Source organism: Papio anubis, chromosome 11, assembly GCF_008728515.1.
Source record: "Papio anubis isolate 15944 chromosome 11, Panubis1.0, whole genome shotgun sequence".
In the NCBI taxonomy this organism is placed as follows: domain Eukaryota; kingdom Metazoa; phylum Chordata; class Mammalia; order Primates; family Cercopithecidae; genus Papio; species Papio anubis.
In genome coordinates this window covers 66,183,941-66,427,733 of record NC_044986.1, presented here as the reverse complement: position 1 = coordinate 66,427,733, position 243,793 = coordinate 66,183,941, and the positions used below count along the sequence as shown (strand labels likewise).

At 50.8% G+C, this 243,793-nt stretch overlaps 1 protein-coding gene, 1 long non-coding RNA gene and 1 pseudogene across 16 annotated transcripts; 1 reads left to right on the top strand and 2 right to left on the bottom strand.

Moving 5' to 3' along the window:
• Positions 1–4,003: 4,003 nt before the first annotated feature.
• Positions 4,004–162,041, bottom strand: COL13A1 (collagen type XIII alpha 1 chain). 15 transcript variants are annotated; one of them, XM_021943394.2, is made up of 40 exons: positions 161,166–162,041; positions 141,461–141,530; positions 95,865–95,872; positions 91,484–91,510; positions 88,583–88,618; positions 85,712–85,738; positions 83,196–83,246; positions 75,958–75,993; positions 75,123–75,149; positions 74,005–74,031; positions 68,981–69,007; positions 68,858–68,884; positions 67,983–68,009; positions 66,014–66,070; positions 60,716–60,823; positions 58,609–58,635; positions 57,786–57,821; positions 46,379–46,423; positions 45,447–45,479; positions 44,678–44,704; positions 41,829–41,882; positions 40,955–41,041; positions 39,939–39,992; positions 38,758–38,802; positions 37,879–37,947; positions 36,637–36,660; positions 34,701–34,763; positions 33,623–33,667; positions 33,163–33,315; positions 31,088–31,132; positions 28,308–28,349; positions 26,949–26,975; positions 26,015–26,095; positions 22,693–22,728; positions 19,536–19,589; positions 17,980–18,033; positions 16,364–16,399; positions 10,186–10,272; positions 6,160–6,198; positions 4,004–4,471 (listed from the first exon to the last, which is right to left on the bottom strand). In XM_021943394.2, exons 1-40 carry the CDS (start codon positions 161,457–161,459, stop codon positions 4,469–4,471), a joined length of 2,115 nt encoding a protein of 704 aa, XP_021799086.2. In that variant the 5' UTR covers positions 161,460–162,041; the 3' UTR covers positions 4,004–4,468. The 15 variants fall into 15 exon arrangements, with proteins under 15 accessions (XP_021799086.2, XP_009213038.2, XP_021799088.2 ...); XM_009214774.2 differs by lacking the exon at positions 66,014–66,070 and adding an exon at positions 64,784–64,849; XM_021943396.2 differs by lacking the exons at positions 22,693–22,728; positions 66,014–66,070 and adding an exon at positions 64,784–64,849.
• On the top strand, positions 68,882–77,456 carry LOC103887558. The gene is made up of 4 exons (XR_002524335.2): positions 68,882–68,972; positions 69,169–69,294; positions 73,659–73,763; positions 77,373–77,456. It is a non-coding gene; the product is annotated as an uncharacterized LOC103887558 (long non-coding RNA).
• A 19,059-nt stretch (positions 162,042–181,100) lies between the features above and the next one.
• LOC110744134 lies at positions 181,101–188,134 on the bottom strand (annotated as a pseudogene).
• Between the last annotated feature and the right edge of the window lie 55,659 nt (positions 188,135–243,793).

The following is a 243,793-nucleotide window of genomic DNA, read 5'->3' as shown; positions in this document are numbered from 1 at the left end:
CAGAGGTCACTTTGCATATGAACTGCACCGAATTCTGCCTGAGTGGCTAAGACATGGCTCCCCTCCCTGCACCATCCTCCTGCTTCCTTCACCGCAGTGAGGGGCACCCTGCTTCAGCGACCCCTTGGGAGTTCTGCTCCTTTGAGAGGTGAACAGCTGCTCCTGCCCTTGCTTGCCTTCTCTGCTCCACATCTTGGTGTGGTGTCCTCTTTTCTGAATACTCACAGGGAGCCTGCTCTTTTTTTTTGAAATGATGTGGAGTCTTGGGTGCTCGACGTCTCAAGCTGGCTGACAATGTGTCCAAGTCCAGGGCAAGAGGAGAGACATGCTGGGGGAGTGTGTGGGGTGGTGCACGGGAGGGACACAGAGGGCCTGAAAGGAGGGAGGTGGGTGGGCCTCCCCATGCCAGTGCAGTGTCCCTGAACGTTTGTGGGGCCTTGGGGATTCCCGCGTGTGTCAGGTGGCCAGTGCTGTTTTGCTTTCTCTCTGATACATCCTCAGTGTTGAGACCAATGTGAGAAACAAGCCCTACAGCTGTTCTTGCCCCAAGGCGAGCTGACCCCACTCACCCTACTCCTGGATGGCACAGGCCTACTCCGAGTTTTGTTATTCGGGGTTACAAAGCACACACATGCCACACACGGTTTTGCAAAACCAATGCCATGCATAATACTGTCACAGCCAAATAACCCTAGGTGGTGGGGGGCACGGAGTACTCCAGCCTCCACAATCCTCCCAGGAGGTGACCTGTCTGTGGGGCCAGAGGGCCTCAGGGTGTCGGAGCTGGAAAGTTTTATGGAGGTCACCCATGTCCAACTTCTTCACTTGACGCTTGGGGAAACTGAGACCTGGAGTAAGGTGCCCAAGGCAACACAGCAAGGTAATGGTAGAGAAAGAACTAGAAGCTGAGTCTCTGAACTTGTTGGCCAGTGCCCTCCTCCTCTTGTGGGCTAATGGCAACCCTCCCCAGCTCCATCCTATCCCATTCTGCCAGGTGAAGGCAGGGCTGGGGAAGGGAGGCCAGCATTGGGTGGGGCTGAGATGCAGCGGGGTGGACATGTGTGGAAGGAGCCGCCTCTTCCCTCAGCAAGCTGTGGCTTCCCTTGGCCCACATAACCACAACTACATAAATCTCAGCCTTGGGGAGAGGCACCATTTGGGCCCAGATGACCCGGTCACATTGTCACCCATGGGGTACTGGCTCATTCTTTGCAGGTATCCAGGTGGACAATGCTGGGCATGTGTCCTGCTGTGCCAGAGCACAGAGCCACAGGCACTGGAACGAGAGAGGAACCACGGGACACAAACGGCCTTAAGACCCAGTGCCTTACAATTTACAAAGAACTTTCACCAACATGCTCAGTGGGCAGGGCTGGGCGCACCTCTGGCTCCCTGGGCAGGCAGTTTTCACCAGGAGGTGCCGCACGTCCCCCAAAACAGAGAGCATGTCTTTCTCCTCTGTGAGCCCTCTGTGGCCCCTGTCCATAAGGCTGGCCTTTCCCTGGTCCCTCCTGCAACGTACCTGCATCTCCCATTCCATCACTGGATTGTTCCTTCTTGCCTGGTTGTCCTGGTCTGCTGGGCGTTAGTATGGACTCCCAGCTATGTGCAAACCCTTTGACCACGTGTCTTTTTACTTCTCATCTCCCTGTACTGCATTTGACACACAGCCAAGATTCAAGTGGAGAGGCTTGGGGGCAGAGGCCTGAAGTCAGGAGCCCGGGGTGCAGACCAGTGATAGGGTGGGGTCCTGGCTGAGTACTATGGCAGCAACAACCGTGTGGGGGGACAATGTGTTTACACACACAGGGCTAAACCTCAGCAGGCTGCAACCCACTGGGCAGAGCAGTGTAGGCTCTGAAACCAGGCCGAGCCTTTTTTTTTTTTTTCCTGTGACTACTAGGTAGCCTGAAGTGATGTGTGTGACCCTGCCTCAGTTATGGCCAGGACCTTCTCCATCCCCTGGGCTTCCCAGCCACCGCTGTCTCCTCTCTACTTGTTTTCCTTGACTCTGACTTTTAAACTTCTCTTTACACACATTTCTATTTTATTACATAGATTCTTGTGATTTTGAATCCTTTGTGGCAGTAGCTGAAGTGTCATAAGTAAATGAATAACCTCAGGACTGTAACAAAAGAGGTTTCTTTGCCCATTTACCCAGGATATTCAGCTAACACCGAATCTCCCCTTTCCAGGTTCCAGTGAATGTTCTGCTCTATTCTGAGATCATCAGTGAGCTGTGATTTCCCTGGCCAGAGCCTGAAAGGGAATCAGGGAGGAGATTAGAAGAATGGGGTCATACCCTGATTGCTCGGGACCTTGCCTGGGAGGGGAGGAGTGTGGCCTGGAGATGGGGACACCTGCAGTGAGGGTGACTGTGAATTCTAAGGGGCAGAGGATGTGGGCTGGGCTGCATCATGACTTTTGGGGGCCCTGGGCAGTTTTGTCTTCCTCCATTAAAAAAATATAAAAAATTATGTTTTACAATTACGTTGGTAGAAAGACAAAAAACAATCCTGGCTGGATTCATTGTTATATATTCACTTTTTTTTCTACATTTAAAAAGGTTAAGAATTAAAATATTTCTGTGGCCTCTAAAGGTACTCCGTGGCTGCTGGAGAAGTTGTCCCTGGGCTACAGGGCCATGAGAATCTGGCCCAGGGCAAGAAGCATCCCTGGGTTCACATGAGCCCTCCTTGTGTCCACAGAGATCAACTCTTGTTCACTACTGCATGGCTTCACTTTTCTTTTTTCTTTCCTTCTTCTTCTTCTTCTTCTTTTTTTTTTTCTTTTAAGGCAGGGTCTCACTCTGTTGCCCAGGCTGGAGTGCAGTGGTGCGATCATAGCTCACTGCAGCCTCAGACTCCTGGGCTCAAGCAAACTTCCCACCTCAGCCTCCGGAGTAGCTGGGACTACAGGCAAGTGCCACCACACTCAGCTAAATTTTGAAAAATGTTTTTGTAGAGATGAGGGTCTCACTATGTTGCCCAGACCCGCTTCACTTTTCAAATGAGGACCTTGGCCAAGACTTAGAGGAGGAAGTTGTCCAAGTTTTAAGCTAACCTAGTGACGTTTAGAGTAAGAGTGTCGGTATAGATGTTTTAGGTCTGAGCTGCATGTGATTTCATTACCATGAGCGCTTGTGAGTGTGACCTCATCCCCACACATGGCAGGGGCTGTCTAATGACTGTGAAGCCCACTAATTTAGAGTTTTGTATGACAGCATGTGGACAGAGTCTGAGGTTAAATTTCCCCTTGCGTTGTCTAGGAAGAAAGGATGTATAAAGAAAATGCAAAATGTAAACCAGATGGGGATGTATGTAAACTACTGGAGGAATTTGTTGTTTTCAAGCTTTTAGAAGCATGAATTTATGTTGTCAAACAGTTAACAACAAACCTGTATGCTACACCGTAGGTAAGACTTAACTAGTCACTAAAACTAGTTTCCTGAGACCTTTTCTAAGCAATGCACTAAATATGGAAAGCAATACAACATTATTTCTGAAAAAAATAAAAACAACTTCAGATTGGCCCAGCCCAAGCCCCGATCCAGGCATGTTTTCTGAATGCCCTTTGCTGGAGTGGAACGTCAGATGAGGCAAAGCTCCTTCAAATGCTAGTTGTGAGTGAACCCACAAACTCATATCAAGTCAACAGCCATGATTAGCAATAGCTGGTACTAGGGACTGTCGCTCAAAACAAAACAAAGCAAAACAAAGCAAAACAAACAAGCAAAAACCTACCATAACCCAACAGCAAGAGCAAACGGCTCCTTTGAAACTCTGGGGGCCCTTAGCACAACTGAACCTAAATGCTCACACAGCAAGCACTGTGATAAACTTGGGATCTGTAACAACATACATTGCTCAATAAAGTCCCCCTGCCTCCCTTTGTTGAACTTCACGTTTCAAAACCTTACTCCATACTTCTGAGAACCCCTACTTCTGGGAATTTCTGCTTTCACAGGAGAGAATGTATTTAATATAATGATTAATCAGGATCATGAATTGCCATGTTTCATTTTTTTTTTTAATAATGAAAATGCATAAGGGTTTAAAATACTCTTCGACACACCTAGCTTAGCAAATATCATGGACCTCTACATTTATGTGAATTCACACATGAGCTAGCCAGCACCTCAGTTCTGGCTGGCCCCCTTTGGCACCAGGACACAATAATTTATTAAGCTTCAATACTTAATAAGTGTGCACAAATATCATGCAGACATTACGACCATACTCACAAACAAAAAGTGTATTAGAGACACCGGTTTATACAAAACATCTTGTAAACAAAAGGGAAAAGGGAAGAGGTTGATATTTTCTGTACAAAATATGCAGGTTTTTCTTTCTTTTTTAATAATCTGTAAGATGCATCATCCTTCTGGCATTTTCAAAAAGTGAAAACTGTATAAAAATAAATATTCTATGTACAAACACACACACAGGCCAATCCAAGGTTAGAGGCATCACTGCAAAACAAAAAACAATGTTCTGTTAGTTTCAGTGGGTCTGCAGAGGTTTATTTCCTTTGTGGGAAGGGAGGGAAATCTTGTCCTAGGTTGGGTGGGACTTCTGGACAGGGGAACTGTGGGAACCCTGAGCCCCTAGGTGGAAGAAACTGGTGGCTACCTTAGCTCCCGAAGGGAGGAAACCAAGTTCACCTCTCTGTGAATCCCCTTTGTGGTCACTAGAGGGCACTCTCTTTCTCTGCTGCCTTTGGAGGCCTGATTGTTGTAACCCCTGCCTTGTCCCAGATTGGACTTAAAGTGTAAATGAGTAGTCTTGAAGCTCTCTGGTTGCTTCTCCAAGACATTGCAGCTCTTGGTAGTGGCTGTTCTTCCCCTGCTAATCTCAACCATTTCTATCTCCTAACGATTGGCAGCAACCTTAAAAAGGAAATTTTTTTTAGGGGGCAAGGGTCCAGAGGTCTTATGACACCTCTGACCTGCTTTTGTGGTGCTTTAACTAGGTCTAGGTGGAGCTTGGCAGGAGGACGAGGCCAGGCTCCAGGGACAGATTCTGGGGAGGCATCTCTCTTGCGTGTTGAGCTCTTCCTTCTTGGGTTAGGGGGCGCTTCAGGTATCCGGGCAAGTAGGTGGTCAGCGTTGGCCTGGGGTCTTGTTGATTTCACCACTTTTACCCAACCCAGTGCACTAATGAGATTCTGGCATCTTAGTACAGGGGAGTTTGTTCATCTCATTGTAAGTGTGACTCTGCTGTCACTGGAATAGCACTGGATTCGTTGAGCACAGATTCTTGAACAGGTTGGAGTCTCCAACCCTTTATGAGGATGAACCTTGAGACAATGGTGGTGGGGGTTGGTGAGAAGACTTGGAGTGAGAGGCAGGGTGGAGGGAGACGGTATGGGGCAGCATAGCGACTGCCACCGTTGCTGGGGACCAAGGTGGGGCTTCTGGATTAGTTAGCAAGCAGATGGCCCCTGTCAGCCTGGGCAGCCCTGTGCTCTGGGGAGCCATCGTTGAATGGGGTGATCACAGGCAAGGGCACAGTCCTGTGACGTCAGACTGCTCTAATGATGGCAAATGCTAAGGCCAGTGTGAATCAATGAAAACTCATTGTCGGTAGGAACTCGGGGAGCCCAGGAGAGATTGGGCTGCAGGGCACAGTGTTGTGGCATGAAACTCTGCCAGCTTAAATGCAAGGGGAGTGGTAAAGTGGTGAGTAGCACAACCCCTATGAACTTACACTGTAGCTGCATGTGACCGTAGCCAATGGGAAGCTCACAGTGGCATGTGAATTCAGAGTGTAAGCAACTGAGATGTCCTACATCTAAGACATGTCATCATGTGGCATAAACGACCTCAGAGGAACTCTATGAGTGATGGTCTGGAACTCCTTGGGGAATTTCCTTGGGGGAAAGACACTATGTACATTGAACACACAAAGCATAAAGAGGTCACCTGTGTGGCTGCATGGACATCCCGCGTAGGGTTTGCTGATGTTCTAAGAAGCATTTTTAAATGTTCTTTAACAGCATGCAGTGTATGGGATGTTTAATGGGCACCCTGCCTTTGAGACAGTGACTTTTTGACCTGTGTCTTGCTGCCTCATCTGTAGCAAGGCAGAATGGAAATTGTGGAAGCTTTATGGCACTGTTGAGAATGGAGCCCCAATGCAAACCGATGGGAAGCCTTACCTTGTTCCAGCAGCCTTGGACTGGCAAGCCATCTTCGCCCTGCAAGGAGAAAGGAAGGCAGAGGGCTCAGACTCCCTGCAGTGGTCCACCAAGCGGGCAGGACCGGGGTAACAAGGGCCACACACATTTTGGCAGCTGATCAGGATGTGGTCCACCCACTCTTGTCTATTTCTTTGCTCTACTCCAGGTCAGAACCCCAGAAGGAGGTGGAAACAAATCCGTCTATTTTCCTATTGGCTAAGGTCACATGCAGCTACAGTGCAAGGCCCATAGGGGCTGTCCTCTCCTGTGGGACGAGCAAGCAGAGATGTCCTTGTGTGTCATGAAGGAATAGTCTCTGCTGTGGCCCTGTGGAGTGCTGGCTGCTCACAGGCAAGCCACTCAGCACAAGGGAGCCTCAGTTTCCTCCTCCATAAAACCTTGGCAAGGGCAGTTGCTTGAAGTGACCTCTAAGGGCCTTCCCAGCCTTCTCATTCTCTTATTTGTCTCTTTTCCTAAGCAGAGGGAGGAGGACATGTGGACAGTCCTTCTTTGATGATCAATCCTGGGGGGGGTGAGGGGCATGAAGGGACAGGCAACCTCATGAGTATTGCAGCACGGCTCTGAGATGCCTTTGGCAAGAAGACAAGTGTTCCTGGCGAAGCCTTAGACCTTGCTGGGAATTTGGGGGTGAAGTGCAGTAGCAACATGGGAATCAACTGCACACTGTCAGTCTCCTTTGTTGGTAGCAACCATGCAGCCCCTTTAGCCTCAAGATGTTCGTGTTCTGCCCTTGGTGATACAAACCTTCCTGAGTTTTCTTGGGCCCTCATCTCCTCTCCTTGCTGGCATACCCTGTGGGGAATCTAGAAATCTAGAGACCACGTGGGGAAGGCGAGGCTGGGCCAAGGGCAAAGATCTAGTTTTCAGCCCAAGTCTGCTAGACAGGCAGGGCAGACAAGGAGATGGACACAGGGCTTCAGGAGACCAGAGCAAGTGCTCAGTCCTGAGGCTGCTTGTGGAATGAGTCCTCTGCTGTCCCTGTCTAATGACATCCACCCACGCCAGGGGCTGAAACCTCTCATCACCTGGCATTGGGCAGGGATTGGTCCCAATATGGAGGGCCTAGGAAGTCTGGTTATCTTGTAGTGAAAGTCATGAGTAGTAGCTACCCCTGCCCCCTAAGTCCATCATAACACAGAGGAGGAGGCAGAGTGAGAAACAACAAGGGGAAGACACTTCCCCGGTAAACTTAATAGAAAAATGACACATTGATATGGGATGTATAATCAGGGTGACCTTCATTTTCCCCTCTGGGTTGGGGAGGGGATTGCAAGGGGAGGTGGTGCATTCCACAGTTTCAGGGTGACCCTGTGCCCTTCCCCAGCCTGCCACAGTGCGGTATGACACACATCACGTGGATGCTGGGAGGGAGAGGAGCCTCTGCGGGCCAGAGCGGCATTCCCATTGGTGTGTGGATGGTGGCAGCGGGGTATGGAGGGCAGGGCAGGCAGAGAATGAAAAGTAATGTATGGTGAGAAACAGAGAGGCCAAGGCAGCTGCTGGCAGAACTAAAGGTGCCCAGATTGCGGGGGGCGGGGGGGGATTGTGGCCAAGGGAAGACCTGGCCGGTGCTGGGAGCCTCTGTGGGCCAGAGCGGCATTCCCATTGTTGTGTGGATGGTGGAAGGTCCCGATTGAGAAAGGTGGCTGTGCAGGCTGCAAGAGCGGGGTTTGGCAGGACCAGCAGGGACAGGAAGCATGCTACCGCCTGCTTGCTCTGCACTCTCCTTCTGTTGCTTATGCTCCTCCTAAAAAGTCCCTACTGCCCTTCAAGGGGCTCTACGGCCCCCTGTCAGGGTCACACAGCATAATTTCTTATATCTTTTCCTCTTTTGTTCAAAGAGAATTCCTGCGTGACCCCAGGGCGGGGATGTGAGGCCCCAAATTCTCTTATTGCTGGTATGATAGAATAGCTCTTGAACTCCAAACCTATTGGGGAAATTTGGGAAGAGCAGTAACCCCTTGAGCCTTGGAGTGAAGTGTTCCCTTCAGCTTCTTTTGCAGTAAGAGGATGGAGGCCTAGACTGTCCATGCCTAGAGAGGGACCGGGCAGGCAGGAATAAACTGTTACCACTTCGCCTGGGACGTGCTTGGAAGACGAGCCCTTAGCTGTCTCCCTGCCTCCTCCTTAACTGCACTCTCGACCTTTCCATCTCTCCCAGACTCTTCAGTAAGCCATCCGACCATGAAAGAAAGGGACAAGGAAGGGTCTGGTAATGTCTTTGGAGATTTAAGCAAAAAGGACAAACCCTTTAGGATCCAAAAACCTAATCCTGGACCATCCCCTAGTTCTGATGATGTCACCTGGGCAGTGACACACGACCCAACCTGGAAGAACAGGCAGGTGGCCCCTCCTCCACCTCACTTCTAGCGCTTCTCAATCTATGCTGTAATCATGCCATTCTGTCCCCCAAATCATGCGATGGAGGGGGCAGGGGACACAGGGCTGACTCAGGCATCTCATTCACATGTTTTGCTACGTGTTCAGTCCATGCGTTCTGAACTAACTGCACTGCCTGAAGGAAAAGAGGTAAGTCATGGTTCTGAGAACCAGTCCCAGAGAATCCACTTTCCTAGCTGGTCTCTGGTGGCAGTTTCTAGAATCAGCTTGGAGATGAGTATCAGAGGCAGCAAAGGCAACTTCAGGGTGGGAGGTCTGGCTCGCATCAGGTGGATGTGCTTTAGAAGTAGCTGCAGCAGGAAGCCAGGAAACATCCTGGTAAACTTTGCATGCAAAAGGGTGGCATGGCTGGGAGACCCCGGAGTACTAGCCAAGGCGGGGTGACCCTGGGCATTTACAGAGTGAAGAAGCGAGAAGTGGATACTGGGGGGGATGGAGGAGGAGTGTGGAGGGTGGCTGAGGAGGCACGCAGTATGAATCACACACGCGGGGAAGCCCAAATCGGCCATGCAGGCAAGCAAGGGCAATGCCATACCAATGGGCATGGGGCATCCAGTCCGTCCAGCCCTGGTAACCCCGGCTCCCCTTTCTCTCCTTTAAAACCTCGGTGTCCCTGTTCACAAAACCAACCACGATGATTATTCAGGTCTAGGCTGGCCCGCTCCAACCATGGAGTGGAGAGGCCCAGTCCTACCCTGGCCAGGATGCAGGACCCTTGAGGCATCTACAAACAGCGGCTAAATCCCAGGAGATCCCCCACCTCCCAAATCCAGCTTTTGTGCTCTCTTTGTGCTCTGGAGAGTTCAGCTTTGCACACGTACAACCTGCCCCCTCTCCATTGATCCCATTCTCTCTATAGACTCACTTAGTGTAAACACAGACAAACTTCAACTTTAGTGCATCATAATTTTTTAGAACCTTCAAATGGATTGAAAGGCACTTGAGAAACCCAGCAGATGTGCCTCATCATTAATTGTTGGCTGTTTTGAGAAGGCTTCCCGTGGGGTGTCTGACTACCGACTCTGGTCTGCAGCTTTAAAGGTTTTAGCTGGATGGCTGGTGAGTGTTGGTAGCTTGTGCATTAGAAGCCCCTCATCTGGCTTTGTTCTGCCCAGTTTTGACATCAGTGGCCCTGAGGAGACGCTAACTCTGGTGTCCTGCATCCTGACCAAGTGAGGATTCAGACAGCTTGAACTACTGGCCCACAGAGATGGCCATGAAACGAAGAAGGCAAATCCGTGGCTCACAAATGCTACACTGGCTTCCAAAGCCATCCTGGAGCTAAGAGCTGAGGCCTTCCCTGAAAATCCCTTTCCTAGTGGTTTCTTCACTTCCACACATCAATTGCTCTGCATCTTCAAAGGAAAAGGATTCAAAGGCAAGGGATTTAGCCAGAATTACTTGCAGCTGTGGTTATAAAGCAACTCCAACAGTGGGCAGAATTTCACTGGTCAAATGAACAGATTTTGGTAGCATCAGTGTAGACATTTGGTTCTCATCTTAGTTTATTTGCCTTCTTTGTTTCCAACTTGCAAACCTCAAGGACAAAAACCAGAACAATGCAAGTGATAAACAAAAACATACCAACGGGCAGGGGGCATCTAATCCAGGCGCTCCTTGGTCTCCCTTATCCCCTTTAGGCCCTCTAGAGCCTTTCTTCCCCCTCTCCCCCTGTAAATAATGGTTTAGTCCGGGAAAAAAAAACACATCAAAACTTTAGGATCATTCATGTGTTAAGGTTAGAGACAGAAAAAGATAAATAAAGTTAAAAAGGGAAAAAGAGACTTTAAATTAGGATATTCTCCCCCATAGGATTTGAAGTGAATACTCACCTCCTCCCCACCCGGCAGGAACCTGAGAATTTGGCTAAGGTGGGTGGGAGGGGAAGGGAGGACAGGCAGAGGGCTCAGAGCTGCGGGTGGAGGGAACCACAGATGGAAGATTTGTGTGGCCAGTTTTGCTAATACTAAGCCCAGGGTGGGTCTGTGCTGAACACAGTGGCTAGGGACCAACTTCCTTCTCTCTGAGGGTCTATTTTTGAAAGGCTTTGGGGTGACAACTTTTTTTCCCCTCAATTATTGTTTATCCCTTTGACATTCTATTAGGAGGCAAGGTGATTTTGCTTGCAGCCATGGGATGTGTGTCAACATAGCGTGTATGAGTGTATGCACATATGTACTTGGGCATGTGTGTGTATATGTATGTATGAGTATATGGGTATGTGCTTGTGTATATGTGTGTGCACGTTTGAGTGTGTGTGGGTATGTGCTTGTGCACATGTGTGTATATGTATGTATGAGTATATGGGTATGTGCTTGTGTATATGTGTGTGTGCACGCACGTTTGAGTGTGTGGGTATGTGCTTGTGCACGTGTGTGTATGTATGAGTATATATGTATGTGCTTGTATATATGTGTGTGTGTGCACGTTTGAGTGTGTCTGGGTATGTGCTTGTGCACGTGTGTGTATATGTATGTATGTATGAGTAGACAGGTATGTGCTTGTGTATATGTGTGTGTACGCACGTTTGAGTATGTGTGGGTATGTGCTTGTGCACGTGTGTGTATATGTATGTATGAGTATACAGGTATGTGCTTGTGTATATGTGTGTGCGCGTGCATGTTTGAGTGTGTCTGGGTATGTGCTTGTGCACATGTGTGTATATGTATGTATGAGTATACGGGTATGTGCTTGTGTATATGTTTGTGTGCACATTTGAGTGTGTGTGGGTATGTGCTTGTGGACGTGTGTGTATACGTATGTATGAGTATACGGGTATGTGCTTGTGTATATTTGTGTGTGCGCACGTTTGAGTGTGTCTGGGTATGTGCTTGGGCACATGAACACATGTGTGTGCCTGTACGCATGTGTGTCCATGTGCACATATGTATGTGTGTGTCCAGAGCTCACGGATGGCCCCTGGGTCTCAGCTGGGTTCTCCCGTTCTATGTGTGTGTCTGCTTCATCCTGGTCTGAAGTCAGACGGTTATTTGTATATGAATATGTTGGTTTAAGGAATTCATTTGTTTCTGAAAAGCTACAGTAAACATCATTTTTCTAAATTGAATCCTGTATTGTATGTGTCAGAGTCTATTTAAAGAAGGGCTGTGGGGAATTCTTTTTAAAAGGGAAGCATCACCTCTGTAATGAATTTGCATTTGCATTTTTATATGTGTGTTTCCTAAAAAGGGGGCCCAGTATGCCCCTAGGGAGTCTTCCTGGGACCTCCCCTCCTCTATGGAAGGGGGATTATCTAACGCTTGGGGACTTCAACAGTGTCGCTCCAGGGTGACATTGAAGACTGGGCAGCATATTAGAACAAAGGCTTGAAGTCAGAGTTGGTTCTGACAGTTAGCTGTGTGACTTTGTGAATCTACTTCTTTGAGCCTTAGTTTCTTTACCTGTAAAATGAGTACAGTAATACCTGCCTCAAAAATTTGTTGTGAGGCTGGGCATTGTGGCTCATGTCTGTAATCCCAGCACTTTGGGAGGCCAAGGCAGGAGGATCACTTGAGGCCAGGAGTTTGAGGCCAGCCTGGACAACAAAACAAGACCTCATTTTTGCAAAGAATAAAAAAATTAGTTGGTTGTGGTGGCATGTCCCTGTAGGCCTAGTTACTCAGGAGTATGAGGCAGGAAGATCACTTGAGCCAAGGACAGGAGTTCGAGGCAGCAGTAAACCATGATTGCACCACTACACTCCAGCCTGGGCAACAGAGCAAGACTCTGTCTGAAAAAAAATGTTGTGAGGTCTTTGTGCACATTAAATGCTTTATAATGGCATATAGTATGTGCAAAGTAAATGACAGCTGCTTCATAATGATAATAATGGTTATGATTTCTTTTTAGCCAGTATAGGAGCCAAAGGTTGGGGTCAGAGGTTGTCATGTGCAGTGTTCCTGCAGTGGAAGGCTGCAGGGTAGATGTTCATTAGAGGAAGGCAGAGGATAAGAATATTTTTGGCTGGGCGAGGTGGCTCATGTCTGTAATCCCAGCACTTTGAGAGGCCGAGGCAGGCAGATCACTAGAGGTCAGGAGTTCGAGACTAGCCTGGCCAACACGGCGAAACCCTGTCTCTACTGAAAATACAAAAATTAGCTAGGTGTGGTGGCACAAGCCTGTAATCCCAGCTACTTGGGAGGCTGAGGCAGGAGAATTGCTTGAACCTGGGAGGCAGAGGTTGCAGTGAGTCGAGATTGTGCCACTGCACTCCAGCCTGGGTGACAGAGCGAGACTCTTTCTCAAGCAAACAAGCAAACAAAATAATATTTTTGATGTTTCTCCAGATCTTCAGAAATTATTCAAATTTCTCTATTTCGGAGGTTGTCTGCAATTGCCAGTGCATTATTCTAAATGAATGTTCTGAAAATGCAAATCGTTACTTAGAAAATGACATGTGTTTAAATATGTATGCACATATTGGTTATATTCCCATCGGCCTGAAGTTTTGTCTGCCAGCAAGAACATCATGGCACAAATCATCCCCAAATGGTAGACCAGCAAAACCACTAGCTATCTGGGTGTGGAAGCCCCCTGGCAAACTCTCTCAGGAGGGTGGCCCCTCATTCTCTGGGTCATGAGCAATTTCCTAATGAAGAAAGTCGGCAAATCTGCCAGAGTGGGGGATCCCAGGTCCAGGATACCCCGGGTGTAACAGAGGGTTGGCGCGTTCCAGACTTTCACAACAGGTAACGGACACTATGGGACATTGTGTTCTAAGAATCTGCACAATTGCCCCAAATCTGGTGTCCTTTGAGGCTATTAGAGTAGTAACGTCACCTGCATTCTCCCTGCCTGCCACCCCCAGACAGTGACACAAAAGAGACCCATTGCAAAGAGGGAACCCTAGCTAGTAAGGAATAAAGGGGCAAATAAAGTCAAGGGGCAAAGGCTTCTTAAAAACATAAGTAAATGTCTAACAGTGGACTTTGGAGGAGATAAACTGAAAGCTGGTGAGGGGGAGGGGAAAGGATGAAGGACGTGGGATTATTATAATGGAATGAACATATCTGGGGGGTGAAGGAGTAAAGGAAGAGGCCAAAAGAGATAGTGGAGGAGGAAGAGGTGAGGAGACAAGACGGACTTAGGAAGTGAGACATACACACACACATGCACACACACACACACGCACACACACACGCACACACACACAGAAACATGCATGCACCCCCCCACCCCCCAAAGTTGGGCATCTCAGATTGCAGAAGCAGCCTCACTGCATGCACACAGACCTTTTCAGCTGGCTGGTTTGCAGGCAGCTCCACAGTAACACCCAATTTTCCTGAATGATTTTATTGCCAGATTCATGCCACCCTTTATCCTTTGACTGATTTCTTAGCCTAAAGATGGCTCCTGGGCCAAATTCACAGAGCTACTTAGGGGAAAGGGGAAGCACCCTTAGTGACAAGGTCAGGATATTCTTTCCACTGGCTTGTGTGTCCTTAGAAAGCTCCTGGTCTGGGGCTCTGGGCCTTTGCCCATCATGACAAGGACTTTCCTTCCATAAACAGGAAAGAGGTTCTGAGGCCATCCTTTGGTGGGACATGGAGAAGCATACTTTTAAGGTTGTATCTTGGTTCACTGTAAGATAAAACAAATCTCAGGGCCATGCGTGGTGGTTCATGTCTGTAATTCCAGCACTTTGGGAGGCTGAGGCAGGCGGATCACTTGAGGTCAGGAGTTTGAAACCAGCCTGGCCAACATGGTGAAACCCCGTCTCTACTAAAATCCAAAAAAAAAAAAAAAAAAAAAAAATTAGCCAGGTGTGGTGGTGCACACCTGTAGTCCCAGCTACTCAGGAGGCTAAGGCAGGGAAATCGCTCGAACCTGGGGGGCGGAGGTTGCAGTGAGCCGAGATCGCGCCACTGCACTCCAGCCTGGTGAAAGAGCAAGACTCCATCTCAAAGAAAAAGAAAAAAAGGTCAGAACGGGGAGGCAAGACTGAGAGGGGACTCTTTCAGGACATTTGGGCATCCTGAGAGCCAAATCCCTGGAATGAAGAGAACAAGCTGCCCTGGAGTTGGAAACCTGCTCTTTGGGAATAAGTCAATTGGCTCTTCATGGTGTGCTCGAAAGAAAGGTGCGTGCCACCTCACTGTTTTCTGAACTTGACTTTTACTAAGTGACACATTCCTAATTTGTAAAGGGGATGGAGGAAAGTGTGTCACACATCAGGAAGGGGAGGGGGAATAGACATACTTTCCCACTGATTCCTGGGGCCTTCACGGATGACTCCATAACCTCAGCTGCTGCAGCATCAGAGCCGCCAGCCCCCTCCCTCCCTCTGTGTGTGACAAGGGTACTTGTCCTGCCTCCACCTGTAGAGCAACATGGTCACCGTCCCTCGAAGGGCCAATTTTGCAGCCTTCAGATGGCTCACTGTCTCCAGCCAACTGAAAAAGTCTGAAGAAGGAGGTTTAGAAAATACTAATTGAATTTAATAAAGAAAACTAGAACACGTCAGAAAGACATTTGAAAGGAAGTTAGGACGCCAATGAAGAGGTGGAATGATCAAAGATTTTAGAAGCCTAAATCCTTTGATGTCACACTAAGGAAAGTCCTTCACAGCGTGCCTTAGAGCATCTGGAAGCAGGTCTGTTTATTCTGGTGGTTTCCAGACCTGGTCTTGCCATGGGCAGGGGTGGCGTTGCTGCTCCCTCTTGTTTATAGAAGATGAGGGACAAACTGAGTTGCTTTTGACCAGCTGCCAGTGGAGAGCACTTAGGAAAATGGGAGTGCTCAGTAAATAGATCTTGAATTGAAGAGAATGGAATTCACTCGTCAGATGAGCATAGGCATTTGTGCACTTTCTGTGCATGAACATGGTGTCAGTGTGCAAAGATCAGCCAAAAGACCTGGGTTCTGGAGACCGTGTGCTCTGCCTCTAACTCTCCATGGGAACCCAGAACACATAATCATCGTCTGGGCCTTGTTTCTCCATCTGTTCCTTCTCCTCTAAGCGCCTGGGATTTTAGGACCTGCTAGAAGACATACTTGGCTTGTAGGGGGTGTGCCCCCAACTCCAGGAAGCCCCACGATGCGGCAGCAAATGAGACCCTCCAGAGGGGAACCCAAAGGCCATCTCTTGGTCAAATGTAGTGAAATTCTCCCTGCTGGGCCCAAATGCTGAAGGTCGTGGCAGGTGCCATAGCCCATTACGTGGCTGTGGGTGCCATGGGCATTTGGTAAGTGTGTCCTGGCGACGATGGCAGAAACCAAAGGGACAGCAAGAGTCTGAGAAGGCACATGTCCTTTCAGAGCCCTGCCGACTCTTTCCAAGAGAAATAGTGGCTGTAATATTTTTAAAAAGGGTTGGCTGCTTCCAACAGCTGTCTGCTTGTTCTTGGAGCTGGAATTTATTTTCTCTCTCACCAGTGGCCCGGAATGCCTGGCAAAACCAAGTTTCAGAAGGCGAGGACAAGGTAGCAATGGATCTAAAGTGATCATATAGGGGCTCACGATCAGGGCAACCTAGAAAGAGCTGGACACATGGCTCTTGTTGCTGGATAGCAATGCTAAGCTGTGGCTGCCGTGGGATTCAGTCTCTCCTTGCTGTGTGGAAAAATACGTGCTTCCATGTGAGGATCAGGCCCTGGGCTCCATACATGCCACGGGTTAAGGCCCTGCTTGTAAAGCCTTTCAATTTAGCATGACTTATCAGGAAAAACTGTTTGCTATGTTGGTCAGGAATCACCGATTGATCATTCCACCCCAGCATGAAGACATTAGTAACCAGAGTGCGAGTGTGGGGGCTCAGACTCACTCGGTTTCCCTTGTCCCCGGGTGGTCCATGTAAACCCTGCAAGAGATCAGAGAACAAAGGCATGTTAATGAGGACACACAGGCCGGCTGTACAGTGCTTTCTTCCAGGTTCATCAAACTCCCGATGCCTCACTCACCGGAGACAGGTTTAATTATTCCCATTATACAGAAAGGGGACAGAGAAGCAAATCGCTCAGAAAACTTGACCTAGAGGCAAATGATGAGTTCTGGGCAAAGCCAAGAACACACTTCAGGCCGGGCGCGGTGGCTCACGCCTATAATCCCAGCACTTTGGGAGGCTGAGGCAGGAGGATCATGAGGTCAAGAGATTGAAACCATTCTGACCAACAAGGTGAAAGCCTGTCTCTACGAAAAATACAAAAAAAATTAGCTGGGCGGGGTGGTGGGCACCTGTAGTCTGAGCTACTCTGGAGGCTGAGGCAGGAGAATCGCTTGAACCTGGGAGGCAGAGTTTGCAGTGAACCGAGATCATGCCACTGCACTCCAGCCTGGCGACAGAGTGAGACTCCATCTCAAAAAAAAAGAGAGAACACAGTTCTGGTTTTCTCGCCTCTCCAGCCCAGGTCCTGGACTGTGACTGGGTTCTCCCGAGGTCACTACCTCAGGTGAGGGGTCAGTTCTGAGGATGCACTTGCGGGGGGCCAGGAATGCTCTTGGCAGAGGGAAGTTCCCAAGGCATTCCTGCCAGGCTCTTGCTAGACCCTCTTTTCAAGGTGCAAAATGCTCTTCATTCTATAGCTAGGGGAATTTAGCATGAGGCAAGCCTGGCCCAGATGTGCATACCTGGCCAACACACACAGCCTCCAGTGGATGGGAAACTAAGGTATGGGCTCTTGCAGGCAGACACCCAACTTCTGTAACACAGTGGTAGGAAAGCATGCTGCAATGGAAAGCCAGGTGTCCCCTGCAAGGCCCAGCTCCCCTGGGAAGCTGCTCCGCTCATGAAGCCTCTCCTATCACAGGGGTCTGGATTTGATTCTGCCCCTCCTGAGGGCAGGGGCCGTGGCACACTCATTACTGAGGCCAGGCTGCACTTAACACAGTGGGAGGGGCTCACATCCCATTACAGGGTCCACGTGGCAGAGCCCTGGTCCTCTCACAGCACAGTGCCCAGCAGGGCATGCTAGCCCATCACCAGTTGCCTCTTGGCAGCTTCCTCTGTCATGGAAATGAGAGTTCTCCCTCGGCCCTGGATTTGTGCTGCTCCAGGCCCTGGGTGTTTGTTTTTTTTGGTCTGTGTGTTTGCTTTTTTGAGGTGGAGTCTTGGTCGTTCACCCAGGCTGGAGTGCAGTGGTGCGATCTTGGCTTACTGCAACCTCCAGCTCCTGGTTCAAGCGATTCTCCTGCCTCAGCCTTCCGAGTAGCTGGGATTACAGGCGTGTACCACCACACCTGGCTAATTTTTGTATTTTTAGTAGAGACGGGGTTTCACCATGTTGGCCAGGATAATCTCTATCTCCTGACCTTGTGATCCGCCTGCCTCAGCCCCCAAAGAGCTAGGATTACAGGCATGAGCCACTGCGCCCAACCGCCCCTGGGTGTTTCTAATGGGGGCAGGGGTGGGAGGAGAGGAACCTCTGATCCCAAGAGACTCACAGGAAGCCCAGCTGCTCCCGTTGGTCCTGTCATCCCAGGGTCTCCTTTGCTGCCCTGAAACGGGAGAAAGAAATGCATGAATCCTCCCAGACGTGGTAACAATCTTTCTTGCCATTTTCTACTTTGGTATGAAACACAAGAAACCTCTCCAGTCCCCTCAAGAGCCCTCCAGGAAGCAAGGGCTGTGGGAAAGGTGGGGCGCTGCTGATGCGAACACTGCCTTGGGGAGGGGGCTCAGAAGCCCCCCTCACTCTCCCTGCAGCACAGCCTATCCCCTAAGGCCCCCCAGAATGACCAGTGGGGTCCTGGGCCTGGCTGGCCTGAGGCAGAAGCAGGGGAGAAGAAAGCCGATCAGGAAGGCAGGGGAAGAGAAAGGGAAGAGAAAGAGAGCTTTGCTTCTTCTCTGCAGCCTCAAGGGTCACCCCTCAGAGCAGCCTCCTGATTTCCCCAAGCTAGTGGTCACGGAGAAGCTTGCACCCTCTGCAGAAGCTCCTGCCCTCACCATCTGAGACACAGCCAGCAAGATGGGCAGATGGGGAGTGCAGGGAACTGCCCATGCAGGCAGAGAACTCGACGGATGTCCACGCAGGGACCTCTGAGCCCTGAGTGTGTAGAACCCAGGGGCTGGCTGGGAAGAGCTGATATAGAAAGACATACAACTACCCTGCCTCCACTTAGCCGACGCCTTCCACCCTCATCCTCGGGCATGCCCATTTCAGCAGGACAGGCCTGGAACTGCAAGTCCTATGACATGGCCAATGTCCCTCGACAGCGACCATGGGAGCCTGGCCTATGGCTCTGGCCTCCTGACTTCTTGCTGTCCTCCAGGAATGATCTAAACACCACCTGGCCCTCTGTTCCATGCTGTTTCTCTAAATCATTACAAAGTTGAGGCATGTCCAGTGACAATGGCACCCAGGGCCTTGCCAGACTGAACCTGAGATGGACACAAGGTGGCTAGAAGCCAAAGTGGAGGCAGTTCTCCAATTCCTTTTTTTCTTTTCCTCTTTTTTCTTTTTCTTTTTCTTTTTTTTTAAATAGAGATAGGACCTTGCTCTGTCTCCTAGGCCGGAGTGCAGTAATACAATAATGGTTCACTGCAGCCTCCACTTCCTGGGCTCAACTGATCCTCCTGCCTCAGCCTCCTAAGTAGCTAGGACTAGAGGTGCGCACCATCATGCCTGGCTAATTAAAAAAAAAATTTTATAGAGTCAGGGTCTCACTATGTTGTCCAGGCTGCTTTCAGACTCCTGAGCTCAAGTGATCCTCCCACCCTGGCCTCCCAGAGTGTTGGGATCACCGGTGTGAGCCAACATGCCCGGCCTCTCCACCTCCTTTATCGCTCCAAGTCTAATTGACTCATAACTACACAACCAGCCCCCCTGTCCCAGGCTGCTGTGAGGATGACAGAAGAAGAGATGTAAGAAGGAAGGCATGAGGGCTGAGACCCCTGGTGTTGGGTCCCAGACCTGCCCCTCCCTACTGGCCGCCTGGGCCCCTGGCTCACTGCCCCTCCCTCCTGGCCGCCTGGGCCCCTGTGGTTCACTAACACTCACCCTCTCGCCCTTTGGTCCTGCTGGGCCTGGAACTCCAATTGGTCCTGGAGTACCCTGGGGAGGGGAAAGAAAGCAGAGGTGAGGGTCCCCACATGCTGGGGAGCCCTGGGTGCCCCACCCGATGCCTGGAGATGAGCAAGGTCCAAGGCCCAGTTTTCAGGGTTGGCGAGGCCAGGCTCGTTCAGGGCAGTCATTCGACTGGGCTGTGATCCTCTTTGGGTTCAGGGGCTGTTGGGGAGAGAGCACCTCCCCATGCCTCAGAGCCAGATTCGTGGACTGAAACCCTTTTGCTTCACAACCAAGCTTGCCAAGGCTGAAAACGGTGGGAGAATGGTTGCTTAGTTTTGCTCCCAGAAGCACTTGGGAGGGAGTGGACCCATCCCGGGGCAGGGGCCGGGGGCTGGCACCCTCTTTGCTGTTGCAGCTCCACATGCAGCGGGAGGGTCTTCATGCCACAGAGACGGATGCGGACGCACACACAGGGGCAGACGATAGAGGGTGGTTCAGCCAACGCCCACCCCACCCACCCACCCACCGCAGACCCACAGCCCTGGCCTCAGCCTCTGGCCGGGGCCTTCTCGCCCCACTCGCAGGCCTGCGGAACTGGCTGGATTGGGGGTGAATTAGGATGCCTCAATGTCTGCACCAACACTGGCCTGGCAGGGGGGTGTGTCATGAGCTCTGCCAGCCCGGGGCTGGGGGCGCTGGAGTCATTGGAGCACGTGGCTTAGGCATGGAGCATCAGGGCTTGCTCTGGCCTCATCCAACATCTTCCCAGGTACCCAATTCACAGCCTGGCCAGACCAAGTCTTTAGTTCAGCATCTCCTATTGGCCTCAGATGAGGACAGGAGGAATGGGTTGGGCTGTGGGCAGTTTCCGGTGCTCTGAATGCATCTGCGAATGGTGGGGCATGACTTACTTCACAGGAGACAAAGAGGGGAGTAAGACGACCTCAGGGCCCCCTTTCCAACCACAAGGGAGGAAGGAAGGCTGTAGGCATCCATAATGGCACAGCAGAAAGTAAAAGGAGGCCGGGCACGGTGGCTCATGCCTGTAATCCCAGCACTTTGGGAGGCTGAGATGGGCGGATCACCTGAGGTCAGGAGTTCAAGACCAGTCTGGCCAACAGAGCGAAACCCCGACTCTACTAAAAATACAAAAATTAGCCAGGCATGGTGGTGGGTGCCTGTAATCCCAGCTACTTGGGAGGCTGAGGCAGGAGAATTGCTTGAACCCTGGAGGTGGAGGTTGCAGTGAGCTGAGATTGCGCCACTGCGCTCCAGCCTGGGGAACAGAGCGAGACTCTGTCTCAAAAACAACAAGGAGTCAGCTCAGGCCAGCGGTTCAGCGCAGCACCATGGAGTCACCTGGCTGGCCTTGCCTCAGAGGCCTACAAATTCCTGGGTATTGGAGAAGCTCCTTAGCCTTGCCGAATGTCAGTTTCCCCGTCTGTACCACATGTGTCTGCCTCCTCGACCGTGCCAGGTTTCCATGCATGAATGCATAGCAAGCATTTGGTGCTGAGCCTGACGTGTAGGAAGTGCCCAGTAAATGTTAATATTGGCAGGGAAGGCTTATTTTTCCCCCACATTTTCCCTTAAAGTTAGGATACTGATTTTATGAGGAAAATAAAGCCTCAGTTCCAAAGGGATGGAGTGTGTGAATTTGTACTTCTTCCCTCGGTCTAACGTAAATGGGAGAAGCCATTGAGAGGAAAGTCTTGGTTTCTCTGATTGCAACCACAGATCATCCCCAAGCCCTGCCCCACACCTGAGACAGGCGTGCTAGGTGGGGGAAGAATGGAGACGGAGGGACTGTGGCGAAGGAGCAAAGCCACAATAACGCCTGGAAGCCGGGGCATGCTCTCCGCATGTAAGGGTTTAGGGTGTGAACTCCATCAGTGCAGGGAGGTGGGAGGCTCTGAAGAAGTCTGTCATCTTAGGCAAGCTATGCACCTCCTATGTATGAGGGCACAGAATAGGCATTCAGTAAGACGGGGCTCTCACGGGGGTCACTCTTGACCCCCCTACCTCTAAAAGCTCTGGGCTTCTCTTGGTGCTAGTTACAAGTGCCCCTGGCCCCCTGGGAAGACCTGTGAGCCTGTGCTTCAGCGCATCCCCTATGCTCCACACACGAACCCTGGCAAGGTCTCGCCTCCCCTGAGGGTGGCTCTAGCCAGCTAACTACAACTGCATGCAGGCCATGGGCAGACATGGCCTTGAAAGCCCTCTGTAGGACAGAGCAAGATCTCCCTGGCTGGAAGCAAGCGGCTGGGTACACAGAGCTCTCGTGATGGTGCCCGAGCAGGGACTCGAGACTTGAGGGCGAGTGAGCTCAACACCCTGCGAAGGTTGACCTCAGAGGGCGCTCAGGGGAGGGACCCGAAGGTGGACAGGAGGGATGTTTCCTCCGATCCTTCAGTTGTTAGTCGTAAGCAGAAGGGCCAGGTGCTTTCTGGTCAAGAGTAAATGATGCCTGTTTTCTGGAATCAGAAAGAATGGAGGAAGAGAGGACCCAAGTGTGCCTCACTTGCTCTGTAATGAACCACCTTGTTGGGTTGCAGGGCAGCTGTGGTGTCATAGGCAGTGCAAAGTGGTCAGAATGTGCATAAGACACAGAGCTGGGCCTGGCTTCTGTGCTCCTACAGGCTACTTCTGTCCTCAGCCTTCAAAGCTGTCCTACCCCACAAATACTAGACTGGTGGCTGCACAAAACTAGGAGGCCCTCGTGGGAAGACAGGAGATGGACAGAGCTCACAGCATGAAGACAACACAGCATGACGGGCACACACAGACACTGGTGTGTTTGGTGGGGAGAGGCCATGGCTCAAACCTCCAGGGCTGGGCACCCAGGCTGGACTCAGCATTCCTTTGGAATCAGGAGCGGTGCTGCTGGAGTGGCCTCCCACCCCACACCTGGCAGGTTTGAGGTCCCTGGGTGTATTCTGTGGACTGGGGCATTCAGATGAAGGCCAGCCATATTTGGTCAAGAGGTCGGAAAAGGCCCTTCAGAGCATCGATGGCACCTTTCTGGTGTCGGAGGTGGGACAAGGTATGATTCACTGGGAAAATGAGGTCACAGTGGGACAGACAAAAGGGATCACAGGCCAGGTGTGGAGTGGGGTGGGGTGAGGGGTGATGGAGAAGTGACACTCACCGGTGGCCCAGGCCTGCCGTCCAAACCTGAAGCTCCCTGGACGAAGGGCACAGTTTGACCAAAAGAAGGGGAAGAGAGGATTGGGAGGGAGAAAAAGGGAACAATGGGGAGGGAAGAGGTGAGTAAAGCAGTGACTCTGGACAGACATAAATGCTGGTAATCAAACACAACTGGAGAAATAAGCTTGGGAGGACAGGGGATGGTATTCACATGGAAACCAACGAAAACATGGAGACACTGAATGCAGTGGCCGGCTGCTGAGCAGGCTGGGTGGAGGTCGGCGCGGATGGCCACCTGCTCCTCCCACTCCCGCCTCTCCTTTCTCCCTTTTTTCCCTCTCAGGAACCCCTCTCCCTTCAGTGTGACGGGGAAAGGGATACAGAAAGGAATGCTTGGAGAGATGTCTTGGAATCAGAGCTGTGCACCCTTCCCAGGACAGGTTTCACTGGGGAGGGGCCCCAGGTGAGGACGGCTCTCCCATCCTCTTTGCATTCCTGTTTGGATCAGGCCATGCTGTGGTGCCCCTGAGGGTCTCAACCCTGGGTGACAGCACCCAGTTGTGAAATCTGGGTAGGAGTTGGTCTGCTTATCCTTCAGCCTGGGGAAATGAGTTGGCTCTTAGATGATATTACAAATGACACTTGACATTTCGCTGGCACTTTACAATCTGAGACGCTCAACCCAAACTCGATCCATTCATATGCTCCCACACAAGGGCTCTTGTGTAGGCAAAGGCTTTGGAGGCAGCGGACTGGGACAGAGGTCTAAGGCCATGTATTTCCCGGAGCAAATGGGCAGCAGGTGGGAAGCTATGAGACCAACCCGCTATCAGCACCCTCGCTCGCTCTTGTCCGGTGAAACACATGGTTGGTGGTGGTGCCAGGGGGCGGGGGGCGCTCCTGTTCCAACCCTGGGTTATGAAGCTGCCTCTGAAACCCACCCAGGAAAACCCAGGGACCCTTTTCTAATGATTTCAATGTGACAAGTCAGGGAGAAGGCAGCGGCAATACTCTGGCCCAGTAAGGACTGAGTGCTTGAAAACTGCTTCCAACTGAGCCTCAGCCTCAGAATTTCAAATGAAAAGGAAGTCCCTAGAAGAGGGAGGCAACGAGCTGCTTCTTCATGGAAAAGGTGTTGGGTAGAAGGACTCTGCAGGGACTCTTCTCACATTTAGGACCACACGATTCTGGGACCGACCTTGACTCACTGGGCTAGAGAGCTGTGGTTCTCAGCCCTGGCAGCACATTAGAATCTCTTGGGGGCAATGTTAAGTAAAACATGCCTGGGTCCCACCCCATCCCAGCCCGATCCAATTCAAAATCTCCAAGAGCGAAGCCCGGGGTGATGGTAAGTTTGAAAAGCTCTCAGGGGATTCCAGTGTGCAGCCAGCATTGAGAACTGCTTCTGCAGGGCAAATGGGGGAACACTCCAGGATATGCCTGGAGAAGCAGGCTGCTACTACGTGGAATAAAACATTCAGGTGAAACCTGGAAACAGAATGGTAGCTACATATCCATGTACTTTAAAAAAATGCAGCATTAAAACTCAGTTGTCTTGTAGGCCTGGAGCAGAAGGCACAAATTGGAGGCTTTCAGGGCATATGTGGGCCACTGACATATTTTGTATGGTCTGCAGTGTTGCAAATAATTTTGATCTAATGTTAGAAAATGGAAAGATTTCACATAAAACACCAGATGTTTAGCTTCCTTTGAAAAATAGGAAGATCCAGAAATACCAGCTCCGCCTTCCTCCAAGGCAACAGTCAGCTGAGCTGAGAAGGGACGGTTCCCCTTAAAAAGGGATAAACGGTCTCTAGTGTACCACAATCCCCTCCATTCCCTAGTGTCTCCCTCAGGTTTGTGTTAGTTGGCTTGTATGAATATGCTTGTTGTTTACTTAAACTAAAAAAAAAACAAAAAACTTCTTTGTACCCATGCCTTTATCAAAAGTGAGAAAATTAATGATAGAGTAGGTACTTTGTCTTTCATCTGGCACTTTCCTTATTTATATTAATATTACTTGCTTGGTCTCCGTGCCTTTTGCATTTCAACCCCTGACTGAATTCTCCAGTGTTCATCAAGGGCGTCGGGGCTGTGAATGTGGATAAGGAGAGGTGTGGTTGAGTGGGGCAGGAGGCTCTTTAATAGTAAAGAGCACTTAATCATTCCAGACACAGCGTAAGACATGGGAAAATGCCTGCTAAAGTCATCAGTTTTCTGTAGTCTGTCAAGCAAATTGGCTTCTTAAATATTCCTACCTCGAATGCATTCATGAGGGTATAATTATACCTCCTGCATTTGCTGTTTGGTTGCTGTGATTGTATTAACCAGGCCTTCAAGCTCTGCCAAGTGGGGGTAACTGGGCTTTCCATTGTTTCTCTGCTCGTTATGGCTACCTGGGGTGGGAACTGGCCTTGAGCCCAGGACAGAGGAAGCCTGAGTGGTTGGAAGGAGTTGCTTTGCAAGGCCATGGCCTCAGAGCAGCCTCTGGCTTGGCCACCAACTTTGTATGTGACCCCCAGTGACCCACTTTCTTCTCTGGGATCATCAGTGAAATGATGAGATGGATTGCTAACATCCCTTACAGCTCTTGGAAGAATGCCAGAAGAATGCCAGCCTCAGGGGAGGGTTCGGGGGCATGGAGCCCCGGCTCCAGGGAGGGTGGTGGGATGCGCTCACCTGTACACCGGTGAGGCAGTGAAGAGGCCATCAGCCCTAACCAGCCCAGCCCCATATCATGACATGTGAACACCTTCGAGCAGCTGCCCACCTCTGACCTGAGGCCTCTGGCTCTGGGCAGGCTGATATCAGAGATCTCCAGGAACCCAGGAGATGAATGGCCTTGGCCTGCTGGGACCACAAAGTCTGACTTTGTCTGTGCCTTTCTGCCATGACCAGTGCTTAGGAGGGGAAAGCAGGAGTTCTCTTGGGGTCCCTCTGGGAAAATGACTGTAATGGAGACTATCTCCTTGTCCTACTACTTCCAAACCCTCCAAGCTTGGTTCCCATAAAGGCAGCAGGCTTTGATTGCTTCTGAACCAGGCTCAAGCAGGGCCTGAAGCTGCCCTACCAGCTCAGTGCCCCTTGGGGTGGGGGAGCCTGTCTTCTTCAGCATTGCCTTTCCCCAGCACCAAGGTGGGGCCTGGGCCCAGAGGAGGAAGAGAATCAGAGCCTGCGGTCTTGCCCAGGTGGGAAAACCAAAGCATGTGGAGCTCTGCATGCTCAGGCTCTAGAAACTTAGCTTTCCAGTGGCTGTCTCCCGGTTCCAGCCCACACCCCTGGCCCGTCAAACCCACCAGTCTTGCTGGGTCCAAGGTACTTACGGGTAGTCCCAGGGGACCACGGTCTCCTTTTTCTCCCTGGACGCCTTTCTCTCCTTTTGCTCCATCTAGTCCTGCTTCCCCCTGGAGGAAAGGGAGAGGGGATGAGATCACACAAGGACATGTCTCAGACAATTCATTCTTACATTCTGGGGTCCTGGAGACTGGGGTGGCATTTGTAGAGGAGGGAGGAGTCAGGGGTGGCGGGCTGAGGATACCAAGAATCCCTGAATTCTTAGCCTACTCCCGCCTCAATGAGTAGCCCATGTATCCTGTGGGAGCTTTGAGAGCCCCACAGAGAAAAGGACTAGGTGGTGGGGCGATAAACCCACAGGTCAGGCCTTGGCACAGGTGCCCAACTACATGGCAGGAAAGCGGGAACCTTAGAGAGATTTGCTCAGTTGCCTGAGATGCTACCCCCAGAGCCCTGAGGCCCACAGCCTAGTCGAGAGAACAAACTGTTCCAAAGTCTCTTGAATACTGGGGCACGAGGAAAGGGCCATTATCACACCAACAGCCTCCAGCCCCCTCATCCATTTGAAATGCTTGAGGGGAGGCCAGGAGAGCCCAGTGCAGAGTTCCCCCAAGCTTGACCCGGGGAGGGGTCCCACCCTATGTTGCTGTCTCTCTCCCACCTCTACTCAGCATAAGTGAAGGGGCTGGGGCAGGTTTGATAGGAAAAGGATTTTAACCATTGGCTAAGAATCTAACCTGTCACTTTGTGGGGTGATGGATGGGAAGCTTCTGAAGCCAAAGCATGCCAGGTGTCCATGATGGATGCTAAAGGGAACCTAGGACTTCCCCCTGCCCTGACTGGACCCCCTTGGCTGGAGTGTCACATAATGCCTTCTAGGAAGAAGGGTCAGCTGGTCTCGGGTGCATTTTCCCTCTTTTCTACTAGCACTGACATAGCGCCTGTCATGTGACTTCTCCTTACCTTTGGTCCAGGAACACCTTGGAGCCCCTGCATTTGGAATAAAACAAGGTGCATTAGAACTGCATCTCTAGTTAACACAACTGCCTTGTCCACAAATGGAACACAGAAGAGCAAGGATTTTGGGTGCAGAGTGTGGTTTGGGGTCCCTGCCCATGAGAGGTAGAAGGAAATGCTAAGTGGAGGTCATGCTTGGGGCTTCCTAGGGAATAGTCTGAGCCAGTCTTTTCCAGCCAGGGCTCACAGAAAATTTCTCTGTGGTCCTCATGGTTGACCCAGAGTCTCTTGAAAGAAAGATGCAGAGGTAACACAGCAAACATTAAATTAATACATGCAAAGTGCTTGGAACAGTGTCTGGCATCCAGTAAGTTTCAATAAACATTGGCTACTATCATTATTCCTACTGCTACTTCTACCATCCACAACAGAGGACACCAGTGCCTTGGGGACCACTAACCACACAGAGGCATGGACCAGCATCTGTTGCTTCAGGGTGCTTGGGGACCCTCTAGGGGCAATGCACAGGGGTCCAGTGGTTATATTTCTGTAGCCAAGGAAAGTCAATCCAGTGGGGCTGGGTCTCTTTCTTTCTTTCCTTCCTTCCTTCCTTCCTTCCTTCCTTCCTTCCTTCCTTCCTTCCTTCCTTCCTTCCTTCCTTCCTTCCTTCCTTCCTTCCTTCTTTCCTTCCTTCCTTCCTTCCCTCCATCCCTCCCTGTCTCCTTCCCTCCTTCCTCTCTTTCTTTCTTTTTGTGAGACAGGGTCTCACTCTGGTTGCCTAGGTTGGAGTGCACTGGTGCAAACTTGGCTCACTGCAGCCTTGACCTCCGGGGCCCAGGTGATTCTCCCACCTTAGCCTCCTGAGTAGCTGGGATTACAGATGCGTGACACCACACTCAGCTAATTTTTCGCATTTTTAGTAGAGACAGCTTTTCACTATATTGCCCAGGCTGGTCTCAAATTTCTGGACTCAAGTGATCCACCTGCCTCAGCCTCCCAGAGTGCCAGATTGGTATCACGGGCATGAGCCACTGTGCCAGACCGATGGGTCACTTTCAAGTGAGGATTGAGAGAAGCAGACGTTGGATGGCAAAGGCTGAGGTAAATGTTGGGCAGAGCTTATAGACAAGGGATCCTGGGGCTGCCCTACCAGTCAGCTATTTCCAGGAAACCAAGCAATGTGGTGCCCCCAGGATGGTGCTGTTTAACATGGGAGGGAAAAGGACAGGGGAGGGGGGTTTGTAGACTAGGAAATCCCTCCCTGGGAGGAAGAGGTGATAGTGACTAAGGATCAGGTTGAGCCCAGTGACTGCCATGGAGAAGGGACATTAGTGGACTGGCCACTGACAAGCCCTCTAAACTTACCGGAGGTCCGGGAGGCCCCTCTGGCCCTGGCGGCCCAGGAACCTAAAAGCCAAAGGGGAGCCCTGTTACACTTGAAGTGGCCCTCCCTCCTGACAGGGCCTAGGGCCCAGCTGGAGACTGCAAGGCCAGAGGAGGACATGGTTGCCCACTGGAAGTCAGCTAGTGACTGCCCAGCACAGTATCCCCCGAAAAAGGCCCAGAACACGTCAAAAACTCTTAGCAACCCAGTGGCCTGCTCAATGTTGAAAAAAAATTTCCAGGTAATGTCCCTAAAGATCTATTCTTCTTGATTTTTCTTGGAAGAAAAAAAGAAAGAAAAACACCAGAAGATCTAGCAGCACTAGGTTCTTGCTCATGCATGGCAACAATTGCCTGGAGTGGAATAAGAGTTTTCCCCTCTAGGTGGGGCATGACATCTTCAGTTTACTCCAGTACCCACCACTCCCTATTGTCTTTGACCAAGAGCTCTTGCAGTCATTTTTTTGCATGCCTGGCCCTTGTAGACATTTGAGTTTGAGACCCTTGGCTTAGAGGAGCAGAGATTGGTTATCTGGAATGTGGGGAGACTGAGCTGTTCCTAAAGATTGCTCCTCAAGTCCCCAAGGTTTGTTACAGACAGGATGGGGACTGCTGGTCTCTGTTTCCCTTGAGAGCAGATGCAGATTGTGGTAGAGGAGATTCTGACTGGACAGTGAAGATGGAGGAGCTCAGGGCTATCTCCTCTATGGAGGGTGGTGCCCATTGCAGCTTCTGTCTCTGATGAACACAGACATCCTTTTGTCCACAGGCAGCCATTGCTGGGTCCTTCTGAGCTTCTCACCCCGCCTCGGCTTCGGGGCTCTCCTCAGGTGCCTTGTCTTCCCGTGGGCAGAATTCCCTGGAGCATGGCCAGGGGAGTGACTCCTGTGCCAGGCCACGACAGAGGGCACCCCTACACTGGGCAGAAAGGAGGTCCCTATTGTTTCCTGGACCTGTGGACTTTGTCGCTCCATCACAGTCTCCTTGCAGGGAACACAATCTTTGGAAACTCTGCCTTCTTAAAAAAAGTTTCTCATTTTTAATAAAAGTTTACCATTTTAATTCTTATTATAAATAAGTGGTTTATGTATCCTAATCATGGTATTGATTATACAAATATCTACATGCATTAACATTCACAGAACTGGACATATTCCTGAAGTAAATTTTGCCTGTGTGGTAATTTTAAAAACAATAAAAAGGTTTCAAAAATTTAAACACTTTCTTGATATATCAGATGTGCTTGAATATATGTGTATACTTTTGATATTTATATATAATAAGCATATAATTGTATATACATATATGTATATGCTTATGATTTCATATATATATAAAATTTGGTTTTCTACTCTTTTTCACTTAATGTGAAACTGATTTTTCCATTTTTTATATGTTCCCCACCAGCTTCCTGGTAATAGTGCTGTGCTATTCATTGAGCGTAGTGAAAATGAGTTGTTACATACCCAGGGCTTAGTGCAGTGCTTGGCACGAGGAAAGCACTCAGACGTGGTGACTATTACTACTATTAGTATCATTACCATAAGTTATTTAATCCTTTCCTTCTTGATAGAAATTTAGGCTGTTTCCAATGTTTATTTTAAATACTTCCAGGAGGGACAGTGGGCGTATAATGCTTTTCCTGAATTAGGATCATTTCTTTAGGAGGCTCTCCATTTCGAAACAAGTACCATGCACATTGTACAATCAGGTCTGTTTCACTACATTCAGATGGGGCTTGGCAAGGTGAACCCACCCTGATGGGGACTAAGAAGGCTTGGTGGTCCCTCCCATGGGTCTGAGGTGCTATTTGGGTTGCCCAGACCCTGCCACCAAACATCTTGTCTCTCACACATCCTTGATCTCTGTTGCTTTCCTGGTTCTTGCCCCTGAGTCTACAAATATGCCTGATTTTCCGCTGTCTTTTGAAAACCTTGCCTCCATCCTGACTACTTCTCACTCAGTTGTTCTGTCTTCTCCTCCTTTCACCATCTCACTTCTCAAAAGAATAATGCCTCTATCTGGAAAGCCTACCTCTGAAACTTTGTGGCAAACTCCTACAAAGCCATCAAGACTCTGCCCAAATAGCACGTCTTTGGGGATGCTTGCCTGATTCCCTAAGTTGCTCCCATGCTGGTGCCCATTATGGGGTACTGCGAACGGCGAAGGGACGGTTCTGTTTATTTTCTTCCTTTTTTTTTTTTTTTTTGTTTTGTTTTTGTTTTGTTTTGAGGCAGAGTCTCACTCTGTTGCCCAGGCTGGAGTACAGTGGTACAATCCTGGCTCACTGCAACCTCTGCCTCCTGGGTTCAAGTGATTCTCCTGCCTCAGCCTCCCAAATAGCTGGGATTACAGGCGCCTGCCACCACTCCTGGCTAATTTTGTATTTTTAGGAGAGACGGGGTTTCACCATGTTGGCCAGGCTGGTCTCGAACTCCTGAACTCAAATGATTCGCCCGTCTCGGCCCCCCAAATTGCTGGGATTACAGGCATGAGCCACTGTGCCTGGCAAGTTCTGTTTACTTTCATATCTCCAGACTCTAGCACCAGGACGGAAGCACAAGGAGGTGCTCTGTGAAGGTTGCTGAGAGATGTGGTTTGAGAAGACTGGAGCAGTCCAGAGGCTCAGTGCCTGACCCACGGTGGTGCTCAGTAAACGTAAACGTCAGGCAGTTGCAAGCTTCATTCTAAAGCATAGAAACACTGTGCATTCTGCAGAGACTGTCGTTTGATGGGTCTCTATCAGATTATCTCTCATGTACCTCTGCTCCTGGATCGCCCTTCTCCCCGGCTTCTCCTTTCTCTCCCTGTGGGCACAGAACACCACTGCATGAATGCCAGCCCTTGGGAAAGGCTGGGACAGATGTACCCTCACATCCGTGACAAACTAGACTGGGACGCGACTAGTCTAGGGGTCAGCAAGGAACACTGTGGACGATGTGGAGGTGTCAGCCTGCAGGACAGAAGACTGGGCAGGGACTGTCATCACGGTCTTGAAGAATCTGAGGCTCTAGTACAGGAAGGAGAGGCTGATACTCTCTATGGACTGTGCAGCGGACACGCCTTAGGGTGACCTGTGACTTTTTTCTTAGCCATGGAGTAAGGCACATGGCAAAGGTGATGGAACCTCACTTCTATGATTACATTGCAGATTATAACATACATGCCATACAGATGGTGACATATAACATATGTTAAGATTATGTTACAAATATGTTACATGAACACACAAACACACATGCACACAGCTCTGTCTTGCTAGCACTAGACACTAGGGAGACCCTACTGCTGGCCTTGGCCTTGAAGATGCCAGTGGCTATAATGTGAACTGTCTACTGTGCAGGGGGTGGGGAGGGCGGGGGCGCAGGTGGCAGGAACTGTAGGTGGCCTCTAGGAGCTGAGTTCTGTTCCAGCAAGGAACTGGATTCTGCCAATACCAGTGAGCTTGGAAGGGGATCCCTAGCTCCAGATGAGAATGCAGTTGGCTGACACATTAATTGCAGCCGCATGAGACCACGGGCAGGGGACCCAACTAGGATGTGCCTGAACTCCTGACCCACAGAAACTATTTGCCAATACATGTGTATTGTCTTAGGCCGCTACCTTTGCAGTGATCAGTTACGCAGCAATAGATAATAAATATGGCTCCAGAGGCTCTGAGGGGTCACCCAGGGGAGGCTGACGAGGGAGCTTCCACACCATATCCAGGAGTGCTCCCTCCATCCTGGGGCTGCCCCATGGCGCAGTGGACAGGTCTGGAGGCAGTGAGCTGCCTGCCTGTGCCAGCTGAGTGAGGAGTCCTGTACTGGGTCAGACTTGGGACTGGTTGACCTCTGAGGCTCTTTCCACTTCCTAGAGGAGAGTTCTGAGACCAAGCTTCTAGCACCTTCAAACTAGGTTGGTGCTTCTAGAGGCCATCATACTGTGAGCCGAGGAAGTTGCAACTCCTGTTTACACTCAAATGCGGTAGCTACTTGTTAAGAGGACCCCCTCTGCCTGCTCCCAGGCTGGGTAGGCAGGCTTGGGGTTAGGGCAGCCTCATCACAGTGCCAGGCGCCCGCTAGGCTGGTGGCTGCAGGGAGGACCCTCGTCTGTGGCTGCCTGCAGACAACCTTGACACCCAGCCCTCTGGCCTCACTGTAAACCTCAGAAGCCCAGCTGGACTAGGCAATCCTGCCACTCCGGTCTGCTGTGGCCACCAGGTTCTCCTTCTCTCCCCAGTTGGGCTGTCTAGACCCTACAAAATGACAACGATTTCTGTTAGTGGAGCTCAAGGTGGTCTTGCTGAGTGTGACCAACTGTGGCATGCACAAGATGTGGCCCCCTTGCTTCAAGGGTAGGTGCCTAGGATGGCACCCATTTCACAGATGGAAACCCCTGAGACCCAGAGAAGGCTCCCAAGTCAAGTTGGCAGCCTAGTGGACTGGGCGAAGGCCCCGTTTCTGTACATGCAGCCTCTCCTGGGTATAGGGCTTCTGTACACTTTCCAAAGAGGCAACTCTAAACCATGACTTCATCTCCTTCCCAGCAATCCAGTGAGGTATCCAGGGAAGACATTGTTATTGCCATTTTAGAGATGAGGAGACGGAGGCTCTGCAAGGCTCAGTGGCTTTCCCAAGGATACAGCTGACAGAGCAGGGCTTAGGTCTCCTGAGTCGGGAAATTGGCCTTCATAAAGTGAGTGACTTGAGGGGAAGCTGAGTGAATCCCCCACCCCTAAGTCCTGGCCCCAGGTTTCTAGCCCAGGCAGCAGCTGGCACCATGCAAAGTGCAAAGAAGCTCGCATCATGCTTGGGAGTGGCGTATGCACGGAAGGGCAGCCAGCCGTGCCACTCACCGGCGAGCCTGCTTGTCCTGTCTCTCCTTTCTCTCCCTTTTCTCCTGGGCTCCCTGGGTGCCCGTTTTCTCCTTTCATTCCTGGAGGTCCATCCTTTCCTGGGGGGCCTTGGGGACCAGGAGGGCCCATGTCTCCTGGTTTACCGCGAGGTCCCTTTAGAAAATACCAACAACGCTTCTTAGACACATTAATGGAGAAAAGAGAAGAGAGGGAGACAGAACAGAAAAGTCCAAAGGCCTTGGCTCGTTGGTGCTTGACTGGGGCAGGCAGAGAGAGCCCAGCCTGGGTCTGCCTGGCTCCTCCTGGGGCTTGCAGGGTGGGTCCCTCTCCCTGCCCCTCCCCATCTCCCCTTGCCCACTGGGCTCACACCAGGGCCAGTTCTAGCGCCATCCTGCCCCGCCTCCTGCCCCCAGGGCCAAGACTGTCTTCAGAGGTTTGATTGGAGGATGTCTGTTCATACCTTCTCCCCATCGTGTCCTGGAGGGCCTGGCAGTCCAATCTCCCCCTGTAGCCAGAACAACTAAAGGTGACTCTCAGGGCAGAGACCATAGCAGCCATCAGTTACACATTGCTTAGTGCACCCGGCATCCCTCTCCACACTTTCCCATAGAGTTTGCTCATTTAATTCTCACTGTGTTGCTGGGAGGTATGCACTTGCAGCCGCTCTTCAGTAGACAAGACTCCAAAGCACAGAGTTGTGTGCCTGAGGCCCACAGTCAGTGAACTGGGGAGCCAGGATCCCAGTCTGGACACTCTGGCTCCATGTCCATGTTTTAGCCACAACCTCCCACTGCTACCTCTGAGAGCCCTAGGTGACCTTAGCTCCCTTGCAGAAGGGTTCTTGCCTTCCTGTCTTCCCTGAATGCAGAACCCCTGCCCTGGCTGCTCCACAGGGTGCTCCTTTCATCTTCACACAAGCCAAGCCCCTTCTTTGGGTCAGGTAGGGAGTTAAGGGAGGTGGCAAAAAGATGTAGGTCCTACCAGAGGAAAGGGCAGGGAATTCTGCCTGACAGATCAGGGGAGGCGTCAAAGAGGAGGTGGTCTTTGAATTGGGCTTGAAAGATGAGAAGGGCTTTGAAAGAAAGGGAAGAGGGAAAGAGACTTGCAGGGGAGAGGACATCATGAGTGGGAGACAGAGGGGCAGACCTTCTGAGAAAAACACAGGTGGGTGGAGTGTAAAAGGAAAGCAAGGGCAGGGACTGAGGTGGGAGGATTGGGGAGGGGCTCAAATGCGGAGGTCCCTGATGGGGTCCTCATTCCTGCTGTGGGTCTGGGTGGGGCAAGGGCAGGGGTGTGTCTAGACCCAGACCCCACCGCATCAGAAAGCTCTGTGAATTACAGGAGCCCAAGCAGATGGCAAGGGGAGGACAGAAGAGCGACAGCGGCTGGGAGGTGGGTGGGTGGGGCCCTTGGTGCTTTGGAGCAGCAGGAGGGTATGGCGGTGGTGCTGGGAAGATGAGAGGGTCACAGGAGGAGGGGAAGCCCTGGGGTCGCTGCCCTTGCAAGGTCTTCACCCCCTTTGTCAAGACAAGATTTACCTTCTGGCCTGGAATCCCTGGAGCTCCAGGTGGGCCAATTTGCCCAGGAAGACCAGGAGGCCCCTAGGAAAGAAAGGAAAGACACATGGAGAACTGTCCCGCTGAGGAGGGTAGCCTGTCTCCCGAGGGCTGTATGTGGAGGCTGGCTTGTAGAGATAAGTTGTTTTCAAACCTTTCTCCAGTGATAGAAGCACATTTGTTTGCAAAGAAAATAACATGGGGAACCCAAAATGCAAAACATATAAGCACCAAGTGTGACTGGGTTGAAGTGGAGGTGGGGTTTGGAGAGCCACGTCCAATACCCCCTCCTCCTTCTCTCTAGGGCACCTCTGGCGACCCTTTGGGTTCCAAGAAGCTAAGTCTGACCTTCCCCAATAATGACTTTAAAACGTCTCCAGGAAACAACCCAAATGCCCATCAACAGGGGAATGCATAGTATGTCCATACAATGAAATACTACTCAGCAGGGAAAAAGAACCAAGTGCTGATGGCGAGAGTGCATCTCAAACACATTTTGCTGAGCAAAAGCAACCAGACACAGATGCTGTGTGATTCCATTTACATGAAACTCTAGAAGAGGCAAAAGACACATCTAATCTACAATGACAGAAGTGACAGCAGAGCAGTGGCGGCCTGGGGCTGGGAGTGACTCCCAAGGTACATGAAGAAATTTTCTAGAGTGATTGGGTGGTGGATACCTGGGTATATGTACTTATCAAAATTCATCAAACTCTACACCTAAAATGAGTACCTTTTATTATGTGTTAAGTTACACTTCAAGGTTGATTTTAAAAGAAAAAAAAAAGTTTCTGGAAAAGTTTTATTTCCAATAGCTATTTCACATTATTATTATTATTATTATTATTATTATTATTATTATTAAGACAGAGTCTCACTCTGTCACCCAGGCTGGAGTGCAGTGGTGCCATCTCGACTCACTGCAACCTCTACCTCCCGGGTTCATGGGATTCTTGTGCCTCAGCCTACTGAGTAGCTGGGATTATAGGCACCTGCCACCATGCCTGGCTAATTTTTGTATTTTTAGTAAAGACAGGGTTTCACCATCTTGGCCAGGCTGGTCTTGAACTCCTGACCTTAAGTGATCTGCCCACCTCAGCATCCCAAAGTGCTGGGATTACAGGCATAAGTCACTGTGCCCTGCCAAATAATATATGTGAATGTCTCCAAATGAAACTCATTGATTCCAGAACCACGTCATTGATAGCAATTTCTGGGATTGGGACGTCAGAGAAGTGGTGTTTGATTTTGAGTTTGTGCCATCCCTAAGTGTGTTCTGTGGCTCATAGCCATGAAAAAATATTAGGTGAATTGAAATTTCAGTAGTCAGAGAACCACATGATTTCTCCTCCCGTCCTCTACCTTAGAAGTTAAACTTGGTGGTAGTCATTTTAACTACAAGTATTTACCAATAGCCTGTCACCAGTAGGCACCTGTACAAAACCCAGGCTTGAAATTCCCTGGTTTTCCAAGTGCAGATAATGAAACTGATTTCTAGGAAAGGGGGATATGTGGGAGGTTGCTACTAGTTTTTCAGGGTAATGGATTTAATTAGCTAAAAGTTGGGAAAAAAGAGAAACATTAGAAACATCCTCCTCAGTACTGCTATTTCCTTGACATAGCTGTAAATAGAATCCAGCATTTGTATTGTCACCAGAGAGCACAGCTGTATTGGTGAAGAGCCTCTACATGGAGGACAGCCATGACCCAGGGCATGGGCAACCCTTGAGGCCCACCTACCAGTCCTGACCCATCACCTCCAGCTCAGATCATCGTCTGCCCCAGCCCTGTTGGGTCAACCCTAATCTGCAGCCCAGGGCCTTCTTTCTGGAGGGAAGTAATCAAGTCCTTGCTTCCAGGCTGCCGTCCCCAGCCCCCAGCCCAGTGCCCAAGGAAAGCCAGGAGGAGCAAGACTTACCATCAAGGCCAGTGTCCGGATCTCCTAAAAAACCAACACCAGGCAATCAGTTGAAGAGCAAACCAAGAGCCAACTGGAAGGTTCTCACTGCACAGTCATGGAAACAGGGGATCTGGGCCCCTCAAAGGAGCATGGGTGGAGGGGGACCCTCGCAGGTGGGCTCCATGGTCCCCAGACTCACACCACCCCCACCCCCACCTCTCGATGAGGTTTGTAATCACTGAACAGAGAATATGCAGCATCTCCTAAGCATGATTATACTCTAAGGCTGTCCTACAATGGACTCAGGCACACCCTGAATGGACTGCAACCTCTACTTCACTTTACTGAAAGGGAAGGAAGCACCACCTCTTATTCTTTCTAGTCACCATCTGAGGACCCTCCCGTGTTCTTTCCTCTTCTCCCAGGACCCAGGTTTCAAAGTTGCCATGCACCTCCCTTTAAATAGGCACAGGATAGCAAAATATGGAACCACTCAAAAAACAGATCAGAGAGATGACTTTTGGCTTTAAAAGAGGATTTTACACCTTGTAAATGGAGTCACACATGGACACAGACTCCTTTGAAGAAGTGGTTCTTGAGCAGGGGCAATTTCTTCCCCCAAGGGATAATTGGTCATGTCTGGAGACATAGTTTGGTTATCACAGCTGAGGCTGGGGTGCTACTGGCATCTAGCAGGTAGAGACTGGGGATGCTGCTGCACATCCTACAACACACAGGACCGCCTTTCCTCCCACCACAAAGATTCTCCAGCCCCAAATGTCAACAATGCCAAGGCCGAGAAACCCTGCTTTAAAGGGTGGGGAGCGGGAGCTCATGAACTGGAAACAGGATTAAACTGACATGAAGGGAGATGCGTTCCAGGAAGATTTTCTGCTGTGTGAAAGGGGGTTATGCATACGTTAAAGAAATGGGGCCCCAGTACCCTGGATGGGCCATACCTTGTGGGGTGCCAGGATAATTCCACTGTGGCACTCAGGGGCCCAGAGGCAGGATAACTGGCCAGCTGGGCCCAGACAGACAACCCGGCCACCTGGATGCCAGTAATGGGGCCATTTGCCAGGAAGCTACACAGCGGGAGGTCGAAGGAGAGAAAGTGAGGAAGCAGCTCTCCTGGAAGTGCTGCCTGAGGGCCTGAGGGCAGGGCCCCTACTCAGCTGTGTGAAAGGGCCCCCGATCAGGGCATGGTGCAGAGCCCTGAGGTCCATGAGGATCCTGGCCTCTGGGCTGGACCCTGCTCACCTGGAGAGCCTCATTGATGTTTCCATTGTAATCCACCATCTCTCCTTTCCCTGGTTCTCCCTTGGAGCCCTAGAAGGCAAATGAGATCTCAACCCAGGGCCTGGACCAGGAGGGCCTGGACGAGGAGGGCCTGGAGAGCGACTGTGGCCTGCTCTCTATCCGCCCACACTGGCTGCACCTGGCTGCACACACATGGACCCAGAACAGCCAGCGGGGCCCTGGGGATTCCGAACACTCTCAGAGGATGCTCGGGGACTGCAGAACAAATGGAGGACTCCATGTGAGAAGTCTGGGCTAGGCCGAACTGGGAAGGTTGGGTCCACCTGTCCTGCCAGTTAGACCTCCCACTTGAGGGCCAGAATGCTCTTCCCCTCCTTCCCTGTCAAGACCCCAAGGTCAAGCCTGTGAAAGGAAGATAAAAACTTGGGACCCCAGTTCACTCGGCCAAAAGAAAAAAAAAGTTAAGCTGAAAGCTGAGTCATGCAAGAAGCTGCCTTTCCTTTTGTTCCGAAGCAGAGAGCTACAGATAAAAGGTTCAATATCCCCACAGGTAGCTGCTCCACATTCACCTTAGCTTACGTAAAGTGCCGATTTACTGAGCGTGAGACTAATACATAATCAACTATTCTGCTACTTGCTCCTTTTTCCTTGCAATGTGCGAATTACCATACCCTTCCTCTTTCCCCTCCAGCCTGCTTTTCCCCTTTAAATATCGAAGCCCTCAAAATCATCTTTGGCAAAAGGCACAGACATGTCTCTTGGGCATGTGCCCTTAACCTTGGCAAAATAAACTTCTAAATATTAATTGAGATCTGTCTCAGATGCTTTTTGATTTACCAGCTGCTTCACACTGTGACTCCAGGCGAGAGAGGCACGTACCTTGGGGCCAGCTGGTCCCTGTTCTCCAGCTGCTCCAGGCTCCCCCTGTTGTATGACAAAATTGGAGCGAAGTGGGGATGAAGTTGGTACAGAGAGCCTGATGTCCCTAGATGGGCCATGTAATAAGGGCCAGGAGGCTCCTCTTAGTTCTTAGTTCATAGAAGTGCAGGTTCCGCCCTTTCAGGAAACATCCAGGGAGCACCCACCCACACTCCTCTGCCCCTCTGAGTCCCTCTGGGACTCGGTTCTGAGTTCTGGGTCTGAGTTCCTCCCACTTCAGACTCAGTGGCATTCTCTCTGTTCTGTGTTCATTGTTAGTGACTCCCCTTTGTCTCTCTCGCACCTTTTCCCCAGTCCCCTGAGTCAGTTGCCTCCGTGGGAACAGGGACATTTGCTTCTCTTTAATTCTATTCTGCTCAGGTATCCAGGGCTCAGCAACTTTTTGCCAATTATCTGGGTGTCAGTTGCCATCGAGAGCCCAAACGGTTCTTTTGCTGCCCACTCTGCTCGTGAAAGACCCGGAATGCCGAGTGAAACGTGGAGTGCCAGGAGGGTCTCAGGAGGACATGGGTGTATGAGCACCCACCTCCCAGAGTGGGCAGGTAGAAGGATTTGTTCCTGTTGCAAACAGGACAGAGCCATGGGGAATAGATGAAAAAGCGGTGTAACTTGTGAAAAACCAAGCGCAGTTTCAATTTTTCTGGGATAATGAAAGACAATTGAAAAAACCAAGATAGAAAGTAAAAATAAAGGAAACAAGAACCCTTTGGTGTGACTCCTGATGACCCTGCTCATGGGATGTGGAGCCACTGCTGCCTCTGGGTAACCCTCTGTCTTTCTCCTCCACTGCCACAGCACTTTAGCCACTGTGAACTCATGAGGGACGCAGCAGCCTTTCATAGGGAGTAGCTGGAGAGAAGCAAGAGCCCCTCATTTACCAGTGGCTTGGGAAGCTTTGTGTCACTCCCCGGTCAAGCGTCCCATCCTAGACTGGCTTTTGCATGACTGCTGTCTCAGTGGATGGCTCTCTAAAGCCCAAGCCAACCAGGAAATAGGGAAGCCAGGGGTCATGGCCAGTCAGCCTTGGGTCCTGAGGGATACCCTGAGGGCCGGCTGGGACGATTCTTGACCTCCCAAGCTGACCCTCATCTTGCAGCTCTGGGATGTGAGGGTCTCTGTACCTTGTCTCCTTGCCGCCCTGGGGGGCCGACCTGGCCATCGACACCCGCTTCTCCCTGGGGAAGAGGAGAGAGTTGGGATGAGGGCATGCTGGGCACCTGGACAGCTGCTTCTGGGGGAAAAGATAGTCTTGCCGCTCATGCCCTGGGTGTTGCCTTTGGGCCTCTTTTCCCCGATGGCTTCAGCACCTCCCACTGTTCCACCTCCCTGACTCCTACCCACCCTTGGGCCCAGCCCAGGTCTTGCTTCCTCTGGAAGCCCACCCCTGCTTTCCTCCCCTGCATTCTGTACCCTTTGCTGGTGTCCACTCTGCCCTGCCAGGCCCTCCTAGGCCCACGCAGAGCCCAGCCCGTGGCAGGTGGATGCGGGCGGAATGAATGAGTGTATTGCCCCAGGTCATGTAGAGTAATTCACGCTTTCCTTCTGAGCTAAGAAAGAGACCCCCTTCATTTCTCAGGGCTGCTAAAGTAAACCAAGCAACACAGGAGGCATCTGTTTTGGGAAACCCAAATCTTACCATTGCACTTTTCAAGCAGCAAAAGGAAAGTGAGGGCAGTTTCCATTTGCAGCTGCCTCCACTGCTGCCACCTACCAGATGTGCTGGTACCAGGTGGGGCCCAGCTGATAGTTGACCTGCAACCTACTCAGAGCCAAGGTGGGGGGCCTCTTGGCTGTCCTGAGGCCCTGAAGCCATCGGTCCCTCGCTCAGTTACAGCATAGCCATTGAGGTCCTGCAGCCATTGCGCCCTGACTCAGTTACATCAGAGTCATCTGAGTCACTGGGACTATCCATCTGCCCCAGGGAAGACATCTCCTCTGAAAGGTCCAACTGTTATCTGCTTGGAAGCAGGAGCTGGGTCCAAATGACCTTTTTGGAATCCATGGGGAAAACCGCACATCTGGAGCAGGGGAAGGCTAGAGAAGTTGGGATGTCCGGGATGTAAAGTCCCCGAGAACAGGCTGAAGACAAAGTCCCCAGGTAAACGCCTCCCCGACACTGATTCCAGGGAACACTCACCTTTGGCCCTGGGGGTCCAGGGAGCCCTGGAGGGCCAGGTTCCCCTCTGCCTCCTCCAATGGAGTTGCCAGCATCGCCTTTCTCTCCCTGAGGGTGGAAGGTGGAGTTAGCGTCCCTGGTGTGGAGGAAGGTCTAGGCTGAGCACTGGAGGGACACTATGGAGTGTGGGCCCCAGGATGTCTGGGGACCGACCAGGGGCCTTCAGAACCCCAGACTGGTCTGATCCAGCTGTGGGATTTGAAGAGAGATTGGAAGTGTGTACTGAAGGGCAACAGGTTTAGAGCTGATACAAGGGACCCTTCAAAACTGGGTCTGGAGCAGTGTTTCTCAAAGCGTATTCCATGGAACACTGCTCAGTGGGTTGAGAATATTCAAAATGGGGAATAACATTGTTATTGGTGGCCAAACTATGTTAAGCAATGCAGCATTAAATAAGGCTTTGCAGACCCTATCACTGCAGGGTGCTCTAGCCTCTAACAGGCTGAGGAGCACTGCGACTCTCCAGGAGCCCATCTGATTATGCACACCTCCCCTAACTTATTTTGGCCTCATCTTTTTTTTTTTTTTTTTTCATTTTTAAATTAAATATCTTACAGAGCTCATGAACTGTGGGATGCATTTGCAGAGCTGGTACAAAGAAATCTGACCAGGTCATCGCTACCGAATTCTTTACATTTAGACATTTTATTTTGGCCAATCAGGGCCTGCCTATGGCCCCTCTCCCCTAACAAACAGAATCTGTCTGCATTCCAGCTGCCTTTCCTGCAGTCTGGGAGACAGACACATCCAATGCTGGGGCCCACGTGGATGTGCAGGGCCGTGTATGGGATGTGGGTGACGAAGGACCTGAACTCTCATTCAGAGTAACACCTACCTTCTGCCCCAGGAGGCCAGGAAGCCCAGGGGAGCCTTCAGCCCCCTTCTCACCCTGCAGGGAGATGCAGACAGTGTGGGGGTTAGGAACTGTCTCTGCAGCAGGTTTGGGAAGCCACCAGCCCCACAGCTTAGGGCCTTGCCTTCCCTTGCTCCTGCCTCCCTGCTTCTGCCCCTGGCTGGCTTTCCGAAGGGCTCCACTTCCTCCTGGCCCCCATCCCGGCTGGCTACTTCCATGGGCCACTTCGCATTGGTGACATCTGCATGACTGCTTTCCTTATTCCCATGTGACCCGGGCCCTTGTCATTCATGCTGGGGAGAAGTCACACGGGCCACAGATCATAACAAAGGCCAGAAGCATCTAGTCTATCCTGGGGGTCTCCTGGGAGAGGTGAGCAGTTCAGAACGCCAGTGGTTGGGCAAGCAATTCCTTTTCACCACTCTGCTCTTCTTCAGATTCTTAATGCTTAGCAACTAAGGGCCCTCCGTCTTTTCTTACACCCCCCTCTCTGCCTCTAGCTATAACCAGCTCATCTTATTTGGACATAGGGTCATCGCAAATGTAATGAGTTAGGATGAGGTCCCACTGGAGTAGGGTGAGCCCCTATCCAATGTGCTGATGTCCTTATAAAAGGGAGAAATTTGGGCACAGACATGCACATAGGGAAATGCCATGTGGAGATGGAGGCAGAGATTGGGGTGATGCGTCTATAAGCCAAGGAATGCCAAAGATTGCCAGCAAGCACCAGAAGCCGGGAGAGAGGCCTGGAGCAGATTCACCCCCTTGGCCCTCAGATGGAACCCGCCCTGCTAACACCTTGCTTTTGGACTTCCAACTTCCAGAACTGTGGGACAATGAATTTCTTCTGCTCAAGCCACCCAGCCTGTAGTACTTTGTTACCACAGCCCTAGCAAAATAATACACTTACCTACTCAGCTTCTTCCAGAAGAACTCCTTTTTCCCCCATGACATGAATCATAGAGCCCCTTAGAGATACTGAACCCCATTGTCATTTCACAGATTTGGCGGGGGAAGCCCCAGGAGGTTACGTGACTGGTGGCCAACCCCTTACTAAGTCAGTGGCAGAGGCGGCTTGAGCCCCTGTCTCCCAGTTGCTCTGCCTTTTGGGACACAAAGGCTTCACAGAGCAGCTGTCTTGGTCAGCTCAGGTGGCTATAACAAAGTCTGAGTGGCTTTGACAGCAGAAATGTATTTTCTTACAGTTCTGGAAGCTGGAAGTCTGAGATCAGGGTGCCAGTATGGCCAGGTTCTGGTGAGAGCCCTCTTCCTGCCTTGAAGATGATGGCCTTCTTGCCGTGTTCTCACAAGGCAGAGAGGGAGAAAGGTCTCTCAAAGCTCTCTCTCTCTCTCTTCCCTTTCTTCTAGGGTCACCAATCCTATTGGATTAGGGCCTCAACCTTATGGTCTTATTTAACCTTACTGACCTCCCCAAGGCCAAGGCCCTATCAAAATACAGCCACACTGGAGGTGAGGGCTTCAACATATGAGTCTGGGAGGGACATATTCAGTGCATAGCAGTGTCCAATATCAGGTGAGCTTCCAAGAGCACCCCACCAGCAGGGCTGGGGTATCAGGTCAGCACAAGAAGCTTTGCTACCCATGGCCCTGGGGAGAGGCAGTTCTCATGTGTAATAATGTGAGCTGAGGGCTCTGGGCTTATAATGTGGTCAGATGTCTCAATGAACATTCATTCCAGCTGGAGCCACAAAAGGTACCACACCAAGTCTTTGGGTGTCTTCTCCTTGGCACCTGCCCCGGGGTAGCAGCTGAATGGTAAAGTGGCCTGAGGCTGGCCAAGAGGGGTTGTGGAGGGCCAGGCAGAGGCCCTGGCAGTGGGAGGGAGTCCCCGCTGCCCTGTCTTGCCTGGGCTGCTCCTGCAGATGTGCTTAGTCTGGGCATCCTTCAGAAGCAGGCCAGGTGGAAAAGGAAAGGATGTGGGTCCTGACCTATGGAGATCCTCGGGGAGCAGAGGTGGAGGGAGGCAGGTTCCTCCTTCTGCTGGGCTTTCTGCTGGGTAATCAAGGCTGCCCAGGAGAGTGGGTGTGCTCTTGAGGTCGTTTCTGAAGCTTGGCCAGGCCATCCTGCCACTCCCCTCATCTTGGGACACATGCACCAACAGCACGCTGCAGGCGACACACCAGCCACGGAGGAAGGCCAGGGAGTAGGGGACTGGTGAGGCCAGGACGAGGGGGCACACACTCAAATACACGATATCCTACCCTCTGCCCCCTCTTTCCCAGCAAACCTGGGGGCCCCGGCTTCCCTTCTGCTCCTGGATCTCCCTTTGGGGTAAGAAGAGAAAGTCACTGATAAGAAGATGGGGCAGGGAGTGAGGGGTAGGATGGGCAGTGATCATTGACCAGCATTTCCAGAATACTTGTCCCTTAAGCTCTTCCTCTTTAAAAAAGGGTGTTCTGGTCAAAAAAATTTTGAAAATGCCACATAAGATATTTCCTTTTGAGAGCTCCTCAATGCACATTTAGCAAATTAAAGGTTCTGAGAAGGTCTGCAGCAAAGAAACCTGTGTAATATTTCTAACCTAGTATTTCTCAACTTTTTTTCTTGTCACATCTCTTATTGTCATACAAGAGGGAAGAACCCTGTAGGTGCAGGGGACAATAGTGATTGCCTGCTGCCGCTAGGCCAGGACCCAGGGAGGGGGAGGCATTTGCAGTGTGCTCCTGACCAGTGGGCCCTTCTCTGCTCAGCCAGGTCCCCAGCCCCAGGCCAGCCTCAGGGGGACCAAGAGCAAAACAGCAGCAGCCCCTCCCACCTCTGCCCATGACCAATGCTCTGTGCAGCCCAGAACATTCTCTCTGTATCAGTACCTTGGTTCCTGGGATCCCTGGCTCGCCCTGTGTGGAAAAAGAGAAACAAATGTGAGACATAGAAAAAGCAGAAACAAACGAGCAAGGCACCTGTTGGTGGAGGTGGGGTGGGGGGCAGTCGGGGTGGGATTAGTGAAACATCTGGCCAGCCCCGGCTCTTCTCTGTTCAGGCATCAGGTCCCAGGCCAAAGGAGGCCTATCAGGCTACTGACCCTTAGAAAGTTCTATTCTTCCCCAGGTGAGGGGCGTGGCAGGTGGGAGCATAAGTGAGACAGCCCAGGAGGAAGGAGAGGAAGGAATGGGCATTTGGTTTGGACATGGTGCCCCCTGGAAGTGCACCTGCTGTGAAGATTGAATTTGAGCACTTGTTTTTCCAGGCTATCCTAGCATCTGCCTGCCAACCAAATGGGCAGTTAGGGTGGGGGTTCTGGAGATGAACTCCTGCTCTCTCTGAAGCTTTGGAAGCATATAGCTACTGAATTACAGAGCATAAAGGAAAGATCTGGGCTGCCTTCCTGCTGCCTTGGTGCCTTGGCAGGCTAGTGAGTTGAGGCAGGAAACCTTCGCTATTTACTTGCAAGGCTTAGTTACACATCTGGCTCAAGGTTATGCACCTGGCACAAATGTTACTTTGAGAAAAATGTTTCCAAATCCCGTATGCCCCCTCGTTGGTCTGCCAGCCACCCCACTGAGCCTAAGATACCCAGCTCTGCCTGCTCACATCTCTCCCACCCTGTCCCTGATGTGTTGGTTGCAAAAGTCCACTGACCTTCATCCCAGCCACGGCAATTCCAGGAGTGCCCTGGCAAAGAGAGACAAAAAAAGGTCTGAAGACATTCTTCAGTGAGAGGGCAGCGGCGGAGGGTGGGGGGGCGGTGCAGTGGACAGCCTCCCCATGGTGCGATGGGAAGGAGGACGGCTCACTCCTCCCAACCCCGCAACCACCAACCCTGCCTGGGAGGTGGGGGTGCTGAGCTGATGCCATGAGAATGGACCCTGAGGAAGGGGCTTTGTGCAGCTTAGTCTGCAGGGCTCCCTGGGCTTCCCAACCACCTGGCCTCTCCTAGGAGGCACAGTGGGGACTGTGGGGCACTAGATGGGGCTGGGAGGGGGTCCCTGGGGTGGAAGGGGGAGCTTCATTGGACTATGAAAGGAGGAGGAGATGGGAGGGGAGAGGGCAGGAGGATGGAAAGCCACGGGAGAGGGGGGCAGAGTAGATGACAAAGTAAAGGGGCTGATTTCCCCAGGACAGTCGTCCCCACTGTCTGATTGACATGACCCTCACAGTCAGCTCTGCGCATCTCTGCCCTCACAGACTGGGGAGTGGCTGGAGTGAACCCTGTTTTCGTATCAGCCCAAGGCCACCTACTTTGAGAGATATATGATGCCCAAAGTGCCCCTTAGCAAATCTCAAGTGGAGGTGATTTTTAGGGGTCCCTACTCTCCACTTGGGTCTTAGGACTGCAGTGGAGCTAGGGGTACCTGACATGGCTTTTTATGACCCAGAGATACCCAGGAGGAGGCCGCCCACATCAGGGCGCACTGATGAGAGACCACAGTGCTGCAGCTGGGAGAGCCAGGGCAGGCGGAAGGAGGCCCAAAGAACTGGGACTCCAGAGTGTCCCTGGAGCTGGGGAGAGAGGGATGGGCGCTGGGGGAGGGGCCTTGGGGCTGCTTGGGATGCGGGGAAGGGGGAGGTACCTTGGCTCCATGCTTGCCGGGCATCCCTGGCATGCCCCGTTCTCCCTGGAGGAAGAAATGAGAAAGCATGAGGAGAGGACCAGACTCGGGGCCTGTCAGCCTGCAAAGACATTGGTGAGAATGGCTCGTCTGGAGGCTGGGATGGCTGTCCCGCTCATGTTGAGCTCTGAGGACCCTGCTGATGGCAGCTGTGTGGGCCCCTGCCCTCAGCTATGTGAACTTGCAGGAGGGCCCAAGTTACAGGTCATAGAGCAGGAAAGGCCCCCAGAGAGAGAGGCTCACTTAGTGGAATGCAAGTTCAGCAAGGGAAGCGACTGGCCCAAGATCTACCTACCACTCCGTGGTTGAGCTGTACCTGGAACTTGGGCTGTGGGACAGGACCAGGGGCAGGAGCCACCCATTGGCCGCTTACCTATTGCACACCTTCCCTCTGGTCCCTGCCTGGGACTTCTTGCCTTGTTTTCACTCCAGCAGCTTTGCTAGGATGGTACCTTCTGGCTGAGCCAGACAGGAGCTCTCTTCTCTTTTCATCTGGGGTTCCTTTCCCTTCCAAGTCCTCTGGGTCTAACTCTTCCCAAAGGCATGTGTCCCTGCCCATTTATCCACACCCATTTCTGACCCTACCCGTCTGGAGGCACAGGTAGGGTCACCTGTCCATTATTGCTTCTCTGGGAGAGCATAGGGCTGCTCTACCATCTTGGCACTATCCTACCTTTATGTTCAACATCTTTACTTCCCCAGGAAAATGCCAAATCTGTGAGAGTAGGGTGAGATCAGGATGAACGACACACCACAAGGAGGTGGAGTTGGAGATGACAGCCAGGGACAAATGGGAGGCCAAGAGCAGGTAAGTCAGGACTATCATTGGCTACATCAGGGGATGGGGGGAGGGCGGTGCCTGGTTCCAGGAGTTGAATCCTATGTAGTGCCTGAGCACGAAGCCCCAGCTGGGGCCCGGGATGGTGTCCAGCAACAGGTGACTGCGGCCAGCCTGCTGCCACTTCCTCCATCTGAAGGCCAGCACTGTGGACGGGCAACACAGAGTGTGACAATCCTGCTCCCTGTCCAGCTGCCCCATTGGGTGTGACTGCTGTGGCTGCCAGGCCAGGCTGCAGTTCCCATAGGCTTAAAGGCAGAGGGGATCTGGTGTTCCCTGGCTTCCTTCTCAGCTGTCCACACTCTCCCTTTCCTGCCATCTTACAGGAGGTCCTGGTCCCTCCTTCTCCTTACCAAGGCTAGACTACTTCCACCCTCTTCCTCGGTGATGGGTCTTCCATGCAAGTGTCCAGTTAACCTCCCTAACACACAGGCTGGATAGCGAGACCCCTGCCTTAAAACATCCCTGGCCTGCTGTTGACAGTAGGAAAAGGACCAGGTTCCTGAGCATGACGTTTTGATCCCCGCTTCCTTCCTAGCCTCATCACCTGATATCATGGGGTGCATCAACTAGTTTCTGTGTCCCTGAAAACACCACCCGTTTCCACAGTTGTGTCTTTCTGCCATTTCTTCAACTGAAAACCCCTGCATCGTTTGGATTCTTGGTTGACAGAGCAGCCAGTGCTTGAGAACCCTGGGCTGCGCTGCCCTCGCACACTGACTCCTGCACCCCTAGGGGCCACAGATCCGAGGGCCTCTGAGTAGAGAGAGGCTCTGCCCTGTTTTCAGCCTGAAGAGGCTGTTTGATGGGAGTGGGGCCCTTTTATCTCTTCTATGAAACTTTTCGCTATCCCCTATTACCCAGTGCTGCATCCTCAATGCGGCAGGGACCACTTAGCGTTTGTAATCTGCACACACAAATTTACGTCTGCCTGAGATGGCTTCGCTTTTATCCTCTTTGGGCCAAGTCTCTAAATTCTACAAAAGGCCTAGAATCTTTAGTTCCCAATGCCAGAGCCCTCTCTCAGAATGACTCCACCAGTGACCCCTGAACCACAGGTGGGATGGCAGAGCTAAACTCAGGAAGTTACCACAGCTGAAAATCCAGAGCCCAAGGCCTGCCCTAGACATTAACTTCCTTCTTGTGGGACTGAGAGAGAAGGGCACAGCCACTTACTGCAGCTGCCATGTGTCTGCCCTGGACTGAAAAGCTTTACAACCTTCCTCTATTCCACCTCCAACAATCCCTTCCAATGTGGGAATGGATGTTATTCTCATTTCACAGGTAAGCTAACCGCGGCTCACAGAGGCCAGGTAAGATTGCCAAGGTCGTGCAGCCTAGGGCTTTGGATAGTTTGTTGTCCGTATGCCAAGGTGCTCACTTCTCTTGGCCAACCCAAACATCAGATGGACTGATGTTCTGTCTGCTTCCATCAAACAGCCTTAAAGCAGAGCAGAGCCCCTCTTTGCTTGGGGAAGGGGGTTCCTTAGGTCTGTGGCACATCAGAGTGCAGGGGTCGGTGTGTGGGGGCAGCTCAGCGCAGGATGCCCAGAAAAGCTCATTGCCTGTGTGCACAGCTGCCCTGCGGCCGGCAGAGGGCACGACAGTACCTCATCTGAAGTCTGGCTACTCCGGCCACAGCGGTCTCCAAGCCCTCTCAGTAGTACCAGCTGAGGGCTCCTGTCATTCTTTCCTTTGGAGGGCCCCCTGCTAACATTCTGAATGACTAAACCAGTTTGACTCAGTACAGAGGCCTCCACAGTCCTCTGGTGTGGGTGCAGGTGGGAGGTCAGCTTGGGAGTCCTTGACTATTCCGAGGCCCCCGTCATCCCTCTCTTCCACTTTCTCTATCTTTTCTCTTGCTTTCCCCCCAACGCCCCTGCCCTCTTCTTCCCACGTCCAATTCGGGGAGCTGGGCTGGGAGTGCAAGTGACCACGGATAAGCCACTTTCTCCCACTGGTCCAGGGTTCTTGGTTGCAAAGTGAGGTTAGATCAGATACCTCCTATCCACTGGCACTCCTGTCTCTTCCCACCCACCCCAGCCCTGTCTCTGCTCCCCTGCACGCCCTTTGGAAGGAGAGAGGCCAAAGCTGGAGAGGTGCCATTTGGCTTGGTTGGTAGCTCCAGAAAAAGGACCTGTGGAGTGGGAAGGGACTCTTAGCTTTGGTTAAAAATGCAGCTCTAGGAGCGGTCTCAGTGGGTCTCTGCTCTCCCCTCCTCCTACCCACAGGGGTGCTCCTGCAGGGAGGAGGTGGCGTCTGCTTCAAGCTTGTCTCTGGGCTTCTGTCTCCAATCCCAGAAGAAACTGTGCAGAGCAAAACCCCAGAGTGTGAGAGTCTCCAGGCTAATTGGGGTTGTCCTCAGCCCCTGTTGATGTGAGTGTGTAAAGACACAGTCAGGCACTCGGGGAAATCAGAGCCCCGGGAGCCTCCTCGGGAGGCAGCCCTCCTTGTTAGGGTGGCTGACCTTCGCCCCTTCCCTCCTCTCTGGGTCAATTCTCTTAATTCTGCAAATGACCCAGGCTTCCTTGATCCCCATCGCAGGGCCTCCGTCCCTCCCACCCCCTTGCTTGGCAGGAAGCAGGGGCGCCCCCACTGGCCTCCCCCAGCTGACCTCGCTCTGCTGCTCACTCCACTCTCATTAGGCTCACTCCCCAGGGCTTGTCTCTAGGGATCTGCCCCTGCCTGACCTCTGAACTGGGGAACGGGGCTTCTCCTAAAGCCAGAAACATTGGTTCCTGGAAGATGGTGAGGTGAGAGTCATTATCAAGGACTCCAGCATCGCTGTGGCCGGGGCCCATGTGCAGGAGGCAGGGGGAGGGAGTGGGGGTGGTTATTGCCCGAGGAGGATGGTGGCTCACCTCTGTTCAGAGGGCTGTTCCTTGGGGCATGTCTTTGTGCAAGCCTGTCTAGGGGCTCCTTCTTTTCTAATTCCCCTCCTAGGTTTTCCTGTTTAAAAAGTGTCTTAGTAACTGTGCTCAGTTTCCATCCACTTACTCATCACTGTCTTGGTTTTTGGAGGGCCTGGCTCACTTAGTCCAGTAAAGCCCACAGGCCTCGATTCACCTCCTTTACCTCTGCCTCCTCTTGTCTCCCCAGAAGGGACTCAGAGGTTCCTCTGGGGGCTCTCAGTCGCCTTACTTGGGCTGGAGAAGTGGGTGCTCTGAGCCTTACAAAAGGTCTCAGCCATGTGCATGGTGTGATGGCAGAAGCTGTGACTCCCGGGCCAACATCCAGCCACCCCACTGCAAGGCTGGCTTTTTAACCTCAGTGCCAAGAACCAATGCAGGAAGGAGTAGATTGTAGTCACTGTGCCTGAGAAGGCTCTAGGGGAGCACAAGTGGGTAGAGAGGCATTTGCTTTGAATGGCCTTGAAGGCCTGTCCCATCCCTGATTTTGAGGCTGCCACTCAGACTCCCCAGCTGGGCCCTGCCCCTGAACACCACACAGCATTGATAGGTCCTCTGTTCTGGTCCCAGATTCCAGGTGGGAGGATGCGTCCTTTACAGAGATGATGGAACGGAAGGGAGCTCCTTGGAGCATAAACCAGCCATGCTCTGCTCCTGTGGGAGTAGCCTCTTAATTGGCGATTTACTGTTTGTTGAACAAGCTGGGCAGCGACTTGGCAAGAAAGCACAGTCTAGAGGAAGGAAGGGGGCTTTAAGGTCAGCTCCCAGCCAAAGTCAGGCCAGGGAAGCACGGGGAAGTAAACGAAGTTCTCTAAGATTAGGCCTGGGTTCTGCTGCAGCCAGGTCTGGGTTGGAAGGCCCTGAGCAAATGCATCTGGTGGCACAGGCTCTTTGTTCTCTGTAACGGAGGAGGAAGGCCTGCCTGAGAGTGTGGGGAGTTTGCAGGGAGGGGGTGGAGGGATGGTGGTCGGCGGACGGCTCAAGCCTGAAGCCTGGACCAGGGTCTTTTCCCTAGGCCAGAAAAGCCAGGTGTGGAGGGCTAATGGTTTTCTCCCTGTAAAGAGTTCCCAGGTCTTCCTTCCGGGAAAAAGGCAGCTCAGTTCCCGCTTCCCTGCTCCAGCCAGCTTCCACACCAGAGAGGACCAGAACTGCGGAAATTCCAGGTCCTCTGGTAATTAGGGCCGGCAGGAAGTGATCCGGGGAATTACCGGGGTTGGGTGCCCCATTGAAGGCCAGGGCTTTGGAAGGGCAGCTGGCTTGTAATCTCAATTTGAGATCGGTTGATTTTGTAGCTAGTTCCAAAAAGAAAAGTCAGCTCTAATTAATCTTGGACTTTGGAGTGCATGAAAAACAGAGCCCAGAGTGCTCAGGGTGGGGGCTGGGGTCGCTTTAGTCTCCACAAGGTCTCGGATCAGAGGCCCAGATCTTAGTTTTCTTATCTTTTATGCGAATAGTCTGGATGTCCCCACTAGGATTTCATAGCTTTCAAAGAAAATGCTGTCCCCGCACTAGCAGGCTCCTGCATCTATGGCTTCCCTCTGCACGGAGCACTCAGTGGGAGTGGGAACAGCATGGGCTACTCAGGTCCTACAAGAGCAGGAGGGGTGCAGGAAGGTTTCAGGAATAGCTGTCGTGGAAGGTTGGGGCAAACTGCCTCCTCCAGGCTTTACTGGAGTCCTGAAACCATTCCAACTCCCTGGGGGACTCATTTGGGTGAAGTCAGTGCCAATGGGCAAAGCACTCCACTTCCTTAATTCTTTGGCAAGAGTAACACACCAAGTACACCCCGTTCTCTGCTGCGGACTCTGCAGACACTGCTCCCAGAGAGCCTGCAGGCTCAGAGAAAGACCTGAATCCAGCCTTCTCTTACAAGAACGAAAACAGCTCAGCTGCTACATCCTTTCCTTCCATTTATGGAGGGGTCTGGGGGAAGGTCTACTGGAAATCACCATGGCGTCCCTAAGGGCTGCTAAGAGGCAGATAGTAAAGTCATTCAGAGCAAGGCTTTGGGATCACACAGACCTGGCTTCTCTATTTCCTCGCTGTGGACCTTGGGGAAAATGGTCTCTGTGAACCTCAGTATGCTGGTCCATAAGTTGGGAATTGAGTGAAACCTACCTCACAGGGTCATTACAAGGATTCAATAAGTTCATGCATGCAAAGTGCCTAGTACATAGCCTGGCTTGTTGAAGAGGCCAGTAAGGTAGTTACAATTGCACGAGTTATCATTCTACAGAAATGTGTCCACCACATGGGCCCTTGCTCTGGCTGGCAGATCAGAATCCTCATGCCCTTTGGCTGAAGGATTGAGAAGGGGCAAGGAGAAGGGCCAGCACGGCCACAGAATGAAGGCTGAGATGGCCGGGTGCATGGGTTCTGTCCCCATGCCCTTCCCCAGCCCTCTAGCCATCTCATCATAGGGCCCATCCCATCTCCTCCCCAGGGCATCCCTGTTTCTGGAGAGCCCCACTGGCCTCCAGGAGGGGTAGCTGCAGTTGCAAGCAGCTCTAGCCTGAAGCCCTCATGTTCCTCCTCTGGTCTGAAACCCACAGCCTGAAAGAGGGGAATGTGTGTTTCAGCCATGGTCCTTCATGCAAACCCTGAGGCTTAACATCCAGACCACCACAGACATCAAACGCGCCCCCAAAGTGAGACAAACAGACCAGCTCTGATGTACTTAGAGATAAGCTCTCACCAGGTTTTGTGATCCACATACAATCTGACAATACTCGTCAATCCTCTTGACAGAGAGCCAAGGTTGTAATGTTTTAAACACGCTTTGCATCTTGCAACATATTTAAAGTAGATCAGTGTCATAAATTTGGATCAAATAGATACCACATGGGTGCACAACAATACTCACAGTCTCTAGGCGGGAGGGCTGGCTCCAACTGGGGCATGGGGGCAGCACAGGGGCCACTGACCACACTGGGCTTTTATCTCAAGGAACTGGTGGAGAAGCCTACCTTGTGGGTCTGGCTGGCCTTTCAGAGGATGCCAGGCCCAGTCCAGCTGCTGGGGATGGTGGTGGACATTAGCAAACTTCATAGGCTGAGAGCCTATGGTGTCAGAAAGGTGTCCGTCCCTCCAAGTGGGTCAGATCTCTGGGGTGAAGCAAGGAAGCTCACGTTGGGGCCCATCAGCTACCCCACAGGTCCTGCTCACATCCTGACCTCAAGAGGCAGTCACATGGCCCCTGTCTCAGCTTGGCATCCCCAGCTGCTGGCACTGTTCCTCCCCAGGGTGGTGGGGGAGGCCAAACTCATCTTCCCAGTCCCTGAGACCAAGCCACCCTTCATGTTAGTGCCTCCTCTCTGGGCCTTACTCCAAGCAGAGAGCACAGCATGGAGGAAAGAATTAAAGAGAGGACTGATGGGCAAAAGAAGGGAGGTGGGGGAACAGCCCTCCACATCCCAGAGAAACCATTAGTAGGCGGAGGTTGGGAGGGTTGGTCTGTGCAGTTAGCTTAGCCTGGGGTGAGTCCCCTGAGCAGACATTCAACTTCTGCACCAGGGTGCAAAGACAGACTGGCCACAGGGCTTGGACTGATGAGGCCTGGTTTCTAATTCCAGCATGGCTGTTTACCAGCTGCGCAACCTTGGGCCAAGTATTAACCTTTCTCATTTATACAATCAGGATAATGAGCTCTAACCACTGAGCCATGGTAAGAACTGAATAAGTTTGAAAAAATGAACTTTCTAAAGTAGAGATGTGAAATATTGCTGTACTGCCCAAAGATGAAAAATCACTTCATCACAAGATTCAGAGGGGAACAAACTTCTGCCTGACCATGGTGATCACTAGCGTCAAGACATTTGTCATCCCGGTGAGGCTGGGGCAATGGGAGAGGCACTTGTAGCCTCCCAAGGAATGACCTCAAGTCCTTGGTGACGGGCCGTCTGCTGCTGGTCACAGTTCCCAGTGCCAGCCCTCTGGCCTTTGGTGGACTTGGAGGCAGTGGAGAGTTGGTGGCAAGATAAGGGTCCCAGCAGATAAAGGCCAGCACAGAGGAAAGGGTGCCCAGACCAGCCATGGGTTGTTGGCTTTGCAAGGCTAGTGGCTCCAGTGGCACCTACTGAAAAGACTCAGTGATAGGTTGGGAGCGGTGGAGGCAACGGGAACCTTCTAGTGACCCAGAGAGGCGGTGATGGGGCATGATGGCCTCACAGCCCCTCCAGATTCCATGAGAAGAGGCCACTGGAGAAGAGCAGAGAGGGTGGTTTGGCAGAGAAAGAAGGGCTGGGAGGCAAGAGTCCAGCACGAAGGGGAAGGGTCTTCTCCTCAGTGCCTCGTGAGACCTAGGAGTGGGGATGCTTCTGACAAGCCCTGGATGTGGACGGAGAAAAGGCGTGGACGAAGGTTCAAGGAGACAGAGCCTCCTCTCAAGGTCAGGGCTCAAGGCTCAGAGCTGCTCCTCTCTTAAGGGTATGAAGCCACCTCTGTCCCCATGAAGCTATGGCTTCCCTGAGCTGGCAGGGATTTTAATCCAGTCTCCCAGCTGATATAGAGACTTCTCTAAACACATCCTGGACCAGTCATTATCTAGCCTCTAATTGAACACCTCTGGTGACCAGAACTCCCTCCCACCTTCCCAAGGCATCTGGTGATTAGGAAGCTCCCTCTTCTGGAGCTGGAATTGCTCTTCTCGTAGAGTTTATTCATTGGCACTTGCTCTACTTCTAGTCATGCAAAAGAAGTATGATCCTCCTTCCGCACTAGAGCAGGGAGGCTCTGAGCAAATCTCCCGCGTCCTGGGGACAGGAAGTGCTCCCCCATCAGCAGGGCTACACTGATCTTCTCTGCAAATTCAATGTAGCCTAGGTTAAGTGTTTCTTCCTACAGTCTGAGTCTAGGATCGCCACTCTCCCGGGACAGGCCCTCTAGCATCAGGACACCCTAACCCCAAGCAGAGGATTCTCCGTACTCAGGACAGCAGACCCCATGCCCCTCTCTGGATGAATCAGTCTTGCAGTTTGCAGCAGAATGCAGACATCTGTCATGGTATAATGCCAGCCAAGGGCATCGCCGTGATGCCTGGAGACCCTCTGCTGCCCTGCAACTCCTTCACAGCTTGAAAGAGCTGGCCCGGCTGCTAATGAAAAACCGACCCCGCGTTGCACCAGGAGGCAGTAAATTTTATGAGTCTGTGTGAGTGGATAGAGGCAACTGCGGGGGCTGATTTCCACTTCCTGATACAATACAAATGTCTTAGTTTATATAGAACTAATTAAAGATCTCTCAGGTCTTGCCATTTCATTCACCAGGCACCCATAAAGCCATGTGGTTATGGCAACCTCCTGACTGCAGCGTGCGAGGAATGTGCTTTGCAGGGAGTGATTCTTCCCCTTCCAACATTTCTGCCCCTCTCCTGCTGCTGCCTTTCCTTCCTGCCTCTTTTCTCCTCTTGGAAGGCTCTAGCAGCTTCCCAGCCAGGGTCTGGAGGGCAGGGTTGTGTTCTTTACAGCAGGTGGCACCATGGGAAGGACCCAGACCTGGAACTGAACTCCTGCTCTGCCACTTATGAGCCAGGAGACTTTGGACAATCTCCAGTGCTGTAGTTTGAATGTATCCCCTATAGCTCTTGTGTTGGAAACTTAATCCCCAGTGCAACAGTGTTGAGAGGTGGGACCTTTAGGAGGTGATTAGATTATGACAGCTCTGTCCTCGTGAATAAATTAATGTTGCTGTCATGGGAGTGGGAGTTATCACGGGTTAGTTATTGTGGGAGTGAATTAGTTATTGTAAGAGTGGGTTATTGTGGGAGTGGATTAGTTATCGTGGGAATGGGTTTGTCATTGCAGGAGTGGGCTAGTTATCATGGGAGTGGTTTAGTTATTGTGAGAGTGGGTTAGTTATTGTGGGAGTGGGTTGGTTATCATGGAAATGGGTTAGTTATTGTGGGAGTGGGTTAGTTATCGTGGAAGTGGGTTAGTTATTGTGGGAGTGGGTATGTGATTGCGAGAGTGGGCTTGTTATAAAAGCAAGCCCAGCCTTCTCTTGCTCGTGTTCTCTCGCCCTCTCCTGCCCTTCCACTGTCCACCACGGGATGACACAACAAGAAGGTCCTCACCAGATATGGGCTCCTTGACCGTGGGCTTCCCAGCCTCCACAATGGTAAGAAATAAGTTTCTTGTCTTTATAAATTACCCAGTCTGTGGTGTTCTGTTATAGCAACATGAAATGGACCAAGACACACAGTTTTCTCATTTTTAAAATAGGAGAATAGTCATACCAGCCTCACAGAGTGCTTTTAGGGCTAAAAATAATGCAGTTTGTGTTGAAAGACAGTGCCTGGACCATAGTATGTGTTCAGTAAGTAGTGACTACCATAAAATTATTATTGCTATTATAGTTATGGTAATGACTGCTTCTGGGTCTTTGCTCAAATTGTTTACCTATCTAAAATATTGTTTCCATTCATATTTTCTGGTTGAAGGCCCACAGTGGTAGATTAAAAATGGCCACAACCGGGCGTGGTGGCTCACGCCTGTAATCCCAGTATTTTGGGAGGCCGAGGTGGGCAGATCACGAGGTCAAGAGATTGAGACCATCCTGGCCAACATGGTGAAACCCCGTCTCTACCAAAAATACAAAATTTAACTGGGCGTGGTGGTACGCACCTGTAGTCCCAGCTACTCAGGAGGCTGAGGCAGGAGAATCACTTGAACCTGGCAGGCGGGTTTTGCAGTGAGCTGAGATCGCGCCACTGCACTCCAACCTGGTGACAGAGTGGGACTCTGTCTCAAAAAACAAAAAACAAAAAACAAAAAAACAAGGCCACAAATGCTTTCTACTCCTCCAATGAACAAGTAGAGCCTAAGACTCTTCCCACACCAATAAGACATTAGAAAATGTGATACAAGCAGATATGTGACAAGTCTTTATGCACTGGGACCTGCCCATTTTGAATGCTGCCCTGGATCTGCTGTGCTGTAAGGAAGTCTGTCTAGCTTCCTGGAGGATAAGAGGCCATGTGGAGAACAGGGGCCCCCAGCCCACAGCCAGCATTGACCACCAGACATGTGAATGGGGCCATCTTGTCCCCTCCCATCCTTCTAGCTGTCATTTGGTGTGACTGCATGAGTGAGCCCAGGTGAGAATAGCAGAATTCCCAGACTGTCAATCCACAGAATTGTGACAGAGAGTCAGTAAACTTGGAATGGTTTGTTACACAGCAATAGATAACTGATACCTCCACCCATTCATCAAGGTTGAGTTCTCAGGCTGTCTTCTCCCATAATATTTCCCAAACTTCTCTCAATCTGAAATTTGTCTCTCCATCTCCTTTAATTACGCCATGCCTTGTGACAGTAGCACTTAATAAAGTCTGCCTTCACTGGGGTTATTTGTGCAGGAGTGCTTCTGACTCTCTGGCCCGTGAGAGCTGGACCCCTCCATGTCCTACATCCTTGCTCAGCACAGAAAGAACTCTGCCTAGCTGGATCCCAGTAATCTGGCTCCCACTTATCAGGCCCTCGGGGGGCCAGTGAGAACCTGGCCTGCCTCTGTACAGGCACAGCCATCTAGGTTGGAAGGGAGAGACCCTCTTGGGTTTGAGGTCCAGTAGGCCACTGCTTTGTCCAAAGTCCTGCCCCACTTGGATCCTTCTCCTCCATCTTACCTTCCGGCCGTGGTAGCCCTGGATCCCTGGGTCTCCCTGGGGAAATAAAGAGAAGGCTATTAAAGAGGTTTTCCCACTGCCAAACTTTGACTTGTGCCGTTCCCCACGCAATACCATCCCTCTTCCTCTCAATGACTCCAAGCCCCACTGCCCCTTCAACATTCATCTCCAGGTTTCCTAGGAGCAACAGCTCTTAGCTTCCTCTGAGGCCAACATAGATTGTTCTACTCTTGAGAACCAGCTCCACTTTGCAGAGGCTGAGGAATGGTGGGAAGAGTCACTTGGGTAGGGACCCAGGAGACCTGATTCCACTGAACATGGACAAGCCACTTTCCCCCAGGGCTCTCAGCTTCTGCATGTATAAAATAGTTGGGCACAATCAGTGCTTGGCATCTTCTTGTCCCCAGAGCCCCAGGGTCCCCAGCTTCAAAGGGAGAGCCTGTTTGACATTGTGGGCTTCTGGGTGAGGGTTCTCTGGAGACTGGATGACCCTAGAGGTCTCTTCCGATTCTGACACCTCATAAAACATTATTCTATTTGGATATTGTGACGGTGTTCTGGGCATGAGCTTAGTTTCCAGCTAGACACTATGCTCCTCAGATGGTGGACTGTGCCTTCAATGCAGGCCCGTAGCACTTGCTTCATTGGCCTGGGCACACAAGAAGTGAAATTCTTGTTGAAATCAAATTAGTTCCTAAGAGGAGGGTGGTGTTTTGGAAGTGGGTCAAGCTTGATCCATCTCTCAGCTGAGATCCCTCTCTGCTCCTGCCTCAGTCAGGGAATTCTCCCACCTGTTCAACACATCACCCGGAAGGACACTCACCTTTGGTCCAGGAGGCCCAGGTAAGCCCTGTGAAAGCAAAAAAAAAAAAAAAAACAAAAGGTGAGTAGAGCTGGTTTCCACTGGTAAATGGTTGGGGCTAGCCATACTTACAGTGGACCCTAGGGGCAGAGTAGCCCCCAGTAGCTATGGCAAGAGAATAGGCATGCTAGCCAACAGCGATAGCGGACCCCAGAAGGGGATCTGAAACCTGCTGAGGGCACGTGGGGATAACAGGCTTATGTCCCTCTTTGCAGCCATGTGGGCGCCGTGGGCAACTCTGCTGTGCTCGCCCATGGAAAGTAGGTCAGCGGCATCATGCTAAATTGACAGTGTGGTTTGGTCCAGATCCTCATTCACCCACCTCCTAATTGGAACCCCTCCCTAGAAAGCTGGCCTTGCCCAGCAGAGCCTTGGTTTTGCCCTTGGTCCTGCCTGCCGGCGGAGGAGCCCTCTGTCTCCTTCTGCCCAGGGTGCTGTGGGCATGGCAGCTGGCCACAGTGAGGTGGTGTGAGTCGAGGGAGAGGCCAGGGAAGGCTGGCTCCACCGCAGCCTTGGGTGTAGGTGTGGACAGCAAACGTGGGCTGGAGAAAGCCATGATGCCTGAGTCTGGTCTGTTGCAATTGGTTTAAGAAACATGCTCTCTGGTTTTCTTTTTTTGGTTGTTGTTGTTGTTATAAACAATCTAACAAAGAAAGCCACCTGGCTTGGGTTCAGTGAGTGAGAGCCCAAAGTGTTAGCAGGGGGGTGGGTGGAAAGGGCAGTGGTCAGCAAAAAGTGAATTCTGAGCGCTTTTTGGTTTTCTTGCCTTAGTTTGGTTCCGTTTCCTAAGTTTCCCTTCCTTTCAGGTTTTCCCATCTGAAAACTGGTGGAAATAAGACTAATCCCCCCTCTGTGGGGTGCTGGGGAGAAATTGTGGAAAAATTAAAAATTCATTGTAGGGGTCAAGCATTGCAGGGGTCATTGTGCTGGCCTTCCCAGCCAAGGTGGGTGCCCTGTTCGGCCATAGCTATGGCCCAGCCCAGGGAGACCCTATAACAAGCTTCGAGATTGAAAGCTGGGCAGCCAAGGGGCCCAGACATGCAACCAGGCCATCTAGAATGTGGCCGTACACACGGAGTGCTATTTGTTGGGGACATCTGGCCTCTGGGATTCCACCTCTGGGACTCTATTCCAGCAAAACTATCAGAGATGCGCACAAACATTATGTTTCTTTGTCTATGTTCCATTCTTTTCACAATGAATTTATGGTGCTTTTGTCATAAGAAGGAAAAACAGGTTTTGTTTTGGTTTTTCTACCACATGGGAAAAACATTATTTAAAAAGCATTTTGCCCTTTACCTGCCTCTCCAATAACATTAGTCTTATGGGTGGGAGGAAGACCCGTTTTCTCTGAAGTCCAGGTACCCACTGAATTATTCTGTCCTGGGGCTTTGTTGTATAAATTGGGCTGAGAAAGAGTGGAGTCTTAGCCAGGGCTTGAACATGGGTGACTTGGTGACCACTGGGCTTGACCTGTCACTTGAATGTGGTCCAGCCTGAAGGGGTGCCAGTTGGCCTCTCTGGAGTCCTCCAGGCAGTGGCCCTGCAGGCCCTGCAGGCTTGATGCATCCTCAGGCTTGGCGCAGGGCTCTTGGCTGACTGGGCCTTCAGCTCAGCTGGCAGGTGGCCCAGCAGTGTGAAACCTGCACACACCCCTGGAAGTCTTGTTCATTGGGGTGCCAGGTAGTCGGATGACCCCTCACTACCTCCTTCAAAACCCACTGCCCCTGACTCAGGTTTTCCTAAGGGGCTCAGGCATAGCCATCAGAAGTGCCCTTGGGAATTCTCTTTCCAAATTCCTCTCTGCTGGGGCTGGGAACGGGGCAGGTCGTTGGCGGTCTCCTCCCTGGAAGGCAGCGGACATGGCCCAGGCTGTGTTTCAGAGCCAGAGTGCAACGGGTGGTGAGTGTGCTGGGGATGAATAGCCCCTTGCATGGTTCACCCACATCCAATGGCCCTGCCAAGGCATTTCTGCTTTTTGTAGGGGACCCACTGCCTATTCAAGGTTTGGAGGTTTCCAGAGAGTTCTTGGGACAAGTCTTGAAGGAGAGAGGAAGGGAATACTTACGGGTGGCCCCATGGGTCCTGGCAGTCCTGGGTGCCCCAGAGGTCCACTTGGTCCAGGGGGGCCTGGGGGCCCTGGTGGACCTTGGATGCTGGCTTGGCTCTGTTCACCCTGAGGTTCATGGAAACAAATGTTAGAGGGAAGGCCCCCAGAGCTGCAGACCAGCCCCCACCCTCAGGCCATGCACCCGGTGAAGGCCTGCTGTGATTTCTGCTGGGAAGGCAGTGGTGGTGGGGGGAGGAGGGGGCGGCATGTTGGTGATGATGCTGTGGTAGTGGTGATGACATGCAGCAGCTGGTGGCAGTGAGAAGAATGCCAAGATGTTAGATCCCTGAAGGTGGGGCTTCCAAAGAGGACTGGCTGCGGAGAGACATTCTGTGGGGGCAGAGGCAGAGGAGCAGGTGGGAGACAGCCCCTGGCCCAACCAAAGGCCTGCTCCCAGCCTGGCTAGATAGCTTGAATCTTCAGCCTGGGCCTGCCTGTGTCACCCTCCCTGTGTGGCGAGGCACAGGTCTCCCTAAGCCCCAGCCTCTCAGCCGTAGAATGGAAACAATAGCCCCCGTTTCCTGTCTCAGCTTTTTGCTGTCTTTGACTGTCTGACCCAGAGGATCAAATGGGATCCTTAGGTCAAAAGCCCATGGAATTTTGTTTGGCTCACTAAACAACGGAGCAAGAGACTTTACGTACAAAATTTGAATTGGTGGCTTCTGATGAAACACTGGGAACCCTGGCTGTGCTGGGCCCACATTCCTACGTCCAGGGAGTGGCTGCCCGTTAAGTGGGGCCTGAGTTCTCCGGCTGCTTTTGTCCTCTCCCTCCTAGCCCTTCTCTCACACAGCCTGCTTCTGTTACTTAGGTGATCTGCCTGGCCTCGGAGGGCAGTTGAGCCTGCAATCTTTGGTTTCATTGAAAGAGTTTAGAAGTTGTGTGGAAATGCTTTATGCTATGTGGGGAGGCTGTTCTGAGCCCAGCCTTCCCACCATACCTGTCCCCAGGATGGACTGTGAGCCCAGGGAGGTAGGGATAGCATCATGATCCCCCAGGAGGAGGAGACGGCCTAGTGCACGTGACCCAGATCTCAGGGCTGGGGCAACACAAAGTCATCTTAGATCTAAACCAACCCTGGCTCCTTGGTTTGTTATTTTCTAAATGACCTCTCTGGGATCAATCTGGGCTTAGCTCTTGTGAGGAGGGGCCCATCCCTGCAGATGGGCTGAAGCAGAACCTCCTGGCAGGTGTGGGAGCTCCAGGGTAGAGGCTGGGGGATGCAGGCGGCCAGAGTTCCAGGCCGGCCCACCTTTCTCAGAGGATCTCAGCAAGGCCCTGTGACACACCGGGACTCCTGCTTCCCCATGTGAGGAAGGCAGCTGATGACGCTTGCTGCAAACTCTAGAGGGAAGTGGTGGTCATAAATAGGAGAGCACAACCTGGGAATGAGAAATGTAAACTTTCAGCAAGACCTGCTTGCACCATCTTTTGACTGGAAAACCTGTGGGCGGATGGCATCTCGCAGTGTCACTCTGGGGCCTGGGCCCTATCCTGCCACACCCTCTGAGAAGCCACTTTAGGGCTCAGGGTGTCCATGGCAGAGGAGGCAGGTGCTGAAATCACTTTGGCGGCTGCCGTGACTGCAGGTCCCCCACCCAGCTGCATGTTGGTTGTCGATAAGTCTCAGGTGTCAGTGTTTCTTCTGAACCGAGAAAGGCTTCACTAAGCCTCAGGCCTTAAGAGGGGACCAGTGCAGCCTCCTTTTCAACCACATTAAATCTGGTTCCGCTGCTTGGGTCCCAGAACCTCCTCGGAATCCTGTACTTTGTGTGTTTATATTTTTCATGGGTTTTCTACATTCACAAGATGGGGGAAGCTTAGTCTCAAGAAAACTCCTGAGGTCCTTTCTGACTGTGAAATTCTAGAATCTTCACAACGTCAGAAGTCTTATGTTCCAGAAGTGAAAACTGAGACTCCAAGAAGTTGAATTCCCTGATCAAAGTCACATGGGAATTCAGGGTGGCGCCAGGACCCAAAGTTGGAACAGCAGACTCTTCCTATTCTTTCCAAGTAAGCCCCCAGCAAAAAGGGCTCACTGTCTACTCTTTCTGCATGTTGGAAATGACCTCCAGCACCATCTGCCAAGCACATCGTATCTCATATAAAGCTTCCTTTTTCAATGACTCTTAGTCCCGATGTTTAAGCGGCTTGCAGAGTCTGTAAAATCAATACTGGCTTGTTGATAGAAAATGGACAAGCATTTTTATGTCCCATAGTGGCTGAGAGCATACAAAAACCTGATTCTGAAGGCAGAATCTGCAGCAGGCAGCTCAGAGGTGCCTCCTCTTCTTTCTCTACTTTGGAAACCAGGTCAGGGTAGCACAAAAAGTTCTGGCTTAACCACCTCTTGCTCCTGAAAAGGAGGCAGTAACATGCAGTGGCCTGGATGGGATCCTGCACCCCTCTCGATTTCTGCCTTTGCAAAGCAGGGGATAATGAGGTGGCTCTTGTGGGGAATGCATGGGATAATTTGCATAGAATTCTCACAACAATGCCTGGAACCTAGCGAGGGCTCAACAAAGAACAGCTGATACAACTAAGGCAGGGAGGGCGGTCGCTGTTGGGGTCCAGGAGAATGGCTATTCTGAGAGTGTGGACTCAGCTCTCCTGGAATGGGGTCCGGCACAGGCTGGGGTGGGTGACAGAGGTGGGCCTGGTGCTTCGGAGCTGCCAGTGGGCCTCCTGAGTAGCCAGGCTCCGGTGAGTGCTCGGGCACACGGAGGCTCTCGAGGATTTGGCCAGGCGTAATGTGATATGTGGCCTGTAGGCTTGGGTGGCACTGGAGTCACGTGTCCCTCTGTATTTTTAGCCGTTAATTGGAGGGATTTTTCAGCCTTGTTCAATCAGGTGCCTGAACATCCAGGACCTTGGGCTCCTGACTCCTGAGTCAGGCCGGATGGTTGCTTAAGGCTCTACAGTCAGGCTTGTAGACAGCAGCTCAGAGCCCTGCCACTGCTAGCATCCCTGTGCCAGGCGGGGGACCCAGTGCAGCATGAGAAAGGTGAGGAGCACGGGGGCAGCCACGGGCCACCTGGCCTGGAATCAAGCTGTGATCTCTTGAAGAGCAGAGGCCAGATGGCTTTGTTCTTTGTGATCTGCTCCTATCCCAGCCCCCTTGGGTTAGGAAGGCAGAAAGAAGGAAGCACTTGCTCACCATGTGGGTTGTGGACTACATTCCCTCCACAAATGCCCTTGCTCCCCAAACTCAGGTTACGAGGGATCAGATGCTAAGCAGTCTGCATTTCTAAGCAGAGAGGAGGTAGGTCCAGCTGAGAGAGCCCTGGATGTGGGGTCTGAAGACCTGACTTCAATTTCAATTCTGCTTCAAGGCCAGTTTCAGTTCTGCCTCTTACTGTTAGTATAACCTTGGGCAAATCAATTCACTTCTCCGAGCCTCATCCTTGTCTCCAAAATATGGATAATAGTAATAATAACGGCTAACAATTATATCTCTTAAACTGTGCCAGGAACTATTCCAAGTGCTTTACATATCAACAACAGCCCTGTGAAATAGACACTGTTATTATCCTTATTTTATAGATGAGAAAGCTGGGACACAGAGAGGTCAAGTGACTTTCCCCAAATCACACAGCTAGTAACAGGCAGAGAGACTGGGTACAAATCCCTGCTCTGCAATGTACTGGCTGTGTGACCTTGGCAACTTGGTTAACCTCTCTGAGCCTTGATTTCCTCGTCTATGAAATAAGGATGATCATGCCTAATTCATAAAACTGTTGGTGAATGAAATATAAGCAGGCCTGCGAACTGGGTAACAGGGTGCCTGGCACACACTGACAGCTTTTGTTGGTGGCTGTTGTGAGTAATCATTGTGTGGTGATAGTTGTGGGTCTTCTGGGTCCTGTGTGTTGTGTATTTCCATGTCTATGGTATACGTGGGCCTATTTTTGTCTAATTTAATTTTGCTGAATTAGAGTGAGGTTCTGGCTTTGTCTGCAGCCCCAGCAGGCTTGCCAGGCCCCTTGGGAAAGCCACACATGGTCTGGACAAACGGGAGGTGTCTACCTGGAATGTCCGCCTTTTTATGACCGGGGGTGGAGCCAGTCGCACTGAATTGAGGAGAGGCAGCAGCTGAGGAGAAAGATGAGTTGGAGGGCCAGAGGGCAAAGGCCAAAGATCACAGGTATTCAGATCGATGCCAAAAGTCGCCAGGAGGGCAGGGCGGCCAAGAGGGACCGGAGCAGAGGAAGAGAGAAGAGAGATTAGCGTGCACATGAGGAGTGGGAGGGAAGGAGTGGACAGGGCACTCTCATGGCTTGAGGGTGCAGAGCGGAGCTTGCCCTTGAATGGCACAGCCGTCCCTTGGGAGGAGTTGTGGCCCTCAGTCCACACCCGGCCTCGGCCTCCAGGTCAGAGTTTGGGGTGTTGACCAGCAGCCCCCGGAATGGGACAATGGCCCCCCATGGCCAGGCTTGCCCTCCGTGGCCATGCTGGGCTGCAGAGGCTGCTGGACATGCAGCCCAAAATTGCACTGCCAGCCCCACCCATCCCTGCTTGGTGGACAGAAGGGAGCCAACTCAGAGGGTCTGGCCAGGGAACCACTGGGCCCGTGAAATTGGTACTTGAAGTTGGGCTGGTGTGCGGCTGGTGGGTTCTTTTTTTGGTTGAGCAAGAAAGGCTGGTGTCAGCGCATCTGGGGAGGGTGGTCAAGGACAGTGCCAAGCCCAGCTCCCCGGGAGTTGAGCTGGCTGAGGGTGCGGCCAGTATGGGCACATGCTAAGTGCTGCTGAGGGCTCACCCTGGGGCTGCAGGGCCTGGAAAATAGAGGCTGGGCAAAGATATCTCCAGAACGCTCAACCATGTTTTTGCGGGAGGCAAATTGCAGTCATATTATCTAATGTGATTTTCATTTCTGGAAATTCTTGCAGCTTCTAGTCCCTCTACCCATTGAAGCTGAGCAACCCATGGTTTTAGGAGGCCCTTAGAGCCCATGTGAAAACAAAGATGGCATATACTGTCATCAGCTGCTTGTTTTTGAAAGTACTTAAATCACACAAGACTCCTGGGATGAGTGTTAAGAACCAGGAGCTGTTTGGGCTGCGAATGTGCCCAGCTGGGGATCGGGAGCCCAAGTGTGGCCTTTCCAGGTCACAGCTGCTGCCTTCTTGGACAGTCGTTGCACACAGACCTCCACCCGCTCCCGCTGCCGGGGCCTGGGGATGTGCAATGTTGGGCTGTATGTTCAGGAAGCCTCTCAGTGGAGAGGGGCCCGGAGACCTTCCAGAACCTACAAACCTTCAGGGCAATTATCTGGCTGGAGCGCAGAGCTGCTGGCATGCTGCTTAGGCACTCCTAGTTTGGGAGGGGATGGAGGTGGCAGAGACAGGGCGACAGGGACCGTGATGGGAGAGCCCACAGACACCAGCTCCCCTCCTCCCCACCCCTCTCCTCTCCCTCCGTGGGGAAACCACAGGCTGGAGTGGAGGAGGGGCCACCTGGATCTCTTGGTGTCTTCCAGGCCTCAAGACCTGCCACCCCAACCCTGCCTGCAGACCCCTTGGAAAGCCAACAGATCTCTAGAAGCCCCCTGATTTTCTACCCTCTTCTAAATCAACTTGCTCTCCCCCTCAGCTGGGACCCCAAATCTACTCCCCCACCCCATGCCTGACATGTTCCCCAGAATGCCACTGTCATGAGGCCAGGCTTCACTGCACCCTGTGGCCAGGGGTCTTCTGCAGCCTTCTGTCACTGTGCCCTTCCCTTTCCTTGTGTTGGGCTGAGAAGCAGAGACCCCTGCTCCCACCCCACCCCAAGCGCTCACTGAGGACGGGTGAGACACTACCAAAGCGTCTGCAGTTGTGTTGTCTTTTGTGCCGGGGGACGTTGTCTTTCTTTCGGGTAACATAACAATCCTGTGAGCCTATCGTTTCAAATAAACACAGCTGACCTTCTATTATTGTATCAGGATCAAGCTGGCCGGAACACAAGGGCCCCTGCATCCCTGGAGCACATGCCGCTGACGGGCTGCCTTCCTCAGCCCGGGCCTAGCACCGCCGCAGCCTTAAACCCATCCCAGCCTCTCACGTACCAGACTCACAGTGGTTCCCTGGCCCAGGAACCCAGACCTCAGGTCTGCCTTCCAGCCTCCTGAGGATCTGGGCAGAGGCTAGGCCCTGCTAGCATGGCCCTCCTGACGGCCTTCTAGAGTCAAGCTGACGCTGAGCTCCGGCTTATGTCTGTCTCCACTCCCCAAATCCCACCAGCCGGACCTGCATGGCAGGGGTGGGCAGCCAGGGAAGCTGAGCACCATGGGGCACATGACAGAGGGGAGAGAGGCCTAAAGATGCTCATCCTCCATCCCAGACCTGGGAGCAACGAGGCCAATCCACAAAATGAGGGGCTTTTTTTTTTTTTTTTTTTTCTGGGCCTAGCTCACTGGGGCTCCTGCTGGAGGAAGCTGTGCGTATCTTGCTCTCCCCTGTCCCAAGATCGACCCTGCTGCTGGAACACAAGTTTGAAGATTCCTAACAGGACAACAGCAGTCTTTTGGGTTCTGTTTCTTGGGGTGGAGCAAGGAAAAGGAAGGAGGAGGCAGGGTGGGCAGAGGAAGCATCTCAGCCTGAAATCCCCAGCCTGCTTGGAGAAGGGCTTCCTCTGTTCTCAAACAGGCCAAGGAGAGACTTTATCCTTCAATTGCTACAGTCAGTCCCTGATTATCTCCCATCATCGAGGTTTGGATGTGAAACACCATCATCTGATACAATGACTAATCGAAAAGTCCCATTTTTTTGGCCATGGCTAGGCTGCCGGACATCACCCCCACCGCCACACACACACACACACACACACACACACACACACACACACCCACTTGCACACACATGCTGGATGGGTGGGGAGTCGGACTCACACAAGCCACGCTGCCATAGAGGGCCATGTGCAGAGGAGCCACAGAGCCCCACACGAAGCAAGAGACTCCAACATACTGAGTCGGCCGTACGTACAAAGGGGCAGATGTACAGACATGCACGGATGATGAACAGCTCCATACAGCCCATGGCCAGAGAGACACATCAGCTGCTCCCAACAGACGCACTGCCGCCCCAAACCCCTCTTTCTGACTGCTGAGTGCAGAGGGCACTGGGGGCTCCTGTTCCCCCACGATCCGTTAGGAACTGGAGACCCCAGGGAGATGAGGCTGAGCTGGGGGCTGTGCCCCAGGGATGGATCAAAGGGCCTTGCTCAATTTTAGGGGTTCACTTACCCGGTGTGGGTACTCTCCACACTGACCCTGGGAAGGAGAGAGAAGGGAAAGGGGGTGTTAGGCACTTGTTGGGGGTACCTGTCTCTCAGGGCACCCCCAGAACTTCAGGACATGTCACACATCTCACCACTCACCAGCCCTCCTGCTCTAGCTTTCGTTTGAGCCCTCTGAGGCAGGAGAACTAAGTCCCTCCCTTGCCCCTGGCTAGCAGCAGGGAAGAAACTTCCAGGGCCTGTCTGGAAGTTGCCCCATGGAGCCTAGGGGCGGAGCTTCGCCTTACACCACTTGCCATAATGGCAGAGTCGGGAGTTATGCCCCATGCCTGGCTAAAGGTTGACCCTCTAGACAGGCCCACCAGACAGCCCTGAACAGAAGCCACTGGATGGGAGCAGCTGGCACCATGGGGGCCCCCAAGCCACCTTCTCTGAGCTGGGAGCACCAGGCCCCTGTACCAGTGGCCCAAAAGCAAGCACAGCAGAGTCTCTATCAGAAATTCAACAAGACAGAGAGGGCAGGAGGCCAGGCCAGTGGTTGACAGATTGATGCCTCAGAATCCCAGAGGCTCACAGAGGCGTCAGGGAACACCATGGGGTGACAGCTGGGAGGGGCCCAGAAACAGGCTGAAGAGGGCCAGGCTCCAGGAGGACCCCTGGAAAAGGATGTCACCCAGGCCAGGCTCCAGGAGGACCCTTCACTCCAAGAAAAGGATGTCACCTGGAGCGGCGTCAACTGAATCTATTATGCGGCACCTCGGGGGCTTTCCTGGTTCTGTCAATTAAAACTAAAGTTTGAAAATAACCACTATTGACCCCTTTCTACCGACTGGGAGACCGTTTCCTGAGATGGAGACTCTAGGAAACCTCCACTGCTCTTACCTTTTCTCCTTTTTGTCCCTGAGGTCCCTACAAAGAGACGGAGATGAGAGAGTTAGAAACTGAAGCTGAGGTCACAACCACCTGAAGCTTCTCTGCTGGGAAATAGAAGGATGAGGTACCAACCGGCTGTCCTGGGGGACCCGTCAGACCCTGTGGGAAGCAAACATACACAGATCAGTGGGCAGACAGAAGACGGGCAATCAGGGACACCTGCCTGGGTGGGGATTGGGGCTGAATCCCGAAGGCTGGGCCAGCCATGGCTAGGTCTTCCCATGCCCACCACATTCAAGGTGGTGTGGTCTCATCCACAGAGTCTCAGCTTCTTCACCCCGCAGTGGGCCGGACGAGGGTTGTGATGAAGAACAGATGGCATCTTTCATCCATTCCTCCAACCACCAGCATGTCATGGGCCAGCTATGGAGGGGCTGCACCTAGAGGTCAGCGAGTTTTCTGCTCCATGGGACCCCCTGCCTCACATGCACCAAGCCTCTGGGAGACACTAGCACATTCCACCTCCTGCCTCCCAGGCTGCAGTGAAGCCCATTGAACCAGAAGAGCTTCTGGCCTGGGGGGCTGGGCCGGTGCCTCAGACAATGGGGGCCTTGGAGAAACCTTCGGCAAAAGAGAGCGAGCAGGAAGTTGGCAACTGAAGCCATGTTCCGGAGTTCTCTAAGAAATATGAGGGATCTTGAGGTTTCCTTCAAGGTTGTCTTGTCCATGCAGGGCTAGGAAAGGAGCTGGGGTCAGGAGGGACCCTTGCTGTCTGAGGAGGGCCCAGCATGCTCTGGCTCTCTTAGGAGGCTGCACCAAGGCTGGTGCAGGGAAGAGGAAAAAACAAACGCCTTATGAGCTGAGGCTCTTCAGGTGTGTGCCTGTGAGGGACATGCTCGTATCCACTCCAGCTCCTGAGCGAGGTGACAGAGACAAGGCCTCGTGGCTCAGTGAATGGTGGCACTGGGACAGGAGCCCAGGTTTGTCTGATGGCCAAGGTCCAGCTGTTTCCACTCTGCCGAATGCTGAGAACTGGGCCAGACCTTGGGAGTCAGGGCTTCTAGACTTGGCTAGAGCCATTCTCTTTGGGGCCTGAAGCATCGTGGATCCCCATGGGTGGGTCCCTCCGGGAGGTGGCGGCAGCATGCCGTGATGTGCAAGAGCCTTGGTCCTGCTCCCGACTTGCCAACAGGGCCACCTCCAAACTGGGAAACTCCCAAGAGCATCACTGGAAGGGAGAAGTGGCCTTTGGGACCATCCATGTGGCCCTCCCAGCCCATGTGGCTGGCCAAGTGTTTATTTATCTTTTATTGTTTTATTGAGACAGGATCTCGCTCTGTTGCCCAGGCTGTAGTGCAATGGTGTGATCTCAGCTCACTGCAGCCTGAGCCTCCTGGGTTCAGGTGATCCTCCCACCTCTGCCTCACAATTAGCTGGGTCTACAGGCACACACTACCATGCTTGGCTAATTCTTCTATTTTTTTTTTCTGTAGAGACAGGGTTTTGTTATGTTGCCCAGGCTGCTCTCAAACTCCCAGACTCAAGCAACCTGCCCACGTTGGCCTCCCAAAGTGCTGGGATTGCAGGTGTGAGCCACCACGCTTGGCCTGGCAGAGTGTTTAGAATGAAGTTCAGCAGCACATGATTCACCCAGCAGGGAACCCGGGCCCAGCCCACAGGTGACCAGGTCACCCTCTGTCAGGACAGAGATATAAGTGTGATGGGGGAGGAGCAGGCGGAGTTTCAGGACTGCAGAGACTTGGACAATTGAGACCAGACATCCCAAATGGTGGCCCAGGGGACAGTCGTGGTCTTCATAGGGATTTCGTGTATCTCACATGGTTTTATTTCAACTAGTTACCAACACTTAAGAGCAAGCAGAGTGCAAATAAAAATCTGGATTTCAAGTTTCTCTTAATTATGTCGAGGCCCAACAACACATGGTACCAGTTTTCTCCAGCCGGGCAGCGCCTGCCCCTTTAAGGGCCATGGCCCCGGGTGATGTGCTCAGCACTTGCCACCAGCCCTCTGCTAACTGCTACTGAAGCATAGCTAAGGTGCCTGTCCGCTTCTTGTGTGCTAGGCATGTTGTGAGTGCCTGGCGCTCCTCACTCTTCTGACAGCCCTGTGGGTGGTGGGTGAGATTTGGATTCAGTCCAGGTCTTGCTTTACAGCCCTTGTGTCATTCCTGAGTCTCAGAACCCCCAATCTTGTCCACCCCCCAACTGCACTATTGTACAACTGTGTCCTCCCAACACTTCAACACCTTATTTCAGGTTATTGGGAATAATGTGAAGTGGGTGGGGCAGAGGTGACCCCCTTTTGAAGGTAAGGATGCAGGTTAAACAATGAGGGTGAGTGCCAGTGCCCCAGTAGGACGCCAGCAGAGGGGACAGCATCTAGGGCGGGAGACAGACAGATGAAGAGCGGGCCAAGGTAATGATGCTGGACAGCGGTTGGCAACTAACAGCTCGGGTACCCATGCCAAGGCAAACAGGAATCGGATGGCTCTGTGGCCTGCCGGATTTGATGAGGCAGATAGGTGATCTATCCTACTGATGTGGGCTCATGAGAGAGGGGGTGGGCCTGCCTTTTCTGTTGAATTAGCTCTCATCCCTGAACAGACAGGCGGTCAAGTGTGTGGGACAGAGGGATGGTGTGGGCAGAGTGAGGGCAGGAAGAGGGGCCCCATGGAAGGGTCCCTTTCCTCCAGGACAAAGTGCTGGCAGCTGAGAGGAGGTGTGATCCAGGGGTAAGACCCCATAGTATGGGTCTGAATCTCAGCTCTGGTATTTAGGAGCTTTGTGGCCTCAGGCAATGTACTTAGCCACTCTGTGCCTCAATTTCCCCTCTCATGGAGTGGGGATGATAAGCTGTTATGAGGATGCCAGAGTGCTGCCTAGAAGATGACCATTATTATTACTTCTGGGGGGCCATGGGCTACCTTATGGTAGCATAAGGCTGCCAGAGAGGAAAAGAAGCTGGGACTGAAGGGATGAGCACCCCAAACCCTTTATGCCTCTCTAACAATGCAGCATGGCAGTTTATTCCTGTCTCGATTTCCACTATTCCATACATGTGCACAGCACGCCTAGGAACGGGGTAGGGGCGGGAGGAAATGCATTTGCAGCGGAGGCAGCTGTGATGGAGAGGAAACCTTGCTGGGGGACCTGGATTCCAGCACCAGCTCTTCTGCCACTGCCTCAGGGGCCTTCTGCCGCCAGTGCCCTTCCTCCAGTTCTGCAGACATGTCAAGGATTTTCCTACCTCAGGACCTTTGCACATGCTGTTCTCCCATGTCCAGAAAGCACATTCTCATCCCTCTTTCTATTTTCTCTCGGTTGAATCCTCGTTCTTCAGGCATTAGTTCAAAAGTCTCTTTCTCAGAAAAGCCATCTCCGACCCTTGGCCTGGGTGAGGTTTTTGTTATACCAAGGTTTCCAGGGCACTAAGGATTATCTTTTTATAGCACTCATTGCAAAGCAACTTGTTAGTTACGTGAGTGATTATTTAAAAGGATGTCTCCCTGGTAGACTGTGAGCTACAGATGGCGAAGACAGTCTCTCTTGCTCCCGTCTGTATCCCTAGCACCTGAAGTAGTGCGCAGCACATTTTAGATACTCCATAAAAAATGCATTAAAAGAAGGAAGGTGGCAGGAAGGCTGACAAAGAGTGAGGGAAACAGAAAGGGAGGAAGGTAATAAAACGTGGAGGGAAGGAATTTGAGAACTGTGTTTTGATCTTGTTTTGGACACTCAGCTGTGTGACTTCAGGCAAGTTACCTAGACTCTCTGAGACTTGGCTTCCACACCTGCCAAAAGGGATTCTAGTAAGACCTGGAGCACAGTTACGCTGAGGATTGAGACAGTCATGCAAAGTGCTTAGCCCAGTGCCGACCACACGGCAAACCCTCAATAAATGTTAGTTGGATCTGAGTCAAGAGGACAGGTTGGGGCCCAGAGGGAGCTGGCAAGTTAGGAAGAGCTAGGCTGGAGCCCAGGCCTTGCAGCCAACACTCCGCCATCCCCCTTTCCATCCACGAGACTGCCTGCCTCCCTTGGTGCCCTGTCATGGGTCAAGGGTTGTCTTCATACCAGCGCTTGGAGCAAGGCATGAGCCAGACCCCTGCCTGGCCCACTGATCTGTGGAGCAGGAGGTGGTCCCTCGCAGTGTAGGTGTGACCTGGGACCTAGGAGGCAGAAATTGCATCCCAGCCCAGGGCTGTTTTTTTTTTTTTTTTTTGAAGCAGGGATTTATTGAAAACCAAAGTACACTCTACAGTGTGGGAGCAGGGGCCCATTTGCTCTTAATGGCCTATCAGTTCCTGCTGAGACCTGGCCCACTGTGAGAGTGGGCAGCCCTTCATTGCCTTCTGGAAGGGATGGTCTGTGGAGACAGCAAATTTATTTCCAAAGCTCTGCAGAAGGTAGGGGCCAGGAGAAAGGTGGGGCAAAGCTTGTCTCTCCACCTTTTCGGGGCCTGAGGCACTCCAATTCCCCTGGGCAGATGCATCTGGGGGGCGGCCACGGGATGCTGTGACACGGAAGAGAAGACCTCGCTCCTGCTCTCGACTTGCCAAGTGGCCCAACATCCAAGCGGAAACTCCCAGGAAGGGCGTGGGGAGAGGAGAAGGGGTCTTTGGGATGGCGCATGTGGCACCCCCAGCTGAGATGATCCACTGGGCACCACCCTGCCCCAGTGGGGCAGGAACCCCTGGAGTCCTGGGGTGGCTCAGGGCACAGCCAGCACTGGGAAGGGGTTATGAGGCCTTGAGGGACCTCAGGCTCAGTAGAAATGGTGTCTCCTACAGAAAGTGTCCCCTGTGAGTGCGGATGAAACCTTGTCTCCCAAGGCCCACGCGAGTGTGGTTTGAGAGCACTAAGCTGGACACCGACTTCTGTGTGCCACCGACCAGGTATGCGCTCTCTCTGGATCTCCCAGCCTCATGCTTCAGATGGAGAAGCCCCTGCCCATTTCGCCTCCCTGCATATTGATGTGAGGATCCAGGGCATTTGGTTTACACAGCTGGGGAGTGACCAGCACGGGCAGCCACTCCTGTTGTCCCTGCGGGGCCCACTTTGCAGTGCTTGGCTGTGCCTGTGAGGCTAGGCCAACCCCCTACCCATCTTGGGAAGGCAGGAAAGCTGGGCTCTTACCATGTCGCCCTTTGGTCCTGGGTGGCCCTGGAAGGAGAAGAGGGTGAGTACCAGGTGCACTGTTTGCAGCCCAGAAGTTCTACCCCCTGCCCTCGTGCTCCTCCCTGCCCCCCGTGCTCCTTCCTGCCCCCCGTGCTCCTCCCTGTCCCCTGTGCTCCATCTGCACCTTCTGGCTTGTGCACTCCTTCACCCAGTCCCTAAGGCAAGGTCATTTGCTCACTGCCCCTCGCTGGGCCTCACTAGCAGCTGCCTGCCCTTCAGAGAGCAGGGGTGGGGGTAGTCTCCCTAGACCCCGACTCTCACCTCATCCACATGTCCAGGGTAGCTTCGGGGGATGCCTGGTCCCATGACATGAGTGGAAATGATTGCTGGCGCCCCTGAGCTGCACTTAGCTCGCTGGCCTGCAGCTGGGGAATGACTGGGTGGTGCTAGGGTCCCTCAACTGAGAGAGGCGAGTGGTGGGGCCGGGTGTGGCTGTGAGTGGGGCTGCATTCCATCCACCCTGAGGGCTTTGGGTGGGGCATGCTCCCTTCCAGCTGACTTGTTCCTAGGACTGGGGAGGGTACTTTTTTCCCCCAAGAACATTTGTGTCAGGGAACCAAGTCCAAAGGATTGAAATGAACGAAGAGAGGCGCTATGGTAGGAAGCAGTCTCCACGTGGACTTGAGCACACGTGTCGGGTCTCAATCGGGGAGGGAGACCCTGACCTCGAGGACAGGGCCATGGGAGACACAGGTGCTGAGGAGCAGGGGCAATTGTGTGCACAAGTGGCCAGGCTCTTCAGACCAGCTATTTGACCTCCATACCCTCCACTCTCCACGCTGCCTACTGACCTCACCCCCACCCCACCCAGAATCACCCAGGGATGCGTCTTGCTTGGATTCTGAAAGCCAGGCTGGGCAGCTGGGGACCTGTGCCCTGGGGAAGGCCACTGGGGTCAGGGGTGACTCAAATGGCCCCCTCCACTTCCCAGTAGTGACAACCTTCAGCCCTAGGACTTTTCCTTCTAAGTAAAGCATTTTCCACGGAGTCAGGGTCTCTCAGAAGGACCAAGAGATCCAGGATCACTGACCTGCAGTGAGGGGGAGGAGCCCTCCCCTGAGAGCGGGTCCACTTACCGGTTTGCCATCCAGCCCAATGGGACCCTGAAACCAGAAAGGCCAGATGTAAAGACCGAGCATCACAAGCCTCCTACCAAAGAGGCTGCCTGGGCGGTGGGGAAAAGCATAGATTCTGGATTCTGATACGTTGGAGCTCAAGGCCCTGCTTGACCACATACTTGTTAATGTGACCATGGGTAAGCCTAGGCCTCAATTTCCCATCTTGAAATGGGGTTGAGCATAATAGAATGTTGGATGCCAGGTACACAGCACAAGAGAAAACCCAATGGGTGGCCTCCCCATTAATGTCAAAGACTTCACCCTTGCCCTGAGTGCAGAGTGGGTGGTGTGTTCCTGGAAATCAGGGGCTGGCCTGCATTGAGGCTGGGAGAAAAGGGAACTTCTCCCTCTGCTCTGCCTGTCAGAACCTGTCTTAGGCCCCATAGGCAGAGGTCAAGGACACCCAGGTGGTCATCCCTCTGCCTTCCCCACGCTGGATCTCCTCTCAAAGCCCGGGCATAGGCTGAGCTGCAGGTGTTCTCCCACAGGGCATCGTCCATTCCGTATTCCCAGGTCATGCTGGGGTTTATCAGCCTGTGACTTCACTCACCTGGGGCCTGTTCTGCTGCCTCTTAATTTGTGGATTTGCTTCCCTGTATTTATTCCTTGCACTGTGACCTGACTGCCAAGCTACTGTCTTGAGTTGGGTCCATGAATGGCTGTAGAAGCAAGTCCTTAATGACCAGAGTTTGGGAGAGAAAGAGTGGAACCAGGGCTGACCTCAGATGAAGTTTAACCCAATCAGGCCTACAGACCACCTGGGACATAGCTAACTTCAGCCTTCTCCACTTACCGGAAATCCAGGAAAACCTCGAGTGCCTGGTTGACCCTGGAAAAAAAAAAACAAACAAACAAGAGACAAGTGAGATTGAGCAAGGAGGAGATGCAGCCAATCCCTAGCCCTCTGGTTCGTTTTTGCTTCCATGACTCTCACTCTGTGTGATCGTCCTTGGGGGACACTCACTGTGGTTAGTGGGCTGGGAGGGAGGATGGAGAAAGATGAAATGGAACATCATAGGAAATCTCCTGCGGGTGCTGGGGGTGGGAATGGAACAGGAAGGGGCCAGCGTCCTTTGGGTCTACTTCTGGGAAGCGGCCCCTGGAGAGCTCCTCACCACTGTGTATGCGTGGCTTGTAAACAGACGCTTGGGACCGTGGGGCCAGCGGAGCACGCGGAACTCCTGGACTGCAATCCTCTAAGCCCTTTTTTATTTACACAGTCATTGCTCATGGTCACTTATCTAAGGATGGCTTGGATATCAGAATCTGACCTTCAAAATGTGTATTTTCAGGCTAGACTAGGTCAGGTTGCTCCTGTTCCTCTCACCCTGGCCAGCAGGCTTCTCCTAGCAGTTGGGCAATCTCTGAGCATTCCTTAATCTTTGTGGGATGCAGAGCAATCTATGCCTATTTTCCTGGAAGTGCAGAGTGCAACACAAATAAATATTTAGGGTGGAGACTAGAAGCAGGTTCACTGGCCACAGTGATTTATGATCCAGTGGTTTATGATCAAGATTCAGGACAAAGGGGATGTGATGAGATTAGAAGAAGCGCAAGGCTGTGATGATGCAGGGCTGAGGAGGGATGGCCAGGTAGTCAAGGGTGATGGAGAGCTAAGAAATGTGAGTCTTGTCACTCTCCTTCTCAAGAACCAGCAAGGGCTCCTTTCTACCATGTTCAAGGCCAGCCCTCAATCCCATCCCCATCAACCACGTTAGTTTCCTTTCCCGCCACATCTTTCCATCTATTCTATGCTGAGACACACTGGCTCACCCGCCGTTCACCAAACAAATATGCCCAGTTCTCAGCTTGGGGTCTCCTTTGGCTGACGCAGCCAGAATCTCTTCCCAAGCATGGGCTTTCTAGACTGGCAAACTAAATTCAAATCCTGCCTCCAACTATGGCTGTGTGACCCTGAGCAAGTTGTCTAACCTCCCAGAGCCTCAGTTTCCTCATCTATAGAATCGAGATAACAGTATAACCTCATAGGATCATCAAATTACATTTAATTATGTTTGTAAAGCCTATTGAAATGGTAGCTGCCATCATCAGACACTTGTTGAATTGAACTGAACAGGGAAGCTCCAGAATAGAGCAAGGTTACTTTTGAGCCCAATATGTCTTGTGATCAATGAAAGTTTGTCCTTGTCAAGCAGCAGTTTTAGAATCAGACCTCTCCAGAAGATTTCTCTTTGTTATACAACGCAGCAGGCTCCCCCTGTCCCTGTTCAGCGGGCATCTGGCTCATGCCTTGCTCCAAGCGCTGGTGTGAGGATTCATATGCTATGACCCTAAAGCATCTCCAGGCTGCCAGGGTCCTCCTTGAAGCCGCGAACATAAGTGCCCAGTGGCCTGTGCTCAGGGAACACGTCAGCTGGGTAGGGTGGGCACCCTGCCATCAGGGTGGGTGCGCTGGTTCAACAGCGAACGAGTTGAAGTCTGCCGCAGGCTTAGGATGGGCTTGTGGCAGCCATCCAAAAGGGCATGAGGGAGGAGATTCCACTCATCTATCGGAAGGGCCCCTGGCTTTTTTCCTCTCAAGGATAAGTGATGCTAAGAATAAACCAAGGAGAAAACCCGGAAACCATCCAATGTCATCTCTGAAACCTCCCAGTGTAAACTTTCTGTAAACTACTCTGCACACCAAGAGGACTGAAGCAAAGGTCAGGAGGAGAGGATTCCAAGAAACATCTTCAATCCTGCTAGGGACAATGTTTACGTGGTAGGGATAATCACACAGTTTGTTAATTACAGAGCCTGCCCTGGTAGGAAGATGCATCTCTCCAACCAGGACCAAATGCGGGGCTAACCAAGGCTTTTTCAGAGATCTGGGGAAGAATGTTGTCATGGACCAAGTGGAAACTGGGACGCCACTTTGTGGAGAGGCTGGGCCTGGGGAAGGCATGTGGGGAGACTTGGAACTGGACTTTAATTTATATCTCTTCAATTATATCCTGAGGTTAGACATCTCTTCCAATATTTCTCTGCCCGTTTCTCTTTACCAATGTTTTCTAGTAGGTTGTTTGTTTTTTCCCTGCTGATTTGAATGAAGCACTTTGTCAAGAAAAATAACTCTTTGATAGTCATGCATCAAAGAGTTGGGGCACTTTGACTTTAAGGGAGCCTCATTAAATCCAGGGGAAGGCTGGATCCCCAAGATGCTGGCTGGCCCAGCAGGCCCTGGGCAGCGGATCTGCCAGTCCTAGGAAATGCCCCATCTCAAAGTGTGCCCATTCCCTCTCTGAGCTGCCCAGCTTCTCTTCTGGGGCCAGGAGATATCCGAATATTCAATAGTCATGAATAGTGATGACTATTCTTTCTAATTTGGCATTTGTCATTTATTTTGTTTCTGGTATGTTTTATATTTATATAGACAAACTTAATCTTCTCCTACGGCTGTTGGATTTTGTGTGATGTTTAAAAGGGCCTTCCCCAGTTTCAGAATTATAAAATGTTCACTCATGCTTTGTCCTTGTATTTTATGGTTTCAGGTTTTATATCTAAGTATTTTGTTCATTTGGAATTTATTCTGATATAATGAATAAATTGGTTTTAATAATAAAAAACCAAACAACCCTCTTTCATTTTACCTTTTACTAAGTGGCTTATCGGTTGCCCCAGCATCATTTCTTGAACAATTGATCTTTCTCTTGCTATTGTGAAATGAAGCCTTGATCATGTACCAAATTGACACATGCATTTGGCTTTATTCCTGGCCTCCCCATTCTGTTCTGTTCATATGTTTCTTAGATTGTCCTGTTTTTATAATACATTTTTGTATCTAGTAGAATTTTGTTGGAGTCCCAACCTCATAAAAAACGCTCAGGGATTAGGACCACATTAAATGTATAAAAAATAGATGTATTTGTACATTAATTCATGGATTAATATTACATCCTTCTGAACCAGAACCAAGCAAATAATCTTTACATTGATCTCTGAAACCTTCTCCCTTAGTTCAAGGTCAGAGTGAAAAGGGAGCCGAAGGAGGTCCCCACTTCTGAAAGCAGATCCCTGTGTCTACTCCTCCCTGTCTTTCTCCTACTTGCAAATACACAGACAGAAGGTTCTTGCTGGAAAAAGCCTACCAGGAAGTCTCCCTTCTCTTACTTGACCGTCAAGAGATGGTCAGTTGTGTCTCTGCCCAGGGGCCGCCTCATTCTTCCTCCCTCACCAACAAGACTCCATGCTGGCAAATGTTTAACCATTAGCTGAGTGGGAGACGGTGGAGAGGAGAACCCTGCCTCGTACAGCATCTGCCAATATCTGTGGTATAAATACACCCACCATAGCTGATTTCAAGCTACCAACATGAGGTCACTGAACGCAGCTGGGAGGAGGCGAGGTGTGCATGGTCCACTCTTGCCAGCCGTCCAAGCTGGCTCCAGCCGACCACTTGCTCTGACCTCCAGCAGCGGATCACAGTTCCTGTTGGACATTATGCCATCTCTAATGCATCACGCTCAAATTCAACTCATCTCCCCTGGCAAAATCTGTTCTTCCTTCTGGGAAAGGGTACTGTGTTACTCAAATCAGAAATGTGGTGTCATCTTGAGCTCCTGCTTCTCCCTCAATCCTCATTTTTTATCATCACTAAATCCTTCAATTCCACCTCTAAAATAGTTTGCAAGTCCAGCCCTCCTGGCCAGCCCTACCGATTCTGCTCCAGTCCAGGCCTTGGTTGTTGCAAGTGCCTTCCAGCCAGCCTCCCACTGCAGCCTCTTCTAAACATGCTGCATGCTGGACCTTCTAAAACCTTTCAAACTGCAAATCTGGTCATGTCCCACATCAGCCTAACACAGCCTACAAACTCTTCACACCCTCAGGACAAAGCCCAACCCCTGACCATAATGTAAGGGCTTCTCACGGGTCCTTGATTGCAGTTATTATCCCCTTCTCCAGGAAACCTTCCCTGCCTGCCCTCCTTCCCCAAGGCTGGTGCCTCCTCCTTGTCCCACAGCTCTCTAACCATCCCCTGGTTTAGCACTTGCTGTCTGCATTGTCATGGATTATGTGATCACTGGTCTCTCCCACTAGATCATGTACCCAGAGGGCAAGCTGACAGAGGTTGGGTTTCTACGCAGCACCTAGCAGGCACTGGGCTCTTAACAAATATGAACGGAGTGAATTGAGACACACTTAGTAGGTGTGTCTACCTGGTGTGGGGTGGCTCCTAGTGGATGAGGACTGGAAATTCAGATATCTCCTGGCCCCAGAAGAGAAGCTGGGGAGCTCAGAGAGGGAATGGGCACACTTTGAGATGCGGCATTTCCTAGGACTGGCAGATCCGCTGCCCAGGGCCTGCTGGGCCAGCCAGCATTTTGGGGATCCAGCCTCCCCCTGGATTTAATGAGGCTCCCTTAAAGTCAAAGTGCCCCAACACTGTATTCCAGCGTGATTCATTAGAAAGTGAACCCTCCTCCAAAGTGTTTGGAGGGGGTCCCTCTTTGCTTGGACCATTTATCAAGCTCCAAGAGGGGAGGCAGGTGGCCCCTGAGAGTGGCAAGGCTGGTTCTTATTAGCAGCATCTCTGCTGGACCCTTCCTGGCTGAGTGGAAAGTCACATGTTCTCCATCATCCCTGGCTGCCACCAAGGGTGCGCACTTGACCTCTACCACTTAATGACAAATGGACCCTTTGTCTTCCCCCACCCCTGCTCCCATTAGCTCAGGGCAGCTTCCTGGGAGGAGCTGAGTGGGCTGCCCCTGCTGTCCAGTGGGGACTCAGCAGGGATGGCTTGAGCCACTGGGTGATTGGGGCCAAAGTTAGAGGATGCTGGGCTTGGTTAAGACTCCTGGTACGATAAAACCTTTCCTGGTGCCAATGTAGGCACCCACCTGGAGGATTTTTTTCTCCTGCATTAAATATCATTTTAAACAGTAGCATTTCAAACATGGAGCAGGGTGTTGAGGCAAGAATGCAGGCTTTGGGATGAGGCTGACCTGGCCAAACCCAAGCTCTAGAACTTACTAGCTGGGCAACCACAGGCGAGTTAGGAAACTGTTTTCTCCTCTGTAAAATGGGCTGGTGGAGCCTGCCTCACAGCTGTGAAGGAGACCTATTTTGTGACGGGTGCCTGGGAGACAAAAGCTCTCATTGTTACCTGAACAGAAGGTGCTTTTCACTATTGGAGTCAAATCCGGTGCAGTAGGTATGTTTCTGATTAGATTATCTGTGCTGGGCTGAGGCCAGGAGGGGCAGAGGCTCTACTGCCCTGAACACATCTCCAGCAGTGGAGCTTTTCAATAACTTTTTGGTAGCCTGTTGACATAATTTGCTGAAAGAGTGTTAGAGGACCAGCAGGATCCATGCAATAGAACATCTGTAGCCAGACCAGAAGGCAGACAGAGATGGCGGCCTAGGGTAGGCCCTGTATGCTGTGTTACTCCCCTGTCCTCTTAACACATGAGGCTCAGTCCCTGATGTTAGAACCTGGAGGACTGTCTTCTGTTTCTATGACCTTCCCATCACCACCTTCATCAGGACCAATTCGGCCAGGGCATTGGCGCTGCACCTCCTCCAGTACACAGGAGGCTGGAAGCCCATCGGGGCAGCCACCATGTAAGCCCAGGAGCACATGTGACAGTGACATCAGGCCTGTCCTGTCCATGACAGCAGCAGGAATCAGAAGCAGACTGCAGCCAGATGGCCTGGCTGAATGATCTGTTACCAGTGTGGCCACATGCCAGCCCTATGGCCTTGGGCAAGTCACTCAGCCTCTCAGTGCCTCAGTTTCCTCATCTGTAAAATGGAGGTGATCACAGTCCCTACATCATGGGGTTCTTGTGAGGATTAAGTGAGTGAATACATGTAAAAGTCTTAAGATAAGACCACCATAGAGGAAGTGTGAAGCGTGGTCAATGTGGTCTGAGCCCAGAAGAAAACCTTGCTGTAAAGGCCATGTCTACTCAGTCCAGGGCTGCTCAAGTGCTGCCTCCGAACTGGCCCCTGACCTGCCTGCCAGCCTGGCTCTCCTGCCCCTGCTCTCTGCTCTCCTTCCCAAACTGGCTCCACCTCTCAGCTCCCCACACTCACCACAACCCCTCGCTTGGCTGTTCAGCTCACTGCGGGCCCCCTCCCTTGGATGTAACTTAGCCATTTGTTCTCCAGCCCCTCTCCCTCTGATGTGGGTCTCAGTCCTCCAGAGGCTAGCCCTCTGCTCCCATCCCTCACTGAGCATGGCGGGTCAGGAAAAGTGCAGAAGGTGGAGCTGGCAGCCTGCTGCTGTGGTGAGGCCGGGGCTCCTCGGTTCTAATCCTGCCAAGCCTCTACATGGGAAGCCCCTCCTCCTCTCTGAGCCTCAGTTTCCCCTTCTGAGAGGGCTGTATGAGACCATCCCTGGGATCCTTTCCACCCTGACATGTGGTGATTTTATTAAAGCCCCGTGGTTCAGGGCTCTGGGAAAATAACAAGCCTTCCTCCCACAGCCTCGATATCTTGCTGGCTTCATCACCCGCACCCCCGTTTTGGTCCCTAAGGAAGCGCATGTGAGGGGAGCCTCGCTGGTTTTCTCAAGCTCCCAGCCACGGGTTGGAGGGTGCTAGTGAACACACAGGAACCCGCACTGCACACAGAGGCATCTGTGAGGGTGAGTGTGGGCTGGGCTTCTGGCAAGACCAGTACTGTGTGCCTGGGTCAGTGAACCCGGACTCGTATCTGCTCCATGGGCTTCCAGAAACAAAGGCTGGTTCCCGGGAAAGCCGGATCACCCCATCAGGAGGAGAGCAAACTCTTTCTCCCTTCTGTCTGTAAACAGCAGGGCCGCCTCGCAGCTGCTGTAGTTTCGTGGCTAGAGGGCAGGTCCCTCAGAACCCTCCCAAGGGGCTGTAATTTAGGTATATTTAGCCAGGCCACTTTCCTTAACATCAACATCGGCACCCGAGGCCTGGTTGGGCTGACCACATCACATGCAGTGGCCTCCCCACCCAGGGGCACAGCTGCCCTCGCTGCCCCCTCATCCCCAGCCTGAAAGCCCTTTTCATCAACTCACCCATACCCCCCACACCCCGAGGAACAGCAAAAACAACTTACAGGGGGGCCGCGGGGGCCGATGATGGACAGCCCAGCATCTCCGGGGGACCCCTGCGGGGAGAGATGAAGGGGGAGAGGGAGCGAGGGGCAGGGAGGTGTGGAGAAGAGGAGCGGGAAAGAGAGGAGCCAAAGGGAAGGAGCTGGCAGGGGGCCGGGAGCAGGACGCCGGCCCCATGGGACAGAAGAAGGAGGCCGGGGACGTGGAGGGCCACGAAGGGATCAGCAGAGGCAACAGAGAGGGCACAGGGACAAGGAGGGAGCATTTGGGACGGGTTGGGAAGGGCAGGTAGTAGGGGGAAGCAGCAGGAGGGAAAGGAGAAGAGGTGTCAGCGAGAACACAGGACATGGGGGTTCCGGGGAGACAAGGTGGTGGGACCCCAGGCCGGGGAAGCAAGAAGAACCGGATCCATTGGAGTGGTAGGAAACAGGGAGACACAGGGAGAGAGGGGAGACTTAGCAAGCCTGCCCAGGTCCGAGTCTCTCCCCCGTCCAGCCCAGGGTGCTTTCCAGCCCCCTCCGCAAATACCCATCTGGTTGCACACCCTGCAACTGCTGAACCTGCCCGAGAATGGGGCTGTGCAAACAGAGGGTGGGGACACGAGCAACATGCGTGCTGTGTGAACTTAGCATCCCTGACCCTGAAAGGCTGAGCTGCCTCAAATTCCCTAGTCCCGGTTTCAGAATGACACGGAGGGGTGAAGCCTGGAGCAGAATTGTCAGCTCTGAGAGGAAGGCAGTTGCTGCTGAATGAGGAGCTCGAAGTGCTGTCAAGGGTGGCTAAGCTAGTTAGACAAGCGCTGTGTGTGTGTGTGTGTGTGTGTGTGTGTGTGTGTGTGTGTGTCCCCAAGTTCAAGGTCTTACTCTGCCAGGAAAAGTTACAAAACCTCTCCGAGCCCACATACCTCCTCTGTGAACAGGGATTCTGAGAGCGGCTCTGCTGCCCTTATGGGAAACGCATTTTGGAAAATGTCATACCTCACAGGTGGGCAAGGGGTGATTTCAAATTAGTAACTGTTTATGTCATGGAAATGATACAATAATTTTTATACAAGGAGGTGTAGTGTCACGGTTAAGAGCCAGAATGCTTGGGTTTGAAGCCCAGCTCTGCTACCCACCAGCTGTGTGACCTTGGGCAAGCGACTTAATGTCCCCGTGCCTGTTTTCTTGTCTGTAAGGATACAGATAGCACCTGTCTCATAGGATGGATGAGAAGATGTCACGTGATAATGTAAAGTACTTAAAACAATGCCTGGTCCATGGAAAGGGTCATGTGTCTTTCTCCTAGGCAGTTTAGCCTCATGCCAATGTGGAGCTGACAGTCTGGTTCCATCTTGGGGACAGAATAGTATGGTAGCTAGGGCCCCAGCCTTGGAGTCAGACCACTGGGGCGTCTCTCCAGCTCCGCCACATTCTAGCTGTGTGACCTGGGGCATGTGACTTGGCCTCTCTGTGCCTCATATAAATGAGAATATTAAAGCTTCCCTGAAAAGGTTATGTCGGTGCTAGTTGGGAAAACAGACAAAATATTTAAAACTGCACCTGACACAGTTTGTGTTTAATACATGGCAGCTGTATTACAATTGTTGAGATTGTTATTTTGGAGACAGAAAACTATTGCAGAAATACTGCATTACAGACAGGGAAGTACAGAGCTGGGCACTGGGAGGTCTGGCTTGGAACCCCCGCTCATCACTATTGCTGTGCGATCTTGGGCCAGCCCTGCTCCTTCCTTGGGCATCAGATGAGTTTCCTCATCTGCAGAGTGAGCTCCTTAGAAGTGTTGTGCTTGGCCAGGCATGGTGGCTCACGCCTGTAATCCCAGCACTTTGGGAGGACAAGGTGGGCGGATCGCCTGAGGTCAGGAATTTGAGACCAGCCTGGCCAACATGGTGAAACTCCGTCTCTACTAAAACTGCAAAAATTAGCTGAGTGTAGTGGCATGCACCTGCAATCCCAGCTATTTGGGAGGCTGAGGTAGGAGAATTGCTTGAACCCAGGAGACAGAGGTTGCAGTGAGCCAAGATCTCACCACTGCACTCCAGCCTGGGTGACAGAGGGAGACTCCATCTCAAAAAAAAAAAAAATAATAATAAAAGAAGTGTTGCTCTCAGAAATCTCTCAAGAACCCTGCAGGGCTGATGTTCCAGGATGGCTTCGGGGTTTCTGACTTCCCAGGGTCTATTCCATAACCTTGGGGGTCCCCCTGGGCAGTTCCAGCTACACAAAAGAGCAGTTGGCCAGAGTGATGCGGCCTCATGCTGTCAGGGCAGGGCAGGGCAGGGGAGACCTGCTCAGCCGGGAAAGCTGGGACCGCCGCCCAGGAATCCCAAGACAGCTGCCCGATGGTATGGAAGCTGTTAGGAAACTGGGCCGTGAGAGGCTGTGAGGGCAGCAGGCCCAGCCAGCACCCTCTGCTGAGGCTTTCATCGGGGGAGGAGGGCTAAGAGTCTCCCTGTCAAGAGTCCACCTGGAGGAGGAGGCTGGGTGCAGGGCAGAAGGGGAAAGCGTGGACTCACCTTCTCGCCTGGTTGGCCCTTTACTCCCTGGGGCAGCCACATGCAACACAGGGTACAAGAAGGGAAAGGGAGGGAGAGAAAAAAGAGGGGATGAGAAAGAGGCACCCACACGAGAATCCATGTTCATGGCACAACAACCAAACAGAAGAAATCACTGTGAAATAAGAAACAAAGCAAAACACAGATGCTGACACATGACAGGTCCACGTCCAACAAGCACAGCATGTGGCATGTGGAAGGCAGCGGCTGCAATGTGCAGCTGCTCCAGATAACTGAGGAACAGAGGCTGGGGCTGTGAGAGGCCCTCTTGAGGCACGTGTGTGTGTGTGTGTGTGTGTGTGTGTGTGTGTGTGAGAGAGAGAGAGAGAGAGAGAGAGAGAGAGAGAGAGAGAGAAAGCCAGATAATTGGAGAGAGACAGAGAGAGAGAAAAGATAACAAGATCCCACCTAAGTCAGGAAGTCTTCCCCAGAAGCCATGGCCCCAGCTGGCCAGGACACTCTGAGGTTGGGGTGGGGATGGGGGGAATTGCCCCAGGACTGTGTTGTGATGCTGGTGTCTAGGAGGTTTGCAGGTCCAGCTGAACACCAAGAACAAAGCTTTGCCAAGCTAGACAAGCCTGGAGTCCTTGGGCCTGGCCAGGCAAGGTGGAGGGAGGGGGCGTGGAGAACCACAGGAGGCCAGAAGGCAGGACACACATCTCTGGAAGGATGGAGCACGGGTCAGTGATGCAGAGGAGGCTGGTTAGGCGGCCAAGGATCTCTTGCAACCACAGTGACCAGTAGATGGGCAGTCCCAATCCACCCTGCTCTGGACAAGCCAGTGGGGCCACCTCTGGTAAACCCCAGGGATGACCCAGGCATGTCACACCTACTGGCCACCTCACTGCTTATCAGGTGGCTCCTGCCAGGACCCCTAGTGGGCAAACAAATGGGCCCATTGTCACATTTAAAATAGCACCAGCAGCCAGAGTGGCTTCCTTCCTAAGAAGGAAGTGGGGAGACCTCCTGCAGCTCCCCTCCTTCTTCCTCCACTGCTATGGGGGAGAAGTGTGGACGCTTCCTGGGGGAAGGTGTCCACAAGGTCCAAGAAGGAGGACAGTACGGACAGGGCGGGGAGGCCCAGAGCTGCCACTTTGCATTTTGCAGCCTTCCCTGTGGCCGGTCTCTGCACTCGGGAGAGGCTCCTGAAGCTTCCCTGGGAGCAGGGACTTTGGGGTCCCACAGTTGGCTTGGGTACAAAGCCCAACTCCACCCTATCTCAGGTGCAGTGAGTCTTAACATCTTCATTTGGAAGACAGGGGCTCAGAGGGCTATGGTAACGCAGGTGACTGGCTCAGGTCCACATGCTCAGGCCCTCGGGAAAGGATGGCTGAATCATGTTTCCCCACTCTGTTCAGAGCCTGTGACGGCTTGGGTGGACTCAGGATCTGGAGTTAGAGAATGGAAGAAAAGAGACAGAGCCAGGCAGCAATTCCACCATGCTCTGCTCTGGGAAGTGGTGGGAGATTCACGTGGGGCAGCCCAGTGCTCCCAGCCTCCATGCCTCCATAGACAGGCCTTGCGTGGGCCCTGGAGAGAGCAAAGCTCCGTGACATGGAACTTTCCCTGAACTCTGAAATATCCCAGGCCTCGGGGGCTTCATTCTAAGGATCAGACCCTCCTCAGAGCTGCAAGGCCAGCGGGGGTGGGTGGTGAGCGGGGAGTAGTAATAATGTCAGGATCAAGAGTGCAGGTTTGGAGTTGGGCTGTCTGAGTTCAGATTTCTGCTCAGCCACTTCCTGACTGTGTGAGCTTGGGAAGGACATTTAGCTTCTGAGCCTCAGTTTTCTCATCGGAAAAGTAGGGGTGGAAACTGTTGTTTACCTCATGCAGTTCTTGTGAAGTCTGAGTAAGCTAATACAAGGCTCTCAGCACAACACCAGCAAGCAGTTAGAACTAGCAAGGGTCAGCTTTCATTTGGATGCCTTTTCTCAGCCTCCGAGCACTGGCAGGCTCACACCAGGCATGCAAATTCACACAAGGATGTGTGACCCACTCCTACAGCCAATCCCATGAGATTCTGAGGCAAAGCTGAGAATGACATGGGGGTGGTCAGGGGTCTTGGGGAGCCAGGTGAGGCAGAGGCTGATGGCAAGTTAGGAGTCACATGGGGAGAGCGGCTGAGGCCCTGTTCCAGCCCAGGCTGGGGAATGGTGAGGGTGGGGCATGGCCATCACTGCCTTAGGCTACTGCCTTTCTAGCCCTTTGTAGACACTCAAGGGCTGCTGCTGGCCTTCCCATTTCTGGGAAACACCCTCTCCATCAAACATTCTCATCTACTCTTCTCCATCGTCATTTTCCAGCAGGAAACAGGGAATGTTTTAACTCTCGGCCTCCTAGTGAGGACTTGGAGGCACCACCCGGGGCCAAGCCCTGTCTTCACCATGTCTTAGTGCATCTCTGTCTACAGAGAAGGCCTCTGGGAACCCTGGCTCCCCCGAGGGGTTTGCAGGAGCAGCTGTGAATCTGAGGGTGAGCTGCCAGCTTTGGAGGGTGGAGTGGGAGTCCTTCTGATGTCGAGGCTCAGTTTGTTCCTCCCATTCCCAGCAGGTAACTGGCAAAGGGCTTTGTTCATGCAACTTTGTTGGGTTTTTCCTTTGCTGTGGCAGCTCTCTGGAGAGTAAAGCCATATTGTGAGGTCTGAAGGACTGGAATACAACTTCCCTTCTCCTTCCTTGTCCCTCCCTGAAGCATACTGGGGCCTGGGGAAGGGAAAGAGCTGACCCTCTCCTTGAACCTGGGGCAGACAGCACATTGCCATGGTTTAGAGGACAGGCCAGCACGGAGAAGCAAGCAATGGCCACCTGAGCAGGTGCAAATGGGCCAACTCACCACACGTCCAGGCATCCCAATGGCACCTTTGTCCCCCTGATGATGAAGGAGGCAGAAACAGTCAGATGTGGTTGGAACCAGGCTAGCATGTGAAGGACCCTATAGGCAAGCTGTGCACCTGATTTAGAGCACAGCTAACCCGGTTTGCAGTGGGGACAACATCCTGTATGATGCCCAAGCATCACGTAGGTGCACCCCCTATGCACCTCCCAAGGACTATTCAGCAAGCAGCCACCGCTATGGCACTGAAGGAGTCTGATCCCAGCCTGGGCCTCAGTTTCCCTGTGCCTTTCCAAGGCCTTTACTCCCTTAGACTTCACTGTTGCATCGATTCCAGCAATGGCCAGGATGTGCCTCATCTTTATCACGCACAACTTCAAGGCACAGAGCAGGGTGACTGGCAGCTCCCATGTGACAGATGGGTGAATCACTTTCCTCGGTCTGTCTCTGCCAGGGCTGGAGAGCAGTGCTCCACCCTAGCCCCTGGTTTGAGAAAGCAACCTCTGGAGTCTTTCTCCACTCCTCCCTCCTCTCGGCCACCTCCAGTACTGACAGGAAGGACCACGAGCCATGTGGATTCAGCCGAATCACGAGTTGCAGATGCTCCAAGGGAAATGCTTTGTTTTGTAGCCAGGGGTTACATCTTCTCACTCTGGAAATCTGCTTATTAAGTTTTGTTCCTCCCCCTTTTGGTAGAAAATATTTTTTTGCCATCATATGCATGCAGACATCATAAAACCTGGGGTGGGGCCTAAAGTTTGCTAGGAGCCTGGACGGATGGAAAGCAATAGGGTGCGGAGACTCAGGTGGTTTTCCAGCCTGCTGGACAGGAGGGGACTGCAGGGGCTTTTCTGGGGTAACTCTGCATCTGCTAACCCCACTGAGGCACAATGCCTCGAGGAACAATGCGCATCCACAATGTATGTGGGGCACACCTGAAAGAAGTAACTATTTCTGAAGTTAGGCTCTTAAAATTAACGCATAAGGTCAAGACCAATGGTGGCTTTGAGTAAAATGTTCCACTTTTGCTAAAGAATGGCAGGGTAGCAGTGCAGATTAGAAACACTGACTCTTCCTTTAACCTCCCTGAGCATCAGTTCTGTGGAGTGGGGGTGATAAGAGCTTCTTTCTCATGAGGTTGCTGGGAGGATGGCACGTGATGCTGTCTCTGAGAAGCATGTGGCCAGTGCCTGGCCTTTGGTGTTGAGTAAATGGCATCTGCTCGTGTAAAGCCTACCACAGCCGCAGGCAGGTGAATTTCATCAGCATGTTTGTACTCCACACCTTTTGCTTTGTACACCAGGGGCTCACATCCATAGTCTCTTTGAGGGTTACTCCTAGGTCTCTTCACATGGAAGCGTCAACAGGACCATGACATGTGGATCCAAAATTGGCTCTGCCTGCGAAGGACCCCAGGCCAGGGCTGGTCGTCGACTGTGGCAGCCCCATGGTCCACTCACTCTTGGGCTTTTGAATGATATTTCAGGATGTGTGTTTTGGTTTCTTTTTCATTTCTTTTTTAAAACTAATGCTCTTTGCAGTCCTGGCCATAAAATGCTTGGGTTAGGGATGGGTGTGGAATGGCCAGGGACTGGAAACTATGTGCAGCAGCCCCTGCTCTGTCAATTGCCCCCTAAATGCTTTTTAAAGGTGGATGTTGTAAGAAAAAAACAAAGTCTGCCCACATTCCCCTCGGTCATCTGATGTTTCCCCTCCTTGGATTTCATGGGACCGATCCACTCGTCTTCCTTTGCGCTGGGGCTCTTACTGGGAGAGTTTCCATTTGCAAGTCTGAACATTCCCCCACATGCATTTCATTAAGAAAGCCACTGCTAGGCATGAATTTTAGAAGCTGTTGGATTAGTCCAAAGGTTACAGTATAATCCATGTCTAAAAGGGGAGTCATTAGGTAAGAGGGAGGCACATAAGGGTCTGGAATCTCATGGATGTGACCTTTGGTACAGGGAGACAGGGCAGACTGGTGCCAGCCCCAGGCCAGGGTGCTCTCCATACCTGATTCCGGCCCCCTGACAGGTTGCAGCATCTTGCCTGGGTCACTCCCCATCTGAGGGTCCATGGAACACATACCCAGTATTCCACTCATCCATGCCCTGGGCTAGACTCCACAGAGCAATGTCTTAGAATACTTTAAAGATGGGTTTTGAAGGTGGAGCACAGACCACAAGCAACAGCAGTACGGAATGGTGTGTGATGATACGGGCCTCTAACAGGTCCCCACCTGAAGCTTGGACAGATGGACAAACTATTTTACCTTCCTGACTCTCATGTATAAAACAGGTTTAAAATCATCCCCATTTCACTGAGGTGTTGAACAAGCCGAATGTGTGAAAGGTGATAAATGCAGTACCTGGCTCCTCTTATGGTTTCAATAAAAGATGGCTATCTTTTTTGTCCCAAAGTCCCCGTGGTTACTTGGCACAGTAACTTTCTAGAATTGGGACATGGTAATTGAGGGAAAACAAAGTTCTGAGTCTGCTCTCTTACCAGCAGGCATAGGAAAACAGTGGTTTGAATGTCAGCTGGTATGCAGGGGGATAGTCAGTGTGCCAGTGGGCTGCCCATCCCTGCAGCTGCCCATGGTAGGGTCATCAGTCTAGAAGTCAGCCGTAGTTTTGGAAGGATTTGCATGCTGCAATTGACCCTCGGGCAAAGGGTCACCAAGGGCTGCAGCTAAAGATGCCCCAGCAGGGTCCTCCCTAGATCTCAAAGGAGGAGGGAGCTGAGGTGACTTCACCCTAAGCTATAGATTGGGGATTCTGGAGAGTGGCCTATACCCAGATACACGTGGAGAAAAACCAGCCACCCAACCTAGCCAGTCTTCAGACTGCGAAACAGCACGTAAAAGAGATGCAAAGGAAAGAAGAAACAAAAGTTACTTACTGGGAGTCCAGGTCTTCCAGTGGGACCCTAAATGAAGAGTGAAGTTTCCATAGGTCAGGCAGGGTATTGCAACACCTAACTGTTGAGCACTGTCCCAACCAGCTGTGTGACCCTGGCAAGCCACTTGGGTATGCCTTTGTTATTTTATGAACAAAATGAAGGCGGAGGCTTGATCACTAAGGCTTATGAAGCTTCCTTCCAGATCTGGCTCTGAAGACAGCCCACCTGTGTTCACCTCTTGGCTCTGCCACTTACTACTTGGGTAACCTTCAGCAAGTGCCTTGGTCTCCCTGTGCCTCAACGTTCTCATCTTGAAAATGGAAGAATAATCATTACCTATCTGTTAGGATCAAATGAGAGAATATATGTAAAGCACTGAGCACAGCGGCTGGCATACAGCAAGTCCTAAATAAATGCAGCTATTACCAATGATTATTAGAAGAGAAGAGGACAGGCCAGAGATGGCCATGGGGCTGGCCTTGGTTTCTCCCTCCAGAGACCCTGCTGTCACATACAGTTCCTCTCTTTCCAGACGTCCTGCTCTTCCCATAAACTGAAGGCAGAACCAGGAGTGGGTCTTGGGGTGTTCCCTGGGAGACAAGTCCCTGTAGGGCTGCTGAGAAAAGTTCAGGCAGCACCAGGAGTAAGTCACCCCTTCTAACCTCTGTTCCTAAGGACATCCCCTCCGTGGTGGTGCAGTGACGCCCGCCAGTCACGGGGGAGGGGGGTCCTTGGGGAACGTGGGGCTACAGACTTCATGGGGACAGGACTTGTCGCCATCATGTTGCTGGTTTTGCCCCATAGCACTAAAATGTGAGCTCCTGAGGTAGGGACTTTCCTGTTTCATTCACGAATGTGTCCCCAGTGCCTCAGCAATGTGGAGGTCTCAGTAGTTCTTAAGACACATTTACGAATGAATGAATCTGCCTGTGGATACCAGGAACCTGGCAACACCCCTGCTTTCCCAGGCCCCCACAAGGACAGACCAGGCACTGCGTCCCTTAAACCAGAGCTTTAGTGCTGAACCAATGCCCTCTTCCTCGTGCTTCTAAACTGCCTGTCCCCTAATGTCACAGAGTGGGCTGAGAAGTGAGGCAGTGACCTCCCATCCCAGGGAAGGGAAGGGGCCCAGGTGAGGAGGGTCCCAACCTCATGCAGTGGGTCTACTCTGAATAGGAACAGAAGGGGCAATTTGCTTGCTGTGTCCTTACAACCGACACCATCCATATTGTGCCACCCTTACGAGGACACATGAGGGAAACTGATTTCAGGCCCCATTCTCAGGAAAAGCTGTGCCTTGCCCAAGCATCAGGCGCGCTCCTACCTTACTGCAATCCAACCCTTGCCAAAGCTCTGCTTTCCTCTTTGCTCTGACCACCGAGAAGCTCAGAGCCGAGTATGTGGCTCATTTGCACAGGATGCTGCAGTACCATGGCTCTGGATTCCCCTTGCTTTCCTGCCTCTGTTCTCCACCCCTTACCTCCTGTTTCCTTAGATAGCTTGTAAATCCTCCTAAAATGTTTCTTGGAATGGGATGGGGTAGAAATAAATAAAATAATAAACTCATTAACAAAAATTCACAAAATCATAATTTCTTCCTTAAAATGTAAGGTTTACCCAGCCACTTGGGAGGCTGAGGCAGGAGGATGGTTTGAGGTCAGGAGTTCATGACCAGCCTGGGCAACATAGCAAAACCCTGTCTCTAAAAACAAAATTAAAAAAATTAGCCAGGTGTGGGGGCACACGCCTGTAGACCTAACTACTTGGGAGGATGAGGCAGGAGGGTCACTTGAGCCCATGAGATTGAGGCTTCAGTGAGCTATGATCACACCACTGCACCCCAACCTGGGTGAGAGTGAGACCCTGCCTCTAAAAAAGAAAAAAAAATTAAAGGTTTGCAAAAAATCTTTGGGCATCATTGAGGGAAGCCTTATGCTTTTAGGATTAAATGAATTAATATGTCCTAAGTAAAAAAAAAATATATATATATATATATATATGTGTGTGTGTGTGTGTGTGTATATATATATATAGATATATAGTACACACACACATATTCCTTACAACACCCATATGAAGCAGATATCATTACTGTTCTAATTTTACAGATAAGGGGACTGAGGCAGAGAGAGGTTAAGTAACTTGCTAAGGTCACAAAGCAAAAAGTGGCAGTGCCAGGATTTGACTGCAGTTGGTCCGGCCCCAGAGCCCATGCTCATAATCACTATGTTACACTGCCTCCATAAAAACATAACAGTGTCTAACACACAGTAAGTGTTAGCTACTATTTCAGCAAGGATCATATTCAGCAAGGCCTGGCAGCTGCTGGCAAATATTTCGCTGTATTCCTTCAGAGAAAGATACATCCCTACTTCCCTTGGTCATCTGTTTTCAGTCTCACAGTTCCCAGTATTAAGAAATTCTCCCTTAAATCGAATCCAGGGATGGCCAATAGATGTCAGCTCGAGCACTGACACCAATGGATTGGGAGTAACAGACTAATGGGTTATGTTAAAAAAGCCTCCTAATTGATTAGCAATGTCTGCCAAGGGCATGATGGGTGGGGCAGTGGTGGCTGCAAATTTGCTTCCACCTAAATGGTTCCTGCTGCAGCTTTAATCCATCCTGCATGGTTGTGTTCTCAGGCACTGGCTGACCTTGTGCCCACAGGAACCTGGGTCTTCCTGTTGGAGGACAGAGCCAGCCCCCAGGATACACCCAGAGGGCAGCAGACAGGCATCTCAGAGCCCTTCTCTCTGGCCACCAGCATTCTTCTTTTGCAGGAAGCAGAGATAACAGGGCTGAGGAGATGATTCCTGCCCTGGTCAGCTTCCCATTTCCTCCTCCTCTTGCCTTGTGGTTTCAGCCAGCCCTGGGCAAAGGTTCAGGGCTCCTCTTCTGCGCTGGGCTCAGAATGTGGGGAAAGCTACCTGGGCCTTTCTCCTTCACTCTGTGGACAGAGACTGAGTGGAGACTCACCCCTTCCACCTCATGGGCTCCTTCAGCACAGACCCAAAGGGGTCTGGGAACAGTCCCTGGGTTGGGCCAGCACCAGCTCTCAGAATGCAAAATTACTATTGAGGGAAGGACCCTCAAGTCAGGCAGGGACTCAGAGCTGTCCTGGCATCCCGGCCCTGGGGGTGAGGTGTGTGCAGGAGGCCCCAAGGCAGGGAGGGAGCAGTTGAAGGCTCTTGTGGCTTCCTCGGAATAAGACAGGGAAAAGCAGTACATTTCCAACAGGTGAAAGCTCTCTATGGCAGAGTTTATTTTGGAAGATGGATGAAGGGAATTAAGATCTGACACACCAAACACGCCTTAATAAATTATCCTTCCTTTCAAGCAATGACATGACAGATCCTGCCTCACTGTGATGTGTCAGGGGGCATGGGATCCTCAGCATGGGTGCAAGGGCCTTTCAGGGCACAAATGGAGTCTTCAGTAATGGCCTTTACTAAAAATTAAGCAGGCAGCTCCCACAGGTACACATTAAGAGGAAAACAACTATGGAAATGACTTCTCCAAGGAAGGGATGATGATAGGGTTGATTTCAGCAACCTTGAGAAAGATCTGATGTGAGGGCTGGTCCCTTTCAACTCCTATCTCCAGCTCCCCCAGCGCCCTCTGGTCTTTTGTTGGGATATCAAAGACTGGTGCTCCTGTTCTCTGGATCCATTACTTCAGGGAGGCAGTCTCCTTGGGCTCTTTTCAGGTTCTCTGGAAGTGGCTCCACCCCGCGCCCCACCCTGGGCTTCCTAGCAAGGCCAGGAAGGAGTGCGGCGTGCTGCCTATAACTTATGTGCTGTCTCCCAGTCTAACCGGCTGACACCGCTCTCTCTTACATAACGACTGCCACCACCACCACCACCACCACCTGCCCAAAGTGACTTGGCCAGAATAGAGCTGCCCACTCAGGGGTGTGGACATGAGTCCTCTGGAGCAGACCACGCTTGGAGCCAGCTCGATGACCTGTTTTCTGAGACTTTTCAAGGAGAACTGAGGAGAGATGATCTCTTTTCTTCTTTCTAATGTCTGGTGCTTTTTTTTTTTTTTTTTTTTTTTTTTTTTGACTCCAATAGCTTCTTTGGGGGACAAAAAGAACTGAGCTAATTAGAGGGAAAGCCATTCTTTTCGATTGAAACTTGGGGCCTGTTTTGCCCTGGGGGCAGCCATTGTCTTGCCCTGGAGGGGTGCAGAGGTGGGTGAAAAGCAAAATGGTAGCCTCCCCCCTACAAGAAGCCTTCTGGAGGGACTCCTCGGGAGCCCGCATAGGCCCTCCCCAAGACAGCAGGGGCCCAGCTTGCAGTGTCCCCACCCAGAACCCCATTACCAGCAAGTGACACAGGCCTTTCAGATGCATGAGACCCTCGGCTTGAGTACTTACAGGAGGTCCTGAAAGAGAGAGAGAAAATGCCTGGGTCAGTGTCATTGCTGCAGGGGCGGTGGGGAGGCTGCCTTGGGAGCAGCGTCCAAGGATTCCTCAGCGGAGGGGTTTCCATCTGGTCTTCGAAGCTTGTCTTTTCCTGGCCCATTTTCACCAATATAATCTCTTCCCCCTTTATTTCATCTCCATATTTTCATAACTGGATGAGAAATCCAGAGATCTGGGCCCCAGGCTCAGCCCTGCTGGCGACCTGCTGGTGGCCCTTCTGCCTCAGCTTCCCACCCCACAAAATGGGCTTTTTGTGACCTGCCTGAACTTGTGTACAAGGCTGCTTTGCAGAACACGGGACAGTGGGCACACTGAGAAAGGTGGAAATAACAGATCCTGCAGAGATAAGGATTGTTAGCATGCCGGTGTCCTCACTGGGCCATGGCAGGGAGGGCCAGCAGGCAGGCAGGGGTGGGCGTGGATGGCCACTGTGCACCCTGCCTGAGGCCCATCGGCCCATCGGCCCATCCTAGTTTCTGTTTAACAGTGAGTTAGGCACTTCACCCCTCCAGGGTCTGCCACCCACAGCCTGTTTCTCAAAGTCCCCTCTCAGGCTCCAGCCCCACCTCCTCCATGCCTCTCTCTGTTCCTTTCTCTTTCTGGTGTCCACTCCCCACCTCCCTCCCACGGCCGCAGCAGCAGCCCTATCTCATTACTGGCAACAGCCAAGAATGACAAATTCAAGTGTTCCGAGAGGGAGAAAAAAGGAGTAGGGTTGGGGAGCGGGAGGGAAGGTTTAGAAAAGCAGCCCCGAAGGATAGGGAAGGAAAGGCACTTCTGCGAACATGAGCCACGAAACCCCGCCCTCCCGGCAATTCCCAGCTGGGCCTGGTGCGTCTGCCCGGCCCCTAGTGCCCTGGCCACGTTAACTCAGCTGCGACTCCTGTTGCTTCTTTTATGCTCAGCCAATAAAGGCTCCTATGTTTCCCCGTGCTCCTCCCGTTCCCAGAGCCGGCTTCCTTCTTTCCTCCTTCATCTGTCCGCTTCTCTGCCCTGGTCACCATCCAGGAAGAAACAGCCTCTTTCATGCTGGCCTCTGTCAAGCCATCATGTTAAGCGGGACAAAATGTTTTAGATTAAAAGCAACAGAAAAAGTCAAGAGGTGTAGAGCCTGGGTGAGCAAGCCCCAGGCCCGGGCCTTGCATGCAGGGCCCAGAATAAGCGGGAGGGAGCACGGGGCAGGGGGAGCATCTGGGAGCCATTAGGCTGAGTGGCAGAGGAATGTCACCCAGAATCTGAAAATATCCCCTGAGCCCAGCCAGCCAGAGGGACCAGCCCAGCTGGGAAATCTGTTCCTCCTGGCTGGGGGAGATGTCCTCTGCATGAGAAGCAGGCTGGTGACAAAATTCAGCCTGTGGCAATTTCGGGATGCTTCAGCCACATGGAGTGCAGATGCCTTGCGCCTGCCAGGCCCAATGGGGCCCTGGCTCCCACTGTGGCAGGCTCTGGTGAGGTCCCCAGTGACACAGGCTGGAGCTCTGAGGGCAGCCCTGCCTGTTGTTAGCAGTCTCAGCTGCATAGCTGTCACCAGATGCAACCAGGTAGCTGGGACAAGACTCGACACTCAGCCGGATGGCAGGAGGAGCAGTTTGCTGGGTCTACCCCTGGGAGATATAAATTCTACTGAAGATTTTGAGAGTTTTTACATCACCACACTGCCACCACCATTGTCACTGCATAGTCCTCTATGGTCCTTATCAGGTGCCAGGCACAATTCGAGGGATTTTCCATTATGCAGTAGGTTCTATCATTCCCACCTTACAGATGAAGAAACTGAGGCACGGGAAGGTTGAGTGACTCCCCAGGCCCATGCAGCTAGTAAATGCTAGAGCTACGGACCCTTCTCTACAGTGCCTCTCTCTCTGTCTCTCACTCAGAAAGCAACCTACCCCCGACCCCCCTATTGCCTGCAGACCAAGTCCTCTCCAGGCCTCCCCCTGGGATGCCTGTCATGGTCAGCCTCCAGCCCCCTTCTCTAGACTCAACCCTCTCTTCTGTCTTTCACAGGCACCTTTGTCCTATGCAAGGGAATCTGGCTCTGCCAAGCTCAGCCAGGCTGCCACTCCCCATACCTGTCCCTTACAGGAACTTCAGAAACAGGAAAATCCTCTTTGTGAGCTAATGCTGTGCCATAGGAAGGGGAAGAGATATACAGGTGCTATAACATAAGGCTTTCTCTCTCACAAACCATTTTTTCCCCTGTTAAGGATGGTCTTCATGTGTCCCCCTGGAAAATCTTCAGATGCCTTGGAAAACCCAACTGCCATCCTGCCCCTGCCAACTTTCATCAAACAGGCCTGCACTGGGACAGCCCCGGGTTTCCAAGCAGATGCTTCCCCTGATGCTGTGTTCAATGCCTGGCAGCTCTAAGATGCTGGGGAGCTGATGGCTTTGCAAAATATAGCAGTGCCTGGATGTCACTAGTTGCTCTCCCATGTGGGCCACTTGGCTGTGCCCATTACCCTGGCTGGGCACCAAAGGATGGAATCACTCCAAGGCATTACCAAGTCCCCACAGTACAGATGGAGAAAGAGAGGCCCAGGGAGCTTCGTGACCATCCAGGGCCACGTTGTGGGCGGGTAATGGCGGTGGGACGTTCAGTCTCCTGACTCCCCATCCTGGGGTCTTCCTAACAGAGCACACCATATCTCATGCTGATCCTGCTGAGCTACAGCCCACACTACCACATCTTGAGAGAGGAGGAAGACACCCGGACTCCGCCCATGCACCTGCTGCTTCGTCAGGAGGACACCTGTTTCTTGCAGCAGGGAGAACTATGAAGATTGTCCCTGCCCCCTCAGGTGGGCTGAGCAGCCCGCAAGCAGGCTGTCAGGGGAGGATCACAGCAGCCATCCAAGGTGGGGACATTCTGCCTGAGACCTCCCTGCTGATGTCTGTCACCCATTGCTTCAGCTTCCTGCTGAGGCCACTACCGTTCTCCCCCGGGGTTTGACCCACCTCCTCTGAGCAAGCCGGCCATGCTCCCCCAAAATGGATACACAGGTATGGACCCCCATGAAGAATTCTGGGGTAGCATTCTGGGTCGCGCCTTTTTTTCCAGCCACTTTTTGTATGTTCGTTCATTCAACAAACACTTAACAATGCCTACTGTGTGTGAGTCACTGTGCTGGGCTATGGCTCTCTAAACATGAATAAAGTATACTCATTGTCCTCTGAGGAAGGAAAACTTCATTTTTTAAGCACTTATTATCTACCAGGCCTGATGCAAAGCTCTGATGATACAGAGATGAATAACTCATTTCCTCCTGCTGAGAAGTCAACAGTTTCCTATGTTAGAAAGCTGGAGAAATTCCAGAGATGAGAACTAAAACAAACATGAGGGTTTAAGCGAGAAAGGTTTGCTGTAGGAAGATTCACGTTTTCATTCCTTCATTCATTCAATCAACATGTCCTGAGTGCTCATTATGCGGCAGACATAGACACAGTGCTAAGTATGGGAACTATAACCCCGCACTTGGTCTTTACGACAACCTTGTGAGGTTGGCATTGTCACCCCTTCCATAGACTTGGAACCTGAGGCTTAGAGGTTAAGCAACCTGCCTAAGGTGGTCACCTTGCTCTTAGATGATGGCATCTGATTCTTAAAGTTTTAAAAATTTAATTATTATTATTTTTTGAGATAGGATCTCACTCCATTGCCCAGGCTGGAGTACAGTGGTGCAGTCACGGCTCACTGCAGCCTCAACCTCCCTGGGCTCAGGCAATCTTCCCACCTCAGCCTCCTGAGTAGCTGAGACCACACACCTTCTTCACTGAGGGCAGCCCTGCCTGTTGTTAGCAGTCTCAGCTGCATAGCTGTCACCAGATGCAGCCAGGTAGCTGGGACAAGACTCGACACTCAGCCGGATGGCAGGAGGAGCAGTTTGCTGGGTCTACCCCTGGGAGATATAAATTCTACTGAAGATTTTGAGGGTTTTTACATCACCACCACTGCCACCACCATTGTCACTGCATAGTCCTCTATGGTCCTTATCAGGTGCCAGGCACAATTCGAGGGGTTTTCCTAACAGAGCTACTGGCTCTGTTAGGAGCCAGTAGGCTCTGTCTACTAGCTCTAACAGAGCACTGGCTAATTTCTGTATTTTTCGTAAGGACGGAGTTTCACTATGTTGCCCAGGCTGGTCTCAAACTCCTGAGCTCAAGCTATCTGCCTGCCTCGGGCTACCAGAGTGCTGGGATTATACGCATGAGTCACCATGCCTGGCCTAATTTTATTGTTTAGCTTTTACTTCCATATAGTAGGGCCTGGATTTGAACCTGGTCTCTCTTGCTGCAAAGCCTGTGTTCTCCTGGTTGGAGGTCATGAAGTTCTCACGGGTGGAAGGGGCAGCTGGGCCCTCAGCCCCTTCTAAAGTGGGCAGGTAAGTCCCCTCCCCCTCGACCCTGGACATGGTCCCATCCAGTCTCTGGATCCAGTCCTGGTCCTGGACAGGCGACATCAAGAGTGGCAGGGTGCCCTCTGAGCCATCTGAGCCATCTTCTGACCCTGCTTGACTGCTGGGCTCTCAGAAGCTGGGGTCCTAGCCCCCACCTATGCCTCCTGGTGCCTGCAGCTGACCACCTGCCACCAGCTCTGCCACATGCCCGACCCACCCATCTCTGCCAGGACAGGTGCTCTGCATCATGGGCTCCCCTCAGACCTTGGGTGACTAATGATATTGGTTACACTCTGCCTGCTGGAGCAGGGGTTCTCAGCTCGGGGGGATTTGGCTCCCCAGGGGATAGTTGACAATGTCTGGAGACATTTTGATTTCACAACTGGGAAGCTTCTACTGGTCTGTAGTGGGTACTGGCCAGGGATGCTGCTAAAAAGACAGCGCACAGAGCCTCCTGCCACAAAGACTCATCTAGGCCCACATGTGAAGAGTGCTGAGGATGAGAAACCCACGCTGGACTAATGGCACCAGACCTGCCTCGGGGCTCTCCCTGTGCCTCAGGCCCCACAATGCACACCCTCACCCACGGCCCAGCCCTCACCGACCTGTGGTTTGCCAACTCTTCAGCTCCCATTCTATAGTTTGGCCTGTTCCACCTCCACCCAAGACCTCATCAGGACAAATAGTAATTTGTCTGTTATTCATCTATTGAACATGTACTCTGTGCCGGACACTATGCTAACACGCTTATTTCACTCGGTCTGCCCAACAACCCAGTGACGTATTGATGGTTATTGTTCCCACTCTGCAGATGGAAAAGCTGAGGCCCAGAGAGTTTATGGTGTGTTCAGGCTGCAGAACACATGCACTACTGGGCTGGTACTTGGCCCCAGGTCTGCCTGCTTCCCAGGACCATGGGCCCCCGAAGCTTGAAGGAGGCACATGGAGAAATAAAAGGAATAGCCTCTGCCTCAAAGAGCAGTGAAGAAGGGAAACACAAGTAGCTTTAAAAACCATGAAAAGCAATTTGTCAGGGGCAGGCATGATGGCCTGTGAAGGGACACTGGTGACCTTTAAGGCAGCCTCTGTCTTCTGGGGTTAACCTCAAAGAGAACACCCAAGCCCTGTCTTGTACAGCCCCACAGCCCAAACCCTGACTTTCTAGGGAGGCCTGAGGCAGATTTCTGGGGTAGACCATCTGAATTTATTTGATGTTCCGGGAGCATGGCTGACAAACCATGCTTTGTGACTGATAAAGCACTTCATTATATCACAGTTCACCACAACCCAACTCCCATTTTATAGATGAGAAAACTGAGGCTCTGAGAAGGATGTAACTTGCCTATTATACATGGCTGGTAAATGATCCTGAATCCTGGTCTAGTGCTTTTCCCAGAACAGCCCACCATTAGCAAAGATTTGAGAAGCTTTACATTTCTTAGGAAAAACGTCTGACTATTCAGACAGAGCCAGTTTGTGCAGTCTTGCAAAAGCCAACTGTGCACATCTCTTCCTAACTTGGCGCCCAGTGACTTCACACTGGCGCTGGAAATTGGCCGTGGTGGGAGTATTCACACCACAGAAATTGGCAAAAGCTACACAGCAGCCCCACCTTACCCCGAGAGCCACTTACTAAATGTTTGCCAGCACGCCACAGCTCACATCTGTCCTATAATGACGTCTCTCAGCCACAAGACACCCCCAGACCTTTCCAGCCCAGGTTGATGGGGTGTAACAGGTTCTGGGAGAAGTAGGCAGCAGTTTAAATCACACACACCTACAGTCTCTCTTCCGGCACTCATGGCTGACATTGATAATCAGTCACAGCTCCTTAATGAGCCTAGACAAGGTTTCACAATTCTTTGCAACACAGCCACTATCAATCAGCAGAAATTGGCACATGATATGGAACCTATTAGTCATCCTGGAAACTAGAGCCATCTGGAGGTGAGACTCGGGAAGCAAGTAGGTGAAGCAGGAGGACCCTTTTCTAACTAATCAGGCAGGACTGGGTCTAGCCTTGGGGAGTGGCAGAGACAGAGGTGGAGAGGCTGGGTGTCCTGGACTCCCCAGACACATCTCATACCAGGCGTGGGGACTAGCATTGACTGCAACCCTCTCTCCCATCCCTGTTCAGCTGCTAAGGTTGGCAGAGAGACTGGAAGGTACGAGCAAGGAAGGGACAGGAGCCAGTAAGATCCCCTCCAGCTTAGTTCATGCCCTGGCCCCAGGAGGTCCTCAGAGGACCCCACACTACTAGCTGTGCCACTGCCACCCCTGGAGCCACCTGAGGGCAACCTGAGTGGCCACCTTCCTGTAAACTCCATGGAAGTGGACTTCACGCCTGGCAACCTGGTGGGGCACTTGGTCCGGCTCCATGGTCTTCTGGTCCGGCTCCAGGGTCTTCTTGACACTCTTCCCTTGGCTAACCCCTGCTTTCAATCTGGAGGTGCCCCCTTCACTTCCTTGCTCCTTGCACTGTTTGGCAAGTGCCTGAGGGCCGGTGGGACGGGGGAGGCTCAGATGCCCAACACCTGGGATGACTCCTTCTGTGGACACGGGAGGGTGTGCCTGGGTAGCAGACGTTCTTGGTTACCTCCTCTGCATCCATTCTCCCTTTCTCCTCCAACAGAACCTTAAAGTCCCTCCGGCCTCCTCTCCTTCCTGATGCAGTCCTGTGTTTCCAGGGAAGCTGTTCCCCAGCCTAGCTAGCAACGGGTGAGGGTACATGCCTGGGGCCAGGAGGCCTCATGGAGATGGCTCTGGTGAGAGATGGTTTGAGCAGGCAGAGGGACAGGAGGTCCCCTTACCACCCCTGCAGCTCCCTTGATGCCAGAGTCCCACATCCCTTGGAATGGGGGCTAGCAGCCCTGGGGCTCAGGAAAATGGCTGCAGAAGGCCACAGGCAAGGAGGGCATGGGGAACCTGGCTGCAGGGTTCTGCCCAGGAGGATAGAGGCTGATGCCCAGCCCCTGGAAAGAGGAAGGACAACCCAGACAGAAGATGGCGCCAGGCCACCCCCGTGCCCCTCCTGAGCTGGTCCCCTCCCCCACCCAGCTGTAATTCTGGGTGAATAAAAGGGAGAGAGGGGAATGGTGTCTCGACAGCTGATGAGAACCTGAAAGGCTAAGGGTTGAGCAGGAAGTGGCTGAGTTACCCAGAATTATTTTTCTCATTCTTCAGCAGAAGGCAGGCGCTTGGAAGCATGGCTCAGTGCAGTATGAAGGGGTAAAGAAGATTGTGTCCTGGCACACTGGAGCTGTGTCTCCCTCCTGCCCGTTCTCAACACCTGCTCAACACCAGCTATGCATGGCTGCTGTGCAAGAGGCTGTAAAGGTCACCCATTGGCCCTGACCTTGGGGGCTTCTTTTCTAGCTCAGGAGACCGCCCCATCTGAGTCCCCTGACACGTCATCCTGGGGGACTGTGGCAGCTTTTCCCCGGAGCATGGCTCATCTGCTGGTCACCACACCTACTGCTTCCTGCAGACTGAGGCCAGGAACCCCAGAGTGAGACTGCAGCCCCCAAGTTGCCCACGAGGTGCAGGCCCCCTGACTCTGCCTTCCATCCAGCTTAGAGCCGGGAGTGCAGCTGGTTCTGGGGTGAGGCTGGCCCCATGTTGGTCTCCACTCCCAAGCAAGCTCCTGCCTGGGGGCATTCTGTGGCTGACATTCAGTCCTTCTTCCTTCTCAGGGCTTTGTTGTACCTTTTCTCATTTGAGTCACAAAACAGCCCTGAAAGGCTGGGGCAGGAGTCAGCAGCCCCATTTTCTGAGTGAGGGACTGAGATGCAGAAAGGAAATGTGCTGTCTGGAATTCCCAAACTCCAGTCTCCTCTGGCTGCAGCCCTCTGGGCAGCTCCCCCGCCTGTGGCTCTGGGCCTTGTGACCAGTGACTGGACTGGGAGGGGCAAGTGGTCCTTTACAAGACCCTTGACCGCCAGCCCCAGCCCTTGAGTCCCAAGTCAGGGCTGCTTTCTTCCACTGAGGTGTCACTCAGGTCCCTGAAGGGAAGACAAGTCTCTGGGCATCACACCTCTGACCCGGGACTTCTTCCTGACACCGGATCTCGCCAGTGTTCCTGTGCAAGGACCTGACTGGGGAAGCTCAAACGTCACATCATGGCTCTGCTGGCCAGGGCCCTGCCAGGCGACTGCCGGAGGAGCAGAGAGGAGGGGCTGGCGAAGGGTCACAGCTCAGGTCAGACTCATGCCGAACGCCACCCCTCAGAGGCCTGGGAGGGGCTGCAGGCTTCATAGGTCTTGCTTTGACAACTAGGCCTGTATCTCTGAAGGACGAGCTTTCTGATTTTAAAGTCACATTTATTATGTTGCTATTAAAAGGAAAGGCAAAACCCGCAATTACTTTTGCATCAACCTAATATTAATAACCCATTTTGGTTTGGCATCATGCCAACCTCTAACCAGCGCCAAGCTCCTTACACATCATATAATTTTCTCTTCACAGTAGCCCTATAAGGTAACTATACAAGGTGTGCTATTGTCCACACTTAACAGAGGAGGAAACTGAGCCACAGAGAGGTCAAAGTTCTGGCCCATAGTCATACAATTGAAATCCAGGCATGCCCTTAGCCCCGAAGACATGCATCATCTCACTGCCCTGACAGGCAGGTTTAGTACTATTATGCGCCGTTTTGCAGATGGGGCTCTTGTGGCTGCGCAGAGAAGTTAAGTAATTTGTCCAAGGTCACACAGCTAGTAAATTGGCAGAGCCGCATTTGGAATCAGCTACACCTAAAGTTTTCTTTCTTAACCTTTACATTTATTGCTTCAGCTGCAAAAGCAAATTAAGAGTCAACAAGACTTAGAGGTGGGGGGAGATGGTTAGACTGCTGAGAAGGAAAACTTGCAATGGGTCCTTTCAAGTTCCTTTGAGGACCATGTGACCTCATTCCTGGGCAAAGTTCAGACCACGCTCGTCTCTTGCCTGAAGTTGGCTCCCAGAGTCCCCCATTGAGGACTGATCACGAACCCCATCCGGACACTGACCATCTTAGGAGGAACTTCAACCAGACACATGCACACAGTCTCATAGTTTCACTGTTCTTCCTTTTACTTAGAAGGAATGGGGAACTGCCCAGAATCCTGGACAAGAACACAGGTTTTGCAGCCAAACAGCCAGAGGTTCAAATTTCTACTTTACTACTTACTAGCTGTGTTACCTTGGGCAAGCTGCTTAACCTCTCTGAGACCAGTATCCTCTGTAAAATGGGGGTAATAAGAGTATCTACCTCACTGGATTTGGGTGATAAATGAAAGAATACAAGTAAGATATTTAGCACCGTCCCTGGCTTAGAGTAAGCACTCAATAAACATAACTATGACAATTGTTATGGTTATGAAGTCAGAAATAACGGCATCCAATCCCAGAAGCATATGATACGGCCCTCTGTGTTCTAACCAGAAGAATGGCTAATAAGAGCTCTTCTCATGTGCCAGGCACCATTTTTTTTTTTTTTTTTTTTTTTGAGACAGAGTCTTGCTCTGTCGCCCAGGCTGGAGTGCAGTGGCACGATCTCGGCTCACTGCAACCTCTGCCTCCTGGGTTCAAGCAATTCTTCTGTCTCAGCCTCTTGAGTAGCTGCGACTACAGGCATGCGCCACCATGCCTGGCTATATTTTGTATTTTTAGTAGAGACAGGGTTTTACCATATTGGCCAGGCGAGTCTCGAACTCCTGACCTCATGATCTGCCTGCCTTGGCCTCCCAAAGTGCTGGGATTACAGGCGTGAGCCACTGCGCCCAGTCAACCAGGCGTCAATCTTAATGCTTCACAGGTATTACCATATGTAACGCTTATAAGCCTTTTAAGGTGAACATCAGGAGGCTGAGACAGAGAGAGGCAGCATCTCCTGCCTTGCATCCCAAGCTGGTGAGGGGCAGGCTGACTCTAGGGCAGCAGTCCCTAACCTTTTTGGCACCAGGGACTGGCTTCCTAGAAGACAATTTTTTGGGGTGGGACGGATGGGTTCAGGATGAAACTGTTCCACCTTGGCCCATAAGGATTGTGCAACCTAGATCCCTCATATACACAGTTCACAATAGTGTTCTCACTCCTGTGAGGATCTAACGCCTCCCCTGATCCGACCGGGAGCACAGCTCAGGTCATAATGTGAACAATGTGGGAGCAGCTGTCAATTCAGAGGAAGCTTCGCTTGCTTGTCCGCCGCTCACCTCCTGCTGTGTGGCCCGGTTCCTACCAGGCCTTTAATCACCCTGTTGCCCTGCCTCTCAGATGAGCCCTTAAAATCCTGGAACCCGCAAAGAACACAGGCAGGGCTCAGGGTGTGCTGAGCAAAGCAGAGCAGGCTGGATGGGGCTGGGTGACCATGTGAGTGAAATAGTACAGATTTAAACCATCAGCTTTGAACTGTTGGGACAAATTGCACATTTTCTTACTTCCTTGGGCCCCTGTCACTTCCAGGTTGGGGTCAGAATCATTAAGTCCTGAGTGTGGAAACCTTGGGGTAGGTCTTGCTGGTAGAGACTGCAGTCCCAATTTTACAGATTCAGGCCAAGGGCAGGCATTGTTCTCAGGCTGAACAGTTTCCTGGCCAGGCCTCCAGCACAGGGCAGAGGGGCTGGGCTGCCACACACAGATAGGGACCGTGGGCCCAGGGAAGGTGGAAAGGTTCTCTCTCAAGTCAGCCCTTGTGTGGGCGAGGTGGAAATCAATCAAAGGCGGGCCTAGCCCATTGCACTGTGCTGGCTCTGACCCCTCAACTCCATTTTGATAACAATCTGGAGTCTCCATACTTGAACTTGTCATCCTTGACTGAGTCTCCCAGAAACAGTGAGATCCTCCCACAGGACCTAGAGATATCTTTTTAAGGGGAGGGACTTCCTGCTCCACCCCCAGCCTCTCACCTCAGGCCTTTCCCAGGAAATCAGTGTTTATGCAAGCCTTGCTCCCTTTTCCACATCCAAAAGGCATCCACAGTTCTCCAGCAGAGGTTGTAGTATGCACATCACGGCTTAACATCCTCTTCCTCACTCAGCTGGCTTTGATTTACCACAACCCCATGACATCAAAATATTCAGTGAATTATTCTCATTTCTATGTGTAGATCTCAGTTCTATGTTCCATGTCCATGTTTTTCTACCTTGTCTGTTGTTAAACTGTAAGACTTATCATGGGCACAGTCCTTAATTCTTTAGTCACTACTCTAAGAAGAGTTGAGGGAGATTAGGTGCCACAAACTCCAATGCCTACAAGGAGCCAGGCAGGTCACATAAATGAATGAAGTAGGCCAGGTGTCGTGCAATAGGGCATGGTGGAGACTGGCAAAGTGCTAAGGGCTTGCCTGTGTGCCTACAATGGATTGGATACCCCTCAGCTGCAACCAAGTATTGCCAGTTGAGGATGTAGACCTACTATTGGCAGATCTTGAAACTATTCAAGAAAAGTTGAGAATCAGATATTTTCTGCAAAATCTTATTTCTAAATGCTGATACTAATTTAAGAACATTTAAAAACCACTCTGCAGGCCAAACAAAACCTGTGAAAGAGCTGCATTTGGTCCTCAAGCTGCTAATTTCCAATACACAATCTCTGGGGACCTTCCAGGCCTGAATTGCTCCAATTCCACAGCCCAGAACTTCTGGCCTAGAGGGTGGGCTCAGTCAATCCTTGCTGAATGCATGCTTGAGTAATTAAATGAACAGATGGGTGGGCCCACTGGCTATCATCTGACTCCAGATCTGTGAAGGAGCAATGTCATAACAGTGTTTGGACACTGAACTAGTACGTGAGAGTTAGTTTGACCAAGAGTGGAATTGTTTGGGTACACCACCTTCAAGCGTGCTTGCATCCCTCCCTCTTGCCTCCCTCCTTCTACTTGGCATGGGGCCCAGAGCTGAAGACAAGCCCCACACAAGTCCCCCGCCCCAGGATGCCAGGTGAGTTAGGAGGCTGCTTTCCTCAGGCCCGGAGGTAAAGCAGGACTCCGTGAAGCAGGGACAGGGCATAATTAACAATTAGTAAGGTACTTAATCACCCCTGGATATCTATTTTTCTTAAACCTTACTTTAAATTGCACACAATTAAAAACATACACAGCAATTAGGAATTAGCAAATGTTATAAGTTCATTATAATATGGAGTGTTTAACTTATAATAGCACAATCAAGTGAAACATCATTTTTGTCCCTGTCTCTCAATGAATCCTGTCTCAGGCAGCTGCGTCATTAGTCCGGGAGGGCATGGTGAAGGCGTGCATGTGTAACTGTGGGCCAGGAAGAAATAAAGAAACACACAGCCTCATGGGTGGCAGCCTGGCAGCCCCATGGCCTGCTTCCATGCCACCTGGCTGAACAGCACCACCAACCCCTCTGAATGTCACAAGTGGCCAGGATAACAGCTATCCTAACACCTACTGTGTGCCAGCAGTAGACTGGGCACTGTGTCTATTTACTATTTCTAATCTTTATAACTCGGCCTATCTTGGTAAACACCCAGGCTCCCTCGGTTACACAGATTGCCCAAGGTCAAATCGTGAGTAAACGGTGGAGCTGGGATTCTTGCCTGGGTCTATGAGACTGCAGAGTCCATCCTCTTTCCAGACCAGCACACGGCCTGGAGAACGGGGAGCCTCTGCTTTTCCTTACGCACATGACAAAGCTGTACGGTACCCAAGGTTCTCCAGGAAAGCACTGGCAGGGTTGAGATGAAAGCCCAGAAGTCCGAGCCCTGCGTTGAGTACCTGTCTATTCTGGAATGGCAGATACCACGGGACATATACCATTCCTCTATCTAGGGCCCATGGCAGACATAACTGATCTATTTCAGCGCTGTTTCTTGTACTTCTTGGCAACCGCAACCAATCACAGCTGGTCCCTGTGAGGAAACGTAGTTGGTATCCTCAGCAGGTCTCAGGACAACTGCAAATGAAAGAATTTTCATAACTGAGGATGTAGAACCTCTAACCAGAGTCTGATGACTTTTTTTTTTTTTTTTTTTTTTGAGACAGGGTTTCAAAAGACTGGAGGGCAGTCGCGTGATCTCGGTTCCCTGCAGCCTCAACCTCCCAGGCTCAAGCGACCCTCCCACCTCAGCCTCCCGAGTAGCTGGGAATGCTGGCGCACACCAACACACCCGGCTAATTTACTGTTTTAAAATTTTTTTGTAGAGATGGGGTTTCGCCGTGTTGCCTAGGCTGGTCTTGAACTCCTGAACTCCAGCGATCTACCAGCCTCGACTTCCCAGATTGTTGGGATTACAAGCGCCAGCCACAGCACCGGGCTGAAACCACTGTCTTTTGAACAGAAAGGGCCTTAAGCATGTGGTACGAGAAGGGGCAAAGGGAAAACGAAAGGATGAAGCCAAGTTCTGATGTCTCACACACCAGACCATGTAGGCTGAAGACTGAGGCCCGGGCCGCACAGTGAGCTGTATGGCCTCCTGTGTACCTGCTGGGGATGTGGGGTGCTCAGGAGGCCAAGAAGTCCAGAAACTGGATCCATCTGAGCTGAGAAGAGTGGAAACACTTTGGATTTTACATTTGGCTTTGCTTTAAGAATTTTTTTGGTTTGTTTTTCTGACATATATTTATTGTTCAAATGGCTCTGTAAGAACATTAAAGGACATTTTGTGAAAGAAAAGCCATCATCCCTAATCCCCCACCTCCACTCTCACACAACTGTTTCCATTTTTCTTCCCCCCCCGATCCTCATCCACACGCATACCTATGTTCACAGAGCAGAAATCGGTGTGCACGGAATATGGTCCGCTGCTTCCTTCATTTACCATGACAAGGCAGACACGTTCCTGCATCAGGGCAGCTTTGGAAATGACATCTTTAACATGGCTGCGTTTAAAGATCATATACCATAATTTACCTTTGAGTTGCTTACTAGATCATGAAGTTTCTGTGTTTTTTATATTCTATGCTGCAGTGAATATCTTTGTGCATCTAGCAGTTTTCCTTTGATAAATTGTTTTCTGAGCGTAAGGGAGTGAGCCTATACGAAACTTTTGTATGAACATCATTATGGTTTTTTATACTTGCATTGACCTCACATGTATAAAGTCTTGAAAGTTGAGAGCATCGTACTTCCCTAGATCCTATGGCAATCATAGAGGGGCACATGTGTTCCCTCACAGGAATGAGGAATTGGAGGCTAGAAGGTTAAGAAGCTGAGTCTGGGTCACCCAGCAGATAAGGGGCCTCATTGGAAATGGCAGTTGTGTTTCAGGCTCCTTGTGCAAAGCTCTCTCACACCTAGAAGCCTGGGGTGCCGGGTGGGGGATGGGACATGGGGGGTGCAGTATCCATAGGAAATGGAAACAGCAGGACCAACAGGAGGGTGAGACCTCTCTGGTGGCTTCCCCTCCTCATGGAATGTCCCTTCCAGACAGAAGGCCCTGTCTGACTTTTTAATTAAGAGAAGATGCTTTTTAGAGGAGGCAGGGGCACCCTGGGGAGACCAGACCGTGTTATCAGATGCTGATCGCTAGGAAGATATCTCCCCACTGCTGGGCTGCACAGAACTCCTTCCACGCCCCCCTGCAGCTGGACAGCCCCAGGCGAGGGCTCTGCTGGGGAGGCCAGGCGGATGTCAGAACTCTCTGCAGACGAAAAGTCTGGGTGGTCTCCACAGCTCTGGTCCCTTTCTGTCAAGGCACCGGGAAAGCCGCAGCCCCAGCCCCAGCAATGGGCCGAGTCCACCGTGGCCACTAGCAGCATTCACTGCCTAGGAGAAGGGTTTGCCAGTTTTGCCCAGCGAGGTCCATTCCTCTCCCCTCCCAGCCCAGTGGGGTCTCCCAAAATGGGACAAGTGATCTGTAGGCCACACTCGGCACCGCCCTTGTCCTTGCCCCCAGCCTACCATCCCAACCAGGGGTTCCATGGGGCTGCAAGGCTGATGCCCACGCCCAAGATCAGAGGGTTTCCTGGGTCCACATCAGCCCAGCCACCCCACCCTGCTGAGTCTTAGCCAGACCGGCAGTCAAGGGCCATGTACTGAGCCGTTGCTCGATATGTCTGGCACTGCTCTGTGTTGGTGCTGGGACTACAGAGGTAGAAAAGACAGGTGGCCTTGGGCAAGCCCACCTCTGAGCTTTACTGTCCCCGTCTGCAAAATGGGGACAAAGCAGCAACTCTCCTGTCTCACAGGAGAGTTAAAGGAATTAGATGAGATAATATACATGAAGCGATAAACCAGTACCTGACACATAATAAGCACCATACAAATATTGGCTTATATATTATTATTATTTCTAGCTGTAGGTGATAGACAATAAACAGAAATAAATAAATGGGAAAATGTACACACTGATGACTGCTATAGAGTGGAGGGGGCTGGAATTTGAGAAAATGCTTTAGCCTGGATGACGGAGGAAGGCCTTTCCGAGGAGGTGGTGTTGGAGTCGAAACCTAGATAATGAGGAGGTGGCACGAGAGAGTCCAAGGGATGGTCACTGCACACCAGCATAGCAAGTGCAAAGGCCCTGGGGTGGGAAACTGAAAAAAATCCTCTGTGGTTGGAGCTGTGATGTCTATTACAGTACCTGCCAGCCACCTGTGGCCCTTAAAATAAACTTGAAGTAGGCCAGGAACGGTGGCTCACACCTATAATCCCAGCACTTTGGGAGGCCTGGGTGGGTGGATCACTTGAGATCAGAAGTTCGAGACCAGCCTGGCCAACGTGACAAAACCCCACCGCTACTAAAAATACAAAAATTAGGTGGGGATGGTGGTGCAAGCCTGTAATCCCATCTACTTGGGAGACTGAGACAGGAGAATCGCTTGAACCAGGGCGGCGGAGGTTGCAGTGAGCTGAGATTGCACTGCTGCACTCCAGACTGGACAACAGAGTGAGATTCCGTCTCAAAACAAAAACAAAAACAAAACCACAATAAAATTAAAATAAAATAAAAAATTCAGTTCAGTTCCTCAGCCTCACTAACCACATTTCAAGTGCTGAATAGCCACACGTAGCTGTGGCTACTGTATTAGACAGCGCAGGTAGAAAAGATTATCCTCGCAGAAAGTTCTATTAAGCAGCTCTGCCCTGGAGTTTCAGGAGAAGAAAAGAAATGGACATGAAATGAAGCAGGAAAGGCAGGCAGGGGCCAGACCTCAGGGGATCTTGAAGGCCAGGGCAGGGAGGAGCTTGGCATTTTTCCCAACGGCACTGGGAAACCTTTGGGGTGTCCAGACTTTGGCAAAATTATTTTGGTTCAGGGGTGGAGGGGGAGCTCCCTTCCTGATTTCCCTGATTCTCCCACTTCTCTGAACCTGAGAAATCTTCAGAAATCAGAGCCAAAGTTGAACAGATGTATTCATTGAGCCCAACACTCCCATTTTCTCAAACCTACAGTTGTGAAGCAGACGCAGGAATGCGACAGAAACTCCCAGGACCTCGATTCTCCTGAGGGGTGCATGGCTCCCCTTAGTGAAGGCGGAGATGAAGCCCTGCTCTCAGGACCCCCGGCCCATGTGCTGGTCCCTGTAGAAAGGCCCCTGTAGTGCCTGCTGTGCCGTGCCATCCAGGTTCCCGTTTAGGGAATGAAGGACTTGTCCCTTCATGTGCTAGGGTGCTGCCTGCAGATAGCTCTCAGGCGTCAGTCCTCTGCAGGAGTGCCTTGGCTAAAGAGAGCCACCTTGTCCAAGAACCCCCTTCATGGCCTCGCCCCCTTGGGGCAACTCTGAGGGGCCATCCCAGTTCCAAAGTTACCTGGGTGGGCTGAGGCCATCACTGAGACTTGGCACAGCTCATTGTCTTCCATTGCCCAGGTCTGCTGCCTTTCACTTCTCTCTCTTCCCCTCCCCTTTCAATGGTGTGTACGTAGAGTCTGTTAGCTGACAGTCAGCTTCCCAGGGAACCTGGTCTGCCTCAGCCCCCTCAGCATCACAAGGAGAACAGCCCACCCTTTGCCCATCGGTAAAAGACAGCACTAAGAAGAGCGGTACCCTGAGCAGGATGGCAGAGACCTCTCACTAGGTGGCTTCCTTCAGACGCAGGAGGCCGCTGGAAGGCCCCTGCATTAGACATGCGCCGTGGGGTAAGAAACTCTGTTTCTCGAGTGTCACCTCATGCCAGGCAGTTTAACATGTGGCTCCAGGTCCTCTCCTGATGTCTCTTAAGAGGATTGTTATCCTCATGCCACTAGAGACAGGGCCGAGGCTTTGAGAGAACCCAACTTCCTGCAATTTCTTGATGCCAGAGCTGGGATTTGAACCCAGATCTTATGGATTCCAGAATCTGCCTTTTGCCCTGTATTGTACTGTGTCACACAGTCTAAACTTACCTAGAGTGCCAAACTCAGTGATTTCATGAGTTAATATACAAATTCATTTTAGAAACGTGGACATTTAGATCTCAGCCGTGGACATTTGGATCTCGTCTGCCTTTGCTGTAGTTGAGAACCAAAGTGATCAGCGCCTCCCTCCACCTCCAGCTCACCCAGTGGGAGTTTTATGGCTCCAGGGCAGCCACCAGCTAATGTCTGTCACAGTCACTATGCATCCAGGATCTGCAAATCCTGCTTTGATGTGCTAACAGCTCCTAATGGGAACAGTGGCTAATAAATCATTAAGAGGAGCCCAGGATGACCAACTCGTCCTACTCTCCTGACCTCTGACCTTACTCGGGAGCTGGCCATGGGGCCCCGTTTCAGCCCCATCCCAGAAGGCACTGGGTTCAGGGAAGTTGGAATCACCTGGGCAGCCCACACCAGGTGGGGAGGCCTGGAAAAAGGCCAGGGACATTGTGACTTCTGCAGATGAGAAAAATACCTGTAAAGGAGTCACTAAGGGAATCGCAGCAGAGGTCTACCCTGGGACAGGTCGAGGCAGCCTGGCAAGACAGCAGGAGCTGCCATCATTGTCTCTAGCCCCTGAACACAACAGAAGGCTACACACAGTTGGCCCCACATGTTGTGAGGGTCAGGGAGTCCCACAGAATTGGGGCCAGAGCTAAGATCAAAAGGAGATGTGAGAAAGAAGGAAACAATATCCTTTCTTTTTCTTAAAAGTAAATAAAAATAAAAACATGCCATTGTGCGGGCATCATACGACCACTCTCTCCAAAGACAGAGCAGAGAGGCTGCCGAGCCGGCTGGCGACTGTGGACCATGGGCCTCCATGATGGGGCAGTGGGAAATGATCAGGGGGCACTGCTGCCAAAGCGCCCCCCACCCCCGCTCCCTGTCCCCTGCACCAGGCTAGGCAGCTGGGCCTCTATGACAGCCCCAGGACCCTCCTGGAGGAAGCGGGAAAGGGATTGAAGGCAAGGGCAGCTGCTTCTGTGTCTGATGGGACAGAATAATGGAGTTGAGACCTGGAAGTGACCTTCTACCGGTTTAGGGTCAGAAACCTGTTCTCTAAGCACTGTGATGTCAGAACCTTTGAAAATTCTAAGACATTTTAAAAAATGGTTTAAACACTTCTCTTTGGGTTTGGTAAACTTGTTAAGAGAATTCCAGCCTGTCTGAGCCAGAGGGGAGGTGGAGATGAATTGCCCACATGGATCAGGTGGAGCACGGGGGTATCAAGGCACCCTGGGTGTCAGTACAGAGGCAGCGGCAGGAGATCCCATGGGGACAGCACCACAGAAGCAAAGGCAGGCTGCAGGCTGCAGCCCTTCGCTATGCAAATATCCATGCTAGGTAGCACCTGAGCCACAAGGAGAAGGTGAGTTGTGGAGGGGACTCTTAGGCCCTCACTTTTCCTTAAGTGACCCCCTTGGTACCAGCTGGCTCTTCTGTGGGGAATGCTTCCACTTGTTTTCATAAGGGGAGGGCATCTCTTTCTGGTCCAAGAAACATCCTTGTCCATTTGCCTCCAGAAAGACACAGCAGAAGTGTGGCATGGGGAAGGCAGGTGAGTCAGGCGACAGGTGAGAGGATGGTGCGTGGGTCCACACCTGTTGGCTGCTCTTGCTGTCACTCAGTAGTGTTTTGCTTACACACTGAGTGATCTTCTGTATCGGAGGTTTTCTCAGGGGTATCCTCGGGGATGAGCTTCGGAGCCAAACAGACCTAGGTTCAGATCCCAGCAACTCTTAATAGCTGCAGAGCCCCAGGTAAGTTTCTTTTAATTTCTCTGAGCCTCAGGCTCTTTATAAAGTGGAATTAATAGTACCAGCTTGCAAGGTTGTTGGAAACATATACATATACGTAAGGGTCTTGCACTTAATAAGTGCTTGGGAAATGGCAGCTTTGCTTCTTATTACTAAGACACCCTGCGGGTATAGGATGATTTTAATTCAGCTCAGGCCGGCAGCTTGCTCACACTTCGCCAGCAACCTCAGCTGGACTGCTTTGTGACACTCAGATCAGATGTGGCCATCTGATCCATCTTCCTGGCAGCCTCTGCAATTGTACTGACCCCTCCCCCAGAGCCCCTCAGCCTCAGCTGGTCCCAGAGGCTTCTTCACCTCCGTGACTCAGAGGTCTTGAGCAAATGACTAGAGACTCTATCTGGCCAGACAACCCCCATTCTAGGGACCCAGACAAGCTGGGAAGAGGAAGGAGGTGGGCCAGGGGGCAAGAAGTGCAGTTTCCTGCCTGTGTTCTGAGCATGCTGGGTCTCAGAAGGGTTTCTTATGCCTTTGGGTCAGGGTCCAGCCCTTTGGAGGAAAGGGAACTCCTCCCTCCCAGACCAGCCCCACACCCACTGAGGACCTTGACGGCAAAGTTGTTAGGTTTTCTTCAGGTTTCTTTGCTGTTTCTGTGGGGCCACAGATGGAAAGGAGAAAGAGAGTGAATCAGAGGCTCTCCCCTGCTGCTTCGGAGGGAGGCCCTTGTCCCTTCCTCCCAGGACTCCTAATCCCTCTGCCAGCAAACGCCATTCCTCCCAAGCTGAGATGCTGCAGAGCCGGAGGCTTATATACAGACCTTGTTATTTATTGGGAGGCTTAGGGCCAGGACAAGGTCTGTAGGCCACAGCCACATTCCCTTCTGTCCTGGCTCTTCTCACCTGTGTCATAAGCCTGGAGGCAAGGAGAAAAAGCAGGAGGAGAGAGACAGAATGGGGAGAGAGATGAGGGGATGGGAGGGAGGAAGGGGTACTTGTGCTGAGGGCCTACTATGTGCCTGGTCCTGTAAGAGATGTTTATGGGGTGACCTAATTTAATAGATCGCAGTAGGTCACTTTTATCTAATGTGCGTGCATGTGTGAGCAGTTCAGAAATGTGTGATTTAGAGACAGAATGGTATGGTGGTCAACAGCAACACTGTGGACGGTGGTCCACACCCCAGCCCTAACTCATATGGGATTACCTTATATACAGAGACACATCATTTCACTTCTCTGAGCCTCAATTTTCTCATCGGCAAAATGAGTATAAGAATTTCTAGCTGTTAGGGTTCTGAAGGAGCTGTGGTCAGGCCCTAAGCATGCCGTCTGGCACCCTGTAAAGTAGATGGAAGCTATAATGAGGAGGAAGAGAAGGAAGAGGCTAAAGAGAGACACAATAGAGAAGATGAAGAAGCAGGTGAGGGTCAAGAAAGAGTGTCCTTCTGCTGGGCTTTACCTGGGATTTGGCTAACTTCAGTTTTCTAGCAGCACCCTGGGGTGAGCCCCTAATGAGGGCAGTGACTGCCGCTGGGAAGCACCCCCACTTGAATCAGGGGGTTCTAAGCTGCCAAGCCTCAGGTTCAGCTGCAGCCGCCGTCACTGCTCCTGCCCCATGTGCCTGCACGCCGCGGCTCACCAGCAGCCACGGCAGAGGAGGGACCTCCAGGGAAACTTCCTCTGCCCCTGTGGGGATTTGGTCCCTCCTGGTGCTACCCTCTGAGAATCAGAAAGCACCCTGTGTCTTTAAGGAGGCGCCTATTGGGAGCACAGGAGGGAGGAAGGTTAAGACGATTAGCTGGTGCTAACAAATTTAGGATGTGGAAGAAGTCTTTTCTTGGCTGTCCATCAAAGGAAGGATTGAATGTCCCTGAGCTTGGAGAGAGCAGAAGAAGGGGAGGGCAGGGTGGGGGAGGGGAGCAGAAGGGTGTTCTGAGCTCACCAGCTGAGCCTTCTCCCTGGATGCACCTTCCCGGGGCAGTGGGGGTGTGCGGGAGTTGGGCGGGCAGGCGTGCTGGGCTGGTCGTCTGTCCCAGTGCTGGCCTCCCCATCAGCCTGTCTGTCACCGCCCCTCCCCCCAACCCCAACCCCAGCTCGGGTTATGTCCAAGCAGCTGGGCTGAAAAGTGATCCTGGAGGCAGAGGCCCTTCCTGTTGATTAAGAACCAGGACACTCTCCCCCAGCCCCTCCAGTGCCACCAGACCCTTCTTCATCCAGGACCCTGTCCTGGGGCCACCCCTAGTCCCTTGTTACCAAGGGCTGGGCTGCTCTTCCTCTAGGTTCCTCTCTTGGTTAAGAGAGACATGCATGGCCTCCCAGAGAGATCACAGACTACTCACAAAAGCCTTCATAAAAGTTTATTTCCGGCATGGGCTGGAAGGAGGGAGGGCACGGGAACCGTGTCATGTCCAGGAATGGTTCATTCAGAACTGCCTGGGCACTGGCCTTGCGCCAGGCCTTGGGGAAACAGACAGCAAGGCACTATCCCTGTCCCCGCCCCCAGGAAACCCCTGTCTAGTGGAGGGGAAAAGATGCAAACAAAAAGATATGCTACAGTGAAATTGAGCAGTTCAGTGACTTTCTGAACTCATTGAGCAAAAGGATTACCTGAATTGCTATCTAAATGCAGATTTGCAGACCACAGGATTAGAGATTTTGATGTTGTAGGTCTGACCTGGGCATCTGCATTTTCATTTGAGCAGGTGATTCCGCTGCAGGTGAGGTCAGAATTGGTTTGGAAAAAGGCTGAAATGTCTTTTTCCAAATCAGGGAGCAGGGTTACTGCTAAGAGGTGATGCAGGGGCCTTGTGGGAGGCAAGAAACGCTTCCCAGGGAGGCACCTGAATCTGGTTCCCACTGCGGAGGGGCTGCAGGCTGAGGAAGGGGAAGTAGTGACGCAGGCTAGTGGGTTGGGGATGCCTACTTTGCTGCAGCTGCAGGGGTGGGGGTACTCAGGAGGTATAAGAAAAGAGGACGAGGGCCGGTGTGGTGGCTCACGCCTGTAATCCCAGCACTTTGGCAGGCTGAGGTGGGTGATCACCTGAGGTCAAGAGTTCAAGACCAGCCTGGCCAACATGGTGAATCCCTATCTTTACGAAAAATACAAAAATTAGCCGGGCATGGGGGTGGGTGCCTGTAATCCCAGCTACTTGGAAGGCTGAGGCAGGAGAATCACTTGAACCTGGGAGGCGGAGGTTGCAGTGAGTGGAGATCATGCCACTGCACTCCAGCCTGGGTGACAGAGTAAGTCTCTGTCTCAAAAAATAAAAGAAAATAAATAAAAGAAAATAAAAGAAAAGAAAAAGAGAAAAGAGAAGAGGACAAGGCTCAGCAAGAAAGCACAGTGAAGTCTTGGAGGCATCTTGAGGGTGTCAGATGTCAAGCAAGGCAGGTCTGGATGGGTTTTGTCTCTATCGGATAGAGAATCCTATAACTAGTTAGGTACAGGACCTTAACATAGTATGGTTCTCTTGCTGGCCTTTCCAGCAAGCTCCTACTCATCTCTCAAGATCCTGAGGAAAAGTCACCTCCTGGATTTCCCAAAACAGAGCCCAGGCTCTCCAGAGCAAAACCACTGCAGACAGTAAATCAGCTCAGGAGCAAACCTCAACCCCATCTGCCTCCCCATTGCTGCTGTAATTGACAGTCTGGGGCACCACCCTCTCCAGTTTGCAGTCACCCGGCATATGTACTTTATGGTCTCAAAAGTCCTTTAAGGCAGGCCAGGTGTGATGGGCCAACATGATTTTAGAAACTTTTAAGTCCTACTCAAACGGGTCAGCCCACACTTCCCTTCTCCATGACAAAAGCAAGGATATCTGTCGTCGCCATGCCAACATTGCTAGTTGATCCTTCTTTAGGGTCACTTTGTACTTGCTACTGTTCTCAACATGCCACTCTTAACTCTTTTAATCCTTACAATGGTCCAAGGAAGTGACTACTATTATTATCCTATTTTACAGGTGGGAAACTGAGGCACAAAGTCAGACCACCTTATGTTTGTGATGGAAGCATGTTCTCGTCTCATCTCTCTGTATCTCCACAGGCTTGCTGGGGCCAGGGTGAGAAGCTGGTGAAGTGTGAGCAGGCAGGAGGCATAGGGAGGTCAGATAACTTGCCCAGAGTTACAGTTATGAGCTTCATTCCACTCGCGGATCCCACAAATACTTACGGAGTGTCTGGCATTTGCTGAGCACTGGGCCTATGGCCCATCCTCCCTAGACAGCCACTCTGAGCTGGCCATCATTTCCAAGCACAGAGAACTTTTCAGGCCCTTCCTGACAGCCCATGCTGTTCCCTTTGTTTGCAATGTCCTCCTGCCCTCTCCAGCTTAAATCCTACACCTCCTTTAAGACCTAGAGCAAATGCCACCTCTTCTGGGAAGCCCTCAGGGCTTGCTATTCCTTTCCTTTTTCTTCAGACTCTCCTTGGGTGTTTTCTGCATTCTATACTTTATTTGTGGGCATCTCTCCTGGAGGATAAAGACTATGTCTTGTTTGACTTTGTGACATATCACAAACCTACCACAGCACCTGGCCCACCGTGTGTGATCACAGTGCCTGGCCCACAGCAGATGATCAACACCTTCTTATTGATACATAAATCCAGGTGCACGGCTGCCTAACTCTAGCACGTTTTTACTGGGCTGTAGCACCTCTCATCGTGGACACAGCAGGACACTGAAAATGTACACAGAAGCAAATGGACTTCACCAACCCCATCACCACCATCACCATCATAGCAAACATTAGCTGAGCACTTAATATATGTTGGGTGCTACGCCAGGTTGCTTTATGTACATTATCTCATTTAATCTTCACCACAGTCCATAGAACAAACCTTCTCATTATCCTCATTTTACAGCTCAAAGCTGTTGGATAGAACCTTTTGCAATAATGGAAATGTTCTATGTGTGTGCTGTCCAATATAGTAGCCACTAGCCACAGTAACACTTGAAATATGGCTGGGGTACCTGATGAATTGCATTTTAAATTTTATTTAATTTGAATTAATTTAAATGTAGAGTCGCGTGTGGTTAGTGGCAGTCATAATGAACGCTGCAGTGTAGATGAAAAAAGACCCTAGAGGTTGAAAAATTTGCCCAAGGGGCCACAGCTGACAAGTAACAAAGGCAGGATTTGAACCCAAGGTTGCTGGGATCTGAAATCCAGATTTTGCACTCTCACCGTTTAACTCCTCCTCCTCTTCTCGCTCCAAGGCTGTGGGTGGAGGGGTAAGAGTTTAACATTATCACACCAGCTATCATGTAGACCGACGGCCTCCACGTGGAAGCTGAATTTTCTGACCACTTGAGCAACATGACATGGTGCGAATCTGACCTCTCTGGGCCCCCTCTCCTGCTGTGACAGTGGATGCCGGAAGAGATAGCCCCCGCTCCAGCACTGACAGCCTAAGAGCCATGATTTCTTTGCAGAAGGCCTTTAGTCCCAGGCTCAGCAGCCAGAAAACATAAACAGTTTACTCTCACTGTGTTTCTGCAGCCCAGGCAACCTGGAGGATTAACCTAACTGGGTCCTGACACCAACTTCCACGAGTGTAGACCCGAGGCATGTAAAGGCTGCTGCTCTGGCATAAATGCTGCTGCTGGGCCACTGCTGGGACCCTGTCGGAAACCCTCACACAGTGGAACCCAGCAGGCTTGGCAGGGAGCTGGGCTCTCTGCTCTTCAACGCAGCAAACTCTGGGTGAAAAAGTCCTCATCCAGTGGGTGCTGGTGCTGACTCTGGCCCCTGGCAGCACACTGAGGCCAGCATTTGGGCATGCACAGCCTGTCCTGGCTACTGGAGACAAGCGTGTAGTGTACACTACAGCCTCATGGAGCACAGTTGTACCAAATGCCCAGGAAAGCTCGCACTGAAGCCCAGCCCTCGCCTTTGGGTGGGGATGATGTCAGTGCCAGAATGAGCATGGGCAGATCAATGCTTTGGAGTAGGGGAGGTCCTTGGAGATGTAGTGACCTGGGGTAGGGAGTAGGGCTACAGAGGCTACAGAATATGGACATCCTATAAGGACTTAGTGTCAGAGCCCCTGGTTCTTGTTCCTGCTCTGTACAGAAGCCAGTGTATTGGTCCGTTTTTACGCTGCTGATAAAGACATACCTGAGATTGAATAATTTATAAAGAAAAAGAGGTTTAATGGACTCACAGTTCTACATGGCTGGGGAGGCCCCACAACCCTGATGGAAGGCGAAAGGCACGTCTTAATGTGGTGGCAGGCAAGAGGGAAATGAGAATCAAGTGAAACGGGTTTCCCCTTACAAAAGCATCAGATCTCATGAGACTTATTCACTACCACAAGAGCAGTATGGGGGAAACCACCCCCATGAGCCAATCATCTCCCACCGGGTCCCTCCCACAACACGTGGGAATTATGGGAGCTACAATTCAAGATGAGATTTGAGTGGGGACACAGCAAAACCATATCAACTGGTCTGAGCTTTCATAATACCAGTCTAGTTAGGTCATGGCCCTGCTCAATACTCTTTGCTGGTTCCCCATTGCTCTTAGAATAGACAAAAGCCTTAACGTGGTCCGCAAACCCTGCATATTCCAACTGAATCTCATCTCATACCAGTCTCTGCCCCGAAGCTCCCTGCCAGGCCACACTGCTCCTGCCTCAGTTCCTCATCCTCCCTTCCCACTGCAGGGTCTCTGCCCTTGCTGTTCCCTCTGCCTGGAACACTTTCCCTGCCCTTTACCTGGTCAATTGCTACTCCCTTGCCAGATCTCTCTGCTCAAGGATGCTTCCTTAGAGAGACCTCCCTAGGCCTCCCTGACTGAGGATTTTTTTCTAGTTTCTCATAAAACCTTGCATTACCTTTTGGTGGTGCTGATCGCTATTGCAATTTTACATTTGCTGGGGCAATCGGTGGAGGCTGCCTCCCTAACTGAACCGTAAGTTCCATGAGGGCAGGGGGCATGTCTTGCTCACCCTTGGGTTGCCAGCACCTAGCAAAGGCATGGCATGGAGTGAGTGCTCAATAATATGTGTTGAATGATACATGAATGATGCTGTGTTTTTGTGCATGGCAATTCCATTCTCTGAGCCTGACACCTTGAATGATTATTGAAGAGCATTTATTCCATGCCAGGTGCGGGAAGACACAGAGCTAACTGTACAGAGGGGAGACAGATGTGAAACTAGTCCTCGATGACACAGCGGGATAGGTTTATGCTTGGAGGCCAGGCTGGCTCTAAGGAAGCTTTTGGCTGTGGCAGGTGACCTGAAATTGGGGAGGTGGGGGCAGGGGTGGGAATCAGGGATGGCTATCTAGGAGTTTACAACTAAGGCCAAATCGGAAGGGTAGGGGAGAGTTAACAGGCAAAGGTGGAGATCCCCCTGGCAGAGGGAAGAGCAGGGGCGAAGGCCCAGTGATGAGAGCTCTGCTCCTAAGCCCCAGGCTGGCTGTGCTGCAGGGAGTCCAGGGAGGTGGGACAGGGGGGCAGTCGGGAGGGATGGGGCCCGATGGGGCGTGCTGGATGTGGTCGTGAAGCCACTGGCGCCACTGCAGGGCTTCAGGCTGAGGGGAGACAGAGGAGTGTTCTCCTGAGTGACGGAAAAGGACTGGATGGGGCAGAGCCTGGGGCCGCTTCCAGCTCTGGCGCCCAGGGTTTGAGAGCCAGGGGGCAGGGGAACACTGGATTGGATTAGGATGGTTCCCGACTCTGTTGCCAGCAAAAGCCTCAAGAGACCAGTTTCCCTCCCTGACGTCAACCTAAAGGTCACACAGATCCCAGGTTTCCTCTCAGGGGCCTTTGAGGGCCCCTCATTTTGTTCTTTTGCCCGGATCCCTCAGGAATCCCATGACATTCCCAGCCTGGACCACCTCTCAGGGTAATGAGTCCCCTGAGGTCCTAAGTTGCTGTGAGAAGCAGGACTTCCTTTAATTTGTCCTAAACTTACCTCACTCAAGTTTCAAAGGGGGCCCCATCATCCTAGTATTTCAGGATTTAGTGAGCAAGGAAATGCACTGCGAAGCTGCTGAGGTGGGGAGGGGAACTCAGGACATCTGACTCCAGAGGGCCCCCCTCAGCCAGGCAGACAGGCCACAGGCTCTGCCTCCTCCATCCAGCCCCTCTCGCTCCTATGCTGGGCAGGAGCTGGTGAAGTGGAAAGGGAACCAGCAATTAAACAAACTGTTCACTCTAGCAGGTGGACTCCACGCTGGGGGACGCACAACTTACAGGACCCCGAGTCCCTGAGTCACCGGGCTCCTTCAATGCCACTCTCTGTCCCTCCAGCCCTATCCCCATCTCTCCAGGAAACCTGCCCCTGACCCCCAGCACCTGGGCTAAGCATTCTCCAGCTCCGGTGGCTTCACAGCCCAACCCAGTCAACAGCTCAAGTCAAGAGGCCTTCAGCTCTGGCTGGCTTCTCTCCGTCTTTCACCCGACAGCCAGCCCATCAGCAAGGCCTGCCAGAGTCACCTCTAGCACATACCCCAAGTCTGCACACTCTCCCCATTTCCTCTGTCACCGCCGCCTCTCACCTGGACACCACAATTGTCCAGGACACCTGTTGGCTCCTCTCCACTCTGCCTCTGTAATCCATTCTCTGCCAGTGCCAAGAGGACTGGAAAATGTAGCCCAGAGCCTGTGGCTCCCCCTCCTAAAACCTTCCCGTGGCTTCCTGGCTCATTGAGGGTGAAATGTACAAATGCCACAGGCCAGAGTCACACAAGGCGCCACAGGACTGGCTCGTGCCCTCCCTGAGCTCTCTCTCTCTGCTCTCTCCCTGTCACTCATTTCACCTGGCCACTCTGACCTTTCTCTTCTTCAGACACGCCAAATTTGTTCTGACCTCGGGGATTTTGCACCAGCTGTTCCTGCTAACCAGCACGCTCATTCCCCATCCTCTGATTTAATTATCTCATCAATTTATCTCATGGACACTCTTCTAGTGCTTTATGCTATGACAAGTTCAGGCACAGCACTTCTCATGCTCAGAATCATCTGTTAGCTCTGTGTGGTAGGCTCCCCTTGTCATTCAGATGTCACCTTCTCACAGATAACACTGCCCCCCATCATGCCCTATCGAAAATATCCCCCAGATCACATGGTCAGCCTTAAATATATGCAGTTTTTAATTGTAAATTGTACCTCAGTAAAGCTGGGTGTGGGGGGCGGAAATCCTTTAAAATTATCTTTATTTTCTTCATAATAATCGGTGGATATTTTCTTGTTTATTTCTTTATGTGCTTATTTTGTTGATTTCTCTCATTACACTGGAAGCATGAAGAGGTCAAGACTTCTGTCAAGCTGGTCCTCATATCACTAGAGTTCGGTGCCCCTGCATATGGCAAGCACTCCACAAGTATTTGTTGAATGAATGAATGAATGAATGAATAATGGATCACCTTTCCCCTGGAGGCTTCGAAGACCATCGCATTCTCCAAACACCACAGCTGACACATCCAGATTGCAGGATATAACTGGTTAAATATTTCCTGTGGACACTGCTCAGAGGCCCAATCAGGGGATGGGTTTCTAGAGACAGGGTCGGGTCTTGTCCATTATCGTGTAAATGCAAAAATAACAATTGGCATATGTGTAGCAGATAGCGGTCCACTCGAGCTTTCAGTGGAGCTTCATACACAGGAACTCACTAGCTTCGCTGAGCTACTCAGTGAGGCTGTCTCAGCCCCATTTTACAGAAATGGGAGCTGAGGCCCAGAGACTCAGGGCCACACAGTGTGCACAGAAGCCACGCCTCACCCCATTTCCCAAGGTGGATCTGAACCCTTGTACAAAGGCCTGTATATACCCGCGTGCCTGGTACTCTGTATACAGCAGAGGCTTAGTGGAGGTAGCAGCATTTGCTGCATTCAAAAAGCAGCTTAGAGGAGCCCCTGTCTGAACAAATTCCTCTGGAAAGGGCCAGTCCCCAGGGCAGTGGTGTTTCAGAGGCTCAGGAGGAAGGGCAAGGTGTGTGGTCAAGAGAGTCCTGGCCAGGGGTTCAGGAAAGCTGACTACCAGCAGTTCAATACCAGTGATTAAACTCCTCCCCATGCCAGGTACTGTACCATGTGCTTTACATACATCTCCTTCATCTCAGGATGGTGCATGGAGGTACAGGTTGTCGTTATCCCCATCCTAGATAGAGGTAAGAAAGCTGCGGCTCCGAGAGGTCAAGTCACTTGCCCATTGTAACACAGTTGGATCCCAGAACTCAGCCAGCAGATAATCCTGCCACTTTGTTAGTCTAGGTGTTTCCAGTAATGGCTGGGTGACCCTAGAAGAACCCTTGCCTTCTCTCGGCCTCAGGCTCTGTCTCTAAAGCCCAGGCTCCTACCAGATCCTGTCTAGGCCTGTACAGCTTGGACACAAGTGGGACCGGGAAGGCACCAGGCTGCGGCTGCTGCTGTCTCCTGTGGCCCCTTGCCACATGAGGAGGGGCTGCCTGGATGCCTTGGAGCAGGGGCAGACCTTGCCCTGCACAAGGCACTGTGGGTGGAATGTCCAGGGGCGACCAACCCACAGGGCCCCGGCCTCCTGTGCTCACCGGATGACAAGACCAGGATGGCCACGGCAATGGAGAAGGGCTGGGAGATCTTGGAGCTTCCCAAGATTGAGAAAGTGGCTCATCACATCACAGGGGCTTTTAAAGTGGGCAAATTCTCTGAGGAACATCCAGCCCCACTACAGTGCCACTAAAATGAACATCAGAAATTGGCCCCAGCTTCAGCTTCCTTTGGATAATGAAATCTGGCTGCTTCTCTGCATTTATTTATTTATTTGGCAGGATTTGCTGTTCCACAGGAACATGATCCCACTGCCTTAGGGGGCCACTCCACAAGGGGGACAGCATGGAGGATGACGAAGAGGGAGGGTCAAGGCCCACTTCCAGCTCCCCAAGGATTCTGCCATCCTCCACAGAAGCGAGGAGAAGAGGCAAGGGGAAAATGCCCCAGGGTAAGTGCAGAAGAGGCTGGATCTGACTTCATCCCTAGAAATAGTTGCGTGGTGGGTGGTGGCTTCGGGGTCCAATCAGTTTCAGGGATGTGGCAGCATCTTTTGCTCTCTTTTAATGAACAGCAGTGGTGTCACCTGTCAGGAAGGACAGGCTGTCTAATGGACAGATGAATCCGGAACCAAGTGCCCAGCTTGGCTGGAGCTCTTAGCCTCAGAAGGCGTCAGGAGCTTGTGGCATTGGCTGACGTACCAGTGCCTCTGAGTGCCAATGAGCGAAGAATGATACAGCCAGAGCTGATGTGGTCAAGCATTTGGAACTAAAACTGTACAGAGACCCACCAATCAGAACTGACATCAGCCAGAATCATTGGTAAGGTCCCCATGGGATGTAGATGGGCCCTCATTGTCCAGATTCCCGAACACCCTGAGGGAAAGTAAGTTCTTCATTGAGAAGGACTCACATCCAGGTTCTAAGCCTACAGGACAACAAAGAGGACATTCAGGCTGTCAAAGATCTTGCGCCTTGGGCGCCTTGGAGCCGGAGCCCTGGCATGGAGACTCCTCCATGCCCACAAACAGGCAGGTCTCAGAAACACACAGCACAGCTGCCCAGTACATGCTGCCCTGGGAGGTTGGGACCTGCCCCACCCTCCCTCCAGCCTGTCGTGGTATGCCAGGTCACCCCGTGACAGCTCACATAACTATGTGGGGAGCTGGCATTCACTTATACCCCCACCGCCTGCTGGGCATCTTTCTGTGGCTGGCATTTCCTCCCCAGTTGGGGTTTAAAGAGGCAGGCAGGCACTGAGGGAGACTTTGCCCATGCTTGGTCCTCATTCTAGGTTCCAGGAGGCTCCCTAGGTCTCCACGAGGCTGAGGAGCCAGCCTACCAAGGATGGAGCTCGGTGTGCCCCAGATTTGCCCATCTCCAGCTCCGTCAGCCACACACCTTGCCCACTGGAGATATTCCAACCGTGCCCTGCCTGGCGTACCTGCCACACAGACAGATGGCAAAGTCTGGAGGGGTGGGAGGAAGTAAGTTTGTGAAGTGAGCTGGAAAGAGAACGAGCAACTGGAGCTCTGACCCTTCCCTCCCTCCCCTGCCTATATGTGCACAGCCAGCTCCCCTTTGCATGGTGGGGGTGCCTCTCACCAGGAAGCTGAGTCAGCTGAGCTGTGGAGTTCCTTCTGAGTCCCAGATCTGACATCTCAGGGCCAAACGCCAGCTGCACAAGCCACTGTCACATCACACAGGTTCTAGACCTGTGTCCCTGCCTTGGCTCTGCCTTGCTTGGGGCCAGACTCACAGGGCTGGAATCCTAGAGGATGCAGCCCTAGGACTGTAGCCCACACTGGGCACCGCCTGGCCCCACCGGAGCCCTGGGTGTCTGCAGCAGCCACTGCATTACCTGCGTGTTCCCCTCCCTGGACTGTGAGCTCTTCTCTGTCTCCTGAGGATCGGGCATGGCACAGAGCCAGTGCTCAAGAACTGTTTGGTGGCGAGTGAGGGAGTGAGAGAGATGGCGAGGGGTTGGCGGGGGGACGTTCTGATGCTGCTTTGGTTTGCCCAGACTCAGACTATTTAAATTCTGGCTTCAACACACACTAGCTCTGTGGGCTTGGCCCCGTTACAGAACCTCTTTGGGCCCCAGTCTTCTGTGGAAATGGAGATAATAATAGTACCTGCCACATAAAGTAATTATGAGGATCAAATGAGACAATGCAATAAAGTGCTTATCACAGTGCCCGGCACAGAGTAAGTCCTTAATAGATGTTGTTGTTATCATTACTAATTAACGTCCTCCAGCCTTATCTGACTCCACACTCCCTGGACAAGCATCACGGCCACTGCCGAGTCCTCGGTTTCCTACTGTGTTCCAGGGTAGCACTCAGGTCCCTGGGGGGGCATTTGCCTTCTGATGTTTCAGAGCTTATTTCCAGTCCCAACCATGCCACTGCCTAACCAGATATCCTCAAGCAAAGAATTCTGAGCTTCAGGGTCCTCATCAGGAGAATGAGGCAGTGTGAGTCGTAACCTGGACAGCTGGTAGGAGGGTGCAGTGAAGAGGGCCAGGTGTGTGGGGACAAGAGTGCCACTGCCAGCAGGGGCCACCCAAGTCGCCTCAGTGGCTGAACAGGAACTTGCCAGGAGAACAGGGGAGAGGCTGACTGGGTTATGACAAGAGTGGGGGTAGACATCGAGAGAGTGGGCAGCCTGGATGGGTCCAGGAGGAAGAGCCAGGGACTGCATCCATGGGTGTGGCATGTCCCACCTTCTAGTCCCTTACAACTGCCCAAGCAGAGGTCGTGGGCTCTTCCTGCTTGCTGCCCCTTTCCTCCAAAGGAACATCTGGCATTCCTTTAGCATCACTATAGCAGAACCTTCTCCTTCAGGGCAGAGCTGGTGGTGGCAAGATCAAGGGACCCTCCACTGGGTCTAGGGCAGGGAGCTCCTCTGCCCCCAGCAGCCTGGGACAAGCTGCACAGCACCCATGGGTGCTGTGGGCAGGATCGTGAGTCCTGGGTGAAGGGGCAGAGGGCCCTGGGCTCTGGGCATGTCGTGGGGCAGAAAGTCTCCCACCTCGGTGCTTCTGGCCAGCTCTCCAGCAAGATGCAACCCTGTTCTCTCTCTTCTGTGAGCAGTGTCACATGGCTACCGGTAAAGCATCTTCCCTGAGCATTGTCCCTGGATGATGGCTACAGGTAAGGTCTTTCTTCTCTAAGTCCACAAGATCTGAATGGGCTTCTCACCCCTCTCCCTCCGGACGAGCCATTCCAGGGCCCTCAGCACTTCCACGAAGCATCCTGCATCCCCCACCTCCCAACCTCCAGCTTGTCCCAAACAGAACTTTGACCCTTCCTCTCCAACCCACCCCCCTTCTGCTCTGCCTTGTCCAGAAGGCAAAGGCGCTGGCATTCAAAGTCCTGGGTTCAAGTCCTGCCTCTGTCCCTTAGCCGCGGACCTCAGGCAACCCCTGAACATCTCTGAGCCTCAGTTTCTTCATTTTTGAAATGCAGATAGCCATAGCCTTACATCACAGGCTGCTTGATCAGAATGTAAGTGATATTGTATTTAAAGCACAAGGTCCAAGGTCATCTGTCGAATATATGCCATGGTTATTATTGGTTACCTGGGCTCAGAGGCTCATAATTGCCTCAACCCCTCCTTGGCCCACACCTAGTAGGTAGCTAGAACTTGCTAATGTTACCTCTGCAACCTCACTCTCGTCAACCCCCCACCTGCTTCCTCTGCTGCTCTGTGTCTTCTCTTAGGGCGGAGTCCCCAAGCGCTGGGCCATAGATCAGGACTGGACTGTGACCTGTTAAGAACCGGGCCTCACAGCAGGAGGTCGGCAGTGGCAATACATTCTCATGGGAGCACAAACCCTATTGCAGACTGTGCATGCGAGGAATCTAGGTTGCATGTTCCTTGTGAGAATCGAACTAATGTCTGCTGATCTGAGGTCAATTTCATCCTGAAGTCATCTCCCCATCCCCGTACATGGAAAAACTGGCCCCTGGTGCCAAAAAGACTGGGGATTGCTGCCTTAGAGAGGCGATTGCTGCCCATTCCCAGCTTCTCTTCTGCCCCTAATTCACCCTCTACACTGAGCTATACACAGCTGGATACATCACATCCCTCTGAGAAAACTTCCGTGGTTTCCTGCTAACCAACGAATAGAAGCTGGCCTTCGATTGTGGAGGGGTGGTGTCCAACTCCCTCCACAGTCTGCCTCCCCAACCCCCAACTTTTCTTTCCAGCCGTACCTCCTACTCCATCCCTCCACGTGAGCTTACTACAACCACTCCAGATGATTCCTCATTTCCCAGAGTGGGGTGTGGGGTGCGGAGGTGTGTGTGGAACAAACACAGTTGTTCAGGTCTCCATTCTTTATTGTGCTGTTTCATTGTTTTAAAATGTCCTTATGTACATTCTTATTTACTGAAACCTTACTTGCCATTCAGGGATTCCTTCAAATGCCACTTCTTCCATGCAGCCTTTTCTGATTCCTCCCTTCAGGAGTAGTCACTTCTTGTCTTGCATTTTCCAAATGAGATGGCTATGCTTTTGTTTAGCACTTGCCCAGTCCTGGACTGAGGAACTGTGCCTGATCATCTTGCAACCCACGGCACTGAACACAGGGCCTGGAGCAGTCATCTACCCAGAGGTGGACCTGGGCTGCTTGTTGATGTAGCCCATGTTTATCCTGGAGCTCTAAAGAGCACATAGCCAGTCCAGAAGTCTGGCTGCTGATTCCTGGCCTGGGCTGAGGTGAGGAGTGGGGAGGTGGGGGTGCACAATCCAGTTATTGCAACTTCCAGTTATTGTAACTGCCCAGAAGGGCAGTCCTTCTTCACTTAACTCCTCTGGCCACAGTTTCCACCCTCACAGGGCAGGTGCTAAGGGAAAGGCTTCTGATGGGTGAGGATGTGATACAAACACATGGAATCATCGCAGGAGTGAATGACGCCCTCAGGAGCTGGAACAGGATGGTGTCTTTCTTCCCCAGCTCTCCTCTGCTGGCCTCTCTGAGATAGGCAGTCTGACAGACAGGGAGAGGTGACCAGAGAGTGCATGCTGTGGTCTACCTTCGAGGCACTTGCAGCTGCCCCATGTTCTCCTGTTGACTCTCCCTGGAGAGTTCCTTGGACAATGGAGTTCCTGCAAAATCCAGAATCACTTCCATCCCAACGACAGCTGCTACAAATGTAGCCCATTCCCTCTCAGGATGCGGAGAGAGGATGCTCGACTCTGTCTGGAGAGGGGGCACAAACACAGCCTTTAAGGCATGTCCCACTCTCCAGAAGCTCCTGCTCTGCATGGTGGTTGGATGGAGTGGGGCGAAGGAGGGCGAATCCTTCTTCATAAACTGGGGGTTCCAAGGCCCTCCAACACTAAGTATCACCAGCAAGTTCCAGTGTCCCCTCCAAAGAATCAATGGTCACCTGCACTTGTAATTCACCCTTCCCCTGCACTGTCCACAGCCCTTTGTTTATATCCCACAGCACTCAACAAGGTCTACCTTCCACGAAATAACTGGATTGTGCACCAGTCCAACTCCCCTCCCATAATATCCTCCATCTGGAGTCAGACGCACTACCATTGTGCCACGAGGTCGGCCAAATATCCTCTATTTGTATCTCCATGGTCGACCAAGAACTTTCACAATAACCCTGTAAGATCCTTATTTACATGTAAGAGTTGAACAGGTGAAAACTCCAAGAGGGTAGGTGGCTTTTGTAGTGTTGGAGAGCTAGACAGAGCTGGGATTCCAACTAAGGCCTCTAACCTTGCGACAAATCCCACATCACATCCTTAAGGGCGGGTATACCTTTCACCCATCTCTTGCCGTGCCTTAGCACAGTGTCTCATAAATAGGACATCCAGCATTTTTCGTAGTGTTGGAAGGGCCTAGCCTTCCACAGGGCAGACAGGGAAGTAGGAGTAAGCCAACACTTTGAGCAGCCATGCCACATTACCTCCTTGCATTCAGTGGCAAACATGGCATTGCCTTCGGGACCTCACATGACTGAATGCAACTGGGCAAAGGCTATGATCTCTCCTTACAGCCCCATGTCACCCAAAGCCCTTTTCCACTCATGTCATCATCACCATCATCATGGCAACTAACAATCATTTCCAGCCAAGTGTGTGTCGGGCCCCACATTGAGCCCATCAGCCCGATAAGGTAGGTGCTGTCATTCCCATTTTACATGAGTTCAAAAGAGTAACCCATCCACAGTACCGTGACTAATAAGGAGTGGAACTGGGACTACTGGGATTTACTTGGAGTTCAGAGCCCACACCTGTAACTGCCGGGTTAGCCTGCCTCTGCCAGGGCAGTGGGTATTGCAACTCCTGAAGCCAGTCCATTGCTCCTTCCTGCAGACAGCACAGCTCGTGCCCAGGACAATCTTCCTGTCCAATGAGCGGGTCAGAGGCATAAAAGCAAATCCTTCACCACCCCTGAAAAGTTCATACATAACTTATCTCCCTACCACCTCCAGTCTATCAGGCAAGCACCAACATCTTCATTTTACTGGGGTGAGGACTGATGCTCAGAAACTTAAGGAGCTTGCAGGGCTGTAAGCCTGACTGCTGCTCTCTCACCAGGGGACCAAATAGCCACCCCATGGTGAGTTAGTTTTCTAGCTCTAGGAACTGAGAAAAAGGGCCCCCAGCTGTGTCGGGGAGATTCAGGGGAGACATCTCAGAGGAACTGACACTGACCACGGCAGAGGAAGAGAAAGGGCACTTCAGAGCACCACAGAGGGGGTCAGGTGTTGGAGTCCAGCTGAGCAGGGCTTGACTCCCTGGATCTGGGTCCTGGCAGGGTTGGAACCATTGCTGCCAGCCCACAGGTGGCCAAGGGCGCACACACACGGGATTTAGGCAGCAGAGCAATGATACATCCTTGCTGGTGAAGACTGCCAATTAGGTACGGAGGCAGGCATGAAGGATTCCTTCAACATTCCCTAATTCAACAATATCCGTTCATTAACTCTATGATTTAAAGATGTTTTATCTTGAAATATTTCAGACATTGAGAGAGGTTTAAAAGCAATATAATGTATTATTTGGCAATAAAAAGGAATGAAGTACTGATACATGCTACAACATGGATGAACCTTAAAAACATTATGCAAAATTCATAAAGATGGAGAGTAGATTAACGCTTGCATGGGGCTGGGGGTGGGAGGGCGGGCGAAAATGAAGGATGGCTGCTAAAAGGAATGGGGTTTCTTTTTTGGGACGATAAAATGTCCTAGAACTGATTGTGGCGATGGTTGCACAACTCTGTGAATGTATGAAAAGCCTTCACATTGTACACTTTAAATTGACCAGTTGTATATGTGAATTACATCTCAATAAAGTTATTATAAAAAATGTACACTGAACCTGGTGTACCCACCACCCAGCCTAATAGCTACCCATGGAGCTGAACCTCCCTAAGCCCCCCAATCTCTACCCAATCCTGCCTCCCTGCTGAATTTGATGTTTACCATTTCCATGCATTTCTTTACATGTTTACTATGTGCACTATATATGCATATAGTGATTGAAGATTGTATTGTATTGTCTTTATGTTTTTAACTTTAGATAAATGACTTATATTGTAAATATTCTCTTGTCATTTGCTTTCTTTTCCCTCCAGAGGAGGAGATCCAGCCATGGAATTGCTGGATCTCAAGGTCTCGTGTATCCTGTTTACTGTGTGTGGATTTTCATTGATGAGTGTACTGCAATTTAATACTGCACAACATATCTCTGCACACTCCTGCTGACAAATATTTAGACTTTTCTTCTCTTTTCCTTTTTTCTTACTACAAATAGTGTCGCAGCGAGTATCTCTTCTTCTTTTATGCACAGATGAGTGTGTCTCTCAGAAGTGCCTAGGAAGGGAGCTGCTCTATTGGACGCGAATCTTTACCAGATACTGCCAAAGATTTCTCAGTCATTCACCTTTTTGTGTCAGTGAGGAAACAAAAGCCCAGAGAGAGGAGAGTAATCTGCTCAGAGTCCCTCAAGGTCTGGGACTGATTCCCAGTCCAGGGCTCTTCTGGCCTTTCCGGAACCCTCCATTTCCTTATTTTTATTTCCCTACAAATCTCAGCCGACCACCCCGGTGTTATCAGAGCGGATCTAGGAGAAACACATTATCAGCAGCGTCCAGGAGGGCTGGGGATCTGGAAGTGCTTTTGGGAGGAAATGGGGAAGAAATGAACTTTGGAGAATTCTCCAGGCATTTCTGAAACGCAGAGCCAGAGGGCCTTGAGAGAAAAGGCTCTTCCAGGGGCAGATGGTGGAGCATTTTAGCAGCCGCGCAGCACCTGGTCTCCCAGCAGCTGTGGTCATTTTGGCCTCACCCATGCCAATTACCTGACCCTCTACTCCATGAGGGGCATAGAGAGCCATGGCTGTGAGGGGTGGGGGGTGCTCCTTAAACCCAGGGCTCTCTCCAAGGTGACGGCCAATCTTCCTTGTGGAGCAGGCCAGTTGCCTGAAACGGGGCTACAATGGCGAAGGAAGGGCCTTCATTTGGAGCCAAGAGTCTAAACTTTATGGATTGGCTGATTTCTATTGGCCAGGGCTCCCTTCAGCCATGGTCTGTCACTCTAAATGTGGTCAGACAACCAGCAGCACCAGTGCTGCCAGGGGGCCTGCTGGGAATGCAGAAGGGATCATGGTGAGGGGGGTCAGGGTGAGTAATAAGCTGTGTTAGGGATTTACGGCTTTATCCTAAGAGTGATGGAAAGTATTGAAGTACTTTGGTTAACTGGAGTTATGTATCAATGTTAAAAATGCCATTCTGGCTTCTGTGTAAAGAAGTGTTTGGAGGAGGTCAGTTGGGGGCCACAGCAACGAATAAGGTGAGAGGTGGCAGTAGCCTGAACAAGGGTGATGATGGTGGAGATGGAGGAAATTGACGGAGTGGGATGAATGAGACTTGGTGATTGACGGGGTGTGAGGGAAACGGTGGTGTTCAGCCTGATGCCCAGGTCATGGCTTAGATGCTGGGAGAGGTCAGGAATGTTGGAAAGGGCCAGGTGGGGGGAAGGTGCTGGCTTTCATCGTGGGCCCTTTGAGGATCCAGGCAGAGATGGCAAGGAAGCTGCCCAGTGTGATTTGTAAGTGGGAAGACTCTCCCTGGCTGGAAACCCACAAAAGCTACTCTCGCTGTGTAAGCGACTCATATTGCAGGCTGCTCTCCAGCACCTACACCGTCTAAAGCAAATGATTAATGCTAGCAGCCAGGGAGAAACCTCTGCAGGTGTATACATCTTGGTCTGTTTGCACTTCTCATTTTAGGACAAATTACTTGTCCCAGTAGGCGGTTTTGCCTGGATTGTACGTCGAGCATACACCAGGCATTATGTTAACATACTCATCAAATAGCAGAACTCATGGCCAAGGCCAAGTGGGGAGGAGAGGATGGAAGGAGCTGCAGGGACAATGTAGCTTACATGGAGGAGTCAAGAGTTCACCAGGTAGAAACTGAGAACAAAGATACCAGAATAGCATGAGTTGATGTGTGCAAGTGGGACACTGTAGGGTCTGGCAGGGGAGCAGCCCAGTTTTACTGAAAGAAAAGGAGGAAGGCAGAAGACTGGTCAGAGATCAGGCTAGAGAGCCAAAGTGGGTTTATCTTTGGGATGGGGGACATGAGCACTGGGGAGCCACGGATGGTTTTTGAGCAAAGGAGTGGAGTTGACAGAACCTGGCTGATGGAGTGCAGTGGATGAAGGTGAAGGGGGCACTGATGTTGCTATTGTGGGTTTGCACCTGGGTGTCTGGGAGGCCAGATGGGACATGCGGCGGGGCTGCAAAGTCAGGAGGAAGAGATGGGGGTGGGGAGGACTGAGGCTAACGTCGCAGGGGAAAGCACACCCCTCTGGCTGCAGCAGAACAAGGGGGAGTCTGAATATTGACGATAACAGCAATCAAACAGTAGGGTGTCTTAGGAGGCTAGCCCCAGGGGATCTGCTTTAAGAAATAGCAAGAATGACCCCGAAGTAGCCCATCAATTATTTGCATGTAAAGCAGGATTTTAGAGCTACCTGAAACAGCATATCTTTAGTTTAAATATTCTCCCTAAAATAACCATCAATTCTTGAATCTTTTCTTCATTGATGGAAACAAAGGACACTTTGGTCTGCAGATTCCTGAGATCTGAAATAAGCCAAGTCTGAAATAAGAAGGACCACAAAGAAGGGGGCTATGGGTCTGCTCTGCTGCAGCACAGGGGAGGTAAGAGGAGCCTGGTTTGTGACCACAGCTCTGGCTACAGGTCCTGCCCATGTAAATGTCATGATGCTATTGGGGGCAAAGTCTGGTGCCAGGGGAAATAGGGCAAGGCTAGCCAGAGAGTAGGGTTCAGGATGTGTGGGCATCAGCTCTCACCAGCTACGGAAAAACAACCGAGGCTGGAGAGGCCATTACAACCTGAATGTAAATAGCAGCTCATAAGAAAATAAAGCCCTATGCATAGGATTGCAGACTTTCGTTCCTGGAAGGGGCTGCTCTCCTCTCCAGGCCAGCCTCCACATCATTGCTAGTTATTGTTCTAGAATACAAATTGGATCAGGTGACATCCCTGCTTCCCAAACCTTCTCTGATGCCACATCATCCACATCATGTCCTGTGAAGACAGCACAGCCAGGGCAGAGGCAATGCTCTCCACCACTCCTGCATGCAGAGCAGACATCAATAAGCGATTACCACATTTTCTGCTGAACCTGGATACAGCCTCAGAAGTTGACTCAGCACAGTCCCCCAGTCAATCTGTCAGCCATTACCAATCAATCACCCTCTGGATGAAATCATTTGCCTCCTACTGGACAGAGAGAGCCAGGCAGCCTCAGCCTGGCCCTTTGCAGTCTTGACATCTCCTCCCACCCTCATTTCTCGTTACTGCTCTGTGCTCCAGATTTCTTCAACTGCATGTCATTCCCAAACTTACTGCCTTTATCTCGCTCCTCAGAGTTTTTGTCCATGACAGTCCCTCAGCCAGCCTGGAATGTCCTCTGCTCAGTATGCTAGTTGTTCTTCAATATCTGTTCTCCCACCCACCATTGTAATAAAGTTCTATCTGGGCATATTGCCACCCACAAAAAATATTGCCTGGCCTCCCTTGAACCTGGGGGTAACCACATGACTAAGTTCTGGCCAATGGGATGGGAGCAGAAGTGATCGGTGTCTCTTTTTTCAAGTTTGGCTCTTGAGGGTTTGAGCACATACTCCACTTGTCCCCTTCCCCTTTCGTGCTGGTCATGGGGTGGCGAGAACCGAAGCACCTGCCAGAGGAGGATGCCACAAGATCAACACGGCAGAGCCAGCTCTCAGCCCTGGCCTGCTAGGGAAGGAAAACCTCCACCTCCGCCTTGTCTAAGTCCTTGTATTTGGGGGTCTCTTGTTATGATGTCTATGCGGACGCCATAGGGAGTCTATGATGCCCTAAGGATACGCCTTCCCACTTGCTTATTTGATCCTTATGAACAACCTCCAAGGCCACTCCTCGGTGAAGTTTTCCCAGAGCCCCCAGCTCCTTTGGCTCCTGGGCACTTCATGCACCCCTCACCAGCACACTGACCCGGAAGGCAGCTGTGGCCTCTCCCATTAGGCTGGCTGAAGGCGACTTCTCTGCTTTCATCCATCCCCTCTGCAGTGCTGGTCATGGCGCTAGTGCACAAGCCTGACCACATCACCCCCATGCCACCACTGCTGCAGTCCAAGCCCTTTGGCCTGGCATTCAGGGTATGACTCTGGCCTACCCTTTCCCTTGGAGATGAGGCTCAGACAGCGAAGTGATTTCCTTTAGCAGCTGAGCCAGCCATTCTTCCCTCTGGGTGCAAAAACGTGTCATCCTTCACACTGCCTGCCCCACCCTGGACTTGACAGAGGCCAGCCCCACCCAGCCCCAGTGCGGCGGGCCTGAAGTAGCTGCTTCCTTGCTGGCTAGACCTATAATGTCCTGCTCCTCGTTTGTTAATAAGAAAAGGGACAGAGAATGGGAAAGTTTCCTTGGTCTTTGTATTTTTCTCAAGTGGCCTAGGAAGTCTCACGGTATGTATATCTGTTCCCAAGACCCTTCTTCTGTCCCACCAGGCCATATGCTTTGCAAATGGCCCACACCTATTCCTCTGAACTTCTAGCAGCCATGACCCTGCTAACTGAGGGTTGACCTTTGGCATCCCTCTCAGGCCTGCAAGCCCATCACTCCCTTGGCAAACAGCGCATGCAGCCCAGAAGCAGGATGCAGCCAGATCTTAGCCAGTAGATGGCTATTTTTGGACAGGGAGGATCCCAGGAGGATGCTGGCAAGGTCAGATAGAAAGGGAAAGAGGCAGGTTTTCTGCCCATGATTATGTGTCTCAGGCCTTCTGGGTGCCGCCCAGGGGCCCAAGGCTGCCACAAGGAAGAACACACCCACCACAGGACTCCGGCTTGGCCTAGCTGGCCACAGAGGGCAGGCACTGGTTTGAGGATCCAGGCTTCCATCTCAGCAACCACAGTGGCCAGGAAGAGTGTGTTTGTTTTGCCCCAATAGCAGTGAATTCAGCATCAGGCAAGATTTGGGGTGGGGTGGAGGATAAGATGTCTGAAACCAATCTGATGGCAGATGGAGAACACCAGGAAGCAGCCAGTCATCAGCAATGACTACTGATGCTCATTTATTGAATATTCACAGAGCATCTACTATGTATGGGGTACAGTATTAGGTGCTGGCAAAACACAAGTGAATCAAGCTTTAAATTTGTATGTGGCACTTGACAATTGTATGAGTCCTTCTGTGAGGATCAGGAGCCTTAAAGTGGTTTATAAACTCCAACCATCAGGAAATAATCAGAAATGCATGATGTAAGGGCAAGAACGACAGTGATGTTCTCTTTGCAAATTTGAGGATGTTCAAACATGCCAGAGTGTCAGAACTGAACTCCCTTCTACCTACTTTTAGTATTTTGAGGAGGGTTACCGATGCACATGAAGTGCTCAGTCCTGTGCCTGGCACATAGTAGATGCTCAAGTGGGACATAGTGGCAGTAACTGCTATTATTTATAATAGGTTGGGTTTGGTGTTGAGAAGGTTACCATACCAAGGCATGAGAAGCCTCAGGTCAGAGAGAGGCAGGGCAGGGGACCCAGCAGGACCCAGCCCATCCTAGGAGATTTCGCTGTGATTCCACGACGTGAGATGCTTCCGTGTGGCCATTCCAGTCCTTCCCTTCCTCAGTTACAAAAGGCTGGAAGAGCATCTTAGTTCCCTCTGATTTTGCCTGAGTTTGGGGCCTTCTGTTTAAATTCTTCGGGTGTTGCCCACTGGCTCTGGTGTACGCTTTGGGTCAAACTGCCTTCTGAGAAATTCTCAACATGCAGAGGTATCCCTCCCAGGAGCCCCTGCTCACTCTCCCTCCACGCCTGGCCAACTCAGTCCCTGCTGAGGACCAGTGTCAAGCCCTTTCTTCTCCCCATGGCGTTTCCTCCTCCCCCGACCCTCTGGGCTGCTTCATGGTCTTCTCCTCACTGCCCAGGACCCATGGGTTCCGCACAGACTCCCAGAAGGCAGGGAGAAGAGAAGTGCTCTTCCAAGTCCTTGCCCCTCCTGCCACATTCCTCCCCAGCTCCCAGCCTCCCAGGACTACCTGAGCCCGACTTTCTGAAGCACAATTTTGAAACCTATTGAGAGCCACCCACTCTGATGATGGACAGGACACTTGAAGGTCACCAGATAACTGATGTGCTTTCCCCAGTGAGGCAAGGAAGGGAGAAAGGCAAGCCTCTGCCTGGTCACAAATGTGCCCCCAACACTAGGACATGGCATTTGATAAGGATTTCTCTGCATCTTTGAAGTGCGAGAGGCAGTTGAGAAAATAACAATAATCGTGCTTACTAGGAATCAGAGAAGATGCTAAGCAGTTTCCAAGATTATCTCGAGGAATCTCTACCTTGCCAGCGTCTATTGTCCCTGTTTTCAGACAAGGCAACTGAGGCACAAAGAGGTTAAATAACTCTCTGAAGGTTATAAGCCTGGTCCATGTTGGAAATGGAATTCAAACCTACATCTTCTGTGGCTCCAAATATCCTGCCCTTAACCAGCATTCTATATGCTGAGCAAAAATCGGTTGTCATTGTCCAAGAGTTATAAGGGCAACAGACATGATCCTTGGAAACATGGGCTGCCCCACAGCCCTGATGCAAATGGTCTGTCTGCCCAGGCCCCATCACCCAACCCTCACCTCCACCCCATCTCATTAATCTTGGCATTCCTCTCCCGAAAGCTTTCCCAGACCCCCGGGCCCAATCTTCAGGGCCCAGAGGGAGGGAGGGAGCTTCCCAGGGCTTCTGGACACCCTTTTAATTAACCCAGACGACCCTCTTCTCACCGGGTCCAGCTGAATCGTTTCACAGTCTCCTTGTCTCCCAGGGCAGCATCCTGTAACTGTGACTCCCACCACAGCCCATTCACTCTCCAGCAAATGCAGTCCCTCGTTTCCCATATGCTTAACATCTGTCGGCCTCTCTTCCCTGGCTTGGGGACCTTGATGAGGGTTACTTGAGCCCCTTGGCTTCTGGGGCCAGAGGAAGGCCTGCCAGAGAGCCTAGTGAGCACCCTGCAAATGCCACCTGCCACCATGGATATCGAGGAGGCCACACGCTGAGCTGGCAGAGGCCGGTAGCAGACCAGAACTCTCTGCCATTACTTAAATGTGATACCTTGTCTTCCCCAACTCTTCTTTAGGCCTTCCTTCCCCACCGCCAAAGAGGTACAGCCCATTCTACTTCCTCAAGGAAATAGTGAAACTTCCTCATCTGCTATTCTCATGGCTTAACAATAACAGGCACCTAGAAAAGTAACAGGCACCTAGAAAAGTTCTCATAAGCTGTAACTTATCATTTGCATTCACGGTGGACAATGCACTTGAATCCAACACACTGCATGGTGCCCAGCAGGTCCTTAGTACATAGCTGTTACACAGATGAATAGACATAGTTGAGGAGCAGGCCCAAGGATACAGAGGAAAGTGCTAGAATAGCCAGGTCAGGGGTCTGCCCACACAGAGCTAGTAAGTGGCAAAAGCAGGTTTTTGTTCTAGATTAGACCAGTTCACTGTATTACACAGCCTTGTCTTGCAACCTTTGGCTTGTGCCTTCATTCCTTGCATGTAAGCACGTGTGTGTTGCATGTAGCCTAGAAGCCATATAGTGAACATGCATTGCCCTAATCCAGCTAGCTATAGAAAATAAGGTCTTACAATTATGGGGTCATTCATTCAGGTAACAAACATTTTTGCATACCTGGGAAGCTGGGGACACAATGATGAATACAGCAAGCAAGGTGCCGCCCCTTGGGGGGCTGATGGTCCCTTTGACGCTGCATAGCACTTCATAACTTTCGAAAGAGCCATGCCCATCATCTTATCTGACTTCCCCACAACCTGGTTCAAAGAGTGTCAGGCCCATAAAAGACTCTATGAACAAATGAATGGTGGGTGGACTGAAGGATGCCGGGCAGGCAGGCCAATCAGTGAGTAGATGGAAGGCAGCCACAGATATTGTCACTCCTGTCTTTCAAATGAAAAGTGATGGCCTGAGTGAGGTGAGGCTAGAGCATGGCCACCAGGAAGAACCTCTGGTCTCAGTCCTGGGAACACCCACTGTCACCTGTTTGCAGGGCTGCTTACCTGGCGGGCAGTTACATCCTGGAGATGTCTTTGGGGCCTCCCGGCGCCTCCTTGAGTGGAGCTTCCATTTCTGTACAAGGAGACAGACAAGAGGAGTCACCAGGAGCTCGTAGACACCAAGCCCTGGAAAGCGGCTGTGGGCTGACGAGGAGGGCAGCAAGAGGGGAAAGGGGTCACATAGGGGGAGCTGGCAGAACTCTTCCTGGATCAAAGACAGGCAGTTAATGGCCTTCCACTGGCCACCGTACAACTGGGTAATAAAAAGGAGACAAGAAAGCCCATCCTGGTAATCACAATGTCTGATGTCTTTGGAGCACTCTTAAAGAAATTAACCCCAAACACAGGACCCTATAAACCAGTTGCATCTTCCCGCACCTCACGCTCATGTGTACAATAACATGCTTTTCTCAGCTCTCTGCTAATAGTTTCCTGCCTTGGACTGGGCTCCTGATGGACCCCTGGGCAGGGACAGTGCCTTCTGTTCTTCTGGTGTCCCTTACAAAGCTAGCATTTGCAGACTGGGCAGGGGTACAGGAGTAGGGGGATGGCAAGGCTCTCTGCACCCCTCTGCCAAATATCTTCCTCACTTCCCTTCAAATTACTGAGCCAACCTGGAAGGCTCCAAAGAGGTGGGAGCATCAAAGAGGTAGAATATCCCAACCCTCAAGGATTTGTCATGCTCATGATGGCAAGTGGAGAGGAGCATGCATAATGACCATGCATGCAGGATGCCCCTGTGTGTCAACTCTGCAGGCTTACGCTGCACAGGGCAATGTAACAAGGGTCTCGTAAGGACTCTTACTTGATCCTTGCAACAAAGTTGGCCAGACTAGCAGTTAACAGGGACACCTCTAGAGCCAGGCTGACTGGACTAACCACAGTTCTCAGACTCTGGGCTAATAAGAGTCCTCACTTCATTGGATTACTGTGAAGTTAGAAAGATTAATGCATAGAAAGAATGGCACCTGATACCCAGGAAGTTCTCAATGAATGTTAGCCATTACCATATTCATTTCACAGGTGAGGAACTTGAAGCACAGAGAGGAGACTGCACCTGGCCAAGGTCAAGGTTGAAGTAAGGAACAGTGCTGGGATTCAAACCCACACTCTGATGCTCATGAAGCCATAGGAAGCTGGTAGCCCTAGGGTCAAATAGGACTTTCAATGTATTTTATTTGGTTCCCACAGTGAGCTTTAAATCGTTATTATTATTGAATTTGTTGCCAATATTTTGAAGTGAGTGGTTTCATGTGCAAATCTGCATTTGTAATTTCTCTTGAAAAACTAACTGAGAGATCTGGCCACATGAAGCCTGTGCTCTGGCTGGCCAGGACTGACTGCACGTGATGTGCAGTAGTCCCCACCCTGACAATGTTGACCAGTTAGGGTGACAGCCAGAGCTATTTGCTTCCTCACTACTGTGCAATTTTGCCACTCAGTGTGGGCCACAAGGGAGGTGAAGAAAGTAATATGAGAGGTGTCATAAGGGTGATATCACTTCTGGTTTGGGGATGGAGAGGGAAGGTCAGAAAGTTTCACAAGGATTCAGAGCAAGCGGAGTGATTTACTGAGGGTCATACAGTCAGGATGTAGAGGATCGGAGGTGTGAACTCTGGCCTCCTGGCACAAAGCCCGCTCCACCTGCTGGAGGAAGGTGAGTGCAAATGCCTGGGGAGGGAACACAGTGACAGATGGAGGCGGGGGCTCTGAGAGCAGAAGGGGGTCAAGATCAAGGCAACCAGAAGAAGGGAAACACCCCAAAGTGGGGACCTTCACTTAGAAAGGGGAGGCTGAGTAACAATTAGGTGGACGGATGTTGAAGCCAAACTACAAGTGGGCACAGAGCAGCCGTGGGGCCAACAAATGAGCCCCCAGGACAAAGCCTGCTCATAGCCCCTCTGGTGCCCAGCTCTGAGCCTGGCTCATGAATGCTGCTTTCCTGTAAGGGACTGCATGAACCCGCCTCCACATCCCTCCCCACCAATCACCTGGGGGCCTGGCACCCAGAAGGTGCATGACACAGGTCTGCTCAAGGACAAAACCAGTCAATGACTGACAAGCCAAGACCAGAGGAGTCAGCAGCATTTTGGCTAAAGGTTGTAACCATCAGATATGTCACCCACTCAGCAGCAGCACTAAGCAAGCTGCCATCACAGGGTTGGGCTGGAGACAGAGCTTGTGGCATGAGTGGGTGGCGCCCCTGCTCCGTCCCCATGGGGCACACCCCTAGAGGGGCGTAACTTCTCTTGGAAGAAAATATCAATAAAAAAACAAAAAATATGTAACAGGCAGTGATAAATGCTGGGAGAAAAATGAAGTAAGGCAAGGGGACAGAGCGTTATGTAAAATGGTCTTTTCATACCAGGGGATCAGGGAAGGTCTCTCTTTGAGGGGACTTTGAGAAAAGACCCAGAGGAAAGTAAGAAAATGAGTCATGTAGTACCTGGAGGAAGTAAGAAAATGAATCCTTTGGTACCTGGAGGAAGTGTGTTCCAGGCAGAGGGAACAGCAGAGGTGACGGCCCAGAGACAGGATTGTGCATGAGGCATCTGAGGAACAGGAAGGGGCGAAGTGTGGCTGGAGTGATCTGAGTGAGGACAGGGGATAGGAATGTGGGGGGCAGGAAGGCAGGTCATTAAGGCAGGGGCAGAGATTTTGAATGTGTAACATGGATCCCTGCCACTGGTTCCGGGCTTGTTGACAGCCATAAAGCACCACAGCTTGTGGGTGCTGTGGTGGGCCGTCCAGTCTCCCAGGATTAGACCAGTGGTTTAGCTGTTGGGAGTGTTGGCTGCTGATGGCTGAGCCTCTTTCTGGGAGCTGCTCTTAGCCCAAGGAAGCAGCCTTGATCAGGGTCATACCGTCCCCCAAAGGCAATCCATATTTAATTATTGATAGATGGGAGGAACGCAGACCTGGCCCCTCCGCCTCAATTTGGACTGACTCTAGGGCCACCCCAGCTATGGAGCTCCCACAGGACCAGCTGGGGCCTCTGTCATGACTGTATCACAGTTCAGCCCCTCCTCTGCCCAACTCTACTTCCCTCACTCCCCCTCCTATGTTGATGCCAATAAGTCAAATAAGTAAGTCATCTACTCATAGACCTCCACTTTGGAGACTGTTCCCTTGGGAACCCAACCTAAGGCAGACCTCCATGTGACTTTCACATTTCCTGAGACTTCACCTGACCCTCATCACTACCCGTGCAACAGGCAGGCCAGAAGTCAGCCCCATTGTATAATCCTGGAAACTAAGACCCAGAAAGGGAAAGGCAATTGCCTTAAACAAGTAAACCACAGAGGGCCTAAATTCCGGGTCCTCTAACTTCAAGTTCAATGCTTTTGTTCAATAGCTCCTATATTTATTGAGTGCCTACTATTGGTGAGACTGAGTAAAATAGAGAATGAGACACAGTCCATCAGCAAACAGCTGAGTTTGGTGTGGGAGAAGCATGCTCAGATGTGTCCAGGGGACTGTAGACTTTGGAGGGCCTGGGTGTTGAGTGGAGAGTGGGGGCTGTGAGGGTTAATTTTATCTGTTAACTTGCCTGGGCTAAGGATGCCCAGATAGCTGGGAAAACATTCTTTCTAGGTATGTTGATTAACACTGGAATTAGTAGACTCAGGAAAGAAGAGTGTCCTCACCATAGTGGGTGGGCATTATCTGATCTGTTGAGGGCCTGAGTAGAATAAGGTAGAGGGAGGAAGACTGCTCTCTCTGCTTGAGCTGGACTATCCATCTTCTCCTCCCCTTGAACATCGACTCCCCCTGCACCACAATTGGTTCTTGGCCCTTGAGACTTGGACTGGAATTTACACCATTGGCTCTCCTGGCTCTCAGGCCTTCAGGTTTAAGTGGAGCTACACCACTGGCTTTCCTGGGCCTCTTTCTTGAAGATGGCAGATTGAGGGACATCTCATCTCCATAATCACATTAGCCAGTCTCTTCTGATAACTCATTTTCTGTGCATCTATGTACAGCCTATTGCTTCTGTTTCTCTGGAGAACCCTGACTAATAACCAGGTCTTATGTGCCCAGGTAAGGATTCTAGCATGGAGGAACCCTTCGAAGGTTTTAAGCAAGGAGGTCATGTGGTCAAATTTGGGTGATATAAAGGTCACTCCAGCAGCCCGTTGAGTATAGACCAGTGAGACCGCTGGGGCTGAGGTCCTCTCTGGAGGATGTCGTGGTCATCACCCAATGAAGAGACGTGGGAGGAAGAAGGAACTAGGCACAGGATGGACTTGGAGTGGTGGTGGGAGCCAGGCCCTGCCTTGGGCAGCCAACATGCCACCCCTGGGACATAACAGAAGCAAGAGCAGGTTGTGGGAAGCTGGCAAGTTTGTGGAGCCCAGCGGGGGTAGGCACAGGCAGCTCTGGAGTTTGGGAGAGAAGGCAGGTGGGAAGGGTGGACCTGGAAGTCAGGAGCCTTGACTGGAGGGATGGAGACATCTGAGCAGGCAAAGCTACCACAGGCACAGCTAGAAAACAAGGTCAGATTGGGGTGTGTTTTCTTGGCCTGCCCAGAGTTGATTTTGAAAGAGTATTGAATCTCAACAGTACCACAACCCAGCCACAGTCTAGGCTTCAACACTCTGCCCACGGATCTCCATTTCCCAAGGACCTAACACCCTAGTCCCAGGGACCCTTGAATCCCACAGGACCTTCAACCTGTGGGTCCTACCAGCTTTTTACTGTCCATCACCACCATGTGTCACTTCCCTCCGCGCCCGGCTCAAATTCTGCGGACAGTGATTATCACCACTCCCTGTCTGCACCCTTCACTGCCTCGACACCCTCCCCCTTCACTAAGCCACAAGCCTAGCTAGATCCAACGTCTCCTCCTACCCCACCCCTGCACACAGGCAGCGGGGTAAAGTGGGAGAAACACACAACCTCGCTGACTGATCTTACTTTAAATTTGTGATCTAGATCTCAAACGGAAGCCCAGCAATCATTCTGTGCTTCCCTCAACGCTTCACCATTGCACTGTCCTAGGAATTTTCACACTTCCTCTCCCCAAACCACCAACACCCCCTCCCCCAACTTCATTGTCAACTGAAGACCTTGAGAAGAAAAGCAAGCAGCAGAGGACTTCCAGAGGCAGCCACCACTACACGTGCCGTCCATCTGCATCTGCGCCTGCCAGCACCCTTCTCTCCTCCTGAGCTCCCCATCTGTGCTTCCACGAGGGCCAACCCCTCCTGTAGCCAGCAAGTCCCCTGCCTTCCTGCTTCATCAATCCCCTCCTCTAGATTGGATCATTTACATCAGGGACTGGCAAATGTAAATATTTGAGGCTGTGTGAGCCACATGATCTCTGCCACACCTACTCCATTCTTCCATCGGAGGCCAAAGCAGCCACAGTTTGGAAACAAATCAGTGTGGCTGTGCTCCCATAAAAAATATATATTTATAAAAACAGGCTGCAAGCTGGATTTAGCTGTAGTTAGCCCATCCTCACGGAATCATTATGCAAATATGCTGTTGTTCTTCCCAGCATAAAAAAGGAAAAGAGAAGAATAATCCTCTGTTGACTCTGGTTAGCTCTTTCCCTAGACAAACTCCTGGATGACAACCTTCGCTGCCTCCTACGTCTCTCCCGGACCACTCCTACCTGGCTCTTCCTCTGCCATCCCTTAGGAACTCTCCTGCAGGTTGCCAATGACCTCCGGGTTGCCAAATCTGGTGGACAGTCCTCTTGCCTCCTCTCAGTCAGGCTGCAACCTTTGCTCACCCCTCCTGCTCCTTAGGGCACTTCCTGCCCTTGGCTCCCAGGACATGCACTCTCCGCATTTCCCTTCTACCACCCTGGCTGTGCCCTCTCAGTCTCGTGCTGATTCCTTCTTATCTACTTGATGTCTAAATGTTGGAGATCACAGGGTCCATATCCAGGGTCTCACTTCTTTCTCTAGACACTGGCTCCCTAGGGTACCTCATCCAGTCTGATGGCTTCAAAGCCATCTATGCAGGATGATGCCCTCCAACCTATTCCTTCCTCCAAAACTTCAGATACATCTATCTGGCTGCTGGCTTGATATGGCCATTCATAGGCATCTCAGAATTAGCCTGGCAAAACTGAGCTTCTCATAGACTCTCCCAACTCCTCCCTGGACCTGCCCCTACCATCAACTTCCCCATCCCACCAGTTGCTCAAAACCTCACAATTATCATTGATGTCTATTTCTCTCACCCTACACCCATTCTACTAGCAATTCCAGTTCTTTACCTGCCAGACACGTCTGAGATCTGACCCCTTCTCACCAACTCCATGACTACCACCTGGTCCAAAGCTCGTCGTCTCTGGCCTAATTACTGTGATAGCATTCTAATGAATACTCGACTTCTGCCAGTGCCCCTGCAGACCTTTCTCAACATGGCAGCCAGGGTAATCTCACAGGCCTCTGAAGCTCTCAAACATGCTGGGCTTTCTTCTACCTCAGGGCCTTCACACTTACTGGGCTCTCTGCCTGAGTGTTCTCTTCCCAGCTACCTCTCTTCCCAGCTACCTACCCCACATGCTGTTAGGCCTTCCTTGCCTCCTGCACCCCCTCCCCAAAAATTATTCCTCCCCCAGCACACCCCCTTGTTTTATTTCCTCCTTAGGATTTATTTTTTATTTTTTATTTTTTGCTTATTTATCTTACTTATTGTCTCTTTGTACCACTAGAATGTAAGTTCAACAAGGACCTGGATACTTTGTTCTGTTCTATTCACTGCACCTAAAACAGGGCTTGGCACATAGTAGGTGCTCAATAAATATTGGTTGTTCACACATCAGGGGATTTCACATCCAATTCTGATCTCTGGTCTCTCTTGCATGATGGGAGACCTGGCAACACTGAGCATGTACAATCAGGTGATGCTGCGTGATGGTTGCCCCTTTCAGATGGATATGTGCCATCTAGGCCACCACAGTATTCTCTCTCCAAAGCCAGCTTCACCTACTTAGGCCACCAGCCTGGCCCCCATTGACATCTGACTTTGAGACCCATGGTGAGACGTCCCCAAGATGAGGCCCTAGGGTGGACCCCTAGCTATGCTGGGTAGAAAAACCTTCCTGCTTTGCCCCTGTTGGCAGCTAGGGCCTCCTGGAATGCCCTGTGTGGCCAGGGCTGAAACATCACCCGCCTGATCGGTCGCAGCTATTAAAATGCCTGTATCAGTATCAAAGGGAAAATGCCAGGCGGCTACTCACTCCCCCCAGAGAATGTGGCTCCAGCCTGGCCTTGGGTTTAGGGGACACTCCCTCCCTGCCTCAGGGATCTTAAAGGGTCCCTGCCCAACCTGGGCCTCTGCAATATGTGGGGTGGTCCAAGCTGTGGCATAGACACAGCCCAGAGGGAGAAGCCAGGTGAGACCTGCAGCTGTGACCTTGAGCCTGGCACCTCCCTTCAGGGGAATCTACAAAATAGGGATATGACCCACCACCCCCTGCTGGCCTCCTGAGTGCTGATGTGGAGACTGAATGAGACAACACAGAGGCAAGTGCCTGGAAACCACGGAGTATTGATCAATTTTGGGTTGAATTATTAGACAAGAGTTAATATTAATTATAACAGCTATGCACATTGAACTCCATATATCAGCCACTGTGCTAAGCACTTTAGGAGGAAACTATCATTGAATGATTGATTTTTGATATTATTAGTGCATGCCTCCTATTCCCTTGGAGACTGGAGTGGGACTCTCTTTTGGGTTGGCACAGATGGCCCCCAGACTCCAGTGAAGCATCTATTGTAGGCAGAGCTTGGCAGTGTTGAAATCTTATCATATCAGCTTGACTACACTTGGGAGTGCCAGAGCCTTGGGGCCTAGTCCCAACTCTCCTACTAACTGTGTATTAAGCAAAATCTATAACCCCTCTGGACCTTGATTTTCTCATCCATAAAATGGGGATAATCTAAGTGATCTGCTAGACTACACAAGACAGCTGGCAGGACAAAATGGGATGAGGCTAGAAAACAAGCAGAGGTATCCAGATGTGAGGAGGGTGAGCACCTGTTTTGCCAGCTTGTTTTGCTTGGTGGCCAGGTGAAGGCCACTTCTCTCTTAAGCCAGTGCCGGGCCTGCCTCCTCCCACCTGCTGTAATGAGGCTGGCCTGATCTCTGCTGCCCTGGCCCCATGGCGTGCACCACTGTGACAAGTGGTCAAGTTTCCTGCACTTGCCACGTCCCTCCTCCTCCTGGGAAACTCAGAGCCCCTCTCCCGGAAAGGGAGGGTGAGTGAGGAGGGTCTGACCTGCAGTCCTGCCTTTTGACCCTGAGAACTAGGAGTTGAAGGAAGAGGAGCTGCCCACTGAAATGACCACAGCAGGCAAAGCTCCAGCCCCTGTGCCAGCACTCTGATCATAATGCCTGGCACAGGGCGGGGGCTTGATCCCATCTGCTAGAGGCCTTTTGATCATCCTGCAGCATAACTGCTGCTGGGCTGGCTGCCCCATTGCCGACTGAGCTGGCCCTCGGATGTCAGGGGCCCAGGTCAGATGTCTCGATCCACACTCAAACCGAATTACTTACTTTTAGGTCAGCCCTCTAGGACTCATCCTTGTAGTCCCAGGAGGAGGTGGGCTTTGGCAGAATTGGGATAAATGGGCATGGGGTAGGGAGGGCATTCCCGTGAGGAGGTATAGAGGCAGGACCTGGCTGCTCAGTGCTGGCTCCATGGGCTACATCCCAGGGACTGCAGGAGAGGGATGTCTCCACAGAAGGGGTTAAAGGGACGGGCCCACATGTAGCCACGTGCCCCAGGGCACAGGCAGCTTGGCAGGGTGAAATCAAAGCGGAGGAAATCAAGACATCCAACCCACAACCACCGAAACTGAACTTGCCAGGGCTGCTGCAGGGGCCTGTGTGCTGGGGACAGCGAGGGGGTGCCACAGGGGTGCCTTAGGAGCTGTCTTCTCCCTACCTCAACAGTTCTCTTCATGCAGTGGACTTGGCGCCTGATCACAGACTCCGGTCATGAAACAGGGGCCTGCAGGTCCTCCGGATAGCACATACTGCCTCTGTCTCCCTCTGCCTCCCTGTCTCACCAGAACCACAGACAGATGTGGCCCCAGGTTCTACGGTTCAGAAAAAAGTCAGGGACAGGAGGCACATACCCCATGTGAGCTTTGCAGCCTTCATATGAGGAAGTCCTTCCTTCTAGCTAACCTGAGACCCTGCTGCTGCCACAGGGAGTCAAGGAGCTGATGGTGTGCGTAGGGGGCAGATTGGCAAGGGGCTCAGGACCTCTAGGATCTCAGGGGTCCAGGGGTCATCTCTGGGCCTGGTGCAGGATGAGGCAGGGGCCCCCAACCACAAAGAAGGAAAGGGCAGAGAGTAAGAGTCCTGGGGTGAATGTTGGGGACCTTTTTCCTCCTTTCCTGCCTTTCACAAGTGGGTATTGACTATCTACGATGTGCTAGCGGTTAATGTTGGGAACCTTGCTATGCAAAGCAGACACTGAGGCTGCTCCCATGAAGTTTATCCTCTAGGGAGGGGAACAGAAAAGCCTACAAACCACACACATCAATGTGGAGCAGCCGTTGTCATGAGACCTGTGGCCAAAAGGGGCAAGGAGCTGAGAGCCAGCTGGGGCATGGACTAGTCTGGGTTATGGCAGAAAAGTGAGACATGAGCCAAGATCTGAAGCTGAGCAGTAACTCACCAGGTGAGGGGCCCAGGCACACGGGAGTGGCTGAAAGCTAACCCAATAATGTGCTTCTTAGGAGCCAGGCAAGCATCTTGCATGTATTAGGTTGGTGCAAAAGTAATTGCAGTTTTTGCCATTACTTTTAATAGCAATTAAAAGCAATTACTTTTGCACCAGCTTAATGTTATTCACCCAGCACTCACTGCAACCCATTTCATGAGCAAGGAAACTAAGAGAGAGAGGGGCCAAGTAACCTGCCAAGACAGCATACAGCCTGAAAGGACAGAGGCAGAATTTGAACCCAGGAAGCCTGGCTCAGAGCCCACACCTTGACTCTAGGCCTGTGAGAGGTGAAACTTGGCTCTTTCAAGGAGATTGGATGATCTATTACTGGAGTACCAGTCACTACTCAAAGCACTTTATGTCTTAACTTTTTTTAATCCTAAAAACAACCCTCATAAAAGTACTCTTATTATCATAACCCTTATTTTACAGAGGTGTAACCTAAGGCACAGAGAGCTTGAATAACTTGCCCAAGGTCGCATCGTCAGTAATTGGCAGAGCTGGTCTTGAACCCAGCAACCTGGTTCCAGAATCTGTGCTCCACCGTGTAGCTGGACTCCAGAAGCAAGGGCAGGTGAGCCATGAGGCTGGAGAGGGTAATAAGGGCTGTACCTGAAGGCTACATGGGTCGCATTTAGCAATGTGTTCTCCAGCCTGAGAGCAACAGGGAGTTACTGAAGAGTTCAATCAGGGAGATGGCATCATTGTGTTTAGTTTTCTAAAAGGTCCCCTCTGGCTGCTGTGTGGATAAGAGAGTCAGGACAGCATGGGTGAGAGCAGATGAGTTAGGGAGTCGGGCTGGGGAGGGCAGGCAGGGATGGAGAGGAGCGGACAGGTCTGCAGAAGCTGAGAAGGTGTGGACAGGAGGGCCGCGGTGGTGTGGCTGGAGGCCAGTGTGCTCACATATGAAGGGATGCTGGTGAGGGGTGGATTTCCTGCTCAGTTTAGACAGGTAGAGTTTGAGGTGCTTTTAAGACATGCTGGAGTTGCGGGTTGGTGGGTGTAGAGATTGGCTGGGGCTCTGATGATATTAAGAGCCAGAGATGTCCTACCATGGCACAGTCAGTCATATAAGGTAGTGAGCTCCCCGTCACTGAGGTGTAAGCTTGAGGACCAAGGCTGCTGTAGGAAATTCCTAGAGCAGCACCTGACTTATGAAGGCCCTTCCTGATTCTATGGAGTTGGCTGAGGCTGGAGGTGTCAGGAGCACCCTCTGACCTCCCGTGTCACAGAGCTTCCCCCAACTCCAGGAAACCTCAAATGCCAGTTCAAGGGGAGGTGGATGAAGCTATTCCTGGAAGAGCCCTGGCAAATGCCCCTTTAACCCAGCCCCCTTTCTGCATCCTTGTCCCAAGAGGTCAACCTTTCTGACCTGCCCTATAGGCCACCTTATCAGAGCACGACCTGGTGCTAAAGAGGTGCCTTCACAGAGCATCTGCAGCCTGACAGAGGGCCACAGGTGCAAAGTCCTTCTATGGCAGAAGTTCAGGTCCCACAACAGCTTTTAGGGGCAGCAAGGTTCTTCTGCTGCAACCCAAAGAACAGATAAAAAACCAAAGTGCCTGAAGGGAGGGTGGGGCGGGCAGGAGGAAGGAGAGTGTGGGCAGAGGGAAATGCCTGGACAAATGCTCAAAGGAGAATGACCAAGACTTGAGGAGGCAGGCAAGGCTGGGGTGGGAGTGAGGATGGGAAAGGGCCAAGGAGGCAGAGGCCCAGCCTACATGGACCCCAGCCATGTGGTGTTTCAGGCAAACCCACAATAGCTGCCAGGCAGGGAGACAGGGGCCCAGTGTCCCCTCAAAGGCCATGCCCAGGCTCTCTGGCAGGCAGTTCCGCCCCTTTGTGCTCGACTGGCCCTTGCTCTTTGAAGGACCAGGGGAGCACCCCCTGCCAGCAGGCCCACCCCTTCTGCCACAGGCAGCATCTCTGCAAGGAGGCCCCACACCCAGGGCTGTGGATGGGAGAGCGGGAGTGTCAGCAGGGGCTGCTGCTGGGGCCTGCCAGCAGCCCAGACAACACCCAGCGCAGCTGGTGACCCCATCCACCCTAGCCTCCCCAGACCCAGGCCTCAGTTTCCCCTGGAGAAGCCTGCTGACTTCCTCTGACTGAGGGCTCAATAGACTGTTTCTGGGAGGGGCAGAACCCAACCCAAAGAGGTGGAAGAAGGATTTCTGAGGCTTCCTGGAGGGCAAACCTCAGTTGATTTTGTTTTTGGGAAACAACAGTGAAAAGCCTGCTGCTTGCCCTTCTTCAAACCTCCCAGTGCACAAGGAGACTTTTGTTGACATCTCACCGTGAGCCTCGTCACTGCCCCTCAGCCCCTCAAGCACTGCTTGGGACCCACGTAAGGAGGTCTGGGTTTCACTGCACAGGGAGCTCCAAGCACTGGGCCACACAGACCCTGTCTCTCTCTCTCTCTCTCTCTCTCTCATTCTCAGGGCCTGCCAGGCCCAGCCGCAGAACACGATCACCCGTGGAGCTCGTTAGACACTTACGGCCAAGCCCTACCCATGGACATCTGTAGCAGGTATTGGGAACAATTGACCTGGCGTGTTTTGAAAGCTCCCCAGGCGATTCTAATGCAACCAGCATCACTCGTACAAGTGCAAGCCTTTCAGGACATCTGGATCAGAGGAGGGGAGAGTAACTTTAAAATGTTTAGTTACTTCAGAACTTTTACCCCTCTCTGGCTCTAAAAGGGAGACTTCAGGCAGCTGATACAAAGACAGACAGACACTATACAGTAAGGTAGAAGAACAGCAAAGGCAGAGTGATCAAATAGGATCTGGGATCAAGGCTCATACAAAAGCCTTTGCCACTGTCTGAACCCCAGATTTGCTGCTAAACTTCCTAGTGGCCAGGTCAGAGTCTGAGAGACAAGAACAAACCCATCCATCTTGGGAAACCCAAGCATTCCAGAGGCCAAGGCTGGACAAGGGCTTCCCTCAGGGTGCTCATCACCAAGGCCTGATGTAATTAGCAACACTCACAATGTCTTTCCTACAACAAAGATGGTGGTGCAGCCCTGACGCCAAGGCAGTTCAGTAAACACTGCCTCTGGGAGCCAAACTGAACAGATCCCCAGCCCCTGGCTGGTTTGACTGGCCTCAGCAGAGTTAGAGAGGTAGGACACTTCATACAGACAAGTATATCCTAGTGGCTGAGGATGCCAGCTCTGGGCCACACTGCCGGATTTCAAGGCCTAGTTATGCTACTCACATACTGTGTGACCATGGGAAAGTTGCTTAACTTTTCTGTGCCTCTATTCTTTCTTCTGTAAGAAGGGAATAGTAACAGTAGTAACCACTTCATAGGATTATTGTGAGAATTTAGCGAATCAATAGATGTAAAGGTCTTTGAATAGTCCCTGGTATACAGTGTAAGTGTAAGCTCAATACACAGTGTAAACTCAATAAATATCAGCCACCAATAAAAGTTGTGGACAAGGTGCATGCAGCCCCATATTATCTCCTCCAATGATGAGAGAGGTGGCAATGGTTACAGTTGCCATTAGCCAAATGATTTCATTTAATCCTACAACAACCCTGTAAGGAGGATGTCATCATCTCCATTTTTCAGATCAGGGTACTGAGGTTCAGGTCACACAGTTAGTGGCAGGGGTTCAAATGCCATGGTGTTGTCTGCTTCACCATTTGGCCACCCCCTGACTCTGTAAAGAAAAACCTTGGCAGGCAGCTGGGGCAGGTAAAAATGAAGCTCCTGACGTTGAGAGTAGAGGATGGGAGGGGGTGGGTGCTCCCAGCTTCTCTGCCCAATGGGGAACACATCACCGAGCCTTTTCTGCTCTCCCAGCCAGGATGCATCTTGCAGCCTGGACACACAGAAGTCAAGCATCTCATCCTCTGCTGGTTGCTGAGAAACACCCCTGGAGCAAATGCTGAGCCTACAGTTGGGTCCAGGGCCGGGGACATTGCGAGGAAGGCTGACTAAGAAACCTTCCCCAGCCTCTAGCAGGGGGACCTTATGTCAACAGCTAATTTGTGAGAGCTGCCTACTATATGCAAAGTCCTGGGCTAGACTTAATAAGGGACCCAAGACTGCATGCCTCTATTGCTGTCATCGGGTCCTGTGTGGTCACATAGAGAGACCGTTGTACAATGTGGTTGGGTTGAGCCATGAATGGCAAATGGATTTCCTCTTGTGCACTGACTCTAATGGACGGGAGTGGCAGCCTGGGTTGCCGTTCCCTGTGCCACTGGAGGACTGTGCTGAGAAGGATTCTGAGGCCTACCTAGGCTGAAGGGGAAAGAGTGGGTTGAGTGATGAGTAGCACCTTCTATGGTTTGGGATAAGGAAAGCCAACACCACATGCTATGTCTATTTTCCTTCTCTGAGCTAAATGTCTGGCACAACCAAGGAAGAGCCACAGGAAGTGGGAGCAGGGAGGGAGCCATATTGGGTTGGAGTGGTTCGAGGAGGCTTTCCAGAGGGCAGTGGGGCAAGTCTAGAGTGATTAAGAAGAAGGGGAAAAGGCAGCTTTCTGGGAGTTACCCAACCGTAAAGCTGTGCTTAGGGCAGATGGAATGGTGTTTGAGGTGCTTTTGGTTTTCCCCACCACCTTCCTATGAGGGTTGGCTGCCTCCTGAGGTCCTCAGTCTGTTCAGAGTTATCTCCTAGTTCGAAGGCCTTTGGAGACACTGCAGAGCTCTAATAACTCTCCCTGCCTTTATAGCAAGCACCTGTTATTAAAAAAACGAAATCTAGACTTATGAAATAGCTCTTCATCTTGAACACCAACCCTCATTAGTAAGTAGCAGCTTCCTGGAACACTGTTGAAAAGGATTCTGAGGTTGCATGTAAGCTCCATGGAAAAGCGTACAGCAATTGATTAATAATGTCTGCTGAGAGCCCTGAGATGGGGAGTAGTGCACACCCAAGCCATGTATGGGCCACTGCTGACCTAGTTAATTGTCTGGAAAGGGGAAGGTGTGGTGGAGGAGAGATGCCTGCTGGGCGCTGGATCCCACCCCTGACTCCTCTGGTACCATCTTGTGCTGGCTGCATTTGAGGAAACCTGGATCCAGAGTCTGTCCATATACTGAGGTCCAGGCAGCTGTGGTCAGCACAGGACACTGTGCACAGGTTACCCACCCTAGCACACATGCACTTCCCCTTTAAGAGTTTCTTCCCATCCTCATCCCAGCATTTCAGTCCTAAAGGACCCCATCCAGAGCCCCAATCTTTCAGCTGCTGCTTTGATCCCTCCCCTATATCTGTCCCCTATATCTCTTTGCCATTACTTTCAATGGCAAAAACTGAAATTACTTTTGCACCAAAATCATACACCGTATAAACATGAGACACGTTATTATAATTGTTGTTATTTTTAGGGATGAAGGAGTGTGCCTGGGGTTCCTCAACATTTTAGTCTGGAAGTTTTAACCACTTCCTCTCCCAGGAGATTCTTTAACATTCAAAGGAATGAATCAGAGATAGTGGGAGGGAGGTACAGTGACATCAGTCTTCTCATCTGTAAAATGGGGTGGTGTGAATGTCAGTCCCTTAGGGAAGTTGCGAGGATTGAAAGAGATATAATGGTAACACGCATAGCATTGGCCCCTGTATGTACCCTATAACTATGGGACGTTTCTAGTACAGTTTATGATGTTATCATTGGGGGTGAGGAGTCTAACTGGCATCTCCCAAAACTCACCTTAAAAGTGGCTGCTGAGACCCTCCTCTGCTTCCCCTTGGGCCTAGAAAATGGATTTGGCTCTTTTTTTTTTTGAGATGGAGTCTTGCTCTGTCGCCCATGCTGGAGTGCAATGGCTCGATCTCAGCTCACTGCAACCTCCGCCTCCCAGTTCAAGCGATTCTCCTGCCTCAGCCTCCCGCGTAGCTGGGATTATAGGTGCCCGCCACCATGTCCAGCTAATTTTTGTATTTTTTAGTAGAGCTGGGGTTTCACCATGTTGGCAGTCTGGTCTCGAACTCCTGACCTCAGGTGATCCACTCACCTTGGCCTCCCAAAGTGCTGGGATTACAGGCGTGAGCCACCGCACCCGGCCCAGCATTTGGCTCTTTTAAATTCCACTCCTTTCTCATTCACTGCACACGGCTGCCCAGTCCTGGGTGTCATCTGATTTTCTCCATTTGGGACATTCCAGCTTCTTTCTCACAGCAAGCAAATCAAATAACAGGCAGCTGGACTGCTCGTTAACGGTCCCAGACCAGGAGAGAGGCACTGATGGGGGAAGAGCTGGGGCCTGAGGTCTGGAAAGCACACTCCTGGTTCCCCACAGAGCCGGCTCCCGCCATCCTCCAGTCCTGGCTCTGCACAACCCCCGTCGTGGGCTGGTCCCCTCGGATCTGCCTCTGGCTCCCCTCTCAGGCCTCCTGTCCTCCTGGGTCCCCTTGGCCGGCCCTCCCTGCAGCTCCCTCTTCCTTCTGCCTCATAGACACAGTCTTTGCCACATCACCTGCTTTCCCCATTGGCATGGGTGACATGCGTGTGCCCTGGAGTCCCACCCCCAGTTCATTGCACAGGCCGTGTGCCTCACCAGGCTTGCCCTCCCCAGTGTCCTTCTCCCATTCTTTAGGAAGTGGCCCAGTCCTGCCTGCTCCAACGATTGCCTGCCCCAGGTCCCTAAGAGCCCTCCCTGAGCACTCATCTGGTCTTGTGCATGGTCTTTGGTGATGGCACCTTTTAGTGAAGTCTCCGATCTGTCCCCAATCCCAGGAGGGAGGCAGGGCCTAGATTTTATGGAAGATGAACCCGAAGTGCAGGAGTGTAGCATGGTTTGCCTAAGGCCACACGACTGGCAAAGCCCAGCTAGAATCCTGGTCTTGGCCCCCAGACTCATCAGATGCCTGTGTGCCCCGTGAGGACAGGCACCTTCTGCACCTCCATTTTGGAGAATTGTTTTGTAAGAAAATCATTTCCCCTCTCTTGTCTCTGAATTTTCCTCTCCCGTGGCAGGTTTCTACCTGTCCCAATTCTCTGCCTTACCCATTCCTCTCCTCTGCCCTTTGCTCAGACCTGGGAGAACACACCTATACAGGGAAAGGCCCAGGATGGTCCCCTCAAGTTGCTTTGCAGGCCTGGAAGCTGCTCATAGCACAGCACTAGCCAATAGAACTTTCTGCGAGGATGTGCATATTCTTTCTCTCTACTGTCCAGCTCCATAGTCTCTAGCTGCAGTGTCCACTGAACACTTGAAACCAGGCTGTTGCAACAGACAAGCTAAAATTTAAATTTTATTTAATTTTAGTTTGTTTAAAAGTAATGAGGTTGCATATGAATAGCAGTTTCTGTATTGGACAGTCCAACACTAGGGTGTCCCTCCAGGAGCACAGAGAAGGCACCCACAGATAAGGCCACTCACACCATCCACCTGTGGCACAGTTCCCTTTCTCTGGCTCCAGCATCTTCCCCTATTGACCTCAGCCACCATTTCCAGTCACCCCTCTCTGATCCTACTTTCACCCCCATTCATTGTCCTCTCTGGCCTGCAGCAGCCTCCTGTTTGGCCTTACTGGTTTGCCAGCCATAAGCACTCACTCTAGGGGCATAACTGCCTTGCTCAAAACCCTTCAATGTCCCCCTGTTACTCTTATTTAGATCTAACTTTCTCTAAGGCCCCTCTTGACCTGAGCTGCCCGTCTCTCTCCAGCCACATCTCCTACTTCCTCACCCTCCCAGTCCTCCGGGGTCCTGGACTTCCCGCACTTCTCCCAATTCCCTCTGGCCTCCAGCCTCAAAGACTGTTCCCTTTGTCCCGTTAGAACAAGGCTTCACTCATCCACTTTTGCCTGGCAAACTCCTATTCATCCTTCAGTTCTTCATTTGAAAATCACTTCCCTAAGGAAGGCTGCCATGACTGCCACCACCATCAGACAATGCTGCATGTAATGCATTCCCCAGGCCCCTCTCTTCTTTCACTATTGTAGCTTTTTTTTTTCTTTGTACACGACATGGTCACTACCCATTTTCTTCTTTGTGCACTACTTCCCTGTAAGTTTAGGAGGGCAAAAGTGTCTCCCACAATACCTGATCCACAGCAGGCTCTCAATAAACATTTACTGAATGAATGAATGAGAATAGACCAAAAAAAAAAAAAAAAAAAGGTGGCAGGATACAGTGCAAAGAACATTGTATACAGGGCCAGGAGGCTGAGGTTCTAGTCCTGGACCTCACTATGTGACTCTGGGCTCAATTTCCCCACCTTAAAAATGGGGTTCAGTTCAGATGTTCTCTGGGATAACTTTGATATCTAGTAGTTGAAAAGATTACATTCAGTAGGGTAAATACGGAGCTGCAGCTTGGAGGGAAGGAGTGAGCATGTTGGATACAATAGTATCCACCATATAGCCCCAAGGCCCCTAGAGTATACGACTTGGCATGGCTAAGTCTGAAGCAGTGGAAGCAAGGAGCTAGGAAAGGCCAGGGCATGGTCAGGCCAGCAGGAAGGTCTGGGAAGGGGAAAGCATGGACAGAGGGGCTGCGCTAAACCCTGAAAATCAGACGCTTTATCCCTCAGCAGCCAGGACCCCCAAGATACCTGGAGGAGCTCTCACTGCCCTGACACCCTCTTCACCACCCAGCCAGTCTGGGCTCACACTGCCTGAGCCCAGAGATGCCCCACCTCCACCCCAGGCCCAGGGGACCATGGGCGACCCGATGGAGCTCTCCGGATTCCCTGGAGGCTGGCAGGGCGTGGGAATGAGCTGACAGCAGCAGTCATGGGTGCACCACTAGCGCCAGTAAGCTTGCCCTGTGACCGCCCTCTCTGCTCTGGCTCTGCAATCTCCTTCTCCTTGGCCACCCTGGAGAACTGCTCCAGCAGGTGAGAGCCTGGCAGAGGCAGCTGAGAGGAGCCTGGCTGTAGGGAATAGGTACATCTTGCCAAAATGCTCACAGCACCCCACCCACCACAGGTAGAGCTGTGCTCCAGTGTTTGCTACATCAGCACTGTTTTGCATGTTCAGAGGGGTTGGAGCGTTTGTCCCAAGTTTCCAAGTAGCAGAGTGGAGATAAAAACCCAGGGTTTCTGGACTCTACCACTGTGGTCTTTACTGTTGCACACTCCCTCCAGCTAAGTAAGAGATCCTCTCCCATTTCTTCCCCATGGAAACCTTCCATGGTCAGGACCTGCTCCAGGACCTCTTCCCAGACTGCTGCAGCCCCCACCTGCCTGTCCTCCTCTCCATCTGGGCCCTGGATCCCCTGTGCTGTCCAGATTCCCACAGATCATCAGGCCTCACCCTGCCAAGGCCCAGCCTTTCCTCTGGTGGCACAAAGAGGCTGCATGTCCCTCCTTCCTGGGGAGGGGACAGCCTTTTTCTGTATTCCCAAGATTGCCATAGCTACCTGATACACTAGTAGCGTTTAATCTACTTGGATCAAGAAAATTTGGAGAATGGGAAAAAGCATCCTTTTTCCAGAAAAATAAGAAACCTGGTTTAGGAACAAGAAGGTGTGGACTAATTTGCGGCCAAGGACAGCAGAGTCAGGCGACCCACACTTGGATCGTAGCGGCCTGGGCCAGTGAGCAGAGACCAGGGCACCACCCCCTGCAAGAACTGTCCCCTCTTCCCACAACCCCCCGTCCTTAAGGGGTGGAGGGGGAGGGCCACGGGGCTCAGTAAGCCTCAGCCTGGGCCTCTGGGCGCGCTTCCCGCTGCGTGGGCGCGGGGCGGCTGTCACACCACCCCGCCAGGTCCCGAAAGGGAGGAGTGGAGCTTGCTAGCCTCAGCGCACCCAGCCTTCCTCCACCTGCCCGGCGCGCCCAGGACGCTCCCAGCGCTGAACGCCGGGAGAGCTTGCCGGAGGCGGGAGTCGCGGGGTCATGCTCTTGCCCACCAGGTCCTCCGAATCCCTGGCAGGGCAGCGTCTGTCCGTGTCCCCGACCCCTCCCGCAGGCAACTCGCACGAACCCGGGGCTCGCAGACAGCTAGCGCCCGCGGACACCGGCTGAACAGTCTGGAGGCTGCGCGAGGGGGCGCCGCGGGGAGGAATAAAAGCCAGCAACAAAGAGCACAGACCTCGTCCAGCAGTTGGTTCACTCGTCCCAAAATAGCCGTCTCCATTTGCTGCTCCCCGCGCTCCGCTTCCAGGCGCAGCACCCGGGCCTGCAGCTCCGCCGTCCGAAAGTGGGCGAGCAGGCTGAGTGCCAGCGAGCAGAGGGCCAGCGCCAGCAGCCCGCACGACCCTGGACTCGGCAGCCGTGCGCCGCGCTCCGCCCGCGCCGCCGCCAGAGCCACCGTCCCGGGCGCGCCCAACTCCCTAGGGCCGCAGGCACCAGTGGCTGCCGCTTTGTGGGTGCTCTCCGCTACCATCCTCTCACGTCTTGAGAACCAATAAATAAATAAATAGAATAAATAAAGGCGACAGCTGCTGCCAAAAGGCTGTATCCAAACTGCGGGGCAAGGGGGAAAGGGCTTGTATCGCTGGAAAACGTCCCTTTCCGTTGCTCCCGGCAAAGAGGACGGAAAAATTAGCAGTAGGAGGGGAAGGGCCGAAAAAGCACAACCAGCGGTAATTGGGGTACACCTAGGTGAGAAAAAAAGTTATTTCGAAGAACGTTCCAAGTCCAGGAAAGTTAGGGGAATCTGACCGGCTCTCCTTCTCTCCGCCCAGTCTTTCCCTTCAAGAGTCTGCAGAGCAGTTGGTGCCGCGCTGTCAGTCCTCCTGGGCGCCTCGTGTCTCCCGGGCCAGCCAGTTTCAGTCCCCGGTCGAAGGGGCGCACATGGAGGGCCCCATGGGCAGAGGTGGGTAGTGGCGGCTGGCGAGGAGCGCTGGGGCCGATTCCGGCGCCTCTGTAACTTGACACACTCCCTGCGGCTGCACGGATCGGATGAGCAATCCGTGCTACTTCCCAAACTAATCTCTCCCGCCCCCCTCCCTCCTCCTCCTCCTCCTCACTCCTCCTCCACCTCCCGCGGGGCCGACAGCTTGAATTTGTTTATTTATGCAAACTCGCCCGGGGTGGGGGGCGTGGTGAGCAGGTCCGGCGGCCCCAGCCCGCCGGCCCGGGAGCCCCTCTCCCGCGCTCCCGGTCCTCTTTGAAGTGACACTTGGGTTATTTATAGGCAGGAAGGGGGTGTGGAGTGGAGCTGGGGCTGCACTTCTCTCTCATTCTCCGGATTCACACCGAGGGCTCGTTTGGCCTTCCACGGAGGCAGTGGGGCAGGCACCACTCCACCTTTCCCAGCCCTTGAGACCCTCCAGGAACCTGGCTGAGTTATTGTCAGGGCTTGTGGGTGAATCTCCACGTCCTGATCAGGACTACCTGATCCCTTCAGCCACTGCTCCTCTACCCCCAAGCCCTCAACCTCTTACCCCTTCCTTCTCCCCCACAACCAACTCCCTGCGGACTCTGTACCTCCTGAGATCTGCAGCTCCTCCAGTGCCAGGCGGCCAACCACATCTTTACTCTGGGGTGAAAAGTCAGCCCTCCAGGGGGCAGCAGAGCCGACACCCCTTTCTCTCTTTCAGGACCAAGACCTGAGGTAGTATGAGAAACTGAAAACTGAGCAGAAGAGCTTATTCCAGGTATCTGAGAGGTGGCTCAGTGGGGCTGCCTACCAGTCCTGACATCTCCGCTTCTTGCCTGCCACTAATCTGAGACCCCGGCCGTCTATCACTTTGTGGTGAGACCAGCCTGCCCCAATCATCACAGTCATCAAAGGTGAGCAATTCCTACATAAACTCTGGCTCCATCCCTGTGGGAGGCTTAGAGCTAACCAGGCTCTCTCCTGCTGTCATTTCCTATACTCCATTAGAGAAAAATCGGTGGCCTGAAGGGCATTTGGTAGTTTTCTCTCTTCTCTTGTCACCTCCTCCACCCCCCACATTAAGTAGCATTTGTATCCCAAGAGACTTTATCTCCTTGTGCCTGTTGACATTCCTGTGAATGAGGTGGTGGGACTGAGTTTTGGGGAGAAAGCCTATCTTGCGGGAACAGCGGGCAGAGGAGAGAGGACTGGGCTTTCAAATATGCAGTGGAGATGGGGGCAGCAGTGGTGTTGGGATTCCATTTCAAAATAACAAGGAATGCCAGTAGAAACTTCCCATTTTCTATATTGACCTGATGGAACTTGATATATAATACAGTATCACTGCGCTTCTAATAGAGTGTGGCACACTTAATAGTGTGTATTGGACTTGTAATATAGTAAGTACTTAGATCATATATAATAAAGGTGACATTGACTGCTGGGCCAGTCAGCCACTATGGAGGACAACAGGAGTAGAAGGTGATGCTGCTGAAAGAGCCGGTGGCCAGGAGCTCTGGGTTCCAGTTCCAGTTCTAGGATTTCCCTGATGGCTTCAGAGGGCAACGGCACTCTGTTTTCTCCATCCCTATGATGGGATGTTCCAGTCCACTCTACAGAGGAATCCTTGGGAGAACTCGATGGTATTGAGGAACACCAGGGGGCGCTGGAGAGTTTCTGCACTGGGAGGTACAGGCCCGGAAATTCAGGGACTTTGGACTTCCCCTGCTTCCCTCCCAGGCTAGTCTGAATGGAGGAACTGAGGTGAGGAGTTAGTTTCATTCCCTCCTTATCCTGCAAACTGATCTTTTCCCTTTCAGGACTTTGGAGGCCCTCAGGAATGCTCAGGCAGTGAAATCTAAACATTTGGAGCTGGAGCATCCTTGCGACTGGGAACTGAAGGAGGAGGGTGCTGCGCCAGCCTGACCTGACCCCAGCATTGCAAACCCTGGAGCTTCAAGGGGGACTCTGGAGTCAGAGAAACCCGGGTGTAAATCTCCCTTTTGTCAATGTGGAAGTTGCTGAACATCTCTGAGGCTCAGTTTTCTCATTTATAAGATGGGCTGATAATAAAAGCATCTACGCATCTGGAAGGACTGAATGAGGTAATGCATGTAAAGCAGTGAACACAGTGCCGGCATCCTGCAGGCACTCAATGAAGGGCATTAGCCTCCTTCTCTGGAACTCGTGGCTGCTAGGGCCATCTCAGACACAGCTAGCTCTGGGCTCCCAGTTGTGAAACAGGAAGAAGTTTCCATCCCAGAGAAAGCAAATGGATCACAGTTAACCTCCATTTTTCCCCCAACTGATAGCTGAGAGTAGCAGCTTGTGAGCAGCAGGAGTTAGCCTGTGTTGAGGGGCCTGATCCCCAGGTATCCCTCTTCTTCTTTTCTTCTTCCTACACTGCTTAGAATTCTTACCCTGGGATATTTTTCCTTCAGGTAGAGCATTGTCTACCCCAGGCACAAGTTACAGCCTCATGTGGCTTATCTTGAACCCTTCTTTCTTCATAGGTGAGGGCCAGGACCTGGGGACACTGAGGTGAAAAGAGTGCCTTCCAGGAGCTTTAAAAACAGTTGGTTAAGGAAGACAAGTCATGTTCACATAAAACTGCCACAAAAGGCAAAATAGCGAAAATCCACAAAACATGTAAAGACCATAAACGGTGCTTCAGGGCTCCCAGAAGAAAGGCGGGGATTCAGATGCCTCAGGAAAAACACCCAGGAAATAGATTTTCTTGTTTGCAGTCAGAAGAGAGAGGGCCTCCAATGCTAACCCAAAGACTTTGATTTTGAACTGTGGTCTTGGTTACACGCCTAGACAAAAATGAAGAAAAAATGCCCCAGGCATACAACCTGCACTGCTCTTCAAGTCTTTTCTGTGTTTTTCCACTTTTTTGCTCCTGCTAGACCCTCTGCCAGGAAGGCCACCCTTCTCTCTTCCGTTTTCTACACCTTAAAATCCTACCATTTGCTCCCAGCCCATTTTTATTGAGCAAACCCCATTTCTTTTCCTCCACTGTGGCTTTGACAACATCAAACTCCTTCCTGAAACCCAAACTGCCACCGTGGCATCTCTGAGGCCCAGCTGTGCTGTCTCCCACTGCCTCTCCCACCAGCTTTTCAGGCTTCCCCAAAGATTCCTCTTCTGCTCCCCATGACAAAAGCGAAGGTCAGCCCTCCTCCAGAAGGCCGCAGGTCCTCTGTCCTCTGCTTGACTGTTCTGCCCATGGCTGTTGACCTGCCTCTCCCATTTCTTCCCCATGGAAAGCTTCCATGGCCAGGACCTGTCCCAGGTCCCCTGTAGAGGCCACAGGGGAGCCAACACCCATCACTTTATTTGCCCTGAGCTTAGTCCCCCTTTTCCTAGTAACTGTGCCTCAGTTTCCTTTGGGGAACCTTCTCCCCAGGACATATGGCTCTGGTGGGGTTAACTCCATACCTGGCATATGAATAGGAAGTAACCTCACCAGTTGGCCTCTCTCATCTCCCCTGGCTACTGTGATTAGGTCAGCGAGGACATGTGGCCCAGTTCAGGCCAGTGAGAGTTGGACTGGAGTGACTGGGAACGACAGCTATTTCCTTGGAAGGGCTTTCTAAAGGGATGAGCTGGAGCTGCTGCAGCTGTCTTGCCACTGTTGATAAATGAGGATGAAGCCAACACGGAGGCAAACAGAGGTGGAGAGCGACTGAGTCCTGAAGACATCATCGAATCCCTTCAATCAAATTGTGCCAGAAGCCTGGTGACAAGAGTCCTTTCTGCTCCAGCCAGTTTGAGTTGGGTTTCTTTTCTTGCATGTATAAGAGCCCAGTCACATATAGGGCCTCAGGCTACCTTTCTGAGTCAGAATCTCTTTGTGGTTGTTAGGAGGAGATGGCAAGGAAGTCCAGGTTCCTGTCTGCTTCTAAAAGCTTCCCGAGGGATTGGGAGGTCCATCTAGGGAAGAGCCTGGACTAAGCGCTCACCCTGGGAGAACTTGTCCATCGTAGGCTCCAGTTTCTATCTCTCTGCGGACAACTCTCCCACTCAAACACACAGTTCATGTCCCACGCACAGCTTGCTCACGATGGCTCTTGAAGCGCCCCTCCCCTCCACCTCACACTCAGCTTCCCCACACCCTCCCTGCCCTTTGTTCCCTCGGTGCCATATATGGCATCACCCTGTGCTCAGCTGGGATGTTTGCTTTCTCCCTGCCCTCTCTTCCCTCACTCACTTGAATTGGGACTAGTCCTGGAGATTCCACCTCCTTCCCTTTTTTTCGGATCTGTTCCTCCTCTCTGACCTCTCTGCTTCTGTTGTCTACCCCAAGCCTAAGGTTTTTTTGTTTTTGTTTTTTGTTTGTTTGTTTTTGTTTGTTTCGAGATGGAGTCTTGCTCTGTCACCCAGGCTGGAGTGCAGTGGTGCAGTCTCGGCTCACTGAAGCCTCCACCTCCTGGGTTCAAGCGATTCTCCTTCCTCAGCCTCCCGAGTAGTTGGAATTACAAGCATGTGCAACCATGCCCGGCTAATTTTTGCATTTTTAGTAGAGATGGGGTTTCACCCTGTTGGTCAGGCTGGTCTTGAGCTTTTGATCCACCTACCTCGGCCTCCCAAAGTGTTGGGATTACAGGCATAAGCCACTGTGCCCAGCCCAAGCCTAGGTCTTAAAACAAGCCCAACTTTCCCATACTGTAGCCAGAACAGGCAAAACCATGGAGGTGTGGACGGGGACCTGCCAGCGCCTCCCCAAGGAGCTCCAGACTTTCTGTTTCTTACTTCTGTCCCAGGCTTTATGATCCCTGGCATGACACTCAGTTTTCTAGCTCTGCTTCTGACTCCTGCATCAAGCAACAAGATAGAAGGGTACCTGGGCCCCTGGTGGCTTCATGGAGTCGAGTTGCCAAACAAGCCTAGACTTTCACATAAATGAGAAATAACTGAGTTCATTTGAGCCGCTGTTATTCTGAGTCTGTTTGCTGTAGCTTAAGCCGCTTCTAACTGTGACTTGCATCTGTCTCCTCCTGAGCTGTGAGTTCCCAGAGGGCAGGGATGACTGTACTCATCCCCATATCCTCAGCACTCAGCACAGGGTAGATGCCCAAGGCATGGTGGAATGAAGGAAAGAGTGAGCAAAGGGTGGAATGAATGGATGGATTCTAGCTCTGGCTTTCTCCTAGCTCTGTTACCTAAGCTGTGCATCTACTTCTTCTTATATAACATGTAGAGATTGATGGATGAGGGAGGAAAGAAGAAGTGGAATGGCTAACGGCCTTCCCAGCTCAAAAATCCATTCATTCAACAAATATTTATGGAGTGCTGTCTAGTGCCAGGCTTTGTGCTGGTGTTGGAGACACACTCATAAATGAAACAAGGCTGGTGGTGAAGACCAACTACCATGCAGGAAATAGTGGGAGCGTAGAAAAGTAGCCCCTACTAGGCTTGGGACATAATACCTGAAGGGTGAGTAGAGTGGCCAGGTGAATGGGGTGTAGGGAAGGCATTCCAAACAGGGGGACCTGCCTGTGCAAAGGCCTGGAGGTGAAAAAGTGCAGAGTGCTTTGGGGAAGCCAAGTGGTTCACCAAGGCTGAAATGTGGAGTGCAGAGGGAAAGGACTGAAGGCCTCTTCACTCTCCTGTTTTCTGCACCTTTGGGTGCTTATGGTTTCAGGCCGTGAGAGACCATGTGCACATATGTATGTGTGTGTGACCCCCATCTGCCATCAATGTAAGATTTTGTGGTACATGCATTTTCTGCTGTTGTATTTTGTGACACAGAAGATAGTGCACATTTCTGCATGCACAGGCAAGCAGGCATGTGTAGGGGAGTGCAAATACTGTGGGTGACCAGGGCTGCCTCAAGGTACACATGAGTTAGCTCCAAGCCATTCCCTGTGTGTGTGTATGAGTGTTTGTGTGCGTTGGCAGAAAGGGATGTGTGCTGAGCTCTATGTGTGTAATCTGCTTTGGTCGAGATGTATATACAAGAGCACGTAGGTGCTTCTGAATGGTCAGCACTCCAACCATGTCTAGGAATGATGGTAGCCACAAGTAGGGACAGTATGTCAGCCATCTATAGCTGCATAACAAACTGCTCCAAAACTTAGTGGTTTAAACAATGATTTATTATTTCTTATGATTCTGTGTATTGACAGGGCTCAGCTAAAAGGTTCTTCTGCTTTAGGTATACAGCTATAGTCTATCCTGAGCCAGCATGGTCAGGACCCCAACCATGTCTAAGAATGATGGTAGCCATAACTAGCGACAGTATGTCAGTCATCTATAGCTGCATAATGAACTGCTCCAAAACTTAGTGGCTTAAACAATGATTTATTATTTCTTATGATTATGTGTATTAACCGGGCTCAGCTAAAAGGTTCTGCTCTAGGCAGTATGGCTATAGTCTATCCTGAGCCAGCATGAGGGCTGGCTTTCATGAGGAGAGTTCCAAGACTGCTTATCATGCCTCTGCTTGTGTGACAATTGCTAATGTCTCATTGGCCAGAACAAGTCACCTGGCCAAGCCCAGAGTCACATGGGAAGAAACTAATCAATGTCATGAATACCAGGATGTAAAGTCCACAGATGTAAGTGTTTACCTGAGAAAGAATGAATGCCTGGTGGGGTGGGCTACTGGATCTGTCTAGAGGATTATTTGACTCTGAAAAGTAGGATTTGGGGAATGTTGTGGTTAGCAAAGCCCATGCCCAGCTGTCAACCCTAGTGCCCAGATGCTGCCCAGACCCACTGTCTTTTGTTGACTTCTTCCAGAAGCAGCTGGAGGTACTAAGCAGCCCATATCCCTCTGGACCTAGATGGTTTGAAAATCATTCAGCAGAAGTCTCCTACCTGGCACCTACCTGGCCTTATTCCAAGGTCAGGTGTACATGACTCTGAAACTAATTTTCTATTCACTTGAAGACTATTTCAGGTAGTTTCAGGTTCTGGCTCCACTGTGTACTACCTATGTGACCTTGCAAATTATGTGGCCTCTATGCATCTGTTTTTTAAAGTATGAACTATAAGAAGAAGAATTCCTATCTCCTAGAGTCATTGTGAGGATTGGATGCAATAGTGGATGCGAAGTGCTGAGTCAGGACTAGGTTTATGGGAGCCAAACTTGCCATTATAATGACTGTAGAGACTGGGCATGTACAATAAAAACCAAACAGGGGTTCTTGCCTCCTCTCAAGCCCTGTGTTCTGGCAGTGCAGAGGAAGGTTAGTGCTTGCCCATTTGCACGGTCTAGGTCACTTATATAAATTAGTCTGCATTTATTATTCAGCCTCCTAGTGGGAGCAAAACCCAGAGTTAGGTACTCAGAGAACTCACAGTCCTGAGGGGCATCTGTGGGGACTTATGTGTGCAGAAGAAAGAACTGCAGTGCCAGGCAGCGTAAGCTGAAGGCCAAGCAAGCAGGCAGATGATTAGTGCCTTGGGACTCAGAGAAGGGAAGTGGGTGGAGACTTAGACTTGGAGTGAAGGTTCAGGAAGGCTTCCTGGAAGAGGTGAATTCTGAGCTGGTCCTTGGAGCATGGCAGCATCCAGACAGAGAAAGGGACTGGGAGAATAGAGCAGAAGTTCCAAGGTTATGTGGTCCATCTTTGCCTGGGATGTATCATGTGACCTCCTGAACCCCAGTAGTCCCAAACACCTGCCCTTCCATTCTTCTTAAGTGGTATGGTCTAGTTGTGTTTCACATACATGCCAATACTTCCATTCCCACACCACTGGTAGACATCACTAATCAACTACAGAACACCACTCCCACCATACACACACACACACACACACACACACACACACAAAATCCCTTATGCACCTCAAAGCAGAAAGCTATTATCAATCTATTGAGATTAGTACTTGAGATGAAACCATTTTGCTAACTCAGGTTGAGCTGAAACAAAGCACCAGAAGCTTTGCTTCTTTATCTACAAATTGCGTGCCTTTTGGTAAATGTCTTAACCTCTCTGGAAGTCAGCCTTCTGCCCAGGCAGGGGAAGATGAATTCTTACTTAGGGGAATGCTGGAAGACTCAAATGAGATCATGTGTGCAAGACGCTAACCAAGTGCAGAATACAGAAGAGATGATGGTGATGGTGGTGCTGCAACCAGGCATCAGAAACCACAAGAAAATGCAGCCATTAGGGCCCCATTTGCAGCTTTTTGGAGAAAGAACAATCAGTTAAGGAGTGAGAGTAAAACACAGACCTTCAGGGCTGTCAGTCCATGGAAACAAGGGCTCAAAATCTGGCCTCAGAGTTAGTGGAAGGGAGCCCCAATTACGTGCTCAGAGAAGGAACCCAGGACTTGAGCTCTCCTTGACAGGCAGGAAGAGCTGTCAGAACGGTGGGCAACTGTGGTTTAAGAGACAGATGTTTCTGGTTGACGACCGATGGATAATGAAGAGCCCAATTAGTTTACTGATCCAGATCCTCGCTTACCTCCTATCTGTCTAGGGGATTATTTGGGTGGTGGTGATGGTGATGGCAGTGGCAGTGATGGCGGGTGGTGGTGGCGGTGATGGTAGTGATGGTGGTGGTGGTGGTGATAGTGATGATAGTAATGATAGTAGTGGTAATGGTGGTGGTGATGGTGGTAGTGGTGGTGATGGTGGTGGAGATGGTGGTGACAGTAGTGGTGGTGGTGAGGTATGCAAGTTATAGCATTGTGTCTCTGCTCTCTTTCCTGTCCCCCGACCCTCTGCCCACCCCCACCACTGTGGAACTCTTGGTCTTGACCACGGAACTCAGTAGTCAGATCTCATCTTAGGGGCTACTCTTCTGGTTTGAAGTGTGGGTACCCCCACCCCTTGCCCAGAAGGACCCTTGTCAATCCTCCAAGGCTCCACTAGTATGTGGCATCTGCAGAAACTGAATACAGAGAGGCAGAATGTGGTCCAAGGTCACCCTGCCAGACCTGCCACTCAGGGCAGGTCTTTTCCCTGCCAGGCAACTCATAGCCCCCAGGTTTGGGCTCAGCCCAGTGTCTGGACTGTGGCCAATGGCCAATGAATCCACAGGAGGCTTTGCACTCATGACTGAGCTCTTGAGTTGAAAGAGCTGCTTGGTTGTGCTCTTTCCCCAGCAGTAGCTGTGAAGGCAGAACCACCTGAAACATTTGTTCCTGTAAACCTCATTACAAAGGCCATTTTTCTCTTTTCTCTTTTTCTTAAAAACTGTTGCTTTGTTAAGGTCATTTCTGAAATGGGGAGGGAAGCCCTGTTTATCTTTCCTGTACACTCCACCCCCATCAGGAAATGAAGGGTCTTGCTTTCCTCGAGTGCTCCATTCCTGACATTAGCTAGCCGCTGACAGGCAGGTCTGTGGATATATTAACTTGGGCCTTTCCGAGACTTTATTAGGCTCTAGGACAACGTCTGGAAACAGATGTTTGCTCAGAGGTGGAGCAGGAGTAGGGGGCATAGAGCCAAAAGCAAGTCCCAGCCCCTGAGGAAACAGGGAAGATGTGCTGAGGGCTCTGGTAGAGCACAGGGCAGTGGGCTGGGGTGGGAACTTTGTGAGTATGAAGGAATGACTCCAGCTCCTGGCTGGGCACAGGCAGCTATTTGCCAAGTGGCCTGGCCATCACAGCACAGCCTTGTTAGCTTCCAAGGACTCTGGGTCTGTTCAGGGCTTAGGGCCAGTGCTGAAGAGGTGTCAGATGCTGTCCCTACAGCTTCCCTCTTTGCTCCCATCCTGTGGCCAAGGACTAGAAGTCTAGCTCCTTGAACCAGTCAGCTTTATTGTTTCCAGAGACAGCAAATTCCTGCAGGGTTGGAGATTTCATCAAACTCAAATTTGATGTAGTTCACATGTGAAGCTCAAGGCTGGGCACATTATAGTTCCCAGAAAAAGAGTAATGATGGTGGCGATCGTGGCGGTGGTGGAGGTGATAGTGGTGGTGATGGTGGTGGTGATAGTGGTGGTGGTGGTGATGGCAGTAGTGGTGATAATGGTGGTGGTGGTGGTGGTGGTGATGCAGTGGTGGTGGTGATGGCGGGTGGTGGCGATGGCGGGTGGTGGCAATGGCAGGTGGTGGTGATGGTGATGGCAGTGAAGGATTTAAGGTGGCGGTGGCGGATTAGCGACGATTTGCGGTGGTGGCGGCGGATAAAGATGACAGCAACGACAGCAGTGGCAACGGTGGCGGCGGATGGCAGTGGAGATAATGGTGGTGGTGATGGTGGCAGTGGTGGTGATGGTGGTGGAGATGGTGGTGACAGCAAAGTGGTGGCGGCGGATTGCGGAGGACGGTGGTGACAGCAGTGGCGGTGGTGACAGGCGGATGACGACTCCGCAATGGTGGTAGTGGTGATGGTGGTGGTAGCAGTGATGGCAATTAGTGGATAACAGGCAGGAAAGTGGTGGTGGTGGTGGCGGTGGTGATGGTGGTAGTGGTGATAATGGTGATGGTGGTGATGGCGGTGGCAGTGGTGGATGGTGGTGGAATGGATGGAACATAAAGAGTGGAATGAACCACCGAAGGAATGACCGGGGAATGGAATCACAGAACCACACATTTCTAGTCACTATGATTGGCCCAAAGGATGACTAAGTGAAACCTATCAGGGACTTCCATTAGGATTTTTCAATCAGAGCTTGGGAGATAGAAATTCATTTGCTTTTGAGTCACTATGCAGCTGCGTATAAATCCATGAAGCTCACATAGACAGGAGTTTGTCTGCAGAAGAGAATAAAATGGACTCTGGAGAGAAGTGTAGATGAGAGATGGAGAAAATGAAAGCTTTCTGTTAGTGTTTGAGTCCCTTGGGCACAGTCATCCCTCGGACAGTCTCACCCTTTCTAGTTTAGATATGTGAACCACAATCCTTTCCATCTCTTTTCTTAAGTCAGTCAACTTGAATTTCTGTCACTTACTACCAAAGGGTTCTGTCTGGCCCTGAGCATAGGTGATCTTGAAAGTGCAAAGATGATCATGTGAGAGAGATCCTGACAGTGACAATGGCTGAAAGGAAGATGAAAATGGTGAAGACAATATCAGTGATGGAGGTGGTTGTGGGATGGGATGGTGTTGCTGCTAAAAGAAGTGATGGTAATCATGGTTTAGATTAGATGGTGGCATTGATGGATGACGTTGGTGATGATGTCACGTTGGTGGTGTGATTGCTAGTGAGGATCATGAAGATGCCAAGGCTTTGCCAGCCTAGAAACACAGGCTCAAACGACCCAAGAAAGGACCATCTAGAAAGGGCAGGGTGTTGGGGGTGCAGACAGAGAGAACAAAGTCTTCCAAAATGGCAGGTGCCGTTCTTTTTTAAGCTGGGTAACTCCTAGCTAAAGCTGGACCTGGAGGGGTAGAAGGACCACAGGTGGTATCCCATAGAGCTTCAGAATTATACTGAAACCTTCTGTAACAGAGAGACTTGGGGTCCCTAACCCCATCAGTTTCTTTTGAGAATTCCAAGTGCCTCTAGTCAAGAGGAGTAGCCAGGTTAAAACAACAAGCAAGATGAACTTGAGGGTAGGGGCTGCATTTTTGGTCAGTAGAAGAACGATCATAAAAAAGCACTGTGTCTTATGTCTGACCATTTATACTTCAGCTGTGTATATCTGTGAACATTTGTTCACCATGGTCTACTTGGTGAAAATGAGTCACTTTTGGAGAATAATAATAACTAATTTTTGTTAAGCATTACTATGGACTGTTCTAAGTGCTTTATTATACACATCATCTCGCAAGATGAAATCTCCACAAGAGTAGGTATTTCTATTTCTCCATTTAACAGATGAGAAAACCCAGATACACAGAGGTTATGTAACTCACCCAAGGTTACACTGTTAGGAAGGGAGGGTGGGAAGCAAAGTGGCCTTGGCCCTGGATCCCACCTCCAAGTCACCACAGTTAGGAGAAACTGCCTCCCCCACCTTCACAGCAAGGCTTTTGATCCAACCCCTTGCTCAGCAGCCTCCTTTTATCCCCTGCTACCCAAGAGAGCATTTTCCATAGGAAGGCCTGCGGCCAAGACGGAGGAAGTAAACTTCTGTGCATCCCACCAAAGAAGCTAGGGGGCGGACTGGTCCTAGCATCCCCCGTGTGGAGAGAAGAAAGGCCCCCGCCTCTTCCTTGGGGTTCGGTCTGTCCTCCCACACAGTGGGCTCGTGCTGACAGTAGTGACCACAGAGGTCCAAGATTCTGCCACAATAGAAGATTATAGTTATGACTTTGCAGTCAGTCAAGCTTGTGCGTAATTCTTGCATTACCAGCCTGGACTGGTAACTACTTCTCTGAGACTGGATTTTCTCACCTGTAAAATAGAGACAATGAAAGCTATTTCCTTGGGCTATTATGAATACTTCACACAATATTCAATTTGCAAAGCTCCTAGCCCAGTGCCTGGTGCAGGGTAAGTGCCTGATAAATGTCAGTCACCATTATTGTAGTAATATTTTAATTATCTGGAATTCACCTCTCCTCTTGATCATTCTCCTTCACATCCATGAGCAAGATTTCTGTTCTGCTTAAAGGAAAGAGGCCTAGGAGGGAAGCATCAAATGGCAAAAGAAACCCAGACCCAACTTTCACAGCAGGAGGGTCAGTCTTGGCCCTTGAGCTGTCTCCCTCCCCCAGAAGTTATATATCCCTGTGGCTGGATTTTTAAAAATAAACACATGCCATTTCCACAATGGAAAGTTTTCTTTAAAAAAAAAAAGAAAGAAAGTAAAACATTCCCCTGTCGTCTCCCTTGGCCAAAGAGAATTACAAAAGATAAATTAAGCCTTTTACACAGACGCACCAGGTTCCAGGTCTGGGGCTCCACCCTGTCACGGTTCTGGCTTTGTTGGAGGCTCCTGCAGCCCCTGGAGTCCCCTTCCCCAGTGCCCCTGGGAGGCCCATGGGGGATCCACTATGGGAATATTGTCTTCTCTTGGAGGAGGGGTGTCCCAACCCCCCCCATTTTAAGGCTTTTTCTTTTCAGTGGTGCCCTCTTCAGGCAACCAGAGCCACTGCACTTGCTAACCCTATCCATTTCCGTAGTGCCCAACACATTGCGCAAGACTCCACAGCCTTCCCTACACAGACGCCCCATTCAGGAGAAAATACCTAAGATCAACCAGCAAGTAAATGGCAGAACCGGGACGAGAGGGAGGGTCCCATTTTTTGGCCTAGGAACTTTCTTCCATATCTGCCACCCTCTTCCCCATTGAAGAACACGCTCAGAAACACTGACATCAACTTGGTGGTCTGGGGTGCGATGGGGAAAGCTCTGAACTTGCAGTCGGAAGCTCTGTCCGCTTGCTGTTTGCCCTCTTGTAACTCCACGGTTCTGAGTGTCTCAAGTCTCATTGGCAAAATGGGAATAATGAGGTCTACCTCGTGGGTTGTTGGGAGCCTGAATGGCCTAGAATGTAGGAAGGACTCCATACATAGTTTCAAATTCAAATGCACAAAGTCATCATTGTGTTTCATGGAAGGATGTGGGTCTTTTAATTACATGATTAATTTACTTGGCTTTTTGGAATTTTCCAGTTTTTTTTTTTTTTTTCAGTGAGCATACATTGTTTCTCTAATAATAGAAAGTTCTTTTAATTTTAATAAAAACATAAACAAGCCCAGCGTGGGGGCTCGCACTTGTAATCCCAGCACTTTGGGAAGACAAGGCAGGCGGATCGTCTGAGGTCGGGAGTTTGAGACCAGCCTGGCCATCATGGTGAAACCCCATCTCTATTAAAAATACAAAAATTAGCTGGGTGTGGTGGCAGGCACCTGTAGTCCCAGCTACTCAGGAGGCTGAGGCAGGAGAATTGCTTGAACCAGGGAGGCGGAGGTTGCAGTGAGCCGAGGTCATGCCATTGCACTCCAGAGTGAGTGGAGTGCAACAGAGTGAGACTCCGTCTCAAAAACAAAAAAAACAAAACAAAACAAATCCCAAAAAACATAAACAAGAGGGTCTATGCTTCTCAACTCCTTCTTTAGTACTATTCCCATCAGTTCAGGAAAAGAAGTGATTGGGATCCAGTCTCTCATATCAGGCTTCACACACACCGCCTGCCTCACCTGGTGCCATGGCTTGGGCTCTTGAGGAGGTGGACTCTGACACAGAGATTTGCATGCAGGGGATATACTGGGGAACATGGGAAGGCCTGGACAGAGGATGAAGGTTAATTGTAGTGCGGTAGCAAGAGAGGTCTCAGCCAACCCTGAGGGGAGCTTGTAGCTGGGATGCCCTTCAGAGTTGGCCTGGATTGAGCCCAACTCTGGCTCTCTGTGTAAATACTGGCTGTCTGTATCTACACCCCAGCACGAGTCCTAAGGTGCAGGCTACCCCAGGGGGGAGCGTGGTCTTGTGTGCAGCTGATCCCTTAAACTATGTATGAGCCATCAGCAGCTGTCACCCTACCCCAGAGGGACTCTGGGTGGTACATTCCAGCACCCACTATACTGAGATTCAAGCTGGCCCTGCAGGACGCATCAGGAGCAGAAGCTGACTCTTGACAAAAAGGAACCTGTCCCTGCCTGGGCTCTCAGACCCACGTGCACACACCTGACTACTTGCCATCACATGGGTGGCCACAGAAACCAGGAAGCTTAGAAACGAGGCATTTCACCAGCTGCATCTAAACTCTTCCCTTTCCCACTTTCCCCATCAGAGTCCAGACACTTCATCCACAGGGCACCTGGGGATGCAGGCACACACCTGCCCACCTGAGGAAGTCTAACCCTCTTGCCACAGGACCTTAAAAGAGTGCTGTATGTTGAGCATCTTCTCAAATGCTCAGGAGCACTGGATCTCAAAAGGAAAGTCTGCCTCTCCACACCTCTGGCTCCTCCCAGGAACTCTTTGGGGGGTAGCCCTCCACCTTCTATCGGTCACACCTGGGGCAGGCATCTCTTTATACAGCTATTTTCACGGGCTGCCTAGACTTGGAAGCAGCTCACTAGTATACTGAGTGAATCAGTTAGAATGCTTTGGGTTGCAAGTAATAGAAAGCCTGCCCCAAACTAGTTGCTGAATTGGATTTTTTGTTTTATTTTGTTTTTAGAGATGGGGTCTCACTGTGTTGCCCAGGTTTGACAAACTCCTAGGTTCAAGTGATTCTCCCACATAACTCTCTCAAGTATCTGGAACTATATGCCTGTACCACCTAGGACTTCAGCCCGGCTTGCTGAATTTGACCTTGGGAGGTATTGCCTGGAGCTGCTGACAGCCATCTTACCCCAACTTGAAGCCTGAAAATGAAGACAACTGGAAGAGAGTAGGGCTGAGAAATGGACCAAGACTGCTCCCTAGTGACAATTTGAAATCCTGGAACAAGCTGCACCTGAAGCTAGAGCTATGTTGGGCTTTTTGGGAGTATGGTTCAATGAATTCTCTTTTGGCTCAAGCCTGATGAGTTGGGTTTTCAGTCACTGGCAACCCAGAGAGTCCTAACAATAGGGCGGGCAGTTGACTTACCTCCACCCCCACCTTGCCTGACCTAAAAACTCCTGATGTGTTTTGTGCCAAGCTCAGGCTTTCAACGAGAAAGCTGTTTCCCTGCCAAATGCTTCTGCTTGGGGGTGCTAAAACATGGGGCCTGTTAAGAAGAAAAAACCAGTTGTCCATAATGGGTCAAAGTCATATGGTCAGGTGATCTCTTCCACCTAGGTAGGAACATGGTCATTACTGTGAAATGCTGGAGAAGGAGGTGCTCCAAAGGGAGGCAGAAGAGAATGGCAGGCAAGTTCCCCCCTTATGAGGGCATCAGCAGGGAGCTATGCATGGGTTACTCCCTGGGGAAATTGGGCCTGGCTGTTGGGAATGTTTCCCAGGAGAAGGCACGGCTCTGCTGCACATTCCCACTCAGGTCCTTCCTCAAATGGCTAAATAAACCAAAGGGCTTTGCTACGTATTTTTCATTCCACATACTATTTGCTCTGCCTGCCTGCCTGCCCCAATTTGCTGGCTGCCCCAGCCAGCCAAGTTTAACCCAACAGAGAAGTTCTTCCTACAGAATTCAAATTAATCCCATAACTCGAGGGACCACATGCCAACTGTTCCACTGTGTAGCTTTGAGCCCAATTCAGCAGATACTTCTGAACATCTTCAGCCAGGCCCAGGTTTGATCAGGCCCTCTGTGAGCAATGGTATGAATTAGATGCAGCTCTTGTTTCTCAAGGAGCTCAGAGTTGGGGGAGGTAGGATATGAAAGAAATGAACTATTACACAAGGTGGAGAGAAGTAAGGGCAAGTGAGAATTGGGGTTGGAGCCCTGTGTTTTCAGAATTTTGGGGAAAGGGGTATGTGGGGAGGTAGGGTTGGCAGGATTCACGGTGAGGGGTGGCTTGGGGCTTACCCTTCAAGGGTGAGAGCTTCACTCTGGGGAGAGGATGCGAGATTTCTGGGCTGAGGGGCAATGGGAGCTGAGACACAGAATGATCCAAGGCCACATGTTTATCCCTTCTTCCCGTCTTCCTCTGGCCATGTTTCCACCACTGGGTTTCTGCCTCTAAAACTCAAAGGGGATTGTGAAAACATCATACTCAGGGGGTGAAGGGTTGAAACTGAGCCTTCATGGGTCACATTATGGCCCTTCTTCCTAATTAAGTTCTTGTGTTTTTGGTTAGGACTCTTCTTTCTTTGAGCCAATCTGACAAGCTCAAAGCAAAGCCAAGAATTACATGTCTTTATAGTAGCATGATTTATAATCCTCTGGGTATATACCCAGTAATGAGATTGCTGGGTCAAATGGTATTTCTAGTTCTAGATCCTTGAGGAATCGCCACACTGTTTTCCACAATGGTTGAACTAGTTTACACTCCCACCAACAGTGTAAAAGTGTTCCTATTTCTCCACATCCTCTCCAGCACCTGTTGTTGTGTGACTTTTTAATGGTCACCATTCTAACTGGTGTGAGACGGCATCTCATTGTGGTTTTGATTTGCATTTCTCTGATGGCCAGTGATGATGAGCATTTTTTCATGTGTCTGTTGGCTGCATAAATGTCTTCTTTTGAGAAGTGTCTGTTCATATCCTTCACCCACTTTTTGATGGGGTTGTTTGATTTTTTCTTGCAAATTTGTTTCAGTTCTTTGTAGATTCTGGATATTAGCCCTTTGTTAGATGGATAGATTGCAAAAGTTTTCTCCCATTCTGTAGGTTGCTTATTCACTCTGATGGTAGTTTCTTTTGCTGTGCAGAAGCTCTTTAGTTTAATTAGATCCCATTAGTCTATTTTGGCTTTTGTTGCCTTTGCTTTTGGTGTGTTAGTCATGAAGTCCTTGCCCATGCCTATGTCCTGAATGGTATTGCCTAGGTTTTCTTCTGGGGTTTTTATGATTTTAGGTCTAACATTTAAGTCTTTAATCCATCTCGAATTAATTTTTGTGTAAGGTGTAAGGAAGGGATCCAGTTTCAGCTTTCTACATATGGCTAGCCAGTTTTCCCAGCACCATTTATTAAATAGGGAATCCTTTCCCCATTTCTTGTTTTTGTCAGGTTTGTCAAAGATCAGATGGTTGTAGATGTGTGGTATTATTTCTGAGGGCTCTGTTCTGTTCCATTGGTCTATATCTCTGTTCTGATACCAGTACCATGCTGTTTTGGTTACTGTAGCCTTGTAGTATAGTTTGAAGTCAGGTAGCGTGATGCCTCCAGCTTTGTTCTTTTGGCGTAGGATTGTCTTGGCAATGTGGGCTCTTTTCTGGTTCCATGTGAACTTTAAAGTAGTTTTTTGCCAATTTGGTGAAGAAAGTCATTGGTAGCTTGATGGGAATGGCATTGAATCTATAAATCGCCTTGGGCAGTATGGCCATTTTAATAATGTTGATTCTTCCTATCCATGAGCATGGAATGTTCTTCCATTTGTTTATGTCCTCTTTTATTTCATTGAGCAGTGATTTGTAGTTCTCCTTGAAGAGGTCCTTCACATCCATTGTAAGTTGGATTCCTAGGTATTTTATTGTCTTTGAAGCAGTTGTGAATGGGAGTTCACTCATGATTTGGATCTCTGTTTGTCTGTTATTGGTGTATAGGAATGCTTGTGATTTTTGCACATTGATTTTGTATCCTGAGACTTTGCTGAAGTTGCCTATCAGCTTAAGGAGATTTTTGGCTGAGACGATGGGGTTTTCTAAATATATAATCATGTCATCTGCAAACAAGGACAATTTGACTTCCTCTTTTCCTAATTGAATACTCTTTATTTCTTTCTCCTGCCTGATTGCCCTGGCCAGAACTTCCAACACTATGTTGAATAGGAGTCGTGAGAGAGGGCATCCCTGTCTTGTGCCAGTTTTCAAAGGGAATGCTTCCAGTTTTGCCCATTCAGTATGATATTGGCTGAGGGTTTGTCATAAATAGCTCTTATTATTTTGAGATACATCCCATCAATACCTAGTTTATTGAGAGTTTTTAGCATGAAGGGCTGTTGAATTTTGTCAAAGGCCTTTTCTGCATCTATTGAGATAATCATGTGGTTTTTGTCTTTGATTCTGTTTATATGATGGATTACATTTATTGATTTGCGTATGTTGAAACAGCCTTGCATCCCAGGGGTGAAGTCAACTTGATCGTGGTGGATAAGCTTTTTGATGTGCTGCTGGATTCAGTTTGCCAGTATTTTATTGAAGATTTTTGCATCGATGTTCATCAGGAATATTGGTCTAAAATTCTTTTTTTTGTTGTTGTGTCTCTTCCAGGCTTTGGTATCAGGATGATACTGGCCTTATAAAATGAGTTAGGGAGGATTCCCTCTACCACAAAGACACATGCACACATATGTTTATTGCGGCACTATTCACAATAGGAACCAACCCAAATGTCTATCAATGATAGACTAGATTAAGAAAATGTGGCACATAGATACCATGGAATACTATGCAACCATAAAAAAGGATGAGTTCATGTCCTTTGTAGGGACATGGATGAAGCTGGAAACCATCATTCTGAGCAAACTATCGCAAGGACAGGAAACCAAACACCGCATATTGTCACTCACAGGTGGGAATTGAGCAATGAGAACACCCGGACACAGGGTGGGGAACATCACACATCGGGGCCTGTCGTGGGGTGGGGGAAGGGAGGAGGGATAGCATTAGGAGGAATACCTAATGTAAATGATGAGTTAATGGGAGCAGCACACCAACATGGCACATGTATACATGTGTAACAAGCCTACATGTTGTGCACATGTACCCTAGAACTTAAAGTATAACAATACAAATTAAAAAATAAAAATAAAAATAAAAGTCTATTAAAAAAAAGAATTATGTATCTTGAAGCATCACGGTGGTTTCTGAACCAGCCTGGTACGTGAAAAACTGCTAGCAAATATTGCAGCTACTAAGTCTACCTGTCACAAATTGGCCATGTTGGATGACATTAGACACAAGCTGTGATCGTTACCATCTCCACATTGTAGGTGGTTAGGTTTTGAGCACAAAGGATTTGAGAAGAGGGGAGAAATAAACCTGTTTCCAAAAGAGGTGCTGATGGTGGGGACATAGGAGCATGGGCTAAGCGAAGGTATGGTCTAAAAAGGAGAGAGGTAGGTAAAGAGGTGAAGCGGATATAGGAACTCTATATAAGAACATAGAAGTTGAATATTGTATTGAAGCTGGTAGCTCTGCTGTGTGACCTGGGACCACCACACAACTTCTCTGTTCTTTATTTAGGAGGGATAAAAACATTGGAAGCTCTGATACCAGATGGTGATGAATTAGTGATTAAATACTGCATAACAAATCCCCCAAAACTTGGTGATTTAAAACAAAAAATAATCATTCATGATATTCCACAGTTTCTATGCATCAGAAATTATTTGTGACTTGGCTGAAGTTCTAGCTTGGGTCTCATGTGAGGCTGCAGTCAGATGTCAGTCCAGGCTATACTTATCTAAAGGCTTGAGGATCCACTTCTAAGGTGGCTCAGTGACGTTTCACGGCAGGACTCAGTTCCTCTCCATGTGGGCTCCAAGGCTTCTTGAGTATCCTCAAGACACGGCTGCTGTCTACCTCCAATGCAAGGTATCCAGGAGACCAAGATGGAGGCTGCAATGTCTTTTATCGTCTGCCCTTGGATGCCACACACTCTCACTTCTGCTGCGTTCCATTGGTCACAGAGGTCAGTCCTGATTTAATGTGGGAGAGGACCACCAAAGGCATGAATATCAGAATATGAAGATCAATGGAGGCTAACTACCATAGTGCTCCCTCTAGCTGCAATGATGCAAGACCCTCCTATGTGCAAAATACACTCACCCCTTCCTAAGCTCCTCAAAAGCCTCATCCCATTATAGCATCAACTCAAAGTCCACAATCTCATCATCTACAGCAGGTCCAGGTATGGATAAGGCTGCTCAGGGGCAATTCTGCAAAAACAATTCATTTGATGGTGAAAGGTACTGGGGAGCCAGGAGGGATCTGGAATAGGGTGGTATGGGAAGCAAAGGATAGGGGATTATATGCAGCATAGCGTGATGGGGCAGAGAGTTCACTCTCCATGTACGAGTCTGAGAGGTGAGGCATCTCAACGTGGCCAGGGAGAAGGGAGCTTGAGGGACTGAAAAACGGGGTACTTCAGACATTCCCAGAGCCTCTCAACTCAGTCATCACTGAAATACAGAAAGATCTACTTTGTGTCTCCAAATCAATTTTCAATTAACTCTTTATTTCAAGTCCTGGATAAAGTCAATTCCTTTATCCAGAGGATAAAGAGACTTGACTCCCATGTGTCCCCTGTCTTTCCATCCCAGCACCCCCGACCTCTGAGCTTTCTCTCCTCCCTGCTCAGATGGCCCCAGCCTAAGCCTCTTACCCTCAGTTTCTGGAAAGGGTGTGAACAGAACTTCCACCACGTGGAAGGCCAGGCGCTTTCACCAGCCTCTGTCCTCCAACCCACTCTGCCAAGGCTAACTCCTGGCTTCTGTTTCTCTTCTCATTCCTTGGCTGTGACCCACACACCCTCTAACTCTGTGAGGTCTCCACCTGCTTCCCGCCAGCCAAGGTGCTCATTGTGCAAGGGTGACGGGGGTGGAATGATGGGAACAACATAGTGCAGTTATGAATTCCAGTTCACCAACTCAGGAGTGAAGAAGCAGGACTGTCTCTATTCTTGCCACTCAATTTAGATTTCAAGGCCTTATTCTGCCACCATGGTAGAAACATAATCACTGTCAATATGGAGTCTCTCTCCTTTTCCATGGTGGCATCTAACTTTCTGGAGGCTCAAGTGGCATCCAGGCACCTGGTCTTCAATGTCATTTGTGATGCCCATCACTGTGCCTGTCCTTGTTCATTGGTCCCTGCAGGTTGTCCCTTTGCAGGGCCCTTGCTGATCTGCTCTTCTTGTCTAGTCCCACACTGCTCTTATGAGCAATGGGGTCATTCTGTTCTTCAGGTCCATGCTAGTGTTTGGGAAAGCTCTGTGGACTGACTAGGACTTTGCTGCTGGAACAGCCCATGAAGCTATTTCTCTTGCCTGGGGTCTTACCACCTCCCTGTGCTCTCTGGATAATGGAACCCAGGTCTCGTCTCCTCTCAGGTCCTCCAGTTCTCTCTGGGACCCTCTTCTGGAAACCACCATTATCTATACTCTTGTGGCTCCTGACGTCTCTCAACTTCCCACTCCACCCCCAAGATGCGGCTCCTTTACAAAACTGAGAGATGGAAGCATTGCCTTGCTCATGTTTTCTTCCAAATTTTGCTGGTATGGGGATTTTCTTCTGCTTCACTGGCCCAAGACTTTCCAACTCAAAGTCAAGAGACTCCTTGCTCTGCTTTCTGGGGTCACACCTCTTCTCTGAGACAATGAGCACAGGACAGAATTTGGGTGATGATGAGAAGGAAAGGGGCAAACTGTGTAAAGGAGAAATGTCAGAGGGGAAAAACATTGGTTAATATTTTCAAACACTAACTTCTGTCAAGTTTCCCCTGAAACTCAGACAGGACCTATGAAGTCCTGCTACCAGTCACAGACAGATCCAAAATGAGAATCTGGAGCCTCTTTCTGCATGCCCAAATACAGTCTTTGATCACCTATTTGACTTACGCTTAGGAAGGGGTCTGGGTACAGAAATGTATTTGAGCACATGGTCTGAAATGAACCCCTCACTTGGGTAGGCTGTTGACAGCAAAGATGCCAAGGGAACCTGACGTCTGGACAGAGAATGATGATGAGAAGACCTTCAAGACCACCAGTCTGATCAAACCATCCTGGGAGAGTAAGAATTTCAAATAAGTTTCCATCAATTACACATGAACATTGGGTGGCTGCGAATTGCCAGGCAAGCACTTTGGGGAGCTCGGAGGAAGGCAGGTAAGCCAGGTCATGGCTGAATCTTGGGGACCAATATTGCCCTGGAGGAAATCTGGGGGAGAAGGCGGTTCTGGTGAGGGGTCAGGAAATCCTGTGAGATAAGGGAGGGTGGGAAAAATGGAACATTTGTTATAGAGAAGAGACTAAGATCTCTGAAGGGCTTCCAGGTAGGACTTGCTCTAGGATTCCCTGTAGGACCTTAGGAAATCAGAGAGTGAGACTTCACTACTGAAGGAAAAGCTTAAGGATTTGAAAATGTTTGGAAAAGGAAAGACTTCCTTAAAGGTAGCAAGTTCACTGTCAGGGGATGATGATGCAGAGGATGGATGAACTATTGATGGTGAGACAGGCCCTTGGATGGAACATCTCATGAGAACTCAGAGGTCTCTGCCTTGCTAAGATGTCATGATTCTTCACACCCACTGAGTTCTGATACCTCCACCTCATTCATTTCCATTCCGCTAACCCATACCTGTGATAACTCAGACAGGTGCTGTCTAAAGACATCACTGGCTGTGATAAATGAGTTTGCTGAGAGATAGAAAGTATACATGAGATCACAAGGGAAGGGCTTGCCCTGCTTATGAGAACCGACTGTTTCTGAACCTTCCTTCATATGTAAGCAATCACCATGGTAATTGACATCATTGTTCACTCTCAACTCACTACAACCTTACCTCCTCCTCTTTCCAAGAAAATTGAGGTTATCAGGTATGAATTCTCAATTCCCAGGCATCCTCACCATCAGGTCTTGCCCCAGCCAGACTCATCCTGCCTCCTTCCCTGCAGCCTCAGAGGATGAGGTGTCTCTCTGTTCAAAGCCAACCAGCCCACCTGTGTCTGCCCACCTGACCTCCAATTCTCCTGCCTCCTCCAAGAGGCTACCTAATCAGTCATCCTTCCCTCTCCTGGATCTTCCAGGACTGGACTCACCCAGTCCACTGGCTGCTTCCCCTCTGCCTAAAAATATACTTGAGCTCTCACATCCAAAAAATGAAATCTTCCCCTGTCCTCCTCTAGCTTTTATCCAAATATCCCTTCTCCCCTTCTCATCCAGCCCTCTTTAAAAAGTAGTGTTGACCCTTGAACTATGTGGTGCCTAGGAGTGCTTACCTGCTGTGCAGTCAAAAATATGCATATAACTTTTGACTCCCCCTAAATTTAACCACTAATAGGCTACTGTTGCCCAGAAGCTCTACCTAAAACATAAATGGTTTATGAACACATATTTTGTATGTCATATTTATTATATACTGTATCTTTATAACAAAGTAAGCTAGAGAGAAGAAAATGTTAAGAAAATCATGAAAATGAGAAAACATATTTACTATTCATTAAGTGGAAGAGGATCATCATAAAGGTCTTCATCCTTACCATCTTCACTATGAGTAGGCTGGGGAGGAGTGGGAGGAGGAGGAAGAAAAAGTATGGGTCTTCCTTTCTAAATGGTGGCAGAGGTGGAAGAAAATCTGCTTATAAGTGGACTCATGCAGTTCAAACCCATGTTGTTCAAGGGTTGCCTGTAGTCTACACCTGCAGTTCTCCACTTGCCCAGCATTTACTCAAACCTCAGTCCACAGCAAACTGGTCAACAGGAGTTGCTCGTAACTGCTCTGAATGTAATGATCCTGATTGACAAATCCAATGAGTATTTCTCAATGCTTAGCTGCTGGTTCTCACTGTTAATTTTAAAAAGTATTGAATGCTTCTCTTCTGGAACGCTCCTCTCCGTGGCTTGTGATAGCAGGCTCTTTAGGCTCACTTGAGGTCTCTCGCTGTCTTCTCTGTCTCCTTCAAGAGCTCTGTGGTAGCCAACTTCCAAGATGGTCCCCAAAGATGCCCATCTCATGGAGTTCACCTTGCATAGCCACCTCCCCCATTGTACCAGTTGGACAATGTGACCAATAGAATCTGACTGAAGTGATGGTATGTCACGTCCAAGATTAGCTTATAAAAGACAGTGCAGTTTCCACTTGGTCTTTCTCTCATTCTGTCTCATGGATCACTTACTCTGGGAGAAGCCAGCTGCCGTATATTGAGAACACTCAGACTTTCAAGTGTCTCGAGAGGCCCACTTGGCACGGAACTGAGTCTTCCAGCCAATAGCCAGTGAGGAATGAAGGACTCCAATTAGCAGCCATATGAGTGAGCCCTCTTGGAAGTGGAGTCTCCCCAAGTTGAGATGACTACAGCCCTGTCCATCAGCTTGACAGCAGCCTCACAAGAGAGCTTGAGTCAGAATCATCCAGCTAAGCTGTGCCCAGATTCCTAAACCTCAGAAATGGTGACAAAATAAATGCTTGTTGCTTTAAACTACTAACGTTTTGGGGCAACTTGTTACTAGGAGCTAGTAAGACTGCCTTTTCTTGACCCTATACGTGAAGTTCCATGAATGTTGGTGAAATGTTGTTATACGATCTAATTTCCGCCAATGGGACCTGAGGAGTAGCCTGCCGGGTGTTATTGATTTGTTGTTGTTGTTGTTGTTGTTGTTGCTGTCAATAAGTTTATTGTCTTTATCTGAAAAATTCTCATAGAAAATTGGGTTAGCTCTCAGCAGTCCACTCTTGAACTCTGAAAAAGCTTGCCTTCTTTTGAGCTACCTGATCTTTCTTCTGAGCAAGGGACATTCTGGCATAGTACTACCTCTTCTTTTTAACTTCTTTCTTGGGCTTCTTCTCCTAGGCTGAATTCTCTCGTATGAACTTTCTTATACATGGCAGCATGAACTTTCTTATACATCTCCTCCATGATGTCTGGGGTTACGCTGTTCTTTATGTATTGACAGAACTATTTTTTTGTGAGCATCTTCATCTTCCTCCATTAAGTAGCAAGAGTAATCTCCAACATGCTGGCCCATGATATGCTTCTGGTGTACTTCTGCATTAAATTCCTTGCTTTCAGAATCATAACCAGGGAATCATTTGGTACTGTGAGCGATAGACAAGCCTCCATCCACACCTCCCTTTAGGGCCCCCAAAACTTTATTGCCAGTGGTAGTTCTAGCAAGGCCTGCATCCAAATAGCAGGTAAAGGCACCTGGCTGACCATCAATGCCTTCCACATTGTATTCATCTGCAGTCACCTCCACTTGGCGTTCACAGATCTTACCCATGCCAAACTGACTGAGAAGACTGTGGGCCAGCAGCAGGTCAGTACAATACGTTGCAGCATCATTTGTCAGGCCAATCTTCACGCCATATTTTGGCAGTTCATGTGCATATGCTGTGCAGGCTATCATATCCCCTTCTAGATGGGAGTAAGCAATCTGACAAATGATATCTCTGTTTGTTACACAGACTATCATCCTGTATTTGGGTGTGTCATGTTTATTTTTATCCTGTATCACCAGTGTTTCTGAGCATAGTAATCAGTTTTACCCTGTCATCATCTTCTAAATTTCACTTGGTACCTCTTAAAGTAGGCCTTATTCTTAACAACTTTAACAAACCCCATCCTGTGGAACAGAGGCTCAGCAGAGACCTGCAGGCCCAGCAGCGCTCCTGGGTGTTTTGAGAAAGGTTTCTCTCTCTGATAAAAAGAGGGAGATGAGTAAAAGACTCTCCTTCTGCCTTCTAGCTTTTAAGTGTCATCATGCAGGTGTGATTTTGGAGCTACACAATTTGCTATTCTGGAAAGTACATTTCTCCCCCCTCCCCCCATTATCCTCCTAGGATAAGGTAAGCATGGAAAATATGCCCTTCTTGGGAGCTGAGTAGTTTTCTCAAACTGTAGAATTTTGCAAGCCCAAGAGTTAAATCTTGAACAAAGTTTAAGTCTAAGAGCCTGATATTTTGCGGGGAGGGGGAGGTGCAATATAACTAACTTTAAAATGTAACAGTCTTCTTATCTGATTCTGGACAAATGCATATACCAGTAGCCTCATCCATAGTTTTAACTTTAAACATACATTTAAAATTTTCTGAACCTCTCTCTTGTACACATTGACCTCTAGTTTCTTTTTTCTTTTCTTTCTTTCTTCCTTTTTTTTTTTAGACAGAATCTTGCTCTGTTGCCCAGGCTGGAGCACAGTGGCATGATCTCGGCTCACTGCAAGCTCCGCCTCCCGCGTTCACGCCATTCTCCTGCCTCAGCCTCCCGAGTAGCTGGGACTACAGGCGCCCGCCACCATGCACGGCTAATTTTTTGTATTTTTAGTAGAGACGGGGTTTCACCGTGTTAGCCAGGATGGTCTAGATCTCCTGACCTGGTGATCCGCCCGCCTTGGCTTCCCAAAGTGCTGGGAACTCTACTTTCTTTAAGCCAATAAGTTTTGGGGTACTTTATTGTAAATAACTTAAACCTATCAGACTTAAGTGTGAGCACATTTCCTCCATTCTCTTTGCCTGAGTCAGTATGTCTAATAAAAAAGATTCATCTCTTAGTCCATTCACAATTTTCAATAATGGATATGACAATGACATCATCAATTTGATCCTTGCCACCAGGCTAAGATTTTTCTCTGGCTGCATTTCAAGTTTTTTGCTCCATCATTTGTTTTTAACATTTTGATTTGATGTGCCTTGGTATAGTTTTCTTTGTGTTTATCCTGATTAAAATTCATTGAGTGTCTTGGATCTATGAGTTTATAGTTTTCATCAAACTTGGAAAATGTTTGGCCATTATTTTTTCAAAGATATATTTTTTTGAGAGAGTCTTGCTCTGTCACCTAAGCTGGAGTGCAGTGGCATGATCTTGACTCACTGCAACCTCTGCCTCCTAGGTTCAAGCGATTCTCCTGCCTCAGCCTCCTGAGTAGCTGGGATTACAGGCACGTGCCACCAAGCCCGGATAAGTTTTGTATTTTTAGTAGAGACGGGGTTTTGCCATGTTGGCCAGGCTGGTCTCGAACTCCTGACTTCAAGTGATCTGCCCACCTTGGCCTCCCAAAGTGCTTGGGATTACAGGCGTGAGCCACTACGCCTGGCCTGTTATCTTTCTTTAAAGAGTGTTGAGTTTTATTCCACAACTTATTTGAAGATTGGTTTAGTCCTTTCAAGACTTGTCTTTAAACATAGGATGGGTCTAGGATAGCCTTCACTCTAGGATGGAGGCTTGTTAGTTTAGCTTTACTCCTACAGTGCAGCCTTCCTGAGTTTTCCATTAAATATTCTGAGGTCTCTCCACTCTGATTGGCCTGAACTTGAACATCTCCCAACTCCGAGCACAGAACATTGTTCAGCTTACAACTCCCAAATAAGTACTCTTTCTCCAATATTTCTTCTTTATCCAACCTCGTGGAATCTCATCCTACGCATGCACACCTAATTTTTAGCCAAAGACTCAAAGTGCCTCCTATGCAGTTTCTGAAGCTCTTTCTCTGCATATGTCTCTTCAGTATTCTGCTCTGCAAATTCCCGCTGCACGGTTCTCGGAATTGTGATCTCTGTCTCCTCAAAACAGTGAGGCTTCTGTGCTCTACTCGCCTTCCTCGTCCTAGAGCCATGGTCTGCTAAATGCCTCTAGGCAAAAAGTCAGGTTGATCATGGAGTTCATCGTATTTGTTTACTTTCTCTCAGGGAACACAGTCCCATTCTGAGGGTTAGTCAATGTCTGGAAACAGCTGTTTCATATATTTTATCCAGTGTTCTACTTGTTTATGGCGGGTGACTGCTAGTCCCAGTATCTGTTATTCCATCATTGTCCACAGCAGAAGTCCACACAGGATAAATTTAAATCAGCCTTAGCGCTAAGAAACAGTTGCCTCTTCCAACCCCACAAGCACTAACTAGTGGACATTTAATTCCCTTTTCAATTCTGCTTCTTAACCAGCCATTTCTTTTCTGAGCCTATTCCTTTCTTGTATCCTGCTAAACACAGCCAAAGACAGGCATTTCATCTGTGAACAAATTGTTTCCTAACCTCTTCCCCTGGCGCTACACATCCTTTGGGCATGTCATCTGCCTTCTATGTTAGCACAAGGCATATGCTTACGGATGAACTGAGATGGCAGAGCTGAAATAGGTAAAGATCTGGGTCTCCAATATCATGTTGAGATGATGAAGAAGCTACTTCCAAATGGATTAAACACCTACTTCCAAATGTATTCAAATGAAATAAATAAATAAATGCTCGTATTGTTTGAGCAACTTTTGAGTATGTTCTGTTCTTTGCAGCCTATATCACCTTGATGAACACATAGGTGGGTCCATCCCCTTCTGTGCTTCCTAAAGCTCATGCCTCTCAGGTCTTAACTCCAGCCTGCATCTTCCTCCACAGGGGTGAGTTCAGATATTCACCTGCTGGCTGGTCATTGCCACTGGAAGTCCTACCCACAGTTCCTCCAACCCCATACCCGAAAAGGATCCTAGTTTTCCCCTCCTAAACTTCCTTCATCCAGAATTCTTCATCTCAGTCAAGGGTAGCACCTTCCACTCATGCTGTAAGTCTGGCTGTCATCCTAAAATTCTCCCTCTTTCTCCTCTCCTTATATCCGAAAACCACCAAGACTTACTATTTTAGCTCCCTAAGTGTTTCTTATATACATTCCCTTCTCTCCATTCCCCAGACCACTTCCCTAGGACAGGCTCCTGACATTTCTCTCCTACTCCCAGCTGATCCCCCAGCTTCCACGCATCCTTCATGCCACTTCTGCACCAGCACCCTTTCTAAAACACAAAATCATCTATATCACTCCCCTGCTTAGAACCTTTCATGTTTACATGATGAAGTCCAAACTCTTACCAAGGCTTGCAGGCCTCCAGGGTCTGGCTTCTGCTGACTGCTCCAGACCCAACAATTGCCACTACCCGTCTTCATGTTACATCCCAGCAGCTCCAGTTTGGGAGTGTTTTCTTGATTCATCCTGCTTTTTCTCCCCTTTGGGCCTTTCTGCATATTATGACTTTTGCACAAGTTACCTCTCTGCCGGCTCCATCCTACCCCCCAGCTTTTCTCCTGCAAGCATCTATTATTTCTCCAAAAGCATGAATTCCCCTTTTCCTCCTCCTGGAAGCTTTCCCTGGTGATCCCACCCTCCAACCTTGTTCAGTTCTCCTCTTTTCTGCTCTGGTAATACTCCATGCACAGGGCTGTTGCTATAGTGACCACTCTGCTTGATACTCGTGGGAATGTGTCTCTCGCACCCTCATACTGAGCTTCTTAAAGGCAGACACTGAGACTGACTTAACCTTGTACGCCCAGCCTCTGGCCCATGGTGGCTGCCCAGTAAAATGTCGAATGACTGAATGAATCCGCAATCAATCTCTTCTAGCAGGTCCCCTACAGATCATTGCTGTGGAGGGCCTCATGGTTAGTTCACTCGAGTAAGTGGATTAACTTTAAAATAACAAAAACTGTATTTCCGTAAAATCATTTTTCCACCAGCCCTTTCCTTCAATTAGTACTATCAGGGAAGGGAGTGTATTTGTGGTGAGGTTTCCATAGCACTTCTCTCAGAAGGGGAATTATATTTCCAGAAGCAGAAACCGTGGCTTTAGGAGGAAAAAATGTGGAAAGAGCATGACATGGAGCTGAGAAGCCGCTGAAACATGTGTCCAGGCCATGACTATCAGCAGGGACCAGAACCACGCAAGGGGGTGACTACGGATGTGGGCGGCATGGTTGATATCTGATAGGCCTTTCTCCTCTAGTTGCCATACTTACCAAAATGTCACCATTAGAGGGGTACTCCTTTTAACTACCCATCACTCTTTCCTGTGGAACTCTTGCAAGCTGAATTTCCTGTGGAAGGAAGTCCCTCTCTCCTTCCAGGGATTGCTTTCTTCTGCTTGGAAAGCATCCACCTCTCCCTCTGTCTACTCCAATTTTTCCTGTTCTTTCAAATGTAGGTGAAATCCCTTTCCTCCCGTGAAGCCTCCCTGGATCTCTCTATTAAGATGGTGAGTATCTGGGAAGCAGAAACCAAATCTCATTCAGCACTGGCTCTGGATGCTGTTACAGAGCCTGGCCTGTGGTAGGTGTGGAACAAATAACCTGAAGGAGCTCCATGCGCAGCCGTTTCTCTATCCTCACATTCCTATGCTTCCATCAATGCTGGTTCTCCAGTGCCCTGGTGATCACTTATGCCTTGTGAAGGTCTTCGGTAGCTCTAAGGAGACATTTCTTCTGATGTGGCTTTTTGATACTTCCTGAACATAGGCTAGGTTTCCCATCTGGGTGGAGGACTCTGAGCAGGCAAGGGCCGTGCCTTAGCCTTCTTGGATTGCCCCTGTAGGTGGGGGACTGGGAGACCCCTTGGGGACAGATGTTTCCCAGATTGAATCAGATGGTGAGGAGAAAACTTCTAGCATACGGTATGTGGGACACCATTTGTACGCTGATCCTAACCCCACCGGTGATGGGGCAGGCCTGCTCCTGGGTACCTTAGAGGGTGGGTGATGGAATTTTCATCAGCCGTGAGCTCAGCAAAGCCCAGTGTCCTGGGGTTGTTTCTCTCTGGACTGATGATCAGTTCATAAGGAACTCAAACAAAGTCATGGGTCAACCATTGTTGGCCTGTGCCAGAGTGACAGGAATTTCTTGCTCTGAGGTTGTCAGGTGGTGTCTCAGAGCCCATGTGGCTCCTGGACCCTCAAACATTATTTCTCAATGAAGCCAAGTCAGCTCACTTGACTCTTCTCAGGCAACCTTCCCACAGTTGGGTTCCAAACTTTCCCCAACCTCTGATCTTAGACTCTGGGGAAATCCCTCCCTATCTTAAACCCTCTGTTTACTTCTTTCACCTGACCACCTTCCCAGAAATTGAAAAACGCATTTCTTTTGCTTGAGGATAGGGAGGATCTAATACTCAACTCTCGAATCCTCAGATGAGGAAGTGAGGGGACTTATTTGTATTACATCTCTTCCAGTGCGACAAAGAAAGAAAAAAGGAAAGGACAATCTAACTTTCATATCAAAGAGGCCGAATCATTTTCATGCGGTAGATTAGATGATTGGCACTGATCTTCACTGGCCTTGCCAGCCAGGCCTCGCCAGCCAGGCCTCGCCATGGCATCATCATGGTGGAGCCTCTGTGTCTGCTTCTTGACTCTGGGCAGAAGTGAAAATTTACTGGCTCCTTGGGAAGCTTCCTGTGTTCCTGCTTTTCTCTTCTGCTTCGATAGCTACCATGAGAGGAGTATGTCCTAGCTATCTCCTTGTCCTGGGAGGATGAGAGGTACAGTGTCTCTGGGAGCAAAACGTCCCCAGCTGACCCAGAGACCTGCAACAAGAAGCAGCCTGAGGCATAGCCCCTTTGCCAAGCCCAGCTCGGATTAGCAGAGCCACAGCCAACCTACTCGAGAATAACTGATTGTTGTGTTAAGCCACTGAGTTTGGGGTCATTTGTTATGCAGTATTATTGAGGCACTAGCTAGCTGATATACCTATCCTACCAGAAGACCAGGGTAAAGCAGTTAGTAGGTACACAGCATGGGTTGAGGGCTTAGTATTTGGTTATCAGTTGAGGCTTCCTGGCAGGCATCATTAAAGAATACTAGAGTATCAGCCCTAGAAGAGCCACTACAGGAATGTTGGCTGCAGAGACAGTCCCAGGGTGGAGCTTTGACTTATCCCAGGCCACATGGGGGATTTGTGCAGAGCCTGCACCAGCACTCGGGGCTAGTGGCTCCTCAAGACAGTAAGTTGACTCTCCACTTCCTATGGGCCAGGGTGATGATAACCATGTCTCCCTCTGCTTCCTCCTTGGCCATATGTGTGAATTTCATGTCATCAAGCTGGAATTTTGACAAATGTGAGGTGGTGGCAAGGGAGAAGGAGCAGGAAAAAGGTTTGGCCAGAGACAAGACTCCAGATGCAAGAGGGGATGTTTTGTCTGTACCCACATTTCCCTTGGGTGCCAAATGCCCCGTGATGGGACCCCCAGTCCAGAACCCAGGCTTTGGGCCAGCTTCCGCAGTCTCATCTTAGGAGGGAAGTTTGTGCTCAGGTGCCGGAGGCACAATGACTGCCTCACTTGTCACCATCAACGTCTGGCTTCCCCCCATCTCCCAGGATCCCAGCACAGACAGCCATGGGGATGGACCAGAGGGAGGCTGGGAGAGGACAGGACTAGAGCTCCAGGCAGGCAGCTGCTGCTCCTTGATGTTTGTGCCTTGCTGATGTCACTCCCGGCTGCAGGGCCTGGAGAGACACCTCTGCACACTCCAGACTTCCTTGGCTCCGAGTGGAATCAGCTTCTGAGACTCTCATGGCCGGGGGGCACAGCCCATCGATCTCCCCAGTCTGCTGGGAGCTGGAGAAGAAGAGGGGCCTGGGATGTGGATTTAAGGGATTCTTTGAGTCCACTCTACCAGAAACTCTGGGCAAAAGAGAGTGAAAAAGGCACCAACTGGGGAGTCAGCAGACTGGGATTTTGACCCTAATGTTGCATTTCATTACCAACCCATGTGACCATTGGCAGGCTGCTTCCCATATCTTGGCATCAGTCTTCCATTTTGTAGAATGGCCATAATGGAATAACTGCTTTAGAGGGTGCCTCAAGGTCTGATATCCAGTGATGGTATTGGAGCTGGAATATTTCCTCCATTCCGATGGGAAAATACTAGCTCCTATTTATCCAGCCCTCAATATGTGCCAGGTACTGAACTAAGCCCTTGCACATATTAGCTCTGTTCAGGCTCACAACAATTCTATAAGGGAGGTATTCTTATTGCCCACATTTTACAGATGAGAAGACTAAGGTTCAGCAAGGCTCAGTAACTCACTTATGGCCACACAACTTGATGAGAAGCCACGGTTTCAGATAAGGCTGTCTGACTCCACAGCCTGCCCTCCTAACCTCTGTGTTGTGCCTCTAGTGAGAAAGCTCTTTCTCTGGTCTCTTCCTTCCAAGATCCCATGCTCCTTCCAAGACCCTGCTCCCCGTACACTTCCACAATCAAAAAAAAACCTCCAGGCTTTAGGCTGGAAGAACTCAAGATGTCTGAAAGAAATCCCTTCAACAATGGAGATAAATGCAATCTAACCCATCATCCTCTCTATACTGGCCTCCCCCAAGAGGCCAGTCCAGCCCCAGTGCATGATGCTAGGAGAGATGGAAGGTGGTCCCTGCCATCAGGATGACATGCTGACAGCCTGGCTGGGAACCTAAGACTGACCCAGGGCAGTCTGGTGCCTTACCCAGCTTTGGATCTAGGGGGCCCAGCACAGTGCCTGACATGCAGTAGGTGTCCAGTGAGTGCTTGTTGATTGCACTTTGATGAGATGGAATAAGCAGCTATGGGCTATGGCTGGCAAAGGTGCAGTGTTGCGCTCTCTAGGCTGGAAACCTTTGCTTTGCGCCTCTGAGCTGCCATAGCTCAGGAAACAGGGAGGCGCCGACACCTTGTAGAGGAAGTGCCTCTGGGCATCCAACTCACTGAAGATGAGCCACAAGTGTGGGAGGAGATCTTCTCACCAGCACCCCTTTCCTGGAAAACCCTCTACTTTCTCCCTTGAGGTCAACAGGCCATTTGCACCCATGATTCCTTAATGAGCTGACCATGAAGTCTGAACATCTGGGTGCACAATGCTAAAATGCAGCTTGGAAAGGGGAGGCACGGCGTGGAGAAATGGGTGGATGTTCAAGCCACTCTTCCTGAATCGGTCTTGGCTGTCCTTTAGGGTCAAGAAAACCCCTTTGATTTCATGGTCCAGGCATGGCGGGGACAGGGTCACAGAGACCAACCACTGTTTGGTATGATTGGCTAGAGATGGAGACACAGTATCAACCTCACCACCACTAATGAGCTGCATGACCTTCCCTGCCCATCAGGAACAGGAAGTCAAGGCCCCGTGTCGCTCTGGAGGCTGTGAACTCAAATGGGACAAAATAGGAGAATTGCTAGGAGAAGAAGCCAAGTGCTGTATAGAGGCTGGGCAGGACTGGGACAGCTGGTTCTGAGGAGGCTTGCCCTGAGAATCCCGAACATATACTCTTGGGTAAGACATGGAGCCTCCCTGAGCCTCTGTTCCCATTTCTTTGTTCGTTGGTTCATTCATTCATTCAATAGCAAGTCATTGGTGACCCAGACAAGGGCATGCTTGCTATACCAATCTGGGCAGCGGTGAGGCTGTGGGGTGCCCACATGGTATTTTGCTGTGCGATCTTGGTCAACTCATTTCCCATCTCTAAGCCTTACAACCTCCAGCCTTGCAGGGTCATAAGGCCCTGGAATCAGCCCACCTGTGCTGCAAGCAACCTGGTTCCAGAGGCTGCGGAGTGTGGTGGGAAAGGCAAGCCCTCCAGAAGCGGCAGGTGCGGGTCCCTCTCCCAGCGCTGCCTCTTGCTCCAGCTGGTTCTGAGTGTCCATTCTCTCTGGGGGTGTTGTGAGAATTCCGTTACTGCAGGAACAGCACTTGGGAGGTACCTGGTACCTATAGTCAGTGCTTGATAAGACTTAGCTCTGTCTTTCACAGAATTCACTCTTCATGAGAAAATAAGCTTGCTGAGCTCTGGTTTATGTTGGTCTTGCAAAGCCTTGGTTTCATTCAGGGTGGTGTTGGCCCAACCTGAGTCTGAGGATGCTGTGTCCAGCTCCTCCTCTGCCTTTTCTGGATCGTCCCCCTCACGCAACCCCCAACCTCCATGAAAGTGAGACCCTGGCTCTGTGAAATGCAGCATCCTCATGCTCTGTTTCTTCTTCTCATCCAAACCTGCCACTGGAAAAGGGCTGGATGACTCATTTATATCAAAGAGTAAGTGACCGATATGGCTGGGGCTTTTTCCTTGCAGGGGGCTACATTTTGGAAGAAAACAAAGCCATAAATGGGCTGAGTGATTATGACAGTCCTTTGGGCATCCATGTGTAAAGGAGAGCTCTTTGTGGGTTGGAGGGACCTATCTGGAGGGGGCCCAATAATCCTGGGACACCAAGGTTGTTGCCGCAAATCGGCACAGCAGGGCGTCCTGGCAGTGACTCACCCTGGCAGGAACGCAGTGAGCTCCAGGCGGCCTCGGCCCTCCCCTCTGGCCTCTCTTGGACCTTCCTTCTGGTAGTACATCTGGACCCCAAGAGGCAGCTGTTTCGGGGGCTGCGCGGAACCCACAGACCTTCCCTGACTCAGCCCAGTTCCCACCTCCACTGGCCTTGCAGCTCCGTTTGTCCCTTTGCTCAGATCCCAGCTTCTAGGGGTTTCCTGGGGTTTCAGAACAAGATGGCCTGATTCATTCTGAGAGCCTTTTTGTTTATATTCCCTGGTTCTTTCTACTCTTGAGGGAAAGAAAGAAAATAAAAGAAAACAAAGGGACGGAGGGAGGAACGGAAGAAAGGGAGAAGAGAAACTTGTGCTTTGACCAAAGAATTGAAATGGGATTTTCCCCCTTTTTTCTTCATTTTTCTCCCCAGCAGCAAACTACCAGACTCGGAAATGGAAGAGTGGGGATGCCTTTGGCTTCCGGACAAGCCAAGGATGGCAGCTCTGCCTGATGGGAGCGAGGGCCACCAGACCCCAGGGGCAAGACCTGGGCTTCCTGTCCTTCATCCCAGGGGAGCGTCTCTGGGGACAAGCTGACAAGCCCAGGAAGTGTCAGCATGTGGGTCTTCACACAGCCCTCACCCACCATGCCTAAGTGTTTCATCACCTCCTTGCTCTCACTCCTCACTTTTCATTCCCGCCTGCACTCCCAAAATCAGAGAAGAGGAGGAAGAAGAAAAGGACAGGATGCCCACCACAGCCCCCATTCCATTTTCTTCTCAGTCTGCATTATTCTCTGACACCGTGTTGTTTGTTTATTTGTGTGTTCCTGTCTCCCCTCACCAGAACGTGACCCCAAGAGGGAGAGATGGGGGCTTTCTCATGCACATGGTTGCCACGGCACCCATGGCAGTGCCCAGCTCTGGGACTCAGTGGATGCCAGGAGAGTGAGAGGAGGTCAGCTTACCACACTCGGCCTGCTGCAGCCACCAGCAGCCCTGGAAGTTCCAGTCTCCAGATTCCCTGCCCACACTTGCACCATATGCACTCATGTGTACACACCCACATCCTTGTGTGCACATTCACACGCACACACATGCACATTCACACACATGCATGTGCGCACTCGCACACACATTCACATGCACACACAAACACACATGTCCACGTGCACACACCCATGCACATGCTCACAGGACCATGCTGAGAGGGGATCTATGTCTCAGAGCCTCAGAGATGAGCTAGGGATCCCTAGGCCAGAGCCCTCAGCTCCCGGCCTTTGCCTGAAGAAGAGGAGAGTGACTCAGTTCTGCCTTCCTTAGGGTCCGTTAGCTCAATGACAGAAGGTGCAGAGCCACCTGAGCTGCCAGGCCCCTCCCGAGAGTCTGACCAGCCAGAGGCTGAGGATGTGAGAGGCGGTGGTGGTGTAACTCTGTTTCTGCTTGACAGACTTTTGGCAGCCAGACCAGACTTGGGGATGTACCCCAACATGGAGGGCTGGGCTGGGCTGGACAGGGCAAGGGAGCCAGGAAGCCTACCTGGTGCTGTCAGTTTCCTGGCCCACCACTTGCTGCCCTTGGCTGGGAGAATGACATTGTTTGGAGGAGAAAGTGGGGTCTCTGCCAGAGCTTGTCTGGCTGAACTAGGCTCAGGAGCCCCTGGCCAAGAGGTGTCTGAGCAGTGGCCAGCTCCCACCACGAGGGTGTGGGAGAGACCGGAAGAGCCCTGCTACCTGCTACCTGCCCCTTCCCAGCCGTCCTCGGCATAGCTCACGTTTCCTTCCCCAGACTGAGCTGACCACACTCACTTCAATGTCCTTGCTTCAATGGCTCCATGGTAGCTCCCAGCTTGCTGAGTGTCCAACGCTTTCCACGAGTTATTGCAAATCCTAGCAAGGGGTTGTTTTACAGGTAGGGAAACTGAGGCTTCGAGATGTTATGTCATGTGTCCAGAGTTGCACAGCTAGTGAATGGTGGAGCTGGGATTCAAAATGGAGTTGGTGATTTCCCTGGGTTTATTCTCCCTGCTTTCTATCAGTGCCTCCTCCCCTGCGAAAGTTTGTGCCTGGCACTAACTGGAGACTTTGCCACCTTGCCCTGTGCTACCCCTTCTCCCAGCACAAGCTGAGAAGCAGTGTGGAAGAAGCACCCACTCCTTCATGCCCCACAGCCACACTGGGCCCAGAAGGCATACGTGCTCCTTGGGTCCCAGAAAGCATCCCTATATTGTCTCTCATCCAACTGGACAGCAAGGTCCTGGGAGATAATCTTTTCCATCTATGTCTGCAAAGCAGACAGATTTCTCTTAGGTTTCCTGGGCCTAGAAAACACTACTACTTAAGTAAACACAGCCCACCATTGCAGTCCCACTCCTGACTGGATGCCACTAATCCCCTCCTCTTATTATAAAAATTAGTGGACATAGTCCATGGCAAGCTCGCAGACACTGTCCAGCACACAATGCCTTCTGAGCAAATGCTCCTCATCACTTTAATCAAATGACAAGGTGGAGCAGTGGAAAGAAGGCCAGCTTCCAACCCCAGATTTCTCAGTTACTGACTGGGCCTCAGTTTCCCCCTTTTAAAATAAGGTGGATGCTCCTGAACACTCGTTCAGCCGTGTGCTTCGGCGTTCTCTGAGGTGACCAAGGCCTGAACCCTCAGATAACATGTGTTCCAGCCTCTGCAAGCATCTGTTTTCCCATGTCAATGTTTTTCACACGCTTTCCTCATCTCCACAAAAGAGGAGGGAAAGCAGGGACCAGAAGTTCCCGCTGACAAGCAAAATAGACAGACACCCAGAGAGGTTATATGACCTGCCCAAAGTCACACAGCAGACTCAACACTGGACCCCAGCTTTCCTTTCATTGTCTTCCAAGGGCCAAAGTAGCTTAAACTGGACAGTGGGAACAGAAGCCATGGGGGAGCAGAGTGGAACAAAGCTAGGGACGGGAGAGATGTTGGACAGCTGAACATCATCCCTGCCCCCTTCCCCACAGGGCTGTGGGGGCTCGCCGGCTATTCCAGGGATTGAGAGAAAGGCGGGCAGCAGAAGAGGTCCCGGATCTGAAGCCGGCCTTTCACCACGAGCAGTAAGCAGAGAGTGCCTAATGACTCCAAGCTGTCCTGGAACATTCTCTTGGCCCTGGGAAGCTGCTGGGGGAGTCTGGCTGCTGTGCACAGCAGCTGTGTGAGCTGCCTGCCGGCAGCAAGCCCAGCCACCAGAGACCACCAGTGACCACAACCAGGGACTGCCGGCAGATAGGGCCAGGGGAGGGCAGCTCCTTGTTTTCTCGGCTTGGGTTCTAGGGTCAGCCGGGTTAGCAAGGAGCAAGGCTGTGTGGCCAAGCGGGCTTAGGCCCTGGCTCTTCCTCCCTTCCTGTGAGCGATAGAAAGGGCCCAGCTTAGGGCCAGGACACGGAGAATACTTCTCTCCACCCCCACCAGGCAGACCTCGAGACCCACGCAGGACCAGCCCAGGCCACAATGAACCAGACTCCTGTCTGAGAATGCCTCTCCCCACCTTTTCCTCCCATCAGCAGCTGAGCATTTAGTCCTAGGTGCTCACTCCAAGCTCTGCCTTTATGAACTGTGAGACCTTAAGCAACTTACTTAACCTCTCTGTGCACGTTACTTAACCTCTGAAGCAAATACCTACCTCATAGGGTTATTGTGACAATTAAATGAGTAAAGCCTCAATCAAATCCCAGCATAAGGTACCAGATAAATGATGGCTCTTGTTGATCTTAGGTTAATTGAAGTCGAAGCCTTTGCCTGTGTGGATGTGTGAAGGGCCATCAGGGTGCCATGACAGAGCCATTCTCCTACTGGCCTCAGCAGTCTCCTTTTTTTTGAGATGGAGTTTCGCTCTTGTTGCCCAGGCTGGGGTGCAATGGTGTGATCTCAGCTTACTGCAACCTCCACCTTCCAGGTTCAAGTGATTCTCCTGCCTCAGTCTCCCAAGTAGCTGGGATTACAGGTGTGCACTGCCACGTCTGGCTAATTTTGTATTTTTAGTAGAGATTGGGTTTCACCATTTTGGTCAGGCTGGTCTCGAACTTCTGACCTCAGCTGATCCACTGGCCTTGGCCTCCCAACATGCTGGGATTACAGGCGTGAGCCACCGTGCCCAGCCAGCACTCTCTTTTTGCTCCGTGGCACTGGGGCCCCGTGAGAAGCCGATAGAAGCCCCTGCAGCCCCAGACTTGGCCAAACTGCTCTTTGAAGTGTAATGACATCAATCATGACGATCATAACACCAGCTAGCAATCATTGAGTGTCCTCTGTGACCCCCTTGTGCTGAGAGTTTTATGTGTATTAATTTAAATGAACTCAAAACAACCCTAAGATGTTGCTACATTTATAATTCCCACTTTACAGTTGAGGAAACTGAGCCCTAGAGAGCCTAAGTAACTTGTTCTAAACTGGTGGCAGACTTGGGAGTCCAGTCCTGGCCATCTGTCGCCAGACCCACAAACGTTTCCTTCAGCTCACTTATAATGATATCTGTTATTACATGCTTGCATCATGTTTCATAAATATCTGTTTGCCCCATTAGGCTACAAGATCCCTGTGTGTGGACACCTGGTCGACTTTTCTCACTGCTGTGTCTCCATGAGCCTGGTACACACAGGTACCTGTGGCAGATGCTGCTGGTGTCCAGCTCCCCAGAACTACCAGCACCTTGTCTCTTTGCCTCAGGGTTCTCTGTGACTGCTGGAGCCTGCCCTGCCCATGTGGCAGCCCAGAAGTGCCAGGGAATCCATTCCCCCGTGGAAGTGCCCTCAACCCATGACTGTTGGGAACTGGCAGATAAACACCCCAGGTCTGTTGTCCCTTGGGGAAGGTAACCATGAGGCATGCTATGAAATTGTGAAATAATAAGAAATATATATTTTGGGCTTCATTCCAGCTTCTGGACAGAGCTCCTAAAACCTTTGTAATGTCTTAAATGATGGGGTGCTAGGAACATTGTTTATTCTAATAATCTAGGATCATCTTTTATTCTAATAATATTCTAATATTTATTCTATATTTATTCTAATATTCTAATAAAATGTTTTATTCTAATGTTGTAATCTGTGTCAGTTCCTGACTCAGAGCTCCTAAATCCTTCAGAATTTCCTGGGGCTAGAAGCATTTTTGTTTCAATGAGGCCATTCTTGATGGGTTCCTGCATAACTTCAGGATCGGGGTGGTCACCAGAAAGACACGGCTATGATTAGAATCTGGGAACTTTCATCCCCACCTTCCCTCCTCCTGGGAGGGGAGAGAGGCTGGAGATTGAGTTCAAATATCATGCCTATGTGATAAAGCCTACATAAAAATCCCTAAAGTACAGGGTTTGGAGAACTTCCAGGACACTGAACACATCCATGTGCCGGCGGGTGGTGCTCCCCAAATCTATGGGCACAGAAGCTCCTGTGCTCAGGACTCTTTTGGAACTCACCCTACGGATCCCTTCATTTGGCTGTTCATCTGTAGCTGTTATTATATCCTTTATAATAAACTGTAAACACCTTTCCCTGAACACTTTCTGTGAGCCACGATGGCTCTGGGAGCCACGATAGCAAATTACGGAACCCAACGAGTGGATCACAGGAACCCGATTTGGAGCCAAGTGGGACAGAAGTATGGGTTACCTGAGGACCACCTTGCAGTTGGCATCTGAAGTGGGGGGAAATCTTGTGAGACTGAACCCTTAACCCATGGGCTCTGCACTAACTCTGGGTAGCTAGTGCCATAATTGAATTGTGAGACTCAGTTGGTATACCGAAAGTTGGAGAACTGGTTGGTATGGGAAAAAAACTCCAGATATTTGGCATTGCAGGTGCTGAGAATATAGAAGGAAAAACTGTTTCCCTCATACGTATGTGTTCAGTGCTGCCTCCCAGAACTCCCAGTAAGACTGAGCTCCAGTTGCCTACAGTGGTCACCTGTTGGAAACACACTCTTTTTAGGGCAACTTCCATTCCCTGTCTCACTTCCGCACTCAAGTACCAGTCAATGATTCCAAATAAACCTCACAAATACATGACTTGCACTCAAATTCTCATCTCATAGTCGGATTCTTGGGGAGCCCACTCTAAGACAGCACTTCAGGTTTGCAGAATGATTGGTCCTACCTTACATGGTGGAGTTAAAGAAAGGAAAACCATTAGCCTACTGGTTCTGTACACTTTTTATTTTTTATTTATTTATTTATTTTTGAGATGGAGTCTTGCTCTGTGGCCCAGACTGGAGTGCAGTGGTGCGATCTCGGCTCACTACAAACTCCACCTGCCAGGTTAAAGCGATTCTCCTGCCTCAGCCTCCTGAGTAGCTGGGATTACAGGCATGCACCACCACGCCTGGCTAATTTTTGTATTTTTAGTAGAGATGGAGTTTCACCATGTTGCCCAGGCTGGTCTTGAAGTCCTAATCTCAGGTGATCCGGCCACCTCAGCCTCCCAAAGTGTTGTGATTACAGGCGTGAGCCACCGCGGCTGGCCCACTTTTTATTTTTATAATAAACACACTTTTCTTTTGCCATTGCATTAAAAAATAGTTATTTAGAAAGAGGTAAACCCATATTGGAAAGACAAGCCCCAGCCACAGAGGAGAATTCCCTTCCTCCCGAGTGCCTTGTGATTAAGATCACCAGGGAGATCCAGACAGGAAGGTCCTATAAGTGAGTGCAGGGGAAAGAGAAGGGTGAATGCCTGGGAGTCGCCAGAGTGGTCAGGGAGGGCTTCTTGGAGGTGGCAAGGGAGCTGGGCCTTGAAGATGAGTTGGAATGAAATAGGTGATGAGTGGGTCTCTCAGGGGTTAGTGAGGGCATGAGCTCTCCCTCCAGGCAGGAGCAAAGGAAGGGTAAATCTTTGGGACTCTTCAGAAGGCAGCTGTGCTGCTCACTGGCTTGGTGATTTGGGGCAATTACTCAGCCTCTCTGAGCCTTACCGCCTCATCTGTACAGCGGACCTTACAACCATACCTGCCTCAGAGTTGCTGTGAGGACTAGAGAAGACCACGTGGGCAAAGAGCCTGGCATGGAGCATGTGGCCAAGGCTCAGCAGCAACCACGGGTGTTATATGTGGGGACACTGAGTGGTTCAGTCTGTCTCACCATCTGCAACTTGGTCCTCAGCTTGGCAGTTGCTGGGACGGCACCTGGCAGGGCAAGATGCTACCCCTCTACTCTGTTCCAGCCTCCAGGAAGTCATCTCTGACTTCCTGTGACCTCTATGAGCTCCAGGTCTCTCATGTGTAAAACGAGACTCGAATCTCAACTCCACCTGCACACAAGGCTGTTGGGCAGACTGCATGAGGAAACAGATGGGAATATAGTGTGTAGACTGTTAAGTGCTGGTACTTGGGAGGGGTGAGGGTGATGGCTGCAGTGACTCAAATTCAACATGAGAGTGCTCAGAGCAGAAAAGGACTCTGAATCGAGCACTCAAGTTGAACCAGCCCCTGCATGGCCTGTTTTACAGATGCTCAAACCAAGACCCAGAAAAGAAGCAAGATTTCCCCAAGGCCAACAGCTGGCAAGAGGCAGAGCAGGGAATTGAACGGAAGACTCTGATGGCCAGCTGGTCCATGGCCCCTTCCTCTCCTCCACAGTTGCTGCCAAGAGCACAGGCCACCTTCTAAGCTGCTCCCCCAACCCCACCTCACTTAAGCCCTTCATTTTGCCTTTCTGTCTGGCTTCACTCTCTCCTGCCTCCACCTTCAACCCACTCACTCTGCACCCACCCACTCCCTCCATTCCCACCTAGTGAGCTGGCTCTGATGTGTTTATCTCGGAGAAGCTGCATTGGCACGAGCCTCTGTTTGTAAGACTCCCCACCTCTGTTTAGTGGTGTTTATCCGGTTGTGTCCTATCTACCCTTCTAGCCTGGAAGCCAGAACAGCTTGTCCTGCCTCCTGGGTACCATCACCCATGCCTTGTGGGCTCTGATCTCTGCACACAGCAGGCACTGAGACAGCCACTAACCAACTGACAGGGTGCCCAGGCTTGCACAGGGCTCAGGGACTCACATGGGTGGGGGATGAGAGGACCCCCCCACCAAGAGGAAAGGGGCCTGTTTCTGGAATTAACAATCATCAGGATATTAACAATCAGGATATTAACAGTCATCACCATTATATTCACAGTAATTACAATGATAGTCATAATAAAAACATCAGTTTCCATTTACTCCCATTTACTATATGCAGGGACTATACTAAGTGCTCTTCGTATATCATCACGGTTAAGCCTTACAATAGCTCTGTGCCTTACAATAAATCTGATGTGGTCATTGCTGCTCCACTTTTTTAGATAAAATGATTCACAGAAGTCACATTTGTTGGAGATCGTTCACGGGTGATGCAGCCAGGACGCAAACAGAAATCCGTTTGGCTCCAAATCCTCTGCTTTTACCTACTCTGTCTAATCACGGTATTGATTGCCACTTCTATGATCCATACACAAGCAACACTCACCCCCGCCCAACACGCTGCTGCAGAGGGGCCTGCTCATTCCAGAGCCCCAGCTGACTTCTCCAAGGGAGAGTGGGTGCCAGCCATCTCAGTCACCTGCCAGGAAGCTCTGGACCCAGTCAACCGGCAGAACTGCTGCCCCAAACTCTGATGTGCAATTAGTGAGACCTAAGTTAATCCAGCCTTTTAAAGAGCAGTTTGGCAAAGCTAGCCACCATTGAAAAATGTCACACTCTTTGATGCAGCTGTTCCTCTTCCAGAAAGTAATCACCAGCGGGCACTCAGTCTACATAAGGGATGTTCATTGCAGACAACCTATGGCCATGATGACAGACACACCCAAATGTTCACTTATGGATGAGCTGTGTGTTCACCAGTGGGGAAATGGTGATAGAAGCCCCCATGCATCCGCAGGCGGCTAGGAGGCAGCCATTAAAATGGATGAGGCAGACTTATATGAACTGACGAGGGAAGATCTCCAAGACATATGGTAAGCAGAAAACAGCCAGCTGCAGAACACTATGTGAGGTGTGTATATAAAACGCCCAAAACAAATCCAAATGATATATGTGTGTAAATAAACGCCAAGAAAATGGACTGCAATGATACATACTCAGTTGTAAACAATGGTTACCCCAGGGAGAGAATAGGCTTGAAAGGGCAGAGGTAAAGTTGAATTTTCACTGTTCAGTCTGTGTACTTGTGTATTTTTTTTCTAATGAGAATGTGTTCATGATTCACTTGTGTAATTAAAAAACAAAGCCAACCCGGGTTCAGGTGGCTGTCAGTGGAGAGGAGGCAGGAGGTCACAAGCATGGATTTTGTGGAGGAAATGGTCCAGGGGTCAGCCTGAGACCTTGGGAGACCCCTCTGGTGCGTCTCCTGTTGCTTCCCCAGGGCAGCTGCCTAATCCCCCTGCAGTGGTCCATGGCACCCCAAGCCTAACAGGCCCACTGATATCCATGACCTTGTGTGGTCTGTGCAAGAGTCCTGCGAAGTTAAGAGGCCTGTTTCGTGGAAGAGCTCGTTCAAAATTGTAGCCAACAGGGTGGGACCAGGGGGAATCTGGGAGCATATAATCCCACAGAGGGGAAAAGGAGGTAAGTCTCAGGCACAATTGGGGGTGGTGGTCCCTGTAGGAGGAGAGAGAGGGGCAGACGTGATGGAAGGTGGTGAAGGTCCAGGCTTAACAGGGGAACCCTCCACTGTGATCTGGATGGGGTGTCCTCCCCCTGTCCCAAAGAGATCCCCTTTCTTGCTCCACTGTTTTACAAGCTTGGAGTCCCCCCGAGTCAGACAAGGTTTGAATCTGCCTCTCAGCAGCTTCGCAGGCATAAGCAAGTCACTTTCCTTCCTGAGCTTCCATTTCCCCATCCGTAGAACAAGAAGATCATAGAGGCCAGGCACAGTGGCTCATGCCTGTAATCCCAGCACTTTGGGAGGCTGAGGTGGGTGGATTGCTCAAGCTCAGGAGTTCAAGACCAGCCTGGGCAACATGGGGAAACCCTGTCTCTACAAAAAATATACAAAAATTAGCCGGGCGTAATGGGGCATGCCTGTAATCCCAGCTACTCAGGAGGCTGAGGCACGAGAATCCCTTGAACCTGGGAGATGGAGGTTGCAATGGGCCAAGATCGTGCTACTGCACTCCAGCCTGAATGACAGAGTAAGACTCTGTCTCAAAATAAAAATCATAGAAACACCTCCCAGGGCTGCTGCGAGCTTACAACAGACAACAATTATGAAGCGTCATCACAACATCTGATGCACTATAAATGGCACTATTGATAAATGGCACTATTAATTATTCCTGAATCGATCCCAGCTGACATGTGAGCCGGACAGGGTGGTGGCTTCTAAAAAAGGCCTCAAATCTGGCCTAACTCTATTCGTTCTACTTTTTTTTTAACCTTCTAAAACAACGAATAAATTTCCCCTTCATTTCTAAGAAGAGGTTATCAGCTCCCTAGTTAAACCCTATTCTGTGTTGGGATGTGTTTCAGCTTTCAGAACTTTAGAAACTGAGATGTGCTATAGAGAAACACATCCCTCCCCTACCAAGGTCTCATCAAACATGGTAATATTTTTGCAGCAAAACATGAATATTTACACCAAGGGGGATAAATACCTGCAATAAATAGCTTCATGTCAGTTCAGCTCAGGTTTTGCTGCCAAATGAGCTACAAAATCTTTGGTTCTCAGAGCTTTTGGGGTTTTGGCATTGTGGGCTAGGGACTGCAGCTCTGCTTTGTAACTCCCGTATACCCTCAGACTGGTTTTCTCCTCCCAAAACTACCTTTGCTACACTGCAGCAACTCCGAGAAGGCGGCGTTTTATTGCCACTTTACAGATGAGGCTCAGAGAAGTGATGTGACTTACCTGAAGTCACACAGCCAGTGAGTGTCAGGGCCAGGACTGGGATCTGGGATCCTGAGTTTTTTTGAATGGCCATGAAAAATAGGGATCAGAGGCTGGAGGAGTTTCTGTCCCTCCCCCTGCTCTCCCGCAATCTAGTTGAACTCGGCTGTGTGCCAGCAGCCAGCAGGCCATGTGCATTCTGCCCATGGCGGGTCCAGGCTGTACTTCCTGCACACACAGTGCCAGACACCGGGCTCAGAAGTCTTGCTCTGCATCTGCAAGTTTCCGGGGATGACAGTAATGAAGCTGTAACAGAGAAGGGTTTTCACCCTACCCATGTGTTTTCACTTCAGCCATACAACCAAGATATTTCCTGGCATCTGGGTTCAATTGCAGGCAGACAGGGGTGCTGGTGGTGGTGGAGGAGCAAGAAGAAGACAGAAAGCCCGGGCTGAGGCTTCCCAGTCCCACTGTGGATGTGCCTGGAGCTACGGCATGTCCTCTCCCTGTCCTGTCACCGCAGACAAGACCAGGAGGAAAGTGACTTGGTCTCAGGCCAGCCAGATGATATGGATAACTGGGGTGGCGGGGGTGTAAGTAAATAATTGAGGACATGGATCCAGGGTGAGTTCACCGGGCCACGCTGGTCTGTGTGGGATGGCTGTCTCTGGGGAGGGGTGCTTTTCCAGCAGAGGCAGCTGGGTCCTGACCTGGAGTCTCCTGGGTAGACAGACTCCTTCCTGGAATGAACCCTCATCTGAGCCTCTGAGCCACAGGAGGGTTGTCTTCGGGTCTCTTTCTGGAGGCGGGGCAGCCTGGCTCAGGCAGACCTCCACTCCCACTGGGAAACTCCAGGAGGCTCAGACGCTGTGTTGAATGAACTAAAATCACTGATGCTGCTCCAGAGGGCTGCTGAGCCCGGGCACTGTGTCTGCCCTCTTCCCAGCACGGGGAGTGTAGCTGTTGGGCTGCCCACTAGCTACACAGACCCTCGGGGTCAGGCCCGGCTCTCTCTGGGAGGACCTGTCTGGCTTGCTTTACTGTGTAGACGAGGATCTGGTGACCCTGGCTGAGGTTCTTACCAGCCCAAGCACAGCCTGTCTTCTGCATCCTGGCCTGTGCCTACCCAGGGCCACTGACTTGTGCTCTGGTGATCAGGAGCTGATGGCGGTGTGGTGGCTAAATGCATGCGCTACTCTGACCCAAGTTCCGGTCCTGATGGTGTCTTGCACTGCTGTATGACTTTGAAGTCAACCAATTCACTGTGCCTGAGTTTCCTATCTTCAAAATGGGAGTGGACCAGCACCCACCCATAGGCATATGGGAGTTAAATGGCTAATTTACAGTAAGTTTACTCTAATGTATAAATTGTATAATAGTAGCTACTTCAGAGAAGCCAAAGCTGGAAGAGCTTCTGGAAATGAACTTGGTATTCCCCTCACCCTGAGGTGAGTCTCCTTGAGACCAGACAGGGGAAGCAAAGCAAACCTTGTGAGCAATAGAATGTGTAAGGTCTGGGCCTGTTCCCCAGGACTGCCTCTTCTCCCTCACTCCCCAGGTTAAGTCTGCAGGCCTGGGTTTAACCATCCCACAGAGCAGTGGCTACTGACCATTCAGTGAATGCAAGCAAAGAACAAATGACTCTCTCTGAAAAAGTGACACCATCTTTAAAAGAAAGTAGATGTATAGATAGATATTAGATGTGTCTGCATATACTAAGTGAAAAGCCTAGAAGGAAATAAGCCAAATTTAACAGAGAAGGAATACTCAGGTTTTACTTTATGTTATTTTGTCATGGTGAATCTTTCCCCCTGCTTGGGCCAGCTTTATAAGATAGATAGGTAGATATTAGTAGATACTAGTGATAAATAATAGAAAAATAGATGATAGATTATAGATAGATTGTTGATAGATAAATGATAGGTAATAGAAAGACAGATGATAGATACATAATAGACAGATGAAGATAGATAGATAGATAGATAGATAGATAGATAGATAGATAGGCAGACAGACAGATAGATAGAGGGCATACCTTTAGAAAGCATCCAGAGAGTTGATCACAGAATGCCCAAGTTGCCTGCTTGGCCCAGCAGTTGCAAGCTAGGGTGTGGGCTTTTGCTCCAGATAGGCCTATGTCAGGGTAACTAGGATGCAAGAGGCAGAGAAGAGGGACACAGGGGGCATGAGTCTGGGAGAGGGACAGCAATGCCCTTTGCCCAGCCTTTCCCCTCTGGGGGAAGAATGCCCATCTTTACTCTCCAGGGCCTCTAGGACAGTGTGAGCTGGTGCCCTGGTCTCTGGCTGCTAGCCTGTTGGATGTATTTGCAGGGCTGACTTAACCTGTCCACTGCTGGGTACAGGGGTTACACGTTACCACAACAGGTTTTGGAAGGCACAGCTAGACCCGGAAGAGCCTGGTGAGGGGTTTGCTCTCCCTTGTCATCCTGCTTTTGACTTCCAAGCCCCATCATATGACTCGGCGTATGGATGGAGTATGTGTATGTGGGCAGGTTATTGGGTGCTGAGAGTGGAATCAGTCCAGTGTCAGCAAGACATGCCTCAGAGCAACATGTAATCGTATTCTTAGGACCCAAGCTCAGGAGAAGGATTCTGAAGCATCAGCTAAGCCAACTCAACAAGCCATTAGTATTACTCTGCCTATAGTTGAATGCCTCCTTCGGCTGGATTCTCACCTCTACTTGAAGTGGCCTGTTCTGTGCTGATTTGATCAAGGTTTTCCACTTTCCTAGAAATGACTCTCCTTTGCTAAGAAAGGACAAGTGAGTCCAAGGTGTTGGGCATACCATGAACCCCAAACTTTTTCAACATGGTGCAGCTTGCCAATGGCCTAAGAGGAGAAGACCAGGCCTAGGTACCACCCAATGGTGTGGTTCAGAAGTCCTCTAAAGTCATCTGCTGAAAGGCACATCGCCACTCAATGTCATGGGATCTGATGTTTCCCCCAACTGGAAAGGGTTCCCTCTGGTTTGTGATCTGTCTTCTTACTTTCTTTAGTTGTTTTTTGAAACTAAAAAGTTAAAATTGAGCTATAATTTACATATCACACCATTCACTAATTTGAAGTGTATAATTCAACAGTATTTAGTATATTCGCAGAGTTATGAAACCATCACCATGATTAGCTTTAAAATATTTTCATCGCCCCAAAAAGAAACTCTATACCCTATCGCCCCCAACCCACTATCCACCTGTCCTTGCCTCCTAGTCCTGGCAGCCCCTAACCTACTTTGTGTTTCTATACATCTGCCAATTCTGGATCTTTTATATAAATCACATCATACAATACGTGGTCTTTCATGACTGGCTTCTTTCACATAGCATGATGTCTTCAAAGTTCATCCATGTTGTAGCAGATATTAACGCTTCATTCTTCTCCATTGCCAAATAATGTATTGTATAGTATGCCACATTTTGTTTATCCATTCATCAATTGATAGGTATTTGGGTTGTTTCCACTTTGGGGCTATGATAAATAATGTTGCTTTATATATTTTTGTACAAGTTTTGTGTGGACCTATGTTTTCATTTCTGTTTGGTATATCCCCAAGAGTGGAATTGCTGGATCATGTATTAACTCTGTTTAACAATTTGAGTGTTTTACAAACTGTTTTCAAAAATGGCCTCATCATTTCACATAACCACCAGAAGTGTATGGGAGGGTTCCAATTTCTCCACATCCTGGCTAATACTCATTATTTTCTGTCTTTTTGATGATAGCCATCCTGGTGGGTGTGAAGGGGTAACTTATTGTGATTTTGATTTCCATTTCCTTGAAGGCTAACAATGTTGAGAATCTTTTTATGTACTTGTTGGCTGTTTGTGTAGCTTTTTTTTTTGAGAAGTGTTCAGATCTTTTTGGGTTTTTTTTAGTTTTTGAGTTGTAATGGTTATTTTATAGTCTAGATACAATCTAGACTATATAATATAATCTATATATATTATATTACACAATATAGTCATTTATCTTTTCAGATGTATGATTTACAAATAATTTCTTCCATACTATGGGTTGTCTTTTAATTTTCTTGATGATGTTCTGTGAAGCACAAATTTTTTAACTTTGATGCAGTCCAATGTATCTGGTTTCTTTCTTTTATTGCTTATGCTTTTGGAGTCACATCTAAGAAACCATTGTCTAATCCAAGGTCGCAAAGATTAACACCTATGTTTTCCTCTAGGAGTTTATAGTTTTAGTTCTTTAGGTTTTGGATTCATTGAGTCAATTTCTGCATCTGGTGTGAGTTTGGGGTTCAACATTATTTATTTGCATGTAGATATCCAGTTGCCTGTCTTTTGATGAACAGTCTTAGTTTTAATGTGCTTGACTTAATCTTTCTTTTATCTTAATATTAGTACTTTTAAGGCCTTATTTTTAAAAATCCTTCCATACTTTTCAAGATCATAAAGATATTCACTTATATTTTTATTTAAAAACACAAATTTTTGTTTTTGACATTTAACTTTTTAAGCCACTTGGAGTAGTTTTGTTTACTTTGTTAGGTAGAAATTACATTTTACTCATGGATCTTAGTTATTCCTGCACCATTTATAGAAAACATTATACTTTCCCCACTGTTCTGCCATACCACCTGTATCTTGAATCAGAAAGGGCTTTGGATGCAGGTTCAAACTCTGCCTTTTCCACTCCAGTTGTGTGACTGTTGGCAAGTCTTTTAACCTCTCTGAGCCTCAGCTTTTCCCTCCTGTAGATAGAAGCAACATTCTCTGCTTATCTGCTTCACTGGGTTGTTTGAAACTAAAGTTATTAAGTTTTTTTGTTTTTATTTTTGTTTTTTTGAGACAGAATCTTGCTCTGCCACCCAAGCTGGAATGCAGTGGCATGATCTCGGCTCACTGCAACCTCTGCCTCCTGGTTTCTCCCGCCTCAGCCTCCCTAGTAACCAAGATTATGGGTGCGCACCACCATGCCCAGCTAATTTTCGTGTTTTTAGTAGAGATGGGATTTCGCCATGTTGGCCAGGTTGGTCTCGAACTCCTGGCCTCAAATGATTCACCCTTCTCGGTCTCCCAAAGTGCTAGGATTACAGGCGTGAGCCATTGCTCCTGGCCAAGAAGTTTTGTAAAGCAAAACACATCATGATGACGATGACAATGACAACAAAGATGATTGAGAGTGGTCAGGTGTGAAGGTTTCATCCACTATCGGCCTTCAAGAGGAGTGAGTGTTTCAGGTGAGTTTCTAGTGAATCAGAAAAAACCTGAAGGATTGTGCAGAGTGAGGGAAGATCTGCAGAGGGGAAGTCCCAGAGTGCACATGCTACTGTGAACAAACAAGGCTGGGGTGGGGAGTCCTGGGTAACTAGGGACAAAAGGGCCCTGGTGTCTAGGATGGGACCCCTGGAGTGGGCAAGAAGACCCACCTTGAATCTTTAGGTGGGCCATACAGGGGTTAAGAGTCCAGGCCAGCTCACCCAAGCCTGGAAGGAGTTCACAGACTAACTGGGCTGTCCTCCACTTTGCAAGGGCTGGGCCTACCCTGGGTTCTCTTGCCAGCTCTTGAACGATGACTGATTCATCCAGACTGCCTCACTGTGTACTGTGGGAAGTTTTCACGGAAGCTGGGCTCTCCCACCAGCCTGGGAGCTTCCTGAGGGCAGGAAGCATAAGGCCCAGCACACAGTGAGCACTCTGATGAGTAAAGGAAAGAATGAATGAATGAAGAGCTAGTCTACGCCACAAGGCATGGAGACCAGGCTAACTCCGCCTTGCGTGGCTGCAGCGCCATTGTGTCCTGGGTCGGAGGGAAGCTTTGCTTCTTCCGGTAACATGAGCCTTCTGCAGCACTTCTCCCCCACCATTCCGATGGCACTGCCTTTCTCCCAAAGCCTGTGTCCATCCTCCCTGACTCCTGGAATCACTCTTTCAAAATCTTGCCTGGTCTCTGAAACAGTCTTGTCTCCCTCATGCTTCTCATCCAGAATCTCAGACTCCCTCCTTTCTCCAGAAGCTTCCAGCTCTCCCAGAATCTCCCTCCTCCTCCCTCCCAGAATTCTTCCGAATTGACCCTTCACTCGTCATCTATATACTCAGTTGTGAGTTCGGCCATGAACCAGATCCTTCTATTTCCGTCTTTCTGCTGAGGTGGGTGTGTCATTTGCTCATTGATCTTTTCTTCACAGCAAGAAGAAAGGCCTAAAAACCTCTCCCAATTCCCCACCCGAACCCTTCTCTCCCACTAAGTCAAAATCCCAGAACTCTTCACAGTATACTGTTTCCAGATAAATCTTAGCATCCCACATATGAGGCCAGCATTCCAAACTGGGAAGAACAATTTTCATCTTCATGAGCCACAAACCCACCCCCGCTGCACCCACCACACACACCACACAGACAGAGCCAAGGGATGGTGCAGCCCAGGCTACACCCCCGTCCTCTGGCTGCTGGAAACGGAGGAGGATGAAGTGGAAAAGATGGGGGAGACTGGGGGTGATGGAGCCAGGGAGGGCGGGAAAGAGAAACAGAGAGACATATTGTGGTCCAAACTTGCAAATATCAAAACCATGGCCAAAGCTGCCTGTCTTCGCTCTCTCTGCCTTCCTTTGGCTCCTAGACTAGGCTGGCTCTATGCACAGATTTTCCTCACACGATAGTAAGTCATGAAGGAGTTCTCTTTTCCTCTTGGAGCCTGGACTGCTAGGTGCTGCAAAGTTCTTTTCCATGCCCACAGCTTCCTGTTTTGGTCTTCCTGTTTATAGATGTACCCCAAATGTAGAAACACAATGAACAGAAATGTGCTTTTGTGTTATTGTTCATCTAGAGACTGGTTCTAAATACAAAACCTAGAGATCTACCTTCTATAGGATATTCTTTGAGCCCCTCTCTCCTTTCCTCCCTGCGGCTACACATCCCATTATGAGCTCTGTCTGCAGAGCTGCTCCCCTGCCCTGTCACCTGTGCTGCCTGTGGACCTGCTGCCTGACTGCTAACTTGACACCTCCACCTGACTTTGCTTAGAGAAACTTGGATCACACCTTGGAGGCAGCCGCTCCCAGCGTGTCCTGAAATGCAACCCACACAGCCAAGAAACGCAGCGATGTCTGCTGCTGTAGGAAATTGAGAAAAAGAGGTTTATGAGCTTAGTCTTCTGCTCAATTAAGACGTCACTGGCTGTTTTGGAACTATGGGCCAAACACACTTGTAATCACTTTGTGTTTATGCTTGGAAATATATTTTGAATATTACCATTATCATGCTGGAAGATATTTTCTCTTAAAATATGCAATTTAGCTTTTTTTTTTTTTTTTAAGTCATTTCATTACATCTTACATTTTGGGAGTCAAAATTTCCCCTTCAGAGGAATCTGTCTCTAATTTAACAATTAAATTGAATGAAAAATTAGGATTCAATATGCAGAAACTTATCTTAAAGTTGATTTCCCTCCCTGCTAAAGTCTGTTGCGATCTTCCCTCCACCTCATTCAATCTCCAGGCCCTTTGGCATTTAGGGTCACTGCCAGTTGCTTTCTGTAGCTCTCACAGACAGCCGTGAAATCCTGAGCTTGACTCCTGAGAGAAAAAAGGCCTGGGGCAGACCTCAGAGTTCACGGTATTTTAAATACAGCCATATTCCCAAAACACAGATGTGAGAGCCTGGAGTTATGGGGCTCAGGGCTGGGAGAGTCCTGGAAGCTCATCCACCTCTAAATAGACAATAATTTGTCTTCGAGAATATCCATCTTTCTATCCTCTTTTTAAAAGTGCTGCAGGTGTAAAAACTCCGTGGGTACCTGTTCTAGGGTTTGTGGGTGAGGAGTCCTCCTCTACAACTGACTGCAACCTCACCAGCGTTAGCCTCCTGACCAGGGTTGCCAGATTTAGTCAAAACAAAAAATAACAGGATGCCAGTTCAATTTTAATTTCAGATGGACAACAGTTTGGCAACCCTACACATGACTGTGTCTCAAGCTGATGCTAGCCACAGATCATGAGATCATAACCTGTGCCCATCTCAGAATGAGCCTTGGAGATGTCCGCCTGTCCCGCAGGAGGGGAGGTGTTAGGATATCACCTCTAGTCTGGAGCACAGTCCACACCGGGAACAGTACTTGAATCCAGTGTGAAAGATCAGGATGACTAATTGCCATCACCTGTCAGGAGGGGACAGGAGAGGGTGTCCCCACCAACAGGCAGTCCCAGCAGCCGGAGTGGAACACAAGGCTCTCCTTGCCTGCACTGGCAAGGGTGCCATGCAGAATGCACTGACAGGCCTTTGAAAGCCAGAGCAGAGGCTGCCTAGATAGGGCCAGGCAGGAAGCAAGGAGGGACAGACCCCACAGAGGGAGATGGGAGGAGGTCAGGGAGGAGGGGAAAGAAACAGAGAGGAGGGGGCAGGACCAGAGCAGACACAGACTTGGGCAGCTTGTGAGTGTGAGGAATTTCTGAGGCAGCGTGTGGATGCTGCATGGTTGAGATGGTCAAAGTGAACTGCAGGACTGGTGGGCTTCCCACAGAAAGAATGGATCACCTATAGTGGGATGGGGCAGAACTGGGTAGGTTGGAGTCCTACACTTAGGAAATCAATGTCCAAACCAATGATGGCCGGCTGATGACCTTCTTCCCTTCCAGTCTGTCTGGCATGGGTTCATGGGAGAGGTGCGCTGGCCCTTCTCCAGCCAGTGAATGCAGAGGGTCTAAGGAGATGCACAGCATGGAAGGTGTCCCCTGATCCCCTGACCCCTGACCAGAAAGGGAGGGAGGCTATCTGCTGACCAGGAGGGGCCAAAGAGGCCCAAAAGGGAGAAATTCTCCTTTTTTTTTATTTAGCCCTTTTTATGTTTTGGCCACTAAATGAGTCAGGATTCCCAACTGCCAATGAAAGAAACTCATTCCCAACTGGCTGACACCGAAAGGAGAATTCACTGGCTCTGAGAGGCTGAAAAGGCTGGGAGTAGGGTTTGCTTTAGGTCCATCTAGATGGAGAGGCCCAGGCAAGGTCAAGAGCCTCCCACTCCCATGTCTCCTGCACCCCATTTGCATCAAGTCTGCTCTTCAAATGACAGCTTCCGAGGCTCCAAGCTCGTTCATCAACTCAGCAGCCCCAGCAGCAGTGCTGGCAGCAGTCCCGTCACTCAGTCTTTTCTGTCTGATTTGTTTCATGTGCTCCTCAGGTCAGAAGGGTAGAGCATGCTGATTTGCCAAGCATGGGCCGAGTGTGTGACTCTGGGGAGTGGAGGAGTGGGGGGCCAGCCACAGCCACCTCAGGGACTGACTTTGAGAGAAGTGGTTCCCCAAAGGAAAACCAGGGACCATGAGCAGAAAAGGAGAAGGGGAAAGAACGGATGCTGGTCAGGTGAAAACAGCTGATGTTCAAGACAGTAGACTTTTACATCACAGCTGATTTCATCTGATCCTTGCAGTGAGGGTTGCTGGGTGGGGTATATTAAGTTATTTTACAGAAAGGGAAACAGAGGCTTAGAGATGTTGTGACTTGTCTAATGTCATGGAGTGTGGTGGAGGCACAGTAGGCGTAGAACTCAGGTTACTGGGTCCTGAGCCAGCCTCAGCAGATGCCCTCCCACTGGAAACACAGGGCCTGGTTCCTGTTAGCCAAGGGCTTTACCAGCCAGCGCCAGACTACACCCAGCCACTCTGAGAAGACCAAGAAAGAAAGAGAGTTGCTTCAGGGTGAGCCAAGTATGTGGAATGAGGTAAGGAGAGGGAGCTACAGGCCTCACAGAACAGTGAGGACTTCAGCCAGGTGCTCACCATAGCAAGGGTGTTTAGTAAGAGCTGCAAATGAACAGGACTCACCTAATTGGGGACCCAGGAGCAGAGCGGGGTAAATAAGCAGCTCCCATGTGGAAATGGGGCAAGAAGAGCTTCTGTAACCCCTGCACCCTTCAGGGGACCTGTGAGGCCTGGAGCCCAATAACCAGGGAAGCAGCTTGAAACCACTTCCGGCCTCAGGTGCCTGGGGCTTTGTCCCCAGAGGATTGCATGGCCCTGTGCAAGCCATACACATGCCTAGGCCTCAGTCTTCCCATCTGTGAAATGAACCACACAGACCAAATCAGTGACTTTCCTTTTTTGGGGGAGAGGGGGCTGCAATTCACAGTGAGAAACCCTTTTGCCACTGTCTGGGCACAAACATAGATACACAAACTTCACAAAATGATATGGACCCTGATTATAAGCAGTACATGCTGATATTTTCCAGTTTATTAATTTCATTTTTTAAAGCTGTTTTTTAGCCATCCATTCCTGGAAATCCACACCAGATTCATTGATTTCCAAGGACCTTCTTAGATGTTAAATCTTTCTGGCAGGACCTTGGGCTTGGGATAGCAGTGAGGTGCTGTGGTCATAAGGAGGAAGTGACAGAAGTGGGCTTTGGAGGAGCTCATACCCAAGAACTCCACTGCCCTCTGGTTCTTCTCCCATTTCCCTTTCCAGCTTTCCCAGGAGGCGCTGCCCTATGGACTGGCAGCTACTCTGACAGCCTCTGTGCTGTGTGCACTTGGGCAACCCCCTTCCCTGAACCTCTGTTTCCTGACCTGTAAGATGGGGTAATAGGAAGCACAAGGCTGGATTGTGGCAATGAGCAGACTGCGCTGTGCTCTGTCTGGCACGGATCTCCCACATCCAGGTGGCCCCAGTGACGCCAAGTGCCCCTGGGAGCTCTTTCATGGCTCCGCTGAGCCTGTCCAGCCAGCGCCCCATCAATCCCGGCCACCACTTGCACCCCTGAGTGCCTTGTAAGCGGTTTTAAGGACACCAGCTGCATTTGTGGGTAGTTGACAGGTGGTTTAATCAGAGACTGCAGTTTCTGTTTGAAGAACAAGGGAAGAGCCCCGGAGGGAGGCCTGAGAATTTGCAAGGAAATACCGGTGGGCTGACTTCCTGTCTGTCAAAGACAGTCCTGCTGAAAGGGCAGCTCGCCTTACATGATTGGCTCCCAACTTTTTTTTGTAGAGCCAAGAGTCACTCAGGCAATTTCCTCCCTCCTCTCCAGGCTCCCCTCCCCAGTCGAACTTTTTGGAGTACCAAGTCTTTGCTTCTGTAGTGTTGGGCTCTGTTGGGATTGGGCCAAATCTGGGGACGCCAAAGCCAGTCTTTGACAGGACTTTTAGAAACTGACTTTTAGTTACCCAAGTGATACCTGAATACAGTCTCCCTTTTAAAAATGAAAGAATCTCTGATAAAACCAAAGGTCCTTTGAGCACCACACCCAAGCCCATTCCCCACTCCCACCGCTTCACTGCCACTGCCTCCTTCTGTGATAACCTCTGTATGTACTTGACAAAAAAAAAAAAAAAAAAAAAAAAAAAACAGGTAATGTTGTACACGTGGGTGTGTTTTCTTTTCCACATAAATTGTATCTGCGGTAAACACCATCCCTTACCCACCCAACAGCTGGGGCAGCCCTTTCTTCTGTGCTAACAGAAACTGATATTCAAGTAGTGGGCAGAACCCTCTTGCTATAGGGAAGAGTAAATCCCTCTTCTAATTTCTAGAGCATGAATCACGACTGATCTAAATGAATTTTGATAATCTCCCCGCTTTAACAGAATGGTCCGAAGGTTGGCAGATGACCCAGCTCTTGCTAATGAGATGTAAGGAGAATTCTCTGGGAAGGGCTTCCCTTACCCAAGAGCTAAAGTTTTGTAAAGAGAAAATCCTGTGCTGGGGATGGTGGCTCACACCTGTATTCCCAGCACTTTGGGAGGCCAAGGCAGGCGGATCACGAGGTCAGGAGATCAAGACCATCTTGTCTAACATGGTGAAACTCCGTCTCTACTAAAAATACAAAAAATTAGCCGGGCGTGGTGGAGTGCACCTGTAGTTCCAGCTTCTTGGGAGGCTGAGGCAGGAGAATCGCTTGAACCTGGGAGGCAGAGGTTGCAGTGAGATGAGATCACGCCACTGCACTCCAGCCTAGGCAACAGAGCGAGACTCCGCCTCAAAAAAAAAAAAAAAAGAAAAGAAGAGAAAATCTTTTCACTTTCCCCTTCTTCCTGCACTGAATGCAAATGTGATGTCTGAAGTTGCAGTAGCCATTTCATGACCATGTAGCAACGAGCAAAAGAGAAAAGCCAGAGAATCACAGATGTGTTAGAGAGCCGCTGACCCAAATATAGCCATTGCTACTTCCGAACTCTATGTTATTTGAGAAAAATAAATGCCTTTTCGTTTATGCCATAGTAGGTTGGCTGTTTGGTTACTTAAAGTACAAAGGAATCCTGACTTGGGATTATATTATATCTATTTATACAATAGTTACCCCTTATCCAGGGGGATCCCCTCCAAGACCCCCAGTGGATGCCTGAAACCATGTCAAATCCTAGATATACTATATTTTTTCCTATACATACATACCTATGATAAAGTTTAATGTATAAATTAGACACAGTAAAAGATTGCTAACAATAAAATTGTAATATAATAGAACAATTATGACAGCATACTACAGTAAAAGTTATGTGAATGTATTCCCTCTCTTTCTCAAAATATCTTATTGTACTGTTCTCACCTATTTTCACACTGTAATTGAACATGAGTAGCTGAAACTGCAGAAAGTAAAACTGCAGAGAAGTGGGGAATGACAGTATTTTTTCCCACTCAACAGTGATTTTGAGATCTATCTATGTAGGTACAAAGGGATCGTCTTTTAACTAGTGAATTGTGTTCCATTGTGGAATAGGTCACATTTCAGCTAGCTATTTCCTCCTGGGAATATTTTGCTTTCCACTTTTATTTTACTATCAATATTGTAATGAAAATCCCATACACGTGCTAGTGTTTCTTCAGCGTAGGTACCTAGAATAGGTTCCGAGAAGTGTGATTGTTGGGTCATGGGCTATGCCCATTTTCAGGTTTAATAGATTACAGCAAAATTGCCGTAGAAAGTGACTGTTTATACTTCCACTCACAGGTGTGTGGGTCCCTACCCCACACCCTTGTCTACTTTTCTTTGACCACAATTAAGTTTGCCCTTTTGCCAATCTGATGAAAATTACTACTGCATTTAAATTTCCCTGGTTACTAATGAGGGAGAGCTTGCTTTTGTGTACGTGTTGATCATTTGTGTTTCTTCATGTTGTCTGTCAGAGCATTTGCCTGCTTTTCTATTGCGTCATTTACCCTTCACTTATTGACTTATGATTCCAGATCTATTGTGGATCCGGTCCTTTTTCTGTGTGTGTTTTGAGTCTCTTTTCTCAGCATGTTACTTGTCTTCCAATCCTAGCCCTGCAGCAGTGATTCCTGCTTACTCTAGGTGTGTCCCAGGACACAGAGCACATAAATAGCAGAGCAAAGACTCACAGCCAGGTCATGAAACATCAAGTTTAATTCTCTTTCTGTGATGTTTTGCTGCCTCCCCAGTGTTCAGTTATAACATAACCAAGTACCCTCATTTTTCTAAGAGATAGTTTAATTATTTTTTCATCTCTCTTCTTTTTTCTTTCCTCCTTTCCCCCACTTCTTACTCTGTCCTGTAGAAATGCAATGACAGCCTTTTACCTCCTCTTCACCAGACACTCCCTACAGGGTAAGTTCATCTAACTATGTGCTTAGAAGTTCCAGAGCCACACTCTCACCCACCAGGAGGTTGCCTCAAGACATAGCAGTTGATTTAAAACCCAAAATATGCTCGCTGAAGTTTTGAGCCACTTTTACAACTTACTTCCGCCCTTGAAGACACCAGCTTGACTGCCTGGTAGATAAGGCACTGATGTGAGTGTGCTGACCCCATACCTGCTCCCTTCCGCCCCTGCATCGCACCCCTACCCCATCTTGGAAGCAGAGAGCACACCTCTCACCAGACACTGAATCTACTGGTAGCTTGATCTCAGACTTCCCAGCCCTCCACAACTGTAAGCCATACATTTCTGTCATTTATAAATTACCCAGTCTGTGGTATTTTGTTATAACAGCTCAAACGGACTAAGACAGGCCTTAAAAAAGAGTCATTATTTCCAGAGATGACCTTGGGTTCCCCAGGGAAGGAGGAAAAGGCATCAAAGCTCATGTTTTAAGGGGCTCCTGTCTCTCTAGGATCACAAGGATCTGGAACGTGTCCTCATTATCCAACTCCCATGACCCATTGAAGGTGGCTGCTTCATTTGTTTCCAGGGGTCGCTGGCGGCAGCTCTCGGGGCATTAGTTCCTAACGTGCACTCTTCCTGTCTCCCCAGGAAGAGGAAGAAAGCACACTCCCAGGCAGGGCCCCCGAGAGATTTTAGGGGTCTCTCAGAGGCCCTGCACGAGAGTGGGCTTTGGTCTTCACAGCCTCAGTTGCCATAAACACCCTCTCTTCCCAGCCTGGGGGTGAAGGAGGGGGCTTTCTCCAAATCTGCTCCTCAACAATTGCTCCCACCTTTTGCTCTGTTCTCCTCCAGTCCCACCCCGCTTCCCACCCCACAAGGCAATCAGCACAATGACCCATTTAGAGCTGGGGCTTTGCAAACAAAAGCCCCAAAGCTTGTTCTCTGGGTGGCCAATACCTTCTGCTTTGGGTGCTGCCACCCATTGCTGCCCATTAGGCCCCCTCAATGGCTTTTCCTCCTTGGCCCTGTTCTCACTCCTCCCTGACAAGATGAGGGCCAAGGCTCCAGCACTGACAGCCCTGGAAACCCTCCATGCCGTCTGCCCTCGGCCTCAGATCTGCCCTGTGCCATTGGAGGGCTCACTGAGCTTTCTCAATTTCCAGGCTTCCCCTCTGGAAAGTGAGGTTTCTGGTCTTCACCACCCAGGAGGCCACCTTCCTTTGGTGGCCAGATGTCTGGAAATGGAAGCCTTGGAACAAGATCATGCAGGGTGAACTGCTACTCCTGAGCCCATCATGCTGCTTCTGTGCAGTGGGAGTTTTCTAGGTCACCCTAACACCGAGGGCCATCAGTGGCCTGGTGTCTGCTCCTGGATCAGACCCTAGTTCTTAGTCCTTCCTCTGACCCCCTCTCTTCCTTGATGTCCCAAGGATGCTGGAGTCTCTACAGTAGCTCCTGGCCTGACTCTCGGCCTCAGAAGAGGGCCAGGTTGGAAGCCTCCCAGCTTTCTCCTGCAGGAAATCCTCCCACTGTCCCCCTCTGCTGTGTCCCTCGCACTCCAGCCTGACAACTCCTTCAGCCTCATCTCTGTGAAGCTTATGTACCAGCCACACCAAACCTTCCCCCATTGTCAAGACATGCCATGTTTCTCCACATCTCCATGTCTTTTCAAGGCTGTTTCCTCTTCCCCAAATATCCTTCCAACCCACTGTGTCTACCTGGCAAGCTCCTACTCACCCTTCAGTACCTCAGTCCCCTTGAGATCCTGAGGTTATGACTGGGTTCAGTGTCAAACTGTACTGTGGCTGATTAGTGATGTCTGCCATGGGGGCAGGAGTGGGGAGGGATAATACAGGTTGATGGAGTGGTCATCCCTGTACCAAAGTGTGCCCAACCCCAGTTAGTCTCTCTTTCCTCAGTATCTCCAGATCTGTGTGTGGAATCACGGCCCCAGCCACATTATATTTTATTATTTGTTGATCTATATGTAAACTTTAAGCTCAAGGGCAGAGGTGGTGACAAGTTCATCTTTGTACCTCACTGGCACACAATAAATCTCAATACATGTTTGTAGAAAGAAAGAGAAAGGAATATATAATTTTCCAAAACCCTCGTGAAGTGGGTACTATTTTCCCCGCTTTTGAAGGGGGAGAATGAGTCTCATGGATTAAGCCATGTGTCTAAGCTCCTACAACTTGAGGGTGGTAGGAGCAAGATTTGGGTCCAGGCAGCCCTGCCTCCAGAGCCTAGACACTTGTGCAAAGTGCCCTAATGCTCCTACAGGGCAGCCTTCTATGGACTTCAGGCCGATGGCATCTCCAGGTTTCTCTGCAGATGGCAGACATGATGAATGTGCAGCTGGTCTTGAAAGGCACTGTGACCCAAGGTGAGTCACTTCGCCTCTCTGGGCCAGCTTCCCCATAGGCAGAGCAGCAGTAACAATGTTTCACGGTTCACATCAGCTACAGGATGGGAGAGGGCTTTAAAGTCTGCAGAGCTACATTCCTATATGAGATTCCAGTTCATAACACATAGAGCAGAGGCCCCACCAAGCCCAGACTCCATTTTCCCTGAGGGGAAGCCACCTCCTCTGTCCTCACCTGTCTGCCTTGGAAAGAAGCAGGCCAGTGGAGCCTAGCCAGTGGGGGCTGGCGAGCAGCCTCCCTCCCCAGCCTCCGTTCCCTCCATTAATGTACAGGTGTTGTCACATTGTGGGAGCAGCCTCAGGTCCCAGACACCCCAGAGATTTCCACAGTCAGCCTGAATCCCTGGTTATCTAGCAAGTGAGTGAGAAGGGAGAAGGTGCCAAACAGACATGCTCCACCTTGTTAAGGCCAAGAAAGAAGAAAAGCTTGAAGGAGGCCTGGGGTGGGGGTGGGGTGTATTTGACTGCAGTTATCTGCACCGGGGGCCTTGGATCTGCCTTCTGAAGAGTTGTCTGTTTGTAGGCTGGGCTGACTTATTCCAGAAAGGAGCAAGCAAACATGGCCGCCAGCCCTGGTAGGTGACTGCCCACCTGGGCAGGGACGTGAAGATGCATTCATTTATCTAACAAGGATTTATGGAACAGAGAGTGGGTGCCAGTCTGTGTGTTGGACACTGGGGACAGACATGGTCTTTGCATGTAAACTGCTCCTGGCCCTTTGGCTTAATTCTCAAGGATATTTGAAGAAGGAAGCACTCTCCTGCCCTATCAGCTGCTCTCCATGCTTATAGGGCTTAGGGAAAAACTTTGCACTTGGACCTGATTTTAGAGCACATTTCCCTCACCCAGCTACAATCTTGTTTTTATTCTCTGTGCAACCCTGTGAAGAAGGCATAGCAGGGTCTAGTCCCCACCTGGTAGCAGTTGGAAACACTGGAGTGCTTAGTTCAAAGAGATCCTGAGGTTATGTCTGGGCTCCAGTGCTAAAGCATGCTGTGGTTGATTGGTGATGTCTGCAATGGAGGCAGGAGTGGGGAGGGATAATACAGGTGTGATGGAGTGCTTATCCCTGTACCTCTTCAAGGGCACAGGTTGAATTTTGTTCACTAATGTACCCACGATGCCTGGCATGACACCTGGTACAAAGTAGTTGCTCAGTAACTACGCATTATATATAAAAGAACAAAGAACAGTGAGAATGCTGAGACCTAGAAGTGAGGAGTGCAACCTGTCCAAGGACACATGGTGAATCCAGGTCTCCAAACTACCCACCCTCTGCTGTCTTGTCAAAGCCCACACTCTCCCCACCCTTGTACTTCCATCTCAGAGCAATGACTCAAAGCCTCCATCATTCATTTGAAACATGCCTTTGAAAACCAAAGTTGCAGGTGGCCTAGGCTATGAAAGAATCTGACTGGGAGAGAGGGTCATAGTGCCCTCCCCTTCCATGTTGGCTCTGCCCTGGGCCAGAGTGAGACCAGAGACCTCAGAGTGGCCTTCCCAGCCCCTGAGCTCAGCATTCAGAAGGACTAGAGAAAGTAATGTCATTCGCCTGGGTGTGTGTGTGGCGGTGGAGGTGGGTGCATTTGTAGGGGGAGACACAGTTCTGGGATGCACCACAGTCCCCTATGCAAGAAGGAGCCAGATCCTCTCCTTGCACAGATCACCAACAAATATTTCAGATTGCATCCAGGCCCAGATCTGGCCCAAACAATCCCAAAACAGAAAGTTCAAAGATTTCTAATAAGAATCCTTCCCAGCAGCCAAGGACAGAGCTATTTCCATCCCCCAATATCGTGCTAATGAGCATCTCTTGATGGGATTCTTTACTCTAATCAAAGTGCTGTCATAACCATGCTCTGAGCTCAAAGGGAATCAAGGATGTCGATGTTTGCTTAAAGGGGCCTTAGAGATCCTTGGAAACTGAGGCCCACGGAGGGAAAGTGACTCGCCCAAGGTCACGCAGAGGTGGACAGAGCCAGGCTGATTCCCAGCAGAGGCCCTTTGCTCTCTTCACGGAAGTGGCCAGATGACAGTGCTGCAGGATTCAGGCCTCTCCCAGAAGGTGGGAACAACAGGGATGTGTAACCAGAAAGGGAGGAGGTGGGGGCAGAGAGTCTTGGGCTCGGGCCCCAGGGCACTCAAGCATTTAATCCCAGGGTAATGCCTCAATGGCTGCCCCCATCTGCCCCAGGTCCTGTCTATGCCACCGACAAACGATTCCTTATTTATTTATTTATTTTTAAATATTTGGGGGTTTGTTTTCCATTCTTTGTGTTTACAAGGAAAACTACATAAACAATCCCAGAAAGAGGCCACCAGCTCTGACCAGCTGCTTGGGTTCAAGGTCGAAGTCAATATTTTTGGGAAATGGGTCTCTTCTCCTCCCCTTCCCCTCCCCATCTGGCCGAGTGGAGACCCTGTTGTTTAGCATAACACCAGGGCAGGAAGAACGGGGCAGGCGCTGAGTAGTGTGCTTTACATGCACTGTGCTTCCTTGTCCCCAGAATAACCCAAGACCCCCATTTTGCCTATGGGGAAACTCACTTGCCTGAGGCCATGTGGCCAGTCACTCAAACCCAGGAAGTTTCAGTCCTTGCTACTGTACTAAAGGGGCCTCCAAAAATGGAGGTGGACTGCAGGGTGTAGGAGGAGACTGTGATGTAGGGGAGGAGTGGGAAGGGCAGGGCAAATGCTTCCTTTTAAGGAAGGGTCTGCCAGCTGGAAACCCCCCACCCTGCCTGCCCATGCTGCTGGGGAATACTGTGCAGTGTGAATATGCATTCAGATAAGCACACACATGCACACACATGTAAACACACAAATCCCTCATAGGCACCTGCACGTGCTCACTCACACATAAACTGACCCCACTGCAACAATGCGGGAGGTGCCCCGCCAGGCCAAGTCCTCGGGATGCATTCTTCACCTGGAGACTTGAGCTGGGGCCAGCTCGGCTGCAGCCCCTGGATGCTGGCCAGGTTTCCTTGAAGCCTCAGCCGGACTCCTCTGCCCCCAGCTTGGTTCTGGGTGGGAAGCAGCACTCATGTTACCAAGGCCAGGAAGTGTCCTGCTTGCCCTGTGCTTTGACATTGCCTCCCTTTTCCTTCTCATGCTGTCCACTGGCCATGTGCAGGTGAGGAAACGAAAAGGCTACACCCACGCAGTGAGTCCCTGATGGGCCTTGGCCCTACAGAGATGGCTCCTTTCATCATATCTCCAGACTTTCCTAGCACGAGATCCTCCCTGGCCTCGTTGAGAAGGATGAACAGAGACTTCCCTGGCAGTGGGGGTGAGATAGGGCCCCTGTGAATGTTTGCTGCATGAAAGAGCGAACGGATGAATGAATGAATGAATGAATGAATGAATGGGTGAATGATTTTGGAGTGAGTGAATGAGGCAGGAAGGGAGGAGTGAATGAAGGATGAATAACACACCCAAGTTCTCCATGGCAAGCAATTCATTCAGTTGGAAACAACAAGACTGCCCTCATGGAGCTTTCATTTTCACACACACACACACACACATACACACACACACACACACATAAATTTTTTAAAGTGTAAAAGCACAAAAAGGGTCCACAAAAGGCCACATTCCACAGCATCTTTGCATCTTGTGGGGAAGATCGCGCTATCTCCTAACTGGCATCTGATCTAGTAGACTCACTGCTCTCCTTTAATTTCCTGTGTACAACTGAGAGAAGACGCGTTCAAATAAGGCTGAATTGTAGGCTTGGGGCTAACACTAGGAAAGAAACCCAGAGGCCAGCCTGGCCCTTCCTCAGGGCTCCCAAGTTCCTGGCGTTCACACCCCTTTCGCTCTTCAGGTGCCTATGCAGACGTCACCAGTTGACCTTGGCACTTTCTCACTGAGCCTAGGATCTCAGAACTATGCCCCAGGCAGCTACTGGCAGTCAGTGGGTGCAGACACATGAAATAAAGCCTATTTGCCCTCCCTGGGCTAGAGAATCTGGCTGTGGTGATGTTGCTGATTGCATCCTCAGCTCTGGAAGTTCACGGGGAGGCCTCCCTGCCTGCTCAGCCACGAAGGATCATGCAGGAACCAGGTACAGGTGGGGCTTGGTCAATGGGTGAAGCAGGAACCCTGTGGTTGGAACCAGAACGCCCAAGGCAGAGAGGACCAGGAGCCTGGCCGAGCTCCTGGCAAGGACTCCCCAGTCCAGGGCCAGCAGCAGGGCTGTGCCTGGGAAGGTTAGAGATCCTCTCAGTCAACACTCTTGTATTAAGAGCCTCAGAGAGGCCTGGTGACTTGCCCAAAACCACACAGTGAGTATCTAAACCCAGAAACCTGGACTTTCACAGCCCAGGGCCCAGGCTCACCCAAGAGCGGGGCCCAGGAGAGGCCTCCAGGCCTCCTGATCTTGCCCAGCACCTTTCCATCGCTCCCCTCTGCCTTCTTTTTTCTGGCATGTTCAGAGCTGGAAGTGCTGCCTATCTTGCTGGGGCCTCTTGAACTTCATCTGCTGGGGACCCCTTCAGCCTGGCTCCTAGTTTTGGAAACTTCCTGTTTTTCCAAGAGTTTTGCAGTAGAAGGGGTTAGCAGGTGCAGGAGGCTACCTCGTGTTGTCCCAGAGGGGCAGCTCTGGAGCCACCAGGGGCACAGAGGCACGTTCTCTCAGGTGCCCCCACCCCGTCTGCTGTGCTCTTCCCTGACCTGAGGAGAAAATATCTCCATTCAAGTCTGAAGCTTCTAGAATAATTCTTGGACAGTCCTGGAAGAACTGGCAAACCTGCCTTTCTTGGAGCTTGGATGGAGTCGGATCTGGAAAGAGCGCCTCTGGTTTATGAAGTGGGGATGTGGGCAGGCTGCGCATAGGGTGGGCGGGCTGGAACTTGGCTGATGTCGCAGGTGAGTAGTCAGGGACCCGGGGCAGTTAGGGGCTGAACTCATGGTGGGGAGGTCCCTGGGTGCTGAGTGGGCTGGCCAGCGAGTGGGTGGGTAGGCTGGGGGCTAGACAGGAGTAGGACTGCTGACAGGGGTGTGGGTGCAGACCAGAGATCACCAGAAAGGGTGTTGATGTGGGGTAGGCCAGGAGGTTGTAGGGGAGTGGGGTAAGTGTACTGGGTCAGGCTGGGCGTTAGGGAGCACGCTGAGTGCTGGGTGGGCTGGGTATTGGCTGGGTGAGTTGGTGGTGGGATGGGAGGGATAGGAGGCTGGCAGGTTGGGGGTGTGGCTGGTGACCAGCTGTTGAGTGGGAGGGTTGGGCCAGAGAGTCTCCATGCTCCACTCCATCTCTTTGGCATTGGATACCCGGCAGTTGCTAAGTCAAATGCTTGGCTCCTCCGTTGCCTCCTTCAGGGGCAGACCAGCCTCTATGCCTCCATTGCTCCCCACCCACCAATTAGTCTGCTCTGTGCTGAGGGAGTGGACCCAGGGCAGGACAGTAGCTATTCAGAGCGGTGGTCAGGACCCAACCTACTTGAGCCAGGCCAGAGTGACCTCTGGAGACTTTCCAGAAACCTCTGGCAAGTCCTCTCCCCTCTCACATTGCACAGGCTCAGCTGTTTGGGGAGGATGCGGAGCAGGGGGAGGACTCAGAGTAGGGAGAGGAATCAGCGGGTGGCTTTCCACAGGGAGGGCGTAATTGTGAGCCCCACAGAGCCAGGCTGCTGCGGGTGCCATGGCTCCAGTGGGGGACGCAGGGCTGGGGCCTGGGAGAGGGAGGGCTGGGGAGCAGGGGCGCAGCAGGGGAGGCCGGTAAAAGCCTAAAAGGAGCCACTATATAGAACTTTTACAAAAGAGTTCTGATGTGATCGATGCTGGCATGGGCTTTTAAAATTTTTTCTTTTTAGTTTTATTTTTAAGACAGGGCCTTCTCTGTCACCCAGGCTGGAGAGCAGTGGCACTGTCATAGTTCACTGCAGCCTGGAACTCCCGGGTGCGATCTTCCTGCCTCGAGCAATCTTCCTGCCTCTGCGTCCCTAGTAGCTAGGCTTATGGGCACACACCACCATGTCCAGCTAAGTTTTTATATTTTTTTGTAGGACACGAGGTCTTGCTCTGTTAGCTAGGCTGGTCTTGAACTCCTAGACTGGGCTCAAGTGATCCTCCCTCCTTGGCCTCCCAAAGTGCTGGGATTACAGGTGTGACCCACAGTGCCCAGCCTGGCATGGGCTTTTGTACCATCCAGGAAGAGTTTTTGGAGCCAAATAAGGATTCAACAGGTTCACAATGCGGCTGTTGAACCTCCTGAGTCCAGAGGCTGCGTAAGTGCTTAAGAGCAAGGGCTGTGGAGCCAGCCTACTGGTATCCAAACCCCTGGCTGTGTGACTTCAGGCAAAGCTCTTAACATCTCTGTGCCTTGTTTTCCTCATCCATCAAATGGGAATAATATGATAATACCTACCTTATTGGGTCACGAGGATTAAATATATTATATGTGAGAGGTGCTAAGAAGAGTGCTTTGCAAAGGGTAAGTGGTGTATGAATGAGTTATTGTTGTGATGACCTTGTTAATATTATGGAGACAGACTGGCCAACCACTTCTCATTACCCAGCCGCTTACCTGTGCTTGTCTCCAGAGTAACCGGTCTTTGTTTTAAAGGGGAGTCCCAGGGACAGCCATGGGCAGCTTTGCTGTTATCGAGTCCTGCCACTGCAGATCCTTGAAAGCAATAGAAGTGCAAGAATGAATTTAGGTATTTCAGGCAGAGAGTATTTCCTCAGACCCTTCTCTGCATCAGGAACAGTGTCTCCATTCCCAATATCTACTTCAAATCAAGGGGCAATGTGGCGGGGAGACAGAAAGAGAATGATGGTGCTTAGTGGAGGGGACTCTTCCTACCTTAGGAGAGGCTAAGGAAGAGAGAAGGCCCTGCCCAGGCCCCTGCAGGCATTCCAGGGAAAAGGTGTGGGGCCACAGGCCACTGTGGATTGTCTGCAGAGGGAGATGAGAGGGTACTTGGTTGGCCTCATCACTGGGCTCTCTCACCCTGCAAAGGCCTGGTCATCAGCTGTCGGGCTAAGAGTGCCCTTTGTGGAAAGGGCTGGCTGCTGGAGAGGAAGCCCGGGGCATGCCAGTCTGCCTCCCAGGGCCAGGTCGGGTCTAAGGCCAGCTCTCAGGCCACAGCTGCTCTGCTGGCTCGCCCCCGCCCTGCCAGGAACTGTCAAGTGCATAGTCACCCAGTTAGGGGCCAGTTGCTCACTCTCAAGTCCCACTCTGCTTCCAGCCACTTCCTGCTCCTGGTCTCAGCCTCTTTTCTGCTCCCAGCTTGGTCTCAGACACACCCTGGGTCATAGTGAGCCACCTCCAGGGCTTCTCAACAGAGGTGTGTGTGTGTCACAGGGCAGCCAAGTGGGGGAAGGGCCCTGGACGCATTGTCCCCTCCCTAAAACCAACTGTGGAACCCTGGACAAGTGAATTCACTTCTCCAGGCCTCCTTGACCTTGGCTCTAAACTTATGAATGGGCTTCTTTGGTTAGGAGGAGTGGGTTGGAAGAAGATATTAGTCATGTCTAAAAAAAGTGAAATTGAGATGATTACTGGAACCACAAAGCCACAATTTTATCTCCATTACTACCACAAATTCAGCCACCTCCATGGCTGATGCAACAGTCATATACTGCCTCTGCACACATGCACCCAGTGCTGTGACTTAGCACCAGGAACTCCTAACCTGGAGCCTCTTCTTGGGTCTCAGCATCAAAATCTAACTGAATTGGCAAAATTGGAGTGGAAGGAAAAGCAGACTGTGTGTGTGCGTGTGTTCATGCATGCCTCTGTGTGTGTGCATGTTCATGCATTCCTGTGTGTGTGTTTGTGTATGCCTCTGTGTGTGTACATGTTCATGCATGCCTCTGTGTGTGTGTGCTTGTGCATGCCTCTGTGTGTGTGTACATGTTCATGCATGCGTCTGTGTGTGTGCATGTGTTGTTGCATGTCTGTGTGTGTGTGTGCATATTCGTGCATGCCTGTGTGTGTTTGTGCATGCCTCTGTGTGTGCACATGTTTATGCATCCTTCTGGGTGAGTGCGTGTGTTCATGTACGCCTCTGTGTGAGCTTGCATGTGTGTGTGCTGATGCATGCCTCTGTGTGTGTGTGCATGTTCATGCATGCTTGTGTGTGGGTGTGTGTTGGTGCATGCCTCTGTGTGTGCTTGTGTGTTGGTGCATGCTTCTGTGTACATGTGCATGTTCATGCATGCCTCTGTGTGTGCATGCATGTGTGTGTTGGTGCATGTCTCTGTGTGTGTGTGTGTGTGCATGTGTTGGTGTATGCCTCTGTGTGTGCTTGTGTGTGTTGGTGCATGCCTCTGTGTGTGTGCATGTTCATGCATGCCTGTGTTTGTGTGCATGTATTGGTATATGTCTCTGTGTGTGCTTGTGTGTGTGTTGGTACATGCCTCTGTGTGTGTGCATGTTCATGCATGTCTCTGCGTGCATGCGTGTGTGTGTGTTGGTGCATGCCTCTGTGTGTATGTGTGTGCATGTGTTGGCATATGCCTCTGTGTGCGCTTATGTGTGTGTTGGTGCATGCCTTTGTGTTTGTGTGCATGTTCATGCATGCCTCTGTGTGTGCATGTGTGTGTGTGTGTTGGTGCATGACTCTATGTGTGTGTGCATGTGTTGGTGCATGCCTCTGTGTGTGTGAATGTTCATGCAGGCCTGTGTGTGTCTGCATGTGTTGGTATATGCCTTTGTGTGTGCTTGTGTGTGTGTTGGTACATGCCTCTGTGTGTGTGTGCATGTTCATGCATGCCTCTGTGTGTGCATGTGTGTGTGTGTTGGTGCATGCCTCTCTGTTTGCGTGTGTGTGCATGTGTTGGTGCATGCCTGCGTGTGTGTGTGAGTGTGCGTGCTGCATGCACTCATGCAGTCGTGTTTGTATTTGGTCTCAAAGGCAGATTCAAGGGTTTTGGATTTATCTGTCTGTCCTGCACCCTTTGTAGCACCCAATCGTTTGCATAATAACAAAGGATAACAGGAACACCCATCATTTATTTCACCTTCCCTTTGACTGGGAAGATGAAGGAAGAGAAAAACAAGACTTTTTCTTGCAATTTTCTTGAGAAGAAACTCAGGCACAGAGAGATTACGTGAGCTGTCTAAAGTCACCCAGTGAGTCAGAACTAAATCTAGCCCTGGAAGCCAAATGTCTGGAATCCCTACTGGGCAGTTTCCAACAGAGGGTAGGGTTCAAAGGTTGCCATTAGCCCCTCCCTGCAGCTCCCTCTCCTGCTCCTGGGCATCCCAGGGGCTGTCCTCCCTCTCTGCTTCTCAGAGGGTCCTAGGAAGAGGGGGATTGGCCAGCAAGCTGGGGGCTGCTCTGTTTCCTCTGCAGAGAGCTGCCCTGCAGGACCTCACAGAGTGGGAATGTTCCATAGCCCTCAGGCTTCCTAAGAAAGCCAATAGGCCTGACCAGTGACCCGGTCCCTTGAAAGGACAGCTGATATCCCTGGAAGCCAGACCTCAGTCCCCAGGGCAGGGCACCCAGGGGATCCTGGACCCTTCCTTCCAGAAAAGGTCACACCCCCGCTACCCACTGTGCTCTAGAGCCGTGGTCCTCAACCTTTTGGCACCAGGGATCAGATTCACGGAAGACAATTTTTCCATAGATGGGGTGGAGGGTTGGGTGGTGATGGTTTTGGGATAAAACTCTTCTACCTCAGATCATCAGGCATTAGATTCTCTCTGAGCCTCAGTTGAGAGTCCACTCCTCCGAAAAACACAGTGCCCAGAAGAAGAGATGAGCCCCAGGCATGAGGGGAGACACCTTCCCTCAACCACATTCAGTGCCTCAGTTTACCTCTCTGGAAACAGAGCTGCTTTTTCTTGACATTTTGCTGGTGGAGAGGCTGAATGTTCTGGAAATGAATCATGGCAGAGCCTGGAGATCTGTCTCTGTCTCCAACTACACCCCAGCCACACTGCCTTTCAATTCCTCCAACTTGCCAAGCTCTTGCCCACCCCGGGGCTTTGATCATGCTGTTTCTCCTGCCTAAATGCTCTGTTCTTCTTCCCTAGCTAAGTCCTGCTCATCCCGGGGGTGTCCCTGAGGGAACAGGTATCGTGGAAAGGCAAGGCCTGGAATGAGCTCCCAGCCCCAATGTGGGAGGGATGAGGAGGATGGGACAAAAGAAAACAAGAAGGAAGAGAGTCTGGGAGGGCAGGTCCCAGGTCCATGGGAAGGAGGCAGCCCAGACGGCAGGGAGAGCACTTGAATCTAGATATCCTGGATCCTCCATGACCACCGCCCCAGGCCAGAAGATGACCTTGAGGTCCAGGGCCAGCCTCGGGAAGGAGCGGGGCTGTGGCATCTGTCTGTGCCTGTCACACTCTGAACTGTACCTCTGGGCCTTTGTTCAGCCTGTTCCTCCCTGGAATGCTGCCCACCTTGTCTCTACTTGTAAATCCAGCACATAGCTGAGGGCCAAACCCCGAGTTCCTCTGTCCCCAGTCACCCTGGCGCTGCTGCCTCAGGCCAAGGCTGGCTGCCCTAGTCCTGCCTTTCTGTGGGTGGGGACACAATTTCATTCAGCTCCTTATTCCCCTCCCACCCCAACAGGCCCTCTATCTCTCCCCTCCACTGCCCTCTCCCTGCCAACCCCAGGCCTGGCACAGAGCAGGTGTTTAGTTCATAGTTGCTAACCAGAATGAGAAGCTCATGCTGCCCAACTGACCCGGGTGTGGGCTCTGATTCCTCAAACGTCAGAACCGTGCCCATGGCCTGAATGAGCAGATGGGCACAGGTGGGGTACAGAGAGAGGAGGGCCCTGGTTCTCTCTCCGTCTGCATCCCTTCCCTAAGTCCCCTCTGGAGGGAGAGAAGTCTCATCATGAACATCTCTGCAGTCTGCTTTCCTGTCTGCCTTGGCCTATCTCACCTTGTCTCACTCTCAGTCCTCCTGGGGGGTCTTCCTGCCCCTCCCCTTGCTGCTGTGGATTTCCTTCTTAACCAGCATTGCAATGTTGTCACTCCGTTGTCCCAAGCACTCCGTTGCTCCCAGTGGCCTCTGTCTGGGGACATTCAGGCCCCAGGTGCGCTGGCCCTGCCCACCTCTCTGGCCACACACCCCGGTGGCCTCCTGCGTGCTCTGCCGGCTCTCCCTCAGCTGCACCATAGATTTGGGGGCCTCCTTCCTCCTGCATGCAATGAAGCTCGCTTTCTCCAATGGAGAAGTCGCCCACCCATGTAGAGTCACTCAATGTCACCCGCTCAGAGAAACCACCTCCCTCAGGGCCTCCAGGCATTTCTATCAAGTTTCTACGGACACCTGTGTGAGGGGTCCTGGGGTTACACACGTGCGTCCCTCTCCCCTGCTCCTCTCAGGATGGAAACCTCGTCTTCTTCCCCTGTGTCTGTGGCCCTGCCCCAGAACATGGCTGCTCTAGGCCTCAAAACATGCCTGTGGAGGGGGCGGGCCAGGGCCTGCTCCTCCGGGGACTCAGAGCCGGGGAAGGTTCCCCACTCCCATTCCTGGCAAGGTGGGGGCTGGCTGGTGGGTGTTCTCATGGGCTGGATGGCTGATGTCTGGCTGCTCTGGAGAGCCAGCTGAGCTGAGGGAAGCGGAGAGCTCAGAGCCTGGATGCCTGCCATGGGTGAGGAGGCACAGCAAGTGAGGCGCCAGGCTCTGAGGACTTCCACGGGATCTGGGGAGAAAGGGTGGGAAGCCGGGGAGGCAGTGGCTAGGCCTGGTCATCATCTCAGCCAGAGCCCTGAGTGCAGAGTCTCCCAATGGCCCTGTAGTTCTAGGCCCCGGAGCTTCCCCACCACACCCCCCACCACTACCACCACTGGCTCTGGGGGTCCCTGGCTCAGCCTGCAAGGCCCAGGATAGAGGGAGGGAGGGAGGGCACCAGGCAGGGACACTAAGCCCAACTCCTTCTACTGCCTATGTAAACAGATGACTTAAAGGCTTAGGAACAGAAAAATAAATAGCCCTGCTGGCCACAGCTGGCCTCAGCCACAGGGAGCTCACTTTTCCTTCAGGAAGCAGCCTCTGGTCTCAGAAGCCCTGGGAGACTTGGCAGCAGCTGCCCACTGGCCCGGGAGGAGGCCTGGCTTGGCTTCCTAGGGGATCCTTTCCCTAAGTTCCAAACACAGGAAAAGGGACGCTCCCCAGAAACCCATTTTCTCTACGCAAAATGCCCCCATATGCAAATGTAATATCATTTGAAAGCAGGGCACGCTGGGATTGGTCCCAGAAACCACTGGGGGGTCACTCATGGGATGGAGCAGGGCTGTTCAGAGAGGTGACCTGCATGGGCTTCTGTGTGAGCCTGGCACTGCCATTGGCTTGCTGGGTGAGCCTGGGCCAGTGATATGACCTCCCTGTGCTTCAGTGGCCTGGAGAAGGGGGACAGTAATGGTACCTGCCCCACAGGGATGTTTCCAGGGTTAAATGAGGTAATACATGCAAAATGCAGAACAGTACCTGGCATGTGGTGAGTACTCAACAAGTGGTAGCTACTATGTTAACATCACCTGGCTGCCGCCCTGGGGATCTGACTCCCGCTTAAAAAGGCCAACCAGGTGGGGGAGTGAAGTCACCGGGCCACACTCCCACCCCCAACTTTGTGCCAACACCGCTCTGCATCACTGGACGCAATCTACCCTGCCCTCCAGCACAAGCCCCGGCCCTCCACCCAGATGTCTATTCTCTGCTGACACCAGGCATCAGCTTTGAAGACATCTGCATGGCGCATCTTGGCTCTCTCTGCACAGTCCAGATGTTTGGGCAGCGTGAGGACTTGCCTTTCCGGCCTCCCCCAGGAGTAGGGTGGGGGGCTCAGCATATTGGGGCAAACATCTGTGATTGCAGGGAGCCCAGCCTTCCCCTTCTCTAAAGCAGGCCTCCCGAGCAGGGGCCCTCTGCGTAGGAAGGGGGCTGAAGACAGTCACCCAGCCTCTGTTCCAGAGGATTGCTGGCTGCAGGCTAGCCCTGGCCCTGGCCCTGCTGGGCACTGCAGAACATGAAAGCCAGCTGACCTTACTGGGAGGAAGGCCAGGGGGACTCTCAGGGCTGGTGGGAGCAGGGAAGGACATGGGGATCTCTGCAGACCTGAAGCCTGGGGTTGGGCAGTGGGGAGTCCTGGGTTCTAGTCCTGGCTGGCCTAGGCAACTGCTGTGTGACTTTGGACGGGCCACTCTCCCTCTCTCAGCCTCAGTTCCTGAATTGGAACAGTAAAGGGGTTGGACTAGATCAGGTTACAAAGTGTATCCAGCGTCAGAACCCCTAGAGAGTCTGTTATTTCCCAGTCCCCCACCTCAGTCGCCATCATCACAGAGATTCTGATTTACCAGGTCTGGGGTGGGAACTGAACCTGACAATTTTTCACAGAGGCCCCTAAGGCGTGCCTCAAGAGGCAGGAGCCACTGGCCCAAATGATGTGTAAGAATCTGTTGACCTTCTGGTGGCCTCTGTGTGATGTCCCCTGGCCCTGCTTCTCACAGTCACTCCGGAAGGCTGACGTCAGCCTGCTCTGGCCTTCAGACAAGCCCAGGAGTGAGCCGAGAGCTTCGGACACAGTTAGGTCAGGTGGTGTCAGCAGGACGTGTGCATGTGAGGGGAGGCACGTGTGTCCGAGTGGCCCTGCGTGTGTGACAGCTAAGGGGCGTGTGCTTCTCTGCATGGGTGGGGAGTGTGAGTGCCTCTGTCTAGAAGTGTGTCTCCTAAAAATGGACAGGTGCTGACATGGCCTGGGAAGTACCTCTTGCCTGTCCTGCCCTCCTGGTGAAGGAGTGGATGCTCATACCCCTCCGGGAGCTGCAGAACCGGGCTCCGGCTGGGAACATACTGCAGTGAGTGGCTGGGAAGGGGGCCGGGGCTGTGCCAGGGCTGGGCCAGGTGAGGGAGAGGGGGACAGCCAAGCCCAGCCACTCAGCTCACCCCTCACTGAGGCCTTGACAAAGCTGAGGCCTGGCAGGAGGCAGCCGGTTCACAGAGGTGCCCCTCCCACAGGACTTCCAGAACGTCTGGGCGGCCTTGAGCCTGGGCAGAAGCCCCAGGACCCTTCAATTCTGCCTATTTCCACTCAGCCCAGGCTTGGAGCCTAAGAGACCCAGTGAACGGGGACAAGAGGGGACAGCCTGGAGCTGAGAACTGGAAGCTCTTCCCTGATCACCCAACTCCATCACGCTTCTGCCCACTTCCCCCACTAGAGCCTGCCGTACTGGCTCAGGGCTCCGGCTTCTCTGGGCTGCTTGTCCCAGGCCCTGGTTCACCAGAAGAGGAGCTTCCGGGACAGGAGTGGGCAGAGCAAAGTGCGATGAGGGCTCAGCTGGTTCCTGCCCTCAAGGCGGAGGCCAAGGCAGCCCCAGTGGCTCTGTGGTCTTCTCAGCCATGGAAACTGCCCACCACAGATGGGGCTGCCTTTAGCCATTTTGGGTGGGCCTATTTCCCTTTTTTTCCCTAAAATGAGTGTCTCATCCAGCTACAGATAGACACACACATCCCTTTGCTGGGAGGGCCAAGCCCAGGATCTCCTGCTTTTTAAGCCCCCATCTCAGCCCCTGGCTGCCTCCTGCTAGGGGTGTCAGGAAGCCCCAGCCTGCCAAGGCTCTGAATCAGGAGGCCAGCTCTCTGCTCCCTGCATAGCCTTGGCCTTTCTCGGGGGCCCTGGGCCAAACATGGGCCCAGTTCAATGGTAGGCAGATCCCAAGATCCTCCATGGAGATTAAGCCAACGAGAAAAACAATTACAATTAGGATTCTATCAAATGTTTACTGTGTGCCCAGCACTCTTGGAAGCACTTTACATGCAATGACTAATTTGATCTTCACCAGGGCCCTATGAGGTAGGGACTATTCTTGTTCCTATTTCACAGGAAGCAACTAGCCCAAGGTCACACAGGGAGTGAGCAGCAGAGACAGGATGCAGAGGTTGCACATATGTGCTGCACAGCTGACTCAGGTTCCTTCCCAACACCTTTCAATGACTGAGCACTAACAGTGCACCAGGCTCTGTGCTGGGAGTTTCCCGTGCATTCGCTGATTTCACAGAGGTCCTGCCTCTTTAAGAACCAGGACTGGAGGAAGGGGAAGCAGGAAAGGACCAAATGAGTAGCTTGGGAAAAGAGCCACAGAAAGAGGGAAGCTCAGGGCTTGGCAGCAACGGGAAAACTTTTTCTATATAGGCCAGATACTAAAATGTTAGGCAGTCTCTGCGATGACTACGCAACTCTGCTCTTGAAGCACAAAGCAGCAATAGACAACATGCAAATGAATGAATATGACTGCGTTCCAATGAAACAGTATTTATGGACACTGAAACTTGAATTTCATATAATTTGCATATGCCACAGAATATTCTTCTTTTGATTTTTTCCAACCATTTAAAAATGTAAAAAGAATTCTTAGCTTGTGGACTGTACAAAAACAACAGGTGGGCTGGATTTGGCCCTTGGGTAGTAACCTGCCAATTCCTGAATAGGTTCAGCTCATGAGTTCTGTGCTTTGTGAGTGCACTGGTTCCTACAGTGCTTCAGCCAAGATCTAGCTCCCGTCTCAGGATGCCAATCCTAGAGTTCTGGAGAAGAGTCCAACAACGGTTAGTCTTGATCCTGAGCCGGGATCCGGATCTAAGTCGGAAACTCCGTTAGGGGTTTGAGTTCTTGGCACCACCATTTCCTGGCTGATCTTGAGCAAGTTTCTTAAACTCCCTGAACTAGTCAGGATTCCCTTCAAGAATCCTGCAAGAGGCCGGGCGCAGTGGCTCACACCTGCAATCCCAGCACTTTGGGAGGCCAAGGTGGGTGACCACCTGAGGTCAGGAGTTGGAGACCAGCCTGGCCAACATGGCGAAACCCCACCTCTACTAAAATTACAAAAATTAGCCATGTGTGGTTAATGTAATCCCAGCTATTTGGGAGGCTGAGGAAGGAGAATTGCTTGAGCCTGGGAGATGGGGGTTGCAGTCAGCTAAGGTTGCAGTAAGCTGAGATTGCGCCACGGCACTCCAGCTTGGGTGATAAAGTGAGACTCTGTCAAAAAAAAAAAAATCCTGCAAGAGAGAGAACTTCAACTCAGTTGCTTAAGCTAAGAAGGAAAGCTACTGGCTCACGTAATTGAAAAGTCCAGGAGCATATCTAGTACCTTCACCGGTAAATCCAGGTGCTCAGGTGACATTGTTTGGAGTCTATCTCTTCAGCTCTTGGTTCCATGTCTCTAGGTTGGCTTCTTGCTCGGTTTCAGTTATCCTAAGGGGTGGCAGAAGTGGCTACCAGCAGCTGAAGGTTCACATTCCATCTGCTTAGCAATCCCAGTTGAAAGCTAACACCACTTCCCCAAGCTCTTGGCTAATTTCCAGAAGGTGATCATAGGCTCTGTTGGCCAGGTTTGAGTCATGAAACTCCTACTGAACCAAGCACTATGTCCAAGGAAAATGGAATGTCTGGTTTGCCCCTGGAGCCAAGGAGTGGGGGCAGCCCCCAGTGACTCGGTGTACATTGTGAGTAGAGGAGTGGCTCCCAATGGAAAATTGAGAAGCTGTAACCAGGGGTAGGGAGAATGCAGGCTGAACAGACAGACCAGCAGCTGCCCGCCTTAGACTCTGGGGCTCAGTGTCCTTTTCTGTAAAGGGGGGATAATGACACTACCTCAAAGTCAGTGTGACAATGGGTAGCAAGGACATCTGACATTCACAACACAGCTGCTCCTTAAGAGAAAGCCCTACAGAGCTGAGGGTGATGGTACATAACTGTAGTATTGGGAGGCCAAGGCAGGAAGATTGCTTGAGCCCAGGAGTTCAAGGCTGCAGTGAGCTAGTATTACACCACTGCACTTCAGCCTGGGTGGCAGAGCAAGACCTTGTGTCTAAAAAAAAAGAAAGCCCTGTGGAATATAAAATGGCACAGCCACTTTGGAAAACAGGATGGAGGTTCCTTAAAAAAATTAAACATCGAATTACCATATGGTCCAGCCATGCTACTTCTGAATCTGTAGAAGTAAAAGAATTGGAAGCGGGGACTCAAACAGATCTGTGTACACCCATGTTCATAGCAGCATTACTCACAGCAGCCAAAAGGTGGAAGGAACCCAACCACCCAACAAACATAAACGGATAAACAAAACGTGGTCTATCCATACAATGGAATCCTATCCAGCCTTAAAAAGGTAGGAAATTCTGACACATGCTAAAACATGGATGAACCTGGAGGACATTATGCTAAGTGGAATAAGCCAGCCACAAATAGAAAAATACTGTATGATTCCTTTTATATGAGGTAACCAGAGTAGCCAAATTCACAGAGATAGAAAGCAGAATGGTGGTTGCCAGGGGCTGGAGGGGAAGGAGGAATGGGGGCATTAATGTTTAATGGGTTCAGGGTTTCAGTTTTGCAAGTTGGAAAAGTTCTGGAAATAGATGGTAGCCATGGCTATACAACAATGTAAATGTGCTTAATGCCACTAAACTGTATACCTAAAAATGATTAAAATGTTAAGTTTTAGTCTATGTATATTTTATCATTATTTAATAAATGTTTTAAAAATAAGCAAAGAAAGCCCCACAGAAGACATGCGCAACTCAAAACTTTCCTTTCAGAAGCCATGGCTGCCCTGAAGCCCTCAAATCATGCCAAGGGAACAGCTGGGTTTTGCTTTCCTTCCCCTCTGCCTTATTTTTCTCCCTTCTCACTCTTGCTGCTGGGGGTTGCACCCCACAATAAAACATTAGCACATAAATTTGACCACAGGCCGTGTTTCCAGGGGAACCTGGGATAAGGTACTTACCTTTGCAAAGCCAGCACAAATAAGTGCTAGGGAATATTTGTTGGATGGATGGATGGATAGATGGATGGATGGATGGATGGATGGATGGATGGATGGATGGACGGATGGATAGAGGGATGGGTGGATGGATGGATGGAGGGATGGGCTTTGCTAGCAGAATGCAGTAAGGAACTCTCTCTTGATTAGAGAAGCAAATGTAGATACCCACATATTCAAGCTCAAAACACCGGTCCACACAGTCAGGAAAACACTGTCCCACATAGGCTGTCCCACTCTCTCACATACCAGAAACTCCCATCAGGCACACCCCTGACCTGTGTGTAGCTCTGTCTCTTCCAGATCAAGCCTCCTGTGAATGTACCAAGACTGTGTTCATAGAGGTGGAAAAGAGATTGCTGACGAATGGAAGACAACTCTGCAGTGGATAGAAACCCTCCTGAAAAATGACGTCAAACCAAACGCACGTGCTTTGTGCACCAAATGCTGCCCTAAGCACAGTGTGGGTAAACTCTCCTAGTCCTCACAGCACCCCTATTACAAATGAGGAGACTGAGACAGAGGTGAAGTTGCCTCCTCAAAGTCACCCAGCCAGTAAGAGGCTGAGACACGATTTGAACTCATGGCCATCTGCTCCAACAGGGTGCCCCCACCACCATTCTTGTAGATGGTGGAGGCAATTTTGTTGTTTGTCAGCCTGATCTAGTGATCCTGGTTATCCCACCATCCCAGCCAGGGCAGCCTTTGAGTAAGCCGGGCTTCCCCCTCCTAGGTGGCCTTCCCAAATCCCTGTAACATTTGGCTTGACAGAGGAGATCCACCCCAATCATCTACTCAGGAGAGAGACCTGAACGACTCCTTTCTCTCTGCTTGGCTCTGTAGGAAGGGGAAGGATGGAGGAGAGGCTCCAGTCTGGATGGAGATTTCTGAGCCCCCTCCTGCAAAGGCTTCTCTGTTCTCTGAATGGAAGGCCTCTGGGGACTTTTCCTCAGGTGGAGGGAAGTGGAGAAGATGGGGCAAGGAGTGAGGAAGAGAGGCCAAGAGCAACAGGTGGCTTCACCCCTTCCCTGTCAGGCCTGATGTGAGGAGACCCGAGAGGACTTTGCCCCCACATACACTTGGCTGGCTCCTTCCTGTCATTCAGGTGACAATTCAAATGTCACCTCCCCCAGGAAGCCTTCCTTTATCACAGTCTAAAGCAACCCCTCACGCCGTCCTGCCCAGGACCATCAGTCATTGTCTACATGGCACTTAACGCTCTTGTACGCTGGCTTCCTATTTGTTTGCCTGTTTCTGGTCTGCCTCCTGGAACTATAATGCATGTGCCATGAGACGAGGGACTCCAGGCTCAGCTGTGTCCAGCACCTCCACAGTGCCCAGCACACTGTGAGTGCTTGGGAAATATTTGTGAAATGAATGACTGGGAATGTCAACAAGCACTTGCTAAATCTCAGGCAGAAGAAACCAACCATAAAACAATCTTCTAAATGTAATAAATGATACAAAGGGGGAAGATCAGATAAGTGTGTTTTGTTTGCTGTTTCTAGTTGAAGCTGAGTTTTTTTTCTACTTTGCATAAACTCAGGAAATGGACACGAGAGACCCCCTTCTGACCAGGTAGATCAGAAACAGACTGGATCGTGCAGTTGAACAGGCTGTGCCACCCATGCTGCAGTCTTGAGGAAGGGCACTCCCTGGAGGTGTGCAGTGCACAACCTGTGCTCTGGAGTGGGCAGCCCTGGTAACTGTGTGTGAAAGAGAAAGACAATAGGAAGGGAAAGAAAGAGATATTTTGGTTTATAGGAGGAAGGATTAGAACAGACCTAAGTAATCATCTACTTTAACTGTTCTCCTCATTTTTTTCCAAATTAAAAAATTACAGTAGGCCGGGTGTGGGCTCACACCTGTAATCCCAGCACTTTGGGAGGCCAAGGTGCATGGATCACAAGGTCAAGAGATCGAGACCATCCTGGCCAACATGGTGAAACCCTGTCTCTACTAAAAATACAAAAATGAGCTGGGTATGGTGGCATGTGCCTGTAGTTCCAGCTACTTGGGAGGCTGAGCCAGGAGAATTGCTTGAACCCAGGAGGCGGAGGTTGCTGTGAGTTGAGATCGTGCCACTACACTCCAGCCCGGACGACAGATCGAGACTCTGTCTCAAAAAAAAAAAAAAAGTAAAATGCATATAATCAAATTTACCAATTTAACTATTTTAGATGTACAGTTCAGTGGTATTGAATGCATTCATAATGTTATGCATCCATCATCACTATCTCCACAATTCTTTGCATCTTGCAAAACTGAAACTCTGTACCCACTAAACAAAAACTCCCC

Bases quoted from the DNA above. Each gene is read 5' to 3' on its own strand.
- COL13A1 (XM_009214774.2), bottom strand. From the start codon at position 161,459: ATGGTAGCGGAGAGCACCCACAAAGCGGCAGCCACTGGTGCCTGCGGC. The intron at 16,400-17,979 runs GTGAGTCTCTTG...GATCTCTTGCAG, and splicing joins CGGGAGCAGCTGGGCTTCCT to GGTTTACATGGACCACCCGG. The intron at 10,273-16,363 runs GTGAGTCTGAGC...CATTATTTACAG, and splicing joins CCGGGGACAAGGGAAACCGA to GGGGAGAGGGGGAAGAAAGG.